Below are 288,358 nucleotides of genomic sequence, written 5' to 3'. Positions count from 1 at the left end.
AGCCTGCGGGGAGGGAGCGAGGTACCCCGCGCAGGGCAGCCCCGGGCGCAGCAAGGGAAAAGCCGAGGGAAAACGTAAGGGGAAAGGAATATCCGGGCGGAGAGGGCAGCTCTGCACGAAAAGGAGAGGTCGCTGCTGGCGCTTCAGCCCCAGCAGGGCAGGGAGAAGCCGGGAGGGACGGGAGATGGGAGGGGTCCCCGACGGGATGAGCTCTCTCCAGGCAGGTTGGCTGTCGAGCTGGGAAGCGGCGCTTCTGCCTGAAAACTTGGCTGGATCTCGTGAATAAATAGGGTTCGAGTCTGGTTTCATAGAATCATAGAATCATAGAATAACCAGGTTGGAAGAGACCCACCGGATCATTGAGTCCAACCATTCCTATCAAACACTAAACCATGCCCCTTAGCACCTCGTCCACCCGTGCCTTAAACACCTCTAGGGAAGGGGAATCAACCACCTCCCTGGGCAGCCTGTTCCAGTGCCCAATGACCCTTTCTGTGAAGAATTTTTTCGTAATGTCCAGCCTAAACCTCCCCTGGCAGAGCTTGAGGCCATTCCCTCTTGTCCTGTCCCCTGTCACTTGGGAGAAGAGGCCAGCTCCCTCCTCTCCACAACCTCCTTTCAGGTAGTTGTAGAGAGCAATAAGGTCTCCCCTCAGCCTCCTTTTCTCCAGGCTAAACAACCCCAGCTCTCTCAGCCATTCCTCGTAAGACCTGCTCTCCAGCCCCTTCACCAGCTTTGTTGCTCTCCTCTGGACTCATTCCAGAGCCTCAACATCCTTCTCGTGGTGAGGGGACCAGAACTGAACACAGGATTCGAGGAGCTGTCTCACCAGTGCTGAGTACAGAGGGAGAATAACCTCCCTGGACCTGCTGGTCACGCCGTTTCTGATACAAGCCAAGATGCCATTGGCCTTCTTGGCCACCTGGGCACACTGCTGGCTCATGTTCAGTCAGCTGTCAACCAACACCCCCAGGTCCCTCTCCTCCAGGTTTGAGTGGCAACGCCTCCCGCTGCTCCTTCCTTTTTGCACGATGCTGCCCAGCGTTAGGAATTTGCCTGTAAAAGATCACTTTGACAGCATCTCGTATGACAAATCTGGCTAAGAAATGTTCGGAATGCTGGAGGGAGGGAAGGAGGTGATAGTCGATAATTTTAATGATATGGAAGTTATTTAAAAATACAGCCACAGATGCAACTCATCTTGAGGTTTAAGAATCGGGGTCAGCAAAATTCTGGGTTCCCTTGGCCCTTCCTAAAAGAGGGGGGAAACTTGGACTGTTGAGTCCTTTGCCTATGGTAGCTGCGGTTCCTAATCTCAAATAGACGTATACTGAGGATCGTAGTGCATCTAAATGATGAAAAGTTTTGTTCCTATGATGTCATCGATTATTTGGGGCCACACAAAAAGAACGACTGCACCCTATTCTTACACAAAATCGGGAATCACTGAGTATTTCTCCTTACTCCAACCACGGGAAGTTCATCAGGGCGATAGGATGGCTGGTAAAACAGCGCCCTATACTTTTCTTACATTAGCTTTTCGTCAAACTTTAATATCAGCCTTGGGGTGGAGGGAAGTGGTAGTTTGCTCTTTCAGAGAGAGGTATACAAGGTTTTTGGACTATGTGTTATAGGTGTCCATATTGATATTCTCTTGTACACCTCCACTATTTATTCAGGAAAAAAATCCCATTCCACAACAACACTCACTAGATGAAATGGGAAAAGAAGCGATGTGCTGTACTGGATATTACCCTACAAACAGCTTTTAGAAACAATGTTTCTGGATGCATCCAGTAACATCATAACTGATTTTATCACACTGTATCTGTAAGATGCAATATTTATCACATTGTACCTGATCATTCACACCTATGAGACAGCTTATGTTAATTTGGCCATAGGCAGTTATTTAAACTACTTGAGAAGGGAAAAGGATGGGAACGACCTATTCTTGCTTTGATTTGGAGTTAGTTCAAAGTCAGGCTGAGTCAGAGATCACATTCTCTTTACAGCTTAACTATGATATATAATAACGAGCATATAGTGCTAGTTAAATTATTCTTGCAAAATACATAGATGCCTTTCATTTTCTTGTGATTGCATCAAAACCATATATAAATTTCTCAGGCTCCACAAACAGGTAAGGACAGAGGTAGAGAGCTGGTCAGTTAGCTATTAGAGAAAACTCTGCTGAGGTCGTTAGAAAACATCATCCATACGCAGAATAAGTGTATCTTTTGTTGAAAATACTGATTTCTTTTTTAATCATTGTGGTATGAAAAACACTGACAAGAAGGAAAACTATTGGATTCACCTTTTTTTGCAAATGAAGAGTGTGGCTTCACAAGAAGGAGATTCTCCTGACACAACAGAGAGAGTAGAAGCTGATACATATATTATTCTTTTCACATGATAGGTTACAATATATGCATACAGGTACTACTTTTTTTTATCTCTTAGTCTGAAATTTTGTCATTATAACCAGAAGCAATACAGCTTATGATTTTTTCCCTCTTTCTGATGTTCATTACTTTGTATGCAAAATAATAAAACCAGAACTTTGATTCTACCTAAGAAAGCCTGTATTTCTGCATTTGTATTGGTACACATTTGAATAGACCTGTTCCACAAAGATAAACTAATGACAATGGATAGAAATAGAGCTGTGCAGCGTGTTGAAGATATCTAGCAGTACGATATAGCTCACTTCTTAGTGACAATGACATTTTTATTTGCACGGTCATTTATTTCCAAAAATTTTTGAACACTGCTTTCAATTAAGAAGTTTTAATCCTCCTCGACACCTTCATTATGAAGCAAACCACATTTGGTTTTTAGCTTACCCTTAGTAAATACAAAACATTTAATAAGAACCCACTGAGGTGTAAGGCAGGTGCAGGAATTGTAGGTGTGTCTCCCTTTGAAACAGAAACACAGAGGCAGCCTTGACACACAGGACCCATGATCCATCTTGTCCGGTATTCTGTCTCAGAGTGGAGACTAATGTTTTCTTCAGATAGGGACATGAAGAACTTCAGAACAGATAGGTACCAAATCAGCTGTTAATAAAGAGCAGCCCTTCTGAGTCACTCATAAGAGGAGGCTCACTTGTGGCCTTTTAAAAACAAGTAAAGCTAAGACAAAGTGGCAGTGAGGTGCTTGTTACTATCAAATTGTTCTCAGCAAACCACATCCATTTTTTCAGGCATGTACACTAGAATGTGAAGGAAAACTACCTACTGCCAAAGCCTGGGAGGCTTGCAAGGAGCTTCTGCAACTGGCAAAGCTGGATCTTTCTGAGGATGCCAACATTGCTCCGGGAGACAAGAAAGAGCTGGATGAGAACCATTTGCTTGCAAAGAAGTACGGAGGCTTCATGAAAAGATATGGAGGGTTCATGAAGAAAATGGATGAGCTGTATCGGGTAGAACCAGAGGATGAAGTTAATGGAGGAGAAACCCTAGCTAAGAGGTACGGAGGGTTTATGAAGAAGGACTCAGATGATGATGCCCTTGCTAATTCCTCTGATCTGCTGAAAGAGCTTCTAGGAACAGGGGATAACCCTGAAGCAGGGCATTACCGAGACATAAATGAAAACGATGGGGATATCAGCAAAAGATATGGAGGCTTCATGAGAAGCATAAAGCGCAGCCCAGAACTGGAAGATGAAGCCAAAGAGCTGCAAAAAAGATACGGTGGTTTCATGAGAAGAGTGGGTAGGCCAGAATGGTGGCTGGATTACCAGAAACGATATGGTGGGTTTCTTAAGCGCTTCGCCGACTCCATTCTCCCTTCAGAAGAAGATGGGGAAACTTATTCCAAAGAGGTCCCAGAGATGGAAAAGAGATATGGTGGATTTATGCGATTTTAATACCTTTCCTTTTACCCCGTTTGTCCTAAATGAGAAAGACTGCCTTATCGGTCATAACTTATTGTAACGTGTTGCTTGTACTGTACAGTTTTTTACTGTCCTTGGTTAATGATGCAACCTGTGATTTGTTGTTTCAGGTTCTGTGTTCTTTCAAGTCAAATAACTAATTTCTGGTTTGGTAAAGTTTCCGTCTGTATTGTAGTTTCCATGCTAGAACTATTTTGATTATTGTATTCACTTTCTTTAAAGAGGAAGTACATCTACAGTAGAGTTGCTTAACTGTGTATATATAATAAATTCTTCATCCTAACTGCATACATTCTGAAATGCTCTTTGTTTTCTTTTAGTCATTTAATTAAACATCATATCAATTTTTCTTTAAGCGATCAGAGCAATGCCAAGTTCTTTTTTTAAGTACAGAATTTGTACTGCACACACAACAGCTGAAACACATTTTTGCCTCTAGTTTTCTCAGTTTCTTAGAATACTATAATAATAAATATGCTCTAAAGTGAATATAGCTGTATTTGCTTTAACTGCTTTCATTTTAAACAGTTCATAGAATAAATGTTTAAAGCCTAAATATATAATTCATAATGTTCAGCCAATTTCCATGAAAAAAAAATTCTGTGTTTTTCACTTAAAGCACTAAAACCATTTCTCCAATGCACAACACAGTGCCACATTTCATTTACACCTTTTGTATCCATCCAATATAGGATTGTACAGTTGGCCCTAAATTTATAAACACTAAATCAAAAAATAAGTCAGTTTGTGCAAAACGAGCATGACCCAAAATTGCATAGAAATATTTCAAAATCATAATTGTATATAGCACCTGACAGACGGTTTTCTATGTGCTTCATTCTTCAGCTGGTATAAATAACTTTGGCAGTACTGAAATATTGGAAACTACTGGTCAGTCTTTTCTGTTTCAGAAACAAAACAAATCAAAATAAAAGCACTATAAGTACATCTGAGAACACACAGAAAACCCAACACCAACATTATAGATCCTTTGGCATTTGCATGGGTCACAAAGGCCAGTGTCTGTATTCAGTGTCTGTATTTCAGTTTTGCACAGCACTACTTATTAACACAAAAGACTTTTCTTTAACTTCAAGTCAGTGAGATCTTCTAGGCCCTGGGGACTTTTAAAAATTAAACTGTATTTAAATATGTGCTTAAAGCCTCATTACATACAATTAGTTGTGATGATTTTTGGCTTGGCCCTTAGAGGATGATAAAGGTGGTCTGAAGTGGCCTACATTCTGCTGAAGATTTCATAAACTGTAACATATTCCTTTTGTTTCATTAAAAGCAGGAAACCTATTTTACCTTTCATGTTGTACAGAATTGATGACATCAAATTTTAAAAGGGAGAAAATACAGATGTCTGTGGAAGATCCTTCCACAGATGGTCTCTTCAGGATTCAGTTGTGTTCCTTATTACCTTTCTAGGGAGTTCTTCAAGATGCCACCAGGCATAGGAAAAGTCTTATTCCACCCATAGTACCTGTCTACTGGACATCATTTGGACTCCTGGAACGCACTACCAGAGTGCTTCATTCACAAGGACTTTGGGCTGTGCACACTGGGCCAGCTCTGCATCACAAACCCATGCATGGGATGCAGGTATCAGCAACAGATTTACTTCAAACATACACTCCAGAAAGAAATAAAATGGCAATGTGTTGCAAGCAAAACTGGGCCATTAGTCTCTGACACAATGCAGTTGCATCCTTAGTCTTTCATGTCAACATTTATTCACTTATTTTCCCTAAAACTTTCTTACTCTAATTCAGTCAAAGAGAGGCCCTTTCCAGCTTTCTAACTAAAACAAGCATTGTTGTACTTGATTATACAAAAGGTTTACCAGTTGTCACCCATCCTTCACAACAAAAAATCTGTGATTTATTGAGGAATAAAACTCACAAAGTTCTAGAGACCTAGTATGTATCTTGAAGAATGAAGTGTTTTGATGTACTAAACCTTCCCATCCGTGTCAATTTATGTAGTAAAAAAAATATTTGATATGAACACCTAACTGGGATATGCAACCCAAAACAGGAATGAGGGCAAGCAAAGTGGAGGACAAAGTCTCTTCCAAGGCTGGATAGGGAGGTAGCAATGTACATGAAAGGGAGATGTGACTTTGTTTCTCTGAATGAAACAGCAAAGCTGGATAGTCCTTATTCTTTCCAGTCCAACACTTTATTGCTTTGAACATCATAATTTAAAAGACGTGGAGTTAGAATAAGATCTAATTCCTTCTTTTTCACATGGAATTTCTTATCTTATGACTATGAGTTATGCCGTCACTCGGGGTGTCTCTTAACATTAAAGTGTTCTAACATTTCTGATTAAATCAGCTCAAAATATGCCAGTGAATCAAGTATGGTTACATGAAGTCCACTTTACTAAATCACAAATTAAAACTAAATTTGAAGATGGGGTCCACTGGGCTGGGGGAAAAAAGGGGCATCTCACTCCTGGTCCAGGTCCTGAAAGTGTGCCCTATTTTCCTCTTACAGTAAATTCCTAGGACTGCCTCTTCTTCATCGGAAGATTATTGAAACAGCTGTATTGCTTTATACAAATAAAAAGCAGAAAGGAGACAAAATTAATTGCAAGAGTATTCTGAAAGAAGTGTCATCCTGAGACCAAAAGCCAGATTCTGCATTTCCTTTCCCTGGCTTTTATCACTGACTTGGCATTTTTACACAGCAGTCCATATTCCACAGTATAATCATGTGTAGTATCACCAATTTGAATACTAAGTATAATAAAAACCAAATACAAAAAGTGATTGCTAGAAGGGTCTAGACCAGTCAAAGACGTTAATGTGTCTGCAATAGGAAGAAAGAGAAGAAAAAGGTGGCCTAGTTAAGGTTAGGGAAGGATGAGTTGGGCTTTTTAATTAGAACTAAATAAAGGAAGAAATACAAAACCAAAAAAGAATGTCCTGAACCAAATGGAGTTCACATACAGTAGCAGATCATGAGGGAGAGAGAAGCTGATGAATACGATGACTTCTGAATACTGAACTGCGTGCAGAGGAGCTCTGCCTGAAAACCTAAGCTTAAATCTTCAGACAATGAGGAAAGGTCATAGAGCTATTCCCACATCTCAGATGACCTTGGTATATTCTCTGAGCTGAAATATGCAGGCATAACCTTGAATTTTCGGGGGGCGAGGGAGGGGAGGTTTCTGGTAAATGGGTATGTAGTATGATATACAATAAATACAAATATAAGTAACTACAAAATTCTTATTACAATCATTATTTTGTAATTATTTCTAAATAATTGTAACAATTTACTTTATAATTGTTCATAACCATATCATAAATACAAATAATTATAACATCAATGTTAGCTGTTTCAGATAATGTTTCCCAAGATAGAATCTTTATAAGACCAAAAACATGTTCTAATTTAATGTACTGAAATAAGTATTATTAAACTGTTCAACATAGACTCTAAATATGAACTGGCTCATTTTACTTCTGAAGGGAACTTAATTAACAAGAGCCAAAGTTTTGAATGGATGGTGTGTCAGGGCCTCTATGTCATTAAGGACGGGTTTGGAGGCCTGCACATAAGGCAAAATGACAAAATCATAGTATAACCTACAATTTATGTATACATCTCAGTGCCAGAGAAAGCATTCTTTATAGCGTTCTTCCTCAAGCACTACAAAGCTCAGCTGGACACAAACAGCAACGTTCCTTTTTATGCCAACAGAATCATCCCAAAATTTACACATTCAAAGGCAAATAAATGGTTAAATTCCCTGTCTCTAGTTTGTTTTGAGAATGAAGAAATTCCTGGTATAGGTTAGCTAGTCCCAGAACCCATTTTATTTACAATGGGGTTCTGGGACCACCCCAAGGAGCATACCGTATTTCTGACCTTTCAAAAGCACTGAAGTGGGATGTAAATAGCCACACAGAGAACAGTGTAACTACTTCCCTATCAGAATCTTAAAACTTTCATGCTTCTCTTCGTATCCCACCAAGATGGGTCATTCCAACATCATTAAAGAGATCCCTCTCCCTGACTAAATTTTGCAGTCTTGTCTCTCTACAAGAGCAGTTGCTTTGGCAGTGCACAGACTTTGTCTCTTCCACTCTCTTTGCTGTCCTACCATCTCTTGTAGAAATCCTTTTGTCATCTTCCACTCACAGTCTTGGCTGTAGTTTCACCACCCACAACACTGAGGTTTGCTTTCTGGCCAAAGCGGAGAAAGCCTATTGTGTACATCTAATTGGAGAATGACTGAAACCTCCAGTCCCAACTATAACCCTGTGCTACCCACAGTATTAAAAAATAGTTGTACAAATCAGCAGGAATGCATTGATTAACACATCATAGCAGTATATCTCAATATCGTAACTGTATTGCGGTTACAGACCACCACTGCGCCCACCTGATAAGGGCAGGAAGCTGTCATGAACATAGCTGTAAGCAACCAAAAGAGTTGCAAAGCCAGCTGTAAATCATTAATCCAAGCATTCAATTACTAATCCCATCAGCCTCATTTAAAGCATTTAAAATGACAGTTGTGTATCCAATTAACTGTTGCTATAGAAAATGAAAATGCTTAGAGGTATTTGACAGACAAATCTTTACTAGCCCAGCAGGGATTTAGACTGAATTTGGTTAATTAGATTGTGACTTTACCTAAATTGAGCATTTACTGTAATCCTTGCTGAAACCATGGAATGAAATCTCTCAAGGTTAAACAGTCATCACAAAAGCACATCACGTTGCCAAATAATTTGTTAAAACCACGGCACTACACTGCTTCCTCAAGAAGGCTGACGTATTATTGATCACAGATTATGGCTGCCGAACCTTTCCATAGCTCTCCATATGTAGGTTTGCAGGGGCATACATGACCTTCGCTTCTTGCTTTTCTGTCATTACTCCCTTTCTCAATTCATCTCCAGCCCAACAGTGACTGTTTGCAAAAGATCCTACCAACCCTTTATTTTCCTACTACATTTAAATGTATGCCTTGATCTGTGTGAAGACATCAGACCAGAGCACATCTTGATTCCAATCCATATGAAGCTAGAAGACACTGAGTAACGAAAGCTGTTCATACACTCCTATGAGAATCTGTGTCTTTACTCTTAGACAATACCTCTGAAAAAAATATTCTAAAACACTTCTTCAGGTACGTCTCTTTCTCTCTCCCTTGAGCAGAAAATAACAGCAGCAGCAATATAAATAATAGTTGAATTTCTCTCATAAAAGCAGTTGAGGCAGATAAGCCACATAAGTCTTTCTTAGAACACGTACACCAACGTTTTTGAGTCATGACCTGCAATATAAATGAGTTTTACAATGGGACTTTCACATTTCTCTGCATGTCCACCTTCATCTCTGTAAATAACTAGCTGGCAAGGGTGGGAAGTGGGGCTGAAGCTTCAACTGCACCATGTTTCTCCACCTACAAAAAGATTCCACAGAATATCTTTTTTTAAAATTTTTTTTTTTGTTAATATGGCATAGCTGTCATGCTATGACAACTAACGACACAGTTAATGTGACAAAGCCATTCTCAGAAAATTATTTACTCATTCATTTCCTATCAGTCAGAAAATAATAAATAGTAAGAAAAAAAAAGCTGCCAGCTTCCATTTGAACAGAAGCAGTGGAAACTAGTGAAAGCAAAACACTCCCACAGGAGCCCTTGCATGCTTCAATTTTGCTTACTGAGCTGTGGATCAACAAACTCAAGATGTGGGAGATGTTTCACACCCAGGTTTCTCTGTAGTAACTGAGACGAAAATTACTTAAATGAGGTTCTCAGGCTAGATTAAGAGGTTCAGAAGTAAAAGCTTTTCCCTTTAAATTGTTCATTGATCAAGCAGTTGCACCAACACTGTATAAAATCAATCTGTTCACAGCATCACGACCATTCACAACACGTAGCACCTGCCAATGTCTTTTAAATATACCAGTCTTCACTTTCCCAACACCAATCCTTGTGGGCCCTCAAAAGGCCAAAGTCACTGGTGAGGTTTAGCCAAAAAAAAATGGCAGTATGCCATCATATCTACTTTACCTTTTTTGTGTAAATGTGAATACTATCACCATTCAGTTTTCTCAGTATCTTAAGGAAAAGAGCAATTAAATCACTAACTAAGCTTAGCCTGAGGCAAAATAATTAGACATGGCAGTAGATAAAGAAAAATGCTTAGAGGAAATAACTTTCTGAGTAATATCTTTTAATACTGAGGACACTCAACCCTCAAATTCCTGTGCAGCTTTGAGATCTTTAATGGTTCTGTCACTGTTAGTGCGCTCCAGCTATTCTGATGTCCTGGTTGTACTGCTTCTTGGTAACATTATTGTCCCTTTGCTGATTTTCATATTATTTGATTGTTAAAGTTTTTTCGATGCATGGATTCACTCCTTGAGAAAGCTCCAGCTGGTATAAAGCAGTTTGTCTGCCTAAGTGCCAGCCCATCAGCACACCCCCTTTGCCTTCTGCTCTGTACTGTCTCACTACTGTTGGAGTCCAGAGTCCCTGGTCTCAGTCTTTCCTGAGCAGAAATATTAGATTTCTTTCCCACATCTACAAGTGTTAGGCTCTAAAGCGGCACAGTGATACGGGCTACTGTTCAGTCAGGCTCAATGAGATCAAAAAGTCCACCTCTGTATTCCTCAGCACTACGATCACCGCTACTGTGTTCAGTTCTGGGCCCCTCACCACAAGAAGGATGTTGAGGCTCTGGAGCGAGTCCAGAGAAGAGCGACAAAGCTGGTGAGGGGGCTGGAGAACAAGTCTTATGAGGAACGGCTGAGAGAGCTGGGGTTGTTTAGCCTGGAGAAGAGGAGGCTGAGGGGAGACCTCATTGCTCTCTACAACTACCTGAAAGGAGGTTGTAGAGAGGAGGGTGCTGGCCTCTTCTCCCAAGTGACAGGGGACAGGACAAGAGGGAATGGCCTCAAGCTCCGCCAGGGGAGGTTTAGGCTGGACATTAGGAAAAAATTCTTCACAGAAAGGGTCATTGGGCACTGGAACAGGCTGCCCAGGGAGGTGGTTGATTCCCCTTCCCTGGAGGTGTTTAAGGCACGGGTGGGCGAGGTGCTAAGGGGCATGGTTTAGTGTTTGATAGGAATGGTTGTACTCGATGATCCGGTGGGTGTCTTCCAACCTGGTGATTCTATGATTCTATGATTTCTTCATGATACAAAAAGAAAGGCAAATTATTTGAGTATGTTCAGGTACCCACTATACCCATATGAGGTAGAAGATTACAGTCAACAGTGGTTTTTTTTCGAAATGACACACGCTTCTAGGGGATCTGCACCTTAAATCCTTAATTGTTTTTAGGCGCAATAACACCAGGCTCTGTGTTTTGTGCCCTCTTCCTCAGGGATGGGACTGTCAGCTGTCTGTTTTCCCTGGAGTGAAGCAGTGGAAAACCACCGGTGCCCTGGCTGACTTACACTCACTATGATTGTACTATCACAGATACCACATCTGGACACCACTAGATCACAAGAGGTACAAACCTGGTGCTGGCTAGGTGTATAATTCAAACGCCTTCTCAGTTCTGGAGTGGTGGTGTCCTTTGACCAACATTGTGATTTCCAGCGGGCAGAAATCTAAGCACCTGCAGGGTGCTTTGAGGTTGCCTGTGGCATGCACAGGCCTGCTGAGCTGTCCCTACACAGCTTTAGAGGTCTTGACGAAGCTCATTGCAGGATGGCTTAAATTCAGTGGCTGAGGATTTTCCTTACAGCATTAAAAGTCTTAAATGCCTATGAGAAATACAAATCCTCCCATATCTGCAGTGGCCATAGTTATCATATCTTCTGGATCGTGCCTCGGTAGTATTGCAGCAGCCATCTGATACAGCAACTCATAGTTTTCACTTCAGTACTTTGACTGGAGATGAAATCAATTTAGCTGTGCGATGAAGTATATTGAACCAATTAGAAGTAAGGAAAAAAGCACAGGAAAGAAGGTCCTCTCTGCTCCCTACTATTCCCTGGATAGAAAGGATCTCATGCTTTGATCCAGGATACAATATCCAAGTTTTGTGAGCTGGGACTCCTTTTCCTCTTCATCTATAGAGTGCACAGCCTCTTCCCTCGTATCCTTTATCAACTTCATCTTGAGGTAGAAATGTCCAGGTTCACTGCAGAATGTGTTCCCTCCTGGGTGCTCTGTTGTAGTCCTGAGGTTTGGCCAAAGCTGTTAGAGATAATATACACAGAGCCATGAGGTACATTAAATTTGTGCTAAGAATATGATTATCTTTTGATGAATTAATAAAATCACTACTTTGATTTTGTTTAGGTTAAAACTTAGTTATCTAGTAAGATTTCAAACTGACACTTTTGACTCCTATGGATAAAAAGTATGTTTTGACATAGAAATTTAGGAGATAATTTGAGTTTTCCCTGCTCTTCTGAAAGCTAGAATTTTTAAAGAAGGGCTGAAGAGATAGAATAGTTGCACATCCTTTGTAATGAGGGATTCCAGTATTTCATTTATCTCTTGTCCCATAGTGGATTACTCATAAAAGTCAGTCACATGTATAAACTGAGTATCACAGGTAGAATCTATAAACTACTTTCCAGGTCCTTATAGATCTGGCCTTTTTTCTTTTAATAATTTCAGTTCACTAATATCACTGAATACTAGTGACCTGCAGACAATTCCTTTCCCTCACCAGTCTTACCTGTGCTGAATAGTTCTTTTTGTAGGCATTAGGTATCTTTGGATTTTTTTGTGTTTCTCCAAATATGTGAATAGAAATTACCATATGATCTACGCAACTACATTAACTATTAGCACTGTGCCATGGATTAATGTCAGCTGGCAACTAAACACCACACAGCCACTCACTCAGCTCCAGTGAGATGAGGGAAAGAATTGGAAGAGTAAAAGTGAGAAAGCTCATGGGCTGAAATAAGAACAGCTTGACAATAGAAATAAAATAGTTAATAATAGTAATCATAATAATGAAAAATAACAAAAAGGGATAGAGAAATAAAACCCAAGAAAGACAAGTGATGCAAATGAAAAACAATTGCTCACCACCAACTGACTGATGCCCAGCCTGTCTCTGAGCAGCTCCCCAGTCAGCATTTCCCCCAGCTTCATATGGTGGGCATCATATCACGTGGTGAGGAATATCCCTTTGGTCTGTTGTGGCTAAATATCCCAGCCATGTTCCCTTTCAATCTCTTGCGCACCCCAAGCTCACTCACTGGTGGGGTGGGGTGAGAAGCAGAAAAGGCCTTGACTCTGTGCAAGCACTGCTCAGCAGTAATGAAAGCATCCCTATATTATTTACACTGGTTCCAGCACAAATTCAAGCTGCTATGAATAAAATTGACTATCCCAGCCAAAACCAGGACAGACTGATACAATGTCAAACTATTTTTGAGTGTATGAAATAAAATTCTCTCACAAATTCAGCAGAGATCTAAAGCACTACTAGAGTCTGTATAAATTAGTTTTGTCAGAAAATATTAAAATACCACTTCCCTTGTCTGTAATTATCAATGCATTTGTTCGGCACATCTCTCTGCAGCATGAAAATGGCTTATATTACATTTTAAAAAGACAGACACAATTCATTCAGCTGCCTGGTAATACAGTTTTTCATCCAGCACTTAAATAAAGTAATCTAGTTCTACTATATCTATTCTTTTTTTCGCAGTAGAGCTTTAAGCTTTACATATTGATAATACATGAATGCCTTATTAGTATACTGATACACACTTCATAAGCACTGATAAAAAGCTGTGGAAAATAATAATTACTAGCAATTAATAGCATGTATTTGAAGTATATATTGCCGCTCAGAGGTCAAGATGCATTTCAATATCATTTGCCTCACCACTTCACAAGGAAGCTTCTTCACATTCTCAGTAATAGGAGATGTTGGCCTGTGTGTAACCACCAAAAATGTTCAAAAGGTCCAGTTGGCTTGAGAATGGGAGGCAATTCTCTAACTCTAATCTTTACTGCCAATCAAGAGGCTGATAAAGTGTGTTACACTTGCATTTACTGTACATAGCCTATAGCAGTTTTGTTAACTCAGTGTATCACAACAAACATATAATTACTGAACTATTATGTCATCTTTTTCACCTTGGCAAGTGCAAGTGTGCCAGAAGATTCACATCATGAAAAAACCTCAGCTGAATCCCTCACTACATGAGTAGATTCTAGTATGTGAGTTTGACCAATTCTTATGCAGTCAAAAAAGTAGGATAGTGACTTCTTGTAACAGACTCACTTTATTAACTTGATAGGCTTAATTTAATACGGCTGCTATAACTTCTAGTAATATGGAGTATATACAAAGTGTGTAGAAGTACATAAAGATGCTGATGTACTGTCTTTTTTAGGTATCCTAAATTATGTTGTTCTTGATTTTGTTAGCGGCATACCTTTAACTTTTAAATTGATCTGTTTGTGCATTTGCACTGTTTCATTTACTTAATACCTTTGTTATGATCAAAATCAATGCCAACCATCTGAATGTTTATTACCGGAGGTTCAATAATAAAAACAACTCTCAGAAGTTTGTGTGGCTTCTCTGGCTGTAGCATTTTTTATTTTTTTCATCACAGTCAAAAGTTGCAGCCCATTTCATTGCTCTGTTTTTACTAGCACTTACGAATTTGAGATCTTGGTATAGGTCATTTGAAGTTCAGCGCAGAAAAAGGTAAGTTTGGGGCTAGAGATCAGTAATACATACACAGTAATCTAGTAATCATGTATGCATCTAGTAATACATACTCACATATATGCATAACGCGTACCTACATCAGCCACAAGAACAAGTTTCTCTTTGACAACAAAATTCAACATTTTGAAACATTGGGACAAAATTGCCACAAAATAATGGCACAAAATTGGCACAAAAAGTCACACATATGCATGATTTCCAAATGCTAAACAAGTCTCTAAAGGAACCACCAAATCTAGGTGGTGCACAGAACGTGACCTGTCCTAAATACATTGTGCAACCCCCAATCCTCATCTCATTTACTTTGTCCACTCTCTGTGTAAAGCTAGCAATGAGCTGTAACCCTCCCCTACTGAAGGCTCTGAAGCCTCCCCTACTGAAGCTACTGAAGCCTCTAATTTAGGTATCTAAATAATTAATCATCATTGTGATCTTGCCAACTTATGGAATGATAGCTAGCTGCTCTTTAGGTCAGTTCAGTGCAAGAGCCGGGAAGTTATATGTTTACATACTTGCATAAGCAAGCGCTTTTGAAACAGGCTCCTCTTATTACCTTATAGCTTGCAAAGCTCTGGTTGCAACACTATTCCTTACCTACATGGTTTACCTTGAAATGTTATTCTAATAAAAAGCACTTCCTCTGGTTTGTTACTCAATCAGGAATTCATCACTCCATTATTTCCCCTTCCCGTAATCTGCTGTATTTGCCATGTAATTACTGATCATGGTGTAAGACACCTGGAGTTACCTTACCCACCTGTTTTTGCATTGGTTGTAACTAGAACATGTAACAGTTAATTTTGCATGGAAGTGCATCACTTCCATACAATAGCTGGCATTGACACCATAGAATTTTCCAACTTATATCTTGATGTAAATTATATCAAATTGTGTGAATCACCATTTTATTTCAGCTGAAATGAAAATTCCCCCATAATTCCCCATAAATATTGATATGAATTGTGTTTCCAACATAGATGTGTTGGCCCAAGTGCACTGTGATTTTATTCAAATTCTTTCACAGAATCATAGAATAGTTAGGGTTGGAAAGGACCTTAAAGATCATCTAGTTCCACCCCCCCTGCCATGGGCAGGGACATGTCCCACTACATCAGGCTGCCCAAGGTCCCATTCAGCCGGGCCTTGGACACCTCCAGGGATGGGGCAGCCACAGCTTCCCTGGGCAACCTGTGCCAGTGGCTCATCACCCCTCTCCTGTTTATACCCATTGCCCCTCTTCCTATCACTACAAACCTCTGTAAAAAGTCCCTTACCAGCTTTCTTGTAGCCCCTTTCAGGTACTGGAAGGTCGCTATAACATCTCCTCGGAGCCTTCTCGTCTCCACGCTGAACAACCCCAACTCTCTCAGCCTGTCCTCGTATGGGAGGTGCTCCAGCCCCCTGATCATCTTTGTAGCCCTCCTCTGGACCGATTCCAACAGCTCCATATCCTTCTTATGTTGAGGATTCTGGAACTGGACACAGTTCTCCAGATGAAGTCTCACAAGAGAGGAATAAAGGGCCAGAATCCCCTCCCTCGCCCTGCTGGCCACGCTTCTTTTGATGCAGCCCAAGGTACGGTTGGTCGTCTGGGCTGCAAGCGCACGTTGCCAGCTCATGTCAAGCTTCTCATCGACCAGCACCTCCAAAGTTCTTCTCCACAGAGCTGCTCTCAGTCACCCATTTCATCACTCTCAGGAGTAACGAATCACTCTCAATCACTCTCAATTTCCTCTATGACTTGCTGATAAACAAGCAAAGACCTTAAGAATCGCTTATTTAAAATGCAAAGTACAACAAATAAACAATGTTCTCTTCATTTGCCTTTTCACATTAACAGTGTATGGAAAATGTCACACTTATGGAGACTGAGAACCTAACAGGAAAAGCACAGTCTCACAGGCCTAAGTAGGAACATGGTTTTCAGTCTTGGAAAAATAAATACTGACACTACACTGGTGCAGGACTGCAGTTTTAAAGCTGGATAGCATATATATGGAAAACTAAGGAATTCCAACTACCATTTTAAAGATGCAAAATGATGATTATCAGATGGTTTTACTGTTTTATAGGGAGACATTTATGATCAGAATCTCCCTTTTTATTCCCATTCCAAGAAGTGGGCAATCTGGAGAAGAGTAATTTATGATCTGCAGTAAGAAGTGTTTAACTTGATCAGAAGGCTGGAGCATATCCCCTATGAGGACAGGCTGAGAGAGTTGGGGTTGTTCAGTCAAGAGAAAAGAAGGCTCTGGGAAGACCTTAGAGCAACCCTCCAGTACCTAAACAGGGCCTACAGGAAAGCTGAAGAGGGGCTCTTTGTCAAGGAGTGCAGTGACAGGGCAAGGGGCAATGGTTTTAAGCTGAAAGAGGGGAGATTTAGATTAGATATCAGGAGGAAATGTTTCACTGCAAGGGTGGTGAGACACTGGAACAGGTTGCTCAGAGAAGTCACGGATGACCCATTCCTTGGGCAAGGCTAGACAGAGCTTTGAGCAATCTGGTCTAGTGAAAAGTGTCCCTGCCCATGGCAGGGGGGTTGGAGCTAAATGATCTTTAAGGTCCTTTTCAACCCAAGTCATTCTATAATGCTATGATTTTATGATTTGCTGACAAATGAAAATATGTTGTGTGGGTTCGACCATACGGCACTAGAAAATACACATGATGTGGGTACACTTTTATTGCCTGCTTTCTAAAACAGCAGATCACATTTTCTGCTAAGGAAGACACCTTCCTTTCTAAGGCTGATGCCACCCCATTGTCTTCTTTACTTTTCTCTTCAACTAGTATCATTCTGCTGATGAAAACAAACTACTCTTACAGACATTAGCGCAACACACATGTATAAAATGTTTGTTACTAAACCTCTATAAAAGGTTCACTCTGGAGTGAAACATCAGATATTTAGGACCTAGCAGAAGATATCTACTTTAATCACACTAGTAAGAAGCTATGGCAGCTTTCACAAAGCAAGTCTTTAGTAATGTATTTTGTACCTGCTCAAAAGAACAACGTGAAAGAAATAACTGGAAGTCAATTCCTTTTTTTTCCATTAGCATGTCAGTGTTTTGAAGGGCACGTAACATCGTATTTCTCAGTTTGAGTAACAGAAGACCAGTGTTTGTGCCTGAAAGAATCATATTCGAGGTCAGAAGCATCCTGAAGTTACTATAGTTCCTGAAATTATTGTTTTTTTCTTAATTTTTGAGAATTTAATCTTATTTGTATTTCCTCCATGGAAACCAATAAATGCTTGGAAACAGTGCTTATTACTTGCTCCACAAATGGGATTGGAAGGCAGATTGCCTTAAATTCTGCTCCTCTGGGAGCAACTGTGGTTCTTTGGGACATTTATGTTGAAAGTAACAAAGAAACAAGCAAATTAGCAAAAAAAAAACCAATGGAGCTAAACAAACATTTGCCTAACACTGTGACTGCAGCAATAGGCAGGAGGTCTATGAACAGATAGACAAGGTAAGATACTCCTTCTTGCTTCTGACTTGTTTTCTTGTTTCTCTCCCTCTGTTTTTTTTTTTAGAAACTGTACTGTTCACTAAATGGAAGTAATCATCTAGGTCAATAACTTTCTTTTTTGACAAGTAGCTTCTAGATGGAGCCTAAACTATTTTCACAATAAATTAGCTGTGTTTAATGTGTACTGTTGGGATTTATCCATTTCCAGTCTTCACTGGGAGACGGTAACTTCTTCTAGATTGAGAGCAGAGGTTATCTCCATGTATTAGCTTGTTTGGGCTTTAAAATTTCTTTAAGATATCAGGAATTATTTTCTTGTTAAAAACAGTGGAAATTGTAAGGGCGAGTCCTTTTCTTTGCCCATTTGTTTAGAAAACTGTACTTCTTAAGGGTCATGTGGCACATTATGGTTTCAGAAATATCATCAAGCCGTGGTTGGTCTTCAGTCAAATTCATGATTCTGCTTTTGTTTATTTTTCAATCAATACAATGGAAAGTAAGGAATAGATGGACTCCATTTTAAATAAGATTCTTCTGCTGTGCTAATCTAGACTTTGTAAACTACTTTTGGGTGGTTGTTTTTTTTTTCTATGAGGGTCTAGAAATTGGACATTAAATTAACATCACTGATTTTCTAGTCTTTTAAGTACATACTGCCTGAAAATATTTCTCACTATAACCTCTCTTCTAATTCAGCTATCCATTCTAATGTTTTGCTGAAAGATAAATCCTTTCCTTGTTAAATTCTCAGTATATGTACCTATATATATGACTCAAATCACATCTTTGACATATTCTGTCTGAAGGCATACATCAGAGAAATGAGCTAAAATATTTCATGACACGTGAATGTTGATAGATTGTTTTGGAATAGCCTTGTAACATTAATCTTATATAAGTTGTCAGGAGGGCTCTTTTTTTTTGTGGTTGTTGCTTTTAATTTCAACCAAAACAGATTAATTATTTCTGAACACATTTATGAAAGTCTGTATAGTATTGCTTGGACAGTATGGACGAGGATATATCATATTATAATACTGTGTCAGCAGAGATGAGCAAGTTATTGAGTTTTCTGTACTGACTTAACACACGGTGTTCAAGATGGATCTTTTCCAATTACTTGGGCAGTACAGATGATGTGATCCTCACTGTGTAAGACATTGATTATGACTCCTGCAGTTTTGGAGTAAGAATCGCAGTAATTTCAACTATCTTAATATCTGTTATCACTTCCCAGTGAAATGAAAAATCAATCTGAGCAACTTGTGGTCAGTACTTCAAAAGTAGCACTTGATATTTATTTGCAATGATACTACAAATCAAAAAGCAATTCTCCTAGAATTCTCTTATTGCAAGAAAAAAAACCTCACTTTAGAATTTACCAGGATCAAATGTCTTTAAGAACATTTTAAACTGGAATTAAACCTCTATTCCTATAAATGCTATCTGCTTCTTGCAAAGACATTCTCCAAAATTATTTGTTTAAGCTTTTGTTAAGTAATTGCTCTGTTGGACTTTCCTGTTGATACTGAACATTTCTGAAATTATTTGTTGGTTCTTAGTTGGGCAGAATCTCAAATGTTTGTTTTGAGCACACAAGTAATTCTCAGTCTTCAAATACATTAACTGAATCACCCATAAGGTTCCAGATTGCCAAATTTGCTGTGCCCATATCAGCAAAGAGTATTCAGAAATGCACAGGATGACCTACAACCAGAAACTCAAATACTGTTTCAGAATCAAGAATTGCTGTTGAGATCTTGAATTATTGTTAACAGTACAGTACCTTAATAGGTATTTGTATGGACCGAACAGTGGAGCCTGGAATTTTTGTACAGAAAGATTTTTTCAGTCAGGGTTCTCCTCTGCTCTTGTAAATGCTTGCAGTTTTTTTGATAACAGGAAAAATCTTGAGCTTGGATGCAGAAGAACAAGAAAGAGCAGAAAAGTTTAATTAACTTAAAAAAAAAAAAGTTTAATCAGGGGAGATTTAAACTAGATATAAGGAAAAATTTCTTCACCAAAAGGGTTGTCAAGCACTGGAACAAGTTGCCCAGGGAAGTGCTGGAGTCATCATTCCTGAATTTGTTTAAAAGATGTGTAGAGGTGGTGCTTAGAGACATGGTTTAGTGGTGAACTTGGTTGTCTTAGGCTTATGATTGAACTTGATAATCTTAAAGATCTTTTCCAACCTAAATGATCCTGTGATTCTTTTATCATATGGATTGACACAGGGATTAAAAGCTGTGAGAGGGGAGAAAGTGCAGATGCATCCAACAAAGGAAGAGTGGGGTTGTTGAGGAATTTTTAGATCAAAATGGGCACAGATATTTAGACGTGCACAACCCAGCTTTTGCACCTGAATAAAGATAGCCTTGCAAAAGAATTAGTTACTGTAGAGGACACATTGCCTTTAAGGTTTCTCTCTGTATTATTAGAAAGTTGCTCTGTCTTGTACTCCTCTCACTTCTCACGGGAAGCTTTCCTCAGTAGTCCTTGACTTGTTATTTTGTAGACCAGAGTGCTCACATAGCCGTTTCTCATGGGAAAGCATAATACTGTAGGTAAACAATGATTGTTTACTGCTAAAGGAGAACTGACAAATCAGCTTGTAACACCATGGCTTGCCCCTGCTGAAGAGGGGTATAAATGTATTGTGAAATCTGAATAAAATGGCTTCACTAGATCATATTGGTCGTGTGGTGTCCATAGACTCTGCATGGGGAAATCCTGTGATACTCAGCACTGTCTAGGTTTGCGTTCATTTGTGCAGGTGGAAAGGTGTCAGTGCCCGAGTCCTGCTTGTCTGTGACAAAGAGAAAACCTGACACAGCTGAAGGGGCATCAAATGAGACTCCACTGAACACTAAGGTTCCCTGAGAAAGCCAAAGGAAGGTCGCATGCCGTGGCATTAGATCCAAGCACCCATTTCCAAATTGCCAGACAACATCAAATAACAATTTGCCTTTAGCTTAGAAATCGCTGTATGAATCTTCATATAATAAGTAAACCTTGGCCATCTGCTTTGATACAAATGCAGATCATGGAATAAAATCTTTTTATAACAAACCTAAATTGAGTTAATAGTGATTTTGACCTTCCCTCCAAGTGATGTTATCTGTTTCAGGGTGCATGCTTCTGTACTCAAAGGACTGTGCTGTTCCTGATCTGCAGAAATTATATGGAAAAGGGGTTGAACAGGCTTGGCTGAGGAACACAGATTCTCACAATACCAGAAAGAGAGGGCATTCAGGTTGTAATTAAAGCCTGCTCACAGTGCACACTAAAGCCTTGTAACTCATTACCTTAGGTTTCTCTGGAAACCAAAATTATTCTGTAGTTCATGAAACAATCGGATAAACTGGGCGGCAGGAGAGAAGCCAGAATCATGGGGATATATTAAATACAAAGATATAGACACTTCATCTCTTTCAGGAGGATCTTAAACTGCTAAGTGTGAAAAGTTGAGGAGAAAACTGGAGGAGACCTGAGAGTCCTGGTCTTTTTCTTACTGCTTTCCACCATGAGACAAGGACTATGGGGCTAGATGGACCTTTGATATGATGCAGTACAACAGTTCTTACGTACTTGTTTCCAGTAGAGATATAAATAATTGCAATTATCACTAAATATTTTCAGAAATGAAGCACAAGAGGCAAGGATACCTTCTAAATCTTTCTGTTTATCCTTTTTTTATTCAGGTTAGGAAAGAAGTTGAATGAATGGCCTCAAGCTCCGCCAGGGGAGGTTTAGGCTAGACGTTAGGAAAAAATTCTTTACAGAAAGGGTCATTGGGCACTGGAACAGGCTGCCCAGGGAGGTCGTTGAGTCACCTTCCCTGGAGGTGTTTAAGGCACGGGTGGACGAGGTGCTGAGGGATATTGTTTAGTGTTTGGTAGGAACGGTTGGACTCGGTGATCCGGTGGGTCTCTTCCAACCTGGTTATTCTGTGATTCTGTGATTCTGTGAAGTTGGGGATGTTACTGTTCTAATCTACAGTGCTGGCATAGGGCTTGGGAAAAAGTTCTGTGACATTCCAGATACAGATTTTGAAAAGACCTTAAGAGTCAACTCCCTCTCTCAAGCCTGGGTAATACATTTTTTTTCCTCTCACGGATGACAAAAATGTACAGGCAAGTATTAGAGTGTGAAAATCACCATGGTGGCACCTACCAAGGGAATTCAAGTTGGAAAAGGGATAGTAAGGGGCTTGAAAAGGAGAAGATGTATTTTTTTAATCATCTTGTAATTGGAAACACACCAAATTGACAGTTTCCCTACTATGTTTCTGGAACTTTAAGACAAATCTGCCTGGGCACTCTGGTAAATCAGAAGTCTGTGCAACCATATGATGAAACATACTCTGTCTGTAACAGCTGAGGCTAAAGTTAGTGCTGACACGATGGCAAGTGATGTTCCTGCCCCTGATGTTTGCTGGCATCAGAAGGCTTTGTTTAATAGACCTGTAGTATTCAAGGAGGCACAACCATGGTTTAGTGGTTAACTTGGCAGTGTTAGGTTTATGATTGGACTCAGTGATCTCAAAGGTCTTTACCAACCCAAATGATTGTACGATTCTATGCTGCAAGTTTCAGTGTCAGTATTCGGATTGTGCTTTCATTCCTAGTTCACCATCTGCTTAACGTTCATAGAAAACTAATCTGGATAGTACATATTATCTTTGCTTTGGTTTCATACCTCTGAAGGAATCAGCTGTTATTTGGGATCTCAGTAAACCTTTAGGAGGATTCATTGTGAGGGAGTATTACACTTGCCTCTTCTTGCAGCTGTTTTTTATATGCCTGAGTGAGCAGCCTGCATCAGGGAAAAATGTAGTATTGCAAGTCCCCTACTAAACCGCATTTCTTAACAGAAAATCATTGCAGATGTTTTTCTACTCATTTCTCAGCCCACAGTGCATCATTCTTCCAAACACTTGAGGCAGAGGGGCTGAGAGACATTTTTCTACTTCCTTTCTGAAGAGACATAGGGCAGGAGGACAGTGACTGTGGGCCCTCAGCCAAAAAAATACGTGTACTAGGCACACACATCTGACGCTGAATAGATGTTGCAGCATGAAGCCGCCAAAAAGAATTTGGTTACTGCTCTTCTCTTCTCTTCTCTTCTCTTCTCTTCTCTTCTCTTCTCTTCTCTTCTCTTCTCTTCTCTTCTCTTCTCTTCTCTTCTCTTCTCTTCTCTTCTCTTCTCTTCTCTTCTCTTCTCTTCTCTTCTCTTCTCTTTTTTTCTTTTCCTTCACTTTCCTTTTCCCTTCCCTCCCCTTCCCTCCCTTTCCCTTTCCCTTTCCCTTTCCCTTTCCCTTTCCCTTTCCCTTTCCCTTTCCCTTTCCCTTTCCCTTTCCCTTTCCCTTTCCCTTTCCCTATCCCTTTGCCTTTCCCTTTCCCTTTCCCTTTCCCTTTCCCTTTCCCTTTCCCTTTCCCTTCCCCTTCCCCTTCCCCTTCCCCTTCCCCTTGTCTTTTCCTCGTCTTTTCCTCATGTTTTCCTCGCCTTTTCCTTTCTTTCCTTGTCTTTTCCTGTCTTCCCTTTTCTTTTTCTTTCTTTTCTTATCTACCTCCTCAAAAGCCACTAGTGCCCTACTTATATAGTTAGGTTCACCTCCAGTGGTGGTCTGGGATGCCAGAGTTGTCAGGCAGTTGTTTGTAACAAAAAGGGCCCACACACAGCTGAACTCCCCTTGATGCGTTGACTTCTAGCTCCCTCTTGTGTACTAAGTCTTTGCTAATAGTCTCAAATAAGACTCGTACCATGAGGAACCAAGAGGCAGAATACATACAAACTTTACTGCTTTTAATAAAGTGATTTTAATGCTGACAGATCTTCATATTGAGGGCCATCATTCACGGAAAAGTCATCTCTCAATTATGAATTCTTACAGAGATATAGAAGGTCAGTTGGGCGTCTGGGATATTGAAGCCCTAGAAAGCAGACTTGGTTGTAAAGTCTAATTTGGAATGCAACAGTTCTGAATGTCTAGTTACAAAGGGTTTTTTTAGTATGTCTCTTAGACTTGCAAGGCCTTTCTTCCAGCCGTGATAACCTGTAACCACAGACACCTGAACAGCACACCCAGTGCAGCAGGTTGTTAGGAGCCTACAGTGTGTCAGATAAGTATTGTCAAGTGCCATTACGTATTAGATCTACACTCTCATAACTTTTCTTGGAGATCTCATTAATGCTTGGCTTAAGCAATTTATACTGACATATTGAACAATTGGGAAAGAGCCTGCAGATACGAACAGTGGTAGCATATTGAATGAGATGATGGTGGCGTGTTGCCTGAGCGGCGCAGGGAACCCACGGCAGATTTTATTGTCTGACTACAGCCTGTCTTACCACCTCAGAAAAAAGACAATGTGGCTTGCACCTGTGCAGTAGAAGGGACCCCTGCGTACAGGTTGTCTAACAATTTCTCTTGCCAGGTTTTCTGCAGATGAAGTTTCAGGTATTTCTTTTTTCACTTTTCAGATTATGCTGGAAGGACACAATTTCTACTGTACTTAACTAATCCCATACTTGTAAGCTCCCTTCTGGCTGCAAATGCCTATGAGAGTACACACTCCAATTAAAAACCTTTTTTTTTTTTAAATCCCCGTGTCAAAGTACTCAGATTCAGTAAATTCATCAGAGTTCATTCAGACAAGACTGGATATTTTTTAGCTGAGAGAAGAAGAAAGTTATCTGAAGTTTGTCTCTTTGGACAACAAGGTTCATTAGTTTATAATTTGAAAAACTCTAGATTATAAGGAATAAAAATATTCTTTTCTTCTTACTAAAGAGGGAGGAAAAAAGTCTAAATCGCTCCCTGCAAGTATTGGTCCTCACTTCTCAACCACAAAAAAGAATATATTGAGTATTGGGATTCCCCAATTGTTGCAATTTGGCTGTAGATCTACAATTTTTTGTGAGTAAGGTTACAGAAGACTACTAAAGTTGGCATGACATTATATTTGTGAATGTATTGTGGGCTTGAATACGCTTAATACATAATGTCCTTGCATGTGCCACAGAACTGATGAACAGGGCTATTGAGGTGAGAGATATACGTTTTAAAATGCCTAGTAAAATCATGCTCCCATTTGAAGCAGATACCTGTTAGTGACATTAAGATTTGATGGACTAGCCATCATTAAAATTCTCATATGTCAGGATGAAATATTTGCAGCCAAGAAGCACATTGTAAGGGCTTTTCTGTTTGTACCCTATTTTTTTTTTCAGTTCCTTTAACTAAAATATGCCCACCCTGACACCAAAATTTGTGGTTGTAAGTTTACTATCTATATACCCAGGACATAAGATTAAGAATAATATAATGAAAAAGATGCTTTATGTTCTAAGCCATATGACACCAGCTCTGCATAGCCATCCTGCAGAATCTTATTCTGTATTGCTGCAGCCTCAGCCAACAGCACTCTGGCTCTATTTCTTCTGGCTAATCTGCTTGTCTCAAGAAGGAATTTGTAAAGCTTATGGTTTCTAAGTCCCACAGTGATCTGTTAGATCTCCTTATCAGCCCTAGAAATCAGTAACTCATTGTTTCCTATGAAAATGCCAGAAAAATATTTAAATTTTGTGCCCCTTAGCACCTTGTCCACCCTTGCCTTAAACACCTCCAGAGAAGGGGAATCAACCACCTCCCTGGGCAGCCTGTTCCAGTGCCCAATGACCCTTTCTGTGAAAAACTTTTTCTTAATGTCCAGCCTAAACCTCCCCTGGCGGAGCTTGAGGCCATTCCCTCTTGTCCTGTCCCCTGTCACTTGGGAGAAGAGGCCAGCACCCTCCTCTCTACAACCTCCTTTCAGGTAGTTGTAGAGAGCAATGAGGTCTCCCCTCAGCCTCCTCTTCTCCAGGCTAAACAACCCCAGCTCTCTCAGCCGCTCCTCATAAGGCCTGTTCTCCAGCCCCTTCACCAGCTTTGTTGCTCTTCTCTGGACTCACTCCAGAGCCTCAACATCCTTCTTGTGGTGAGGGGCCCAGAACTGAACACAGGATTCAAGGAGCAGTACTGAACACAGTATTCGACATGAGCTGGATCATGTAACACAATCCTAAAACTGTAAGCCAAGACCTTCCTATTAAAGTTCCAAAGATGCAATTGGATGCTGTTTCTATTTTTTAATATAACATTAACTTTTGTGTTTTAAAATGTAATGTACCACTTAAGATGTATCTCAGAGTAACTGAGAACCCCTGAGAAATGTGTGCTTTCCTTCTCTGAGCCTTTCATCTTATTAGTAATTCCTGCACACAAGACCAATTTTGTCACTACTGAAGCTGCAAATGGGACTGTCAGGCAGTTTATCTTTATTTTTACTCCTCTGGGAGCAGTCCTGGTTCTCTGTGAAACTGATAAAGAAGAGACAAGCAGATTGGCAGGATTAGCCATGGGCTGAATCTACCCATGTTGCTGCATTGATAGAGAGATAATCAATGGTGTCAGATAAAATAGTTTCTTGCTCTTATTTTACACTTATTAATACAAATATACCCTTCAGAGTATATTTTGCTTATAGAGGAAGATATAGAATCAAGTGGTTTATAAAGATCATTCATCATATTTAAATCATAAGCATTCTGAGTAAAAACAAAATTGAATAACACTGGGTCACTTTGTAATCTAACAAAAATCTTTAAATAAATCTTAGAGTCAACCACAGGAAACTAAGTTCTCAGCAATTTCTGTAACCTCCTGAATATTTCAGTGCCATCCTGTGAGGGTACATGGTACCCCATGACTTCTTAACTCCCAGAGCATGAAGTAGAGAAAGAAGTTCACTGTAGCACCTTGTCCCATTAAGTCCACAGGCTGGGTGGTTCAGTGTAGTTTAGTTCCTGCCCCCCATCAAAGCTCCTTCTGGAGGAAGAGTGTTTTTAAAGCATCTTCACAAAGCAGAAAATATTGTACCATGTATGATACAAACGTGTAATACACTATGCAGCGGACTTCTAGGCTCAGACCAAAATGTCTGCAGTTCTTTCTGGGTATACAACGCGCGGTCATAGCCAAATCAGAATAACCACCTGAAGTGCACGGCTCTAGTGAGGACAGCCATTGCATGAAGATGGAGACGTATTACACACTTTAGTTCAGCTTTTATAAAAGAGAGAAACATTTCCACTCAATTAAATTCCTTTTATATTCTCTATAAATCATCATTGCAGTACCACATATTTGCTGAAATTCTTCATTCATATACTTAAACATTTAACATCTTAATGGATGCCAAGGTGTAACTTGCAGCATATCACAGAATCAACTGAACTTTATCAGAAATTCTCATAACTTCGTTTGTTCTTCTGTCTTTAATTTTGACCCACAAGCTTTTTCAACCTGTTTGTGGCTGCTCTTCAACAACAGCTCTTCACATTCTATCCCTTTCCTGAGAGAGAGGGCAATGCCTCCACCCCTCCTTCCCTGTCTGACACTTCTGAACATTCTGTAGGTGTCGATAGCCACGCTCCAGTCATGGGCTACATCCCAGCACATTTCCATGATGGCAACTAGATATGTTATTCACTGTGGGGAAGATCCTCATTAATTTCACTTACCATTGGAACACATGCTACAGGTGTGTTGCTTTCTAGATAGTGGGAGTTTGCGGTGTCATTTTAGTCTACTACTGTATTAAGAAGTAATTCTGAAATCGGAGAATCTATTGCAAGATTGCCTAGAGTGAGAGAAACAACAGAAATTATTTTAGTAAGACAGCATTTATAAAAAGACACTCTAAGATACTCAAAGCTAATTTGAGGCTAGTTTTACACACTAACCCATAGTGAAAAATGTATTTTTAAGTCCTGCAATACATGAATTTCTTTTCATGAGTAACTTGTATCTTATTCCAGGTTCTGCGTGGAATGATATTTAGCTCACAGTTGGCACAAGCAATGGAATGATTGTGGAGGAATAGTATTGGAGCTTGAAGTCAGGAAATTTCCTATTCCTCTGTCATTACCTTTGTCTTTGACCAACAGTTTTGATGCTGCTGTTCTTATACCCTCGTTTGTACTCTGAAAAACACAAGTTAGTGGAAGTGGAGTATAACATGTATAAATGTTCTGTCCCTGTTTTTCTCTGTTACAAGTTATAGACAAAGAGGCTTCATGATTATACAGTTTCTCAGGCTAACTAGAAAGAGAATCTTCATTTCTTTATTTTTATGCCTATAAAAACATTATTACTTTCTATATTATCTTATGATTGTCAATACTTAATATAATTTAATGGGGTCAAAAGGCCTAAATTCATCCAAAGAGCTCAGTTATTAGCATAGCAGAATTCTACCTTGATTACTACTATGGATTATTCTCATTTCTTTCTTCAGCCAGTATTGTGCCTCTGTTCAGTACTTCGGATATTTCAGGATGTCACCAGCTGCTAATAAAGAATGACTGGTTTAATTTGAAAAATAATGAATGCAGATCTAATTGCCATTTACCATTGCACAGAACTGTTGTTGAAATAAATGATCAGATGGCTATCCATTTCATTAACTCATCTCAGCTGGCAGCACTGCCTGGGGTAGCTGTGATTTAAATAGCCATGAAGCACTGCTCAATACTTTTATAAATTCCTTTCTCCCTGGATGTTCATTGATCATATGTATTGTGTAAGTGGGAGCAGCATTCTAGCTTTGTCACCTACTCCATTGCTTCTTTCTCAAAAGTATTGTTAACAAATGAATACACTGATATTTTCAATATGCATTTTGGATGACATTTAAGCCACCATTCACCTTATTCCTTATTGCTGTCCAGTGTCCACAAATGCCTTCTCTGCTGCATTGTCATTAAAGGGAATCCAGGTGGTTTGTGTCTACAGGTGTGTAGATGCAGATGTCTACACTGGGTCAACTAAATTCCCCAGATAGCAGGGCAGCTTCCTGTCCTGTATAGGAAAGATTCAGAAATCTCGGATGGTATTCTTTTCAATACACCGTTGCAATAGTTCTTCACATGAAGCATTGCTTGTCATCTCACCAAGCCACAGGCTGATGATTAGAGGTACTTGTTCATAAAATTGTCCTATACAAGTAGTAGTTCATATATGCAGGGAAAATGATTGCTATTCTAATGTCTACATTTGTAATCTGGGAAGCACAAAAAAATAGTATAAGTAACATAATAAATGTAAATGCACTGTCTATTTTTCACTCAAAAGACAAAAAGATGATGTGAAGACAGAAACTGTTGCTTAGTCAAAAGACCAGCAAATCTTAAAATCCATTACTGAACATTATCTTTTCACTGTTAGCATTTTAAAAATATTAGACTTTTTAATAACATATTTCTGACCGAACACGTAATTTTTTTGAAGTACAGGTGAATCATCAGTTCTGCATGAAGCAATTAATAAATATCTTACAGTGTTATATGTTTTACTTTTTACCAAATTCAGCGCCTTCAAGAAAAAGAATTTGTAAAGTAGCACCAATGATGAGCCCAGTACAGGCAACAGAGATTTTGACATACAAATAGACAAAGCATCCAAGAATAAAATTCAAATTCCCTTCATTATCTAAGCCATTTTACCTGGTAATTAAGAATTATACATGTATTGTGAAATAATGCACATTCTAAGACACTAAGAGCTCTGTAGCTCTTCAGGTGTTCTCAGCGTTGCCCATGGGTTTGTTCTAGGCATCTCCCTATATTGAAATATTTTTATTTATTTTACTCTACCTTTTGATCATATAGACAGCCAACCTGCATTAATATGCCTTGCTAAGGCTAAGCTTCCAGGGCAATTCATCACCAGAGGATTATATCCAAAATACGTGTTATGAATTTTGTTCTAAAAATCCTTTGGTTTTCATTTTAGCAGGAAAGACCTAATATAATTTTCAGCTCTATTATATTTTAATGTGCCTGTTGAGTTTTTGGCATTACAAAAGGTACACAAGCTTCAACTGTCCTATAAAGAATGATAAAAGGGACTTTAGTGTTGAAGGAGAACACATATATGATTAAAACAAAGTACATAAATATGAAAGGGAGGATAAGTATGAATGGTATCATTGTAGCCACTAGCCTATGGGTATCAGAAAGTAGTTTCCTCAAAAGATTTAAATGTATTGAAATTTCTCTAAGCCACTCATACAAAATTTTGAGAAGTATGCTAAAATCACCCCCTTCAAAATACTACTTACTGCATATTTTCTCACTTTTCTTGTTTCTCACAGTTAAAAGGAACACAAATTTCATACAGATGAAAGCATACAAGATCTAACACAAAAAATACAAGACATCCCGTAACTCTTTTTATTTAACAAATTGAGAAAATTGACTACAATCACTTTTCTCATCTTTTGCCAAGATAAAATGGGTTCCTTTGAGCACTGACTTGATCTTGGGGAAGAGGGAGCCAGGTTTGGTGAATAGGGTGTGTGCTCAAGCACAATGATTTTGTTATTAGCTAAAAGCTGCTTCACAAACAAAGTGGTATGGGATGGCACGTTGTCTTGCTATTAACTTGCTGTTCAGTCTTGCACACCAACATTTTCCAGCTGAAGGTAAGAAAACATTGATATTTGAACACACATCCATGCGTACTGAATGAAGCGATCAAGTTGAGACTTGCCTCACTGTGATGGGTTAGAACATGTTCTGTAACCATCTCTTTGTCTCTCCTTCCCACTCTGGGTTCCCGAGCTATAGGTTAGTCTTGTGGGGGTTTTTTTTGTCAGATTTTGTATATGTTCTTTTACAGTTACACACAAAACATACTTTCTTTTCTGCAACAGAATGGGCTAAGTACAGCCGGATTGAGAGTGAACAGGGTTGCCAGTCTGCCTGGGATAATGTGCTAGGAGTTAACAGGAAATAAGGAATAGGATACAGATTCCTCCAGAGCAGGAAAAGAATTTGAAAGAAGCCGGGGAGTGTGATAGTCCTGAAAAGGTCTTTGAAAGCTATTTAGAATCTGACAGCAAATAAAGTAGGAAATCAGGCTAGACTTGATGTCTACTTTGTTATCTAAAGTTCTTCGTTATCTATAGCTTACATTTCCCTGGAAGGTGAAGGAATAGCAATGCCTTAACTAGTAAACTGGCAAATCTGAGAGTCCCCACAGTAATTAACAGCTGTCAATTAAGAGAAGATCCATGAGTCTAACTATGCCTTCAAAAGCGGGAGGCAAGCACCCACACTGCAGGCACATACGGGAGTGCAAATTAGTAGAAAATTGTTCCCTTTCAATATTTAGGCCATGTTACATAGGACTGACTAATAAATATTCAGGTTTCTCAGGTTGTCACAAACCTGATCCTCCTCTACTGTGGGAGGGGGTTTACCCACCCTGGTCACCCAGGAGGGATGAATCAGGGGAGATTTCACAGCCTCTTTGCTTCCTCCTCAAATCCTACAGACAAAACTTGAAAAGCAAAAGGTGGGCTTGTTCTTTCTTCCCACCCTGCACACCCACCCCACCCACCCCCAACTTGCCGTTGGTTTATATTTCCCATTCAAATTGAGGCATGCATTTTTACGGCAAGAGTCTGCAGGGTCTGTCCTTCTTTGATTTCCTTCTTCTCTCTCCTGCCTTCACAAGCCCCCAGAATGAGAACGAGGAGTTCACCTTTTCAGTGTCAGGACAGAATTAGAAACATAGAATCATAGAATCATGGAGTTTGGAAAAGATTTCTAAGACCATCAAGTCCAAAAGTCAGTTGTATAGCAAGAAAGCAATTTAAAGGGAACAGATTCACCTAACATTGTTTTAAAACTGTAAGAATTTAGAACCAGCTGTTACTTCTAAGATCTTGCCTGGCTGTACCGTGCCATATAACCACTGTGCACAAGGGAGTCCTCTCTACTGAATAACACACCTGCTTATTGAAAGCAATCCTTTTCAATAATGTTTCAATGTTTAAGTGAAATTTTCATGGTTTTTTTTTTAGAAAACTGCCATGTGCATCAGAAAAATCATATACACCTTCTAAAGCATCCTGGAGACATTCACATGCATGGGGCATTCACTGTATTCCTTCTTTAAGGTTTTTAACAACAGCTTTCAGAATACCTTAATTAATTGCAAGCCCGGCAGTAAGTAAAGATTGGGCACAAGAGTGAAACCCAGAGGGCAGATTGTTATAAAAGTGCAGCAAGGCATTTAAAAGAGATGTCCAGAAAACTGCTGGGTCCAGATTAGACGTGGGACAGAATCAAATTTAGAAACCCTTGGTAACATGAAATAGCAGAAGCCAATGAGGCTGCCCAGCATTTTTAGGGGAAAGAGAAGGATGGACACAGAAAAATGCAGGAGAGTTGGGGCTGCTTGTGCATCAGCCATGCTATGATTGATGAAGATACAGTTATGAGCATGTAATAGAAATAGTGTCCTCCAGGGCATGATAAAGAGATGAATAAATTACTGGCCTAATTTATACTGAAAAGTCATAAATTTATGGTCTACTGTAGGAGAGAGTTCCTATGCTTCTCATTCTAATGCAGGTTTCCTGTGGTACAACACAGCTGAGACATCTTGCATGGAGTTTTCACCTGCTGTAAACATGAGGCCATCCAGGATGTGTAGCAGTGTCAAAAAATAGTGATGCCCCTGGGGTCCAGGTCTAGCACTTAGGAAGGCTTAGTTCTTGCTTCTCACAAAGCAGATGAAGTTCCCTACTGAGAACAGCTACTCTGCAAATATCCTCAGAAACAAAGGAAAAAAATGTCATTGTGCAGACATGCAGTGTAAAAGCCATAGGTTCTTTAGTGCACCCAGCTGAGGGGGTCAAATACTGAGACACAGATGCATTCATCCACAGGCTCTGTGACTTCCTGGCTTTGCAAAGCCCACATAGTGTGTGGCTACACTTTACTGGCATATTCAAACCAGAGTGACCATATGGATAGCCTGGAACTAATGTGTAGCCATCTGGGGCAGAGGTACCCACTGTGCCGCTACATACAGTTGTAAAAATTCTTTGTACACTCCATATATACTTTGGTCTTGAAGAATGTTTTCTCCCAAACAAGTTTAGATTCAGTTTCAACACCCCATCAAATGGCATTGTAATTCCTCATGCTTTTACTTCAATTTCCATTGGAAAGCACAAGTATTTCACAGCATGTTATAGCTCCTGATGTGTAATGCAGCACAAGAAAGAAAAAGGGCTTTCTCAAGAACTCCATCATCCTTTTCTGTTACTTAAACAGATAGTATCACAGTTAATGTTGATATGGTTCACGTGCCATCAGGCTACCCCAGCAGTTCTGTTCATCAGCCATGCACTTCAGCTTTTCACACATTTTATTTAGTGAATTTGCTAAGAACTGTCAATCATAATTGCAGGCACGTATTCCCCACGAAGCCAGTGAAAAGACGAAAGCAAAAGAGACTGCAGGCAGGTAGTCTCAAGTACCGCTGAGATTTTGAGCCCTCTTTGTGTATGTGAGTGTGCGAATTAAGTCTGCCTTCCCAGAACAGCGTCCGTATCACTGCAGGAAAATGAACACAAAGAGTCGCCTTCATCTGGCCCAGATTAGGCATGCATTTACAGAAGTAGGACGCTGGATATTTGTACATCACATGAGTTAGTAAACATTTCAACAAGTGAGTTACTGTGGGAAAAGTCCTATAAAATTCACCAGGCTATGGAAGAAGTGTTATTTATTCATTGTTAAAACCTCACAATGTCTGCAGCTGTTCTTACATATTTTATTGAGAGAGAACTCTGAAAGACTGGAGAATCAATACTGAAATAATTTGCTTTAAAATAAGGAAGCTTGAATGTGAAACTTTTCACATTTTTTGAAATCTCTGTTTCTTATTTTATCAGGTGCACATTTTCAATTTCTATTTCAGACATCAAGTACACTTGGAGGAGATTGTGCTTGAAATTCAAATGGAAAATGCTAGCAAACTCTTATTTAAGCACTGAAGAATGTGTCTTTCCTCTTCAGGATCTATTTCTTCTCTCTGACAAATATTGATTAGCAAGTATCGATTACTGCAAACCTAGTAAAAATGTGCAATAAGACAGACTGTCAAGCTCACAGTCATTTTCAATCTGAATCACAGAGAAAGACTGTTTTCAAATCTTGTTATGCTTTAGGTGAATAGAATTCCCATAGAAACACATGCTTCGTATATATTTTTCCAGTCCCATACAAGTATATATTTAGTCCAAGAATTTCCATTAGTCTCAAGCAGAATTCTTTGGCAAAATGCCCTCTGAGGGAGGAATCAGCAGTTCCGTTTCTGAAGCCTGTTACTGACTGTTCTCTCAACAACAGGGCTCAATTGAAGTGAGGGTCTTGCTTCATCTGCAGCCCAAGAAGCTCAGATAGATCATGAAGAATGGTGTCAGAAATGTAAACGTAAGATCATCAAATGTATTACTGAAGAAGTTAGTATTATATTAATATCTAAATAGCATATTGCAATAACTATATATTAATATAGATATTGTGAATTTAACAGAGGGGCTTAGATACAGTTAAGGGGATTTCAGATATCATCACTGAAGGGAACATACAACATTATCAAGGCTAACTAAAAATGTCTCCACAGCTGGCACCTTCAAAAGTGATAATAATACCTTCTATTAATCTTGCAATTGTCCATTGAGTGAAATTACTCAGTTTGTTGAAGATTCAGTCAATGATAGGGAAATGACTGAAAGCAAATGGTTCTGAAGCTCTTAAATGCTAGCAATTTAGCGATTTATATGATTACATTTACCATGTGTTCTTGTTCATATGGATCCATCTAATGCTTGTTTTGACTGAATTTAGGATTTTCAACTACCTAGATAACATCGTTCTTCAGAAATGGAAGGACTTAAACTAGATAGCTTTAAAACATGGGTACTAGTAATTTAAAGTAATTAAGTGACTTTAGTATAAATTTACACATTGTATGTAAAAGAGTAAAATAATTATTTTAATACAAGGTTATTTTTAATTAATCTCTGTGTAAACTCTGTAACTCCATACTCTATTTGTCAGTAAATAGTTGAGAATTTCTCCTGTTTGTAATACTTGCCTTCTGTATGATAATGTATGGGGCTGTGGAGGGTGTTAGATATAACTGCTTTCAAATCATAGAATCATAGAATCATGGAATTGTAGAATAAATAACAGGACATGAAAATACTTAAATGCCAACATGCATATAATTAAATGAAGAATCAAATAAGAAAGAGGGAATACACTGTTATGGACCAGATATCATTTCCTTCCTTTGTAGAAACTGGTTTTCTCAATTGATTTAAGTATAAAACAAATTTTTTAAAGAATCCTCAAAACCAAACTATTCCCTTGAAGTTTGCGCCCCTTAATCATATTTATCTTTTTTAATGAGTATTCCAAAGGTTTCTTTGTCTTTCTAATTACTTGTATTTCTTCAAATTAGAATGTGACAGAAATCACAAAGAGAATTCCTCTCGTGCATGCAGCTGCAAATTCTACATCACTGTGCACAGATATGCACACAGTTATGCACAGTGTCAAATAACACACACACTATTTCCACATTTAAATACAGAGAATGTTAGTTCCTGTCACAGAGTATTCCACGTGCATAGAAGTAACTGAAGACAATCCCAATGCTATTCAAATTTCACCCGAGAATAGAATACCAGTATCCCGGCCAACTTCTGAAATTAATTTGCATGTCTCAGTCTTTTATTGATCTCTGAAAATTGTTGCAGACAACGTCTAGTGAAAAAGCTCCTTGCAAAATGCAAGACCTTGCTTCTATGAAGAGCAGCAGGTATCTGATGAGCTGCACTTGCCTTCTGCCAATATACCTCTTGGTTTCACCATCCCAAATTAAGTCCTATACCTGAAAAACCTGGAAAAACAAGATGGCATGTAAACAAGAGGGATTGGGGCTGTATTGGGTTAGTAGTTCCTAGCACATCAGGCAGCTGCAGGTTTCATAGTGGGACCTGCTGGGAAAGGCTAAGAACCTACAAAGAATAAGAAAAGAGCCAGGAATTATTCTGTTGTGACTCTGGAATTTACTTAGACTCTAAAAGGAAATAAGCTTCAATTAACACTAAAAATTAACTTGATACCTTACTATGCAAGGTTCCAGGAGTGTAATCTCCAGCCTGGCCTTTGATGTGTAGTAAATCTCCATATGAGTTAAGCAACTGCAAATTAAGCAGTGAAGCTCTCAGATAAATCGAGTATTTTGGGGAGGAGTGATACAAAACTATATTTTTTTAGAGAAAATGTTGTCACTGTCAATTATAACTTGTGTTTGCATGGCACTGTCTGCAATGGTCAAAATTGCCCATGACCAGAAAAAAGAAGTGTTCCTGTACAGAGTTCATATTTATTTATATAATAGAAAACGAGACATAGAAATTAATTTACTTTCACAGGTCCTTCATGAAACTTTTACAGGACTTTCTGTTACGGGGTTTCCAAGACACTGGTTCCATTGCATGTATTTCTTCGAAGTGCACGCAACTCTATTTGTCACTAAACTGTATTACAATTTAACTGTTCAGTTAATTGTTAGGTTTCTGCCAAATTCTCAAGAGGCAGAATATGGAAGAAGAAGAGTTCTTATAAAAGGCAAAAGATAAAAATACAGGCACTATCTTAATTTAATTTTATTATTACTCTTCCAGAACATTTTGTCTCCTGGAGAGACAACTTTTATGACAGCATTTACCCATCCTGAATTAGAGATAGGGAGCAAAGGGAATGGTCTGCACGCACAGATGTGTACAGTTTTCAACACTAAGCTCTAGATTATTTTTGGCAGTTGCGGAAAACCTCACTATGATGAGAAGGACTAAATCTTGCTTTTGACTTCTTTGCGGGAAGAGACTGTAGACAGCTGAGGACAGGCCTGATGATACACTCAAAATAAACAGCATGGCTGAGGGCTTTTTATTCTAGGTGAATTTTTCTAAGTGCTGAAAAGCCTGCTGACCAAATACATCAGACTCTTGTAATCCAGCCAGGAAGCAAGTGAAGCATAAATAACCGAGTAACGTGTCACTGTCTGCCAGCATGGGATGGGGTCTTCTAGCCAATCAAAGCTCATAGAAAGCATTACTCATGGGTAATGCTATGTCCGAACTTAGCACAATCAAGGAATGCAAAAGGATTTCTAAATTATAGATTCAGTTGATCAATTACAGATGTGGATCAACTAATTCCAAAGTAGACTGCATTTTGCACTCCTCAGAAAGGCTTTCCTCACATCATGATTCTTGCATGGGTTCTGTTTCACACAGCTGTTTTTCATCCTTGGGCTAACTTTGTCCAAGTACAGAGCCAACAAGACAGAAAGAGCAGCATGGTTGTACGGGTAAGTAATAGAGCAGTCTATCTTCTGCCTTTTTCTAGCACTTAACTTTATGCCACTTGATCAATTTAGCTTGATGATAAAAAGATGCAAGAGAGACTGTTCTTGAACTGCACGTGTCAACAGCCTGATAGTATCTAGCATTTATTCATCACTGCAAGCCTGTAGAAAGGACTTAAAGTATAATGTAATCTCCAGCATCCTTCCCTTTCAGAGGAAACAACTTATTTTAATGGCCGAACATCTAAGGTGCTGTGGGAGAATACGGGAGGGTGTGAACCTGCTGGTTCTCTATGAGTAGTCATTTCTACTAATTTTAGTGACATTTAGCCACTAAGATAAATGGTGCTGTAGGTCAATGGCCAGGCCTGAGGTCAAGTAGTCCTATTTCTTCTGTAGAGACAGTACTTCCTTGCTGGAATCCAGACATGTCACCCGCACTTGAGCTCTGTAATGCCTGCCATTTAATTTTTTTCAGTCAATTGATCATAATGAAGACAACAGATTTAGTGTCTGGAACAGTTAAATACAATGAGCATGTAAGGATTTTTTTTTTACAATACCTTTTCAGCCATGAGAGTCCTTTACTTTCTTATGTGCAATACAGAACAAACTAGTGTTTGGCCAAAACAGATATTCTGTAGCATTGCTTTATATTTTGCACATCTTCATTGCAAAGGAATAGGAAAAAGTAATAATATCTGTTTACTAGTGGGTAGTTGCCTTTGCATAACTACTCAGGAATTTTTGATGGGAAAATACAACTTGCATCAGCAGTATTTCTTGACTGAGAAAACTGAATGGTGGCTGGGCAATGTGTGCATCATTGCAATTCTGTCATAAGACTATTAAAGCAGCGCAAACAAAGCAAACAAATTTTATATTCTAGAAACATCTTTTCTGTGTGGTTTCAGGTATACATTCCCATTCATACAATTCAATACATCTCTACCTATACTAAGCAGAGCAATACCTGTTACTTGTAAACGACTGATACAAACAATACAGAATAAAGACAATGTCATGTACTTCAGGAAAGGTACTACATTGCCTTACAGACATATTGCTCTTCTTTGAAGAAATCAAGAAGCTTACAGACAAGGGAGAAAAAGTTAACACAGCCTATACAAATTCAAAACAGACATTTGACAAGATTTAAAAAAAAGACACTGACAAGGGCTAGTAGGAAAAGCTCTTGTATCATTACAATTGTTCAAAAAAAAAGGAGACATAGAGTAACTGTGTAACTGTGACACAGGAGACTGAGCGACTAAGTAAAAAAAAGCAGAGGAAATTACATTTATGTAAACAAATTTAAAATGATACATGAAAACATAATCCTAACATGCATACAAATCTAATGATGGTCCCAAATCATCTATTACTACTACTGAGTGAGATTTTAAAGATATAATAGGTGGTTACATGAAAATATCAGCACAAACATCAGTGTTGAATAATATGTTTTTAAGTAAAATTGTTAGGAAATTAATACTAGACAAGACAAAAAATGTCATTATATTACTGGATAAAATCAACTATGTGCACTACCAATAATAAGAGAATGACTGAAAGGGCATAGCAGAAATTTATAAAGAAACGTAGCAGGGCTAATTTTGAACCACAGAGTGGCCTTCCTATAAAGAAGAGGTAGAATAGATTAGGATTACTAAACCTGGTGAGGAGACAGCAGGAAATATGGTAAGAGGTCTAGAAATCAATGGTGGCATAAAGAAGGTGAATAGAGGATCTGTTCTAAAACATCTGGGAGATATCAAACAATGCTAGCAATAAAATGCACCGTAGGTACAAATGTATATACCATTACAGGTTCTTTTTCATTAGAAGGATAGCTGCAAACTCTTAAATAATCTTGCATTCTAGATGAGCAAGTTTTTCATGGTATTTGAATCAACTAGCTACACTTCAATGTTTGCCACTGACTGAATCTTTATGTCTAGTGAGTCACCCGAGAAACCACAGTCTCTTATTTGACATCTTGGAGATACATACAACTTTGGATATTTTTGTGTTACAACAAGTATGTGAATAATAAGTAGGATGTCAAGTCACTGAGGTCCTCAAACTTAAATTCTCTCCCTTTCCAAAATGGGGTGACCTCAGGGAGCCATCTCTGGCTTGTACTATCCTAGAAACCATGACCACACACTGTCTGAGCAAGTGCTGACTGCTAAGGACAAAAAAACCCACTAATAATGCCACAGTAGAGACGACCACAGGATAGCGCTCAAGCTATTTCCTTTACTACTACAGATGCACACAGACAGATGAAAATGAGCACCAAGGCTATGATGCATCTTCATAACAGTCCCAGGGGAGCCGGGGAAGGCTATGGTGACTGATCACTTCATTCTTATGATTCATGGGCCGTTTGCTGTAGAGCCATTTAAAACACTCACAGCACAGAGGTGTTTTTCTTGTTTAAGAAGCACACAAGTGCAAGTCACCAGAAACAAGGACTGTAGGAGCTTTATAATCTTTTCAGTTTGTGCCATACAGACATCTATCAATAGCCAAAGAATAATAGCAGTGATTCTTTGTAACCATTCTACAACTCAGAGCTGTGTAAATGATGTCACTGTGTTTGGAATAATCCCTAAATCACATGAAAAATACTCATGGGCTGTAGTAAGTGCAGCTGAACTTTGCCAACTTTCATTTCAGGCAGGCAGAATTATCTTTTCTTTTTCACAGGACTTACCACAGAATCACAGGCACATTGCGTTTCCTACCTGACTTCCCACTCAACACAACATGGTCAGCCAGGGCTTTGGCTATCTAAGCCTTGAAAATTGGAAGAAGATTCCTCAGTCTCCCTGGACTCACTCCCTAGTGCATCTCTATCAGTCTAATAAAAATATTTTTCCTGATGGCCATCCTAGAAGTCCCAGGCCACAGTCTGTGGTTATTGCACCTTGTTATTAGGTGATTTGGTAAGAACGATAACTTCCTATAACCTGGCCATGCTCCTCTCAATGTAGCCCACTATGCAGTTTGCCTTATAGTCTTCCCAAACACAGTCTTTGCTCAAATGTTATTTCTATTTGTCCTCTGGAACACCTAGATCTTTTCCAGCAGGGCTGCTACTCAGCCTGTATGTAAGTATCCCTCTCCTGATAGAAGAGCATATCTTTGTGTCCATAAAAATGGACAGGTTGCTTTTTCCACCACAAACACTGAATGGGATTCAGACCTTTCATGATACAGTTATAGATAAAATTCAGATGAACAGAGTGTGGAATAACTGATGGGTTGGCAATTATCATTTCATTTAGGCGGGACATTAATCAGGAAGCCAAACCATGATGGCTTATTGTAGAGCTCATCTGTCTTTGCTCTCAACTGATGCTTGCACAGAAAAGTGCTCAGAATAAGAAGCATAGTTCTGTTTTCTTAACATGTCCAGTGCAAAAAAAAAAAATCAGTGGCTTTCTGGCAATAAGGTTCCTAATAAGGCAAATACATTCATCCAGCTCTTCCATCATCTTTTCAAATAGAGAATGAACTTACCACACAAGATGTGTGAAGTGGGGTATTCTTCAGTGCCCAAGTATTCTAGAAATCATCAGGCTCATGATAAGATATCAGATAATTGTTCACTGCCATTGCAATCTGTTCTTTTCCTGAGCCAGAATGAAAAAAAGCCTCTCATTGAGATTGTGAATGTGTTTGGCTATACTGTATGAAGCTGTGACTGTAATCACTTTGATGGGCAGTTTCAGTACATACCAAGCATCACAAACATTGAAAACTTGGTTAGCTCTTCTACAGCAAAGACAAGTATAGCATTTTCAGCAGGGGAAAAAACAGAAGAACTTAAATCTACAATCCATTCCCTAGGAAATGGAAATTTTTCTGAAGAAAAGAATTGTACACAGAAGATCAGCAGAATACTGAAGCCAAAAAAAATTTGAATACATCCCTATAATTCAGAAGCCAAGTTTACTGACTATAAATCTGCAGTGAAAAGCCTGGAAAACCACACAGCAGACTTTCAGCCTTGACAGTGCTTTTCCCCCTCTTCTGATGTTTCAGCATCAGCAAGCTTAAGGCCCTGCTCAAATGCTCTGAGTGAAACAATGGTGCCTCCGCCCCTATAATTTGCCCCTAGATAGGATGCATTTTGCTTGGACTTCTCCTCACCACTACAGTTGTGCCTATGCCATGCCTATGTTGTTCTTTTTCAATTGTGGAATAAGTTCTTGAGCTCTGTATCCTCCACTTCTGTTTGGTCATGAAACAATCAGAAGCAGAAATCATGATCACTGAGGCCAAAACTGTCCAAGTTTTTGCTGGATAACCAGGTAGGCTCTTGCCCTGTCCCACTGGATGGAAAGCTCTCCCAGTGAATTTAGTGGTTCCCCAGTGAATTTAGTGGCCTGACCTGTATATACAGGCTGAAAGAAAGATCCTCTCTCCAATGTTATCATCTGGAGCAACCACACCAATAGCCCTCAGCCATCTCCATGAGGAAAGCTGAATTTTTTACTCAGCTCAATTTTATTTCTTTTCTAAATGTCACAGTCCGCTCTGTTTTAATGCATCCAACAATAACTAAATCAGAGTTCTTCTTACAGTCCCCAACAGGACCAGCCTGGGAACTAATATTCTTCTTATCCCACTTAACATTTCTCCCAGATGGGCCAACCCCCATACAGCGTTGCCTGTTCCTAAGTCCATCTCTCATGCATTTACAGCAGAGCATCACAACATCTTTCCTATTCCATGACATCTCATGACATGCAAAGTCCTCATCCTACTAAGCAGACACACTAGGACTTGTAGAGCAAGACTAGGACTGCTCTTGCCACCAGTGGAGGACCACTAACAGGACTTTAAGTGGAGCCTGTTTCCACCTGCAGCCTACAGCAATACCCACAACACATTAGTGTGTGAATTAGCTCATTGCCACTTTCCACACTGAAATGAAGGAGAATCCTCCTCTGCCAAATCCTTGTCATTTTTTCTCCATTTCCTTTCAAACCTGGTGTTGTCATAAGACATTTATGATGATACATTGCCACAGATTGTATTGATACAGGTGGTAGAATAGAAGGTTTCTATTTAGATTATGTTTTGCTGTGAATTTTGCACTGGAAATTACAGGCCAGATTTCTACACATTGCTTAGTCATTCACGTTTATCCACACCAGCAAAGGGAAGGGCTGTGTAAAGGAAAAGGAATGGAGAAGCACCTACAAGGCAGGTATCTTCTGCTGACGGCATTCCATCTCATCAAAATACCCTACTTCTTAAACAGGTTTTTGCAAGTCAAGTAGTAGAAAAGATCAGACATCAAGAACATTCCACTCTGGCAAATCTTTCAGTGTTACAGTCTGGCTACACTCACGTGAAGTTCTCCTCAAGATCAGAGCTGGAAGTGTGTTACACTCAGCCGTACTTCCTAACATTTATAAGATCCAAATTCTTCCCTGGGCTGATAAAATTTCTCAGTAATGGTTGTATTTTAAAGCTGAAGAATATACACTAAATTTGCCAGTTTGAAAATCAAACTTAATTTTAACAAAACTAAATAAGAACAATGCCTAGCACACTGATTTCACTCCTATGTTCTTCTTAGAGCAACTTTGCCCTTAATTGCCATTAGAAAATCCAGATACTAAATTCATTTTAATGATTACATTAAAAGAACGCACTCATCTATAAAATGAACAGTCATCTTTGCTAATATCTTGACCACAATTCAAGAGATTAAGATATACTTTTCCTACCATACCATCATGGATGAACTCTACTATTTGTTTTAATGGACCATCTTAAAGCACCAGAATTAACTCTGTTACAAGTTGTCATCAAGATTCCTTTAGGACAACCTACTTTGATTTTACAAAAGAGAATGATGAAGACAGGCTTTCCAGCTAGAATAGCAGAATCCAGATCCAAGCAGTTGCATGACTCTGAGAACCAGCTCAGCCATGTCGCTTTTATTAAAGCACAAAGGACAGCGTTATCATTGAAAAAAATGACAACCCTTTGGAAGACAAAAAGCACACATTCCAAGCTCAAGTTCTTTTTCTGAGACTTCTTTTAGAAAGGGATGGGGGGGGGAGCGTTTAAAAAAAATCTTAATTTACAGAACATACATTTTATATCTATTTTCCTCGGGTTTGGGGGCGTATTTTTTCTTTTGTAGTTTGGTTTTGTTTTTTTTAAAGAGCAAGAAAGTTCTTTTTTTTCGCTTTGGATTCTTGCCGACTGACTCTCCAGTTCTGACATCATTTGCACTGCTAATCCAACAATACCCAGTAGGTGGCCTCAGAGTATAATATATTTCTTTACAGGTTTGGAGGGGGGGTCAGTAATTCTGCCTTGCTTTTTTCATAGCAACAATGTCATTTTAGTTCCTACTTCCCCTTTTTTATTTTCAGAATTTCAGCACCAGCTATACATCAAGTAATTCTTTTAAACATTACTCTTCCTTTGTTGGTGAAAAAAGGTCATTTGATTTCTAGATTGCGATTAATGATTTGGGAAAAGAACAAACAAAATCCATTCAGTTCTGCACTAGTTTAAAGATACCGCTAATATACTTTTTGATTCTCCCTTTACCTGTCATTTTACATTCCTTGGGGATCAGAGAAACATTTCTTTAGAAAATGTGGCATATTCTCCAGGCCAAGACAGAGATATTCATATGGGCTGACAAACACAGCAGATCCTTCAAATCTTCAGCTTTGGATCTTTCAAGGAGCTATTGCTAACTCTTGTGGTTCTCTGACAACTCCATCATCAGATCTCAATTAACTTTCAGGATACAGTCTGCCCCTGCTAAGAACAACGGGGTTCCTACATTCGACATCATGTGGGAATGCCCTTCCAGATAAAGAGAGGGAGGTTCTTTTGAAAAAATGTGAAATACTTAATTGATACTTAACTGTTAACATACTCAACTGATTGAAGGCTTACTTATTCTATTTCTTGTTCTTGTGGAAAATGCATCATAGTTTCCGAGTACGCAAGAGTGTCTATACCTGGGATGACTGACACAAGATATTGGCAGATTTTACATTTTCAAAGACCAAAATGGATTAAATGCAAGAATTTAAGACATATTCAAAGTCATGTATCTACCCATTACCACAAACTAGGGAATTCTGAGCCCTGTCAGCTAGTGGAGTCACTTCTATAATATTTTGTCTTGATGAGACTTCATATTATTCCATCTTGTCAAATGTCACATAATAAATTCTCTAACACAAGGTCGGTTCTCACTTTCACTGTTATCTTCTACACTGAAAGAAGCACCAATATAGTTTTGAAACATATTTGCGAGTGAAGCATATTTGTCTACCATGGGTGTCCCCAAACTTCCTAGCTCCATTTTTTTAAATAATTGATATGTAAACTCTGGTTTTGGCTACTGCCAGTGAGCTAATAAAACAACTAAGTCTTATAGTTCCCCTATCATAATGAGGCCTGAAACCAATTTGGCTGGGATCAAGGAAATATGAAGCCTCCAAATATTTCTGGAATTGCCTCACTATAAAATTTTTTAAAAAGGCAGATTGAAATGTCCTATAATAGATGTGACTGTTTGCATCAAGAAGCAGATATTTTTAGATTTGTGTTAACAAGGGCTTCCTAAGGAGAAGTCGGTGTCTGGTCCTATTGTACCCTAACATCACTTCCAGCTTAGCTTGGGATCTTCGTTGCCCAACAATGTGGCCCCAGTACTGTCTTCACTTAAGGTTTCATTTACATGGGGCCACTAAGGAAAAAGTCTAGTCAAGACAAATTAACTAATCGATGTACATAAGTGATGCTTTATTACACTTTCATGCAGAACAAAGGCAGTTTTATTTCACAGTAAGCTAAGATATGGTGACCTAAGTTACAATGAATGAAAGCGTCCACATAGAGGTTTACTGCAACCTAGCATATATGCATTATTTTATTTCATTTTAACATTCCTGAGTGTCCTAGTGCAGGCAAGTCCTAAGAAAACAACATTAGCCAAAATGAAAACTTGGGTTTGCATTTGTACCCTCCAAAGCCTGCTCTGCTACCACAGAGACAGACAGTTCTGTCAGAATCTAGTAATCTCATCTTCAAAGAAACAAAAACATTCTTGGTGAAAGAGCAGCAAGCTATGTTGGCCCTAAATGTGATCTTATGCCCTTCATTGATATCCTACTTTATCACAAAAGGAAACAGAACTATTCTTTGCCATCCTCATTTTCTTCTTATCTCTTTCTCTGAAGAGTAATCAGAGCTCCTAAATTATAAATTGCTCTGTAGGCAGCACAACTAATGGGGCCTGCACAATGCCCTACATCTCCCCAGCAGCACCATCACAGCAGCCCCGTCCTCTCTCCTGCATCCCTTTGGCTCCTCAGTGCAACTCTTCTAGACCTTCCCCATCAAGGCAGGACACTGCAATACCTTCAAGTTCACCCCTGCATATCTGTCTCGGGCTACTTAGTTCATACCCTTGTTGTGTCTCTCCATAGCTCAGCCTCCTCACCATAACTCCTGCTGGTTTGGCTGGGGACTGACAGCACCCTCTCCAGATAGCACTGGGGGGCTTGCCAAGTGTTGGCTGCTTCTCAGAGCAAGCAGTGACTCAATTCTTCCCATATTTCCCTCAGTTCAACTCTCTTTTCTCCTACAATGCTTCACAAAAAGTATGGAAATATAACTTCTATGTCTTTCTGCCAAATAATCCTGATTGGATTACTAGCAGGGCAGCCAACAGATAGCCTGTTTAGCAATGTGTCACCATGGTCATCAGGCCTGTAAGACAAGAGTCCTGAGGTCTCAAGTCCTATTAAAAAATCAGCTTTCCCTGTGCTCCCCACAAAGGGACTTCAACCTCACTCCTCCTTTTTTTGTCTATGTAACAGAAATATAAAATAACTTCTCAAAACTGATGTTCAGAAAGGTGCTGGGAGTTTAAGACACTGGTTGAATACTAGGAGACTGCTGCTCTTTAGCACTGAAGAAAGAACAAAGGAGGTCTTCTAACCCTCAAGTACATATTTAAATGAAGAAATTAAAACTACATTCAAATACTTGGGGATATTTGTATTTTGGGGGGGGATATTTTGGATACTGAACATAATTTAGAAGGAACTCCAACTATTTTTAAAGAGAAAAGAAGCAACACATGGAAGTTATTTGCATGTTAGCTGGACAGACACTGAAGGCAAGGCAGATTTAACCCTCCAGCTGGGAAGGACAAAACTACAGCACATTCTGGTTTCATAAGTCATCAGGTGGCCAAGAAGGCCAATGGCATCTTGGCTTGTATCAGAAACAGCGTGACCTGCAGGTCCAGGGAGGTTATTCTCCCTCCGTACTCAGCACCAGTGAGACCACTTCTTGAATACTGTGTTCAGTCCTGGGCCCCTCACCACAAGAAGGATGTTGAGGCTCTGGAGCACATCCAGGGAAGGGCGATGAACCTGGTGAAGGGGCTGGAGAACAAGTCTTATGAGGAGCGGCTGAGGGAGCTGGGGTTGTTTAGCCTGGAGAAGAGAGGGCTCAGGGGAGACCTTATTGCTTTCTACAACTACCTGAAAGGAGGTTGTAGAGAGGAGGGAGCTGGCCTCTTCTCCTAAGTGACAGGGGACAGGACAAGATGAAATGGCCTCAAGCTGTGCCAGGGGAGGTTCAAGCTTGACATCAGAAAAAAAATTTTCACAGAAAGAGTCATTGGGCACTGGCAGAGGCTGCCCAGGGTGGTGGTTAAGTCACCATCCCTGGAGGTATTTAAAAGACGGGCTGATGAGGTGCTGAGCGGAATGGTTTAATGGTTGATAAGAATGGTTGGACTCGATTATCCTGGGGGTCTTTTCCAACCTAGTGATTCTATGATTCTGTGATTCTTGGTTGTTAAACACTGAACCATTGTTCTTTTGCAGGACATGTGATTCATTCATGGTTTCCTGTGGCTCCATCCAGCGTATGCTGTTAAAAAAGATAGGCATGTGTGAATATCAGCAACATCTAATGATCATTACCTCTTCAAACAGCCACTATATCAAGTTATGGCCACTCAGAAAGCTTTCTATTATTATTATTATTATTGTTGTTGTTGTTGTTGTTACTACTACTATTATTGGGCCATCACAAAATAATGTTCAATATTATAAATTTGGCTAGGGAATGCATTAAATGTTTCAAAGGAAATGCTAAAAAGATGAGCTAGTTTCAAGGTGTTTACAGTTCAATTTTCCACATGGAAAGCAAGTTTGCCAAACATGAAGCAGGTTTGCAGGGAAGTATATGAAATAAAACCCAGTGGCTTTCCTTTCCTATCACATTTGAACACTGCGATGGTAGGATAAATATTTGGCAGATGAACAGAGGTCTATTTCTCTCAAAAACAACAACCATAATCAAAGCAAGCAAGCCGCTAGGTGAATTGTTCTTGAGCACTTACTTTGCCTCATACCCAAATTTCATTCACATTTCATTACATAATGTAAGTCATATGGGAGTGAGATAGAACAGAAACAGAACTGAAGAAGAAGTGGATAAGAAACATTAGCAAATTACAGAGAATGACTTAAATATCTGAATGTTCAGAAAGATGGAGGAGGAGGAGTAGAGAAGTCAGCCATTATTTTTATGGGTTTGGATAGAATTCTGCCTGTGGACAAGGTGATCCCACAATTTCTTGTTAGAGGAGTTCTGTACTTTAAAGTAACATTTTTGTAAGTTAAAGTGGCTAACTTCCTTACTGGTTGGCATCATTCAGGCCAGCACCCTCCAAGTGCCAAAGAAAAGAAGTCAAGGAGGACTGATGCTAGTGAAATGTCACTGCCACCCATCTTCTCCTCTCCACTAGCTCCTGTTCAGGCCCATGGAGCAGAAGGAGGTCATCCTGCAGTCCTGCCCTGTCAGGCTGGCAAACCATGTTCCTACGTGCCTTATTTTGCTAACACATTCCTATGTGTTTTATTATCCCAGCTTTGACTACTGTTGTTTCACTTCCTCACAGAGGATTTTCTGAGGGGATGATAGGCATGTGTATATGAGGTCCTCCTGTCCCTGTTTTCCAGATCTAACAGAAGAAATGAAGAAAAAAGCAGATCCTGTGGATCATTAACAATGCATTCTCCATTCTTATATCCTTGATGTTTAAGAGGTTTTCTCACTTTGTTGTATTGGGAACTGATCTGCCACCAGCCTCTCATCACTTCCTGCACATTTTGTTGTCCTGATATTCCAGTCTGGGAAAACTCCTCTGTGGAAACTCTTTCCTTAAATTTCTGAGGTCTGTGGGGAATGACTATGACACACATAACCATTTTAAAAATGGGACTGGCAAGTAAAGGATTGGTTTTTAAGATTTAAAGTGGTGAAATAAAAAAAAAATTTGAAGAGCATAGTAAAGGACAGGAAGAATAAAACAGTAGTCAGCTTATTGAGAAGGAAGGACATGTTCAAAAAACAGGTAGACATGGAATTTTGTGACATGGTTTAGTGGGCATGGTGTTGTTGTGCTGACAGTTGTACCGGATGATCTTAAAGGTCTTTTCCAATCTTAATGATTCTATGACTCTATGAAGAGAGGAGTGGTGAGAAGAGCTGAGAATCTGTCCTAAAAAGGTGTGCATGAGATGCAGGCAAATATTGAAGAGGTGATAACTTGGGAGACTGCTAGAATTACAATATGTAGTAAATATGGATTGGCTAAGGCTTTCCAAACTGTTTCACTGGAAGTAGATAGGATCCTCCTAAAGGAGAAGGTTCTGTGATCTGTTTCAGATACCAAAAGCACCGAGGAAACCACACCACCACCAAATGAAAGGCTGCAGGGAACACAACACAAGACAGGAACTTCAGATGATTTAAGCCTTAAACACCACAGATGTGGAGAAAGAGATACCAGCCCTGACAACATAGAGAAACAGGTCTGGTTCTAATATTGCTTGTAACATTGAACCACAGCACCATGGAACTGGGGGGTGGAAACGTGCTCACATCTAAGTGTCCAGGTTCTTTTCCCACTCATGGAAATCTCTCTATAGGGGCATACCTAAGCTCTAGTCTCAGAGAAAACACTACTGGACCCACATTACTGTATCACAGAATCATAGAATGGTGTAGGTTGGAAGGGACCTTAAAGATCATACAGTTCCAACCCCCCTGCAATGGGCAGGGACACCTCCCACCAGGTCAGGCTGCCCAAGGCCCCATCCAACCTGGCCTTAAACACCTCCGGGGATGGGGCAGCCACAGCTTCCCTGGGCAACCTGTGCCAGAGCCTGACCACCCTCATGGTGAAGAATTTCCTCCTTATGTCTAGTCCAATTCTGCCCCTCTCCAGTTTATACCCATTGTCCCTCTTCCTATCACTACAAGCCCTTGTAAAAAGTCCTTCCCCAGCCTTCTCGTAGCCCCTTCAGGTACTGGAAAGCTGCTCTAAGGTCTCCCCAGAGCCTTCTCTTCTCCAGGCTGAGTGACCCCAACTCTCTCAGCCCGTCCTAGAATCACAGAATGACTAGGTTGGTCGAGTCCAACCATTCCTCTCCGCCGCTAAACCACGTCCTTGAGACACAGCAGAGGAGCTCCAGCCAGACGCCTTCACCTGGCGCCCCTCAGCATCACCCCCGACACACGAAACTCCCCCCGCCTCGCACACCCGGGAGGTGCCATTTTGTGGCACGAGAGGCGCAGCGCTGGCCCTGGGGGAGGCTGGGAGCGGGGGGGGCGGCAGCCGCCGCGCACGTGCTTGCAGACGTTAACCCCCCCACACACACACCCCCACACCCCCAGCCCCTGCAGAGCCCCTCCCGCCACACCGCCCCGCGCCGGGACTACGTTTCCCAGCAGCCCCGGCGCGGTGGAGCGGCGCCGCGGGGGCTGATGGGAGAGCCGCGAGGGAGGAGGGGGTGGGGGAGTCCTTAACGTGGAGGGGGGGTCATAAAATCACAGAATCACTAGGTTGGAAAGGACCCACTGGATCACCGAGTCCAACCATTCTTATCAATCACTAAACCATTCCGCTCAGCACCTCATCCACCCATCTTTTAAACACCTCCAGGGGTGGTGACTCAACCACCTCCCTGGGCAGCCTGTTCCAGCGCCCAATGACCCTTTCCATTAAATTTTTTTTCCTGATACCAAGCCTGAACCTCCCCTGGCGCAGCTTGAGGCCATTCCCTCTTGTCCTGTCCCCTGTCACTTGGAAGAGAGGCCAGCACCCTCCTCTCCACAACCTCCTTTCAGGTAGTTGTAGAAAGCAATAAGGTCTCCCCTGAGCCTCCTCTTCTCCAGGCTAAACAACCCCAGCTCTCTCAGTCATTCCTCATAAGACTTGTTCTCCAGCCCCTTCACCAGGCTCATCGCCCTTCCCTGGACGTGCTCCAGAGCCTCAACATCCTTCTTGTGGTGAGAGGCCCAGAACTGAACACGGGGACGCAGGCTGGCACCTGCAGCTGCGGGTAGAACTTGTCTGCTGGCAGACAATGGCTTTAAATTGGAAGCCGGGGCTGGGTTAGGTGAGACAGGAGGAAGAAATTCTCCATTAAGAGGGTGGTGAGGCACAGGTAGCCCAGGGAAATTGTGGGTGCGCCATCCCTGGAGGTGTTCAGGTTGTATGGAAAATGTCTTCAAATAAAAACTAAGATTCGTTTTGCAGTTTTAGAAAGCATCCTTTACCAGGCCTGGGCAACATAAGGGAGTGATCTCCATCAGTTGCATGCAACAACATAAAAGCTGGTTATGGAATATATTTCCCACTTGATTGCAGGTGTATAAATTTCCCAGAAATCTTATGCATATTCTATTACTTTCCAAGGTCTAATTTTAATGTTACGAAACTTTGCAACAGTCAAAACTTGCTAATTTGGAACTGGCTCCATGTCTCTGCCTACCCTTGCCTTTCAGATTAGTAAGGATTCCAAACAGAGGTGATTACAGAAGAGGAAACCTCTGTTTAGCACAAATCGTTCCTTACACAATACATTATCATTTTCAAGAAAGGACAGTGTCTGAAAAGCTCTGTTTTAAGGAAAACATTCCATCAGACAAAGAAAACATGCTGTCAGAGGGACATTGCGTCTAACTCTGAAAACCCACAACTGCTTAAACAAAATTTAACTGTACTTTAGCTTAAATCAAAATATTCCGCTTTTAAATATTCCACATATTGTATCACAGGGACGCATTGGATGGGGCCTTGAGCAGCCTGGTCTGGTGGGAGGTGTCCCTGCCCATGGCGGGGTGCTTGGAACTGCATGGGCTTCAAGGTCCCTTCCAACCCAAACCACTCCATGATAACGTCATTGCTCTTTATGAAAGGGTTTGCACAGGGGCTGAAAGTGGTTCTGGGGGCTGAGAGGTGTCTGGGTGTGACAGAGGTGCAGCCCATGCTCCTCCACATCCTGGTTTTATGGATCAACGGCCATCGTTCACCCTAGGAAGGAAGCAGAGGGGGTTGGTAGGTGCAAACCTAAAGGGGAAAGCCCAACAGCCTAAAGAAAGCAAAAAGGAAGTCCGCTGACTCAGTCTGTTCCTACTGGGACCAGTAATGTAGCACCAGTCGGTACAGAGTGGGTTTTCAGCTGGCTCCCAGGTGGTTTTATGGGGGAAGCAGCTCCTTCCTTTCAAGGACTGCGGTACTTCAGGGATGGATTTTAAAAATAATTTGCTAAATTTATGATCTCTGTAATCACTTCACAGACATCCTGGAGAGGAGCAGCTGTTAGAGGATTGCCGTGAGGATGGGCTGCGACTGCGTTGATAGGCATTTGTTCTGAATGTAAAATTCAGGCCCTGGCAGGCAGACACTGTGGCTGTGCACTGCTCCCCAGGGACTTGCAGCAGACCCTTGCCCACTCCCTGTGTCACCTGAGATTAGCAGATAGATCATGCAGCTTTTTGTTTCTTTTGGCTTTTTGGTCTTTTCTACAGAAGATGGGGAACATGAGGTTGAAAGCTGGGCCATCTCTTTGGCGATACCTTCCTCGACACTACTTTTTCACCCAATATTATCAAATCATTGTAAACAAGCAAAACAAAACTACATACAAGTATTTGGGAGTGCAAATAAAGGAAGACAATTTGGAAATTGAATTTTTAAAGCTTAGGTTTGTGTTTGGTTGTTTCTAAATGAAAACCTTTGGGACAACACTGCACAAGTTGGCTTGTGGATTTTCTTTGCTTAGAAAAGAGCCCTGTTTTTCACTGGTTTTCTTCAAGAAGTTGGTGTGGCCTGTCAATTACAAAAATAAAATAACAAACAGCAACCCCAAAACAAAACAGAAAAAGTAAAACCAAAAAAGAACAGGGGTCTCTGTTGAACTTGATAGGAAGCTTTTTCCCACCTTCCTTGCTGATCTGCTCTCCTTTATGTATTTTTCCGTTTGAGTTTGCACATGCCCAGGAATTTTTCCAATTGAGCTTTATGTCCCCATATGGAAAATTTAAGCCCAGTGAGAAGAGGTTTACCTTTTTAGTTACTTTTGGCATTATGTTTTGCATGACCCACAGACGACACAATGCATGGATCACAGTCTAAGATGCAACAGTTATGTTGTTTTCCAGTGCAGTGGTACCTTCAATAAATAATCACTTCCCCTGATTGTACAGTATGAATATTATGTGTCTATGCTCATACCTACGAAAGCGAGTAAGTCAGATAAAACCCCAAGACTTCAGCTATATATGAATGACTAGTATGGGCAAACTGAAAGCATGCACTTTACATACAAAAAGTATTTTCTAGGGGAAACTAACACAGATTATCCAGAGTTCAAAAGGCAGAAAAGCAACATTGGCGCAGGTATTCAGAAGTTGCTGTAATTGTGTGAGCACATCAGCTGTATTTGCTCCATTTATCCATCAGGACTTAAACACAAAACTATTTTCTGTAGCTTCAGAAGTCTGTGAACTGAATGCGTCTGTACGCACCAGGGAAGTAGCTTTTGTATGCTTTCCCCTGTTCTTACACTGGTTTCCTAAGTACATGCTGCTGGTTATCTTGAGAAGTAAAATACTAGGTTAAATAGATATTTGTCTAACACAGTATGGCCGTTCTTCTGTAGAGAAATATTTTACAGCCAGTTCTCTATAGGTACATGAATCCGTTGTGTCAGATCAGCTGTGTCTTTTAGCTTTCTGAAATGAAACACTTCTTTCTTTAAACTGCTGCTCTGAACAATAAGAACATTCTCCGCAATCACTTTATAAAGAGTCCAGTACTCATATATAACTTAGCTGACGGCTGAATCTCTGAAAAGGGGCTTCTAATAGGTATTTACTAGAAACATTGGTTAGTAAGTACACTTTTACCAGTATGTATTTGTTTTAAAAACGACCTTCATAGAAGGGTTACAATTTGTAGCAGCAAAATCAGTCTGATCTCCAGGACTAAGGGTGCTGAGGGAAAAGGCAATTTCTTTTCATCCATCTGTAACTTGAAGATGACATCCACTTGTTATAAACTACTTATTTATCATGGGAAACTAAATAATTATTCACTTCATCCATGCTATGAGAGAGTTTATACTGCTCTATTACACCCATCCCCTCTCAACTCTCTTCCAAGCTGTTGAAATGTCCCTTAACCAAAAGCTATTGCATACTGTAACCAGCCATATTACTCTCCTGCATACATTTCAAGTCCTACTAGATCTTTTGAGAAATGGGGGAAAGATGCAAGGAAACTAGTCTTCACTCCGTGTTGAAGATGTGGGTGCACTATAGATTAAATGGCATGATTGTTGCTATTTTCTTACCCATTTCTTCCCTGAATGTTAATTCACATGTGAAGTCTGACATTCTTCTCAGTGCTCCCAGAGCTCTTTCCCTAATGCAGAGAAAATCCCTTTGTGTTTAAAAAGCAAGAGATTGTCAGCATGACAGATTTTGAAACAAAGTCCAGTCTAGAACCAGGTTCAGTGGTCATGTTTTGTCCAGCCTTAACTTTCAGGGAATGGGAAGGAGGCTAAGGAAAAGAGCGGTAGTGGAACTGTCCTTCAACTACAGGAAGTTAAATGGGCAACAGTGAAGCTTTTTAGAAACGGTTTTGTTTGGCTTTGAGCTATGGAATTAACACATTATATATTTCAACTCTAGTACAGAAAAATATTTCAGAAATTAAATGAGCAATTGGAAGTTCAGTTATTTCAAAAAATGTAAGGAACCTACTTCATATGCAGATAAGTGAGAAACACCACAGTGAGTGCCAAGATCACATCCTGCACTCAAACATAACCTAAGGGGTAGGGGGAAAAAATCTGCCTCTGTCATGCTGAACCGGTTTCACAGGGTTCTCTGAGGGTAATGTTTCCCACTTAGCTAGGTGATATCTGAAATTAACAAAAACATCACAAAAGTCAAAATTTCCTGTGGCTTTTCGAAGTCAGTTGTGGAAAAAAGTTTTAATTGAGCACTGTTTTTCAATTCTTTTCTACTATAAAATACGATGAAAAATAAAAGGGCTACAAAAGCAGTGGTAAGCTTTTTCCTTAGGGGTGGTTGAGAGTAAAGATCTCCTGGACAGGTTTCCTTTCTTCACTAATGCCATAGGTGAAGATGTATTTTAGAAAGTGAGATTTTTGTTATCATGGTGTTTTGTGTTGCTGTGGTATCCATACATCAGCCCTTTGTCACCTAACAACATGATGCTCAGTTTCACACATCAAAACCCAGGTGTAGGCATTAAAATCAGAGCTGAAGTGTGACAACAGTGATTTTTTTAAATATGAATCTTACATGTAATACACAAGGATACAGCAGTTTATTGTAGGAAAATGTATTAGCAAGTGCAGTGCATGCATGTCAAACAAATGGAGGCAAATTGAAGTAGCAGAATCATCAAAGTGTAAATATATTAATGAATATAACCCAAAATGTAGTACAGTTTACAGAAGGGCTGGGAAATGTGTCTGGATGGGATTTTTTCCCCCTTCTGTTATATTTGAAATGCCTTTTTCCTTATAATCTCTAATTTCTAACCCAGAGAGCACTGCAAATGCCAATAGCCTCATTAGTACTGAAAACCTCAATGTCCTGAATACAAATCATCTCCTTGGTTTAGGTCAGAATTTTACCTCATGAAACTAACAGCTTGCAAGGCATTTAGTACCATGTGTACCATGCAGCTTAAGTGTGTACAACCAAGGCACCTCCAGAACCACCTGGTAGAAATGAGGGCCTGTACACCTTTATCATCTCTTGAGGAACTGTTCAGCTTAAATGGACCATGGAAATTCAAAACTATAGATGCAGGAGAGTAACATTTAAGTTTGAACCAAACATAGCAAAGCAAAGGGGATTTAATGTCTGGTTTCTTCAGATACCAGCTGGATCCCTCAGAAAGTAGCAGGTCTGGGGATCTTCTGAAGAAACCAGGGCAATGCAGCAAAACCTTGCCCAAGCCAATATACTCCTGTAAATACTTCACAGTCAATGTTCATGAATTTACACGTTTGCTGATAAAATAGTTTCACTAAATTTTTTATGTGTGGATTTTCTGTGCACCTGAAGACCCTAATAATTTTGAAATTATAGGGAAGAAGGCAAGTGAAAATCTAAAAGCACCGATGCTGGGATTCTGTAAATAGCAGACACTCAAAGGTAAATGTGATTTCAGCTGGTAACTAAGTATGATATCATGGACATAAAAGTTAATATAAAATTTAATATAAAAGTGTCAGCAGTTTTTCCCTTCATAGCATTTTTCTTCAATTTACAGACCAACACTGCAGGGAAATGTAGCGGCCTTTATTCCTCTTACAGCCATTATCTCAACTTCTGAGAAATACACAAGCAAAAAACTGACCATCACAAGACATGCAAGTATATTTTGGCTTTCAGAAAGTTTTATTGAAGGACAGAGGGTACTTTTATTCTTGTTGAGAGTAACTTACTTCAGAACAGCCAAAAACCCAATGCTTAATATCCACAGCATCTCATACCCAAGAGACCACTGTGCACAGAGCTAGAAACTCTCATCTCCTTGAGGCCTGTAAAACACACAGTAATGAAAGGACAGGGGAGCAAAGGACCAGTTTCCTTTTTTATGGTAGGTTACAGTGATACAAGTATGGAATGAATTTGAACACTCAAAGAATTAGTGGCCATGTTACAGAGTGCATTAGAGTATGCCAAAAGTTCTGCACCTCGCTGCCTCCAGACTATATACATATGAATCAAGAAAAAAAGCAACATAATATAGAAGGAAAAGCAGAGAAATGAAGATTAGATCTGGTACGGAATCATTATTTATTTGTTTTCTTCTCCCTCTACTATTTATCTCCACATGCAGCCCCTACTTACCTGCAAGTTTGCCCTGACTTTCCTTCAGGGCACAGATCTACAAGCCCAGATGAGGTATTCATCACAGCCTCACCTGGAGTCTTCCCTCCAGTGCATGAAGGTTTAAATTTCTTTGGTTTGTTATACCCTGCTGTTACCATCCCATGTTCTCCACCAGTTCCTGCTTATCCAGTATTAAAACACACTCTCCCACCCACTGCTTTCATATACACTGAATTAAAACCATGCTAACTTTTCTTTCTGTTAGTTGGCTATCAGACTTGCTGCCTCATTTCCCAAACATCACTACAGACCTTAGATCTCTTTTGTTAATTTTGCTTTCTTGCTGTTTCTTTAATTTTTCTGTGTCAGAAACCCTGCATTACTTTTAATTAGGAAGAAATTTTTCCAAGTCCCAAATGGTAGGAAGCTGCCTCACTATTCATCGAGGAATATATTATTTTAAGTAATGTCTAAGCCCAAGCTCCCCAAGTAACCAGTGATCAATAAAGAGGTTTTTTTCATGGAGGAAGGACAAATCTCATGGGCCATTTCATCCTGTAGTACAGTTAAGTTCTCCTAAATGTGGAGATACTATGAGGAATATATGCCACACATACACAGGAGAGCATGCAAAATCAGTAAGCAAAGATTTACACAACAGCAATCTCTTTGCAGCTTACTATGACAGGTTAGTGATTATCTGTTTTGTTGTGCGTCAGATTTATAGCTTATGCATTTGCAAATAAAATTCTAGTGATAGGAAATCATAACATTGCAAAACAGGGCCTTGATTTATAACACCTCTTGGACACATACTCAATATTTAAACATCTGCTTTAGCACTGCTGAAGTGCTGTACCACACTAGAATTACTTACATCTCTTCTTTCATTTGTCTCGCTCTTCTGAATAACATGGCTCAACTCTGAAGGCAGACAACAGCTCAACCAATGCTGCTTGGCCACCTGAGTGAGCCCTCAGCTGCCACTCCCAGCTAGTTGATGTCAAAGCACGCTTGGGATTAATTGACTGAACAGCTGTCCACCCAGAGGGGAGCAGAGGGTGCAAATTCTGTCCCCATAGAAGGGAGTTCAAGAAGATTCAGCATCCTTGGCAAATATGACTTCAAAGAGATGCTGATGCAAATGCTGCCATCCATTTTAATACTGCTGGACGAGGGTAGGTATCAGCAAGGCTGGATACCTATGCTGTACCTGCTTGTCCAGCATGACTCAAAGCTCTGATAAAGAAGTTATAACCAGATATTTGACATGTCCTCCTGGGAGGTAGAAAATGTGGGTTTAAATCCTTCACACCATCATCACCATCATAACCCCACTATAACAGCGACCTTCACACATTTCCATGACTGAAGGGCATATGCCACTTTTACCATCAGTTACTCATCAGAGCTGATACACTCACCTACAGCCACAAGGAGTAATTGGACTTTGGCATTAGAGGCCTAACGTAACAGGTATTCCTGTCTGGGTAAAGACTATAATTTCAGACACACCCTTGTCTATAATGCTACCTGTTGCCAAGGTCAAAGGCTCCTGCCCATGCCACACTTTCACGCCCTATGGGAGTTCCAATTTAGTCTTGTTTTGCAGGCTTTCACTTCTGTTCCCACACCATTTTCTGCACTGTGTGGGCACATGGTAAATTTTATCACAGACATGACCCAGATGAAAAAGAAAACCCCAGATATTTTCTTGCAGGGTTTTACTCATAACTTCTGATCAGGTTCACCACACTACAGTAAAATGCTCAGGGAATGAAATAAATAGGATCAGGTCTTGACACCAGCCATCATAGTGGAAACATGGTAGCTTAACAGGCTGTGAACTCCAGGATCTGGGCATCCAGTGGCTAAGTCGCAATGATACTCAGTGCTGGCACGTTCCTCTTCCAATGAGCAGTTGTCCCTTCCTTAATTCGATTTGCAAGGGATAGAAGCGTGCTATTCAGTGCACCAAGCTGGTGGTTATATTTGCTGTGTAGGTAGTAAATACCTTGAACAGAAGATATTAGTGCAGCACATCTCACCTCCTCACCCTCACTAAACAGGACTTTGCACTCTTCCTAGATGTAGTGAATGGGGCACCAGTGGGTAATAATTTGTCACTTCTACAATTCCTCAGTTTTCAGTGTGCTGACAGAGGGAACTAAAATTCAGTAAACTCCTGCTAGAGGGCAAATATGACTCCACGGAAACACATCTGGTAAACAAAAATTCAGAGTGCAACTCAGTTTTCTGGATGATCTTTCCTTTTGACTGGCATCTCCTTTGCTCCAGCTGTTTTTCTTCTGCCGGAAGAAAAAGTAAATTTTGAAGAATTCTGGCTAAGTGGTGTTTACCCTACTTCCTTCATAGATAACACGGGAGATGCTTGACATCTAATAGCAAGGCACTGGTTTTCAAACTAAGACACACTCTTCCCTGGGTAGCTGTGATATGTGACTAAACCCAAGTCTGTGTATGCTGCAATGGCAATGATGGTAACTACAATTGCTAAAGTAGCTGACACTGCCACTGGAAATTTATTAGGATTCTACACGTTTCACCGTGGGCATATAAAATATATGACTGTATATCAATACCAGCGGTATTGCCTGTACTTCCTTTCCTAGTTCTTGCCAGTCAAAAGCAGAAAGGTCAGACTGTTTACCAGCATATTACACTATTCTACTTCAGCAGCTGAGGTACGTGGGAGGGTAATTAATGCTTTAATATCAAAATATTTATCATATTTTGAGCACTCTGATAGAAATTAAAGACAAAATATGCAAAAGCTTTTAAGAGAGTATTGCTCTACCAGCAAGCCAGGCTGTTGTTGTTCTTTATTATTCTGAAGTATAGTCACCATAGAGTTGCATTGATCCAGCTTAGACAAGTCTTACTCTTTATTTACTTTACCCTCATGTTGTAACACATCCATAATCAAGATTAAATGGTGGTTAATTCAGGTGATGTAATAAAGAGTCTCCCCCAGATTTACATGAAGGATAAATAGCAATTTAGTGTGCTACTGGTAACACTGTTCCATTAGAGATGCCAATATCTACCCAACCAATGAAGAATGCCAAGAGCTTTCTGGGAATTAAGGTAGTCCAATATACAGTGCAGTCCTTGGTAAAAGTCAACTACAGACTAGCAGTACACTTACACAGCACAAGCACCAAAGACAAGGAAAAGTGAGAGCACTTACAAAGTTCCTCTAACTTGCTCATGACTTGGGTTCCTTTGAAAACATCCAGCATCAAGTCACACAAAACATACAAACACCACCAGCCCCAGTTCAGCACTCCTGGGATTTTGTCAGCACTCACAAACTGGTCCAAAAATAACATGGCAAGAGGGAGACATCCTCATCTAATACAAATTAGGGTAGTTCTATTTCTGGACTTGAATCAAGAGTCCACTTGGGTCTTCTCTGACCCCAGACTGTGGAAGACACTAATCTGACAGTCTTTAAAAGGGTATCTTTAAGGTTATTTTTAGTCTCATCATACAGACAAGTAAACTCGAGCCATTTAGTGAGGTTTATTTCATTAAGGTTTATTCAGTGAGTTTATTACTAGTAGGAAATCTTTGTACAAGGTAGGGAAAGGAGCCAGTTCTCCCACTTTCTAGCCTCCAATTCCAATCATAAGGTCAGTCTCAATGGTAAAAGTTATTAATTTCCAAGTATTACTACAAAGCATGTATTTTATTTAAGCCTTTTTGAAAATTAAACTAATGGGATGTTTTTACATTTCCTTGTTTTAATGTGCCACTGTAAATAATTCAGTCCACAAAAAGAAAGCAGCAGCCACACTCAAATTTCACCAGTGTCACTGTCTGGCTATCAACAGTCTCTTGGATTTACAGTATTAATAGAATTACACATTGCATCTCACAAAAATATTCTAATCCAGTGATTAATTTCTCTTCTGTGAAGGTTCTTGAGGGCAAAACAGAGTCTATAGTCAAAAGCCTAGACTCTGACACAAAACTTCGTACCTGAAAGAAAAGATCTATTGACCTCTTTCAACAATACTTTCAATAGAATGCGTATTTCTTTAAAAGGCAAAGCACTTTTCAAACCCTGCTTTTTTTTTTTTTTTTACTATGGGGAGCCATTTGTTCCAAGGCAATCAAGCCAGTAAAGTAACCTGTTCTCTCCATTCTTTCTCCTTAGAAGTGCTTGTACACAGGGAGTTCTCAAATTTCTTTGGAGATTAATGAGTCAAATGAGAGATTTTTAAGCTGCATAAAGAAGCTTACATGACGAACTGCTATTTTGTATTCTTTATTATGCAGTATATTAAGTCTAATATTTCATAAGCAAGTGTTTGCTTAATTCATCAGATGAAAGTAACATTCCGAAAGTTGTGTTCTCATACTTCTACAGAAGCATAACAGCAACACAGACATGCTAGTCTGGAAAGGAGGCATACCAACGATCTCAGAGCCAAGAAAATACCTTCAGTCATACTTTTTCTGGTGGTACTAATCATCTCACATGGATTTTCCTTTAAGTTGTGAACATTCAGCGCCTGACAGTATCAGAGTTCTGCTGCCTAAGGATGAGCATAAGGCTAAAAAGGGACAAAAGGATCTTTTTGCAGTAAATGCAAAGCACTTCACTAAATTAGTCAAGTCAAGGTTATTCTGACCACAGCTGGAACATTCACCCCAGTGAAACCCTTTCCGTGCAGCACGGCTTTCAGCAGGCTTGGCCCTGCAGTTGTAGGTTGCTTAGCTCGGAGCCACAACCACCTCAAGCATAGCAACACGGGCATTCCCTAAATCCTATACATCCCAAAGCCCACGACCGCCCGACAGGTTTCTCCAAACTTCCTCCATGGCCAAAATCAATGACAGCCTTTCCCTCAGTACCCCCTCCAGCACTCACATCCATTTACCTTTTCCCTCCTGTAGCCCTTCTCCCTCCCGTTTCTCTTCTCCCTCCCATCTCCCTTCTCTCACTTGTTTTTCTTCTCCCTGCTGTATCTTTTCTCCCTCCCGTTTCCTTCTCCCTCCCATATCCCTTCTTCCTCGTTTCCTTCTCCCTCCCATATCCCTTCTCCCTCGTTTCCTTCTCCCTCCCATATCCCTTCTCCCTCCCGTTTCCTTCTCCCTCTCATATCCCTTCTCCCTGCCGTTTCCCTTCTCCCTCCCATTTCCTTGTTTCTCCCATTTCCTTCTTCCTCCCATTTCCTTCTTCCTCCCATTTCCTTCTCTCTCCCGTTTCCTTCTTCCTCCCGTTTCCCTCTCCCTCCCGTTTCCTTCTCCCTCTCGTTTCCTTCTCCCTCCCATTTCCTTCTCCCTCCTCTTTCCTTCTCCCTCCCGTTCCCTTCTCCCTCCCGTTTCCTCCCCCCTCCCGTTTCCCGTTTTCCCTTCTCCCTCCCGCCGGTCCCCCCGAAGCCCTAGGCCGGTCTCGCCCCGCCCCCGGGCGGGATGCCGGGGTAAAGGCCGCTCCGCCCGCAGCGCCGCGCCGGACGCTCCCCGCTCTCCTCCTCGGCCGCTGCCCCCTCCGTCCGTCCGTCCCGGCAGGTACCGGCGACCGCGGGGTCCCGTCTCCAGCCCCGCTCCGGGACGGGGGGTGTCGCCGGGGGTCCCGGGACGGCGGGGACACACCTGAGCTGGGGGGCGCGTTATCCCGGTCACCGCAACCGAAATCTGCCCGTGGGGAGGTTTTATGGCGCTAGTCCCATACGAGGACGGGCTGAGAGCGCTGGGCTTGCTCAGTCTGGAGAAGAGAAGGGTCCGGAGAGATCTTAGAGCGACCTTCCCGTACCTGAAGGGGCAACAGGAAGGCTGGGGAAGGACTTTTTACAAGGGCTTGTAGTGATAGACCGAGGGACAATGGGTATAAACTGGAGAGGGGCAGAATTAGACTAGACATAAGGAGGAAATTCTTCACCATGAGGGCGGTGAGGCTCTGGCACACGGAAGCTGTGGCTGCCCCATCCCCGGAGGTGTTCAAGGCCAGGTTGGATGGGGCCTTGGGCAGCCTGGGCTGGTGGGAGGTGTCCCTGCCCGTGGCAGGGGTTTGGAACTAGGTGATCTTTAATGTCCCTTCCAACCCAAACTATTCTATGATTCTAATTCCAATAGCAGGTGAGGTGTGCCAAGGGGGAGCGAGGTATTCCAGCATCTCCCAGGTGAGCACAAAGGTGGTGTTGTGACCTGGTCCTTGGACTGTCTTGGCTGCTACAGTTCTGGGGTGTCACAGCCCTCCACACGCAGTGAGCGAATTCATGCTTGCCGAACTCTGCTCAGCTGATTGCGTGATGAACCTTTAATCTCTTTGGCTAGCAGAGGTGTTTGGCCACGTAGATGCTGGCTTTGATTCTGTCCCAGTGTTTTATGGGCACTGACAGCCTGCACAAGCCACTTGGCTGCGAGCATTGGCACATGGAATCATAGAATTGTTTGGGTTGGAAGAGACCTTCAAGATCTTCTAATTCTAACCCCTGTGCCATGGGCAGGGACAGGTTCCACCACCTCAGGCTGCCTAAGGCCCCAGCCTACCTGGCCTTGAACACCTCCAGGGATGAGTTGTATGTACCAACAAAGCTGGCAAAGTAGCCTGCACTTGAAATCTGTCTGATAAGCCGTTGTAAAATCGTTGTGAATTAAGTTAGTGTAATCAAGTTAAATTCTGTAACAGCATTTAGTTTAAAGACTTGTTGATTCTGGTTCAGACCAAGCAAAGAATTTGTTTCCAAAAACAAATGCTGGGTTTTTGACATATATGGAATTTACTGACACTTTCAGATATAACTCAGTTTGCTTATATCCGTAGTAGCTCTATAGCTATGTGAGTCTGCCTCAGGAGATGTCAATATAGGCCCTAGAAAAATGTTCCTGTGCAGTATTGATGTTTTTTTCTACTTCTTACTGGTGTTACTGCCTTTCTTCTATGCCAGAACCTCTGCACACTTTTTACTCCATTTTAAAGGGAATGAACAACAGCAAACATTCACCCTAAGACTCCTTTTCTTTAGAAAAAAGGAACTTGTTTCCTTACCCACTGTGTTTGACTAATGTTTTTTTCTGTTATTGTAGTTTTAAGATGTCCTAATGTTTCTGCCAGAAAACTTTCTGAAATAAGTTGCTGTGTTCTGGCAGTGGCCTACCCTTATTCAGGACTGGCTCTATTTCTGACGTACGAAACCTGAAACTCATGATAACATGTGTATGTTCACATGCTAAATTTCATGATCTTTGCTCAGAGTAGCAGAGATCTAAGTAACTTATCTCTTGGCACTTGTCAAACATGATTACGCGTATGCATAGATAGCAGTGTAACGAGATGTGACCATGGTGGGCATGTAGTGCTAAAGGTTGATGTGTAAGCACCAGTACAATCTGCCCTTAGCTGAGAAGGAAGATACTAATCCTTTCAACCATAGTTAGTCAAAGATTAAAACCTGCTTTGACCAAGGATGCATTTCTCGCATAGCATTTGTATTCTGGGAAATAAATAGCATTCTTGCAGGGACTTAAATGCCTGCTTGGTGTCAGCATTACTGAGACAAGTACAGACTGCGAAGTTAAAAGGATACCTGAAAGAGTAAGATTCAGGCCAATGACACTTGCTTAATGCAGGAAGGCGAAGAGAAGAAAGTCAACAGCTTTGCAGTGTATTCCTAAACAATACACTCTGCAAAAGCAGAGGAAGCCAGTGATTTACCTGCTCCACTCTAAAGATTTGTAAGCATTTTGTATTCTGAAGCTCCCAATGCTGGCAGGTTTTCAGCAGGGTTCAAACTGTGACGTGGTCTGCCTGTTGTTCCTTGATGACAAGATGTGCCTACAAAGCAAAAAAAGTCGTGGTCCTAAAAGGAATTTTATTTTCTGACCTAAAGTACCAGTTTGTGAGCAACAAAATTATTTTGGTCAAGCCATAAGTTTTTAATTGTGGTTGCCATGCATTTCTCCTTAAGGTGCTCTAAGGGTAACTATCATATTTTTTTTTACTCTAGTTCTTGAGTCCATATTCTGTCAGAGCAGAGATGGAAACCCAAGTCATCAGGGGTGGGAAACTTCTAGAGCAGATGAGGGCGGGTGTTTCCTGCCTCTGCCAATTCGTAAATCAGTTCTGTGCTGTGCTCTGGAAGAAAGTATGAACAACCTGGTGATGATACAGAAACAGTAGAAATAGGTGAAATATGCAGATTTAAGCCTATATTTTATTTTTGAAACAACACTCAGAAGCAGGCTAGAGGAAATACTTAGAATGGATCTGAAAATGTTTTTCAATTTTGAAATATTTATGTTTGCGTTTTCACTTTATGGTTTATTCTATCTGCTTAACGTTTTCTTTTATCAGGTATCTGAAGAAATAGCTTAAAGATGAACTTCTACCTGGAAACGCTCCAATGTATTGTACTTTTTGTTTATTACTTTCTGGAGTGGCTGGTATTCTTGGTTGTGCCTCGACGGAAGAAGAATGTTAGTGGTGAAATAGTATTAATAACAGGAGCTGGAAGTGGTCTTGGAAGAGAGTTATCTTTAAAGTTTGCCAGGCTTGGAGCAACAGTGGTTCTCTGGGACATTAATGAAGAGGGACTTAAGGAGGTAAAGCAACTGATCATAGAAGAAAGAGCAGCAAGAGTACACTGCTATATCTGTGACTGTAGCAAAAGGCAGGATGTCTACAGAGTAGCTGATCAGGTAAAGTAGCTTATTTGTGATTTTGATGCTGTTCTAAGATGATTGCATGCATAAGTCTTAGTGACTTCGAAGTAAGATATTTAAGTTAATTCGTTCAGAATGTATTGCACATGCTACATATGTTAAGAATATTGGGGTTTAGAGTGGACTTGTGTACCTCTGTTCCCTTAAAAATAAAGAGCTGATTCTTGTTTTCAGTAGCTAATTTCAACTCACTGGTGAAGTTCAGAAAATGTATTTATTGAAACTAAAGCAGTGTTTTAAGCAAACCGTAAAGATCATATATTTTAAAAAAGATTAAGTGCTTAAGCAATTCTCAAATAATTCCATGGCTCTGAATAGATTTTTGCTGGCTTTTTATCAGAATTAATAAATATATCTTGGAGTCATAAATATTTCTTACTTTCCTTTCTGAAGAGCTTTGTAAATATAGCAAGTGGTTAGATATTTTGGGCAGACTAGTAGAATTGCCGAAAGCTAAAATTGTTTAGCAGTTTCCATTAAAACAACTTGTTCTTATTTGCTTAAAATGTCGCTAAACTTAACTGTTGGACTAGAAAGTTTCCACAGTGAGTGTTTGCCTGAGGATGAATTATTTAAAAAACAAACAAACAAAAAAAAAAACTTCAGGGGTCTTCAGGAACAATCTGTTGGCTGCAATAATGTTTTCTAGGCTTCTATATTTTTCTATCTGTGCAAAAATGACGAGAACACCTTTCTGATTTGTGAAGGTTGTGCATGACTTGCAGCTTGTAAAAGGCTGGTACTATTGGGTTTGTAATCTGGTAATGCTGATCACTTTTAGTCCCCTTGTCATCTTTGTTACGCCAGCTGAGTTGCACATCTGCCATCTCCACGCAGCAGTTGCATGTGTCTCACCACAGGCCTGTAACTGTGCTTCCCATTGAACTGGGAGGAGTGGAGGAGGAGCAAGTATTGTAATGTGAAAGACACTGCAGTGAAGGTGGAAACTAACCTTCAGTTTTGAGGATTTGAGGGTTAACACTTCAGTCCTATGGAGAAAAGCAGCAGCAGATCTCTTCTGGCCAAACAGTAAAAGAAGAGGGTGTAGAGATGCGTGTGACACAGTTTAGGGATGATAAAAACAGAGGCAGACAGTAGTTAAGAGGTGGTAAGAGGGTCTCTGTGCGTGATTCCTTGCTTATAATCTTCTGTCAGCCGTTTACTAACATCTGATCCACTAATAATCCTCCTGTTGATCCACATAAAAGAAAATACCCTGCCACTGTTATTTCACAAATGTCATGTCCTCCTGACAACTGACATTGCACCATACTGGCAACTTTCCCATGTTATTAGTGACAAAAGGACTTTAGTATTCAGTGTTTAGTCACACTGTTTATTTAATGTGGTCTAGTAGACTTTGGCTTTTAGTATGCAGTGTCAGCCTTTGCAAGATGTGGCAGCACGGTTCCAGGTTTGTTCCCTCCTCTTCTCCCTGGAGTTATTCAGCATCACACAATGGCTTGGAGTTTTGCAAGACTGTAGAAAAGCAAATTCATATAGGCAGGGCAGGATATGGTTCAAAACTGTGTGCTTGTTAAAACAATCTCAAAGCCAAAATGAAATGTATGTGAACCATAAATATCTATGATCTGCTTCTGGTACTTCATCTTCCACACAGAGACCGGGAAAAAGTCACTTTAGTAGGATGAAAACAAAAAAACCCTATACATAGGGTGTCCCTGTTGCTTTCCTGTACCAACAGAATGAAGGACAGCTTTTGGCTATTGAGCTATAGCTTAAAACTTGTTTCCAATGTTCCTGTTCCAGAAGTACCCAACCCCAAAAGGCATTTAGTCTTCTCTAACCTACACCTTTTTCCCTCAATTTCAGCTAAACTTGAAGAATATAGGGCTTTGAAAATGGGTACTAATTCAATCCAGTTTGGTACTTGCGAGGAAACTGAAGCCTTTTCCTCATTATCAGGTTGCAAAATTGCATCTGGGCTCATATTTACTTTCAAGATCTCTCTTGTGTGGTACTTTTCTGCTTGTCCACTGTTTTTTCCTTGTTAATAAAGATGACAGTTTGCAGCCAGTTTTCCACTTTTCTGAGAAGCTTCTTTCCTGTGCAAAGAAGCAACAGTAAAAGCACATTTCCTGGCAGTATTTCATGGTGCTCATAACACATCCAGTACTTTCTTCTACCTCTTGCAGGCAGTTACAGAGGGGTTTGTGGTTCTTGGAAAGTAGACGTTTTGGGATGCTGTTTGGGAATTGTGGGAATTGCAATATAATATAATTGAATATAAAAGCATAAATATAAATACAGAAAAGAACAGAAAGTAGTGTTAGTACCTGAAAAAAAAAGATGCTTAATGAGATCAGCTGTTGGCATAATGCTTGTCTTACCTAGGCCTAAACCAAACACCTGGAACATACTTTCTGGCACTGCAGAAATAAAGAGGCTTAATGCTCTGGAAAGCTGACATTATCCACCCACCACCACCACCAAGAGATAGGCATAAGGCTCAGTAAAGGTCTACTGTGCTTGGCCTCAAGTGTGGAAGCCTGAACTGAGTCTCAGCTTGGTCATGCAGGGGAGAGCTGAGAGGAGAAGGTAATTAAAACAACCAATTTGCTGAGGAAAGAGCTGCCACATCTAGTTAGTAAGGAAGCAGAATGAACAGAGGTTTTGTAAATCTGGAATTATTTGTCTGGCTTGCAAGAAGGCACTTGAATCTGCTTTGATTTCCATCTGAAAGGTGAATGAATAGATAGAAGCAAGTGATAAAGGAAGAAGTAGTTCAAGTTTTTGCCATGAGTTAGAAATGGGATGATCAAGGTTCTGTTCTTCTTCCCCTCCTCCTATCTAACCTGAATGCTCCAGTCACTATGTTATAAACTGTATATACCACATCCCCCACCTGTCTGTGTTTGCACAAAAGAAACGTGACCACTTATTCAGATATTTATTTACTCCAGAGGGTAGATTTAGGGTACTGAGCGAAACATCCAGAATTGCTAGATATGAGGCAGTACTAAAGTATTGTATACTAATGATTACATTTATATCTCTGCATACTATTTTTAATTTGTGATGAGGTATACATACTCAAGTTAATAAATAGAACAACTTGTCTCAGGCTGTCTATGGAGATCATGTAGTGCTGCTTCAGAAATATTTAAATTGCTAGATAACAAGTTTTTGAAGGAGGAATAGTCAGACAAGAATGTGTGAGCAAAATGACCAAGGTGGAGGAGGGCTCTGGCTTTATTGTAGAAGCTTTTCTGTATAATCCTGCCAAGGCTGCTTTCTGTTTTTTAAACCCTTACTTAATTAGCAAACATGCACAAGACTGGACCAAGTTTAAAGATGATGAGGAAGTTAAGCTAGAATAAAGGATAGGTGGTAAATTCTTTACTGTTATACGTGCTAGCCTACTTGGCCAGCTTGTTCTTTCTTCAGTCACTGTAGGCACCTAGCAAAGGAAATGCTGTTAAGGAATGAGATTCTGTGTTTTGGAACGGTATGGCAAGGTGGCATAAAAACAACGTAGTTTTCCAAAGCAACTGATCAGCAATGTTTAGCACTTTATCTTGAAATCATAAATTAAACAGCATATAGAGTATACATTTCCTTTTTTTGTTGATAGCTCAGATTAACGAGCTGCACTTCAAATATTGCATTAAATATTTCCATTCTCCTTTTGAGAGCTGGCAAAATATCTTGGTCAAAGCTAACCTGTAGCTCTCTCAGGTGAGTCTGTTCATGGAAGTTACTCAGTCTGGAGCTAAAAAAAGAACTATACTCCTATTACCGAAATAATGTGTAGATATTACTCTTTAGCCAACTTATTTTCTGGGAACTGTCTTATAAGGATTCTGTTAGTGTTAATTGAAGCAAATATGCTAGAAACAATCTTCTGCACCACAAGCTCCAGAAGCAAGCTTATAAGGCTTTTGCCTTCTGTGAATGCACGTGTACCAAAAATTTCCTTTATTCAGAACATTGTTTAATGTTCATGACGAACTACTATCCTTCCTACAGTTTCCTCATTTCTTCTTTTGTTTTCTCAGACCTAATATCAGTGGAGATATGGAGTTCTTTCAGGTTGTCTTAATGAGAAATAAACTTGTAAAAAACTGGTTTTTGTTTTCTTTAGTTCCTGACAAGCTGCTTGAAGTAGTCAAGATACTTGAATAAATAAAAAGGTCATAAGGACGAAACGAATTATATAAGTGGTCTTTCTCACTGCCTATGCATATGAGGAATAATTCTTATCAAAAGTGACTGCCCATTCTAATTCCAACACAACAAGGGCAGAAATCCCCATCTGCTCCTGCAGAAGGCTGTAGGGAAGTCTGGCTTAATGTGTGTGCTGCGGAATGCAAAAGTTACCACTAGTGAAAAAATGCTGTGTAATACAAGTCAGTCTTAAACAGTCAAGAGAAGTGGAACATGGGTAGAACAGCATGAAGAATCTTGAGATATCTGAAATATTAAGATGTTACTAAGTAGCTGCTGCCCTGTCCACTGGGAGAGGTGAATCCCTCAGCTGTTGTGATGGAGGCAACTAATGCTGACAATAGGGAATCCAGTTTTCCTTCTGGTCATTAAAAGACTCAAGTACCGTGCAAGCTGGCTTCAGCCTTCAAGTAGTATGGCAGCACTGCTTCTGTGCTCAAGTTGCCCTGTGGAAAACACAAGAGGATTTCAGCCTAACGTAAGGAACCTCACAAGTGAAAGCTTAGATATTACAACCCCCACAGAAATCTGTTGTACTTGGTTCTGGTGAGCTTGCCCAGGGATCTATGTACTGTGTCTCACTGCATGGCATAGAAATGGCCCTACAAACAGTATTGTTTGTTTTAAGATAGGTTTACTGTAGCAAATTATTTGTTGTGTAAGTTAAATCTTTATTGCAGAGAGCTTACCTGGAACAGTTGCAATGAGAACCAGAGATGCGAAAACAGAAACCTGTGTGGAGCTGTTGCGCTCTATACCTTTGAAGTCCAGTGGTAAGCTCAAACCTAAAACGGTGTCAGGTGAGAATATGCAAGAACCTGAGGTATTTGGATCTGTAACAAGCATAATAAATTCAACTTAGTTGAAATATTCAATATTGCTGTTTCTTAGGCTTTCATATACAAAACTTGGAAAGCATATATTGTATTTATTCCATAATATCTTAAGGATTTTGTTTTAGGTTAAAAAAGAAGTCGGTGATGTTACCATCCTAATCAACAATGCTGGTATTGCAACTAAGAAGAAGTTTCTTGATTGTCCAGATTCACTTATGGAAAAAACCATGGAAGTGAACATGATGGCACACTTCTGGGTAATAATTGTACTATGCATATACATACTAAAACATTCTTTTAACCTGCTTTCGCTGTTAATTTTGACTTCTGGAACTGAGGAAAATATACAAGGATAAATAACTCCTTGTAAGTTCACTCAGAAATGATACAAGAAATTACTTTATATGCCTAGAAGTCTGTAAAATAAAGAAAGGGTGGAAGGATAGATCCCTTGGGAACATCTAGGGTAGGTGGGTGGAAGCAAAATGCTTCATGTTTAGAAATGCTCTTAAGAACTGAATATTATTATCTGCCAAATTCTAAAGCTAGTTATATGTTATAATCCCTCAATATTACTTGAAGCAGGTCCAGCCTAAAAGTTGCTGCTCTTGTAACAGAGGAGTATTCAATTCTCAGTTCTAGTTGTTTTGTGGTAACAGTAGTTTCAGTAAGAAATATCACATATTCAGGCACTGCTCTTAATAAGTAGGATTCTTGTCTGAAATGAGTAACTTAATTTGCTTTCTTTTCTTTCCAGTGAAGGCAGGTCATTTCTATGGTGTTCTGATCATAAGGAGTTGCAAAGGGGATATCAAAACATGCTCCAGTTTCTTCATAAAAAAAATTATTCACAAAGAATAAATTAATTTACTAGAAGGGAGACATGAAATACAATTTTTTGCTATTTTAAAAAATTTGCAGTGAACACAACTCTCTTTTGAAACACTGCAGTGCTGAGCTTTAGACTAAGAAACTTAACTAGCTGAAGCTGTATCGTTAGCTTTCAGCAAGTTACCATCTGTCTTTGGTGTTGAGGAGAAAGTGATACTGGTGGGGCCTGGAAAGTCTTAGCTTAGTAGCTGCAGATTAGGGTTCAAAGAAACTCCTTTTTCTTTTTTGTTTCTCCTTCCACTCCATAATGGGAGGTGAGGGGAAGCTTATTTAAACTGTAAGGAGAATTTCTTTAAAAACACCACCTTCAAAATCTGATTTACCTTGCAGACTTACAAAGCCTTCCTCCCAGCAATGATGGCCTCTAACCATGGGCACTTGGTTTGTGTGTCAAGCGTAGCAGGACGGACTGGAATCAGTTATGTTACAGGTAGTGTATTAAATCTAATATTCATTTAGACAATTAGTTGATTTCAACTCTGCGATCAATACTCATGGGGAAAAAAAAAAATCCTAATCTTAAGTTTCTGGATCTTTGCATATAAGTCACTCTTGCAAACCAGCTGACCTTAAATAGTCCATTTCTTTTAAAAGTGTGTCCCAGATGCTCGGCAGTGCTGTGAAACAAGGTTTACTGCCAAGGCAGTTAGGGGATCTAGGAGCTATGTAGAACTTGGGAAACTGAGAACTTCATGTTAAAGTTAACCTGCAGGTATTTAGTATAGCAGAGTCCTGTAGAGGTTTCCCTAGCTTGAAGAACTACTAAAATCCACATGTGGTACAGAGGCAGAGCTGCAATATCTCATATAGCATTCTCTGCATCTCAGCCATTCTTTAAGAGGACCCATGCAGTGATGGAAAGAAAGTGTTGAGACTGGGGCAAACTCAGAAGCATTTCTGGAAAATATATGTAAAGGGGGAGGAAAATTAAATAAGGTGACATAACAGTGAAAAATCTATCTTCAAGGCAATGATAATGGAGACAAACTGAGTTTCAAGTTGAAACCACCGTAGAGAGTCTTGAAAGCTTGAATTTCATGCGTAAGAAGCCCTTGCATGGATTTAAAGATAAGGACTGGCATGAAAAGATAATTTCATTTGCTGTTGTTTAGTATAGAGTGGAAAGGTGGTAACAGGGATGTGATGAGAAACCTGTCTGCCAGTCTATAACAGAAGAGGGAAAGTAAAGGAGTGAATCACATCAAAAGCAAATTGTAATAGTAATCTAATCCTGAAAACAGTTCCTACTCTGTAAAGTACTTTATTTTCAACAGTCATTTTCTGCAGGTACTGTGTATATATAATTTCTATACTATAGTGCTGCTATTGTGTACTGTAAAAAACAAACAAACAAAAAAAACCAAACAAACTTGTGGCTACTTAGTTTACTTACTAGAGCATAGTTTTGTCCTTGTTCTCTGTCAAACACTGTTACCTCTCCGTAGTAGGTCTCAATGAACCTGTTCAGTAAAGTTTAATTAATAAATCAAACAGTTTAATGGTAATGATTTATTTTACAGATTACTGCGCAAGTAAATTTGCAGCGTTTGGTTTTGCGGAATCGGTTAGTTGGGAGGTGAGAGACCTAGGAAAGACTGGTGTTAAAACCACAATCGTGTGTCCTTCTATCATGAACACAGGAATGTTTGCTGGCTATAAATGCAAGTAAGCAAACTCTTGTGAGTTTTCTTATGCAACTTTCACTTACAGCGTACTATGTACTTCTGTTTCCTCTACGAACATCAAGAACTAGGTTTTTTTTCTGCTCATCTTCTAGGGCCTCATATGGTTGATAACAGTGCCAATCAGTGACTGGGCAGCAGAAATAGCAAAGCCTCTGTTACTTTACTAGTCATTTAAGCCAAAACATGGAATCTTTTACAATGAGGGTGGTGAGACACTGGACCAGGTTGCCTGGGGAGGTAATGTAGTCCCCATCCCTGGAAACAATCAAGGTTCTGAGCAACCTGATCTAGTTAAAGTTGTACCTGTTCCTGCAGGGGGGTTGGACTTAGGTGACCTGTAAAGGTCCCTTTACAATCCAAAGTGTTCTGTGACTCCATTCTATGATTCTGTGAAACATGATCAGTGTCCTTTCCTCTGCAGAATCCAAATGCTTCAGTTGTCCTCTCTGGTTTCTAAACCCCCGTTCACCTCCTGAAGTCAGTGATGTAGCTTTGCTTGGTAAGCTTGTATAATGACAAATCTAGGAGCAGAATGAAAGCCTAGTGCGTCTTAGCAGGAGGACTACATGGATTTGTCTTATGAGACATTGTGCAAAGGACAAATAACAATGACCACTCATAATGAAGGTTCTGTTGTTCTTGGGATTTGTGGTATTATTTCTTCTTTTAGTTGAATATCTGCAAAATGGAGACTTATGTGGTGTAAAATGTGGATTCAAAGCCATTTGTATTACAGTAAGAAATGTCTTCTCTTCCAGGTGGCCAACTCTGCTTCCCATGCTGGAGCCTGAGTATGTGGCTGAGCAGATAATCACTGCTATTCGGCAGGACAAAGCGGTTTTGATGCTACCACGCTTTAGTTGTTTTTTAATGTTTTTGAAATCGTAAGTTATTCCTTTCCTCCTTTTCCTCTCTCTTTTCTGTCCAGGGATATTTCAGCTATGTTTTTATTAGAAGTGCAAACCAGGCTTCTACTTGTTGCTGTGAATTTTCATTGAGTTCTCCACATTTCCAGAGTTTTCTTTTTTGTTGCTGTTTGTAGAGATTCAGCCCACCCTCAGACCACAGAGCAATGACAGAAATGTCTAACTGTGACTGGCTGACTCCACTGGAGTGCGGTTTTGCTGAGGGCTTTAGGGGCTAGGCCTGCTTCTCAGCAGCTGCATATCTGGTATCTTGCCCCAGCATTAATGCACTTCTGACTCTGTTGGTAGCCAGGTTGGGAAGCTGATCTGTCTAATAACTTGGGCTGCCAAGTGAATGTGATGGATGTAATTTTGAGAGGACCAGTGGTACTACATTTCAGAGTATACTGTATTTGCCAGTATTATCCAGATAAAGCTAATTCTGTGATAAAACTGCACAACTCTCTTGATGTCTGGTTTTTTTTTCCTTCTTCAACTCCCCTACTTTAGTGTCACACCAGTGAAAATACATTTTCTTCTTGCGGACTATTTTGGAAACTACAGTGGCCTGAAGGACTTGAATAGTGGAAGAAAGAAGGACTGAAAAAGCACAAAATTCAGACACCAGTAACTCTAAAAGTGGACCTTGTTAAAGATGGTGGTGGAAAAGGTCTGCCTCTCTAGCAGCTATGAACTTAAGGTGCCTCACTTCTCATTAGCAACCATTTTTAAGGAAATTACTTTTGAATTGGCCCCTAATCAACAGCTTTCACTCAAACTATTCTTTTAATCCAGTGAACTGTTTTGTTTCCACCTCAGTATGGAAGTACAGGGATTGAAATTAGTTCCTTTGGTTATGGCTGTTATAATGCCTTAAATTTAATCCTACATCATAAACTAATAAGTGGGAACTTTGGAGAGAGAAGGGGCCAAGAAACCACATGTATTTGGCTGGGAGCCAGGAAGACCTCCAGTGGACCCGACATCTTGTACACAGAATCATTTTGGTTGGAGGAGGCCTTTAAGATCATTGAGTCCAACCAAAAATCTAACAATGCCAAGCTCACCAGTAAACCATGTTCCCAAGAGCCATACCTACACACATCTTTTAAATACCTCCAGGGATCATGACTCAACCTCTTCTTTGAGCAGCCTGTTCCAATGCTTGACAACCCTTCCAGTGAACCATAACGAGGGAGTGTACTGGTGGTGCTATTACCATTCCATGGTAAAATGAGGAGTTCAAGAGCTTCCTGAAGCAACAGGTTCTGATTTATACAAATGGAAGTTTTGTAAAATGAAGATATATTCTATTCTGGTGCAAAACTAATGAAATACTTTAATTTTTGGAGGTGGTGATCTTGGGTGGGACTCAGAGATGACTAAGGATGTTGAGGTGGGGACAGGGAAGGGGGCAAATTATGTATTTGTGCTGCTAATCTACTTTGTCTAATTTATTATAAAAGCTAATACTATGCAACTTTGTAGTAGAAGTCTTTGTATCTTCCAAGTGCAGTATTTTAAGAACGATTTTAAATTTTCATCTCTAAAGCAGAATAAACTTGTAGTTATGAATCATAAAAGAGCAAGACAATTTGATAGCTCACCTAGACTGGCGAAGTCAGACAATGAGTTACTAAAAGCAAAGATAGTGCCTTGTATAATCAGGGCTTCTCTTGGGATTACTTCAGAAAGGAATGCTGATAGAACTTAGAGTGAATGGGTGTTGCAGATGGAGTGAAAGAGTGATGCACTTCACTTGCAAGAGAGAAGCAGCAATGCAATTTGTTGATTAGAAAATAGTAACTTCGCAAAGGTCAATGGTAAATGTGACAGTGGTTTAATAAGATGCAAGGGCAAGATGCACTTGGAAGCCGACAAGGCAAAGGACTCTGGATCAGAGGAATTGTGCTGGGGAATTCTTCTTAAAGAAAGAAAACCGTGGGGAAAAAAAACACCTGACGAAAGTGTAGGAAGAAAGAGGATTTTCTACCGTGCGCACACATACAAAGGGTGGGCTCCTAGCAAACGAGCAGCAGCTCTGACTTACTGTGGGTGGGAACAGGAGTGAGGGCATGGTGAACGGGATGGGCAAGGAGGTTGTGGTGCGTGAGAAGGATGTGCTGGGACAGTTTGCACAGCAGCTGAAGGTATTCAACGCAGGGAAGGTGTTCAGGAAGGATGCAGTCCCCTCCTGTCTCTAGAGGGGTTAACTCTAGGAGGTTTGCACCCTCCCAGAAGAGGACCTAGCTATGGTTTCTGCTTCCCTGAAGGCCATCACCAGAAGGGATGTGATGACCCAGACAGAACTCCCACACAAAGATTCAGCTGTCCAAGTCTCCTCCTACAAGGAGTGCCTGAGCAGCAGAGACAGCAGCTGCCTTCTGTGCAGCTAGGTGAATGATCTGCCCAGCCTGGCAGCAGAGGTAAAAGAGAAAGTGGAAAGGTTAAGGAGTATCGGGGAGCGTGAGAGGGAGAAAGGGTGGTAGAGTCACCCCCTGCCATTGTTGAGACCAAGACAGCAGCTGGAGGCTCTGCAAGAAGCGGAAGATCTACCCTCCTGCCACCAAGCAGAAGGAGGGGACTGGAGACAGTAGGGAGAAAGGAAACTGGTCCCTGCTTGGGGCAAATGCCTTCCTAGCCTCCCTCACCTTCTCAGTTGCCCTTACACAATAGATATGGTCCCCTGGAACTTGAAGGCCAGGCAAATAAGGATGTAAGTGAAGGTCCATCCAGGGGGTTGCCTAGGGCAAGTCAGTCAGCCCTACAAATTATTACTGCCTATGTTAAGAAAATGAGGGTAATTATTCTCAGTGACTCATTTCTGAGTGGAACAGAGGGCCCAATACGCCAACCAGATCCATCCCACAGGGAAGTTTGGGGCCCAGGTTAGCGACATTGTTACCCACTATTTGTTTTACATTAAAATTTGGGTTTTTACATATTTACGCTATAGGCAGCAGTGAGGTTGCAGAAAGAAGTCTAAAAGCAATCAAAAGGGCACTGGGGTGATTGTTGAAGGATCAGGAGCACAGGCAGGGTTTTCCTCAATCCTGTCAGTGACAGGAAAGAGTACTGAAAGGAATGGTAAAACTCACATGATTAACACATGGCTCAGAGGCTGATGCCGTTAGTAGAATCTGGGTGGTTTGATCAGGGGGAGGTTTACATGGCACCAGACCTGCTGGTGGCAGATGGAGTTTGGCTGTCTCAAAGCGGGAGAAGGATTCCTGGTCATTGAGAAGGCTTTAAGCTAGGTTTAAAGCGGGGAGAGAATATAAGCAACTCACTAGACATGAGCCGAAGGGTAGTGTGCCAGGGCTGGGGGTGGAATCAGTTCAAGTGCATCTCCACTGATGCACACAGCATGGACAACATAGAGGGACTGGAAGCCATTGTGCAACAGGATAGCCATGACTTAGTTGCTATCACAGAAACAAGGTGGGATGACTCTCACGACTCGGGTGCTGCAATGAATGGCCATGAGCTCTTCAGAAGGGACAGGCAAGGAAGGAGGGGTTTGATTGTATAGAGCTCAACGATTGTGATGATAAGGTCAAGTGCTTATGGGTAAGGATGAGATGGGAGGCCAACAGGGCAAATATCCTGCTGGAAGTCTGTTACTGTCTACCCGACCAGGAAGAAGAGGTAGATGAAGGATGCTAGAAGCAGCTGGCATAACTCTCACAATCATTAGACCTTGTTCTCGTAGAGGACTTCAAATTACCAGACTTCTGCTGGAAATTCCACACAGCAGAGAGGAAACAGTCTAGGAGGTTCCTGGAGTGTGTGGAAGATGAATGACTCTTTGACGTAGCTGGTAAGTGAGCCTGTCAGTGGAGATGCCTCGCTTGACCGGCTGTTTACAAACAGAGAAGGACTAGTGGGAGTAGTGGTGGTTGGATGCCATCTTGGGCTTAGTGGCCATGAAATGATAGAGTTCTTGGGTTTTGGTGAAGTAAGGAGAGAGGTCAGGAAAACCAGTGCCATGACTTCCCGGAGGGCAGACTTTGGCATGTTAAGGACACTGGTTAGAAAGTCCCTTGGAAGGCAGTCTTGAAGGACAAAGAGGTCCAGGAAAGCTGGACATTCTTCAAGAAAGAAGAATACATTTCTTGAAGGTGCAGGAGCAGGCTGTCCATATGTGCCATAAGACGAACTGGCAGGGAAGATGTTTGGCCTGGCTGAACAGGGAGATTTTTGCTGGGACTCAGGGAGGGAAAAACAGAAGGAAAGTTTACCACTTTTGGAAGAAGGGAAAGGCAACTCAAGAAGAGTACAGGGATCTCATTAGGTCATGCAGAGAGAAAATTAGAAAGGCAAAAACCCAGCTAGAACTCAATCTGGCCACTATTGTAAGAGGTAATAAAAACAATTTTTACAAAGACATTAATAACAAAACGACAGCCAAGGAGAATCTTTGTCCTTTATTCGATGTGGGCCGGAACATTGCCACCAAGGATGAGGAAAAGGCTGAGGTACTTAATACCTTCTTTGCCTCAGTCTTTAATAGTCAGACAAGTTATCCCCAGGATATTCAGCCCCCTGAGCTGGAAGGCAGGAACGGAGAGCAGAATAAACCCCTCATAATCCAGAAGAAAGCAGTTAATGACCTGCTGCACCACATGGACACTGACAAGTTTATGGGACTGGGTGGGATCCACCCAAGAGTACTGGGGGTCCTGGCAGAGGGGCTTGCCAATCCACCTTTAGTAATTTATCAGCAGTCCTGGTCAACAGGTGAAGTCCCTGGAGTCTTGCCAATGTGACACCCATCTACAAGAAGGGCTAGAAGGAGGATCTGGGAAACTACAGGCCTGTCAGCCTGACCTCAGTACTGAGGAAGATTATGGAGTGATCCATTCTGAGTGTGCTCCCCAGGCATATTCAAGAAAACCAGGGCATCAGGCCCATTCAGCACAGGTTCATGAAAGGCAAGTCCTGCTTCATAGAATCATAGAATCATAGAATCATAGAATCATAGAATAACCAGGTTGGAAGAGACCCACCGGATCATTGAGTCCAACCATTCCTATCAAACACTAACCCGTGCCCCTTAGCACCACGCCCACCCGTGCCTTAAACACCTCCAGGGAAGGGGAATCAACCACCTCCCTGGGCAGGCTGTTCCAATGCCCAATGACCCTTTCTGTGAAGAATTTTTTCCTAATGTCCAGCCTAAACCTCCCCTGGCAGAGCTTGAGGCCATTCCCTCTTGTCCTGTCCCCTGTCACTTGGGAGAAGAGGCCAGCACCCTCCTCTCTACAACCTCCTTTCAGGTAGTTGTAGAGAGCAATGAGGTCTCCCCTCAGCCTCCTATTTTCCAGGCTAAACAACCCCAGCTCTCTCAGCCACTCCTCGTAAGACTTGTTCTCCAGCCCCTTCACCAGCTTTGTTGCTCTTCTCTGGACTCGCCCCAGAGCCTCAACATCCTTCTTGTGGTGAGGGGCCCAGAACTGAACACAGGATTCGAGGAGCGGTCTCACCAGTGCTGAGTACAGAGGGAGAATAACCTCCCTGGACCTGCTGGTCACACTGTTTCTGATACAAGCCAAGATGCCATTGGCCTTCTTGGCCACCTGGGCACACTGCTGGCTCATGTTCAGTCGCTGTCAACCAACACCCCCAGGTCCCTCTCCTCCAGGCAGCTTTCTAGACAGACTTCTCCTAGTCTGTAGCACTGCATAGGGTTGTTGTGCCCCAAGTGCAGGACCCGGCATTTGGCCTTGTTAAACCTCATGCCACTGGACTCAGCCCAGTGGTCCAGCCTGTTCAGATCCCTTTGCAGAGCCTCCCTACCCTCCAGCAGTCTGGCAGTAAAGCACCTGGGTGTGCTGGTCAACAGCCAAATGAACATGAGGCAACAGTGTGCTCAGGTGGCCAAGAAGACCGGCAGCATCCTGGTTTGTATCAGAAATAGTGTCACCAGCAGGACCAGGGAATGGATCATCCCCCTGTACTTGGCACTGGTGAGGCTGCACCTTGAATATTGTGTTCAGGTTTGGGCCGCTCACTACAAGACCTACACTGAGCTACTGAAAGTGTGAAGAAAGACAACAAACCTGGTAAAGGGTCTGGAGAACAAGTCTTATGAGGGGCAGCTGAAGGAACTGGGGTTGTTTAGCTTGGAGAAAAGGAGGCTGAAGGAAGACCGAATCATTCTCTACAAGTACCTGAAAGATTGTCGTGAAGTGAGTGTTGGTATTTTCTCCCAGGTAAGAAGTGATGAGAGGAAATGGCCTCAAGTTGTGCCAGGGGAGGTTCGGACTGGGTGTTAGGAAAAGTTTCTTTACTGAAAGAGTGGCGAAGCCTTAGAACAGGCTGCCCAGGGAAGTGGTGGAGGCACCATTCTTGGACATGTTGAAAAAAATATGTAGATGTGGCACTTTGGGACATGGTTTAGTGGGCACGGTGGTATTGGGCTGGTGGTTGGTCTGAATGATCTTAGCAGTCTTTTCCAACCTTAATGATTCTATGAGTTTACTGCTTAGAGGGCAAGGTCAGAACAAACTCTCAGAAATTCTTCTTATTTTACAGTACACTTTAGGAAATGAGACTTACTAATTAGAAAACAGATATTACCTAAATGTGCTGTCCATGTGTACATTGCACTGTTTGCTGGTAATAAAGTCAATCACTAATAACTGTGTGGTACATCTGTGTCTTTCAGACTGCTCACCTTTCTATGCTAACAGTGCACATTTTTCCCCCTAACTAGCAAATACTACATGTGCAGGATTCTGGAGCAAAGGAGGATTATATATATGAACAGTATGTATGAACCTCCAGCCTTTGTAAGAGGAAGCAGCTTTTCATTCTTAGTGTCTCTGTGAACATGTTCTCTTGAGGGAAATTGAAAGCAGTGTTTGGCTATGGGATTTGTGGATTTTCAGCAGGTTCATCACACCACTGGGAGGATCTTACCTGATAATCTATGCCAGAGAAGTACATCTCCATAGGGATTTTACTGCTTCACAGAATCATTGAGCTTAGAAAGGACCTCTACTGAGAGCAACATCAATTAGAGCATGTTGCTTAATACTGTGTCCAATCATGTTTTGAATATCTCTAAAGCTGGAGACTGTACAGCCTCTCTGGAACAGGTGGAGGGACACAAAGGAGGCCATGGAAACCTGCTATGGTGGTGGAGGTCTGCAGCCTGCAGGAAGAACTCATGTTGGAGAAGGTCATGGAGGACTGTGTCCCATGAAAGGGACACCACAATGGAACAAAAGAAGAGGGTGGGGTGTCTTCCTGCTGAAAAAGAAGGATTGGCAGAGACGACGTGTGATAAACTGACTGAAGCCCTTATGGTCCTATACTGCTGTGAAGGGAGGAGGAAGAGAATATAAGGAGTGAAGTCAAGCCCAGGAAGAAGGGATGGGTGGGGGAAAGGTGTCCTTTTGGGGGTTTAGGTTTGTTTCTCAGTATCTTGCTCTAGTTTGATTAGTAAAAAATTAGATGATTGATTTTTTTTTCCCCAAGTCTGGTTTGCCTGTGATGGTAATTGGTGAATGATCCTTCCTTGTCCTTATCTTGATACATGAGTTTTACCTTTGTTTCTTTTGACTCTCCTCCCAAAGGGACTCAGGATGGGGAGGAGTGAGCAAACAGTTGCATGGTTCTTTGTTGCCTGCTGTGGAGCTTAAAACTACAACAAGGTGCTATGAAGCCTAACTGATGGTGCAGTCCCTGTAGGGAGGAATCTGCGTCACCTGTGTTAGATGTGCTACTATAGAAGCAGCTTGTTCAGAGATTAATGCAGAATGAGATGTGATAGCTGAGGAATCTGTCGTGCATGCAAATCTCAATGAATATTGCCCAGAAGCGAGACCTCTTGGCGGAGGCTAACATAGAGTCTTCTCTATGTCAGTTTTAGAAAATACACTTTTCATTACTTATCGGCCTGCCTGCATATTTCTCACATGATAATGGTTAACCCCAAAGCTCACTCATACAACATACCATGCACAGTTCATTAATTCCTAAACTGATATGAATCATGCTAGAGTTATCGCAAAATAGCATACCCCTGTTTTGGGAAGCTTCTAACAATTTAAGAGAGAGCTGTTAGTTCCAAGTAATCACATCTGTAAAGTCTGTATATACAGAAGGAACAAATCTCACCAGAATAGTCAAGTGAGGTGCTCGTTTGAAGTGTTTCCTTGAGGAAGTATGTAATTTCCACGCTCTGATATTGAGTCAGTCTGTAACAGAGGATGGGAGTAAAATGGCAAGGTATCTAGTTGAGACCCTCCGTAACAACTCCCTGAAAAAACAATTTCACTAAAATTAAATACCTGAAGCAAGCAGAGCTTACTTATAGAAATTATATCCACCAGTGACAACAGGCAGGAACCTGTTACCAGCCTTGCTTCTGAGCTGAGAACTTGGAAGACAGCTATGAAGCCAGTTTCTTCAACATTCTTTTTACATTGCCAATGAAATGGCTGTCTGCCTTCACTCGTGCTTTTAGATGCAGATAATTTTATCTGCAATAATATTTATATTACAACTTCAGAGATTACGGATTGGTCCTTAGCATTCAGATAATTAAGCAAAGTAGATTTACTTATAAATCATGTGTGATTGGAACTCTGCCCATCTAAAATGGATCAGGTTTTCGGATTCCATTCAAACACACTTAAACAATCACTTTACATTCAAGGAATAATGTCTGCTTCTTCCTAGATTTGGAGAGAGATAGCTCAGTTTGATAAGAGATCGCTGTAGTAAGTGGAAAACCACCTTCGAAAAGAAGACCAGAGGAGGGATGAAAGAATAGAGAGGAAGTTTAATTCACTGGTTCAAATGGGAATCCATTAAATATGTGGAGGAACGCAAGAAAAGAGAGAAGGGTGATATTGTTGATGAGTAATTAGTTGGTACGTTGTCTCCTTATGGGAAGTACCAGAATACATTGATTTGGTCCACAGAATTCTTGAAGGCTGGACCTTCGTTTATTGTTTAGAGAATTTCCTGAGCTAAAAAAGGAGGTTAGCCTTGTGTCTTAAAGTCTCAAACAAGGTCTTTTCTAAAGATGATAAGCAGAGGATTAGGCACTTTGGAAAAGAAGAATATAGGTCAGGAGGGAGTGGAGGTGTGTGTCTGTGCAATATATACAATTATTAGGTTGGGAAAGACCTTTGAGATCATCTCCAGACGTACCTGTCCACTACTAAATCATATCCCCAAGCACCTCATCTACCTACCTTTTAAACACCTCCAGGGATGGTGACTCAACCACCTCCCTGGGCAGCCTGTTCCAGTGCCTGGTAACCCTTTCAGTGAAGAAATCTTTTCTAATGTCCAATCTGAACGTCCCGTGACATTACTTAAGGCCATTCCCTCTTGCCCTGTCACCTATCACTTGGGAGAAGAGACCAACACCCACTTCTCTACAACCTCCTTTCAGGTAGTTGTAGACAGTGATAAGGTCTCCCCTCAGCCTCCTCTTCTCCAGGCTAAATAACCCCAGTTCCCTGAGCTGCTCCTCATAAGAATTCTTCTCCAGCCCTTTCACTAGCTTCATCACTCTTCTCTGGACACACTCCAGGACCTTAATGTCTTTCTTATAGTGAGGGTCCCAACACTGAACACAGTAATCAAGGCGCGGCTTCAATATACATATATATAATTTAATTACACATATATGAAGAAGAATATTTAAGATTTTGTTTGGACTCTGCCTGCAGAGGTAGAAAGAGGTAGATCAGAGCTGTTGCGAGTGAAGGAGCAAAATGCACACTTCCCAAGGGAGACAGGAAAGCTTCCAAATCCTTTTTAATTAGTTTTTGCAATTTGGATATGCCATAGCAGGCTCAGGCTTTACATCTGAGGCTGTGTAGTGACTTGCCTGTGTGATGCTTTCCCTCTTGGATCAAATCATCTCTTCAAAAATAGCAAGTATTTTATGGGGTAGCACCCTGACTGCTAAGAACTCAGACTAAGGAGACACTAGCATGTTCACAACTTTTTTTTTATTCACCCAGCCACAAGTCTAGCTTTTTTGCCATTTTTTTTTCAGAACATGACACAGAAATAACAGATTTTCCACATCCAAAGGAAGAGCTGTTGCATTATTTACACTGTTGAGGCCTGTCCTGTGTTCTCTTGTACACATATGCTTTTTGTCTTGTCGTATTACAGCAGACAAAGCCACAAAGATGTACCATGAATATCCATCCATGTTCTCCACCTGAGTTACAAGTTGGTTTATTGTTTTGTTTAGTTTTTTATTTTTAATAGTGTTCTCTTTGTATTCAGAAATAAGAGCACCCGAAGTACACATCAATCAAGGGAATGAGCTACAAGAGTTGTTCAGGGACCACACCATTCCTTGGTTGAGGATTCTGGAGGAAATATAATAGAACAACAAATTATGACTTTACAAACCAAATATGAATTCTCTTAGCTATTTTAAGCACCTGATCTAGCCACTATGAAATCCAGGGAATCGCCCTAGACGCGCAAGCAGGAAAATTCTCCCAGCTGCAGAAGACAATTTTCTTGCTAGTTTGCCTTGACAGCTCACTGTAGCTTGAGGAAATGGGGCCCAACTATCACTTTTAACACTTCAGCAGGTGATTCAGCAGCAGCTGAGTCATCCCTGCCCGAGGCCAGCACATCCAAAACCCACGGAGGCAAAGGAAGCACAGCAAACCTTCCTCCACTAATTCATGCCATCTGGAATTGACAGCCCATAGGCCTGCAGCTTTATTTGCAAAATACTGTTCACATTTTTTATTACAAAGTCCTCGGAGGGAAAAAAAGATTTAATTTTATTTAACAGTTCATCATCATTACACAAACTGTTGTTCTGGATTTAACTTCAGAACACAGGAAGGAATACTCATAAGACTCATTTTCTCAGGCTTTTTTTTGCAGACTTTTGTTGCTAAGTCATCAAACAAATAGATGGGAAAACTGGAATTGAACCCACTGCCATGCAATTGGAGTCTTTTGGCATTAGAGGTCTCTCTGGTGAGCCACAGAGGATATGAGCTGTTGCAGAATCTTGACTCATCACTTCAGCTGATGGTAACCCAGTCTCACTCAGGAGTTCTCTTGCCTAAATGTTCATAACTGAACAGAATGGCAATGATTACAAATGGTTATCTGTGAGCAGTTGCTGTGGGTGCCTGTGGCTCACATGTCCCAGTGCTTGAACAAACACTTTACTTAAATGAGAAATTACATAAGACCTGTCGTTAACCCCATCGAAGTTGTTCCCTTTAACCTGCCAAGTTAGCAAATTTGATCAGCTCAGTGAAGGATCCAGGAAGCATGAGAACTGGCGGAAGGCTGAAGATGACACTGTTGCTAGGTGAGGGGATGGGATAAAGGGAGCAGGGTCTCCCATTTGACAATGGTGAGCTGTTAGATAACTCAACTTACAAAGTTTTGTTTACTGATCTTGGACACTGCTTTAAAAGAAACACAGAAAATCAGTAATAATTGGTCACTTTCTGCCTGCTGCAATGAACAACTGAACACCAACATTTGCAAGATAAAGGAACACAGTGAATTATTCATTAATTTACAGTGTAGGGAAAGCAAATTCGTAGACTGTATAATGCTTTAGAACACTTGGCTGGGGTTAAAATATATCTTGAAAATTACTTTCACCTGTAGTTTCTGCAGAGAAGGAGCATCCACTATGCTTCCACTCTAACCACACAGCCTGAGTTGAAAGCAGAGGTGAATGGAGCAGACACACTCATCTTCTCAAAGAAAGCCAAACTTTGGCTTTACCTCAGGACAAGAAAACTGGACTAGAAGTAGGCCCCAAGTTCCCAAATCAGCTCAGTTTCTGTAAGGGAGCATGAGCAGAGGCAAAATATATCTCCTCTCCCATATCTTCTCCTACTTTTCACCCCCACTTCCCCAGACAAGAGCAAAAGTCAGGAATTCAGCATGTGATGCAGGTTCTTGAAGAACTTAAGTGAAGATGTAAAACATCAGAAGCACGATAGAAACAGTTAAAAGTCAGGATTTGGGATGTATCAAGTGGCTGGGTATTTCCATACTATGAATATAGCCCGAGACATATGCAAACGGCCAACATTCCCAGGGAAGAAACATTGTCTAAACCCACAGCTTTCCATTCTGAAAACCTCATCAGAAACTCATAAAATTCAGGCCTGGGTCTATGAATACAAGAGTCATGTGGGGATGCCACAGGTCAACAACAAACAGGACACAGACTGCAATGTTCTCCATCCATGTGCTGTAAAGGAACATATCATCAGTGATTAAGGCTCCAGACTTTGCCATTTGCTGACTTACAAATTTCAATACTACAGGTGCATATGAACTTCTAAAAGTTATTTGAAGGAGTAAGTATAGCCTGGGTCTGCATTTTAGGTTTGGGGTTTTTTTTGTTAGTTTTTAAAAAAAAGAAAACAAAACCAGATTTGATATTTGCAATAGAGGACCATAGTTCTGCTATTAAATGCTAAAACAAATCTGCAAATACTCTTAGATTTTTTTTCACTGTTTCCTCTTGCTTCAATTATCCTCACAAAAGATATTTAGCTTAATAATGTCCAAATAGTTTAAACAGGTCTCAAAGAAAGAAGCGGGGGAAATACACTTGGACTTTTGAGAGCTAAAATGCTATTGCTTCACCAGAGGGAATCACGTGTATGAACACACAGAGTGAACATTGACATGTAAATGCCTATGTTGAGGGGTGCTGGTTTCCTCTCAGGCTTTGTTTGTTTGTTTTAGAGGAATGAGGCCTAGAAGTTTCAACAATTAAACCATTGGTACAGCTTTACCTGGAAAACTATCTGTTTTCATAGTATGGTTGGCTATTCCTTGCCTAATTTTTTTTTTTTTCAGAACAGCTGGTTGAATGTGCTCTGTGTGAGGAGCTTCAAAGTTGTTTATCTGCTTTTGATTAATAATATCTCATCTGTCCTTGATAGCAGGGCAAAATTCATGGCAGATATAAGGAGCACAGAGCTACTGCCAGATGTCATTTTTTCTGTCTAAATAATTAGATTGTTGTAATATCTCAGGAAGAAAAGCATCTGTTATATAGCTTGGCTTCTTGAGAATGAAAAAAATTACTTTGGTTTCCTACTGTTGTCTATACTGAATCAAAATACGCTTTAACTCTGCTGGGCAGTCAGAGGTTCATAGAATCATAGAATAACCAGGTTGGAAGAGACCCACCGGACCATCGAGTCCAACCATTCCTATCAAACACTAAACCATGCCCCTTAGCGCCTCATCCACCCATCCCTTAAACACCTCCAGGGAAGGGGAATCAACCACCTCCCTGGGCAGCCTGTTCCAGTGCCCAATGACCCTTTCTGTGAAACATTTTTTCTTAATGCCAGACTAAATCTCCCCTGGTGGAGCTTGAGGCCATTCCCTCTTATCCTGTCCCCTGTCACTTGGGAGAAGAGGCCAGCACCCTCCTCTTTACAACCTCCTTTCAGGTAGTTATAGAGAGCAATGAGGTCTCCCCTCAGCCTCCTCTTCTCCAGGCTAAACAACCCCAGCTCTCTCAGCCACTCCTCATAAGACCTTGCGCACACTTTCTTTCAACGTCTGTAGGTGAAACTAATCTTCAGCAATGCCGTTTGCTGCAGTCTCAGATAAGCTGTTAGAAGCAGATGACACCTGCTAATAAGCAGGATGTCACACTTGTGCCTCTCTCAAGCTGCTTTGATTCCATTTACCAGAGAGAACATTTCAAAAGGCTACCCTCATTTACAGCAACTTGTGACATTCTGAAGTTCATTTTGAAGAAGAATCACACCTAAACTCCTTGACACAAATAATGTGTTTTCTTACATGGAACTACTACTTGATAGCTTCAATGTTTCTTATCCATCTCACAGAAGTGAACGTACTCCTAATAGTCACCCTGGAGGTTTCAACACTGCATCTCAGTCCTTACAGACTGCTAATAGCACATCTCAAGTCCATCAGTGAAAGAAATGAACATTCACGTGCATCTAAGTTGCTGGCTCAGATATTTCACACAATCTGTCCCAGTGTGGATTTTTCCTCAATAAATCACGACTAGTATATAGACACAATGACTGAGTTGCCTTTATTGAGTTATATTAGTGTGTAATACTGTCAAAAGAAATGGAAGAGAAATTAAAATGTAATGAGGTTAATGAAGGACAACTAGTTGCAGCATTTCATTGGTGTTGTCCAGATTTTTGAAAAACTGCTTTTAGAAGTTTTTTTCTGTTATCAAATTTATAATTTTAAAAATAATAAAATTTAATCAAAATACATTTCTAATGTTAAGGGTATCAGATCAAAACTCCTTTTTAACAAAACATACATGACTAGGAAAAAAACCAATATAGTTTCATCTTCAGAAATCAGGAAATGATGGCACAGTCTAAAGAATATTTATATTGAGAAATACAAAATGAACTTGGAAAGCAGATACCCTCACAAGTAAATCCTAATATTTAAAGATAAAATTAAAATTCAGCCTCATTTTGCTAATAAAACTCTTGTTCTAGTGGCTGAAGTAATGACACCTAATATTGGTATGCCTGATTATTTCCCATAAACATTGAGAAAGTCTTACTAAACCCTACCTAACAAAACAGAGTAGCCAGCATATGCTGGGTAATGCAGGTGGAAGTGACAAGTTAAAGTGGGATCCTGGGCAGTGAAACAAAGGGCTTGTAGATGCCTTAGTCTAGGAGAAGTTATGCCAAGGACCATCTTCACAATACAGTGTGAATTTATCATTCTGGCAGTCTAGTAAGCTGCGTTTCACACTCAGAGACTGCTACCTACCCAGAAAGAGCAGGACATTTACATTACAACAGTTGTTTAATGAGTGGAATATAAACAAAGCTTTTGTCCTGTATGCCTTAGAGAAATCCGATCTTGATACCATTCTTCAGAGGGTTGAGGTGGGGAGGGCTGTATTTTTTTTTTTTTTCTATGACTAAGTCATTTTAAGGTGATTTGGACAAATACTGTGGGAGTCAATGTTATCTGTGAGTTGCTTGACAGACACTGTGTCAGCCAAAATCCAAAGCACATGATCTATAATGTCTCTCCCAAGACCCACCCTGAATTTCTCACACACCTTTTAGTGGAGAAATTGATATAAGGGAGGCAATTTCTGGGAAAGGATGGGGGGGGAAATAAATCCTTTCTCATGGTGCAATCATGACTCTATGAAGAAGTCACACTCAATTATAAAAAGAGCCCAATTTGTGGTTCTCAGTCTTTAGGGATACAGAGAGATGACTTGTTGTTCCAAAGTGTTGAAATCTCTATTGAATACGGGCTTTTGAAAGAAGAACTCCATGTATGCCAAAGCATTCACTACCCACAAAAGGGTTTATGCATGTGAATTTAACACAGTGAATGGTTCCTCTTGTTAGAAACTCCAGAAATTACTGTGAGATTGGGAGCAGGGTCCTAGGACGCTTTCTGGTGGTGTGACAATTTCCTACTCCAGTCCCTCTTGTGTTTTTACCGCTAATGAAATGAAAAGCAGTGGACCAAACATATGAAAGAGCTCATCTTTCTTTGGTTTTCATTTCAAAGTATGATTTCTTTCGAGATGTGCAGCACAGAACTGATCCCTTATTTAAAAACCCAGAGGAGGAGCAGCTCTGCAGCAAGCGCCGCTGCTGCGCTCCTGGCAGAGCCTCTTTCAGTAGGAAACCTCCCAGCGCCACCAGCTCCGCTCCTTTCCGTCCAAAATAACTGTGTCAATCAGATAGCTTCGTAAGCACCAAGTTATACGGCACTAATAGAAATAAATTTTCTTGGCAAAGTACTTGATTTGGCTCCATCTGCTTCGATGAAAGCAGTTCATTAAATTGAGTCAATTTGCTTACCTAAAATTTGCTGAATGTTTTTGTAATGCCACATGTCGGATGTCCTTTTAAAGCCTTGTGCAAGAACATCTGCAAACCTCCTGCGTCAGAAACATTAAAAGTAGCAATCCCTTACTGAACAGAAAATGTTGTTTTCTTGGGTTGGTGCAGAATGCAGTGATCTGAAAGCTGAACTAGAAATAAATCATGAGGAAAATCTTTGCCTAAAATCATTCTCTACAAGTGAATAGCAGTTCTAGACCTGACAGAGGACACAAACAAAACCATCAATGAATCTATTAACATTTTAAATCAGCCAGTTTCTCCAGTTTTAGAAGCACTGTCAGCTTCTCACTGCCTTGGAGGCCAATTTGTAGTGATAATCAGCAACAAATGACTTCACTAGTGTATTCAAAAATGACCATCTTGCACTTCCAGACAAGTACCAAATCTGTAACCGCTTGCGTCAAACTGCAAATGAGACTTCCCTGACACAAGCAGTAGGCTGGCTTTTCTCAAACATCCAGCTTTACAGCAGCTTCTCCAGCGAGCTGATTATCCTGCAGCTGCCAGCTGGAGGAGACAGACAGAGATACCGATGTCCTCTGCCAATTCCTGCCTGGCAATTTTTCTACACAGCAGAAAACTAAAGCATTTTATGAACTCTTCTTGTCCCACAGCAACCCTTAAACAGCTGGGGTGTCAAAGTATTTATTAACATAATTGATTCTCAGGGTTTTGGATGCTGAAATTTAATGGGCAGAAAACCCCAAAACTGCTTTTAACACATAGGTAGGTAAAACCTACCAGCAAGTCTTTTCAGTGCTTTTTTAGTCCTCGTACACACGCGCTTGCTGCACTTAGTCCTAGACGGGATCACAATGATTAAGACAACTGGCAAACTGTCAGCTACTTAAACTGCCCAGCTGGAGATGCTAGGAAATTGTGATTCCTTCTAGGTTTTATCTGCTTTGAGCTGCCTGCCACCTTGAGAATCACAGCCCTTGTGTACTCACAGCTTTGAAGACCTAAGAAGACCCTTTTTCAAGCACAGAAAGCCTTGCTTGACCTGTGATCACAGCTGCAGCTTCAGCATTTGCCACTTGCTCAAGACACCATGCGCTGTCCCTTCCAGCCCATGGGCATAAAGTGTGGCTGCAGCTGCACAATAAGCTCTCTGAGGATCCAGCTGGACTGAAAAGCAACTGTCCTGCCTTTCTTCCCTTTGCTATATTTCAGCTGGATACATACCCCAGGCTAGAGCCCAGCACCAGCACTGACAGGAGGAATCACAAAGACGCACCAGCTGGAGGGCAGGAACAAGGAACTTGGAATGACAATTGCTGAAGGTAATCACTGAAAAATATGACCAAATAACACCCTGCAGAAAAATAAATTTCCTGCTCTTCACCAATACACTAGCAGACTTCACAATCCCTCCCCAGGGCTGATGGAGTGAAATGTTTATTCCACAAGCCCCAGCAGTGCTGAGGTGGGGCCAAACACCCGGCCAAGCAGCACTACCAACCCCAAAGTGCAAATCTGAACATGAAGCACCAGGGAATTGTTATCCAAGTATTCGGCATCCACAGGTTCTAGATGTCTGAACACTGCAACAGCCAACAGGTATCTATGTTTTAAATTAGAGAAGAAAAGTGGTTATTCCATCTGGTACATGACAAGTCCAGGATCTTAATTTATCATCATTAACTTACTTTAATAACTGCTTTTGTATACCTGTCGAGTATATATATATATATACACACACACACACCCAATTTCTTGTACTATCAGTAATATCTCTTTGAATCCATTCACTAGGAAACAGAGCCAAAGTACTGAAGACTGATATTGCAGGATATGCAAATTCACAGTGCACACCCTACACAAACCCTGTGTGTTTATCCACCCTTTTGGTATTTATGCATTGAAGCAAGTGCTGTATTGCTAACACACTACAGTGCAGCAGCTTCATTCAATTCTACTATTTAACAAAAATCAGGAGGAATTACTACAAAACTCCTGTCACTACTTTTTGCATGGAACCATATTCACTAATCGCTTCAACAGTTGCATGCAACTCTAGAGCCAAGGACTGCTCAGGGGTCCACAGGTGGCAGGGCAATACAAACATGTTCATATGTGGCACAAAAAAATAAAATATATATATATATATAACCAGCAAGCTATTTCTGCAAAAACATTGTAGTTATTTTGTCAAAAAAATTGCAATCTTTCATTAATGAAAAATGGTTAGACTTCACAGGATTATGAGTGTTTGCAAGCTTGAACGTGATACCTCCTGTTTCTACTGTTACTCTACCTGTGTCCTACAGCTATAAAGTGCTTTTAGTAAATTCAAAGAGTACCTCTTTTTTAACTTGAGCATAATCTTTCTTATTATCATTAAATATTCTTATTCATCTTACAATTGTTTTCCATTTTGAAACAACTCTGAAGTATAAGGGCAGTTTTTAAGCCATTGCTACAACAGTACAGCATTATCTATTCACAGAACGCTGATTTTTTGACAGACCCAAATCTGATTTTGCTGTATGCAACAAAAATCTGACCTGATCCATAGTTCCCAAATTGTATAATTTTCACCTATTAACATCATCCAGCATTCCTATTAAACTTCTTCTACTGAAAAGCAGTCAGAAAAATGTTTCATTTTCATCACTTCCAGTAAAAGTAAATTTAAAGAAAGTTGCTTTTCTGGAAATTGTTTTGTTGATGTTATTTTAAATCTACTGATCATTAGCACACAAGAAATGGTGTTTTGCAATGACAGAGGGTATTATTCTGATTTTACAGGGCAATGGATGACATTGATATTCCCTGGCACAAAGAACAGGTTTGGTGCCAGGAAAGTCACATGAAATGTTCAAAAAAAAAAAAAAAAAAAAAAAGAACCAAACAAACATGGCATAGTCATGCATAGAGTTTAACAGCATCTTTCCAAAAGCAAAGGCTGAATTTTAATTTAAGAAAGAAGTATTTTGGAAATGGTGTAAACTTAAAATACTGAGTGGTGAGAAGCAAACACTGGCAGTCAAAGATGCATGCATTTCTGTTCCACTGAGGATGTTAGATAGAAGACAATCTCTTCGTTAGGAGGCAATGAAATATGTAGTACAGAGAAAAAGCTAAAACAGAAAGTAAAATTTCTGGCAATGTTTCCTATAACAGGGTAAAAACATATTCCAGGTAAAATAAAGAATTTGGCATTAATAGAAAATGTTTGTTCCACAACAACGTCAAAAGGTGGCTCATAGTTCATATCCACTGATGTGACCCAGAAGAAATATGAAATAGAAAGACAAGGCAACATGGTTTTGAAACTGAGAACAAAAACAATGTTAAACAAAATAGCAGGGACTAAATTTTCGTCTTTGTTTCAAGTCCATGTTCTGCCACATTTGGCAGTTCTGTCACTTATGTGTCAGTAATATTTGCAGTGCCTAGCTATTTATCAAAGTGAAATAGGTAAAGAGGTAGTCCAAGGGTAGTAGGACTTTAAGAGAGAATAATTTTTGGAAGAATAGTGCAATGCAGTGCAATGCAAAAACCTAATTCCCCAGCAAATAATGTTTTGGTTTTAAACCCCACACAAGAGCAGCAGGTTTGGGGTAGCTCCCTATAGATTTACCTAGATTAGGGTTGGGGCTCCAGACAGAATCTGCTCATACTGGACATTGTAAAAAACAAAACAAAACAAAACAAAACAAATCCAAAAAAAAACCCCAAAACCTGGAAAAAAACAACCAAACACGCACCCCCCTGAAATAGGGAGGATGCAAATATGAATAATCGTTGGGGCATAAAGGACCTAGAAGTCAACGCAAATATCGCAATTTACTTGGCAAAAGAAGAAAAAGCTAGGTATAGAAAATAATTCTATTTTAAAAGGAATGTTCCTAGAAAAAAATTAGATGCATGCCTAGCTTCACTGACAATGAAGATTTTATTAGCTTTAAAAAACAGCACCAAAAGAAACTTCCATCCTACTGATGGAAGAGCCAGGGCATCCAGCTTTTCCAACTGTTATATATTACATAAGAAAACAAAGGAATTGCACACACAGACAGTATTGGGAGAAAGTATTTCATATTAAATGGCCCTCGTGTCTCTCCCCATAGTTTCTGCCAGACGAAGGAAACCTGCTCCCCTCAACCAGATCCCCCTGGTGAACAAATATGAAGTGCTGCAGGTGGAATCCAATCCTGAGGATGATGGCTCCCACAGCCTAGAATCCTTCCCTAGGCTGCACCATCCTCAGAAAAAGATAAAAACATCCTGCATCAAGAAGAAGAGGAGGGTGATTGTTGTAGGGGACTCCTTCCTAAAAGGAACAGAGGGACCCATTTGCAGACCAGACCCGCTCCACAGAGAGGTCTGCTGCTTACCGGGGGCATCAGTGAAGGAGGTAGCTAGAAAACTTCCTTCCCTGGTCCACGAGACAGACTACTATCCTCTGATAGTAGTCCAAACTGGCAACAATGATCTAGTAAACAGAAAGACCAAAACCATCAAGAATGACTTCAGAGCCATTGGGAAAATGATGGAGGACTCTGGGGCACAAATAGTATTCTGCTCCATCCCAAGGCTAAATAGAGAGGAGCAGGAAGTCAGGAAGAAGAATTCAATTAATGCCTGGCTCCGAGCCTGGTGTGAGGAGAGGGGCTTTGGCTTCTTTGATCATGGGGTGGCCCATGCACCCCCTGGCTTTCTTGCTAAGGATGGGACACGTGTGTCTCCTAGGGGGACTAAAGCCCTTGCTAAAAACCTAGCTAAGCTCATAAATCGAGCTTTAAACTAGATGTGAAGGGGGAGGGGGTTGAGCCCAGGCTAGACAGGAGCGAGCCTGGACGTGGGGCACTGGTGATTCGGAGAGGGTGTGCTGGTGAGGACCACCAGTACCTCACCACACCAAAAGTGGGGGAGAACACACCTCGGGGTGCTAAGGGAGATACGGGCACTCTGGAGATAGCTACTCCAGTTACCAGGCAATTGGGAATGAACTCTGTTCCCTCTAAGAGGGCTGAAGGCTCGGCAGCTCAGCTGAAGTGCATTTACACCAATGCACACAGCATGGGGAATAAGAAGGAAGAGCTGGAAGCTGTAGTAGGGCAAGGAGCCTACGATGTTGTTGCCATCATGGAAAAGTGGTGGGACGACTCATATAACTGGAGTACAGCTATGGTGGGGTACAAACTCTTCAGGCGGGATAGGAAGGGTAGGAGAGGAGGTGGGGTAGCCCTCTTTGTAAGGGAGGACTTGGACTCCATTGAGATGGATTGTGGTGATGAGGAGATTGAGTGCTTGTGGGTTAAAATTAGAGGAGCTCACCAGAAGGTAGATTTTGTGATGGGAGTCTGTTACAGACCACCCAGCCAAGGAGAAGCAGCTGATGATCTCTTCTATAAACAGCTGGGGTTAATCTCCAGATCAATGCCTCTTGTTCTTGTGGGAGACTTCAATCTTCCTGATATCTGCTGGAAGTACAATAGAGCAGAAAGGAAGCAGTCTAGGAGGTTCCTGGAGTGTGTGGAAGACAACTTCCTTGCACAACTGGTGAATGAACCAACAAGGGAGGGTGCCCTCCTGGACCTGCTGTTTGTAGGGGATGTGGCAGTAGGTGGACGCCTAGGAAAAAGTGATCATGAAATGATAGGGTTTTCTGTTCTAGGTGAATTGAAGAGGGTGGGTAGTAGGACAGTAGCATTAAATTTCCAGAGGGCAGACTTTGAACTCTTCAGAAGGCTGGTTGGCAAAGTCTCATGGGAGACAGTACTTAAGGGCAAGCGAGCCCATGAGGGCTGGGAGCTCTTCAAAAAGGAAATCCTAGCAGCTCAGGAGAAAGCCATCCCCATGTTCCGGAAAAAAAGCCAGCAGGGGAAAACACCAGCTTGGTTGAACAGAGAGATCTTGAGTGATATCAAGAAGAAGAGAAATGTTTATGGGCTCTGGAAGAGGGGTCAGGCCTCTTGGGTGGACTACAGGAGGGAAGTGAGATTGCGTAGAGAAAAAATCAGAAGGGCTAAGGCTCAACTAGAAATCAGACTGTCAAAGTCTGTGAAAGATAACAAAAAAATCTTTCTATAAATATATAAATAATAAAAGGAGGACTAGGGAGACCATACAGTCCCTATTGGACACAGAAGGAACAACAGTGACAGGGGATGAGGAAAAGGCTGAGGTACTTAATGCCTTCTTTGCCTCAGTCTTTAGTCGTAAGGAGGGTCGTTCCGTCTGTGTACAAACCCAGGAGCTAGAGGAGCATAATGAGGCTCCCATGATTCAAGAGGAGGTGGTCAGAGCCTTGCTAGCCCGACTGGACAGCCACAAGTCTATGGGGCCGGACGGGATTCACCCTAGGGTATTGAAGGAGCTGATGTGCTGGCTAAAGCCCTTTCCATCATCTTCCAACAGTCCTGGAGGACTGGGGAAGTCCCACTGGACTGGAGGCTGGCTGATGTTGTGCCCATCTACAAGAAGGGTTGCAGGGAGGACCCAGGAAACTACAGGCCTGTCAGTCTGACCTCAGTGCCAGGGAAAGTCATGGAGCAGGTGATCTTGAGTGCTATCATGAAGCACATGCAAGAGAACCGGGTGATCAGGCTCAGTCAACATGGGTTCACAAAAGGCAGGTCTTGCCAAACAAACCTGATCACCATCTATGACAAAGTCACTCAGCTGCTGGATGAGGGGAAGGCTGTGGATGTGGTCCTCCTGGACTTCAGTAAAGCCTTTGACACAGTTTCTCACAGCATTCTGCTTGAGAAACTGTCAGCCTCTGGCCTGGACGGGCGCACACTCTCCTGGGTGGAAAACTGGTTGGATGGCCGGGCCCAGAGAGTGGTGGTAAATGGTGTGAAATCCAGCTGGAGGCCAGTGACAAGTGGGGTTCCCCAGGGCTCAGTGCTGGGTCCAGCCCTGTTCAGTGTCTTTATCAATGACCTGGATGAAGGCATTGAGTGCACCCTTAGAAGTTTGCAGATGACACTACGCTGGGTGGAAGTGTTGATCTGCTGGAGGGTTGGGAGGCTCTGCAAAGGGATCTGAACAGGCTGGACCGCTGGGCAGAGTCCAGTGGCATGAGGTTTAACAAGGCCAAATGCCGGGTCCTGCACTTGGGGCACAACAACCCTGTGCAGTGCTACAGACTAGAAGTCTGTCTAGAAAGCTGCCTGGAGGAGAGGGACCTGGGGGTTGGTTGACAGCGAGTGAACATGAGCCAGCAGTGTGCCCAGGTGGCCAAGAAGGCCAATGGCATCTTGGCTTGTATCAGAAACAGTGTGACCAGCAAGTCCAGGGAGGTTATTCTCCCTCTGTACTCGGCACTGGTGAAACCGCTCCTCGAATACTGTGTTCAGTTCTGGGCCCCTCACCACAAGAAGGATGTTGAGGCTCTGGAGCGAGTCCAGAGAAGAGCAACAAAGCTGGTGAAGGGGCTGGAGAACAAGTCTTATGAGGAGCAGCTGAGAGAGCTGGGGTTGTTTAGCCTGGAGAAGAGGAGGCTGAGGGGAGACCTTATTGCTCTCTACAACTACCTGAAAGGAGGTTGTAGAGAGGAGGGTGCTGGCCTCTTCTCCCAAGTGACAGGACAAGAGGGAATGGCCTCAAGCTCCGCCAGGGGAGATTTAGGCTCGACATTAGGAAAAAATTCTTCACAGAAAGGGTCATTGGGCACTGGAACAGGCTGCCCAGGGAGGTGGTTGATTCCCCTTCCCTGGAGGTGTTTAAGGCACAGGTGGATGAGGTGCTAAGGGGCATGGTTTAGTGTTTGATAGGAATGGTTGGACTCAATGATCCGGCGGGTCTCTTCCAACCTGGTTATTCTATGATTCTCTCAAACTTGCTAACTTCAGTATTATTGTTCTGTTTCTCCAGTGCCACAGCCAAGTACAGCATTCTACAGACTACCAAACAGCAGGTTCCTGCTCAAGGAACAACATGCACAGTGCATCACCATTTAACAAAGGACACTTGAAGGCCTTTTTGAGAAAGATGTACCAGTACTTTAAAAAAATAAGGAATATGCTTTTATTAGCTACCTCCGTAGCATTTCATATAGACAGGCATGTAGTCTTCAACTTTGCTGCTAGAGTAGCCTCTTTTTCAATCATTGGGAATTAACTACAGAAGTGCATTTTGGGGCTGAAGGGGAACACAGTGTTGTAAAAACCTCACAAGGGGGAAAAAAAAATTGTATAATGCATATACAAGCAGGGATGATATTCCAGCAGAGCTAATGGAAATTAGTTTGTGAAAGAGATGAGGAGGCAAGAGGCAATTAGGGCAGATAAAGCTGTAGAATTAAACCTCCAAGATGAACTTTTAACCTAAGGCACAGTCAGTGATCACAAAATTAAAAGACAAGATGGAAAGCAGTGCAATCAAAAACAAGAAGATAACACAGAAACCTGGAGATGAAAGTGTTGTACTTGATGGGAGAAAAAAATAATCAAAAGAATAACGTAATAGAATGGCATCCACAGGGCAGAATATAGCATCAGTGTGAGGAAGACAAGAAGTCGAGCTTACTGAAATGGATGCTGAAGAGAGGCAAGTTGCAAAGGAATTTCAAGTTAGCTGCATTCAGTTTACCAGCTCAATTGTTCAAAGGGAAGTAATAGTGTGATTTGAAGATTGTTACATTGAAGACATCAAAACTGAAAATCCTTAGAGGCATCAAGACTGAAACCTAAATGATGGAGAGAAATTACTTATTAATAATCTGATGTGTCTTAGTTACTACATGTGATATGTATAAAAAACATTCCAAGGTTGTAATGACCCACTCCATTTAGTCAGTATAAGCAGAGTATTTAACTCTTACATTTTTTCTGTCATATAGGCTGCAAGAAAAGTTAAAAATTCAGTAGCATGCTTGCTTTTCTTTTTGCTATAATATTTAATGAAGTTGTTTCCTCCAGTTGCCTCTAATTCTTGCAAGAGAATAAAAGCCTGCAAGAGTGTACTATCTTCCTAAACTACAATTAATTTTTTCATAGCTATTTTTGAAAACTGACTTTAAAGATGCAGATACTTCTAGCATGAATTAAGGGCTGCTCCAAAGTAGAGTAATACTGCATACTCTAAATTCATCCTATCTGTTCCACAGAAGTTTTAGGGAAACCTCCCCTGTATGCATGCCCTTGGTCACACAGGAGCACAGAAGTTTCATTAGGAGAAAAACATGAAAATGACTGAGCTGCAGCACGTGTAACTCCATGCTCTTCAAAGCTTCAGCCATTAAACCTAGTCATCTAGCTTTAGGGTCCTGAAAACTTTCTTGTAACACCTTGAAGAGCACAGACTCATTGTAACAGCAGCAGCAGCAAACTTTCAGAATCAAAGGCCCTGTAATGAGAAAAGTAAAATGGTAAAATGTACAAGCAGAAGTCTGAACATCCACCTGGGTCTGGAAAGGCGCCTGTGGCTGCTGTTCAGTGCTCAGGTGTGATCAATGACCACAGTGAAAACACTTTCAAGGATCATATGCTAAAGCTTCTCAGGCTGCACAGAAACCTATTTTCCAGCAGTGATTTAGAGTCTTGTATTCCTCTTCTGCTTATAGTGTAGAGCCAGCACTAATCTTTCCTTTCTCCCACGTGAGTTCTGCTGTGTGGGAAGAGGCTAAAAAAAGCACCAGTAGTAGGTGGAGTGATTTTGTTTTCATAGTCTGTTGTGCAACAGCACCATCCAGCTGTCAAACAAAAAAATGAAACATTAATGCCACTATCCAGATTTGGTCCTCCTACCAAAAGGAAAAATGAAGAACTACACCCATTAAGCACAAAAAAACCAACACACCCAACCCGACAAGTCTTGTCTTTGTTTCCAAATTAGCTATATCAGTGCATTGTTTTATGTTCTCTGGGTTAGTACACAACAGTGTGCTTCAGCAAAACTAATCAACTCTGTTCATCTCTGCCTGGTAAAACTTGTAGGCTATAGTTTACCTCAGTGTTTCAGCAGAGTGTGGAATATAAGCTCTCACATATGTGGAAAAGCCCATTAGCTTTTGGCTCACAACCAAATAGTTAATTGCACTGCAAAAATTAATGAAGAAAGTTCAACTACTTCATACACAAGAGTCTATGCTTTAGCTATGATAACTTACCACTCTCGAGCTTCAGTAGCAAAAGCAAGAACAGCAACCTCCAGTGAAGGGGAAAAACAATGAAAACTCAGATTTAACTAATGGATTACTTGAGAGGCATTATGACTTGAGGAAGAAAGATTCTTGCTTTCCAAGAGTTTTCATTGTGTTCTTTAACAGTAACTGTAAGGCATATGCAATGGAAGTAAGTGGCATTCTCTACAATGTATGAGTGATTACCTGAATTAAATCCACTTCTTGCATCGAGGTCACTGCTTAAATTGCCCTCGATTCTTCACTAAATTCAGTTTTGGCATAACACCTCCAGGCAGCTTACCATGTATGTCCGGTGATGATCAGGAAGACTTACATTAGAACACTGTTCTTGCATTATTTGTGCCTTAGCCTGTTCTGTGATCCCATATTCTTGTGTTGTTTGATACTTGAAAGCAGAGCTAGCACCTCCTTTTTCTCACTTTCTGAAGTCCTGTACTAGTTCTTTACAAACACTTTACAAAGTACAAGCTGGCTATTAAAGTGAAGTCACAAGAAAAAGCCAGAGGCAAGTTTCCAAGTAAACATTGTAAAGAAAAAATTGTAAATGCAACAATTAACCTTGGAGAAAGGATATTTGTTACTCTTAAAGCAAACTGGAAAGGAAAACCTAGGTTAAATGAAATAACTTTAAGGAACCTGAGCTCACGCAAGGAAGACTCAGCACAGTCGCACTGAGATTTTTTTTTTTCTGCACAGAACTAAAATGTACATTAAATTTTAATGTAAGGCCAGACATAAGAGCACAGCAACAGGAAAACAGCAAGCACTAGAATAGTAGCTAAAGCCACAGGAGGAAAGAACATCCCCAAAGATACAGCAGAGGTGCCAAATGACAAGCCTGTGCCAAGTGGGAGAGAAGGTGCCTTTAGACAGGCAAGCCAGCAAAAATGAAAGAGCCCATAGAGACATGCCCTAAGGAAATTGGGACAATCAGATCCCTAAAACCTGCAGATTAACAACACTATAAAATAGAGGCATAGCCAATGAGGAAGTGTTACAGCTAAGTTTGACTAATGAAAGCAAGGGGTTCTCCCCTCACTAAGACAGGGAGAACAGAGAATACAAGACATTCAAGAGGAGCTGTATTAGAAAGTCACAGCAGGACTACATCACTGGATTAAAGATGGAACAAAGCTACCAGGAAAAAATACGTAGGAATGAGAACAGACAAAACACTTAAATTGGTAAAAAAGAACTTGTGCCAAGTGTGCAATAAAAAGGAAATATGGGTATGTATGTAAGAGGGTACTGGAGGATGGAGGTGGTGTGCAAGAAAAAGCCTTTGAATCTGTAACGAAAGTTTCTCCTTCTGCTCCACAAAAGGATGAAAAATGATAGCAAAGTTTGAATGCAAAGTGCAGAGAAAGTAATCTAAAATTAAGAACCTAATCTTGATTGAAGGAAGTGTATTTCCCTTCCTAGGAACTGACTAGAGAACTTGTGACATAGCTTGGAGACAGCACAGCCGTGCTCAAAGAACTGCATACTCAAAAGGCAGTTACACACTCATCCCAGTAACAGAAATAGTACGATCAATCCATTTCAAAACCAAAGGGGAACACAGAAAGACGAGGAAGAGGAAAAGTAGATCACCATTATTACTAGTCAGGTCAAATAACAAGGGGGGATGCGGATACCACATAAAAAACCCACTAAGCATAGAAATAGGATTGCAGTGGAAAGAAATAAGACAAGCCAGACAAAAGAAGAAACAGGAAGCCATGAAGTCTTTCCAAAACAGTCTAAATAGAGACAACATTTTTACACCATCCTCCATGAGGTCAGCCAAAGTCCTGCCAACTTGATTACCATAAGTCCTAAAGGATTTCACATGGAACCTGAGCCCATGACTGCGTTTCTTCTGTTTTACCACAGAGCAGAAGACTTCAAGGCACAACACCAGAAGGTACTAGAGACAAGGAAAAAAAAAAGCGTTTCCAGTAGAGAGCAACCTGCTTATGCTTAGTTGTTCTGTTTAGTTAAGGAAGCAATCTTACTTCGTATTAGAGTATCTGTTCAGAATAAGCTTTCTAGTCTTGTATGAGTAAGCATTTCCAAACCCAGTGCTTCAGCTGTCCAGACAGTCTTACAGAGAAGTACTATAGTTAAACCTGCCATGTCACTCAGAGTATATGTTTACATGTCTACAAGTCCCTGCCACCTCCCTGCCAGCAAAGTATCTATTTACTATCCACAGAAGGTACTATTCAGTTCAGACCTAAGAAGTTCAATTCTATCTTCATCAACCTCTCTAACCTTGTAACAAGCAAAGCCCGGGGACTTGATTTACTGCAAGCTTCTGCTGTCACTGAGCACAGTGGCAGACCTAATGACAAGTTCATTGGATTTGGCATTTCGGTTCATGTACAGTCTTAAATCAGGGACACAGATTACAACTGATGTGAAAATAGTTATGGATCACACATGATAAACCCAGGATATTAGGCAGAATAGCTGGATACAAAAAATACACTGCACATACTAGTCTCTCACCCTGCTCCATCCTTAGAACTACGCTGCAACACTCACTAGACCCCTCTTTTCAAACAGGCTTTCTGTGAGTCCCATTAATTTTATATTTAGCATTTCATGGTAAGCTAGTTTCTACTTCCAAAGTGTCTAGACCTAAGTCATGTTGATACCCATGACTTCCAGAGACAGGTCAAGCTCCCATGACAGGGAGTATGAATAAAATCAAGCAGTTCAACCCTAGAAAGCTCACACATTTCAAAATTTGGGAGCTTATTTTAATCCAAGATACGGCAACTGTAAAGTCCAGTTCATAACAGGGCAACTTGCTGCTAATAAGTTAATATGTACAGTGAAAACAGTCAGTCAATGCAAGTCTCTAGTCAGTAGGACTTCTCCATCGATTCCAGTATTTTCTTTCTCTCTTCTGCTGAGGGCATCTCTGGTTTCACACCATTTCTTCTCCTTTGCATCATAATTTCATGCTGAAAATAGAAGAAAGCAACCATGAGAACACAGATTTCTCAGAAGCCTCTGCCTCTAAGAACGAACAAGATTCTTTAAAAGAAGTATTGTGTATATATATATATAAAGAGCCAGATAATCCACGTCTCACTAGCTGGTAACTGAACGTACTAGTATTTTATAGAAGATATCAGATAATTTAACTTGTTGCTTCAGAAGACAGTGAAATTACAGCATTCCTATTACAGCACATCAGACTCATGCAATTGTCTGAAAATAGGTTTTTAAGGCTAAGCTAAAAGACTACTACTATGGCATAAGGCAAGAAAAGAGAGAACAGAATCACAGAATAACCAGGTTGGAAGAGACCCACCAGATCATCGAGTCCAACCGTTCCCATCAAACACTAAACCATATCCCTTAGCACCTCATCCACCCGTGCCTTAAACACCTCCAGGGAAGGGGAATCAACCACCTCCCTGGGCAGCCTGTTCCAGTGCCCAATGACCCTTTCTGTAAAGAATTTTTTCCTAACGTCTAGCCTAAACCTCCCCTGTCGGAGCTTGAGGCCATTCCCTCTTGTCCTGTCCCCTGTCACTTGGGAGAAGAGGCCAGCACCCTCCTCTCTACAATGTCCTTTCAGGTAGTTGTAGAGAGCAATGAGGTCACCCCTCAGCCTCCTCTTCTCCAGGCTAAACAGAATAACTGCACGTAGTTCCTTGTGATACTTTTCTGCCACAACAGAGAAGGAAATGAGGACTACATTGCCAAGTAAGAATGAACTCTTCCTAAGCTTGATCTTAGGTTAAAGTAAGCATGTACCAAAGTAACAGAAAAATATATGAACTTATCTTACCTCAAATTTTTTTCATTATATCGGTTTAAAACAGAAACTATTACTAGAAATATCTGACTCAAATTAGGAGGAAAACATAGCGGGTAGCGCAAGAACTCTGACTCGCAACCTAAGAGGGTTAACTTAGGAGAAACAAGGGAGTAATTTAAGGTGCATCTGCTTAACTCTTCCAACAACACATACAAAGACTATCTAGGTCTGTAATTCACTGTAAAATCAGTAGCAGCCAGCATTAGCTAAGCCTGAAGAGATCAGAAAACAGTGTGTCAGAAGTCATACACTTAAAGCAAATAATGGAGTACAACTTAGAAAAGCTATTGTGCTTACCCAGAATTTTCTGCAGCTTTTGTATTTCAAGAAATAAGCCGTACACATATTCTTATTATAGTTGTTGTCATCCATACATTTTCTAGAGGCATCCGTTTCCTTTAAAAGGAAAAACATACTTCAGAGCTGAGGGAAGTTACTGTACTCAGTGTCTAAATATTCTAACAAGTCCCAGAATATCTATGAAGACAGTAGGCAGCTTCTCAGATGACAGAATACTATCAAAGAGAGCAGAGGAACACCCATCACAAAGGGTAATCAGTAATACCAGGCAATGAATTAATTTAAAGATAACAGACATTAGTACTCTAAATTTAAATAGTACGGACAAAGTCCGCAAAATACCTGTTTACAAAGATGCCTGGTATAGCCCACAAAAGACTTCTTATAATCAACCAAGCTTGTCTAACCAGGATGTCAGGCTTTGGTTTTAAGGACAGAAAACTGAAGAAATTGCTATCAGCTGTATTCTTCCTATTTATAAGGAACTACTGTTTGTTACTTTACACTTACTATAAAGGTTGATTTTCAGCTTTTCCCATCTTCAGATTCTTTAGGAAACTTTTTATGCAAAATGTCAATGCAAGAGTGCCATAAAAAAACCCAACCTCTAGAAATCACATAATTTAACATTGAAACATACAAATAGACATCTTACCACTACACATGGATTTCTATCATGGTCTCTAAGCTTCTGTGCATGCCTGGACATTCTAGACAGGCACTTGTACTTTGGCTAGGAACAGAAGAGAAACAGGGTAAGTATCTATTTTTAATATCAACTCAGGATTAAGTCTGAACTTCAGCATGTAATAAAAACCTTCCGATAACACAGTTTGGTTGTCTTTAAAAAACACAAATATCACCACCAAACTTCCTTTGCAAAATGCTATTTCAAAAGACCTAATAGCAAGACAACCCAGGCAAGTTTAACCTGTCACTAAGACTGCTTACTCCCTGATAAATTCCTGCAGAGAACGAGGCCATTGAGGTGGCTCTCATACCAGCCTGTCGTATCACTGAGGGAGTGACTGTGCCTACAAGAAACAGCTCTGTAGAAGCTGTCCACAGCCAACGCACTGTATCCACTTCAACTAACAGCATGGGGGAGCAACATGCAAGTAAACTTTTCCAGATTTGTGCCTGCTTCTTAGCAGGACCACATCTGTATCTTCACTGAGCTTTCCCAGGTGAAACAAGTGTCCGATCATCTCCAGTGTTGCTGTATCAGATATTTAATAGAAAACGAAATTGTTTCACCACAAGGAGGGACCAGACACATTCTCACTGTGTGTGACAGCTTGAATTGCATTTTTCACCAGTTTAGTAGTTTGACACTGACTCTAGGAACTTTAAGTTTGAGAGACAGAGTTCAGTGCCAAGAACCTACTCTGATCCAAGACGATGACATCACTACAAACAGCAGATCCTCATTCCTTTTACTATTTCCCATACATTGCCTCTGGCACACACATGGCCATGTAGGTATTTTTTCCTAACAAATACTAAATCTAAACAAAAACAAAATAATACCGACCAGATGACTGTTTGAGCCAATGCAAGCAGAAACAGTGGACTGAGGAAGAGCATTCTTTGCAGCAAATTAAAGTACAGCTGATGAAAATTGTGAAAGAATATCTTCGCATGATTTTTTTTAATCTTTCCTAGAGATACTGCTAACTCTAAACTTAAACCTGTTTCTGTTCACATTAGAGATTGATAATTGCAGTGAAAGTGTCACTTTTGCTTGATATCAGCAAACAACAACAACAAAAAAATCAAGTATAACTCTTAGCAGCTCACAGACAGAAAACAATGGATTAGATGAAGGTGGTTCTTTAGGCAAGAGTAAGCTATTCTAGGTGAATAAGCTGGAGAGTCTATATCCTGTGAAAGTATATTCTCCTGGAGGTTGAAGTGGTTTTTTTGCATTCTGCTTGATTTTTTCCTGCAAATGAGACATTTACAGAATAGCACCAGGAAACCCCTCCACTTTCCTTTGAGAACAATCCAGTATTTCAGTTAACTTTACAAGCTAGGCCAATGTTTGCTTTTTTGTGGGTGAAAGAGGGTTTTTGATCAGGCACTTCCAACTCAAGCACACAGAACAGCAGAGGCAACCAGAATTCCAGTGAAGGGGGGGAACGAAGAGAAGAAAACAAAAGCAGCATATCACAACGTCTCATCTAAGTTAATACCACAGACACACTGTTTTCAGAGGTTTTGTTGCATCTGTGTTACAACTACGCTTCATTGGCATCAGAGGTGGAAGAACATGTCTTAAGATATACAGCACCAAATTGACTTCAGCTTTAGTCCTTGAAAGTATTTTTGAGTCATAGGATGTATCATCAGTGTTCTCTATTCAAACTGCAATTATAACTTTTGGTGTGATTACACTACCAGAGTCTGCAACCGTGCCCATTTTAAGGAAAGATGCATACAACAAACACTTAACTTCTCCCAAGTGACAGGTGATAGGTCAAGGGGAAATGGCCGTAAGTCGCACCAGGGAAGGTTCAGATTGTACATTAGGAAAAGTTTTGATTGTACATTAGGAAAAGTTTTTTCACAGAATGGGTCATCAGGCACTGGCACAGGCTGCCCAGGGAGGTGGTGGAGTCACCTTCCCTGGAGATGTTTAAGGGACAGGTGGACGAGGTACTTAAGGATACGGTTTAGTGGCAGAGAGATAAGGCTAGACTAGACGATTTCAGAGGTCTTTTCCAACCTGGCGATTCTATGATTAATAAACAAGCAGTTCAGGTTCTCGTGAAGCTGCTTAGCTCAGAGTAGGCAAACGGTCAAGCCACATCGAGTACTACCGAAAAGGTCCGACAGCTCCTGCGCATGTTCCTCTCTCCCCCCCCCCCCCCCCTCCAAAACACTTCAGGATGTGAAACATTATCAGCTGGAAGGGCAGGCAGGTCATAGGGAAACTGCCGCGATTGAATGAGCAGCCGAGCAGGAAGCGAACTTCCCCCGAGTTTTTGCGCACGCGGAGGTTTCCCTGCCTGCCTTCGGATCCCAGGTCGGAGCCCAACCACAACCAAAGGCTTGTCTATTCCGCAGTTCTTAATTACGCCTTAACACATTAACAGCTGCAAACCGCACCGCAGAGAAACACGTTCGTTGCTCGCGCTCCTTAACCCCAGGGTTTTTTTGGTTTTTTGTTGTTTTGTTTTTTTTTTTTTTTTTTCCAGTTCGTAAACCAACCGGATATTTTCCCGGGGGCTCCGTCCCGCCGGAGACGGGGAGCCACACCACACCGCAACTCGCCCAACCCTAAACCCCGGTGGAGGGAAAACCCTGAAGGGAGTGGGAAGTGGGAGGAAAGGGGGTTATCGCAGTTACAGCGAGACGGCGCGGGGGGCGGGAGGGTCCGGGCACCGGGGAGCTGTTTTGCCCAGCTCAGCTTCCAGGAAAAAAAAAAACAACAAACCTACAAACAACAAAAACAAGGAAGGGCAGGGATAGGGGTGCGGACGAGGCGCCGAATGGGGTGGAGGGGGGGAACGCCACAGCCCTGAGGGGAGGTGGGGGGGGAAACACGCGGGGGTAACGGCCGTGGCCCCAACGGCCGCGGGGGCGCGCGCGCGTTCCCCTACCACCCCCCCCCCTCGTTCCAAGCGCGGCTCCCCCGGCCAAACAGCCAGCAGCGCTCACCGCCTTCGTCGTCCCTCTTCTCCTTCTTCCCCCTCCTCCTCCGACCGCAGCGGGTGAGGGAAGGGGTGGGCTGGCGGAAAGCAGCGCGCCCGCGATCCCAAAGACGTCAGCGCCCAGGGCCGCGCGCCTTAAATAGGGGCGCAGCCTTCCCCCCCTGCTCCCGGCCTCGCGCCTCCCCTCCTTCTCCCTCCCCTTCCCCACCCGCGAGCGCGCGCGCGCACCCGCTCCCAGCGCCGCCGCCGATTGGCAGAGCCCGGCGGCCAATGGCGGCGGCGCCGGGACCGCCCCCCCCCACCTCCCTTTCATCATCGGCAGCGGAGGCGGGCGGCGGGTCGCCCCGCGCGAGGGGCGCGGCCGCGCGCGCTGAGTGACGGGGGGAGGCGTCCAACCCGCGGTGCGTGTGGGCGGCGGGCGGTGTGGGCGCGGCGTGTGCGGCAGGCTGGGCTGCACCGCAGCGCATACACTACAATGGCTGCTGGAAAGACGGGAAAGCAAACAATTTCCAGGCCCGCCGCGTCCGGCCCGAAATATGGGGAAAAAATTACAGAAAAATCGGAGAACACTGTAAAGGGTGGAAACGGGGCGCAGAGGGGATGCTGAGGCTCCCGCGGTGAGTCTGCTGCGGGTTTGGGGGGCAGGCGCCGGGGTTTAGCAGGGAAATATCAGGGTTATTTAAATTATGAAGGGGGAGGAGGAGCAGGAGGGGGGGGAGAGGGGAGAGGAGCGGCGAGCACCGAGGAAAAGTTTGTGTTAACCATCCCTGCCTCCCATCCCTTTCCCCCCCGCAGCCCCGCGCCGGATCTCCCCCGGGGGTGGGGGGGGAGGTTGAAAGCAGGGGAAGGGGGGAAAAAGTAAGGGAGGGGGGGAAGGAAAAGCAGGGGATGGGGGGGGGCGAGGCGAGCGGTGCTCCCCCTTTCCCTCGAAGGGGGAGAGGGATGGTTTTGAGAGAGAAAAAAACCCCAAAACCCTAGCCCGTGCGAGGAGTTTGTTCCCCCCCGAGCCCGCGGGGCTGGCCGGGGGTCCCGGGGCCGGCGCTGGGGCGGGGGGGGCAGCAGCCGCCCCTTCCCCTCGCCGCCCCTGCGGAGCCTGTGCCGCGAATGCAGTGACAGCGGGCGAGAGGGAGCGGAAGACATTAAGGGAGAGAGAGAGAGCGCGGTTGCCGAAAAATGAGGGAAAAAAATTAATATAAATTCGCCCCCCGCCTCAAACCGGACGGATTTTGCACAGAAATTTCCCCCGTGGACCCGGCTACCTGTGGGGTGTCCCCCGGCCCTCGCCGCCGCGTCTTTGGGGGGATCCGGAGTGACTTTGGGGCGCTCGACCCCCCTTCCCCGTCGTTTTTTGGACAAAAGTTTTTTTTTTTTCGTAATAAAGAAACGAATTTGCCTGCTCTCCCCCTCCGAGTGGCCCGGGAGCTTTTCCCTTCTCCATCGGTGTGTGTTTAGAGAAAAGTGTGAACCCGAGCGAGCGCCGAGCCGCGCTGCCGTGGGGAGGGGGGTTTGCTAACTGAAAGCAGGAGAGATCCGGAGAGAGAGAGAGAGAGAGCAGGGACAGCTTGTTGTCAGTATCATAAACAACCAAAATGGAGGGAGAACTGAGGCATATAACAAAATAAAAATCAGAAAAAAATGCCAAAAATCACCTAAAAATCGGGGCTGCTCCCCCTTTTCTTCCTCAAGGTAACAGAATAAAACCCGTGTCTTCCCGAGACCGTTTTAAGGTTTCAGGGAGCAAGGAGTTAATATTTATTATTTTTTTTTTTGTTGATGAATTCTTTGGAAAGGCAAAAGCCTCTTATAACTCGCCACCGACAATGAGAAAACGTGAAAATCCCTTTCAGGAGAGAGAGGTAGGGGGAGATGATAGTGCAGAAAGTGCATAACTTGGGGGTAGTGTGGAGTGATCCTAGATAAGATAAATGCTGAATGTGTTGCTTTATAACTTCTTTTTTAAATGCTTTTTGGATGTTTTGGGGGGGTTGGAGATGGGGGCTCCTTTCTTTTCCTCTTTTTCTGTCTTTTTTTTTTTTTTTTTTTTTTTTCTCGGACCGGAATGTAATGCTTTTGTAGTGTCACTTTCCTGATCTAATTAGGATGTGTGAGGCAGAGAGTAAACCTTTCCGGTTTATAAAGTGCGTTTTCGTTGCCTTTGAATCTCAAGTTTTCCTGGTGGCTCCCTCCTCTATTTAAACTGGATTCTTCACGGGAGTGTGGGGTTGAGGTAATGCTCCACAGGGAAAGCAGAGAGGGCTCAGGGCAGGGCACCTCTTCTGCGGGTGGTTGCTGATCTCTCAGGCACGTTCGGTTCACCTGTTTGTCTCCTAAAAGAATGCATTCTGCAGGCTCCTCGTTTTATTTATATAAAATAATGATGCCTCATCTCCCCTCATGCTGAAGTTAATACGAAAGTGCTGCTGATGTTGGTTCCACGTGGGATCAGGGACATAGCAGGGCATTTTAAAGAGACAGCTTCTCTTTTCCTAGGGTTATCATCACCTCTGCAGCACCTCTGCCTCTAGCAGAGGGATGGTTCGTTGTTCTTAATGGACAGGTACCAAATCGGCCCTGGGGTGGTGAACTAAGACAGGATAGTAGGTGGAATTGTGCAGATTCGTTTGGATCAAAGCAATTCTTTTGTGTGTATCAGGTCTTCAGGGGAGTTTTTTTGGTGTGTTAATTAAAATGCTGTGTTTTGGAGAGTGTTTTTTGGAATGCATGTTGCAGAAATGAAGCAGTCTTAGGTTGTTTAACATTAAAAGCTAGTGCTGTTCTGCTAGCAATGAATTCCCTGGGAGGAGACCTGTGTGCAGAGGGCAATTTCAAAGACATTTTTTAGTTTTGAAGTGCAGTATTTTAATTTGAATAAATTTGGTTTTGTTGAGGACACCTGAGTTTGATGAAAAGTATTGTAGAGCTTCTTTTATACTTAAATCTTCTGAATAGTCCCCAGATTTTTTGAGAAGTAGTAAAAATAACTGTAGGTTTTAATTGGCCAAACTAGGGGCTTTTCACAAGCACACCTTAGCTGTGTAATTATAACATCACTTGGAAGAATTGCCTTTGGCTCTGTTTAAAAAAAGAAAAATCATCTTAACTGCAGTATGGTTTCATGTGTATGTGTGCATGCGTGTTTTTAGCGTGGGTTCTGGCTGATACAGGTTTTTGCTGAATTTTTAATTTTTAAATGTTTAACTGTAATGATGTAAAATGCTATTCTTGTCCCCATTATCCCCTGTGTATTTTCATTTTCAGTGAAATATGCTATTAAAAAATTAACATCGCCTCTTAACATGGCAATTTGATATCTTTGTGAGAAGTTATGATGTTTCCTTTACACATGCCTTGTTTTTGCGGTCTTTGTGTTTAATTCTACATTAAAAATTGAATACAGGTATCTGTGTGGCTCTTGAGAGGGAAGATGGAGAACTGAATTTGTAGGGATGCTCTTTCAACAAATGTTTTCTTTGAACTTGTGGAAGTTGAGTATCAGTTATGATAGCCCTCTGTGTAGAATGGCATGTATTCACAAATGATCTATACCTTTTCTGCAAGCGTGACCAGAGAAGCTGCTGTAAAGTAGTTGTTGACTAGGAGAGTCTTGTGGTTAGAGATTTTGGAATAAATCTCAAAAGTTTTCCAGTGACTCACAGTTGTGAAAATTAAATCATATTAACTACTCTTAGGCTAGAAAAAAAGACTCAATAAGGAAGAAAGATTAATCAGTTTGTGTAAAGGACTGAAGTTGAACATTTTTCCAGAACTGTCTTTTATAGTTTAGAGATCTCTCTATAGTTAGCAAGAAATCATGCTTCAAAGTTCCTTTCCAAGTATTTCTTACACCGAAACTCTTCTTTTTATCAACTGAAGTGACTTTAGTCTGAAATGCATAGAAATTTGGTGAATTAATAGCAGTACACCATGTGTTGGTGTTTTTAATGTACCAGGGTAGATAGATACTAGATGTACATAACTAATTTTAATAAACTAGGTAATGGTACTCTGAACAGTATTTAAGAGGTCTTCAAATACTGTGCTTGTGCCCATCAGTATGAAGTGTCTAGAGTATTACTGGATTTTTACCTAATTAAGAGCTTCTAAATCACTAATACTGTAATGCTGAAAATAGGTATAGGTACTGGTAATCACAGCATGAAAGCAGTACATGTTGTGGAATATCTTGACCTCCAGTTATGTATTGCAAAGTGAGTTCAGTGTATCCAATCCTAGTACAAAATTCAGGGCTTAGGGAGGAGAAAGAGGAAAGGGTGTTCTCACAGAATTTGATACTTTTCTGAACTGGGTTTAATTTTAAGGTATAATCCAGATGGTGATAATACTAGCAGAAGATAAATGTTGTTTAGGATTGGGTTTTTTATAACATTAATTGCTCTCCTTACATAGAAAACTGAATTCTTCTTACAGGGATGATGTGGTGTTTAATAAAAATAAAAGTAACTTTCAAAGCTTCCTTACTTCTAAGAGATTAAGATAATCTTCTCTATTATATGTTGTTTTAGTTCCATGCATGATTCAGTATGTTTTTTCGAGATTTTATAAAATTAAAACACCCAAGGAAACAAATACTATGGGCTGGTTTAGGTAAAGTTACCCTGCTTTTTGTAAGCAAACTGGGGAGCTGTACATATATTAAAATCCTTTTTAGGTACTTATCAATCCTGTTCAATAATGTTTAAAATGTAATAATGACAGTATTGTACAATAGTACAGCAAATTCAGGTATCTACAATAAATCTAAATCAACCTTTCTTAAGTGCTTAGTTCAAGTGTGTTTCTTGGAGTGTACTTTTTATTTGGTAGTGATACTGAAAAACTAGTTTCCCAAGGTAGAACTTTGAGATTTAAATTAAGAAACTTTTTAAAACTTTGGGTAATTCCAAAAGGCACTGCATACAAAGTGCAGCCACATCTAATGGTCGGCCATCTCCGCAGCTAGTCAGTCAAAATGGTGCCCTTAAGTCTCCTCCTTTCAGGGTAGTGCATGTGTTTTAAAAATAATGGGTTAAAGAAGGCACTGCTCCTGTTCCAAATAAACCACTGCTTGTAGCTGTTCAAGGCTGTTTTGTTAAAAGAGATGTTTCAGAGTCTAAACTATAAGTTTTTTTTAAATTTATGTCTATAAACTCTTATATGTTTAAAACCAGTTTTAGTCACCAAATACCTTTTTTAGGGATTCTTGAACAAGTTTACCTGTTTACCAAGGGAAACTATTCTGGAAAATGTGAAATATGTTAGATCAATTAGACCATTCTCAATAATCAGTGTAGAATTAAAAGGAACTAGCAGCCACCATCAAAGTGATAGAGCAGTTGCTTTCAAGGAGATTTTCTCCAAATATCTGGTACTAGTGAGGATTTAGCTTGCATTGCTTTTGAAAGAAATGTGCAGTATCTGTCCACTGAACTGTTAAGCATCTTTAACCAATTACCAAATGTTTAGGTAGCTTTAAAAAAACTATTTAAAAATAATTCAAATATTAGAGCAAAGTAACATTTTGTATTGATCAAATGTAAAATGTTTAAATTTCTGAAGTATAGGGGATTTTTTTTTTTGCATTTATCTGAGCATTTTGATAGTAGTTGTGTATTCTTACTGCTAATCAAAAAAAATCGCATCTAGAATTTAATTAAATTTTTACTGATTTTTAAATTGTGCAAAATTGTAACTTGGATGTAAAACATTGATAAACTCTCAATATAATCACTTACACAGCTGCCTATATTTTATTTTTATTTTTTTTTCAAGGAATATAGTGACCCTTTGTCTGCAATTTAATAGATTGCAGTTACTGATGCATTTTAAATGAATGGTTGTCCACCAAACATCAAATGTGAAAAATTCTGATTGTACACAAGTTATGAAAACCTAGTATTAAACAGAGCTGGTCACTGTTACTACAAGTTTGGTTTTACTTTTTTTTAGAGTGGCTTGTTAAAGTATTTTTTGTCTGCTTCAGTAGCATTGTTCACCTGTGGTTGTCTTATCGTAGAAGAATGAATTAGGAGAAATGCGTAGAATTAGAGGGGTTTTAAAATTTTTTTACAAGCTATAGCATTCTTTTAAAAGTAGTTATGTGATAACAGTTATAGGGGATGGGGCCTTCTCATAGGATATATTAAAATTGTTAATATTTAAATGAATCCTGCATGTCTTGTAAACAGTTACTGTAGGATCATGACATTAAAATTAACCACCGTACGTAGTGGGGTTTTCAGATGACTGCAAGTACATACTCAAGAGTGAATAGCGGGGGAGCTTATGTAGTTATTCTCATGTTAAAGAAATAAATAAGTTTGTTGTAGCCTTCTTTGTAGTAGCTTCTGTTCCTTTTTTAATTCACTGTCTGTCCAGAGTGTAGAAATAACTTGTCAAATTCATTAAAATACATAGCCAGATCTATTTTATGCATGCCCAACCATGGCAGTATTGATAGGCTTAAAAGGGGGCACTAAGAGAGTAGAGTGTGGCCCAATGTGCATAATTTTTAATCTTATTGTTTAAAGGAAAGGGAAAAAAATTGGGGCTGATGTAGTATAAAACAAAAAAGTGAGATAGATAGAACAGATGAATGTAGAAAAGTGTGACTATAATACACAGAACAATAACTTAAAACACTGAAGTGAAATAGCTTAAATCAGCTTTGAGAAGTCAAGTGGTAATCAGGAAGGTAAAAGCTAGACTTGCCATCAAATGCAATTAAGAAATTACTATGTAAAGGAACTTGGAAAAATTCAAAAAGTGTCTGTTACAGTAAACTGAATTGCTATAATCTTCTTTTGCACTTAATGTGCTAAATTCCTCTCTCAAAGGAGAATATCCCTAGAAATCAGATTAGAAAGTGTTTAAAGGGAATTAATTGTCAAAGTTGTTTTTTAACTAAAGTTAGGATAACTAATATCTTCCATATTACTGTAAATAAAACATTATTTGATAGCATTTAATCGTGCAGATTGTATATAGACTTATGTATTGTACAAGTTATTTACCTGGTAGCCTGACAGTGTGTGTCACTAACTTTCACCCTGAAAGCATTTCTTTATGGGTTTGGGTGTCATTTCACTTTGGAGACTGCCAAACATGAAGTATTTCTCATGAAATAATGTGTAGATAGTTGATTTTGTCGTATGCACGTTTACTGTGAATTGCGAAGTAATCAAAAAGTGAAGAGAATGTCAGAAAGCTAATCTGCCTTTATTTATTGATCATGTATTTGTATACTATGAGGTATCAGATTTATTAGTGTCTGAGTTCTCTAAAAAGTCCTGCAAATCATCTCATCCTGACTTAATGAGATCTCATTACACTAAATGTTTGAACAACAGAAAAACTATGTATGCAGATCAGATTTTCCTGTCCCAAGTGCTTGTCACTTCAAATGAAACTGTGTGATGTATGTATTTACCATGAATGTTACGTTTCTATGCAATATAGATACACACACAAGTTTATGGAAACGTGACTGTTTAGGGAGGATGTCATGTCTTTTGAATCAGTTGTGATATAGGATTTTTTATTTTTTTTTAAAGAGAACGTCTTGAGGAAAAGGCAGAAGGAGAGATTCTGGCAGCTCACTATTAAATTTCAATCAAGCCTGTATAGCTAGTAATAAAATATTTACAAGTTTGTAAATGTTAAGTTTCTTCACTCTTACTGTCACCTGTAGAAATTTCATTTATACTAATTGTGCATTTGCTGTCTCTGGCTACATGCAAGTCTTAATAATACTGTATTAAATAATATTTACTGTATTATATATAAGTTACAATATCAATATGTAAAAGCAGAAAGTGCATGCCACATGTTTTTGTAACATGGTACACTACAAATGTGTAAATTTATGGTGTTAGCTACCTGTTATCAGATAGTGGTGCTCTTCCCTTCACAAGTACTATAAGAAGAGTGAGTATTAAACTAAAATAAAACGTGTAAAATCCTATCAGGATTTTGTACTCTGTTTAAAAGCTAAACATAGGCATTGTTCAGGCTTATTTTGTTCACTGGAAGTTATTGTGGGCAATATACACGTAATTTCTTTCATCTAGGACACTAGGAAGTGGTGAGCAGTGTAGCTTAGAGAAGAGCTTAGACATAGCTGATCACAATAAATACCAGTTGATTTGAATCTGTAGATTTTTTTTTTCCTCTGTGACTTGACGGTTTTGTTTAATTCTTTTGAATACTGGGATTGTGTTGAGACTAAACCACTTCTAATTATACCCCAGCACAAACATATAGCTTATGGCTATATTTTAATCAGTTTCAGAAAAAGTAATAAAAATATTATTGCATCTGTCAAAAGATGGTGTTGCTACATGCTATTTTAAATGGTGTTTAAATACAGTTATAAGCATACTAGTACAGTGAAATCAGTTCTATTCCTAAACAACAAAGTTACATTATTTGTTATTTAAAAAGTTACAGAGAATCATAATATGTTAATTATTCTAATTATTTGGGCTGTTTTTAATATGTGTTGAAGTTGCTTTAAAACACATATATGAAATATTTATATCACACTCATTTAATTTTTCACTACTTGTAAAATGTAATGTTTTCCCAGTTGTAGTTTAAAAGGATTTTTGTCTGAGCTGCAGGAGTATATACTTTTCTTTTGGATACGCTCTTCTGAACTCAGCAGTTCTTATTTAAAACTCTTGTTCTCTCAAAATGAATTTGTGTCCCATTAAGAGTTGATATTGATCCTTTTTGTTCTACAAAAATTGTGCTGAGTAGTACTGTGGAATTAACTCACGCTGGTGATGCTACAAGTATAAACTGGGTATAGAAGGACAGAGGGAACTTAACCATAATAGTATTTGGATGATGGAAATAGTCTCAGACTGGGTGAATGTTAAACTAACCTATGAGGAAAAGATTGTCAGGTTTTGCAGCCTTGTAACGTTAATCAAATATGTGATATCGCTATTTCTCATGAGATATGCTCAAACATACTCCTAGCTTCAGTTGTTGTAGAAGGCAAACAGTAATCCAGATTACACTTTAAGAAATGGTAAACTGTTATATAATTTCTTGGAAAAAGCTCAGGTTTTAGAGGTCTCCCCTGTATTATAACATTATTTTACCTTTGAAAACTTGATCATTTCAGAATATCTGAGAACAAGTAAACTAAGTCCACCTTGAGTAATACATTTAGCTTTCTAGTATAGTTGCATCATGTAAAACAAACTTCTTACTCTTTGTTATATTTAAATATTTGTACTGAAAGGAAAGTGCATTTAAGCAGTTTTTAACTGCATTGATTACTTGTTCATTTGATTGGAGTAGAAAAGTCCTTTAGTTTGGTGAGGTTGAATATGTATTTTCTATTTTTCTGTAATTTGGCTAATAAAAATACTAAACATAAAAGGAGACTTAATCTTTATTGAAGCCTTGAGTTAAAAGAGAGGTGTGGTTAGGAAGGGGCTCTAAAGACTTAAGTCACTGCCCTTCAGTGTTTCAAAACACTCAGATCCTATGAATGTGTGATTTCAGTCACACAGTAATGTTGCAGTCTCAAAACTGATAATACAGTCAGTTATCATAAGGTGAACTCCACAGTTCTTCCTTAGGCAGATTGAATTCCCTGAAAGTTTTGTCTGAATAAGTACTTTAGTATTGTGCTGTTCATTCCAGTATTCATCAGGAATCAAGCCACAGAAAGTCTCTCAACTCTGAGCAAACCCTCAAAGATTTCATTAATGCCCTAAACTGCCCTTATTACTCTTGTAGTTTTAGCTGTTGAACTGTGGTTGAAGTTCAGGTAATCCTTTCTGCTAAGCATCTGACTTTTATCATAATGGAGGTAGTTTGATATTTGGTGGCAATTTTAGCATAAAGGTTTTCTGTAGGTAACTGAACAAAATGGCTTAGAGGCAGGCAGAAATTAGCTGTCAGGTTGCAAGTGCTCAGCTGTTATGTGAAGTAGTACTTTAATCACATTGTTTGATTGAGGTTGTAGGACTCATAGTTTGAAGAAGACAGAGCTTACCTGATTTGTTAGTTCTTCCTTCCCAATACACTTAAACATTTGCGACCGCTTTTGCTCCCAGCATTGCTCTGAAGATTATCCATCCATCTCTCTCTTCCTGCCCCCGACTCCCCCTCCCAACCTTCTTATATCTTAGGCCTTTGTAGGAACCTTAAGGATGGAGATCATAATGTATTTGTATCCCTCTAAGGAATGAGCTGTTACTTAGCAACTTCGTAAATTCATGATGTGACTTTGTGTTCAGAGGTACATCTGAGAGAGTATGTAGTCAAAACTCTGTGTATTCCTGTACTCCTCCCGTGTGCACGAAAGAGCTCAGGCCTGAAGAGCAAGTATTCCATCTTCTTGATTCTGGGTATTTTTGGAGTGGTTGTGTAGAGATTATTTTTTTTGTCCCATCTCTCACTCCTTGCACTCATCAGCTGTTTAGAAAGTTTGTTTCTTTGTAATTTTTAAATATATTGCAGTGGCTGGCAAAGTTATTAAAGGACCTGAGCTACAAAATTTGTAGATGAGAGAGGGAGATATTTTTGTTTCCTTACTGATCTTGACCAGATTATATGAAAATTTCCGTGGCCTCTTCAACAGTGCTTTGCTATAAATCAGAAAAAATTAAATTGAACAGTCAATAAAAATGCATGTCCCAAGTTCCTCTGGCAAAGCTTATTAAAATCCAGCTGGATGCTGACAATTCTTCTTCACTGTGGCCTATTCAGCCTCTACTTCATGCTTTTCAAATACCATAATTTCCATTTATGAAATTCTAGGTAGGTTATTAGAAAATGTACAGTAGTAGCTATATAGTCTGTAATAATAATATTTTAAGCCTGTCTCAGAATAAGAGATCCGTGTTAACGTTGAAAGGCTTCTGGGGGAGTGTGTGATATTTCCCCACCTGTTGTTTTCATTGTAACATGTATTTGAGATTGTTTCAGGTGGCAATCATGAAAAGGAGTGATCTTTCAGGTTGTCCAGAATCAAGCTGTTCAGGGTTTTTACAGGTTAAACCCAGTATTTTTTAGCATCATTTGGAAACTGGTGGTCGTTGAGAGTACATCATGGAACAGTAGAGTCATGTGCTACTCAGCAGGGGATGCTGCTTAATGATAGAACTGCAATGCCCTGAATGTGGAAGGAGCAGAACTGCAGTGAAGAATTGATCTCTTTCTACAGTATGAAGAGGGAACTGCTCTGCTCTGGCCTTTGCAAATAAATTAGTTATTTGGAATAAGATCCTCAGTGACACTTTCATTTTTTCCTGCAGTATCAGAAGTGGATACTTCAGTGAGATTTTACAAGTCTGTTGACTTTAAAAGGCAGTTAATAAAAAAGGACAAAAATCCATTTATTAAAGAGCTTGGAAAAATATTTTAACTGTCTTGACAGCAAACAAAAATAATGACTGTTATATGTACATATATATATGTATGTATATATATGGGATGTACTATGTGTATATGGAATGGTATTTTTCAATGAAGTAAATAATATGTAGATGCCATAGGAGATTCATTTAGCAATAGTGTGGATCCCGCAGTAAGGTAATATGTGTTATAGTAATATATTTATGAAAATAATACATAATGTACATTTAGAAACTGTAATTTTCGGTAACAAAGCCATAAGAACTTGACCAAAGCAAATAAAAAAAAGTTCTGTTGTGTCCATGTACATCACTAATTTTTTTTTGTTTGAGATAAAAAGATTAGGTACCTGACATGCGTAGGTATTTAGAACCCTGCCATCGTTGTTTCTTGGAGCTCTACAAACACAAAGCTGTTCCGCTATGTTCAGATAGTGCGTGATAAAGTGCTTTCTAATGTTAGTGAGTTTTTTGGTTCTGTGTATTTGAATTATAACTGATAAATTAAAAAAGCAATATGGTACTGACTTATTAGCACATAGTATTTTAGTCCAGTGTTGGAAGCGTATGTTATAAACCTAAATGTAGATGTTACGTGGCTTTGGAGTTGACTTTCTAGTAATGTAGATTATACCTAGGAACACAATTGTTTTGTTTTGTAGAATTACTGTTTCCCTCTGGTGCATTTGCCTTTAATTGAATTCTGCTCCATGATTTATTTTTTAATTGCTATTTGCCCGGAATTATGCATGTGCCTTTTCCTCCAAACAAATACAAATAGCATTGTATTTCTGCTGTGATTATTATGCAGAACACTTCTAACTCAGCAGATCAAAAGTCATGTTTGTTGTAAAACAGAATTAACATTTTATACTTCTTTTATAAACACTTAAAAATAGCCTTTTCAAAAGAGGTTATGCTTTTAGCATGCTTATCCACTAGGCCATCATACATCATTCAGTAGGCTATGTTTTTATTCCAGGCAGCTACCTCTTGTTAGAGTCCATCTGAAAGGTTTCAGGTTATCACAGAAATATACCTATACATGTGAATTCTTAAGGAGAGAGGCTTCTTTAGTAGAATGCATAATATGCACATTATCAACTTGCAGCCTTTTTTTCCAAGAATTGTGTTATATGTTAATATGATTTGGCCTGCTTTAAGGCATTCTGGTTATTAGAGACAAATTGATTAAAAATGGCCTGTGCAAAACCCATTTCTTAGTGGGAGAGATGGGACTAGCAATTCCTAATTTTAATGCAGACTGTTATGTTGTGATAGCCAAATACCTGAGTGGAATGCTTTACTGATTATGGGAAAGATAGAGTAAAGGAGGATGAGAATTTATCTCAGCTGGACTGGAGACTGAGATTCTTCTGGATCAGTAGTTTCAGATGCTAATCTTGCCCAATGTTCCTCTGCCACTTATTTTTTTTTGAAGTTGTATTTTCCTTATTCAATTTTTGTAATTGTATACTGTCACTGTGTGAAGAGTCACACGAATGTGGGGAACAGCAATACTGACTTGGCAGAAAAATCTGTAAAGTGCAGAAAATGGAACAGAAAAATACACTTCTGCCTTATATTTTGACTTCAGAAGCCCTAGATGGTGCTCCCAAGAACAGTAGAGGTGTGTGCGTTAGTCTGCAGTTAGACTATAGGTTTTTTAGGAATTAAATACCAATGCAAGGAATTTGCTTGTACTTAGTTGAATTACAGTGCAAAGTTTGATGTAATAGCTTAGCAATTTCAGTTTCATTTATTTTTACAAATGTTAATTCAGAGTGGTACAACATGAGTGAAAAGTTGAGTTGTTACTACTTGATACTCTATTCTGGGTAGTTATGGAGTTCTATTTAATGTTATCTGACAGAGTATTTAACTTGAAAATGTGCTGCTGCTGCTGCTCAACTGGGTGAGCTGGGACGTTGCCTATTTTGATTTCCTACTGGCACGAAGTTTGTAAAGATCACTTTAAGGCAAGTTTGGCTGTATTTGAAACTAATAGAGTTAGGTAAGGTTTGACGTGCTGCTTTCTTTAGTCACGCTAAAATGTGTTTTGCTGTTTAGGCCAATATATGTTTGAACTGGAAAATTATGTTTCATGTAATTTACAAGCCTCCTTGTCTTTGCTGTCAATAGCCCTGTACCTCAAAGTATGATTCTCTGGGGGTTTTGTTACAGAGGTAGTCTATGAACATGTATAACCAATGCATAACAAGTGGTATTGTTGATCACTTCACAACCATCTGTAAAGAACAGTGCCGTAATGAGACAGAGGGAGAACATGAGAAAGAAGATAGTATGTGATAGAAAGTAAAATGAAATGTCGTAGGGCCTAAACTGAGGATGCAGTAACAGTCCAAAGATCACATCCTCACAGTGTTTTACTGTAAGACTGTTCTCTTTGTATGAGAGAGTACTTCTTAAGTAGTTTCAATAGGTTATGTTAGTAAATAAAGTATTTTCAACAAGGGCTTTTATGTATCAGTAGACCAAAGTGCTGCATGGAAGTAACCACACCAATCTTCACATAAATTGTTTTTAAATAGACTGTTGAATAAGGTTGTGTTCCAGACAGTCACAGTTTAAAATCCTGATAAGAAAGGAATTGTTGTAAAGTGTTTTGTTCTGAAGCTGTATGCTGAATCGTCCTGGCAAATAGAGTTCTTCATTCTTCTCGGGCTGGATTTTCACTGAACAATTAGATGAAGTTACTTACATTTGAGCTGATTCCTGAAGTTAGCCTTGCTGGAGTGAAAACAATAATGCCGCAAACCAATACGTAATCCCTTTGTGGAGCTCGGTTGTTAACTGCATTAGTGAAAAATATGTTCTATGTCTCAGTGGTTTAAATTAAAAGGAAAAAAAATAGAACACCTATTGAGTTTTATGTGTGATTAGGATAGGGTAGTACTCAATTTATATGTATGGCCAATGCAGAAACAGAGACTGTCTCTAAATTCAGCAAGTGGTGTGTGTTGCTCTAAAGGCAGCGAGTGACTCATGTGACTGTCTTAGCAGCTGGGCAGCAAGATTAGAGAGCTACTATGTACACATTCCCTTACTGAGGGGTCCAAGCTATTGCTAAATGAAGTTGCATTACTGCCAACAACTGAATAACGGGCACAAGAAGATACAGTAAATAAGTGTGTCATCAGGTTAGTGCAGCAGTTCTTTCAGACAGTGGTTAAAGTGAAGGAAAAAAAACCTTTTCGAGGTTCACATTTAAAAGATTTTTGACCTTTTTAAACACTTCAGCTTCATATGAGATTGCGTGTTAATTGTCCCTTTCAGTTTGCAGATTTGTAAAAGTTATCTTGAAATGGCTGTTTCTGACACTGCAGGAAAAAACAAGAGTGGTTTTGAGTGAAGAATCTTATTCCAAAGAACTAATTTGTTTGTAAAAGTACTAAAAATATGCTTGTATCATGAAGTATTTTGATTTGAACTGAAATTGGCAAAGTGTATACTTCTTGGTCACTTGCTAATTTGAAGACTTATTCATGATGTTATTCCTCATGTATTTCCTAATTGTAAGAATTTGCAAAGTTTGTTCCAAATTGTCTTTAAGTTTTCCTGGCATGCCAGTATGGATTAGTGGAATATTATTCTGATTTTTTTTTTTTTTAAGTTTTCCTAATATCTTTTTTTTTACTCAGATACTTGCTCTTTCTTAAGAAAGTTCCTGAACATTTATGAGTGTTTTGTCCTTTGTATATTTAGAGTTACACATTGATATTTCAACTATTATTTATGGATGTAAACTCAAAACTGTCGCCCTGTCAAACACCTCTTTAGGATTAACCCTTATAAGAACTACTTTGAGTATGGATGACCAGAAAACATATGCTCGACTATTGCAGTTAAGTGAATTGATACAGAAGTCAAGGAGACATGAATATGAAGTTCCTTAGTGCTATTTATAGTGTGAACTTCCAGACAATAATTACATTTTAAAGATGAGAATATATTTCCTGAAGAAGAGGCTCTTGTGTTTAAAACAGACGAGAGGTCAAGCCTGTGATAAATTACTTACAGTAAAAAAGGACCAGAATAGTGTGTGTTGCTAGCCATCAGCACGGTGACCCACTGCCCTCAAAAAGATTAAAGTGTTTGATTGTCATTCTGCTTCAGGTTTTCTGGATTTCTGCTTTCTTGCTTTTCCTGTCCAGTAATGACTTTCCCCCATCTTCTTACTCTTCCGTGTTTATTCCAAGTTTGTGCAGTTTTCCTCAACAGCATTTTTCATTTACATGCCTGAGAAAAATTGGAGAGCATAAAATAAGATTGTCCAGAGTTGTCAGTGTGTCTGAAAACTGCCTTCTCAAGGTGGACCATCATTTTAATAATACCGCAAAGCACTGTATTGGTCTGGTCCTTTTATTTTTGCATGTGTTTAGATTTCTTCATAATCAAGTCTCTTATTGTTTAGTAATTTTAAATCTTTCATTTGTAGCAAATGTTCAGTTTGGTTTTTGTTTTGATTCATCGTCTCCTGAATGTTTCATTCCTAGTTTTTTTGATGTACTGTTTTCATGTACCAGATTGCTTTTCTGCTCTGCCTTCATCATTTTTCAGTCACATATTACTCATCAGTTGCAAAAGAAAAATGTTTGTGTTGTTATTTCTGCACCACTCAGTCTAATGGTGCTCTGTGATATAGGAGCACTAGGAAGCAGAGGAATAGTGGCAAGCAATTTACAGATAAAGCACTAGTGCATTGTGGCCACAGCATGTGGTGATAGGATAAGGGGGAACAGATATAAACTGAAGAAAGGCAGATTTAGACTAGACATTAGGAAGAATTTCTTCACCATGGGAGTGGTGAGGCACTGGAACAGGTTGCCTAGAGAAGTTGTGGCTGCCCCATCCCTGGAGGTGTTTAAGGTCAGGTTGGATGGGGCCTTGGGTAACCTGATGTAGTGGGATGTCCCTGCCCATGGCAGGGGCGTTGGAACTAGATGGTCTTTAAGTTCCCTAACTGTTCTATGATTCTATATACCTGCAAAATATGTTGATCCTCTGACTACTTGAATGCTTCAGTGGATTCTTTTGTGCTGTTCTTAAGACATTTCTTGAGACGAAAGGTCAGAAATGTCCATCTGCCAACAGAGTTTCTGGTCCTGGGTCTTGCTGCCCTGTATTGTGTGCCGTAGCAGCTTCTTGGGCTCAGACGTCTTGCCTACTAGGGAAGAACTCTGCCACAGTGCAGGTTGTGTTGAGCTGCTTCTCTTTCTTTTGAAACATGCTGTTTGTTTAGAGCATCTTTTGCACACCTGGAAGAATTATATAAAATAAAAAACTGTCCTGAGAGGATATTTGCATGAACTTGGACTTTCTTGGGGTTTTTTTGTTGTTGTTGTTGTTGTTCCTTTCAGAATTAAGCCAAACATTTCTAAGTCACAAATTTGTACTGCTCCACTGAACTGAAGAGGTCAGTATCTTCTCATGGATTCTAAGGAGGAAAGCTCTTAAGCTGTTTTCTTTAATAAATTTGATTTCCAAATGGCCAAGGAGAAAAAGCCCAGTGAGATCATCCAAAAAAATTTCTTATTTGTGTAAGATTGCCTCTTGTAAGCAGGGATTGTTTAAGAAAGGAATGAGAAAGATTCTTCTTGCTTGTAGTCCTTCTTCCCCTGCTCCTCAGTGCCATTCCATCCTTCAGATAGGGAATTACTGTGGTGTTGGCTTCTTAGGTCTGTTAGAAAATCATGGAAATTTTGAAGGATTTTGAGGTGCTGTTTCTGATGCTATTTCTATCCTTCTGGTCTGAGTTTTGCAATGTCACTGTGATGGTGTTTGCCACCTGCCCAATATGCTTTCCTTTGACAGGAAGACCTACAAATAAGAGGAAAAGGTGTTTTGGGGGAAGTTGGCAGCTCTTTTTTTAAAAAAAAACAAAACAAAAAAAAACCCCAAACACCTGTACTCTCTGACAGCGTTTCTTAGGGCTACAGCTGCAGTCTCACTGCTCTCCTTGTACCAGGGGAGGCCTGGCAAGTTGGCTGGAAGTTGTAAGTTGATCAGAAGGAACTCTTTAGCTCTTCAGTTTCAGATGTGGTCTTGATTTTTGGCTCTTTTAATGAGTGACAAGCTTCCTAGTGATGAGAGAGAATTTCAGTAGCTGCTGTTGGAAAGAGAGAAATCTTGGTTCTGGCATCCTCTGAGAACACAAGACTTCTGGGGCAAGCTGGGAAGTAAAGTATGGGAAGGATTGGAGCCTAGACAACTGAAGCACTCTTCTCCAGTAACTATAGATACTGTGGTCTTTCACAGGAGAGCAGTAGACAGGAAGAATGTTTGTTTCTAAGCACTGATGACTGGGTAAGAATAAATAGAACTAAAGGAGGCTTTTGGAGTTGTGGTGCTTTGTTCATGTATTTATAAAAAAAAACATAGCATCCATTTTTAGGATTCAGTGTAGTAGAGGCTGAAGAGGAAGATGCAGCAGACATCTGTCCTTCCTCTGACAAGTGTACAGTGTTACTCATAGGAGGAGAACCTGAGACATGTGGAAAGGAAGGGGGGGAAAAGCAGTTAAAGTGCTTGTGGTTACCTATATGCACCCTGCTTAATTTTGTGTGTTAATTTAACAACAGTAGCTGACACGACTGTTTTAAAATAAAATGGTAAGTTCAGCTCTCCCTGATTTACACAAAGCCGAATTACAGTCCTGTTGGTCATTGCCATGGGCACTCACATGCTATCCTACTTTTCAGGCCCTGAATCGCTGAAGGCAAATACCCAGTGGGATGCTAATTCTCAGAGCTCTATATATCCCACAGATGAGAGTTCACAAGCCAGTCTGCTGGCTGGAAACTTACACATGGATCTTGACAATGGAACATATTTATACAGAGTTCTGGTATGCTCTCTAGCACATTTGATGTTTTGCCTCAGGCTTTGGATACTTTGAGAAATCCTGCCCTACAGTCACAGTTCCCTACCTTCGTGAAATACCTAACTGCATCTACATTGTTTCTGACTGTTGTGGTGGAGAGATACTACTTGATCAACCTGCATCATGAGAGTTGTACTGTAAGCACTTTGATACCTAAGCAGGAGAGCCTGCAGTGTGTGCACAGGATAAAATGCAGAATGAGAATAAAGTAAATGGCTCGTGGTTTTTTTCTGATGGTGGTTTGGTTGTTTTTCTAAGAATCAGGCTTCTGTGGCATTTTTTGAGAGAACCTGTTTTGAGATTACTAGACCGAGTTATTCAAAATCATTGTCTTCATAATCTGTTTAGAGCACAGTTTCTCTGCCTTCCACTGCAGCTGCAGGCACTACGTATTTCTGAAAATCACTCCAAGGACCTGGAAAATTAGTGACCTCTTCTGCAGTGTTCAATTTAAATGACACTGACGCCTCTAGTAGAATCTGAGTCCACTAGGACAACATTCAATTATCTGACTCAAAAGATTGGTTTTTGAATGACTAAAGGGCTTGTGGAATAAGTAATCAAGAAATTGGCCAGCTCTGGGTAGAGTTCACAGGGATGACAGCTCTGCCACTATTCCTGTTTCCATCCCAAAGGGGAGGGGTTCCAAAAATCTAATAAAAGGAAAAGTAGGGAAATTCTTCCAGAATCTTTCGATACAGAGGAAACATTTTTTTACATTAACTTTCTTTTTTTTTTAAATAGCCATACTGTTTTGAATGAATAAGAAGTGAAGAAACAAAACATTGAAGCAGATGCTAACTTGTAAAATTCCAGTCCAAACAATGGCAATTTGGCAAAGTTGTAAGCTGTCTTATGTAGAGGAATTTGTCTTTTAATGGCAAGTGTTTGGCAGCATGGTGAAATGTGATCCTACTTATTCTGCCAATAGTAAAATATGCTGGACTTGAGTTAGCATTTGTACCTACTGACAGCAGCGTTGGCTCTTGTGTAGATTAACAGAGGAATTGTCCTGCTTTCAGATCAAGAGTTGTTGGAAAACTGCTGTCACAGGTATTTCCAGCCTAATCAAGGTCTGAGATAACAAATAGTACTTTTAATCATCTTAATTCTGAGGCCATCCATTCTAAGACCAATGGCATGAGGTTTGACAAGGCCAAATGCAGAGTCCTGCACTTGGGGCACAACAACCCTGTACAGTGCTACAGATTAGAAGACTGGCTAGAAAGTTGCCTGGAGGAGAAGGACCTGGGGGTGTTGGTTGACAGCAACTGAACATGAGCCAGCGGTGTGTCCAGGTGGCCAAGAAGGCCAATGGCATCTTGGCTTGTATCAGAAACAGTGTGACCAGCAGGTCCAGGGAGGTTATTCTCCCTCTGTACTCGGCACTGGTGAGACCGCTCCTCGAATACTGTGTTCAGTTCTGCACCCCTCACCACAAGAAGGATGTTGAGGCTCTGGAGCGAGTCCAGAGAAGAGCAACAAAGCTGGTGAAGGGGCTGGAGAACAAGTCTTATGAGGGGTGGCTGAGGGAACTGGGTTTGTTCATCCTGGAGAAGGGGAGGCTGAGGGGAGACCTTATTGTTCTCTACAACTACCTGAAAGGAGGTTGTAGAGAGGAGGGTGCTGGCCTCTTCCTCCAAGTGCCAGGGGACAGGACAAAGGGGAATGGCCTAAAGCTGCGCCAAGGGAGGTTCAGACTGGATGTCAGGCAAAAAAAACAATTCACAGAAAGGGTCATTGGGCACTGGAACAGGCTGCCCAGAGAGGTGGCTGAGTCACCATCCCTGGAGGTATTTAAAAGATGGGTATATGAGATGCTCAGGAACATGATTTAGTGGCAGATAGGAATGGTTGGACTCGATGAACCCAGAAGTATTTTCTAACTTGGTTCATATTCATCATCTTGTCCTGTATTTTCATCATTCTGGATGTAGCTTTTGTTCTATATTCAGGAGACAGACACACCATGGACCGCTGCCTGTTCTGTTTCCTTCCTAACAATTAATTCCCAATGTCCACCAAAGCACTACCATAAGCTTGACACCTACATCAGGTGAATCAGCATAAACTTGAATAACAACACGGGGCAGGGTGGATGGTAGGAGGACACATAAATAAATACAACATATTGGAAAACAAGCTCTATGAAGGAAGGAATCAATAAACATGCACCTGAACAGCATGTAGAACCTGCACTGAAGCAGCTGGAGACTGACAGATGGAAATGAACAGACTGGTAGTTACTTACTTCTCTGATGAAAGAGCTAGAGATGTGAAATGCAATGATGAGGGGACAGGCTCAAGAAGGTAAAGTGCCTGTTCTTCACAGGTTTCTGCTGTGGAACTCCTTGCAACAGGGTGCTTAGACAGGTCAGGAAGTCACAGGAAAAAGTTATGGAAAAAGTCCAGTAATGGTTATTAAATACAAATCCACAATGTTTGGCTCAGGAATCTTTTAACAAGTAAATAATTAAAGATTGTGAGAATACTCTGGAAAAGACATCCCCACACTCTTGCCCTGCTCCTGCGTCTTTTGCCGCACTTTTGTTTTTGCCAGTGTTGAAAAAAGAACACCAAGCTTTGGTATGACACAAGTGTAATTATTCTTAATAAATAAAATGCAAAGACAGAATTTGATCAACATTTATCACAGAACCACTATGTAGGAAAAGACCCACAGGATCATTGAGTCCAACCATTCCTATCAAACACTAAACCATGTTCCTGAGCATCTCATCTACCCATCTTTTAAATGGTCTTAGCCCAGTGGTCCAGCCTGTTCAGATCCCTTTGCAGAGCCTCCCAACCCTCCAGCAGATCGACACTTCCTCCCAGCTTAATGTCGTCTGCAAACTTCTAAGGGTGCACTCGATGCCTTCATCCAGGTCACTGATAAAGACATTGAACAGGGCTGGACCCAGCACTGAGCCCTGGGGAACCCCACTTGTCACTGGCCTCCAGCTGGATTTCACACCATTTACCACCACTCTCTGGGCCCGGCCAGCCAACCAGTTTTCCACCCAGGAGAGTGTGCGCCTGTCCAGGCCAGAGGCTGACAGTTTCCGAAGCAGAATGCTGTGAGAAACCATGTCAAAGGCTTTATTGAAGTCCAAGAAGACTACATTCACAGCCTTTCCCTCATCCAGTAACTAGGTCACCTTGTCATAGAAGGCAATCAGGTTAGTTTGGCAAGACCTGCCTTTCATGAACCTGTGTTGACTGGGTCTGATCACCCAAAAAAAGTAGTGGGAGAGCTTCTATGCAAAGAAGGCCTAATAGAGTTTTCACGTCACAGACAGGAAATCATAAAGAAATCATAAAAAGCATAGGTGGGTGGAGGGGGAGCAAAATCATCTGAGAGGAAAGAAAAATAGTGGTAGGTGGGTTCAGAACAAGCTAAAAGAAAGCAGTTGTTAATAAAACATGAAATTAAGCTGCAGAACTCCTTGCTGTTGGATGTCGTGAGTAAAATAAGCTTGCATGGGCACTAGAGGAGGCTGCCACATTAGTGGAAAAGACAGCTATTCTGTCTAGTTTAGGAAGTCCCTAAATCACAAAGGGTGATGCACTTGCCTTCCTCATGATCTGTTGTTGGCTGCTAACTGGAGTAAAGATTCTGTGCTGGATGGGCTTCTGCTCTGATCTGACCCTTCTAGGACCATCATTGTGTTCTGATAAGGGGCATAGAGCTGGAACACATCACCCTGGCTGAACCAAATGCTTTTCTGTCGCATAAACCGTGTCTGTCTTTGTGAACCTATGTAGATCCACTTGTGAACTAGTTAGCATTTTTTTTCCTCTATTCAAATCCCTGTCTTCTGACATGTAAACTTGAAGCCAGTGTTCTACTGTCTAGGAACCCTTTCAGTTTTCAGCCTAAACTTACTCTTTCTAAGTTTACACTCATTCTTTATGCCAGCCCTGCAGATTGTCTCATCGGTGAACATAAGATTTTTTTTTCTGATATTTTATTGTGCTATCACAAATAAATTTTAGTTAATATGTATTACCAGATTTATACATGGTGTTCCCAGTTAAATCTTAGTAGTCCACTGTAGTGGCATCCACATGTCCCTTTCTGCACTGGATATACAGCTGCTTTTTGAACATTGTGTTTTCTTTCTTCTGAACCAACTCTTTTCAGTGACTTTTACTAGCTGCTTATAGGGTGGTTATACACAAACTTTTCCTTCTCTGTTACGTCCAACCAATGAGTCGTCACTTTTCAGTGAAACTATAATCTCCTTGTGCTTTACTCTGTCCTTTGTTGTTACTTTTCATCCCATTTATGTTTTGGCTGTCCTTAAGATTTGTTGTAGTTTTTCTTGTGTGTTGTGTCAGTCAGCACTGTACAAAATGAGGAGGTACCAGAAGTATTTTCTACACATTTGGTAGCGCTCACTTAAAGGCAGAAAAAAACCATTCTAAATGAAAATGTTGAATCAAAAAAGACTGAAGACCAGTCTTGGCAGAGGTCCATAAATAACATCCTTCCACCTTTCAGAAAGAAATCTGTTGTCATCTCCTCTTGATCTGCTGTTTTTCAGATTTGGTATTATTTATTTTATGTTTTCCTTTTTTACTATTCTTGAACTAGCCCCTCTCTTCTCTGCTCAACAAACTAGTGCTCAGGTGGTGGTATATCAGATTTTTTTACTGAGTGAAGCTGGAACTGTTGTGCTTCCTTTATATGAAAACTATTTCGTCATGTTGAAGGGAAGTTGGATGTTTGACATGGTTCGACTTTTAAAAATCACGTTACGTCTTATTTTTTTTGTCTTTATCTTCATGGTTTCATTCTTTCTTTGAAAGCATGCTCCAAACAAGAGGCTGTGCTATCATCATGAGTTGTATGTCCAGATAACTTTTTTCCACCTTTCATCATATTGAAATGAGGCGTGTTTATTTGGATTTGATGCTGTTCTGAGACTCTTCCATCTCATCACATTGCAGCCTCGCTTCCTGTTAAATCAGAAGATAGTATTTCAGTATGAAAGGGAATGTTATATAAATATAGCAGATAAGGGTTTTAATTCACCTTTCAGAAGCCTCTGTGTTGGTCTGTGTGGTTGGTAGCCATCTCTGGTGCAGAGGACTGCAAACTTCTACCTTGTTTTCACTGTAGTGGTAATAGTAACTTGGAACAGTTGCCCAGTGCATCTTTCTGTTGTGTTTACAGCTGTTTAGCTGACTTAGTTCTGATGAAGTTTATTCAAGGAAATATCTGTACTGCCAGTAATATGAACTTAGTAATTTGGTACCTCTCGTCACTCCCGCTAAGGTGTGAGCATCCCACAGTGCTGTGGTCCTCCTTTAGTCTGTTGTGCTTTCTCTCTTCTGTGAAGTTGATTCCCCTCTTGGACATTGGGTCTGCGAGACAGATGTGGTGCCAAATGCGCTTGTTTAGTAGGGTTCTGAAATTTCTGTTGTTCCTGACTCTGAATAGGTATTTAATTTGGCTGGTGCCTCGAGACCATAGGAAATCTGTGGATGCAATTTCTCAGTGATTTGCAGTTTAGGCTAGAGCTGCAGGAATCCCAACCTACTTGTCCCTGTATGTGAGATGGCTCTTCTCTGCCTTCTTTTGTGCTGGCACTAAGCCACTCCAAAGACTTAGACTGCACAGAAATGTTTGGCATTTTTTCTGCAGAGGTTAATTTGACCATTTCAGCTCTCTAGCCTGGTAGACAGTGTGGCCAGACAAGCATCAATGTGAGAAGGAAAGGTAGGGAAGAAGAAGCACTGTATGCTGAAGTGTTTCAGTGTGGAGGCACCCTCAACATAACTAAACTCTGAACAGGCTGACAGAGTGCTGTCCTGTGCTCAGTTCAACATAACAGCTGGGCAGGTGTGTCCATCGCCACTCCCAAAGTTTCAGCCAAGGTGCTGTACTAACGGTGCTACCCCTCTGCCTATGAGCTGCTCATGGATACTTGACCCTAGTACTGCTTTCACCACACAGCCTGGCCTTCAGCAAGGAGGTGGCTTCTGGCTGGCCAGCTTGCAGTGTTGGTTAGGCCCAGTTGTCTCTGCTTATGGTGGACACAGTAAGCAAGGTGCTTGCTTAGCTTAGGTGGAGTTACTTAATTCCGGAGATAGATAGCTGATTTGCTTTTGAGATTGGGTCCAGAGATGAGAAAGTAGCTGCTGAAGCTCCCTGCCAAAGCAGCTATCAAATCTGATGGGGGATCAGGCCTTGAGGTTAACCATCAGCAATTATCTCTACCATAGCTGTGTCCATGCTGAGTGCTTCTTCAGTGTTTTGTTTGGTGTTGGTTTTGGTTTTGTTGGGTTGGGTGGGTGTTTTGGGTTTTTTTTTATTATTTGTTTTGTTTTGTCTTTTAAAAAAGGTGGTAGCTCACAGTACTGGTTTCTGTGACCCTATTATTCAAGGGAAGTATCAGCCCTCGTCTTTGTAAGTACAGCCTTTTGGGTATGGTCCCTAAAGTTTTGGTGACAGCTGTGGTAACAATGAGACTGAAATACAGATGCCTGACACATTCTCATGTTCCCATTTGGGAAACAGGCTCCTCTGAAAGCACCCTCCTGCTTTGCTAAGGAAACAAATGATTTTGGAAAAGGGTGTGTTGAAACCATCAGCCCATTGTACCTGTTTTGGTAGCATTGTGTCATTTTTCTTAGCCATTCCTTTGCATAACCCTCTTTTTGACCATTTTGTACCCATCCCTTCAGCAGATGTTCCCCCCCAGCGCTGAGTGATGATAGCAGCTTGTGCTAGCTGGTGGGGCTGGGGGAGAGCTGCGTGTTTGGGGATAGGGTAGAAGATAGTCACTGCTACAGGTCAGAAATAAGTATCTTGTGCGTGGTCGATAGATAATATGTAACAAGTGTGGTTTATTTAGTAAGATGAGCTTCCAGCTCTCTCTGCAGGAGAAGAGGATGCATACCTTTCTTTACCCTGTCATATTTCTGCAGTATGATAGGAGGCACAAAAGAAACATAATTTCTTCAGCCAAGTTTCTGTGTGTTACTTTCTCATGTGTTCTTAATGATGTGTTCTTGGGTGGGTACTGTGTTGTCAGACTGTGTTATCCAGCGTTAGCTGGTCATCAATCTGAGCTTTGTGTTTACAAGCATTTTGGTTTTGTTAAAGACTATTCGTTTAAGCAGTTACAAGCAGTGATGGCACAGCCACGAGTCTCCACATCTCCCTTACCTGCCCTCTGGTACTCAGGTTTGGGTAAGGAGGACAGTTGCCATTTTAAATTTGTAGTTGTAACATTATCTGTTAGCAGGGATTGTTTTTTTTCACTTCTAAAACAAGTAGCGTGGACCACGCTAGATTTGCTTCAGATAAGTCTGTCAGTTATTGGGTGCAATTAGACGAAGTGTTTTAAAAGATCAGCAGATACTATATTTTAAGAGATCAGTTAGTGGTAGGAAGTAAGGCTGCCAGTGAAGTTTTCCTTCTAGAGTCCAAATGCAACGATCTCATTAAAATGTATCCAGTTGTTGCTTAGTTTGTCTTAACAAATGGTTCACAGGTCACAGAAACAAGTGCAGTATGAAATTTAAAACCCGATAGTCACCTGCTTTTAATGAAAAAATAGTAATATTGTCTCATGATAGAACGCAACACAGTTATTTAACTGCTGCTTTGTGCTGTCAAAATATGCCCCCTTTTGTTTACATTTGTGTGTATTCTTTTTTATTTTTCTTCTGTTAATTTTGGTTTTAGCTGTAGAAGCCTGTACAGGCTCCTGAGGATTTCATTGGCTTTCTTCTAGACACTTTTTTCCTAAGAAAAGGTAACCACATCAAGGCTGTGAATAATCCTTTCTGTATTCAAATCTGTTGAACAGTGAGTGTTGCCTTGCAGTTTGTTAGTGCTGCAGCTCTGCCTCTTCTTTGCTTCACTTCACTTATAATGCCCCCTTCTCCTTTTCGTGGGATTTTCCATTTTGAGGGCTTTTTTACCAACTTGCCACCTGCAGGTAAAGGGGGTAGGCGGAACAGTTTGTTTCCTTGGAACTGTTTTATTAAGAGAGCCTTGTTCCTAGCTCACCTATAATTTGTCTCTCTTTCTTCTCCCTTACTATCCTTTTGTCCCTATCATCAAACCTCCTTACCTTCATCCCCATCACTCCTTCCTCGCTGATCTTTGTTTGGTTTTGGAAGAAGTGGGAAGGTGTGGTTAGATGCCAGAAAAGCTCAAGTTATTACTTACACAGGGAAACTTCATCCTGTCCAACAAGTATGCTATTTGTAGCCTTGAGGGATATATCTAAAGGGCACAGAGTTTCTACTCAAAATTTAAGTAGATTAGATTATGTATACATATTTGTTGTGACTTGGCAGATATCCCAGTGCCCAAGGTCTTAAAGCATATGCTTCACTATTCTCAAGATGAGCTCAATTGCGTGTTTCAAAAGATGCTCTGGAGAGGTGGGAGGCTGCTGTTTGGAGTTCACAAAAGTGTTATTCTCTCTAGATCAGATAATGGTAATTCTGACTACTCTTTTGTATAGTCCTGTATTTTGTCTTAATGTTACCTGCTATCAGATGCTTCAAGAGGTGATATAACCTTAAGATATAGAGGAGAAGATCCTTTCTTGATTAATTCTTTGCTGGTTTGGATTTTGTCCTGAAGAGGTTTTATTTTTTCTGAAGAGGTTGTCCTGAAGAGGTTTTATTTTTTCTGAAGGCCTCTTGAAATCTTATTACAATTCTGGTTGATCCAGTTATCTGTGTGTGTTTTGTCTGGGTAACTCTATGCTACCTTCTGGTAGTAAATCTCGCAGGCTAGTACATTGCTGTTAACAAGTTATTGGTGTTTATTAGTTTAAAATTTGCTGTGCTGTGCTATACTGGATGTCCACTGAATGTCTCTGACTGTCACAAGAATAGATGAAATCATCTGAGCAAGTTACTGTTATGCTGATTATTTTAATAGTTTTATCTTGTCAACTTGTTTAAAAAAAAAATACAGACACATAAAAATGCAGGCTTGAAACTCAGGTGCTTTAGATGTGCTGGAGGGAACCATGAAGTTAAACCCGCTGTATTTTATGAAATTCTGTTTGGTGTGGCACTTTTCCTTAAAAGGTCCAATGACCAATTGTTTTGATTATTTAGAAGGAAAAAATTCCATGAGAACTGTTACTGAAAATGACTAACTTGGCATTAGTGATCTGTCGCTCTCTTACAGCTTTTGATGCAATACTGAAGTTAATTAAGACAGCTGAAATATCCAGTTAGCCTCTCAGTGCTTCAGCTGTTATATGTGATCTGTTTATTACGTTTTCTTATAAAATGCTGATGATATCTGTAAATAAATACTCCTGTTTATAGTGATGTCTTTGTAACATCTAGGCCTTTGTAAATAAAACATAGCCTGTGTATCTAATGGAAGGAAAGCTTGAACACTTGATTTCACAGTGCACACTGAACTGCAGGATTTTGCAGCAAGGAGCTGAAGTGATTGCTCAGGTTTTTCCATTAGAGCAGTGAAAACTGTGGAGGACTAGCATGGCACTCAGATTGCTAATAGACAGTGAAGGGTCTGCAAGAGTGGGGTGGCTAGAGCTGCTCATTAGAAACTAGGGGTGCAAGAGAAGGACATAATTGGCAAAGATGTAGGCTGGATTTCGTTAAGTGGGTTTTCTTCTTTATTTGAGGTAGGATTGGGGGTTTATAAAAATGTACTAGCTAATATGCAGTAGATATGAACTACTTTTGCTCAGAATTGCAGGGTGGTTGTGAGAGAGATAGGATTGGGACTTAGCAGATCTGAAATGTATGTCCACCTGAGCTATTCTTTTGGCATCTCAATGACTTGGGGAAGACGTGCTTGAAAATACTTACTGCAGTTGCTCCAACCCATTTGTGTTATCTACTAGAGTAGTCTCTTAAAGGCAGAGGATGAAGAGTAAGCTGTTGTGGGATTTATTTTTTTTTTTTACCTTCTGCATGGAATTCTTCTGGTATGTTGATAAAAAAGGTTTGCCCTAACAAACAGAAGCCTCGTGCAAAATTTACTGCGTTTTCTTTCTTCACTTCTATTTTGCTTTTCTAAGTATGGAAACATAGGATTCACTCAAGCAGATAATAGGTAGAATTGTCCCTTTGTGAACCTTAAAATGGAAGGAGTGAGAAAGAATGTCTAGGCTGTAGATCACTGGGAAATAATTAACAAAAACAATTTACTGTGGCTTAGTCCACGGTAGGATGTTACCTTGAACACACTTCAGTTCCTCTTACAGCATTGTGTGTCCATGCTGAACTTAATTCTCAAAGTTAGATCAAAAAGGTCTGCTTATTGTAGTAAGTGCAGTAAATGCTTGTTCAGTGAGTTAGTTTTCACTCTAAGGTTTCTTTGGGTTAATTGCTTATAATATGCTTGAGTTTGTATTTTTTCCCACTTGGCTCACTACCAATGTCCTTCTGTACTCCAGGATCATCCTAACTGGAGGTAAATGCTCCATACATGTTGGCAGGTAGCCAAGAGTGCTGCCCTTTGTGGTGAGGGTTGTAGGCAAGTTGGTTGTAATGATTGATAAGATTTGAAGAGTCTGCCAAGGCTCTCATGGCCTCTGGTTCATGTATGACTGACCTACTTGGATATGAATAATTTCGGGATGGACAGGCAGAGGTCGCTGCCCACATGAATGGAAGTGAGACAGCACACCTGGACCTGGCCTCAGGGATGAATCAACGCAAAGGACCACAAAGGATGTAGAAGACAAAGAAATACAATGAGATGCTTAATCAGTGCTCTCATATGTGCTCTGGTCTGTGATTTTGCAAGTGAAATTGCCACTGAATCCAGGAGTGATTCCCCACCCGTCCAGTGGTGCACAGTGCCACAGCAGAGGTCAGAGACAATGGGTAAAAGCCCAGCAAATAAAGGTCAGTAGCCTCACCTATACCATAGCGTCCAGCTGGGCCCAGGCCTGCTGCAAGCACTGTGACTCATCAGATGTGAACAATACCCAAGAAACTGCTACAGGATCCTGCAGAGGCTGGAGGAAAACTGATCCAGTAAGTACTGCATGCCCAATTGCACAATAACTTTGCAGGAAGGTTGAAACTACTTTTTATGGAGCGGAGTTCTCTGGCTCAGGTAGCAGCCTTCCCCTCACTATTTAACTTAATTGTTCTCGAACTTAGATCAGACTCTTGTCTTATTTCTTTGCTGTGGGCTGCTCATCCACACAGATGCACTCTCACTAGCCACCTCCAAACTTCTGCATTCTAGCTGCTGTCCCTACATCCCTTCATTTCTCTTGCCCTCTCACCCAGAGTGATGATCTTTACTGTTGATATTCCCCATCCTAAATTTTTGCATGTCAAATGTAGTAAACTGTGTTCAGTGTTCTCTCAGCTACCCTAGTTATTGGTCCTGCTGTACTGAAGGACTTCTCAGAAACTACTTTGTCAGCTTCCTTGTACCTCCATGTCTTTTCCTTCCCCTTGTACTCTGCACTCTGCCTTCTGTGTAAGAGATCCATCCCATGAGGAGTACTATCAAGTTATCTTCACTGCATGAGTCTTTGCAACTCTATTCCATAGCTACCTTGCCCTGTTTGGGAGGCCTGGAGATCTCTAGAAGGAGAGAGATGGCCCTGCTCTTGGTGCTGATGCCACCACGAAGCACACTGCCTGTCTGTCTTAGGGAGCCCTGGGGCTGTGGGGAAGGCACAAAGCAGCCCAGCCTAGCTAGACACAGCAAGGAGCACACCTGCCCTAACTGATCCAGAGCCACCGCACAGCTCACCACCACAGTCCCCAGAGCTTGGCTCCTTTCGTGGGTACAAGGAGAGTGAGTTTGGAGGCTGGAGGGAGCTGTGCATTCGGGGGGATGCACAGATGTAGAGGATGGATGGTATCACATGGGATTGTTTCTCCTCTTGCTGCAGCCCGCACTCCTGTCCATGCAACGTCCTTCTGTTTAACAAGTGTTTGTCCATCACATCTGTGCTGCCAACTCAAGGCTTTGTCATTTCTCCAGTACCTGACTCCACAAATACAAGAACTCCTGATCATACTTTTTGATTCTCTTGTATTTCTTATGTTGTTTTCTTTTTTTTTTTTTTTTTTTGGTGCTTGACTCTTGCTCCCCTCTCCGAAATGGCATCCTATGATCAGTTTCATTTTAAAGCTTTAATGGTGTATATCTTTGCTGTGCCAAGTCCCAAAGATGAGTTGCACTTTTCTGCATCCTTTCTCAGCTGATTTGATCATCTTTCATTTCCTTCTCACTAATCACAGCCTTCCCCAGCTTTGGTTATGCTGCCCCCCTGCTCCAGGCTTTAGTCATGCTCAGAGTGTTTATAAATCTTAATGCAGTCTCAAATGTAAAGCTGTGCTGTCATGGAGTTTCACTAGCATGATCAGTCTTTGCTGAGGGTGAAGCACACAAGGAATTTTGAACTGCTTTGCTGTTCTAAAACTTTTATTTAGTACAGTGAGCTTGTGTATACGTAGCAACTGCTCCAGAATTTTCTTAACCTTGCAGTGTATTTTACAGTAATTTGTAGGAGCCATAAAAAGAGTGAAAAGAATGTGTGGGAGGGAGGTTTGACACAAACATTGCAGGTAAAGGAGGTGGTTGGGGTTTTTTCTTTTTTTTTTTCCTTTTTTTTTTTAAAGGAAACACTCCTCTTATGCTCCTGGATGAACCTTGTTGATAGGTAGCCTTGCAGTGTATCATTGTATTTTGTGTCTTGTCTTTATAAATGAGGCCTTTAAGTCTCTCAGGAATTTACTAGGGAAGAATATTCTTCAGCATGAGGATGGCTAGTTGCACATGTGTGCTGCTGCAAATGCAATGTTTTTTTTTCTTTTAAAAAGAGCAAAGGCAGAACCCTTTATACCCAAATGCCTATCCAGCAGTGTCTGACCATTTCAAGTTTTGAAACAATAGCAAACAACTTACCCCATTGCGTATGTCCCAGAAAAACCTACAACAGCATATGGTGTATGTGGAAGTAATTTGCGAGGCATCTTGGAGTTTTGAAGGGAACACGGTGAAAATAAAGTTGGGGGAAAAGAATTTCAATGCAGTCAAGAGGGAAGAAACTCATTAGCAGTATTGAAATTGAGTTTGTAATGAGTGAGGTGACTAGTAACATCTTTCTTTTTCTGATTTCTCTTAGCACATAAAAAAGCTGCAGCCCATATGAAGAGGGGAATTATTAGCTAAAAGATAGCCATCAGATTTCAGAAGATAAACGAAAGGTGGATCTGAACCTTGAAATTGTCAGCTCAGCTCAGCAGGAGGTTGGAAAGGCAAAGTGATGAAAGGAGGGTTTCCTGGAGAACTCCCAGAAGATTGAAATGGATTATCCGATTCTGGAAGGGGACAAGAAACAGGCAATACAAAGGTGCTAAACATAAACAGTTGTAACAAAACACTAGTCAAACACTTTACCTCCAGCACTCTGTAAAACATAGCAGATGTTCCATATTGAGACCACTGTGACAGTTGAGCTAATTAGAAATGTTTCCTGACAGTATTCAGGGTCTTGTGTACATCATCCAAAGGAGCATTCCTTGCACGACCTACTTTGTTTTTAAGGTCACTATTTTTTCATTGAAGAAGTACCATCAGCTAAATCAGTAAATAAATCCATTTTCTAAACACCTGTCTGAAAAAGAAATGAACAAACAACTATTGTAAAACTCATATCGTCACTTTTTTAAAAAATAAAATTAAACTAAACCATACCTTTTTGATTCTAAATTTTTTGCTAGCCTGCAGCTACTTTCCTGCTGCGTGAAAGGAGCTCAAGCATCTTGTTGGAGAGCATTTAGAGGAATATATTCTCTGGGACTCACAGAAACATCTCCATTTCATGTTTCCATCTGTGCTCCAGAATTTTTTCCCATAGTGTGCATGAAACATTGATGCATACCATAAAGTTATAAGACTATTTTTATTCCGTCTTTTTTGTCACCATCTTCCTTCCACCTTTCTGGAAGCCTCCCCCACTGGCAGTCTGCAACTGTTCAAGGCAAAGCCTTCCATGTGTTTTCCTCCCATCACTTACTGTAGGCTTGGAAGTCAGGGAAGCGGAGTCCATTAAGATGCTTTAAAAAAAAAAAAAGAGGAGGGCTCTTATATACCCTGGTATCTTGGACTGTGGAGAATGACAATTACCTTGTAGGACTTAGGTCTTTCATTGCAGACCACCTGTTATTAGTACTAGTGGATGCTTACTGTGATAAACAGTACCCAGCAGGACTTTAAAGGAATATGCCATCGTGTTGATAAAGCTGTAAGCCTGTGTGTTTGGGAAGTGGAGCTGGGGTAGAGTAGGGCAACAGATATGCGTCATACCACCTGCTTCTGTGGCAGTAGACAACCCTATCCCACAAAGCTATCTGTGACCTCCTGTACATTGACAGACACGGAGAAACCTCTTCATGCCTTCCTGACTTGGTTGTTTGGCCAACAACAAGCTGATTACCTTGTGATTTAATGGTAAAGTTGTTTGATGACTACATGGTTATGACATTTCATCAGGCTGATAGGAGCTCCCAGATCAGTTTTCTGTTGTTGCAGCTCCAGGGCAGAGTCTGTGTGGACTTCTGGCAGGTTGTGCCTTTGCTGCCTGAATGTAGCAGTTGTTGCTAGTCACCTGAATCCAGAAACTGTACTCCAGGGGACTTCTGGATACTAACTGCCTGGCTTCATCTCCCTCTGCTGTTTTCAATCGTGTAGCTCTAAATTATGCATGACTGCTTTTAATTGTTCATTAATCTGGCATCGAATCTTGGGAGTTCTTAAAGATGTGCATCCCAAAACACTTTGCATGACCAACTGAAGCAGAGCACTGTAGATGAACTACTCAGCATGCTGAATGTGAGATGGGAGCAAATGCAGAGCTATGTGCTTACTTCGTTAACAAGGATGTTCCCATACCAAAATGGCATGCAAACACTCTGTAAAGTCAGAGTAAGCTGATTAGGTGTGTGCTAATGTCATTGTACAGGCAAAGCTGGTACGCATGAACTGAGTCAGAAATACATTCAGTGTCTGTGCTGTGCAAGTTCTGAAATGCTCACTGATAATAGCTTCGAAGAGGGATTTGCTTTTGTATTACCTTAGGTATTCTGCGTCTTTAGTTATCCTTTCTTAAGGCTTTTTGTGTTTTAGCTCATAAAGTCATTGATACTATCGTCCCACATCACAGCTGTAGCAGGAGTAGCAAAGGCTGTCATGGCTAAATGTGACATTTTTTATTTAATATAAAGTTACAATAATCTGTGAAGTATTTTCTTTTCAGATAGAACAGCAGTTCCTCGACTGCAGAGTGTATTGGAAGAGTAGCAGCTGCTTGGAAATTGGGCACTCTTTCTTATTTCCTTTGGCGGGGGGGGGCGCTGAGATAAGAGGCAGAGGAGAAGGGGCAACCAGGATCAGCATTTTAATTGGAATAGCTTCAATAAATCATGTGAAAACCCAAGGTTACAAAGAAAGCAATGCTAAACCCTGCCACAGTTTTGCCCCTAGGCGATGTGGTTCAGGCAGCGTGATTCAGGGCAGGACCTGGTTTCTGCTCTGTTCTTCGTAGTCACCACCTGCACCCGGCATGCAGCATATGTACTGGGGAGACTACCCTTTCTCTTAGTTGCTTTTTTCCTGTTCCCCACAAATTGTCATTTTGATCAAATGGGAGCTTCCCAACCATCTGACCTAATCTCATGAGGCAAATCTAACTCCTGTGTGAAGAGTCTTGCCCTATTACAGTCACTTCAGCATCTATGTGTTATTGCAATTTGTCAAAGACTTCTTTCCACCACCTCACCTTGCCCCTCTTGCTTGAGCTTGTATTAGCAAGACAGGTAAGTATTACCCTTTTTTTTTTTTTTAACATAGCAGACAGAAATTGAGGTAGGGGAGAGGAATTATTTCTCCAAGCCAAAATGGTGAATCACTGATTGGGTTATTGTAGTCACATGTTTTCTGACTTCTAGCCCATGCTTATTTTACAGACTTTGCTATTTAAAACCTGTCCCTGCCTTCTGGCAGTTACTTTGTGCTGTCTGTCTAGCCAAGCTTCGAGTGAAATTACTGAGGTTTTTGGTAAGTTTTACTTTTTCAGCTTAAATGAGGAGCACAGTCCTAGAGCACCTAGCTGTGCTCTGCAACCTAATCATGTTACTTAAATTATAAAAATCTTCTGAAATTCAGGTATATAAAATCATGGTTTCAGGGCTGGGCTTGGCTAAGCAGGCCTGCACCAGGCAGATCTGAGGTCTGTACCAGGCAATATTGGTACATGCTATAATAAAGCATAGAATCGGTGGCCACCTGGATAGGTACAACTGCTTGGTAAGAGTCAAAGCAGCATTTGTAAGAGTCCTGTCTTCAGGAGCTGGAGTTCTTTGGAGGCAAGAATTAAAGATGTTCTGGTTCAAAAATCAAAGTGAATAATAAATTAGCTTTAATAATAAAGGCTTTTTAAGGAATCTGAGGAGCCATAACATAAGAGGGAAGGTCTTCACACAAGTAAATGACAGATTAAAAGGTAGGATCAAAGGGTAGAAGTAGAAGGTCAATTTTGAATTAAAGGAAGGTCCCAGTTACATTCCGGAGATTTGTGCCATCCAACACATTTGTACATGGTTTTAGTAAAGGAAAGAGCAATTGAGTGAGCAAATTTACTATGAAGATGAGAGCCAGCTATGGAGAACAGTAGAAGGACATTAATGTGCAGAGGATTGTGCAACAAAGCGGTCACTGAATATCGGTGTAGATAAATGAGGATAACAGAGGAGCAGTGGGCAAAACAATCCTGATATATACAAGATTCTGAGTTTGAGCTGAAAATGTAATTACAAGAGTGTATGGTCCAGTTGCCTGCTGAGTACTCTCTGCATTTCTGAAGCCTTCATCTCAGAAAGGATTTATTAGAACTGGAAGAGACTTGGAGAAGGTCAGCAAGGATGGTGACCTATATGGGTTGGCTTCTGTATAGAGAACACTCTGTAAACTGGGTCTGGGGGAGGAATGAATTGAAGGCCATGTCATGGAGATCTGCAGAGGAAGGAAGGAGCAGACTAACTGCTGCCTTTCAAAACAGGAACATACATGGTTAGAAGGGAAGGCAGATTCAGAGCCTTCAAAAGGAGGAGGTTCTCTACAAAATCAGTAGTGGAGAGACTTTTGAAAAGTCTGCTGTAGATGTTAGAAACTGGTACGGTTTCCATGGGAAGCGTGGACTATTCCTTGGAAGGTGAAATGCTTGAAAGTTGCTGAACTAACAGAAACCCCGAAAGGTTCAAGAAGTCCCTGACTTCAAAGTAGTTGGAGGTCAGAAGAGTATCAGTGAGAAATATCATATGGTTTGTAGCTTGTTCTGTGCTTTTGCCTATTACTAGAGACAGAATATGGGCTTAGATGTGCTGTTAATGTAGCCCACACACCTAGTCTCGTTTTAAGATGTCTTGGAACAAAGGAAAATGGTGTTCCTTATGAACATCAGTGAATTCATGGTCTTGTTATTGTATTCTTTCGTAGACATATTTAGGATGTGTGTTTATCTTTACTTGTACTTATACAGGATTTGCTTTGGCTTTTATTATAAAAATGGTATGGTCCTAGATGCTGATTAAGTAGTAACCAAAGTTTGTTTTCACAAAAGCATCATCACTTCAAAAATGGATGCAGATTATTCTTAAGGGGTAGTGATGGTGGTGGTGTGATTCCAAAATACAGTACATGAAAGCACTTTTGCAGGTCTTAAACATCCTAACTGTAATTAAAACATCAACATTATTTGTATCATAGCCTCTCCAAAGTTTTTAGAAAAGCATCTATGCAGTACCATAGAGATTCTTAGAAGGCCAATAGAACCACAATCGTCTGATGGGTTAGGTTTAGGCAGCTTGTTTTCTTTAATTTAGTACATAATCAGGAATCTTTTGGAATATTTAGTAACCTAAACTGAGCTTTCAAGATTTAAAGTGGCCTTAAGTAATTTGAAACATGGAAAGCTCACAAAGACATGCTGGATAGTGTTGTGATTTTATTTTTTTTTCAATTGAAATTACAGACTGTTAGGTCATGATAAAATAAATGCTGCTAAGTTTATGTTCTACTTTTTTAGAAACTTCAGATAAAAAAATGCAGGCATTGTAAAACTTCTGTATTCTGAAAAAGGTTATATAATACTCTTTCTAGTGTAGCATCTTATAAGAATGAGTTATTTTTTGAAATCAAAAACCTAGTTGTCCATATTTCATGACTGTAGTACAGCTTTCAAGAACAGCAAATAGTCTTACAATCATGACAAAACCCATGTATTTAATAGTCAAATCTATATAAATACCTGTTTTTGTGTGATGGTTACTGTCCCACAGCAGCCTAGTGGTTTTTTTCCCTCCAAATGCTTCCTTTATTAATTAATAAAAGGTATGTATATCTAAAAGGTGTTTACTAATGGAATCTGTATATTTACCTCTCAGGAAAAAAAAGAAAGAAATAGGTTTAATCATTTTAGTGTATTTGTTCCCCTTGCTACTCATATTTCAATAGCGTGAAAGGACCGGTTTTCTTTAACTCAACTTTATGCCATTTCAGTAAGTTTCTCTGTTTTATGGATGTCTTAAAAATAAAAAACCTAACAAAGACCTTTAAAAAAGACTTTTAACCTTTAAAAATTTAAAGATATTAAATGTCCTAATTCTTGTATTTTTCTACCTTCTATACAATATTCTGTGCATCATAATCATAGTTCTGCACAGAGCAGATACTAGTAATGGACTGTCACTACCAGCAGACTGAAGTGGTTGCCTGGTTTTAGTTTCAGTGCTTTTGTTAATTCATTATGTTCTAGATGTTAGGCTGTTTCCCCTGGGGGCAAAATCTTATGTGTTATTATCTCTTAAGTCATTCTTACATTTATACCTAAGATTGCTGGATAGATATTTTCACTGTTTCACCCACATAATTTTGTTTTCCTGCAGCAGCTTTCAAGGGCTGCTTTCCTGCTTCCTGCTTGGTTTTGGGTTGTGTCTTCCTGCAGCCTGTGTGTGCTCTTGCTCCTGTCCTACCATGCTCCCGTGGCCACTCTTCTGTACTATAGGATGAAGCTTAAACGCATGGAGAAGGATTTCTCTGAACTCAGCTGCCTGATGTAAGGAGAAGTCTTGAAGTTCAAGATAAACTAAATAGATCCTTGTATATAAAAAATCCCTCAAACCCCTATCTGCTCTTTTGTGATAAGTTTGTGTATGTGCAGGTGCTCCCCTTACGTGAAACACTGCTCTACGGTAGGGTCAGTGCTTACATCTTTGAATGGTTATTTACAGTAACCGGTGTCCAAAAATGCAAAAGGACAAGTGGCTTCACCCACCTCTCAATGCCATCTCGTCCCTCTGGGGCCTCAGTGTGGACCCCTTTGTTTCACATCTCTCTGTCAGCTTTTGAGCGAACAGGAGGTGTAAACCCCCAGCCAATTCCTGGCTGCTGTCAGGTAGTGTACCTGTTGGCTCCCTTCCTCTTGCCGCCTGCTGTACGAAAGGTCACAATGGCTGGAGGCAGGGCTTCAGGGGTTGAGGTTTGTCCCTCCTGATCTTTGGCAGTGCCATGTTGTAGACAGTCATGCCAGCTGTCTTCATTACGTAGAGCAGAAACATGCACGTACATGTTGCTTGCTGTACAAATCTCTTCAAAATTACACAGTAAAACAAGCAGAAAATGAAATGCATTATCACTTTGTGGAAGTGGAGGTGCAAGCTGCTCCGGGCCTAGGCAGGGTCTCTGGTTGAACTCGCCTTCTGGGTGACAGTCTCACCCCAGTAGTGCCTGTTCTTCCTCCTTCTTGTCCTCGAGCCTCAAAGCCTCAACTTGAGCTTCCACACGTAGGAAAAATAAGGCTATAGAGAGACGTTTCCCTTTGTTCTGACCCCATTCAGCCAAGAACAAATCGGGGAGAATCAGCACCTTCCCACCAAAGACATGATTCTCCTTCTGAATGTGGGCAGAGATGAACAGGCTTCACTGGCTGTCTGCTTTAGAGTGACGTGCTGTTCAAATAAATGCAGACCAGGCAGCTTGCCAAGAACAACCAGTGATGTAGACTCCAGCATCAGTCAGAAGAATAGTTTTATTTCAACACGGAGAAAGGCAACCCTGCAGTCATGAGTGCTTCGGTATCTTTGCCAGTTAAGCATGGATTATTCTTACCTGCTTGACTGTTTCCATTGGTGGGATCAACTTCTCCAGTGAGATCCTCCCCCACTGAAAGTTAATTCTTTCTAAGAGGGACCTTGGGAAGCTCCTGTTTGGCAGCAAGACCTTGTGCTACCTGCAGCAGCTCTGAGATTAGTCTTCTGCTGCAAAAAGCCTAGCATTTTTCTACAATATCAGTCAGACCTACTTGGTGCAGGTGTGCAGTAGGCATGTTCGTCCTCAATCATCCAGGAGGGATGGCTGAGCCTTGCAGGAATGTAGGTCCCAGTGTCCTGTCCTGGAGCGATGCAGGCACTTACGCCACTCAGCCCCTTCCAACAACTGTCCCACGGGAGATGTCTGAAGGGAAGTGGCTTAAATCTGTGCCTCCACAAACTGAACCGCCTAGTGAGAGGTTTGTGTGTAAGCCCACAGCACAAGGAAAGCTCCTTCTTAAGTTACCTTAACCCAGGGGTCTTCAGGAGCTCTGGCTACATTTGCATGATTTTAACAGCCTCACCTAAGAAGGGCAGGTGTGGTGAGATTTGTAGTTTAGTTCTGCTCCTCAGGAGTAGTGGAGGTGCTGCGTGACTGTCACTTTGGCTTTTCTACACCACAGTTAAGTGTCTCTGTTCATTGTCTCTTGCTCATGCTTCCTCCAGCTCGGCTCCCCTTGCTATCCCTGACTGTTTGGACAGAGCAGGATTCCTATGTCAGTACATTTTTTACTGACAGTCACCTGATACAGAAAAGAAGAAAAACGGTTACTAATGCTACAGTAATTGTGGCTCCTCCATGCAGGAAGACTTTGAAGGAGTCTTTACTGGTGACAGACCTGAGGGAGGTTAGGCTGGAGCATCCTGAGCTTAATTTGTTCCATTACTACCCTGAGCAGCAGCAGCTCCTGGCATCCTTGGGCTGCATATATTCATCCTTTCCCAAACCAGGATGCCAGCCTGTGTATCAGCTTTCACATCCTCAGACTGCAATTCCAGCTAGGGCATCAACTCTTCCCATGTGTTTCTCTCCATGGCCCTGCTGCCATTCATCAGCCACAGCAAACCTTGCCACCTCCTCCTCATCCAGTATCCAAAACCTGAGACAGAAACACAGGTTTGGGAGCATCAGAGCTACAGCAGCCGCTGAAGAGAAAGGTTACCACTTCCCAAGGCAGCACGTTGATGGCAGTGGCACATGTAATGGCTCTTGCCCCATGGCACGAGTGAAGAGTAGCGCTGGGAGCTGCCATTGCTGCAGATGGCATTAGGTTGTGCAATGATGTGTGTGATGTAGTTTGGCTTTTGGCTTACGCCACTGCTGGCAGCAGTTAGGAGTGTTCACAGGCACAGCCTGGATGGACATTATTGACTTCAGAGACTCTGATCCTGTTCATGTGAGTACATGCTCACCTGGGATCTGTGTGGACAGCACTTCTTAAAGAATCACAGTTTTCATAGGGTAAGTAAATGCTTTTCATTTTGTATCTTTAAAAAAATATTTAAAACCCAGGATGACTCTGTAATCCTATTAAATCACTCATCAATTCTATCGCTATTATGACTCTGGTATTTCTAGGACCCTTCTCCTTGTTTAAAACTGATTAATTTCAGGAACTGAAGCTAAATGCACTGTGCTGTGTGCAAGGTACAATGACAGATAAGGTGTTCTCAATATTTTGTTCTCATCGCTCTCTTTGAAAGAAGTTATCATTAAACCGATGTTTTCCTTCACTGTGCTTGGACATTTAAGAAAAATAAGAAATGCAAGCTAGGAGGATGCCTTCATTATCCTTTTAATTTGGATATCAGATAATGGTTTGAAGTATTTTCAAGAGCATTTGTTTAGATTTTTGAAGATGACCTGTGAATTTTGAAAAAAGAACATCCTCTTCCTTAACGTTAAAAACAGGAATAAGTTATTTAGCTTAGTGTTTGGGTTTGGGGTTTTTTTTGTTGTTTTGTTTTCTTTGAGATGGTAGAAATTGAAATATTGTCTTACCTGGAATTATCAGGGTGTTTAGGGAGTTAGCAAAATTAGTGCCCCATGGATACTGGGAGATTTGATAAATTCTAAGAATTGTAATCTGACAAATTATAGACGTCATATTTTGTTACAAGTTCCCAAGTAGGTTTTGGGCATGTACATGGGCAGAGCTTTTTGCAGCTTGATGCTTCTCTATGGAAAATAATTTGAGTTTTGTTACTCAGTAAAAATGGTTCCTAACTCATCTGGTTGAGAAGAAAACTTCATAATGAAGTTATGGAATAATGTTACATCTGTGTCCAGTATTCTGTCTCAGAGACTGTCTAGCACCAAAAGCTTCTGAGGAAGACGGCCTAAAAATCAGCGTTCTCATGGACAACTTTTGAATGCTGTGCATAGCAAAAAGTCTGAATTATTGCTGCAGTGGCTGATTTATTGCCACAAAGCATAATTTTTTTTTTGTTTTCTGTTTTCACTTAATCCTGTCAAATGTGGCAGATGTTTTCATTATTCATACGGACCTCTCCCTTTTTGTATGTATGTTGTTAAGCTCTTTGCTTAATAATGGTCTTGTAGAAGTCTGTATCTTGGCTATTTGTATGTATAGGATTGCCCTCATTTCTATCCACTGCATTGTGATTTCGCTATAATGATAAAGTAATGAATAAAAGTAACTGACTTGCTTCCTTCATTCTCTTCAGAATTTTAAATCCACCTGGTGTTTACCTTGCTCGTGTATTTACTTGTTCAGTTTGCTTCAGTTGCCCTTGATAAGATAGTCTTTCCATGCTTCTGATGGCCTGTTGCTGAGGGCATCTGCTTTTTACTAGAGTGACTTTAGATCTGTGGTGAGAATTCAGCACCACAAGCATTTAAGAGAAAACATTGGCTACTGCTTAGAGGGCGTTATACTATTTTAGACAGAATTTGTGGTTGGTTTTGGGTTTTTTTTAACAGGTAACAGTCTGTAAATATCAATATTGGAGGGACTTAAGTCCACAAGAACTTAGTTCATTGCATTTATGTGGCTATTTTAACTATTGTCTGCTGTGAGCTACCTTAGTAGAAACATCTGGTTAATGAAGCTCTCCCTTTCTGATGTGACAGTGGAATATGTTGAGATGGACATCACAGGGTAACTAATTTATAAAGGTCTTGCTGGGAGAGGGAGTGAGGAGTCATTTTCTCACTGAAACCAGGTGATTTTGGGACCTCCAAAAGAGAAGGTGAGGGTCATGCCCCTCTCTGTTGCTCATTAGTTGAAAACAAAGCTCTTACTTTTTCCTTTGGGTATTGAAGGTATTTCTACCTCCTACCTGTACATACAAAATACTCCTCAGCTCCAGGAGAGCTTCAGTTGGTTGCTGTGAAGCACTTTTGCTGTTTATAGGTGTTCTAGCACTCCAGTTTGCTCATGGTCATACTTACCAGCAGAGGATGCTGGGGCTGTGAGAAGATGAACTCAGTCCAAAAGGAAGAATACTTTAGTGGAGAGAATGGGAAGGGAGAAGGGAAGATGGTTTGTGCCGGAGGAAATAATACCTTACTCCAGCACTCCCACCAAATACCTTCAGCCTGCTATGTCACGAGGGGCATATAGGGCTTCGCCTCTACCTATCTGGATGAATTGGAGAGGATAAACCTCCCAGCTACAATGAAGTGCTGACCACGTTTTTGTGTGTACCTGTGTCATCCAGCAGGCCTTCCAGCAAGAAAAGGAAGACGTGCTGCAAATTTACAAAAGGATGGTGGCAGGGAAAAGGGAGATACAAGGGAAATTCCAGGAATGCCCTCTGGATTTGCTCAGGCACACCTAGACTTGCCCTCTACTGGGATTTACCTGTAATATGTACATCATTAAGAGGCTTTATTATTTTTTTTAAATTAATTTTATTTTCCTTTGCAGGTCACCTTTTAAGCTGCTATTTCCTGTATAATTAAGCAAAATGAAGGCATTAGTTTCTAGTAAAGTTGGGCCTAATCTAGGAATCTCTTATTCAGTCCTTTCTGATTAAGAAACTCAAACCTAAGCCCACCATTGAATGTATTTCACAGTTCTTTCTAAACTATTTTGTGGTCTATGGATTTTTTTTGTTTTGTTTTTAATTTTATTGAAAATTCCTCTGCTTTTGTCTAATTTTAGCTCTTTATCTGTTACTGTCCAGCATAGCATTAGTTGAACTGATGTAAGTATACTGAAATTGAAGTGCAAATTTCTAGTGATAATGTAAGTAAGATTGATTCCTACAGTTTGTAATTAACAGTATGCAAGGTTCTGTGCATGGGTTGGACCTATCATTTTAACTTTTCCTTTCTGATTCTTTCCAACCCCTGGTCTTGCTGCATCCCAGCCTTTCTGAATATCCCGGTTTCGCTGGAGTCTAGTCCGTTCTTCCTTTTGTTTTTCAGACCAATAAAAATGGGAAGTACTGGATTCTGGTTTCCTCCAAGAAGAGTCAGCGGAACTGGTTAAGACCAAAATCTGAGGACTTTAGTGGGCAAACATCAGGTGTGCATTGAACAGAGGCTGCTTTAATCCTGCTTTAAGTATATGCTTCTTTAAAAATAGTATTATATGAGCTTTTGTGTAATGTGTTTGTTATATTTGATACTGCATATAATCATTCATCCTGCAGTTGTGAAAGCACCAATAGAATGAGGATTTTAAGTGATAATATGTTGAGACACAAACAGGCAGTATTACTCATTAAATTCTTTCAGCTGGTCTTTGGAAAGTGTAATATTTGAGGATCAGTGGTTTTTGAGTTTTATCGCCATTGCTCAGTCTATATATCCACAAGAAAAAAAAGAAAGTGGTTATTTGCTATTCAGAGATCAATACTGAAGTTATTAGTTGCTTCATTTGTTGAGAAATGGTACTGAGATAATAGCGCATACATGTTTATTTAATAAAACAGTGTCATTGTAAAAGATTGGATCCACACTATATTTGTTCTGATGATGCATTTTTAAGGACACTTTTAAATGCTGTTCACAGTCAGCTTAATTAGTTTTGATCACAGAGGAACAAAACCTGAAATTTTCATCTGTGTGAATGTTCTGAGTTACATTTGGTACAGCAACTAGATTACCTGAAGTTTTGTAGAAGATAACAGTAATGTAATATTGGCCTGAATATAGGATGGCCTCCAGCCTGAGGTGTGATTTTTGCATTGAGAAAAGGAGAATTTAAATTAAGGAGTTAAGTGAGAGTTGTTAATTTAACAGTTAAGCCTCATATGCTGTTCCACAACGAACATTGCTTTTGGCCTAGCATCAGAGCCTGCATATCACCCTTCTGCATGGCCTAATATCCTGCATCTCCCCAGCCTGAAGCACATTCTGTTCCTCCCCACCTCACCCAGCAATATCAGCGCGCCCTTATCCTGATGTCTTTAGATATTCCCAAACCCCATGCAGTGTTCCCCACAGCCCCATCTTAGTTTTGTTCCTTGTCCCTCCTCGTGGCAACTCACTCTCCTTCCCCGCATCCTGTTAGCCATCCCTGTTTCCCTCGTCACCAGCTAGGCATGGAAGCCACTTGCTGTTGAGCTCTGACCCAGCATGATCAACTTAACCACATTACCCTGCAGCAGACTTGGGGGGCAGTTCCCTTGCCCTTTGCTGCTGATGCTGCCTGCCTCTCTCAGTGGATTTGGCAAGGAGGCGAAAGGGGCTGTAACCATGCAGTGTTGGCTCTATGCGGTGGGTCTGGTATAGATGCCTGTGTGGTGTAGATACTCCCTAGGTAAGCATGGAGCGAGTTGGATTTTTTTCTTTCTCCCCTAGAATTTCATTTGTGAGGAGAGAGTAGGCTAAACCAAGATTTCGTTCCATATTCAGGCCAATATGTATAGAAGACCAGTGTGTTCATTTACTGGAAAGCACAATTAATTTTATTACCAGATTCTAATTAAAGCGTATATTGAAAAATCTCTCGGTCCACAAATTTGTAACGATTTTGATGTGAATCAGACCCTTCTTTTGATTACATTGGCAGCTCTATTGAAGTCTTTGGAACTGGTCTTCATTTACTCTTATTGCAGAAACACTGTGGTCTCAAGTCTCCAAACAACTGTTCCATTTTTTCACTTAAGAGCTAGAAAGCTACTCATGAGACAGAAAATAAAATTAGGCTGATTCTTTGAAGATCTGTGCGTCTTCCCACTCATGAAATTCATGTTTTCGGGCTTCATTCCATGAGTGGGAATGAGTTGGAGACAAATCTGAAACAATAACAGTCCTCAAAGAAACACTTTTCCTGTCACTGTGTATCTTTAAAGAGGTTAGTGCTTCCATATAAAGTTTGGGGGAGTAAAGGTGGTCTCAGAAAACATTTTGCTTAAGAAGGTAACATAGTTTAACCTCCATTCAAGGACTATAGGGTTGAAAGGCAGCAGATTTCCATCTCGGTGTGCCACTGTTTCTCTTCTCTCATAAAGACAAGGGATAAGTTATTGTGAGGTAGAAGGGTGAAGTATAGACAAAAACATACTCTGTGTATGCATTTCAAATGGAAATCTCAGTCTGAAGCTTTCATAAAATGCAGACATTAAAGAGGCACATCCACTACTCCCCTTCCCTGCCCACCCAGCCCTCCTGTCCTGCCATGCCTTGAGGAAAACACAGGCTGTTCTTTCTCCCTGCCTTCTTCAAGGACTGTTTAGTTATTTCCCCATCACACCCAGGTACTGCTCTCCACTTCCCCTCTGGAGCAGTGGGTTCCCTCGGTTTCTGCTGAGCCTCAGCAGGGCAGAGAGGACAGCTGAAACCAGGACCAGGCAGCCTCTGAGCTTTCCAGCCTCCCCTCGCTGCCAGTTGGGATGAGCCTGGGGAAGAGACCATTTTCATTATCAGAGATTTGGTAGGATAGAGCAGCTGTGCCTTGGTGCTCCCTGCCCAGCTCCCAGCCGCCCAGCTCCACCTGTCCCAGCAGCTGCTGGCTTCCCTGCCCTGTGCCAGGGGCTGGGGAGGTGGCCGGCTGCTGAGCCCCCGGCCTGGCCGCTGCCCCCGGCCTCAGTGCTGCCAAGCCCAGACACCTCTCACACAGCTGCCCCAGCGGAGGCTGGAGCGGGGGCAGCAGCTGCAGCACCAGGGCTGAGGGGGAGGTTGTTGCTTCAGAGAGCGAAGAGTCAAATTTGGGAGCTTTCTGGCTCTGCCTAATGCTTTCTTTAAGTGTCATCCTCCCACCATCCTCCTCCTCGCCCCTGCTGCTGAAGATGTCACACACGACCCTTGCCTGCAGTGGGTAGCACTGGATTTTGGGATCTGAAATATCGGTTGTGCTCCAATGATGAAAAAAGCTGTCAGCTACCTCTGACAAAGGAAGGCTGTTGAGTGCCCTGTAGTGGCGGGTGCCCAGTTGCCACTATACATTACTAGATGATGAATTTAAAGCTCATCACTCACAAGACAGATAGGAGGGTCATGCATCTCCTTTAGCTGAAAGCCTCTGTTTTAATTCATGGTTTGTGATGCCCCAGTGGAAGAAATAAAGAGCCTGTATCCTGAGAGCTAGCCTAAATCTCAGCACTCACAGCCCCTATGTCTTGCAGGATAGCACGAGGGCGGCTGGGGTCTCCAATGCTGGGCTGATAAAACTAGTCTATCAAATCTATCCATAATCCGTGGGATTTCTGTTGTTAATATGTCAAGTCTCTGTTAGCAGAGGGTAAGTTGACAGGATAATTTCACCTGCCATTAGCAATCATTGGCAATGCATAAATTTTACTAGAGTAAATGCATAGATGTGCAGTAATCACAAAGAAATGCACTCAAGAACATCAGCTTTGCCCCTCAGGTACTGCTGCTTTTTGTGCAGGTTTTCAGCATTTCGAGGCTTGCAGGTTTTCACTTTGGTAACTCTGTGTGTGCATGTGTGTGTGCATGTGTCTGTGCAAACGCCACAGGCAGGGCTTTCATTCCTTTGAAATCCAAAGCTGCCAAAAGCTGTCTGGATAGGCAGGGTAGGCTCTTTGCCTGATGCCTCCCGTAATCTGACAGAACCTTTGCTGTTCTCCATTAGTGCTTAAGGGGAAGGCTGTAAGGTGTGTTTTCAGGGCATATGTGGATCTGTTCATCCTGAGCAATGCATTTTAAGAGTTGCAGCAAATAGTGTAAAGAAACCTGGAAGTATTACATTAGACCAGCTGAACCTAATTTTATTTTTAAGTTTTATTCAGAAGCATCACATAGCAAGTAAACTTCAAAATCTAAGTTTAGTTACAAACTAGTTGTTTCTTATTTTTTTTTTCCAGTCCCCTTTTGCTTTCTTTTACGACCACATGAAACTTGAGAAGCCATCTAAAGCTAAATCATTTAGTGGAGTTGGGCAATTCCCAAGTGTCCAACAAGAAGGCCTGGTTTAGGCTGCGATGGCCACTGTCATTCCTGGTGATTTGTCAGAAGTAAGAGATACCCAGAAAGTCCCTTCAGGGAAACGTAAGCGTGGTGAAACCAAACCAAGAAAAAACTTTCCTTGCCAACTGTGTGACAAGGCCTTTAACAGTGTTGAGAAATTAAAGGTTCATTCATACTCTCACACAGGAGAGAGGCCCTACAAGTGCACACAACAAGACTGCACCAAGGCCTTTGTTTCTAAGTACAAATTACTAAGGTATTAAACTCTATTTATCTTTCAGATTATATTATCTATTTTATGTTGGCCGTGTAAAAGTATATATTTGTGTACGCCTTCAGCTGATTGCAGAGAGGATGTGTTAATTAAAGTAGTGATTGGATTGTTTCTAGAATACTAAATTACCTAAGTTTGCAAGCTAATGTCTTTGATTTTGTTTCTTAATTTGTTTTCTGCTTTTGTTTTCTGTTTGTTTGTTTGTTGTTTTTTTAATGAGCGTAGAATTTTCATTTGTATAAGGTTGTCATGAGAGAAAAAAAAAGAGTACGGACTGAAAATTTTTTGGCTATGGACTTTTACACGAATGCTTTCATACTTGCCCTTATACCCCTGTTACAGTAGCTAAAACCCACCCAAACTAAAGTGTCAGTTTAAGAGAAATGACTCGCATTTTGCTATATTTAAATTTGTCAAACTGTCTTTGTAGTGTCATGCTTTCAGTTAAAAGGTTCCGTTGCAAAGCAGCCCTTAGCGTAGTATTTAGCTGCCATTAAAAATGAGCACGTGTGTTTTTTGATCAAAATAATTACTTACAGAATATATCTGTGTTTAAAGGCATATGGCTACTCATTCTCCTGAGAAAACCCACAAGTGTAATTATTGTGAGAAAATGTTTCACCGAAAAGATCACCTAAAGAATCACCTACATACACACAATCCCAACAAAGAGGCCTTTAAGTGTGAAGAATGTGGAAAGAACTACAATACCAAGCTTGGGTTCAAACGTCACCTGGCTTTGCATGCTGCAACAAGCGGTGACCTCACCTGTAAGGTATGTTTGCAGACTTTTGAAAGCACAGGAGTGCTGCTGGAGCACCTAAAAACTCACGCAGGCAAGTCATCGGGTGGAGTGAAGGAGAAAAAACACCAGTGTGAACACTGTGATCGTCGGTTCTACACCCGAAAGGATGTCCGTAGACACATGGTAGTGCACACTGGAAGAAAGGACTTCCTCTGTCAGTACTGTGCACAGAGATTTGGGCGGAAGGATCACCTCACGCGCCACATGAAGAAAAGTCACAACCAAGAACTTTTGAAGGTCAAAACAGAGCCAATGGACCTTCTAGATCCCTTTACCTGCAATGTTTCTGTGCCTATTAAGGATGAGCTGCTTCCAGTGATGTCGTTACCTTCCAGTGAACTGACATCAAAGCCATTTACAAACACTTTGCAATTAAATCTCTACAACACTCAGATTCAGTCCATGCAGAGTTCTGCATCTGCACACCAAATGGTTGCCACATCGTTACCATTGGGAATGCCTTGTCCAATAGATATGGAGTCTGTCCACCCTTCTCACCAGCTATCATTGAAATATCCACTCGGTACTACCTCATATGCAATTTCTATGCCTGAAAAAGAACAGCCATTGAAAGGGGAAATTGAAAGTTACTTAATGGAGTTGCAAAGTGGTATGCCTTCTTCATCCCAGGATTCTCAAGCGTCTTCATCAAAGCTAGGGCTGGATCCACAAGTAGGGCCACTAGATGATGGGTCTGGGGAGGTTTCCCTTTCCAAGGGCTCCGTTCCTATTAGCGAACCTCTAAACACCCCATCATTGGACTTTTCTCAGCTGTTCAACTTCATACCTGTAAATGGCCCTCCCTATAATCCTTCTGTTTCAGTGGGAAATCTCGGAATGAGTTATACACAAGAGGAGGCACATTCTTCTATGACTCAACTTCCACCACAAACCCAGGATCCACAAGATCCTAGCAATAGTATAGGTCTTGGGTCTCTGCACTCGTTGTCAGCAGCTTTCACAAGCAGTCTAAGCACAACCACCACCCTACCACGATTTCATCAAGCTTTCCAATAGGATGTACAAAGCTGGCTTGTTACTGTCTATTTGTAGAAATGCCTTAGGTGACCATTTTTAACTTAGTGCCTACTATAAGACATTATAAATTCTCTGCTTTTGTACAATACCAATCTCATGAAGCCAGTAAGAAATTTAAATTAACTTTTTAAAAATGTTTTGAAAGTGTTTATTCTCAGCTGTGTTTACTTTGTCAGGTTTTTTTCTTAAAGAAACAGTCTCATTGTATTGTTTGCATTTTTACTGCCAATTGACACATTTAAAATGTTCAGTAGAAAGTCATCCCAAGCAAACTCTCAACAGTCATCCCTTTTTAAAAACTTTCAGCCATACCAGCTATTCCATTTTACTCATGTCAGTGGTAGAACACCACTTTTTTTACCTTTAAATATATTTCAGTATTTACAAAGAATCCAGCTAAAATATGTATCACAAAGGTTCCTGAAGATTTGGGAAAAAATTCTCCAGTCCCTTTCCAAACAAATCCTTTCCTCAAATGGAGACACGTCTGATCTGTTCTATAATGACAAATCTAAATTTTTAAAATAAATATAGAGTTCAGATTTTTCTGAAAACGTGTGTGTGTGTATATATAGAAGTCCATATATACACATGTACATATATATATATAGCATTTTGACTTGTATTGAAGTCATTATAAAAGATGTTAAGAATTTTGCCATTTTCTGGCTTAATTTTTTGTGGCCTGTTACAGATAACGGAAGAAAAAAATAGTTTAATTCTCTAAAGTCATGGCTGAACAGAATTTTGACAGAGAATCTCTGTTTGCCTGTGTGACAAATGTTTCAAGTTGAATTTGGAACTGTGATCTTGTGCTTTCATGACTCTGGTAGAGGGAAACAGGCAAAATTAATGGCTGATCTTGAAATATAAGAGTGTTGTAATTTAGTAATACAGAATATTTTGTCGCAGTTTTTGTTTTAATTCTTAACTTGCTGTTTTTTCTCTTTAGTAGCATAGAAAGAGTACTGCATAGGAATCTTCCAGTAGCGTATTCACATTTGTAGGCATCAGCCTTCTCCCAACAGCCACCGCCAAAGGGTGGATCAAGTCCAGCCAGAAAGTGTGTATCTAATTTCAGTTCAAAATAGTGTGCAGTCAGAGAGTGAATGTAAATTTGCAGATACCAGTTTGTTGTGTTTATTTTTATTGGAATGATCTTTTCAGTTGTGTTACATGGTGTGTTATGTCCTCCTAAGCAACAAGTTAGATGTTAATCACACTTTCTACACCTGGGTACTTGGTTAGGGTCTTTTTGCCCGTTGCCAAGATTTAAAGACAGGACTCTTAGGAGTGAAGTAAAAGCATATTGCTTACACCACTTTTACCTAATGCAATATACTCTATTCCCTAGCCCTTAATAACCAAAAGAGGAAAAAAAAAACCCAACCCTGTGATGCATGAAGGCAAACTAGATTTGCTTTAATTCAACAATAACATTCTTTTCCTTGTCATTTTTGTACAAGGAATTAAAAAATAGAAGTCACATACGTTAGTATCTCTCAAACAATAATGATGATTCATACAAGGTTTTAAAGTGGTTAAACTAATTATACTTCACGGAAACAAAAGTTGCTCCCATTTAAGGAGCTGATGCTCCAGATGTTTTATCAGTAGCTCCTACTTTTTTTTATTCTAGGAGCAATATGCAGGTGTAGTTCTACTATTTTATACATATGTGTATTTAAATTTTATTACTGAAAGATAACATTTTTATAAATGTGTTTGTGTTCCAAAGGCATTAAAATAAGGATGTATTAATAAGGAAAGTACCTTTTGAAATTCTGCAAACTACTCCTATGTTTTGGGTTTAGGAGCATGTTATTTCAAAGTGAGCTTTTAGCTCTGCTTCATGACTGCTTCCTCTGGTTTCTGTGAAACAGATTGCTTGCTTACTTACATCTTTAGTTGAATGATTTGTTCAATATTGCTTTTTTTCCTCATCACCTTTCTAAAGGAAGGAAAAACATAGATGAACAAAGCACAAGGTGAATGCAACCAAATGTAAGTCTAGTTTAAATCAACAACCATAATACATCCAGGAAGATCTCATGTTTATTCTCAGTCTCTTGAATCTGAGATGAAGATCATGCCTGCAGTGGGCCATGTCCCACACTGAGCTGAGCATCTGCAACTCCCCGATCAGCAGAGGAAGGTTGTTAGCGTTCAGCATACTGTAGCCAGGCCACCAGCGTGGCTGGGCAACCTCTGGCACGCAAATTTCCGATCTCTAGCAACTGTTTAGCAGTCTCAGTTGCCAATTAGACATGATTAAAAAACCAAAATCCAACAGACACTTTGCCAATGGCTGTTTCTTAGTGCATAGCCAGAATCCTTAACTACTTTGTTCGTGCCTTAGCTCCCTGAAAAGGGATTGACATTTCACTTTGGAGTTAGGTGTACATTTCACTTGAGAAATAGGGACCTCAGACAAGATATTGAACCTCATTCAGTCAGGGTTTCAGTGGGTGGCGGCACCAAGTCTGTTTGCCACTGAACTAGGATGTAGGGTAACATGGAAGCAGGCTGACACTGTAAGCAATACAACCACCACCATAGTGCTTTTGAATATCACTTAGGCAGAGTCAATATTGGCCACTACTAAACCATGAGTTTTTAAACCCCATTTTCTCAATTTCAGACGGATTCTCGGTGGGAGGGGGGAGGGCTGGCTGATCATGCACCACTCTTTGTGCAACTTCTAAACTTCTAGTAACGTTTGTTTTTTAAAAATATATATATATTTTTGTGTACTTGTTGCTTGTGCTTTATTTAGTAGTAAATTGTGGAATAGAGTGATTTATTGTTAATTTGGCAGTAGCGGTTTTTAAAAACCATATACTGACTGAAACATGAGCCAGAGCTGATTGCTTTATTAAGCTAATAATGAATGTTAAGAGTACATATTTTCAGGATCATTTGCCTAGTGAGCTAAACATGTATTATAGGCCAATATTTTTTAAAATAAAGCTTGGTCAACCTCTATGTTACACATATTACAAGATATAGCACTTTCAAAAAGAAAACCTAAACCTTTTAAGAAAAATTCTTACAGGTTATGCTTTTTATTATAAAACCTTTTATTATAATTTGTTTCAAGTGCCATTAGATTACATATATGTAGGCCTTTGGTATAATGCTTTGTGTACAAAATGGTAGACATTGTAATTTTAAACAGGTACATTTTTACAGTGTTTTCTTATCAATTTGCTATATTGCACAGAACCAGTGTGTCTTTCTTAAGGGTTTTACAATGGTTTTTACTAGGTTTACATGTTTCAAACTACACTGTCTTCTACTGCCATTTGAATACCAGTCAAAAAAACTAGGAGTTTGTCCTCACCAATTGCAAACTGTGTCCTCTGGAGTTCTGGATGGTAAACTATGGCAAAAATGTTTAACATGCAGTATTTGATACAGATATTTTTTGACATATCCTATCATTGCTATGCTGCTGTCTGAAGTTAACTTAGGGCCTGATCCTGCGTCCATAAATGTCAGAGGGAGCAGGATTGCATCCTTCATTATGTCTGTCTCATACACTGGTTTAGCAGCTCATCCTGTATTCTTCTCAGTCCATACATAAGCCTCTGAAGTAAATGTACTTATCTGGTATGTAGTGAACCATATAGGCTTAGCTTCCCATCCTGCATCCTCCCAGTGTACAGTTAAAGCCACAGCCTACTTAGCATCGCGCTCAACCTACAAAAAATGCCACAGTAGTTCAAAATGTGTTTGGATAGTCCCAAAGCTTTTATGCAATAAGGGTGTCTTACTTTTGTTGGAAGGCAGTGTCTTTTGATAACAGTTATCTAGCCCTGGAAGTGACACAGAACTATTGCTAATCATATGTAAACACTTTTCAGTATAAGCTTCAGTGGTACAGTTGAACCAGAGTGAATGTTTATCTCCTCAGAAACACTCCTGCAATATTGTTATATTGGATCATGCTGCTAATGTAACTTGGGATACAACTCCTTTCATGGTGCTACAAACCTCCCTGTCTCATTCAGATGTATTTTTACCCATAGAAAAAAGGACTATACTAGACCTATAGTTGTATGATATATTTTTATACTGTGACTTAATTTGTCATTAATGAACTTTGTGCAACACCACAACGTATTCATATGCACTTGCAGAAGTAAAATTTTGGACATGCAAATTTAAACGCTGACAAGCCCAGCTCTTGTTCACAAAAATAGGTGACTGCTAGTTAAAATTAAATGTGGGCTTTTTATATGGTGTGGAGTGAAGAACATGCTATGTATTACTAAAAGCCTTTGAATTCAGACAAAACCTGGTATATTGGGGAATGGTGATACACCCAAACCTGACTTGGATTGCTGAAATTATATTTTTAGCTAGTGGAAAAATTGTTTGGACTTGTATGCTAAAATGTTTTAATGATAAAAGTTTTGAGTCAAAAATAGAGAAAAAAAAACACAGAAACCCCTGCATTCCAGACTCAATTTGTATATGTTTCTTGCATTTAAAATTCGCTATCCTGTGATATGGGAAATCGAGTTGCTTATCATGTATATGTACTTTAAAATGTATTCACAAACTACTGTTGTATTTGTATAAAATATAGACAGAAAGATTGCATATATATTTTTGTGTATAAGCTCTGTAAAATAGCAATCACATTATGAAGCTGCAGCAGAACTTCATTTTAAACATTCACATCCAAAGAAACAGACTATTTATTGTCCACATACCCTGATTATTAAATATACCTTGCTGCTATTAAACAATAGTGCTGCAGCTTCTTGTGGCCTACAGTGTTATGTTTGCTGTACAAAAATATGTGAACTCCACAAAATATATCAATAAAATTACAGAATGGTTTTAGTTAATGAATAACTTATGCCTGGCATTTCAATAGAAAATCTTGATCTGCATGTTTGGGATTACAGTAAGTAATTACAACCAGTTTTGCTGGGTGTAGTTACTCTGCGTTTGAAAAGGTATAACTGTCTTTCTAATTTATGACTCGTAAAATGTCAGTTTTTCAGAAAATCTTAAAGCAAAAGTGTCTGCGTTTCATTATTTGACCAAGGAAAAAAATTGGATTATGCTACTGTGTCTGTGACAAGACAGATCTGAACTGAAGGAAGCAATTGAATTTGCTATCAGATTGCACTTTGAAAAGCTGCGAGAGACTGGAAGGTAAGTTTGGGGTTTCTGAAGTGGGATCACTTGTTTGGGAGATGTAGGTGAATGATTCTCCGTGACTTCAGATGCATACAAGTAATTTACATCAATTGTTACAGTCTGTAGAATAAATTCTAAGGGTGTGGCATGTGCTGGGCACAGTATGTGGGTTATCTCTCTGAAGTATTTCCAGGAGAAACTCTGTTGCGTTGATCCCATAGATCTCCTGTCTGCCCGTGACACTGACGAAGAAGTCTGACTCTAGTGCATGGAGGGAAGAGGTGCTACGCAGCCAGACAAGCAGCCTGCTCACAACTGCAGAAAGTTGCCTCTCTGCTCATTCCTCACAGTTGTTCCCTAGCATAGACTGTTTGCCAGGAAAGTAAAAGACTAGCATTTCACGTTTCATTGCTTTTTGGAACGTATTTTGTTAACATCCGCAGCATTGTCTGTGTTTTCCTGCTTTTGGGTTCCTCTCTTTTCCAAGTCTTGACTTTTTAGATTTCTTGCTGTAACACTATCCAAAAGAAATGATTGTTACAGAGAGTTGTTGGCTTTTGCTTTCTCTGTATGCAGACGTTTTTCCTTTCTTGTGATCCCTACCCCTTTCCTCTGAGCTGGCTTACCACTTCTGTGTCACAAGTTTCTAACTTGCTTGAGACAGTTGGTCTTGCTATGTTGAGAGCTAAAAGCTCTACAGATGCTCTATGGTACGAAACACTGCACAGCCATTTGTCCCCACCCCTAAGAGAGAAGCACCCCAATGTGTCACTATCATAGCTGGTCTCACCCACCGTTAGTGATTTACATGTCCTCCTTCCAAACAGACAGACTCCAGAAACTCTCGGCCTCCGTCACAACTGGAATGTGATTGCGTGGATATCTACCTTACATCTAGAGATCGCTTGGTGCGGTCCCTCCAGAGCTTTCTTTGTTAGAGCCACAGACATGTTCCCTTCTTTCTCTTTCCTCTAACCACCCCTTTCCAAAACTTGCGTAAGAAAGTACATAAAAATGGTCCTTCAGTGTGCTCTATACCTGATCTTGCTGTCCTCCAGGAGCGGAAGAGAAAGACAATTGTGTTTTCCCCCTTCGCTCTCCTCCTTTTCCTTCCCACATATAAGCATGTCCTAGGACAAGGAGTCATCTTTGGACAGAGAAGCCCAAAACTGATGCAGATCTGCTGTTGGACTAGCAGGAACTGAGGAACTATGCGCTGTTGGCTTCCCTGCTTTGCAAATCAAAACATTTTATTAAATCTGATAAAAATTAAATTTTCCAAAGTGGCAGTTACTGTATAGGCACAGCAAAGGTTGGCGATCACAAAGAGGCAGCAAGTGGCGCAAAGATAAGCTGCATTACAAAATGCAGTCTGTGCTTAAAAGTTTGAGAAGAGCACTGGAGGATTAACTGCTGCTTATCATTGTGAGCTGGGGCCCTTAGCAAATAAACAGCAATGCTGTTATTTCTGTGTTTTGAGCAACATGGGAGATAGCGCTGTTGACAATGACAGACCCCAGTTTGAAGTTCCTGCTTATGTGATATATCCCAGGTAATTCAGTATACACATTCTTGATTCCTAATAAAGGTCTAACATCTTGCCCAGTATTTTTATTTTGATATGTTTATTTCTTGTAGTGATCTGTGTGTCCTTAAGAACTGAACATTTTCCAAGAAATAAGTATTTTTTAAAAAATACAATTAGTTGTATTCTTCATTGTCATCATAATCCCACAGCCTTTTCTCCTTTGGGGACATCTGTGTCGTAAAATCACCAGCTACAAAGCTAGTTGGCCTCAGCGGGGAATGGAGAGACATCAGCTATCACTGCGCACTGAAAACAGGACTATAGTAATACACACTGTAGCTGGGCTGGAAATTATTTGCATTGATCCTCAATAATTTGCTCATGGCATTGATTTTCCCTGTTGTCTTGAACTACAATGTATAAAGAAGAAGAAGAAGAATGGTTTAGTGTCATTTTCATATAAATCAGATCTCTGCTTGATGCATGTAAGATAATGCTGAGAACCTAATTAGTCATGGTTTATGAAAATCAGTACATTGCTTAAACTTTTGTGTGTGTATGTATGTGTGTATGTGTAGGTATGTATGTGTACGTGTATGTGTGAATGGGAGGATAGCAAACCTGGAAAAGTCAAGAAATTAGCTTTATTTTGGTTTGGTTTACTTCAGGAAATTTAAGTCTGAAGTGTTTGTGCTTTACAAGTCCAAAATGAGTTACGCAGCTTGTAAAGGTATCGCCTAGTTAACACAGTATGTGGTTTCCCAGGCAAGTTGGAAGAGTTTCTTCTAAATACTTAATTAATCTATGAGAGACAGCAAATTATCTGTGGGGTGCACAGCCTCCTGCAAGGAAGGTGTTTGTCAGCTGTCCTTGTGTAGTGTTAGATACAGCAGAAGAATTGTGTAAGCTGTGCCTCTGAAATGAAGCTCAACTCTGGCTTATTGCCTTTGTCTTAAATTCTTATGCACGTGGTCATGGGTAGATCTTTAAGTTCCTTCCCAAGTGCTTACATTGAAGAAGAAAATAAAATACAGACTATATGGTTATGGGGTCATGGCGTGAATGAGCAACATCTGAGCTCTAACATAGGAACATCAAATATAAAACATTATTGACAAATAAACAGAGACTAAACCTGCAAATTCACTGAAGTCTGTCCTCACCTAACAATGGTCTCCTCTTTGTCAGTGCCTGACTCCTTGTACCAGTAAAGCACAGGACTGCTCCATTGTTAATGTGCTCCATTCAGCTTAGGCATATTTTTCTTCTGCAGTATTTTAACAAGCATCTTATTCACTGATGCAAAGGGTGTAGCAACATGCTTGATCTGCATGACCCATTTTAATCAGGCAGGTGTAATCCTCCATAACTTAGGACAACTTCTGATAATTTGCAGTGGCCCACCAGAGTGCCCAGGCCATCATTTCGGCGCCACTGAATTTAGCTGGTCCTCTTGCCTCTTCCCCTCTTTATGAAGAAGTGGTGCTTACAGGGACCCCCCATGCTTGTTCTGTCCGTGTGTGTGTTACAGAGCCATGGGGCTGAGCATTATCTGTGTTAATGGGATTGTGCGAACTGCTGGGAGACCCTCACCTGACCCTTTTATACTTCAGTCCTAGGCATCGGCATTAAACCTACTGTACCTGGAAAGACACTGTGACCAAGCCGTAGAGTAGCACTAACGTTATCCCCTGGGACCTTTGCTGTAGGTGATTCTTTTTTCTCATTAAAGCATTGGGGCTGTTTTCTAAGTTCTTAAGCTACTAGTCTCAAATTCCACCATTACTTGTAGTCATCTCCCTATGGCCCAGCAAAGTTAGCTTTGCTCTAGGGACGAGACTGCAAAACCAGTTTTGAACAATTTGGCGGAATATACTGCACGGAGGTGCCTGCCATACGACAGCAGTAAAACTGCCAGCATAGGTACCCGTCTTTGCGTGGCCAGAAAGTATTGCTAGAGGTTGGAGCCCGTATTTCACATTTTTATTATCTTTATCCCTAAATTTAGACTCTCTCAGCACATCTCAAGGTGCTCTTTTAATATTGTGATGTTACTCTATAGGTCCAGCAGGTCCCAGGCTGTTGTCCTTGATTCACTGGTAGTCACCGAGGCCTCAGTAAATTAGTTGTGAAACCTCACCTGGCAAGCTAGTGCCTTCAGTTAAAACCTCAGTGCTTTCAGATAAGGAGAGTCTTTGCTCCATGCACTTGAACACACTGAGTAGCCTCACTGGAAAGGCATAAGCATCAAAAAGCATCAAGCAGCTGTTTGGCAAAGTGTGTTTGAAACTTGATCTTATTTATAAACTAGGGTTTAACCTTTTACAATGTTTATTATTATTACATCTCTGTTCCAAAGATCAGCTGTAAAATAGCATCACAGTTCTTGCAGATGTATTTGTTCTTTGCATTTGGGTTTACCTCTGCCTGCTTTAATGAAAACTTGCCTGTATTTGCTATCCCAAGGTGTCATTTGTCTCACCAAAACAACCAAACAACAATGTTAACTGGATTCATTTTTGGCTTGTGCTTGTAGCTAAAATGGTTCATCAGTGACTTGTTTTCAGAGCAAGCCTGGCTATGGAATGGCTTCTAATAATATTGCTTACACCTGCTCTCAGGCAACTCTGAGAATCATCTGAAACTGAAATACTATGTGTAAAGAATATATGTTTATCACCAAGTCCTAAACTGAGAACACAAGGACTGCCAGTAAATGGATAAAAAAGAAAACTTTGATTTGAAGCTGGGAAGAAAACATCTCGGAAATCACTAAAGCACAGGCAAAGGAATCATCTTTTGAAAGTAGGACTGTAATTTAAGTACTTAAGAGATAAATTTGACTCCTTTAGCAAGATGATAAAGTAATTTAGTAGAAACATAATGCTACCCCTATACAGCAAAGCAGTTCTTAGAAGCCACTGGACAGCCAGGCCTTCAAGGGTTTGTTACATGGTACATCAACCAAATACACGAAGAATAAATCACTGATAGTGGAAAAGAACATAAGTACACACTCATAAACTCCCTCGAATCAGTTCCAATCCCCAGTTCTGTCCTTTTCCTGTCTTAGACAAAGCTTAGATTTTGGTCAAGGTGCCTCGGTGGTGTGGTTCTTACCAGCCAAACTGTGGAGTTTGGAATGTGCTCTCTATTGTGCCAAGTCACATCTGTATCAGTCCATTAAGGCCCTTCCTATTAGGGCTGATTTCTTCTGTCCAGCAACTCAACAAACAGCAGGAATAACTAACAGCAACAGCAAACAAAACATTTCTGTATTCCTGACATACAAGCGAAAGATAAAGGAGTGAGACTGATTCTGTTTTCCTTCTCAGCTGAAAGCACAGGTGAAGCTGGGCAGCTGTTGCAGCATCGGATGTTCAGGAATGTTTTACTTGTAGAAATACAACACACAGGCTTGGAACAAAACCATTGCTGCCACAAGTTATGGTAGCTGTGATGGTAGCAGCCCTTGGGGCGCAGACTGTTTTTCCTTCTCGTCACTTATTCCTGCTGCATTTTCTGCTGATGACTTCTGATTCATACAGCTCCTGTCTTGCTTGAGGAAACAGCAGTGGAATGGGAACAGTGAGGTTGGAGGCTGCTGTGGGTTCCTCTGAGGAAGGCTAGACGGGGGCAATGGGGCAGCTTGTGGCCGGCTGCCCTCCAAAACTGGCTACCCAGGCCATGCTGTGGCTCCCTCCTCTGGCAATGGTGGAGCTAAAGGGGGCTGTGATGTGCGACAGAGACATCCTACAGCAATTGTGTCTCCTGGGAAGTTGCTAGGCTGAGTCATCAATGAATTACAGGAAAATAACATGAAGAATAAAAGCCTGCTTCCTTTTAAATCTGTTTTAATCGTGTTCATGTTGAAAGACACTGGATGTCCCCCTTGCTCCAGTCCTCAGCAGGACAGTAAATTATGTAAGTCTGTCTAGGTCGCAGAATATACCCCTTTTCCTCTTCAAAAGTTTACTATATTCCCCAAGAATGATACAATATGCGTGTCATTACAGGGGCGAAGCAGAAAGGTTTTTAGCAGGAAAGGATAATAGGAAAGTTACCTAAACAGGGAACAACTGGAAGAGGGATTGGGCAGGGGCCAGGGGGCAAGGGGGTGGCATGGAGTTTGAAAAACATAGTATGGAAGGTCTGGTATATCATTCCAGGTGAGATTTCAACCAAAGAAATTTGGGAATAGTCCTAAACCTAACCCCTTGTTTTATGAACCTGATTTTACTGCTGTGTTCTACAGCATTCAAAATCTCCAGATATTCTCCCATAACTGTCAGCTTAACAGGTCTTCTCTCAGACCCATTATCCACACATCCTTACACCTATTCCTCTGTCAACCATCTTTCTCTTTGAACCTTCTCTGCCGCCTTAACCTGATGAAAACAGTTTGTAGTAAGTGCACTTCTTCCATAAGAAGGCTGAAGTTCCTGGAGAATTCATAGCAGAGACTGTTTCTTTGCAGCTTTTATATACTAGAGGGCACAGAAGCCCATGCAAGAATTTAGACCCCTTAACAGCACTCAGAAAATTGGCACAAAACATCCTTATTCTCTCCAGTATAGTATCGCTTGCTGCAACTTTTCATTTCCATCACAACTCACCTGCCTAGAAAGTATGTTCCACAAAGACTGAGGACTTTTGCATACAAGCACAAAAGCACAGTGCTGCTCAGAAAAGGAGTGCAAAATACCTGTTGTCTCCACAGCTTACTTCACTGACTATTTAAAACTACACTGAAGCTCAGTCATGTTTAAGTGGCAGGTTTCTACAAACACACTTTTACATTCAGTTATGCCTGATATATCCTCATCAAACGCCAACACTCACCATTTCGGCTGCTTCCTCTAACAATGACTTTGAGCTGTTTGATGCGTCTGATGCAGATCAGTCCTGCCTGGAGCCACAGTGAAATGTATTCAGCAATCACTGTTTTATTTATCCCAAAGCATTTTGGTAGAAGCATTCAACAGGCAGAACATCTTTCTTTTCTCTTGATATTAGAAATGATGTGAAATACATATGAGTTAATATCTTTTTGGCTTTAAATCCATTTGCCTTGACTTTCTAGAGATTTACTTCAGAGTTGGAGGAGAATGTTTCCAGGTGAGCCTGATTGGATTCAGCTAGTAGAGACAGATGCAGTTCATTTAGGGGTGGGAGGGAGAATGGTGAAGAGAGGATAAAAGGCATTGGAAGCCACTCCAGAGTCCTTTCTGTCAGAGAAACTTCCCAGTCTTCTGTCTTAGAGGCTGCCCATTGGTTTTGCTACCTTATTATGCCCTCACCCATTCCTCTTAATTGTTTTCTTCCTTTGGAGTTTTCCCCATCTGTGGATTTGCGACCTTGCAGCAGCCCCTTAGTTATCCCTGGTAAAGATAGCAAAAACTTCCTCGGAGAAACTCCTTCAGTCAGGACTCGCCGTTTGCCTCCGCGCCTGGCCTGGTGCTCCATTGACTGGGATCAGCTCTGCCTCCTGCAGCCCCTGGGCTCTGGTGGCTTCGGTTCTGTCTACAAAGCTACCTACCACGGGGCAACTGTGGCTGTGAAGCAGGTGAAGAACAGCAGCAAAAACCGACTGGCATCCCGACAGAGCTTCTGGGCTGAGCTGAATGTCGCCTGGTTGCAGCACGATAATGTGGTACGTGTGGTGGCTGCCAGCACTTGTGCCCCGGCCAGCCAGAACAGCCTGGGCACCATCATTATGGAGTATGTGGGGAACATCACCCTGCACCATGTAATTTATGGTACTAGCAATGCCTGGAGACAGGGGGAGGATGATGGAGGATGTGGAAGGAAGACCCTGAGCATGGAAGAGACTGTGTGCTATTCCTGTGACATTATGACTGGCTTAGACTTTCTTCACTCCCAGGGCATTGTGCACTTGGACCTGAAGCCTGCAAATGTCTTTATTACTGAGCAGGGGGCATGCAAGATTGGAGACTTTGGGTGCTCCCAGAAACTGGAGGAGGGCTTGTCCCAGAGCCCCCATGTTTGTCAGCAAGGGGGCACATACACACACCGCGCCCCTGAGCTCCTCAAGGGAGAGAGGGTCACTGCCAAAGCAGATATCTACTCATTCGCTATCACCCTCTGGCAAATCATCATGCGTGAGCAGCCCTACCAGGGTGAGCGGCAGCACGTGCTCTACGCTGTGGTTGCCTATAACTTACGCCCTTCGCTGGCTGCCGCTGTTTTCCATGAGTCACCAATGGGCCAGAGACTCCAGAGCATCATTAGCTGCTGCTGGAAGGCTAATGTGGAGGAGCGTCTGAGCGCAGCCCAGCTGCTTCCCAGCCTCAGGGCCCTCAAGGAGACCCTCTAGGAAAACTCGGAACTCTTATTGTTTCTTTTATTATTGACTTCTCTTTCCCTCTGCCTTTCTCTAAAAAAATGAATTTAGTCCCTATGTGTTCTAAAGGCTTTGTTGCTGGTTTTAATATTTGGAAAAAAGAAAAAAAGAAAGAAACTGCTTTGTTATTAGAAGACTGTAAATAAAGATATTTAACAAAACTGGATTTTTACCATGGGAGGGGATGGAGGCAAAGATCAAGGCATTGGCAAATATGACTTTTTCTGGTCAATCTGTTATGTGCTGCTGTGCTTGGGAAAAACTGAGGAATGTGATGTGCAGGAAAATACTTGTTTTCAAGTAAGTGAAGTACAAAAAAGGGCTGGTTTTGAAAGGCTCTTTGTATGTAATGCCTTTTGGTATTTCCAAAATGTCAGATATGAGTAGGTCTTTACACTAGCTAGGTTCGTGCATTTGAGCTTTTCCTCTTCATTTACTAAGGAATGAGTATGCATCACTAATCAATGAATGCAAAAAAATAGAGTGTCACTGGAGTTTATTCTTATTTTCAGATGTTCTTAATTTCAGGAAGAATGCTGTTTCTGAAATGGAAAACGTGAGCTACCTGATCTCCCCATTGAAATAAGGAACCTTTTTGTCAGTCTAAGAGTAAGAAAATACATTAACAACCTGTGCTTTTATAAGATCTCTGTGCTACTGGCTGTGTTAGCTGTGTCTTGCTAGTTGGTATATTGTAAACTTTAGTATCTGAAGTATTATGAAAGCATCTCATGTGGAATAGAGTGCTCTTCGGTTTTGGAGGTAAAAAAAAAAAAGGAAAACATGAAGGCAGATGTATAGATACAAAAGCCTCAGAGATCGGGGTAAGGGGGGTTACACACCCTTTGTAATGCATGGGTCAGTATTAGACAAAATGCTGAAAGTACTGAGAAGTAAGATAGCTTAATGTAGTAACAGTGATACTTTGGCAGTGCTCTAAGCACACACTATTGAACTGTCCTCTGTGCTGCTTATGTCTTATCCACTGTCTTTCCTAGTCTGGTTGTATCGTATCGGGGAGAGGAAGTGCTATAGGCAATGCTGAAGATGGAGCTCTGATCCCTGATTTATCAGAACAGATAGTTATAGATCTGTCAGTCTCAACCCTTATCTGGAACTACAAAGATCCAACTGCTGTAGCTGATTCTTCCATTCTGCTCAAAGACTCTGCTGCTTCTTAAGATGGGAAAGAGAGTGATGTTTTGGTGAAATTTCTTCTTTCCCCTTTCCATTCTGGAAAAAAATCCTCCAGGATCAGCCAGTTTCCTGATTTCTGACATGCATCTGTTCTTAACCCTGTGAAATCCTGGAAATGAGCAACTTTGTGAATTTAAGATGGTTATGTAGGTCTTTGCTATTTGGGTTGGTCATTGAAGTCAATGGTTTATAAAGCAGATCTAAGCTTAATTATTTCTTGCTCTTCTGTCCCCTTTAAGTGGAACTGTAAAATGCCAGCCGAAATCAAAAAAAACTTAAGATAAATGCTGGAATAGATTTCCTGTGTTTTCTCTGTCAAAATAATTATGCTATAGAACTGTAACTTATCTTTTTTTCATGTTGCGTAGCTTCTTTTAATAATCAAATATCCTATAAAAGTTATCATAATAAACCAGTTACCTTTTAAAATGGTTAGCTGAGGTGTGTAAGATAAAATGTTGGATAAAGCCATTGGCATACCTCACCTTAAAATTAAGCCTTACATAAAAATCTTTCTTCAGTCCTCAAAAGAATATAATAAAAAATGGAATTAAAGTTTTTCAGTTGTTCCTTGATACTTATGCGTTGTATTTATTTTGCTAATCCAGGTAGCTTGTTTCTTAAATTGCTAAAAAGTTGGTATTTTGTGTTTAATGATACTTTAGCATCAATAAGTGCAACTTGAGTCTATGAAAAATCAAGCACCCCTTGAATTCTGTTATAATTAACAGGAGAATACTGGATGGCAAAGAGCTACTTTTGAAGTGTAATCAGCTCTGCAGATGTCTGTCAATTTTACTCTATTTCCTTTTGAGAGGGAGTGAGAACTCTGCAGAGCTCTCAATATTGAAGTTCTTCATAATCTGCTGTCATAATGATCTCTAGTTTTGAGATTTGATCAAATCTCCAAGATTTGATTTGCTTCTTTTTCAATTGCTAATGAGCTTTGAGTTAATACTAATCAAGAAACATCTCAGACCTGAAAGCTCAGAATTCATGGTTCCATGTGATGGAGGTTATTTTGCCTGTTTGCCTCATTTTACATCAATCTACTTTGAATTTCCTTCAAGGGTAGTTGGCCCTTGCACTCAATGTCCTAAATAACTCCACCATCAGCAAACAGAACTTACAGGTCCTCCTCTTGCACATCATTTATGAATGTACTGAGCAGCACAGGACCCTGTGAAACACTGCACTTTGTCTAGTTGAGGCAGCATAAACTTTTACCCTCTGCTTCTATCTTTTGGCTTATCCAGCCTAGGATTTTCTCTCCTAAGTGTAGCTACTTAGTACCTTCAAAAAGTGTGCAGTGAAGGATTTTTTTGAACACTTCTGGAGACCCAGAGGAAGCATAATTCTTATCTGCGTGCTGTTGGTGCTCCTAAAGAATTATAACACAATTCTATGCAATTGTGAAGCACAGCTACTTTCAACCAAAGCAATATTGACTCCTTCTAAACAAATCCTATCTATGTCTGTTAATTCCTTTAATATGGTATCTGTTAATGTATCTTGAACAGATGTCAACCAGGTAATTAGGAAAGTTATTTCTTAAAGACTTCTGTGGGATATGGTCTTGGAGAGAAGAGAGGTCCAGGACAGCAGAGGGGCCCTGGCTGATTTTTGAGGATTGCTCAAGATTGGTCCAACCCAATGAGCAGGTAATCAAGCGAAGGTCTCCAAGGCATCCCTGTTAAACTCAAACATGAGAAATAATCAATGAAGAGTTGAGAGACCATTAGGTCTGGAACAAGGAAGGCTTACTGTGGGTAGAGAAAGCATCAGGTTAGGGAACATTCAAGCAAACAAGATGTATATGAGTTCATGTGAACTGCTCAAACGCGCTTGCAAATGCTGATGAAACCTGCTGATGTCATTGTGCAGCCACTCAATTATCTTTGGAAGGTCATGGTGGTCAGGAGAGATTCCTGAGGACTGGAAGAAAGCAAATCTAGCTCCTATCTGCAGGATGGCTAAAAGGGAGGATCTGGAAAACTATAAGCCAGTCAACTTCAACTAAATCCCTGGGAAAGCGGTGGAACAAATAATTCTGGAAACCATTGCCAAACATACAAAGGACAAAAAGGTGATTGGGAGTAGTCATTGTGGATTTATGAAGAGAAAATCATGCCTGACCAACCTGATAGCCTTCTGTGATGAGATTATTGGGTGCTGGATGCAGGGAGGGCAGTGGCTGTTGCTTATCTTGACTTTAGTGAGGTGTTTGGCACTGTTTCCCACTACATCCTTATAGAGGCACTGATGCACTATAGGCTCAATAGTGAAAACTGAAAACTAGCTAAGTTGCTGGGCTGAAAGTATGAAAGTGTTGTGATCAGTAGCGAAGTCCAGTGGGATATTAGTCACTAGAGGTATAGCCCAGAGGTCGATAATGGGCCCAGTACAGGTCTCTCCATTAATAGGCTGGACGATGGGACAGGGTGGATCCTTGGTAAGTTTGCAGATGATACAAAACTGGATGGAGTGGTTAATATCTCAGATTGTTGTGCTGGTATTCAGCTTGAGAAATCTGCTGATGTGAATTAATGCAGGGAACTACATAATGAAGTCCAGCATCTGGTGGAGGATAACCATATGCACCAGTACAGGCTGGGGGCTGACCAGCTGGAAAGCAGCTTTGCAGGAAAGGACTGGAGCTCCTGGCACACACCAAGCTGAGCATGAGCCAGTAATGCCCCTTGGCCTCCAAGGCAGCCAAAAGCATCAGAGGTTGCTCTTCCAAAGCATTGTCAGAAGACATTATTCTTCTCTATTCTCTCAGTCCTGGTGAGACACATCTGGAGCGTTGTAGCCAGCCTGGAAATCTGCCAGAACAAAGCAGTAACGAGTGTACTGGACCAACAGCGCAACAAAGGGCCATTTTGCTGATTAGGGCATTGGAACCTCTGCATGTGAGGAGACTCTGAGAGACAGGGCTCTGGAAAGAGAGGCCTCGGGGGGATTTTATCAGTTTGTATAAATACTGATGGAAGGCAGTAAAGATGGAGCTAGTCTCTTCTCAGTGGTGCCCAGTGGCAGGAAAAGATGCAATGGACACAAACTGAAGTACAGGAAACTCAGTTTAAATGCAAGACAAAACATTTTTACTATGAGGATAACCAAATGCTGGAATAGGTTGCTCAGAGAGGTTGGGGAGTCTTCATATTTGGAGATATTCAGAGCCCAACCGGACATGGTACTGAGCAAGCTGCTCTAGTTGACTCTGCTCTGAGCAGGTGGTTAGACTAGACATTCTCCAGAGGTTCCTTCCAACCACAAAAGTTCTGCAATTACAATAACATTTATAGATGCTTGAATTTCAGACAGCTCTTGAGTTCTCCTACAAATATGTTTCTAGTGTGAGCCTATTCTGTGCTTCCTCCAGGGACAACGCACATGCAAGGAACACATTTTGATACTTTGCAATGGCTTTGTTGTCTTGGCAGGGGGAGTCAGATTTCAATTTTTTTTTGTTGTTGTTTGATTTGATTTTTCTCTTAAAAACCTCACGTCAGTAGATCTGCCAGAGAGGTTTGACTGATTTCTTGTTCTTGATAAATTATAAATTATAAATTATAAATTATGGATTTTTATGTTAGTTCTTTTTTTCCCATCTGTTTTTATATTTAATCCACCAGAGTTTTATCCTTTACGTTTTCTTCATCTGGACACAGCTTCAGGTTTTTAAAAGATGCTTTCTTGCTTGTAAAGCTGGCATAAAAGCTAATGAAAGTACCTGCACATTGCTCTTTAACTTTGTCACACTTGCATACCTCTGTGTAAAATGTTAGCAGAAGGCACATGACGCTAGCAGAGCAGATGTAGACAATGATATTACAACCCTGATGGGATTCTGTTCATCCAGATTTTTCACTGTCATTCTAGAAACTGGTTTTGTTCTTTATCTCTCCTTCCCCATACCTACATATGCAGCACAGTTCCAGATGGTTAGCAAGACATGGTTTTAAGTGAGGCTAAACCCTTAGGGCTACTCGCACCTAGTTTATTTATTCTTTTCATTCCTGGAACTGATCACAAGCAGCTTGATCAGCCTAAACTGATGATTTATTGAAGACCTGGGGAAAGTGCTATAACTGGGTAATTGGAGTTTATCAGCATCTTGCTCTGCTTTCTGAGCATGAAACACTTGTGAAGCCAGTGCTGAGATTCCTTTCTATGGTTGCTCCAATCATCCAGCCAAACAAATATAAAAAGGGACATCAATTTTTCTTCCTGTGGACTAAATGCTTTGGCAGGGTATGTATAAAAGCATAATGAGCTTGAAAGGCTGAACTAGCATTCTGGTTGGCTTTCTAGGGTCAGCAAATTTAGCAGTATGAGATCCAGTATTGCACAAATTCAGATCCCTCATCATCAGCGTAAGTCTGGGTACAGTGATATTGTAACACTCCTTTGGGTTGTGCCCTCCAGCCCTCTGCCAGCCAGGTATGCTCTGTTCAGGGCATGAGTTATCTGATGCTAAGAGCAGGCTGGACATCCTCAAGGAGGAGCAACCATGCATCTCGACCATGCTCTTAGGAAGGAGCAAAGCCCATTTGTCCCAACTGGTAAATGTCAGACATCTCATGTCTTCCCATCAAAAAAGTTCCACAGCTTGATTTTCCTTGGAAACTAAACTGTTCTTTTCTTTACGTTTCGTTTTTGGTTGTGGTTTTTCTTTTGGGTTTTTGGGGGTTTTTTTTGTTTGGGGTTTTTGGGTTTGTTTGTTGTTTTTTGGGTTTTTTTTTAATAGCAGCAACCTAAATGCCATTCCTGGAACCCTGGGAAGGTGCATCATAGTGGCCATTTTCTCAAAGTGAGTTGTTTTGGTTTTCTTTTGTTTTGGTTTTCTTTTGTTTCGGTTTATGTTCTCTGTTTATAAGAAGCACAAGTTGCCTTTCAGGCTTCCAGTTCTGCAGCACTGAGAGCTAACTATTCAAAATGGGGTGGGTTAGCTCCTACCTCATAGCAGTCTTGGGTAACCACAGCCTGCCTGGGAACTTCAGCTAGTTCTCATCAATCTCCCAGTACCCAACTATGGTATCCAGCTGTATTCACGTCTTTAATAATGTACAGATAAAGAAGATACTGTAAAGTGTTTGCACTCTCATGTATAGTCATCAACAGCAGTATCCCTGAACTTATTAACTGTATGAGAGTGTGATACTTTGTGCTTTCTTGGTTATATAGATAGCACCATCTGCTAAAGGAAAGCATGAATTCAAAGTTCTAATCCTCACCTTTTTTTTTCTTTTCCTTTTTATAACTAATGGCATCCACTACCCCCAGCCTCCCTCACGTGTCTCCTCTGTTTGCTCAAATGTGCACATGTAAGAAAGACATTTTACGTGATTTTATCTAATTCAAAATGAATCTCTGAATGACAGCAAATAGCAGTTAGTGCTGAAATGCTTTAAGTAAAAATTAAATGTTTTCATGCTCTACTTCACAATGAAAAGCAACTTCCGTGTGTTCTCTTGAGTCCTCTGAATGCAACAATTACTTTAGCAGTTGAGTGATTATAAGACAGACAAGAAAAGATGGCTAGAAGCACATGCAATTGTAATAAGCAGTTTCTAGGAGGAATGGAAAGGAGAAGAAAAAGCATGGAAGTTTAATTTTATCATTCTGTATTAATCTTTAGTTACTGTAGCTCTTACTGAAGATTTAGTGTCTTTGGTTCCCAAACAGAAAAATCAGCAGGCATTTCACAATTAGTTTTAAAGAAAGTAAGCATAAAATAACAATTCTGATCCTACTATTTATTTGGGGGTGGGTGGCAGTATTACAGTTAAATGTATTTGATGATTAAGCAAGCAACAGTTCAACAGTCCTCTCTTTCTCTTTGACACAGCTTCTGGCTTCCCATCAACCAGGAATCTCTGTAACCCTGCCCCTGGCTTGTTCTGTTGTTTGTATGTCTTTCTTTATTCTTCTGTGCTCACTTACTTAATGTTCTTTTTTTTTCCCCTCATTTTTTTTAGGGGTGTCATGCTGTATCTCAGCCCAGAAAGAAAGAGGTAATAACACTATCTGCAATGATAGAAAAACTATATTACTTGGAGGTGTATCCTCCAAGTAAGATGGGAAGCAGGAAGTACATGTGAAGATGTGTGCGTTGCTTCTGTATTCTGTGGTAAGATACATCTGCAGCAAAGCAAAAAAAGTGTTTTACAGAGTATACCACAAATATTTGTGAATTCAAAGAGACTTAAGTGGATGCTTAGTATCTGACTTGCATATCAATTTTTGCAGCACTAGCATATGTGCTTATAAACTCATCCACTAGAACAAAGATGAAAATACGGGTAGAAAGTGAATGGTTATTTTTAAAATTAACTGTACTTTGAACATTTTACTTATACTTTATTTTAGCTGTTTATCTGCTGCAAATACCTTAATGCGGTGCTCAAAGAGCCTCTTTCTATGCTTCAGTTAACCCAGCTGCCAAATATTTGTCCGCCTGTCAAATGAAAAGCCTTAAAAGCAGTTAAAGAAGGAAAATGGAACAAAAAAGGTTTACTGGCTTCTCTCCCAGCCTGCCACCAGCTTAGGATGCCATGGGACAATCTGATAGTAGAGGCACCATCCGCCTCTGGACTTCTACGAGCATGAGGCTGAGTTTTGCTCTCTACCCAGCCTGGAGTTCAATAGCCTGAGTGTTCAGCAGAGCAGGGAGGTGATTGCATTTGCCTTTGCAGGGCACCTGGGATAATAGGGTAATTCATAACTTAATAAATATTCTACTGCACATGTGCCAGGCTACAAAGAGCAAAGTAGGCTGCAAATTGGAAATGTAAATGTCTAGCTCTTCTTAAGTTACTCCCCCCCCAAAAAAGGCGGAAGGAAAGCCAGTTTTATTTTAAAGCCATGTATTTTTCTCAACCACTTATTTAAAAAATGGTGAAAGGGTTTTGATTCAGATATGGCACAAGTGAACCTGGCCCCAGAGACAAGTATGGGAAGTTGCACCTGAACAGAGACAGTAAAAAAGCTGACTGTAAATATGGGAACTGATAGGTTGGGGAAGCTGGATTTTTTAAAATAGTAATTAATAACATATATTTTATAGTACAGTAAGTTTAGAGAGCTATCTTATACTTCGGCCACATCCTTGTTTCTCTCTTATCTAGCAGTTCCATTAAAATGGTTTGCAGATAGCACAAAAGCCACACACAATGCTTCTGAAGGAATGCATCATTGCACTGACATGCCAGCAGATGAATGTCACCCGAATTCCTCTTTGTATACGAAGTTACAGAACTTCTGCAGACCTCTCTTAATGCTGTCAATCCTTGTAGAGCTTTTGGGAATGAAATGACTGCTATTAGATATTTTCTAATTTAAAGAGGAGAAAAAGGATATTCTTAAAATATAATTAATCATTCCTGTCAACAGCTGACTTTCAGAGGAAATAAATTTCTTTAAATTTTTTAACAACAGTTTCACACTTGCATAGCTCATTTTAAAAGTTGTGTATTAAATTCCAAACAGCATCTAAAAGTGTCCTAACCATAAAAATAAGCCCTACCTGACCAACCATAGCAAGGATAGTATGAAAGAGCTATTTGCGTGGAGAGACAAGGGATGTGGCTGAAGGTATCTATGAGGTAAACCAGAAACAGGGAGAGGGGAGACACCCTCAAAAATGAACCTATTTGCTACAAGCCTTTCAATCAGTGACAGCTCTCATTGAGAATAAATTTATGTTGGCACATGAATTTCTGTGTTACACGCTCAGGCTACCTGCTCACTGGACTGTCAGGGCCCCATATGACTGAAACCAAGGGTCTTGAACTAGTGCTTAAAATTAGCCAAGGCTACTGATTCAGTTCAGCGCGGTTACCCATTACCACCAGCTTGCAGCACTCTCTTGTTTAGTCAGAAGAGGCAGAGCCTTCCCCTCACTTCCAACCCCCACCAAAACCCAACTGTCCCCGCCCATAAAAATGAAAAACTACCAAATTTAAAATGCTCTGCAAGCCATTACCAGCCCCCAAACAGCCTGTGAGGATTTTTCTTACTTTTTTTTGACGATTCCACTATGCGCTAATTATGGCAATGATGATTAGTGAGTGCTGTACTTTAATAATACAAATGATTTAGCAATGTATGTGCACAAGCAATGGTGGATTCTTCATTGGAAAAAAATTCTTTTATTTACGGATATTTTAAGAGTGAAAAGGTCAGTTTTTCTATGTCAAAGGTGCATTAGAAAGAGGAGACTCAATCCCTAGGTATTAGCATGAGTACTTGTGCCTGCCAGAATGACATGACTGGCTCTACCTCGCACCAGGAACATTTCACAAGAGTGTAAGAGGAGCAGTTCATCCTCCAAAGACATAAGGGGTTTTCAAGAAGGAAATACATATGCTGAAGGGTGCGGGAAGAGGGCTACTGACAGCACAAAGTACCTGCTGGCTGGTCTCAGAAACATCTTCCAACAGTCATAATTATGATAATTTTTTTAGACTGGTATGAAAGGACATGTACAATCTCTGTTTTAATTATAAGCAAAGCAGTAACGTGTGCCATATATTTAGGTGAAAGAAAAGTTTAATTGACTTGCTGTATTCTCTTTTAAGTTGTTCTCTTACACAGAACTGCTGGGTCTTCTGTGAAATGACATTACAAATGCTACGGTTGTTGTTCCTGCCCCCCACTGCAACCTCATAATTTCTAGATAGTAGGCTGCAGCTGCTGCTTTGCCACGTTAGCTTTATAGAGAAGTCAGCAAGCCCTTTGAAACCAAAACTGCTTAATATTTGATGCCTCCTGGATCACTTTCATGTTACATTGTGGATCCAACCAGCTGTTCTGAACAATCACAGTGTAATGATTTCCTCAGTAGCTATTAATTCCTGTTTCTAAAGCACATCTTAACACCACAGTATCTCCTTTAGTTCCAGGTCCTAAGGTTTATGATATTATTCCTGTTTCTGTCAGGTTTTGAGTAATTTAACTTAGCTAGTTCACACAGGGTCAGGTCACAACAGAAGCTTTACAGAATTGCCTTGAGTCTTTCTTTACAGATGCCAGGGTTGGGAAGGGCATCTCTTCACAAGTCCCACAGAAGTCAGTCTGACACCTGGATGTAATCTAGATAAAATTGTGAGACGCAACTAATATCCTGCTCTAATAGCTCTTTACCATCAAGATGGTGATCCCCTCTTGCTTTAAATCTCATCATCATTTATGGCAAGCATTTGCTGTATTTTCTGCTTGCAAATGTTCATCATCTGAAAAACAGTTGGATCAAGAATACCGCAAGGAGGACTAAACTAATCTTAGGGGAATGAGGGAAAACTTCTCAGGAAAACAAAACCTAAACATTGTGCAGCAATGCATTCTATACCAAGAGAAGTTTTCCCTCTAATCATAAGGCAGTGTGAGGTCAGGATCATTCCTTAAATTATCACTGCTCGATGACAGAGAGGCAGCACAAGCACCGTGAAACAATTCCCTCCTACTCTGTCTCGCCAAAGAATTAGGTTAGATTTAAACTAGACTTTGAAAGAAAAAAATATGTGATCAGTAACTGCATAACTGGGCTCTAAAACAGTAGACAGAGGTTCATGGACAAAAATATATGTGGATTACATATATTGGTAAATGCAACTGCTGTAAAATTACTCAGCTTTTTCTTTCCCAAGGACAGACATTCAATCATGCAAACACTCTGCTGCTGGTAGCTTCCTATAAAGTCTTTTCAGGAGACAGGCATAAGGAGCAAAGAAAACTCTAAACTCTTTATTAGCCCAAAATGTATCATGAGAGTTCACATGCACCAGCATGTCATGCTAATTCCTGAATGATCTGAGTACAAAGCATCTACAGAGAAGCCAGTGAGCCAAGTGTAGCAAAGCAACCCATATTCAGGAAGCCATTTCCAACGCAGTTGGTAAAACAGGCTGCTGTGTTCAAAGACTCACATGGACAATATTTGAATAGATGCAACGTTTCAGCATGTGCTATAAACTACTGCAGTCTTCTCGAACTGCCTGTTTTTTCGAAATAAAACAGATTGCGACAAACCACACCAAGTAGCCAAGTGGTCAAATCTGCATTGGAGAGATTTGTGTAATTTGGAACACATTTTTTTTTTATACTTCATTAACATTTCCATATGTGAAGTCTTCCAAGGTGATTTCCAAAATGAAAACTGGTTGCAAAAATACCAGTTTTCTTTGTGCATCCACTGGTTCTGCTTTCACTGGACTGACGCTGGGGATTTTTTGTACAGGAATTGCATGTCCCCCTCTCGGTATCATAACATGGTCTGGATAGCAACAGAAGACATGGTAGGAATGTGAGTGTAAATAGTGTGTGTGAACAGAATATCCAAATCGGCCTGTTCTGAGAGGATGTTTGCCCCAAACCTGATAACACTAAGAGGAAATTACAATAACAAAGCTTGTTTAAGACAACGATCACACAGATTAAACAGTAACTAGGGGATTAGATTACCAAGAGCCTTCTGAGAAAAGAAGTTAGCTTGAAAAGCAGCATGAGAATTTGTGATTGTTAGAAGAAACTTTTGGGTGGGAAAGCAGTAGCAGAGCAGCAGGTGCTATTACTTCTGAGGCCTGATAGTTTCCTCCCCATCAGGCATGGCGAGTAGCTGCCACGCCACTTCCAGTGCAGGCTGGACAGGATGAGGCATATCAGTAGGAACCCTCTTCCCGGAAATTCATATGGAAACTTAGGGAATATGTATTCACTGGCATGTGGATTAGCTGCACAGGTACGCCTGCCCACACCTCCAAAGAGAAGGATGTAGACAAAGGGAATTTGTGCTCCCGAAAGTGGGAGTGTGCTTTTGTAACTCACACTTCTTGCAAAAGAGGGGATGTGTGAACAGGTAAGTGGGAATAGAATTTGGGGGACTAGTTGTAGAAGGGTACGTAAGAAATTTGTAGGTGTTTATCAACACTTTGAAAGCATCCAGTATTACAATTTCTGTTGTACTGGGATACTGACCCATAATACACAGTTCACTGATTACTGGTAAATTACATGTTCCTAATAAATAAACCTCCTTGGTGCTGCCAAGACTATGTGAGTTGCACAGTTATTCTCTACAAAAAGTAGCTGTTTCATTACTACAAACTTGACAGAAGCATCACATCTGCAGAGCAAGGAGTGGAGAGTTCACAACCGTTCTCCTAGACAAATAGAAAAGACATAATTCTTCAATTTAAAATAAATCTTAAGACCAAATGATGGCAGGAGAAATTCAAATATCCTCCTGAAAGCAGCCCAGATGTACAAGCCTGTTTTAATCCTCAGCATTCAAAGACACATTGCAGTGATGTACCACAGATTGGGCATCACTAGAAGTGCTGTAGCATATTAGCAGTTAAGTATTTTTTCATCACTGTGATTTGTGTCAAAGAACAAGGCAACACAGGCTGACAAAGGAGAACTTTTGGGGAAGTCATGCTCTAGCCAGGTCAATGATATTAGAAGCCAAGTGTATTATCTGTCAGGCATGGAGTACATATTTAGAACAAAAGAGATTTCAATAATAATTATGAAGCTTATGCTGCCCACTTGAAAAAGTCCCTTAATGATGAACAATTCTGGTAACATTTGTCAACAGTAAAGAAGTCCATCAAAGCACAATCGCTCTTTCTCTGAGTCATGGATCTAGTTCATGTTTTCCTTTGTTACAAAAGAAATTTCTAAGGTAAAGAGAGCCTAGTATTTTGAGGGGCTGTTTTATATGGTGATCTTTATGCCAGAATTGGCATGAAAATTTAGAAAACTTAAAATGGACAGGCAAGGTGCAATATGAGAACTCCACCTGCAGACTCGTGCTCGCGCACTGTGCGCTCTGTCTGCCTGCTACCTGCAGAGAACATTAGTTGCCAGTTAGCAATTACAAAACTATAAATACCAGTCTTTAAAAAGGGGGTGTCTTCAGTTCTAGTGGGTTTTTTTGAAATTTCAATAGCTGAGGCAGCTGTAGATGTACAAAATCCAGACAGGACAACGTGGTACTACTGAACTGCTGAGTGAAGAACTTGGAGGAGATCTATGGACATGATACAACTGAATAGCTTCAAGTTAACATAAGAGGATCAACAAATACTTACAATTAAAACCAAGCAGATGCTGAAGGCTTTCTTAAAAGGCTTGAAAATAGCTTTCATTGGATCGCTGCTGACTAGTTTAGATACTCCACCACCTAGTGATGATTTTCTGAGAAGCCTTGAGTATGATCCTGCTTTGCAGGTATTTTATGATCAGAAGATCAAACAAACTCTTTAAAATTGTGTTCATATTTCAAAGACCCTGGAGAAGGAAGTAATTTTCAAAATAAATAGCATATTTTGGCAATACGTTAATCAGCACTGAAAGCAAAGACTACAGGCAATAGGCTGGCATAACCCAGGGAGCTTCCAGAGAGCTGTCCACATCAAATAATCACTATGAAAAATGACAAAACAGATTAAGAAAGCTGCTGTGATCCCTGCCAATTCCATCCACAGGCACCTATATGAAAAAGTAGAATAATTCTACTGTGCTTTGAACTACCCAAAGGTGTGGAGTTCAGCTCAGCATTCACCAGAAGACAGCACAGGCTTTGTTTTGAGAAGTTATTACTATACTTTAGGAGATGCTGGGTGACGGCAGGCAAATGCTTGTTCACTTAACCCTTCAGTCACATGGGTCAACTCATACTAGGATCTACTGTTCAATTACACCTGCCCTAGCATTACAATAACTGGGAGATCTCCCCGAAGATGCTTTTTGAAACACAAAGGAAGACAGAGGTTAATTAACATCTAGGCTAAATGGACATAGACTTGTAGAATATTGGGGTCTCTTTTCTGGATAAAAAGCCCTGTATAATTTAGCCAGTAATGGAGGAAAAAAAATTCCCAGGCAAAACTTGGCAAGATCAAATGTAATAGCTCTAAGTAGCTAAAGAATCAGGTGACCATTCATTTAGCAGAAAGTAAAGATGTTCAGGCTAAAATTAAGCAAAGGATCAAAAACCTGTCAACTATCTAACTCCCTACACATACATATTTAATTAATAGGAACTGAATTGCGAATTTGGAAGAATAAATTGAATCTAACCAGATTTACCATAAACTAGTAGAAAATATGTGGATAACAAAATTCTCAGATAACATTCAAGACTGTTTCTGAAAGACAAATGGGTCAGAGGAAGAGAGAACACTCCCTTCCCCAGTAATCCATAAAAAACAAAGTCAGAAAGTGTTATGAATGCACACAGAACACTATTCTGAAGGATGAATAATGAAATCAGGTATTAAATTGTTCCTGCTACAGACTACCAAGTCATGTTAAAAGCATATCTTGCTTCTTAATCATTTACCTGCCTAATTACGTGACATGAGGAAAGGACTCCTGGAAGATTCACCTACAAAGCATATGCTAACAGTGTATTTATAAGTCCAAGCACACAACCCCATAACTAAACTGAAGTTAGCTTAGCTGGGGAGAAAAAACACTATATTAAACCCAATACGTAACCAAAGGAAAAGGAGGCATAATACAAAATACAATTCAGAACATAAGAATGACAGAATATTCAGGAGGTAAGCAAAAAGTTTAATTGTCAATAGATATTAATCCATGTGAATAGCATGAAGGAGTTTGGGGTTGTTTTGGTTTTGGGTTTTTTTTTAATATAAAGCAGGAAGTTCAGATAAATTTCTATTCTACATTTGTGGAGAACAACCAACATATTTATATCACTAAATTCTAACAATAGCTAAGGAAAGCCTTAAACATAGGAACAGAAGTAAGGCGGTTTTTAAATCAGCAGCTCCAGATAGCTTGCATCCAAGAATTTTAAGAGCTGGCAGAGGCAACTTGTGTGCTGTTAATGTGGATTTTCCATAAGCTTTGAGAAATCTGGGGAAGCTCAGAAAAAAAAATCTCAAAGAAAGCTGAGGTGGTGCCAATACTAGGAAAAAAAAGAAGTAAGAAAGGAACAAATTCAGGAACTTACTGTCAACCTTGCATTAATCCCACAGAAAGAAAAAATCCTGACTTCTGGATACAAGAATAAGAAATAAATGAGGAAATTTTACTTAAATTACACAGCTTAAACGTATGGAAAATGTATCTTTTCAAACTGACTTTTTTTCTCATGCAATTAGAGCATATGTTGGGTAGACAATGGGAACAGTGTCAATGTAACACCTTCAGTAGGACACAGAAACTAGCATGGTTGTGCACATATAGTTCATAATATCTAAATTAATACTAACGTTACAGGTCTGTGTCATCAGTCGGGAATCAGCCACACATATTTCTAATTGAATCCCACAGGAATTAGTTCTTAGCACCAAGCCATTCAAAATTTTATGTGGAAATAAAGTTTACTAAGAACATTCATAAAAGCTCTAAGCAAATAATGCAGTGAGGAACCATCAGATTACTGAAAAATTAAGTGTTTCAGCATGATAGTGTGAGGTCATATATTTCAGAGGGATGAATATAAAATACTTGTAGACGGAAAAACTCCTCATGAAGTAGTTGGAATAGCTGATAACCGAGTAATCATGGGTTCCTTACACATCAGTGAGTTCAAAATTGTTAATATAATTGTTAAATGGCTCAGAAAACGAATCACCAGAAACAAGCGCTGCTTTCATTGCAGGGAGGAAGAGGGCAGAGAGGCAGGACTACCACCAAACCAGATTTTTCAAGTACTGATCTCCACTGGCAAAAGACATTTCTGCATTTCAGGGAGCAGCGATAGGATGACTACTTCTGCATCTGTGTTTACTGGAACTGCTTTATCAGAATGTAGCATCTAGTCCAAAGAGGTTCTTAGTAAATAAGAGATTTCAAAGAGCAAGTGCAAATGATCCCAGTGCAAAACAAGTCTAAAACCGAGCACCGCAGTGGAATAATTGGCATACAAATGTTAGCTCCATCACATGAGGTTTAAAGACCATATGAAAACCTATTCAAGTACTGGGGGGGGGCGAATTTATATTAAGTGCAGTGAGATAGGTGAAAGTGAGTTCAGATTAAAACACCAGAGATATTTTTTTTTAACAACTGTAGTAATTACTAAGTTTCCAAAGGCATCAGCATCTTTGCTAACAGTACCCACGTCTGTGATGGCCAGACAACATCCCCCATAACAGAATTGAAATACTATTTTTAAAAGATAACTACCTTACTACAGGCCACCGTTTCATAACATATAAAATGTTTCTCCAGCTGGATAAATCTCTCAAGTTGTGGCAGGGAAGCAATCATCCCCCTGTACTCAACACCAGTGAGGCCACACCTTGAACATTGTGTTCAGTTTTGGGCCATTCACTACAAGAAAGACATTAAGCTGCTGGAGTGTGTCCAGAAAAGGGCAATAAAGCTGGTGAAGGATCTGGAGAACAAGTCCTGTGATGAACTGCTGAGGAAACTGGGATTGTCTAGCCTGGAGGAGGCTGAAGGGAGATCTCATCACACTCTACAATTGCCTGAAATGAGGTTGTAGCAAGGTGGGCGCTGGTCTCTTCTCCTAAGTAAGAAGTGATAGGACAAGAGAAAATGGCCTCAAGTTGTGCCAGGGGAGGTTTAGATTGGGTATTAAAAAATATTTCTTTACTGAAAGAGTGGTGAAGCCTTGGAACAGGCTGTCCACATAAGTGGCAGAGGCACCATCCATAGAGGTGTTCAAAAAACACGTAGATTTGGGACATGGTTTAGTAGGCACGGTGGTGTTTGGCTAGCGGTTGGACTGGATTATCTTAGAGATCTGTTCCAACATAATGACTCTCTGATTCTATGATAGGAACAGGGATGCTCTTAGCAAAATGCTCATTTTTGGGATTGACAGCTATCGGTGTCCAGGCCACATCAATGACTGTTCTCATTAAAAAACATCCCTCCTATAGCCAGCTTTAATAAGTAAAGGGGACTTCAATAGATAAAATTAAGTTATTACATTCAGGAATGAATGAAACCAGCATTTTTCCTTAAAGATCCCTAAAACTTCTGTTCTCACACCTCCACTTTCAGTAGTAACTAAAGGGGAGGGGGGCGGGGGAGGGAAAGGGCTTGGATGCAAATGGCTTACAGCCAGTGGAAGCAAGGACAGCCTGCTTGCGTATCAAACCCTCAAAGGGAAAGCCAAAGCCTACTGGAGAGCAGGGTGCTCAGTGCAGGGGCTGCAGCAACCCCATGACACCACCCTCACTGCCTACCAGTACTCATCCCTGCTTCTCATCACCACCACGACTGAGACTGGCTCCCGCCATGGCTAAGGCTCCCGCCACGGCTAAGGCTCCGGCCACGGCTATAGAATCGCACAGAATCACAAGGTTGGAAGAGACCCATTCGATCATCAAGTCAAACCATTCCTATCAATCACTAAACCATGCCCCTCAGCCCCTCATCCACCTGTCTTTTAAACATCTCCAGGGAAGGTGACTCAACCACCTTCCTGGGCAGCCTGTGCCAGTGCCCAATGACCCCTTCCATGAAAATTTTTTTTCCTGTTGTAGTTGTAGAGAGCAATAAAGTCTCCCCTCAGCCTCCTCAATGCTTGTAGATGGAAACCCAGCCACTCTTCATAAGGCCTGTTCTCCAGCCCCTTCGTTGCTCTTCTCTGGACTCGCTCCAGAGCCTCAACATCCTTCTTGTGGTGAGGGGCCCAGAACTGAACGCAGGGTTCAAGGAGCGGTCTCACCAGTGCTGAGTACAGGGGGAGAATAACCTCCCTGGACCTGCTGGTCACACCATTTCTGATCCAAGCCAAGATGCCATTGGCCTTCTTGGCCACCTGGACACACTGCTAGCTCATGTTCAGTTGCTGTCAACCAACACCCCCAGGTCCTTCTCCTATAGCTAAGGCTAAAGCTCTGGCTCTTGCTATTGCTCTGGCTCCGGCTAAAGCTCTGGCTCCAACTCTCCCTCTCACTATGGGTAAGGCTCTGTCTCTGGCTATAGCTCTGGTTAAGGCTCGGACTCCTGCTACGCCTAAACCTCCAGTCCTGCCCTGACTAAAGCTCCGGCTGCACCCCCCGCTGTCTCTGAGGCTCCCGGGCTCAGACCCCGCCCCCAGGCCCCGCCCCGAGTCGCAGGTCTCGCGGTGCCCGGATGGGGGCGGTGCCGCTCACTATAAAAGCGCCGCGCGGGCCCGGCGCGCTCCTCTCGGCGTCGCTTCCTGGCTCACCGCTGTTCGCTGGGCCCCGCGCCGCCCTGGGAATAAGTCGGTCAGGAAGGCTGCGCCGCCGCCATGGTGAGGGGGGACGGGGGGCGGCGGGCGGGTCCGCGGCGCCTTTCCCGAGGCCTTGGGGAGCCGGCGGAGCGGGCGCGGCCTCGGCCGCCTGAGCCCGAACCGGATCGACTGGGAGCGCGCTGGGTGACGCGTCCCGCCGGCCGGGAGGGGCCCTGTCCCAGGCACGTTTCCTAGCGCGCTTTTTCCTCCATATTCTCGCTTCTTTGCATCCGTTCGCCTGGTCCCCGTTGATGCCCCACCATTCACAGAATAGTCTGGGTTGGAAGGGACCTTAAATATCATCTAGTTCCAACCTCCTGCCGTGAGCAGGGACATCCCACTAGATCAGGCTGCCCAAGGCTCCATCCAGCCTGGCCTTGAACACCTCTGGGGATGGGACATCCACAGCTTCCCTGGGCAACCTGTGCCAAAGCCTCACACCCCTCATCGTGAAGAAATTCCTCCTTTTGTCTAGTCCAAATCTGCCCCTCTCCAGTTTATACCCATTCTCTCTCGTCCCGTCACTACAAGCCTTTGTGAACAGTCCCTCCCCAGCTTTCTTGTAGTCCCTTTCAGGCACTGGACGGTGACTGTAAGATCTCCTCAGAGCCTTCTCTTCTCCAGGCTGAATAAGCCTAACTCACTTAGCCTGTCCTCATATGGGAGGTGCTCCAGCCCTCTGATCATCCTTGTGGCCTCCCTCTGGACCTGTTCTAACAGTTCTATATCCTTCTTATGTTGAAGATTCCAGAACTGGACACAATACTCCAGATGAGGTCTCGCTAGAGATGAATACAGGGGCAGAATCGGCTCCCTTGCCCTGCTGGCCACGCTTCTTTTCAACAAATATTTAATCCCACAAGCCCTTCCAGTCTGTTTCCTGTAGCCATATCAGTCTTTCTGGCCAGATTCCCCGTTTTGTTCTGAACGTGCATTAAGTTTTTGCTCCTCTGTTAATATAAGGACTAGCAACCATACACCCTGTCACGTGTAGGCAAAGCAGGGAGGGACACTATTAGAATCATAGAAAAGATTCAAGGAACTGTTAAGGTTGAAAAAGACCTCCAAGATCATCAAATCCAGCTGTTGGCCCAACACCACCGTGCCTACTAAGCCATGTCCTGAAGTGCTGTGTCTACATGTTTTTTGAACACCTTTTGCAGCTTCCCACTGTGAGATACAGCGAGACACTTAAAAAATTGCTCTTCCTCACAGTAATTAGGACATTGCCCTTCCCTTCTGTTCCTACCATTCCTTCTGTGCTACTGTACCCTTTGGTTATGTTTTCTTGTCAGTAGAATCCCATTGCTAACTTGTTTTTTTTATGCTCTAGAAGTCTGTTTTCAAGAGGCTGTGCCTAGGTTTAGTTGGTGTTGACTGTACTATCTGAGATTTGTAACTTCAACATTTCAGGCATTTAAAGACACTGGCAAAGCACCTGTGGAACAAGAGGTAGCAATTCATCGCATTAGAATTACTTTGACAAGTCGCAATGTAAAATCACTTGAGAAGGGTGAGTGATACTTTTTTTTTTTTCCAACTGAGGTAGCTTTTTAAGTAATGAATGGTAATAATTTATTGTGAAATAGAATGTATTGAAGCCCGTTGTAATTAAAGATGTTAGTGTTTGCCTGGTTTTGTGACTTGGCTAACAAAGTAGACTGATTTAATTTTTAATGGAAGCTGGTGTCTGGGGGGGTTTGTCATGCTGAGGACTTTATGTCATGATGACTGACTTAAGGGAGTGCAGCTTCCATTTTGTTCTTCTGGGGATTTTAGGTTTTGCTGTTTGAATGTATAAGAAGGGAAAAGCACCAGTTTCTTGACTGATATTTTGTCACTTTTCTCAAGAAGAGTTTAGTTTAGAAGTTTAACATTCCTTAAATTATTTAATCTCGTTTAGGGACTGACTTTGCCTGCATTTTAATCTTATAATGTAAATGTACAATCACTGTTAGCTGGGTCTTAGGACTGGTAACAGTTTAAATACAACTTAAACACAGCTTAAACTTGTACTTTTGCCTACTGTTATAGCATGACTTTGCTAACCAGGGCATAACGCTTCCTCTTGTATGTAGTTGGCTATGAGGATAACACTTAAAATGAATGGCAATGATCATTTCATACGCTATTCTGAGCCAACAACTTGTTTGAAATATTCACTTAAGAAAACAAGCAAAAAAGTATTCACAAATGTGAGCCGTTTTGTATTTTTCTTTCAGTCTGTGCTGACTTGATCAGAGGTGCTAAGGAAAAAAACCTAAAAGTGAAAGGACCTGTTCGCATGCCCACCAAGGTACTTGTCAGTATTTTCCTATTTTTAGAGTTTGGATTCTCCTTCAAATGTGCACTTGAACCACTTTTTCTAAAAAAAAACAACAAAAAAACCCAAAAAAACCAAAAACCCAGCAAGCTAAAATGAAAAGCAGAACTGCTAAATTGAGTGACCCAAGGTGAACAGATAATGACTTCTGAAGTTGCTTTGACACTTGGGGCTACTGTTAAGTGCAAAGCATGTTGAATGTGGAAGGGGTTTTTTTTGTCCTTCAATTTATTTTAATTGTGACTTTTTCAAATTAAAACGAATATACAGAATTAAGAAGTAACTTTCCAGTGACATGGGTACATACAGTATTTTAGGTGGACTGATTGGATTGTAGATTAGTCCTTCATAGAATCATAGAATAACCAGGTTGGAAGAGACCCACCGGATCATCAAGTCCAACCATTCCTATCAAAAATTATCAATACTATGTTTCTCCTGGTCAGTACCTCCTATGTCTGATTCTGAAGAGATCATTATGCTTCCCTGCATAAATACCTCTTTGTAGCCTCGCAAGAGACATACTAAATACCATCGAAACTTAGAGAAAGCTGCCTCAAAGGGCAGCCACTGCTGGTTCCTCCTTCCTGCCATCAGCCCTGCACACTTAAGTTTCTGTCTTCTGATGTGATTCGTTAGCTTGAGCTTCAAAACACACAGGGTTTCAGGTTATTGGTCATCTATACAGAAGCCACACAACATGAGCTTTCAAAGCAGGAGTAAACACTGTCAGATTACAAATACAGATGCTCAAGATGAGCCATTGTGAGGCTGCAAATCATGTGCTTGTACCGAGTCACGGGATTATGAATGGCAGCATCTCTACAGAACGCCGGTCCAGCCTCATGTGACTGTGACGACCTCACAGGTCACCCCTTCCAGAGGCCAGGTTGCCCAGGCAGTAGCTGTTAAGAGATCTGTTGCCTGGTGCCACGATTTGCTATTTCCAAATTACAGCAGCAGCTACTTTTATATCTATCAACTAAACACCCTATGTTTATGACTTTTCAGACTCTGCGAATCACCACCAGGAAGACACCTTGTGGTGAAGGTTCCAAGACCTGGGATCGTTTCCAAATGCGTATCCATAAGCGGCTCATTGACTTACACAGCCCATCTGAGATTGTGAAGCAGATCACTTCAATCAGCATTGAACCAGGTGTAGAAGTTGAAGTTACTATTGCCGATGCCTAAAAGATGGTCATCGTTGAATAAAGTTGATTTACAAATTTGCATCAATGTTTGTTTTTATGTGTGACATTGGTAGCCCTATGATGAATCTCAAGAAGGGCAACAGAGATGATAATTAAAATGCTGTGTGAGGGGATTGTGTGGTGCTGATATTAAAGGAAGAATATGGCAGTCGTAAACATAAAGGGGATGTAACTTGGGCAATGTGGTGGCTGTGTGGATGTGCAGCACTTTATTGGGCCCAGACGAACAGGCATTAAAATTGATGTTTAGGTAAATTACCAAGTTATGAATTCTTGTGTTTTTGCTATGCAAAGCTGAACTGACACTTAGTTTCTTTGACTTTTTTTTTTTTCCTCCATGCTTTTCAGTCAGTGAATCATGTTAGTTACAAAACTTCATAATTTTTTATAAATAGATTGAATTTAGAAAGTTTGTCATCCTTGAAAGAACCAGGATTAATTTTTAAACCTAAAAGACCCAGAGATAAATGAAAGAACACTTTCATTAAAGGGACTAGGATTAACTCTTAAACCTACAAGACAAAGTCCAGAGTTAACGGAAACAATACTGTTTTATTTCATCCATTTAAGATCAAGTTGCAGCTTCTGTTTCAAGCATAAAAGAGAACTTAGTATTCTAATTAAACAAGCAGAAGTAAGGAAATGTGCATTTTTGAGGTCCCATTTACATTTGCCAGGACCTAAAAGAATGGCCAAAACTTGAGCTTTCTTACTCAAGGGATTCAAGAATCGCTTATCTGCCCACTTGTCTTAACTTCATTAAAGCATTAGGAGGATTCTGTCCCCATAGTTGGCAAGCTCAAGAACTTTGGTGGAAGAGAGAGGTGAGAAACTTAGTTGTGCTTGCACATACAGATGGCACAAACCTGCGCCCTTGGGAATACCTCAAAAAATGAAGCAGAAGATAAAAACCCTGTGTCTTCCTAAAGGGCAGTTTCTGGTAATATGTTATAAACGTGAGCTGCCTGACAAATACTTTGAGCCTTTGTTTTAAAATTATTGGTATTTTTATGGGCTTTTCTGAGAAATATGGTAAGGACTTTGGGATACCAGTCAGGTTAAAACAGTATAAATGGTGTGGACAGTAACAGAGTGGAAGTGTTACTAGCTGAGTTTGACTGGCCTTTGTGCATCATTAGGTGTTATCTTTCACCGAAGTAGTCCTCCCTCTGCTTAACACACCAGCCTTCTGACTGACAGCACTGGGAGGGATTGGGGAAGGTGGCTAGATCTGATATAATTTCCACCTTTAGCCTTTAATGGAAGCAGGATTATTTGGTTGGACAAGACTTTTGAGATTATAAAGAGTCCAAATATACCTGTCCACTACTAAACCATTTCTGAGCACCTTGTCTACCTGTCTTTTAAATACTTCTGGGTAAGGTGACTCTACCACTTCCTTGGGTATCAGTGTCTGATAATCCTTTCGGTGAAGAAAATTTTCCTACTATTGTATCTGAACCTCCTCTGGCACAACTTGAAGCCATTTCCTCTTGTCCTAATAGAAAAACTGTTGGTCAAAACAGGATGGATTTTTATAATGTCAGCTGTACTTCTGACTTTCACAGTGCTCCTTAAGCATACTTTAATGATCTAACGGCCCATCTATGTTCTTTGAGCAGCTGTGGCTCTGTGAAAACAAGCCTTCTGTGGTCTTTTGAGTGTATTTCTTTTTGTCACCTGCATCCAGCTTCTGAGAACAAGGACAAAAACAACTTTGTTTTTGCGTCTGGTTCCGCACCGAAGTAAGACTGTCTTCCCTCCTCTCTGAATAGACAGGCTCACGCATGAAGGTTTTCCACTCTTTCCCTGACAAGCACATCTGGACTTCTGCAAAGCCTTTGATGCAGTCCTCCATAACATCCTTCTCTCTAAATTGGAGAGCTGTGGATTTGATGGGTGCACTGTTCAGTGGATAAGAAGTTGGTTGGATGGTCATATTCAGAGAGTAGTGGTCAATGGCTCAATGTCCAGATGGAGATCCATGACAAATGGTGTCCCTCAGGGGTCCATACTGGGATCAGCGCTGTTTAGTATCTTCATCAGTGATACAGACAGCGAGATTGAGCGCAACCTTTGCAAGTCTGCAGATGCCATGGAGCTGAGTGGTGCAGTTGCACACTGGAAAGATGGGATGTCATCCAGACGGACCTGGACAAGCTGGAGAAGTGGGCCTGTGTGAGCCTCATGGGGTTCAACAAGGCCAAGTGCAAGGTCCTACACCTGGGTAGGGGCAATCTGTGGCTTCAGTACAGGATGGGGGATGATGTAATTGAGAGCAGCTCTGCAGAGAAGGACTTGGGAGTGCTGGTCGATGAAAAGCCTGACATGAACTGGCAACGTGCGCTGACAGTCCAGAAAGCCAACTGTATCCTGGGCTGCATCAAAAGAAGCACGGCCAGCAGGGTGAGGGAGGTGATTCTGCCCTTCTGTCCCTGTCTTGTGAGACCTCATCTGGAGTGTTGTGTCCAGTTCTGGAATCCTCAATGTAGGAAGGATATGGAGCTGTTGGAATTGGTCCAGAGGAGGGCTACAAAGATGATCAGAGGGCTGAAGCACCTCCCATATGAGGACAGGCTGAGTAAGTTAGGCTTATTCAGCCTGGAGAAGAGAAGGCTCTGAGGAGATCTTACAGTCACCTTCCAGTGCCTGAAAGGGGCTACAAGAAAGCTGGGGAGGGACTGTTCACAAAGGCTTGTAGTGACCAGATGAGGGGGGAATGGGTACAAACTGGAGAGGGGCAGATTTAGACCACACATAACGAGGAATTTCTTCACCATGAGAGCGATGAGGCACTGGCACATATTGCCCAGGGAAGCTGTGGCTGCCGCATCCCTGGAGGAGTTCAAGGCCAGGTTGGATGGGGACTTGGGCAGCCTGGTCTGGTGGGAGGTGTCCCTGCCCATGGCAGGGGGGTTGGAACTGCATGATCTTTAAGGTCCTTTCCAACCCAACTCATTCTATGATTTGTTGAAGATGATGGAATTTCAAGGTGGGCTCCTTTGGACAAGGTGCCCCCCCCTCCACCTGTCCCAGTGCAGGCTTTGTGGAACCCGGAACCCTTTGTGATTTGTTTCTTACTTCGTTTACGACACCACGCGGTTGCATAACAGGCCCGATAACTTTACGTAACTGCTTTTTGGATGGAAACACTGAGGTATCCGCGTCTAACCCCTTCTTACTTCCCCCCCCCAACACACACACTCCAAACACGCCCTCAGCCAGGCGACCCCCCCCCTCTGCCCACCAAGCTGCCTCTGTCGGTGCTTCCAACCCCGCCGCCCCAGCGCCCTCACACAAACAATAAATAAATAAACCTGCGTCAGGACCACGCGCTGCCCGACGCGCCGCCCCCTTCCCCCCCCCCCAACCCCGACCCTTCCCCCCCGCGGCCGCTGCCCCGGCGCCGTGCGGCAGCGCCCCCTGCCGCCCGCGCGGGGACCCGCACGTAACCGCCGCCCCGCTCCCCTCCCTTCCCCGCGGCGGCCAATCGCCGCCCGCCTTTCTCCTTCCCCCCCGCCAATAAATCCTCCCGCCGGGCGGGGCCTCGCGCCTTCCCGCGCGCGCCAAGGTAGCGGCCGTTGGTGCCGCGCGGAGCCTGCCTGGTCCTGCTCACCCGCTTTCTCGTCCCTTTTCCCGCCGCCCCTTTCCTTTCCTTTTCCCTCTCAGTAAAGGGGACCCTGCCCTGGCCGTGTGAGGCTGTTGGTTCATCGAGACGGGGCACGGTGGCCTCGGGGCTGAGTCTGGTCCGGAAAAACAGGGCGGGAGGCACCTGGAGAGCGTTGTTGAGGGTTTTGGTGTGAGGCTTTGGGGCTGTGGCCCCAGCCCGCGGGTGGATGAGGCCGGTGCCCGGCAGAGGCGGTCATTGTGCTTCCACTGGTGTAATTCAACTGCCAGGTGTTTTTGTAAGGTTGGCCCGTGCTCCCACACTTCTTCAGGATACCCTGTCCTCTTCACAAGTGCTCCGGTGTCTGTGTTGCTCTCTGTGCTTTTTTTGCCTGTTCTGTGAGAAAATGATGGAAGCCCTTTTTGTTTCTCGTTACAAGTTCTTTCACAGAGAGCGATGGATTGTGAGGGGAAAAGCTATATTTCTGCAGAAATATCTGATATGTTGGAATCGGCTTCTTTTTTGAATGTAGCAGATAAACCCTCGCCTATGGAGTCAACAGTGTTGCCTAATACAGAGGACCAGGAGGTGTGGACTGGTTTTGTAATACATCTGATTACGCTTTTTTTTAAAGTTTTAATTCTTACAAATACTTTGGTAAGAGCTGCTCCATTCCCCTGCCCCCAAGATGTGTTTGAGTCTTTAGCTGACTTCTCATTGGTTACAAGCAGATTGCAGCCAGTAGCAAATGCAGGTGGTTAAAGCTACCTGATGTGTTGTGTTAAGCTTTTGAGGATAAAGGGCTTTACTAATTGCACTTTGAATGTAATGTGACTGTACTGTTCTTTTTAGTAAGCTGGAAAAGGATATAGGTCCTTGTTGATAGCTTGTTAGGTGCTTGGAAATAAAATTCTGTAATGCTGTGTTGCAGTACACTTAAAAATAGCCTAGCCGCTTCTGCTTTTTTAGAATGGTAGGTTTCCTGATTGACTTCCCTCAGGTGACTTATTTTTGTAGGATTAGTGGAGTATTGGTCATGGAAGGGCTGTGGAGACTTCTGGTAAATCTATCTACTGAAGGAACAAGTTGCCAAAGTAGGGAGCTGTGTGAGAAAGGAAGGAATGCTGGGGTCCCTTTCAAAATCTTGCTTCTGTTATCGCTTCACTTGGATGGAGAGGTGTTTGCATAATTATATGGGATGGAAAAGCCCACCTTGGCAACTGAGAACTGTCAAGTCCCTCGATGCTAAGGATGTGTCAGTCTATCAACTAAATGTGCTCAGTACAAAATGGAAGTGTGGAGCAGCTGTTAGAAAACACAGCTTGAATTCAATACAGAGGGAGACCAGAAGGTGGAAGCAGTGCAGTTTGTGCCTTGAGTAGCGTCTCCTTTTTAAATAAAAATCTTGTCGTTCTCGTGAAAGAACATTGGGAGACTGATGGTGAGGGAACAAAAAAGGAGCTACTTAAGGACATTAGGAGGTAAAGAAGCAAATTCAAGCTTAGGATTTGAACTTCACAAAGAAAGAGAAAGTGAGGTAGTAAGATGACAGGAAACTTTGCATGAGAGATGTGTGCTGATATAATTTGCAGGTGTTGTGTTTAAAAAATGGCTGTTCTAACTGTATTTTTTTCTTAATTAATAGGTGTATCAGCCTTTGAAAGTATTTTTGAGAGTGAGGCCTTTTTCTATAGCAGAGCTTGAAAACCATGAATCTCAGGTTAGTTGTGGAATGAAGAAATTTGTTTTTGTCCTTCAAAGAACGCCTACCTAGTATTGTAAGCTGTAATTTTCTTTTATAATATATACTGGTTCCAAATAGAATTAGTGGACACCTGGATAAATACGATTTTTTAATAACAACTTTTACTAGTTTGTGTGGTACAATCATGCATACCTATAACTGCAAAATTCAACTGTGTGTATAATTCAAAAGTTGGCATCACTCTTGAGTTTGTATGGTGTTCAAGAAATGGAAAAGATTGTGCAATTTTTTTGTGGAAAAGATTGTGCAATTCTAGGAGTAATTCATGTATCTGACCCTCCAGTTCCTTGAGTTGGTATGTCTGAGTAGTCTCCTACCTTATCCTGACGGGTTTTTTTCTGTAACCTCTACAGTTTTTATTGTCAGATTCAGATGCTTCAGTGTTTTACATACATGTACACGTTCACTTGTAAACACACAGTAATACCCCTTCACCACCAACCTCGGCCATCCATTGTGAATGCTGATGCAAAGAATTCATTTATTTGTCTTTGGAGGATGAGGTCGCTGCGGCATATCTTGCAACCCATGTGTTTCCAGGGTCTCACAGGCTTTCTGACAGATCTCTCGTTCCTGGTCTCTTTGGAGGAGAATTTAATATTAGTTCAGATTTGCTTCTTACTTGCTTTTTTAAAATGTATTCTTGCATTTAATCTGCCAGGGTTGGAACCCTTGAATTTTTTCACTTGGATTATTTCCTACCCCCCTGCCATCCCCAACTTCTGTTCACCTTGTTCACTGTTCACTTCACTACTCACCTTGTTGAGTAGAGTGTACTGCAACACTACTTCCAATCAGGTATTATGCAGCAATCTGAGCTGGTTGTATGTATGACAAAATAAGCTGTAAAACAATTTTATCTCATTTCTCTTTGGAGCGGGAAATTTCCGACTACCTGACCATTAGTGAAGCTATTTGTTCTTATAAGCATAGAAGGAGGAAAAAAAGGTATTGAGGTTTATACTAGACTTTTTTTTTAAAGCTCTTGTCTTCGTGTAGTTCATGGCCCAAAGAGTTGTGGTAAATGGAGTTAAATCCAGCTGGAGTCTGGTCAGAAGTGGTGTTCCCCAGGGATCAGTACTGGATCCAGTTCTGTTCCATATCTTTATCATTGATCTGGATGAAGGGATCAAATGTACGCTTAGTAAGGTCACGGATGACAATAATCTGGGAGGAAGTGTCAATCTGCCCGAGGGTAGGGATGCTCTACAAAGGGATCTGGACAGGCTGAAGCCAGGGATGAAGTCCTGCACTTGGGACGCAACAAACACTCACAGTGCTACAGGCTTGGGGAAAAGTGGCTGGGAAGCTGCCTGCAGGGAAGGACCTGGAGGTATTGATTGACAATTGTCTGAACATGGGCCAGCAGTGTGCCCAGGTGGCCAAGAAGGCCAATGGCATCTTGGCTTGCATCAGAAATGGCGTGGTCAGCAGGTCCAGGGAAGTGCTTCTCCCTCTGTACTCGGCACTAGTGAGGTCACACCTTGAACACTGTGTTCAGTTTTGGGCCCCTCACTACAAGAAAGACATTGAGGTCCTGAAGCATGACCAGAGAAGAGCAATGAAGTTGGTGAAGGGGCTGGAGAATAAGTCTTATGAGGAGCAGCTGAGGAAATGGAGGTTGCTTAGCCTGGAGGAGGCTGAGGGGAGCCCTTATCACTGTAGACAACTACCTAAAAGGAGGTTGTGGAGAGGTGGATGTTGGTCCCTTCACCTAAGTGATAGGTGGTGGGACAAGAGGGAATGGTGTCAAGCTGTGTCAGTGGAAGTTTAGATTGGACATTAGGAAAAATTTCTTCGCAGAAAGGGTTATCAAGCACTGGAACAGGCTGCCCGGGGAGGTGGTTGAGTCACCATCCCTGGAGGTGTTTAAAAGGCAGGTAGGTGAGATGCTTGGGGATGTGATTTAGTAGCACACAAGTATGGTTGGAGTTGATGATTTCTGAGGTCTTACCCAACCTGATGATTCTATTCTATGATTCTATACCAGTTGACAAACAGACTTGTTAATTGAGACTCCTGTGTACATGCTACACATGGATTATTGGTTTTACCAAACCTGTCTAGCTTCTGAACGTAAATTTGAGATTTAGTTACAATCAATACTCCCAGCTGATGTTCAAGGCACTGTCCAACTCTACTGGTAGTTCAGTTTGTATTTTTGGTTGCCTGTCTGGTGTAAAATACATTTTCCTGTGATACCGCAGTCTACATTTATCCAGTTAGTGAATGCTAGGTAGCTGTATTTTGCCTTTACTTAAGTGAGAAGTAGCAATCAAATTTGTTGTGAAAGTAATTGTTTCCTTCATTGCTGCTAACACCATCTATCAGTCAAAGGAAAATGCTTCCAACTTTTTTTTAACTTTATTTATGCTGGCTAGAGCTTGTTTTGCACAGAAAATGATTGAAATGCAAGCCCAGCAAATTTCTGTATAGCTTTGTTTTCATCGTTGTGTAGGGTACTGTGAGCCACCACAATCAAAAAATACCAGGCTTTACAAAGCTTAAAAAAACCCCAAAAACCAAAACTGCTGGAAGTGATCCTAGAAAACTTTTAAACCTCTTGGGAAAACTGCAGATGATTGCCTTGACTTTATCTACACTCTGGTTTTCATCTGAAGAGGCTGTCACTGTGGATGTGATGTGCCTCAAGAGATTATATGTAAATTTTGCAGCTGTTTGTAGTTCTGGTAAATGGATGAAAACACTGCTTTATTTTTTTTTTTCAGATGGCTTTTTTCCTAAATAAGTGTTGTATGCCGGTTTAACTTGTTTTGTTTTTTAAGAGTTGTGTAACTATTGAAGATCCCCAGACAGTAATTCTTAATGCACCAAGAGACTCTTCTGCACTGAAAAACAGTGAGAGAGGGATTGGCCATTCTGTACACAGGTTCACCTTTTCTCAGGTAGGCATACTTTTTCCTAATTTTTAGTTATAGTTTTTTTTATCCACTATAATGATAAAAATTGAATTTGCTTCTATATCATACAATGTGATTTTTCTTCTTTGAATTATGTATGGTGGTAGTTGGTTTGAAAAACCCAGACTGCTTATTATTTACTGTTAGGCTGTCAAGAAAGCCGTGTTATGATGGCAATGCCTGTTAGATGAAATAAGGAAGCTACTTTGGCAGCTGTTTTCTTTGATGCCACAGAAGCTTCTTGTTGGTGCAAGCTTATTGTGGTTCTGCTATACTTGCAGATGCCCTCATCTGGGAAGTGTTATGGGAAATGGCATGTTTAAAGGGACTTACTTTTGAAAGAATAGTAGACTAACTACCTGAACATTCTAAATTGGGAGTTAGTTTCTTAACTCTATTACCTACTGCAAGGATTGATTCTATCAGTATCAAAAGATAAAAGCTCCAGGCATTGAGTCATTTAGAACAATGTAATGCTGATCTCATCAGCTGTGTAGTGCTGGTGCAGAGTGAGGAGGGAGTTGTGTATCACCAGCATAGCTCTTGCAAGTATCCACTAAACAATATGTGCTCAGTAGCGTTCTGAGCAGTCTCTTTTAGGAGTAGGAAAATATTCAAAAATAAATGCAAGCCTGAGTGCCTCTCAGAGTTAAGCAGGCATCCTGTGAGAACCCAACAGAAAACATTGAATCAGAAGGCGCTCAGGCAAGACAGAGAACAAGAGCTGGTACCTCTTTACTCTCTTGCTTTGAAAAACTAGTCACTATTAATCAGAGCTTAATATTTTGACATATTGAACTTATTTGTGCCATTTATCACTCCTTTTTTTTTTTCCCCCACCCCTCTACTCCAAGGTTTTTGGACCAGAAACAACTCAGAGTGAGTTTTTTGAAGGTTCAATGAAAGAGATAGTAAGAGCGCATGTTAATGGAGTGAATGGACTGGTATTTACTTATGGGGTTACAAATGCAGGCAAGACATTCACTATCCAAGGTATGAAATGTTTGCCAAAAAGCATGTATAACAACTAAGTTGAAATACAATGAGATGTTTATATGAGTGTCTGCTTTTTCTTTTGTTATTTTTAAGGGACTTCAAAAGATTTGGGTATTGTACCTCGCTCCCTTGATGTGATTTTTAACCACATAAGGGGAAGACATTACCTGAAGATGAACTTCAAACCATATATGAACAATGGTGTTAAGAAACTGGAAGATGCACAAGTTAAACAAGAAGAAGCCTTAAAAACTGCTATTCTTGCATCACTGAAAGAGGTCAGTGACCAAATACTTCCTTGTTACTGAATGGAACTTCTTAAAGGCTTGCTAACAGATCAACTTTAATAAAACCTCTGATTTACTATTGATTCTTTAGATTTGTGTAAGGCTCCAGTTTTGGATACTTGGTAAACCTTGGAGTAATAAAGCAACTGGCTGGTTTTGGAGCTCAAGGTAAACTGGAAGGACTTGCTGCAGCAGGCAGCACACAATTCAAAGAAAAACACTGCAAAGACAAAGCCTGGAAGTCTGTAGAGGGCCAGTTCTGGCATTGTGGTGACACTAGCCCTTAAAGTCTGAGAGCGAACATACTTAAAACCTGATTTTTAAGTACATCTTCTTTTGGGTCAGGTTTCCAGGCTAGATCTCAGCAGTTGCTCAAATTCTACTATGCATTTGGGAGACATGATGGCAATGTCTTAGAGCAAGAGAACTGAAGAAGGCAGAAAAATGTCTTCTAGTGGCAGATTAAGAAGTTTATAAACCTGTGATTTATGTAACTTTATAAAGAAGTGAAGGGAGATGCCACAAAATGAATTTTTTAAAAGGATTATTGTCTGCTTTAGAGGATTATATGCATCTTTAACTGTGTTCTTTGGAGATGGTAGGTAGAATAGTAATCTACTGCGGCAGCCTCCTGTTCTCATTACCTTAGTCATTTGTTTCTTGTGTGAGAAATGTTCTATACCTCTAAGCCCAGTTGCAAATAGTCACAAGATGCCTGTCTTTTTTTCCCTTTTGTTCAGAACATTTTACCCTGAACTGTGGTTCTGTACATTTAATCTCTAAAATGCAGTAGGCTCAGCTGATTATCATTCAGAGTTACTCTGAATTCTGGGAAGCACAGAAGTAACAGTCTGGAGTTTTCTTTTTTCTGTTGTCTTTAATACCAGTGTTGTTTAAGTACAGCAGTTAGCTCTGAAAAAAATATCCTTCTATGAATCAAATTCACATGTAAAGTTCCACTCTAAGTTCTGTTGCTTAATTTAAACTCTGTAAACTGAACTTTGTGTAGTCTGAGTCTAGTTAACTTTTGAGGAAAGATCTGAGATGAAAAATCTAAAAGGTGCTATTTTGAGTGTCTTACACAGTGCAAGTGAGTTTTTATGTGCATGGGCAGAAGGTGGGGGTCTTAAAGAAAAATTGAGATGGTCAGAAGGATAATAGGTAAATATCTTTAAAAACTGTGGGACTGACCAGCATGCAAGAAGGAGCACCCAGGAGCTCAAGGTCTAAAACAGGAGGTCAGATATCCCATCTTGAAGTTATCTGTTAATTTTTCTGTTAAATCATGATCTGACTTATTAATGTGGTTTAGTTACTGAAAGCTGCAGTAGATGATGTAGATGCGGATGCACTACAGTGAAAAGCAAGCAAGACTCCACCATCAGGAAGGAAAGGTAAAAATGCATCTAGGAAATAATACATGACAAGACCTTGTGTGTTACAATGCTTCCATAGTGACAGCTTAGCTATCCTTAGAACTGAAGCTGTGTTTCTTGATAGCTTGTGAATAGCATCACTGTTTGGATGCTCATTCAAGCTTGTAATCTGAGACCAGATATGGTTTGGTGGGCTTGGTTTTGGTTTACATGGATATCTGTCAGCCGTTTTCCCAGGCTCAGTTTACATGTCGTGCAGAAAGAGCTTGCTGTTTCTTTCATTCTCTGTTTAAACTTCTCTGAGTTACTGCAATATTCTTGTATTTCATGTCCTGCTGTTTGTTTTCTATACAGTACTGCTGCAAAAAACCTCTTGCTTGGCATGGTTCACCTCCTCTTTTTCCTGCCCTTTACATGTTCTATTCATGGGGTTAAATAGTGTTTGTTTGGGTTTTTTTATTTTCTGGATTGAGATCTGATTTACCTATACTCTATTCCCACCTGCTCTCCTATTTGCTATTAAATGTCAGTTTCTGTCACTGGCAAACAATGTCAGTTTTGTGTTCCTGCTTGTTTTCAGGCAGTCATCTTCATGCTCTTTTCTGTATTCGCTCTTATGAAGAACAGCACAGCAACATGGCTCATTCACACAGTTTTCTTGAAATTCCTTTGCAAAAACTTACACATGCACAAGTACTGTGGTACTGGGTTTCTGCCATTCTGTTACTTTGTTGACATGCCTAGATGTGCCATGCTTATCAGTCCCATACTCCGCTTCAGAATTCTGCTCTGTAATTCACAAACAGAATGAACAGAATCCGTGCTGGGTGGTCATACTTGCCACTCAAGAGACATAAATGTACTGACAGTGCAAAATGATCATTTATAAATGACAACTAAATGATATGCTTTTTATCTTTAAAATGGAAGATCTGAAAATGTACTTTTCTGTTTGCAAAAATTCAGTTTTGGATATATCAAGTGAGCTACACAAGCATCAGTAGACAATCCATAAAGAACTTTGCACTGCATTCTAATAGCTAGAATGCTAAGGTTTACTTCTTTGAATCTATTCCCCTCTTCTACTGGAGGGTGACCCTCCATTAGGATTGGCTTTTGGGAAAGAGGGGTGAATGCCCTAATGAAATTCTTTTTGGTGTATAAAATAGAGATGTAGTATGTGGAGATGTTGGAATCTTTAAATAGTGGGAGTTACTATCTTACTAGACTAGTTGTCCTAGGGGTAATTTGAAGCCTGTGCTTTGACAAGCCTTGGCAGGCTTTTAAATAATTTTGTTGATGTAGAGAAATACAACAAATGTGTGTACTTAAACTGTGCTGTTACTCTACAGGGTTTCTAATGGCCTTTTAATTCAGTCTGAATTAAACCAACATCGACAGTTGGTTTATGAGATCTTTAAGTCCTTGACTGAACCTATTATTTCACTCTGAGGTTTTAAAGTAAGTTTGACTCATACTCTCACAGCCCTGGCACAAGCCTGTGATTAGCAGAAGTGATTTGCTACAAGCAATCAAACTAGGAGTCTCTGCTGCTTTAGTCTCTCCACTGCCTACCACCCTGCTCTCTGCCTCTGAAAAAAACATACTCCTCCAGTTCATTTGGCTGACCGAAAGAACTTTTGGATTTGTCCAGTAGTTCATAAAGGCATTCGAGGCTGTCACTGTCTAAGAGATCTTGTTTCTCCCAGAACTGTGAAGTAAGTTTCCTACGTTAGCAACTGGCCTCCAAAACCAAGTTGCTGGGAGTAGCAGCGAGCAATAATCTTTGTAAGAGAAGGAGCATTTATTGATTTTAGCTCAGTATTGTTAAAAACATTTCATTTGCAGCTAAAGTAAGGGTGGCTTAACAGTACTTCAATATTTAAATCTTAAATATTGGAATTACTGTCATTGTTAATTTCTGCTATTCTTATTGTCCATTCATGTGGATGTAATGGTCTTTTATTTTCTCAAGGAGACAGAAAGCACCTCAAGTGCTACTACCAATATGTGTGATGTGAAGTCAGATGCTTCCAACTGTACTTCAGAGAGTCTTACTTCTGATTCACTAGGTAAAATGAAGTGGGAAAAAATTTGTGGGGAAAGGAAAATGAATAGAAATTTAGGAATATAAGTGAGTAACTTAGTGGCCTGAAGTCTCTACTACAGATTAGAAGATTTTAACCAAATTTTAATGGATCAACTCTGGAGAAAGAGTAATAATATGAAAATATTACAAAAGCTTTGCTCCTTTGTGGGGGATGTGAGGGAGGATGTGGGGGGAAGAGGGAGGCTTAGTACTGCAAAGGTAATGTATAAACTGCTGGAATCTTTGGGGGGGTGGGGGAGCGATAGCTTATAGAACCTGGGCATGTTCTGGTTATAGGTGACTGCTGAGAAGTTTGAATGTTCTTGGGTAAACTCAAATTTACACAGTACAGTATCTAATTGTACAACAGTTCTAATAGGAGAAGGCTTGTATGTAAGGTTTTTATATACTGCAATTAAAATTTATTGATAAGCTGTTGTCTGCTTATTTAACCATTTCTCTGTTTTGGGTTACCAGAGAAGAACTTTGTTCCCCTTGAGTTATTTAGGACTAATATACACCAACGAACCCAAGCATCTGTGTGGATTTCCTTTTGTGAAATTTATAATGAATATGTGTATGACCTATTAAATGTGTTGTCTACATCAAAAACTCCAAAGCGCAGAATCTTAAGAATTTGTGAGGATCAAGGAGGAAGTTCTTATATTAAAGGTAATTAATACTGTCTTATGACCTAGGCTGTTTCACTGAATTTCTTTAATGACCAGAAGTGTATATAAAATATCTCTCTTCACAGACTTAAAGTGGATTAACGTTCAGAGCACTGAAGAAGCCTGCAAAATACTGAAAATAGGAAACAAGAACCGAAGCTTTGCTTGTACTAGAATGAATGAGCAATCAAGTAGGAGGTTTGTTCCTCTAATTATACCTATACTCTGTCCCTTTTCTTTTAAGGGGAGGGTGGAAGAGAAGACTTTAGAATGTTTGAAATGAACGAGTCTTCAATACTACTTTAAGGCTTCCCTTGATTATTCTGGTTTTGTTATGAAATTCTTTCTGGAAGAAAGGTAGGAGAGGCTCTATGACTTTAATAGTAGCTGGACTTGGGTTGCTATTTGTGGTTTTGGACAACTGAAAAGATCAATTCACAATCATTTTTGAGTGCAAACAGTGCTATACATCTTGGCAAATGCTAATGGTGCTGAGTGGGAATGGCTGTCCAAGAATGTTGAAGGAAAAGCTGGATAGTTCTTCATTGCTGGCAGTATAATTCTTGGAAAGCTGGAGCCTCTCAGTAGTGAATGTAGGAAAGGGTGAGTTGTGCAGTACCTTGCAGTGCTGCTGGATTATCTAAATGCTTTTTAGATTGTGTTCTCACTGAGCTTACTTGGTATCTTAAGGCTCCTACCTCTTACTCAGCTCTGGAGAGGGATCAGGGAGAATCTGACTTGAAGGGGGAAGAAAGAGGGAAAGTGGTGTTCTTTATGTTGAAAATTACTTCTTACTTGATTTTAATGTCCTCTGAGTGTGGAAGGACCATGTTGTGCATTTAGCTAATATAGTTGTAATGTAAGCCAGCCTGCTTTTTCTCTTAAAAGCATGAGTTGTGCTGTTCTGTGTTAGCTGAAGACAGCTGCCATTAAGCTCCATGCTATGATTCCACCTGAATTTCACTCAAGCCTAAAGTAGTGCAGAAAAGAATTGTGTGCTTTTCTGGCAGAGTTTTGTCTAGAATGTTCTCCTCTTTTGCTCCAGGGAATATGCAGACAGGGCACTTCTAGTTCTGGGTTTTTCTCTTTGGTTTCAGATAGTATGTCCACTGCCTTCGTAGCCTGATGTCTAAACCAGAATAACTGGATTTTTCAGGTGTTACAAATTAAACCTTCCTAGAAAACAGGATAATGTCAAAACTGAATAAATAACTGTGAAGTAGGCAGAAATTACAGGATTGTCAAACCTTAACTTATTCCCTTCCCCATTGCCTTTCTTTTTCTAAGAAGTTCTTCAGATTTACTGAATTCAGATACTGTTTAAAATACGTATACAAGGTGGGTACCCAGGTAATTAGCTTTTGATCAGTAGACAGGTGATCTGGCTTGTTGTTCTTTCAAGACACCTTGTAGGCTTCATGTGATATTTTTCCCTCTCCTATACTGAAAGAAATGAAAAGTCACAAGATACAACTTTTATTGTTGCTTTTTGCTGAATGAATGGATTGTCAAGGTAGCTAATGTAAATTAGTGATTTCTTGTTTGTTATTCAGCACTGAACTTTCTGTAGAATACAAATCTTACTTTGCTTCATTGACTGCTTAATTTTCATCATTGTGGTTATTAAAAAGGACTTCTTTCCATTACAGTCACAGTATATTTTCAATCAGGCTACTAAGGCTAACTGATGAACATCAGCCACATGTTCTTGGAGTTTCTGAGTAAGTGAATTCTTCAGCTGATTACAAAAAATAAATATAGTTGATAAGGTGCAAGTATGCTAAGCTGCTAAACTTTCTTGTAATAAACACATCCTCTGAGACCTGAGAAGGAAATCAGAACTATACTGGAAACTTGATAGGGAGAGTCATAGGAGTGTTTCCCTGTCTCTTATTCTGTTGAGATTTGGCTGCAGGATCCTGTTAAAAATCTCAGTAGTACATAAATTGAGGGAAATCTATGTGTGTTGCCTTACATAACAGGGGACTGGGGACAGACTACTGCTATGTAAAACCATGCTAAATACTCAGGTAAGCAGAATTAAATGACTGGGTGATAGCAGCCAATCTTTAAAGCTGAAGTGCAGCAGCTAATGCTGATGATTGAAGTTGTGACCTGTGATAGTGTATCTTTCTGCTTTGGGGGCAGGCTAGCATTATGGGTTGAATGCTTGTGTCAGCACATTTGACGTGTCTACTGGACTTCAAATTCAACTCTAGCATCCAAAAAGAATGCAGGTGACGTGCTCTGGGACTGCTCCATGATACCATCTGCAGTAAGGGGGGATAATCAGGTGATTTACTTAAACTATTGTTTTTCTACTTTCCAGTTATGGGCAGTGACATTGTAAGGATCAGACAGGCCCAGTCTATTAATACATGGCTCCATGGCTGGTGTCACCATAATAACTTTGGGTTTTTTGACAATGGGTTGGCCTACGTGGCACTAGGTTTACAGATCTCAGGTGGGAACCTTTCTCAAAGCTGGAGGAGGGTGTTTGCTCAGGAGCTTGCAGGGCTCATTGATAGGGCTTTAAACTAGATGTGAAGGCAGGGGAGGGAGATATCAGGCTTGCCTATGTCAAGCTGTGAGAGGACACAATGGTTAGAGGGATAGGGTGCTGGTATGGGCTCTCCACCTGCTGCCCCAGGCTCATGCTGGGGTTGCTGCAGCATGGCTGAAGTCCTGTGGAGATGAGCTGAGGTAGTAAGTGTCAGAAAGGAAGCTTCTGCTTAATACCTTTAGGGAAATGAAGGGCATTCCACTAAGAAGGTGATGTGGCCAACAGCCCAGCTGAAATGCCTCTATAGAAATGCACAAAGCCTGGGCAACAAACAAGAGGAGCTGGAAGCTACTCTGGTACTAGAAAGCTACCATCTAGTTGCCATCACTGAAACTTGGTGACATGAATCCCATGACTGGAGTGTGGCTATTGATGGCTACAGGCTGTGCAGAAGGGACAGACAAAGCAGGAGGGGTGGAGGTGTTGCCCTCTATATCAGGAAATGGATAGGGTGTGAAGAGCTGTTTTTTGAAGAGTAGCCATGAACAGGTTGAAAACTTGTGGGTCAGAATAAAAGATGACAGGAACTTCATGGAGGGTGTATACTACAAGCCACCTGACCAAGGAGAGCCTACTGATGAAGCCTTCTTTCTCCAGCTACAGGAGGCTTCACACTCACAGGATCAGATGAGCTCCTACTGATTTCTCTATGCTGAGCAGAGATGCTAATAAATATACCTCACTGTGAGATAACACCTCTTAATGTCACATGTTATGATGATAAATACCCTAAGAAAAGATATCTTGTGAAATTACTGCATCTGTATTTCTTGCTGTCCCCCATGTTGGTGTATTTCCCTGGCAAAGCTTGCAGCAGGTGTTGGATGAATGACAGAATTTATGTTGCTTAAAGAAGAAAAAAGCTCTTCAACTTGTACTGAAAAGGAAAAAGGTCATAAGATCATAGCCTTTCATGCAGTTGAAATGTCCCTTATTAATATGTACTTATTTCAAATTCTTTCATGCAGGTTGTCTTTTTGTGACTTGGCTGGATCAGAGAGGTGTAATAAAACACAAGCCTTTGGAGACAGACTGAAAGAAGCAGGAAATATTAATAATTCTCTTCATATCCTTGGAAAATGCATTGCAGCATTGAAGCAAAATCAAAATCCAAAGTAAGTGACAAGTTGTAAACAACATGCTGAACTTTAGGTTGAAACTCTAAGCATCCATTTATGTTTATTCATATGGTCAAAGGAAAATGCAAATCTACAAAATGTTGTAAGCTGCCTTTTTTCCAGGTGTCACTGGGAAACCAGAAACAAACAATTCTTATTTTTTGTGGAGGAAAAAATACATTTAGCTACAAACTACCAAGCTTTTTTCCAGTGTGTGCATATGAGCAGCCCACTCTGTGTACAGCTGTCCTGTTTTGTCCTCTTCCCTTCCAACTCCAAATTACACAGGTGTACTCATCTGATAGTTGACAGATAATCCTGTAGTTAGCCCTTAGCTTGTTCCAGGATCTGTTTTATTTCAACCCTATAAAGCTGTGATGCAGACGCTTTACTTCTCTTAAATACTTTAATTAGTTGTAAAGCTCATAAGGACTAGGAAAAACCTTTCTCTTTGATGTGAAATAGCTTAGGCTTAAATATGCGCATCCTACTGGATCTGTTTCCTAAAAGAAACAGAATTAACCTAAGTTACAGTATTGTACAGACCTCTTACAGTTCTTGCTCCACCGTTTTATTATTCTTTTCTCCATGAGGATGAAGCCAAGCTATATTCCATTCAGAGAGAGCAAGCTGACTCGTCTGTTTCAGCCATTCTTTTGTGGTAAAGGCAAAGCTTGTATGATTGTAAACATTAATCAGCATGCTTCCACATATGAGGAAACACTACATGTAATGAAATTTTCAGCTGTAGCCAAGGAGGTAAGAGTGCAGCTACTTCCTCTGCTATTCTGCATTTTGTTACTATTGCCTTGTGAAATGATCAGGCTGTGTGGACTTCAGTGTGGTTAGAAATCTTGATGCACCATATTCTTTTGCATGTGGCCTACTTCTAGAAGGCTTCTAATAGACTTGCCTGTCCTCAGACCCATTTGTGGTAAGAAGTTAAGACAACTTCAGCTGTCTGTGGCTTGTTCAGTTCCACACCACAGATGTTCTGTGCAAAAAGTAGTCAAGGCACCTTCACATGACTGGGTTATGCCCCATATCTGAGTAAATGCAAGATTTTGATTCAAGCTTTTGATGAATCATTTAGCCTGGGTGCAGCTAAGATTCTGTTGCATAAGATGACAGTTGTTCAAAACTACCTGGACAGCAAGCGATGGTAGTAGCCTCTTATTTTGTAGTGTGAATGAGCTCTCTAGTGCCTGCATTGCTCCTATTTGAGTGCAGGTAAATTACAAACAAAACCAGAATACTTTTTTTTTTAAGTTAACACTCAAAGGTAGTGTTACCTCCTCTCCTTTGAAGGCAAAACCCTGTTAAATCTACATGCTTTCTTGCTTTTTCTTGCCAGCTCTGCTTCTCAGCCTCCTGTTAAATTCAGGACTTGTGGCTGATGTTTACAGTCTGGGGAAGGTGAATGAATTTAAGAAGCTGCTTCTTGCAGGGAGTGGGATGGTGAGCTATGTGGTGTTCCATGGCATAAAGTCAGTTTCTAGTGTGGAATCATGGGTTAGTTCTGACAGGTTTGAAGTCTGTAATGGCATGTCTAATATGATCTGGGAGAAAGATTTTTCCCAATTCTGTTTGGCTACAATTATTATTATAAGATAATAGCATGTACTGAGGATCAGCTCCTCTGATATGTTTTCCTATGACATACATACTTTACATCTTTGTGTGAACAGCATGAGTTGCTGAATCTTCGTCACAGTATTTCAAGAAGTAGCAAATGATTTGCCACTTCTTATTAACTTCCCAGGAACCTACACCAAAACCTAATATTTTAAAGGGGAGAGAAAGCACGTTTCTAGACAAGCATGCTAAGTTTGTTAGGAGGTAATCTTTCTCATTTTCTCTTTGTTAGAGTACTGAAGTTTTATATTCATATTGATGGATCTTTTTGTCCATTAAAAGACATGTAAGATTTTGCTAATGTTCTTGCAGACATTAAATGTAGTGTAAATACAGCAATGCATTTGTGCTCTTCTTCCTAATATTCTGATACTTGCAATAGTGACAGCATTGATAAGCCTGTATGTTCAACTCTGAATTTTTCAGGTAATCCAGACGATCCTACCCAAAAGTTTTGGTTATTTTCCACCCAACTTAGTTGGAGGTGATGGCAAACCTATCATGCATTTTGATGCTAACACATCTACAGATGACTTTCCTGACAGTAATAAAACCTCCATAGAAGAAGAAGTGGACATCACCATTCTGAGTCATGAGGTAAATACACATCTACTCACAACTGTACCCAAGAAAGCCATTGCTATTAGTTCTAATATTGGAATTCTCTACCATGAGGTATGCAAGAAGCTGTATCAAATGAGAATTGTAAGCTTCTGCTCAGTGTCAGGCAGACCTAGACTTGAAGTGGCTTAGTTCTGAAGGAGCAAGTATAGTTGTGGAAGGCTGCCAATGGCTTTCTTGTTAGGTCAAGGGTTAAGATTAGAATTCAACTGATTGCTCAACAAAAGCAGCAAGGAAGCATTATGTGTGTTTAGAAGAACAGTGTTTAGTAGTTTGTGTTCTTGGGAACAACAGCAACAAGTTAAGATGCTTGAAAACATTTTAAAAACAAAGCTATACAATCTAATAGTGATGAACTGTAAAAATCAAGTAGGCTTTATGTTAAATAGTTGTGCAAATTAATAATTAAATGCCAAGCCAGTAGTAAACTTCTTGATAGCAGAAACCATCAAGATAACCTTTATCTTTAGAGGAGAAATTCATGTTTAAAAATATTTAACCTTTGGCACAGGCCACCTGAAAATATAGGCTTGTAGAAATTCCCTCTGTCATATTGATATGCATGTCAAATGAAATATTCATGTGTGTTTCTAGCTTTTCTGAACTGAAATATGTTAAATTTAGGATCTCTTGAAAACTACAGAGAACCTAAAGGAGAAGCTAGTTGCAGAAAGGCAAAGTAAACTCCTTCTGGAGGTGAAGATACGTAAAGAGATGGCAGAAGAAATGTTCCGACAGCTGTTGGAAACAGAGGAAGCGTGGAGGCAAGTTGTATTGCAGTCCCTTTCAAGACTGAAAGGATTACACATCTATAAATGCATTTATATATACACATACATATGTATTTACTTATGTATGTATCTGCAAGACATGCATACTTATGTTATTTAGAGAAGTTAGGGCTGGATAGTTTCAAAGCTTGAAAAGGGAAGAAGGAACGTTAAGATAAATTTATACAGATCAACCTTTTTTCATGTACAATGAAAGAGTAATGCTTCTTTCTGTGGAACTTTTCTCTGTTTAATTTGTAATGAATCACTGGAGATTGTCTTGACTCATTGTTAGTTTTCAGCTGCTGTGGAAGACTGTTACAGGTACCCCACTGAGGCATCTGATTGTTCAAAAACTTACACTTGGTCATGTTAATATGCATGCACGTGCTTAAGGTAGTTTGAATTGTATCTCTCTGAACTCTACTGGATTCCTGCTTATGGATGATTTAAGAACTTACTACCTTATAAATTACTTTGGCTGCCTGCACTGGTGTTACTAATTTGAGGACTTTCTTTTCAAGTGTGTCCAGATTGCTCAAACTGAATTCACTTCCTCTTAGCTGTTCTCTTCTTGAAATCTGTTTCCTGCTGTTTAAATTACTAATAGAGACTAAGCCCAAGTTAAGTTGCTGGCTGAACACGCTATGGTTTTAACACCTGCACTGATTTTAAAATTGTTTGGGTGCCTTTGGCCAAATGCATAAAACAGGAGCAGTGCTTTTTTATTGTTGAGGTGATGTTCTGTGTCACTGCTCCAGCACTTCATGTTCTGAGAGAAGTAATGTGTAATGTATTGAAATAATAAGGCAAAATGAAGTTGGCATTTATCTTTTAATGGAGAGGAAAAAACCAAACAGCATGAAAGGCAACCCCCAGAAATATGCTTCAAATATTGGGTGTGGTCGTATTTATCTCTACATGTTGGTGGATTTCTTCTTTTTAATTAAACTTTTGTCTAACAGGTCTTAAATATGTATTCCTTTATAGCATACTTATTGGTAAACACCAAGTAGTTATACCTTGGTAGGATCATTGAGAATAAAAGGGAGAAAAGTATTTCTTGGTCTCTTAACTTCACTATTTATAACTACATTAATAACTTGAATATTGTCAGCGGAACACCTGTAGTCAAATTATAATAGCTGGAATGCTATTAAATTAAATGTTAAACTAACATGTTCTCCTCAGCAACCGCTTGGAAGATATGAAAGACAGTTATGAAGAAAAACTGGAGAGCAAATTTGAAATGTATAAAGAGGCCATCAAGAAACATGCATATTTGTGTGCAATGGAACAAATTGAAGATCATTATGTTCCTGTAGAAGAATTTCTGGCTGAACAGGAAAAAGTTGAGGTATGACTTGACTGCTAAAAAAATGTGTGCTAGCCTCTTAAAAGTAAGTGGTTTTGTTTTTCCTTGATGGAATCATTTGAGAATCCTAAACGTAACGCTGAACAGTCAAAATAATAGGCAATTCAGCCTAGCTGTTCTGGTGTCCAGTGTGAACCGTAAGGACAGAGATGTTTTCAGTCTAACACTACTCTGTAGTGTGTAACTAAACCTCCTGATTTTTGGAGCAGCAGTTCAATTAAAACCAGATCATCTTTAGTTCTGTAGTGAAATGATTGGAACACCTAGAGGGATGGTGTATACAGCAGTCTGGCTTTGTGGAGATCCTTGGGATTGTAGGATGTAGAGTAAAAAGCTAGTCTGAAAGGTGGGGAATTCAGTACAGGGCAGCTACTTTAATTATAATAGATCCCTGCTCTGAAGGTCCAGAGGGAAGATTGTGGGATAAGAAACTGAGAATCAAACTCTATGCAGGAGAATTTAATCTCTTGAATGTACTTATACCTAGAACTGCTCAGAGTTGGCATCATAAGTTGTTATTCCTCTTGCAACTGAGCCACATTAGCAGTGTGCAACTCTCAGTATTTACTTCTAGCCTCTGCATAGATAGCTAAGTGCATCCAGGCAACAGATGAGACCTGTGGGTCTGTCTTTTCAGAAGGTCTGTAGTGGAAGAGTAGAACCATTGTGGTGTACACCAGAGGTGCTTTCTCACAGCACTTCTCTGTCTGTGAACAGATAAGACATCTTACTCCACGGGTGGTTGGGTTCCTTTCAAGACATGAGGGAAGAAGATTTCTGTTGTAGACCGTTATATAAAAAAAAATCTGCTTTTACAGCTCTCTGTTCAGTTGCTGACAAACAACACTGTATTGTGTAATGGCCTCTGTTTTTTCCAGCTCCTTCATGCTTGTCTTTTTTCCCTACTTAGACTCTTTTTATGTTCACTTAAGCCTTACATATACACTACATTGGGGTGGAGGAAGAGAGTTTTAAGTGCTCTCTGTATTTACCTCTTACGCTGGCCACAAGGCTGCATAAGGGAAGATTCTTGGTAGCAAGTCAGATAAACTGATGAAATCCCCAAGATATAAAATTCTGATTGACAAAGGACAGCACAACATGAAATCTGAGCAGGCAGCTTCGGAGAACCAGAAATAGCTTAATAACTATTCTTAATGGTGCCTCTTCTTTCATTTCTTACTCTGAACTTTCTCACCACCTTAGCAATTTGACAGGTGCTTTAAGAGATTGAGATTAAAACTTAATTCTATGAAATATTTTCTTCCTTATTTAGCAAGTTAACGGGCAACAACGTTTTCTGCAGATGTGCTGAAGTTTTCTTTCTGCTGTATGGTTACGTTAAATACAGTGTAGAAATCTTTGGACTGGAAGAGTTAACTCCAGTGTAAACTAACTTCCTAGCTGTTACTACTTACTGTGTTTTCTCAATCATATATCAAAACTCCCAACTGCAATTACTCTAAAACTCCATATTTGTGTATAGTATAATTGAAGGATGCGCAACAGTGCATCAGGTTAAGCAGAAATTGAGGCAAATTCTACCATGTGCCCTTCTTTTTTCAGGATAGAGAGAGGAAAATACTGCAGTTGGAAAAGCAGCTTGATGAACAGTCAGGGAGGCTGTTGGCTCTGGGAAGTCTGAATTTGGATGCACAGACTACTGGAAATAACATGAAACTAGGTAGGAATCTGGATATTCAGGATTTCAATTCACTTTTGTTATTATGTATAAGCAAGTAAACTTTTATTTTTCCTCTAGATCTTATAAACAAGGTGATGGAGAGAGACAATGAAGGATTGCAGAGACAATGCAGAGAGAAAGAAGAGGTAATTCTTGCTCAGTATTTATTAAATCTGTGGATAACAGTCCTAAATTCTAGCATGGTTAAAGATTTGCACTGTAGGGGAAGCCATGATGATCACTGCATGTGGGCATCAAGTTTAGAGGGAGTCCTTTCCCAGTTGTGGATGACTGACAGGTGACTGGCTGTGCTCTGGCTTTACTCTGGTTTGTTAAGGCATCTAATACAGTAACAAGTCACATGGTGTACATTATGCTTCCCTGCTTGCAACTTGTCTCTAGCCTTATACTGAAATTTGTTGTTAACATCCCTGCTGTGGCCTCAGTGCTTTCCTTCCTGAAATGCTGCCTGATCACCATGTATAGGGTAACAATTACTGAACCTAGTAGGATCCTAAGTCAAAAATAGTGCCTTAAACCAGTCCTTTCTGTAAGTATTGAACTCCACTATCCCCTTAAACTTAAATAAAGTGTAGTATGTCTGTTCTTCACAAAACCAAGATCTGTATGTTCTAAACAGCATAGAGAGGTGGAAATCGGGAGTGTCAGGCTGTGTTATGGAGAAACAAATATTAATTGTTTTTAAGTATGTAGTTTTATTCTGTGCCTTGGATTGACTTCTTGTAAGGCTACAGATGATTTTTCACAGTTGAGGAGGAGGAGGGGGAAAGGAAGAGAAACTTTGTTGCTTTCACTAATAGCAAATAGGAATAGGAGTTGGAGAAACAGTTCCAGCTGGTTCTAATAAACCATGTAAATGGAAAGTGAACTTAAATCCTTTCTGTTGAGGAAAGTGTACTCCAGAAATAACTTTTTCCTGACAAAGTTTAATGTCTCGTGTCATAGTCCCTGGCATTTTTTTTCCACTCCTGTTCCTGAGAGCTCTGCATTATTTCCCATTTCCTATGTCAATTTCAAATGTTGATGCTAGAAAGAAATTTTGGCTTTTATGCTTGATATTGTGGATACAGTATTTTGTTTTGTGTGACTAGGAAGTGTTAGAATGATGCCGTTGCTCCCTGTCAGTAACTGAAGTGAGAGCAGTTTAAAGCAGTTGGTTCCATCAGAGCCTTTCTGCTGCTTTGCCTCACATCTGTGCATGTGTGATGAGGAACTTACTACTTTTCTTTTCTTCCTTCCCATTCAGACATTAAACATGGGCAAAGGTGTGTTTTTAGCAATTTAGGTATTTTCCCTTCAACCTTGTAGAAGTAAATTAATGATATAACGTTATTGTTGCTGGTTCAGAGTTTCCTTTTTCCTCAGGAGTTAATCACCAATATTCCCATCAGAAAGGTGAGGTGTTCTCTTGTAGCTATGCTCCAATTTGCATGAACAGTGTTGAGATGAGAGCATTCTCTTTAAACAGACTTTCAGAAGTACCCTAGTCTGTGCCTGTTCTTTGATTGACAGGCCTATGTAAATCTAGTAGCTTCAGCACAATAGCCCTTGATGCTCCAGCAATATTTTATCACCACGCATGATGGGTTGGGACATAGGAGTTTGAGAAGCAGTCTTTGTCTTCATTGCTTTGATCTTGCAGTGTGCAGTGTTCAGTATTAAACAGAAATGCTTACAGTGTCTGAGTTGTAGTGATAAACTGAATTAATGTAAAACATGCTGTCTCGAACGTCAGTGTGTATGGGTTTTATTTTCAGCTTATAAAATCTCTGAAGTTTAAAATACAGAGATTAAACGAAGCTCTACTAGAAGCTAATGAAGGCTACAGGAAAGTGGCAGAAGAAAACAGTCAACTGAAGCATATGATCATACTCAAGGTTTGTCAACAATTTGAAAGCAACTTTATATGCAACTTTTATGGCTTATATCCATAATTGTACTGGATGCTTCTGCATATTTGTACATGTAAACCCACCAGTCTGTTGTAAGGGACGGGATGCCATCTAAGGGGACTTGGATAAGCTTAAGAAGTGGGCCTGTGTGAACCTAATGAGGTTTAATGAGGAAAAGTGTTAGGTCTTGCATCTGGACCAGGGCAACCCCTGGTATCAATATAGGCCAAGGGATGAAGAGATTGAGAGCAGCACAGAAAAGAAGGAATTGTTGGTACCAGTGGATGGAAAGGTGGACATGAGCTGGCAATGTGTGCGTGCAGTCCAGTATGACAGGTGTGTCCTGGGTCACATTAATGAAGTGTGAGAGGAGGTGATTCTGCCCCTCCATTCTGCTCTGGCAAGATCCCCCCTGGATACTGCATCCAGCTCTGGAGTCCTCAGCGCAAGAAAGATACAGCCCTGTTAGAGCGGGTCCAGAGGAGGACCACAAAAACCAGATCTGCAACACCTCTCCTCTGAAGGAAGGTTAAGAGAGTTGAGGTTGTTCAGCCTGAAGAAAAGAAGGGTCTGGGGAGCCCTTATTGTGGCTTTTCAGTACTTAAAGGGGAGTTAGAAGAAAGATGGGAACAAACTTTTTAGCAGGACCAGTTGCTATTTGACAAGGGGTAATGGTTGTAAATTAAAAGAGGGTAGATTCAGACTAGGTAGAGTGAAAAAAAATGTTTACAGTGATGATGGTGGGACACTGGAACAGATTGCCCAGAGAGGTGGTAGATGTCCCATCCCTGGGAATATTCATGGTCAGGTTGGAGGGGGCTCTGAGCAGCCTCACCTCGATGTCCCTACTTATTGCAGGAGGCTGGACTAGAAGACCTGTAAAGGTCACTTTGAACCCAAACTGTTCTATTATTCTATCTTAGTATAATATTTTTACTTAAGTTGGGTTATTTGCTTTGCTCTTTTCCACCCCTTACTTCCTGAATTATGAGCTCAGAGACCTTGTGCTTCACTTATTGAATGTGTAACTTGTAAGACAAAACTCATTCTTCTGTTTAAGTGATAGACTTGGTCAATACAATAACTCTGTGCTGCCAAATCTTGCAAATGTAAAGATCACAGAATCACAGAATAACCAGGTTGGAAGAGACCCACCGGATCACCGAGTCCAACCGTTCCTACCAAACACTAAACCATATCCCTCAGCACCTCGTCCACCCGTGCCTTAAACACCTCCAGGGAAGGTGACTCAACCACCTCCCTGGGCAGCCTGTTCCAGTGCCCAATGACCCTTTCTGTAAAGAATTTTTTCCTAACGTCTAGCCTAAACCTCCCCTGGCGGAGCTTGAGGCCATTCCCTCTTGTCCTGTCCCCTGTCACTTGGGAGAAGAGGCCAGCACCCTCCTCTCTACAACCTCCTTTCAGGTAGTTGTAGAGAGCAATGAGGTCACCCCTCAGCCTCCTCTTCTCCAGGCTAAACAACCCCAGCTCTCTCAGTCGCTCCTCATAAGGCCTGTTCTCCAGCCCTTTCACCAGCTTTGTTGCTCTTCTCTGGACTCGCTCCAGAGCCTCAACATCCTTCTTGTGGTGAGGGGCCCAGAACTGAACACAGGATTCGAGGAGCGGTCTCACCAGTGCCGAGTACAGAGGGAGGATAACCTCCCTGGACCTGCTGGTCACGCTGTTTCTGATACAAGCCAAGATGCCATTGGCCTTCTTGGCCACCTGGGCACACTGCTGGCTCATATTCAGTCGGCTGTCAACCAACACCCCCAGGTCCCTCTCCTCCAGGCAGCTTTCTAGACAGACTTCTCCCAGTCTGTAGCACTGCACAGGGTTGTTGTGCCCCAAGTGCAGGACCCGGCATTTGGCCTTGTTAAACCTCATGCCACTGGACTCTGCCCAGCGGTCCAGCCTGTTCAGATCCCTTTGCAGAGCCTCCCGACCCTCCAGCAGATCGACACTTCCACCCAGCTTAGTGTCGTCCGCAAACTTGCTCAGGGTGCACTCGATACCTTCATCCAGATCATTGATGAAGACATTGAACAGGGCTGGACCCAGCACTGAGCCCTGGGGAACCCCACTTGTCACTGGCCTCCAGCTGGATTTCACACCATTTCCCACCACTCTCTGGGCCCGGCCATCCAACCAGTTTTCCACCCAGGAGAGTGTGCGCCTGTCCAGCCCAGAGGCTGACAGTTTCTCAAGCAGAATGCTGTGAGAAACTGTGTCAAAGGCTTTGCTGAAGTCCAGGAAGACCACATCCACAGCCTTTCCCTCATCCAGTAGCCGGGTCACTTTGTCATAGAAGGCGATCAGGTTAGTTTGGCAAGACCTGCCTTTTGTGAACCCATGTTGACTGGGCCTGATCACCCGATTCTCTTGCATGTGCTTCATGATAGCACTCAAGATCACCTGTTCCATGACTTTCCCTGGCACTGAGGTCAGACTGACACAAACTATTGTCAGATGCCACAAACTATTGTCAAACAAAGAATATACTGCTTGGAACTCTAGTTGTGAAGTGTTTTGCAGAGGGCAAGCAAGCTGTCAGTGCACAAATGTGCAACAAGACTTAAGAATCTCTTGCTTTTAAGGTATACTGACACTTCTGCAGAGCTGTCCAAGTCAGATAAGAGATATGAGCAGGTAAACTGGTTAATGCTAAAATAGAAGAAATCTTTCCTTTTAAAGCAGGGACTTCATGAAGTGGACAGCGTCTGACCTCAGACATCAACTAGATCCCTAAGTAAAAAGACTAAGTCTGAACTCTTGACGCTTTTTATCTATGCCTCGTTTGTAATCTCCAAATAAAGCAAGGCAGGTATAAGACTTGGTGAAGTTTTTCTTTGAACATTAAATTACCTTCTGCATGAGTTTTAGTCTAAGTCTGAGACTGAAAATTAATCAGCTTGAAACTTATTTCATAATTACTTATAAAACATAGGAAGGTGAATTCTCTGTTAACCACAAGGATTAGAGAGCATCTTTAAGGCTCTGTGTACTGCTCACTGAAAGCATTTATTCAGTCCTCGTTAGCAAACTTATGACTATGATGAGAGTTTTGATTTGACCAATTTTGCTCTCAGTAATTGCTGCTTAAGACAAAACCTTCTTTAGTTGTTTCCTAGAACAACAGCAATTCGTTGCATGTGTGGCTAAGTATTGAAGTAATGCAGAAGAAATGGATACTGGGTAACCATTTGGCAAAGTAATAGCAGGAGTGTTTACTGTTATAGTGAAATAGTTTGAAACAGAACATTAAGTACATGATAAAGACTTTGGAGTGTTCCTGTATCTAACACAGCTTTATCTTCATAGGAACAAGAAATGAACAGTCTTCAGAACTGGGCTAAACGTGTTCTTGAGCTTGAAGAAACAGTGTCTTCCCTGCAAAAAGAACTTGAAGAACGGAATAAGCATTTCTCTGTAGAGGAGCCAAAACAACAAAAACCTAGGAGAGGTTTGTTGGCTAACCTGAAGTCCACAGTAGCAGCCAGTGCCGGTACGCCTCTTGGTAAAGGCTGGGGGAAGTATGAAGATGCTTCATCCTTTTCAAGAAAACTGTGGGCTCATAAAGCGAAAGAATAATTTGATTACTCAATGCATGATTACTGGGATTCTTTCAGTCTTACCCTGTTGGTAGCTTTCTCTCACTCTCATATGCTGTCTTGACTGTCATGTTAACTGGCAGAAAAATATTTACTACAGTTCTGTTTTAATTGAATTGGTGTTGAATTTAAAGCCATGTTAAGTAAAGACCTAAATTTGTGCTTTTACTGTTGACATAGGATGTGATTTGAGAAAGACATATAATTTTAATTAACTGCTGTTATGGTAGTCTATGCTAATAAGTATGGTTCATGCACAGTGGGATGTTCCTCATCTGCTCTTGTTATCTTTTTTTAAATAAAGTGTTTTATTTTCATTGGTGTTTCCTAGAAGTCAGATGGCTTGTAAGCTTTATCTTCAAGTAGTTAAAATAGCTTGTTTTTTCAGATGAGTATTCTGGTTTTGACCTGGAAACTGCCATTTTGGGACCAAACTGAACAAATTTGCTAAATGTAAGGCCTCATAAGATGTCATTTTATTGCCTCTCTTATCTGGCCTCTTGCTATTTTTCAGCTAACTTGGCTTTTTAAAGGAACTTGTTTCAATATAATTTGAATTTCAATTAAGACTATCCATTACCCTTTGAAAAATCGATAATAAAATTTTCCATTGCTAAATTAAGCTCATTTGTAAAGGTGAAAAATACTCAGCTGTTGAGGCTGAGAGTTTTTTTTAACTACTGTGAAAGTACCATACCTCTAAGTGCTGGAGAACTGTTTTAGAACAAAGCAGAATCCCTAAGTTACTTGGATTGAACCTTGCCCTCCCTTTGGAGGCACTAGGTGGTGCCGCCTTCCTGTGTGACACTGAGAACAGCCCTTCTCTGCTGTTTCTGGCAGGGCCTGTGAGTTTTTGGAATGGTCTGTGTGAATGCGATGATCAGGAATCACTGAGATGTTTTTAGCCAGGCTGAAGTTGTAGCACTTTAGCTGCTGCTGTTCTTATGTTTTGAACTGTTGCTGTTTAAACATAGATTATCCAGCTGCAGCAGTTCTAAAGGCCTATAATCCCTCCAGGCTAGAATTTCTAAAATATTATTCTACTCCCACACAAACTATTCCAGCTATTAAAAATATTTTGGTGTGGTGATACAATACATTGATTGTTGATTCTTGGAATAAGAAAACTGTTATGTACATAAATTACTCTAAGAACAGCAGTATTCAAACATGAGTTCTAAAAAAAATAAATCATCAGGACAGGCTAACACTGGAAACTTTGTCATACTGTTTCAAAGGATCTAGTGCTACACCTTGACAGTCTGTGTCCTGTCTCAGAGTGTGTGTTAGCAAGTTTATATAACACTAGCTATAACCTCTTATTCCCTGAGTAAATAGGTTTCCATGTTACCTCCTACTTCCCAGGGCTCTTTTGTTTGCTACAGGAAAGCCTTTGAACAAAGTTACATTTCTTAAGGCATTTTTTTTTCCCCTTCAAATGAAGCCTGTAGTGAAGTAGTGACCTGTGCTTAACTGCAATGTTTTCCAAAAAAAGCTTGCACTGGACTGTGTTGCCATTACATTAAAGACTTCTAAAAGCTGCATTAAAGGACAGCTGAGGCCTGACTTCCTCACTTCCTGCCTTCCAGACCAAGAATAAACTCTTAACAAGGATGCAGAAATGGCTGGTTCAGTCTTTTTCAGCTTCTCGGAGCTCAATGGATGTAAGGAAAGCAGAATCCGTAAATATTTACCATTGCAGAATAATCCTGTAGGTCAGGACGAGCAGATGTTCCCCTGTTCCAAATGAAACTACTGCTCTGGATATAACATCAGCTATTTGTTTTATCTAAAATTACTACCATACAGCTTGCTTCAGATTAAATGTTTATTAAAATTAAAAATTACCATACAATAGAAACTATTTACATATTTAACTTGTATTCTGCTTAAACTGCACAGTTTGACTGAAGGAAGCCAATGGAAAAGCAATGAATATTTATGCTGCTGAACTTCAACTGCAGGCACACTGATCCTTTATCAAAAGGGTTTTAAGCTTCTGCAAAGTACCATTTGCCTAAATAATTGGGCTGAGGGTGGCAAAGACGTCTTTGGTTTCAGTTGTATGAACCAGTATCACTTTGAAGAAAAAAAGTAATCTATGCTGTAGTTACATTGCAATGGCACTAGCTCAATAGTTTAAATAATTTGATAGAACAATTCAGTATGTCGATCTTGGCAAACTGCATTCACTTTTATGACTTAGGTTTATATCCTGAGCAGTAAACTTGCAGCGTCACTGCAGTGTAACTTGATTTCCTATTGCGTACTCCCACAAACTGTTTCTGATAGTGCTAGAGTTAGTTTTAGCTTTAAAACAGATTTGAGGTTAGTTGATTTAAGCAGCAAAAATATAAGGAATGTTCTTGAATAATCAAAGGATTAAAAATTGAGATTAAAATATTTTAACTTGTAACAGTCTTCATGACTGACATGAAAGTATTAATATGAACTTCCTTCAAAATCCTGTGCTTTTCCACGGATGTCAGATGATGATTTTGGCCTTGGGGGAAAATGAAGGATGAACAGAGAGCCAGGTATGCTGCTACTTCTGCTATCTTTTGTGTTCATATTGCACTTCTGCATCTGTGATGACTGCGTGATGCTTTCAAAATGACTTGAAATTTAACAGGAGTAATACAGCAGTGAAAAAGAATCTTCATTATAAAGAATTACATACATAACCATTCCTTAAAGGAAACCGTGGCATCATTTAGGAAGTCTTACAAGAGGTGACAGTACTCCAACTACTAACGTAAAATAGCAAGGATATAAAAATAATTTTCACATCATACTGTATTTCAAAAAAGATGATTTAAGAACACCACCCTGTCTTAAGTCTTTATGTAGGTTCTCCTTCATGACTTTTTCTCTTAGAAACACCTGTTAATGCATTTTCTTGCCCCTTTTATAAAGGTCTTCTCATAATGTATTCCATTACTTGGATCCTAAGGAGGCTTTGTAAAACTGTACCAGTGCATGATTGCTTTCACTCCCTACCCCAAAAAGCCTGCTTGGTTTAGGATGTTCCTGCGGCTGCAAAACAAAGTACTTAGGAGAACATCAGTCTTCAGAGGAACTATTTTAACCAGAGTAAAATATGATTTATTTCTCTGCAGAAGTACTCATCCCTTCAGCATTTCAGCTTCCATGCTCGGTTAAGACATCCAAACTTATAAGCAGTCTTGTCCAAATAATAATCTATGATCCATGTCACTAGAATATATTGTTCTTTGTTCTATGGCTGTTGTTGATACTGCCCTTCTGTGGCTGTGTAGAAGTCATCAAGCACACTCTGTAGATAATCAAACGTTGGTCTCTCTTCTGCTCTGTCTTTCCAGCATGTTTTCATGATATCGTAAAGCTCAGCTGGACAGGTTTCCATGCGTGGCATTCGGTACCCACGCTGAAGAGCAACCATCACGTCTGAATTGCTCATACCTTCAACAGAATAAGAAAGTTTTGATCAAATTATCTCAATTCCTAAACAAATGGGTTTTTTTTTTCTTTTTTATTTACTTCACTCTAAAGACCTTCACTCAATAATCCAAGGCTATTACTACTTATTAAAGGTAGCTACTAATGTGAATTCAATAAACAAGGCCAAGGTGTGCATCAGCACCCAGGTACTTGCTTTGAAAATCCTGGCGGAAGATTTCTGTTTCCCCAGTTGAATTTAGCAACCTCTTTAGTGCCAACTCTAATAGAACAGACCTCAACTCCTCTGACCAGTCCTGCCACCATTTGTTCTGTTTCCAGAGGTGGTGAGATTGACAGTGAGAGCCCACCCTGGCATCAGCCTTTGACTTCAGCTGCAGAGTGTGTAACCTGCTCACTGCAGACCCCTCTTCCTGCTGAGATGGAGAGCAGCGTACCTGGTAGACCACGCTGCCAGACACCCTGCCCAATGCAGCAACATACCTTCAAATTTTTTTCTATGTCAGCTTTTGTGTGAGTGCAGCTACTTGCAAGAAACTGAATGTAGTCACTCGTGATAACGTTACTTGTAACAGGCAATTTCCCCTTCCTTCTTCCTCATCCTATTCCTATTGTGCAAAACCATCTTGCCAGCTGTGCTGAACTTGGCTTTGTTTCCCTGTTAAGGTTTTCTTTCAGAGGATAAGAACTCTAACTACCAGAAATGCTTCACATGCCAATTACTGTCACGTGAAAGAGGCCTGCTCTGGACTCCATCCTCTTTGCCTCCTCCTCCTTTAAATCTGTGAGAGATCGGTTCACAGAACCATTTTGACACCTGCTCTGGTGCTCAATGGCATGAGGTTCAACAAGGCCAAAGGCCGGGTCCTGCACTTGGGGCACAACAACCCTGTGCAGCGATACAGACTAGGAGAAGTCTGTCTAGAAAGCTGCCTGGAGGAGAGGGACCTGGAGGTGTTGGTTGACAGCGACTGAACATGAGCCAGCAGTGTGCCCAGGTGGCCAAGAAGGCCAATGGCATCTTGGCTTGTATCAGAAACGGCGTGACCAGCAGGTCCAGGGAGGTTATTCTCCCTCTGTACTCGGCACTGGTGAGACCGCTCCTCAAACACTGTGTTCAGTTCTGGGCCCCTCGCTACAAGAAGGATGCTGAGGCTCTGGAGAGAGTCCAGAGAAGAGCAACAAAGCTGGTGAAGGGGCTGAAGAACAGGCCTTATGAGGCGCAGCTGAGGGAGCTGGGGTTGTTTAGCCTGGAAAAGAGGAGGCTGAGGGGAGACCTTATTGCTTTCTACAACTACCCGAAAGGAGGGAGCTGGCCTCTCCTCCCAAGTGCCAGGGGACAGGACAAGGGAGAATGACCTCAAGCTACGCCAGGGGAGGTTCAGACTATATGTCAGAATGAAATTTTTCACAGAAAGAGTCATTGGGCACTGGCAGAGGCTGCCCAGGGAGGTGGTTGAGTCACCATCCCTGAAGGTGTTTAAAAGACAGGTAGACGAGGTGCTCAGGGACATGGTTTAAGCGGCAGATAGGAATGGTTGGACTCGATGATCCAAGAGGTCTTTTCCAACCTAGTGATTCTGTGATTCTCAGGTTAACTATGCCAGGACCGACAAAAAGGCTTAGCACTTCCTACTCAGAAACCTGCCTTTCAGCTTGTCCCTTCCTCTGCAAATCTTACACAGCCCAGTGGAGTAATTGTGCCAGGATTGCCTCCTCTAGGACACAGACTAAGCTTTCTGTACTCCAGTGAATGCTGCTTCTTCTGACAACTGCGCTTGCAGGAAGCTCCAGTGTTTCATCCTACACATTTGCTATCACCAGTGAAGACTTTCCCTTTTGAGAAGGGTGTTCCAGACCTCACAGCCACTGGCTGCTCATCAGACTAAATGCTCTGTGGTGCAGTACTGCCTAAGACTCATGCTTTTTCATGGGCAGCTTAGCCTCTGGTCAGGTGTGTGCCTGACGTTCACTGCTCCTGCTTGTGCCAGTTCCCCAGAGGTGCAGGGAGAGCAGCTACACTCTGCTGAGAGAAGGCAGGACGGGTCATGCCCCAAGCAAGGTCAGCAGGAGAGATGCAGGTGTGGTTCTCCCAAGTATTTGGTGACTGTACAGCTCCATTGCTGCAGACTGTATTGATCTTTCTAAATGCTAACCGAGTACGAAAGCTCTGGTCTAAACCACTTGACAGATAAAGACACATTTGAATTACACCTAAATGAGAACTTTATCTGGTATAATGAATTCAATTACTCAAGATTACTGTAGCTCATACAGTTGACTTTAGTTTAAGCCTTCTGGCTTTAACCTGTTCTAGAAGAACTGTCAGTCATGAAATCTGGGGGGGGATCAGAGTGCTTACTTTGAGCACATCTTTTGTATTTTCAGTTCTGCTTTGGAAGGAGGAGTGAAGTTTTCCTGAGCTAACGCTGCACATGTGTAGAAAAACAGTATTGTGAAGGTAGCAGTGGAATGGCATGTTGTCAGAGAATAAGGGATTACTGTTATATACAGACAGAATAAACACAGGAAGGAAGCCAGGGAGGCACTTTATAGAGAACAGCAATCTGACTGCTTGAGCTTAAGTAGATTGTATGTAATATGTGCAGTAAAATAGTGATTCATATTGTGTGACGTCCTAGTTAACTGTGCTGATACAGGGGGATGGCTGCTGCTGGGTTTTGCACTGAATTGTTTCTCTGTGTTTAAGTAAAGTACTTCATAGGGTTCTGCTTAGATCTAGGGTCTGCAGAACTGAATGAATTCTGAATGCCAAGAATCACTGCATTCCGAATGCCAAGGATAAAGCCTGTGTTTCAGCTAACTTGCAGGAAAACTATCTGTTAAATAACAACTTAAGTTCCCAAGACAAAACTTAAAAGACTTTTATCAGTAATCCGTAGTAAATACATCATGAGCATACGTGCATATATTTGGGGTTTTATTTATAACAAAAAGGGTTACCTGTCTACCCCACAGTGCATGCAATATTCTCAAAATAGGTGGTTGTTTAACTTCTCTCTTTTTTATTTTTTTTTTCAGTCTAGCGAATTATCTGTCTCATCTAAACTATGTCCTAATCAGTAAAAAAAATATGCCCCACATGAATATTTGTTACACTTACACCTTCTTGCTCTGTGAGTTCTAAAGGTTTGCTACATGTCTGTTAATTTACACTGTGGTTCCTGCTAAGCATCACAAATGAAGACATATTTCCGTATGTTTGAGCCTGGGAAATGATGTCAACACAGTGGTATAGAGGAAGAATCCCACTGTATAGAAAATGGCATGTCTTGTGAAGAGCAACTGACATAATTGGAATGCAAGTATGGATGTTGCTGGTATTTGACATAATATATAATCATCTGGAAATTAGTTTTAACAACTGATTCAACTTATTTGCCCAGAGATTCAGATACTTGTTTCATATTTCAGAGGCAGTTCCTGAAACTATAGTCCCTCTAATTGCTTTGAGTTTCTCAGGAAGAGAAACAGCTGTTGGAATTTAAGAACAAAGATCACAAATGCTCTGAGTTTCTTGGCTGGATATGCTTCCTACTAAGTTGTCTGCCTGGATTTTCTTCACAGGTATTAAGCACTTGTTGGCTTCAACTCAAACTGTTTCATATGTAGCTTTATGCTGAATACTCTTTAGTTGCTGAAGCTGGTAAATAATTGAAAATAATATTTTGAAGCATTCCAGTTAGAACAAAAAATCAATTTACTGTTTCTTTCCAGTAGCTGCTGTTTACAGCCTATCATCAGATTACTCTTGCCATGCTGAGGTACATTGCCCAAACCTGTCACATCTCTTCATGTAAATTGGTCTCTCATTTATGTTGATGTCCTGATTCTTCCACATCAATTTTCAGGCTAATTCAGGTGTTTTCATTTAATTCTTTCATTTAAAATAGGCATATATCCCTTTTTCCAGTTTAATGCAAGCAATGCCTGCAAACTATAAAAATCTTCCAATATGCAGTCAACAGGCTTCTGCTTCTAATTGCTGGTTGACAAATGTATCCACGGTGTATGGCCTTTTTATGGTGCTCAGAAAAATGCTCCTGTATTTAAAAAAAGCAACTCCTTTTCCCAGCCTTCCCCTAGAAGAGATATTTTCCCACAGTAGCACAACAGTACTGTTTTCTGTGCAGAGTGGGTTTTTTTTCTTAAAAGTATTATATGTTTTATGGAGGTAAATAATGAGCAGACAGGTGCAAAATTACCTATTGGTTTGGGTTTTTCATTTTTGTAATGCTGATTTCTAGGTGAGCTTGTATGTTTGCTTAGGGAAGGACAATACTCAAGGCATCCAGAAATAACCTTGTGAAGCCACCTCAGCATAGGCAACTGTCTGGATTCAGAGTCATGTGCTAGCAGGAAATAAAAGTACCCCGACTGTGAGAAGAACCAGGCATTACTTGGCTGCATACAACTCCTATCTGATATTTCTTGGGGACACGAGCAGTGTTTATATTAGCTTTGGGAGTACCAGCTACTCAGTCACATATTTTATAGCCCTTACCTAAAAAACAGCCTGGAGCGTATGTATAAACACTTAGCTGTGCAAGCAGCCCTATCACCTCTTGAGGTTTGAGGGGGCTACTCTTGAGCTGAAGTGCTTCCCTAGACTGGAGCCTTACCAAGCAATAAGAATGTCTGGTTTCGCTCTACCTCTTATATGGCGAGTTGATACGTTCTTCCATAACATGATGTAAAGCCAGCCACCATCACCCCTTCCCTGCTGACTGAGTTTGGCAGGAAAACCGGTCTCCCTGTGCCCAGAGGTGTTGAGTCTACTGTCATTTTAGGGACTGAGGTCTGCCCCTTTGCTGTCTCTGGCAGTTCAGGATATAGAATTCCAGCTGCTCCTGAAGTGGTGGTGAAAATGTTTTTGCTGTTTAAACAGAAAAGGCTGCTGCACTGGAAGTGCCGGGAAAGCTTTGCTTGATGAAATATCTGCTCTCCCTTTACTGCCCTGTAAGCTGCAGGATCCTAAGGGTTATTCTCAAAAGTCACTCTGAGATGTGCAGCACAGCTGACCATGACTGTACTTTCTCCATTTGCTCACAAGATAAGAGAATTTAGGTCAGTTTTCTATAACCTCAGTAAGCTTAAATGAATGCAATCCACTGCCCGGAGTTAATCAGCTATGCTTGAGATGTGACAGTTTTGTGTGCACAAAAATACCCTTCATACATGCTGTCTCTGTGTGCTGGAAACATGAGCATGTATTTTGTTTAACAGAAAGAAAAGCGAAACGTGAAGCACATAACTGTTTCACAGCTACCTAATGCAGCCACAACTGATGTACTCCTCTCTGCTCTCATACCTGAACTGTGTGGAACAACAAAGAGTAAATACTCCTACTAATACATCAACAATGATTTAGAGTCTGCTTTCATAATTGGTTAGTTTAGCTAACACTGACAAATTATTACAGCCGATTTGCTTGTCTAATAGGCTTGCTTTGCTTTCTTAGTACTTTCACATATTACAATACTAAAAACCCGAGCAGTTTACATAGCCCTATCAGAATTTGTAGCACTGCATCCTTGCTATGGGGTGGTGCTGCTGACCCTAAAGGTAGGACCTGTGACAATGCAGCATTTGCGGCAGTTGTAATGTGTTTTCAATATATCAAAATGTCTATGTTTCCATGGTACCATTACTCATCTAAAATTTACCCCAGAGAGTCACATGTTTTACACATATGATTACTATAAGTTTTCAAAGCAATACTATTATCTGCAAGATATTTTCCAAATCACTGCTTTCGCTACTGTCAAATGCCAGCTGTTTCCATGTGTATATTCTTTGCTCTTTACCAACAAAGTATAAATACAGAGTAACGGTACAAACACATCCATACCTGGATAAGGAATCTTTCCATATGTAACGATTTCATACAAGAGAATCCCAAATGACCACACATCAGATTTAATAGTGAATGATCCATAGTTAATTGCCTCTGGTGCTGTCCATTTAATAGGGAATTTTGCACCTAAAAAAGAGTGTAGTCTCAATCAGTCAAAGGCAAATTTAAACAATATCAAGTCACTAAACATCTTAAATTACTTGCCTATGATACCCCTAAATTAGCAAAGTTACAAGCAATTCCTTCAGTCCAAGAGTTACCAGCAGGGGGTATGATACTGCACTGTGTGCTCATGCCAGACGTGTAAAAAAGATGCCAAGAGTTACATTCAATCCCTTCAACCCAGTGGGCAGCCAACAGTCTCACACTTCTCATCACCTGGAACTTCTCAAGACTTTAACTAACTTTTCCTATTTTAAAGTCAGTCAGTCTAGCTTCAATGTAACACTTCAACACACTTGGCATTCAGCCACAGATGCAAAAGCGGCACCAAGTCAGATCTTAAAAAATCACATCTTAAAATACTGTCTTTCATGTCTAGTTAACTGAGTCCAGGAAATCCATATAAAAGCAAACTCCTTCCAGTTAAATAATAAAAGTTGAAGCAGCCTTGTTGGGGAATATTACATTAACTCCTCAGACAATGAAGACTAATAGAAGTAGATCCTCTCTATGCCCTTTTTAGCCTGCTCTATCATTCAGGCACAAAATACCAGGTAAGCTAGGAACCTTTTCTGCATGGCAAAAAACACATCAAAGAAACTCAGCATAAAGAATTTATAGTGGGAAAGGTTCATTTAATCAATATACAATGTCCAGAGCTAGCTAAAACCCACAGATATGGGTTCTGTACTTTTGAAAACTGCTTAATCAGACCCTTCCCTCTGATCTTTTGAATTACTTGTTACCCAGGGACTGCCAAATAGCTCATCTTCCTTTAATCTCAACTGTAGTGCATTGTTCTCTTTCTTCCTCATACCTTCGTTCTTCCCCTCCCATCCTACATTACCACAGTTTCCATCCAGACTGTGTAAAAACATGAGGTAGTGTCTTTAAAACGAGAAGGGGAAAGCCAGCCAAACAAACCTGCTCCAAAAAGTTACCCTAATGCAATCTGTGCGTGGAAGCATAAATGAAAACTTTTCACTGCAACAAACTGAGTACAAATTTCTTGAAAGGACCCTTGACAACGTTTAGCAGAACACACATGGCAAAACTCAGACAAATATCTTTAAGGTATGATTTCCCCTTTTGTCAGTCCTGACCCTGCTGCAATGTTACCTTCCATCCATGTGTTGAATAGAACAGCAAAGTTGCTGAACATGCAGATCCATGCTGCAGCTCCTAAAAAGCAGCTTCAAAAGACAACCCGTTCTACTACAGGTTTTCTTGCTACCAGCAATGAGAGCTGTTAAGGCCCCTTTCTTTCCCTAAGCGAAAGGAGGTGCATACGACACAAAGGGATGTGAAAAGAAAATAAGATCATATTTTCTCAGCATTTAATTCAGTGGGATGAAACCTGTGGGTGTGCAACTAATTTGTTCAATTCAGTAAAATTTGTGTGCAGTGAAGCGTTCTCAGTTTTCTTTGTTCTTCAAGTTTATTTTAAATAAACTTTCCAAAAAGCTTGGAGAGCACAGAAAGGTTATTACTTCCCTTACTCTTTTAAAAAAAATTTGGCATTAGAACGCTGCCTCTAGGATGCTGTTACATTTTCTGTCCTCGATGACCATATTGTTGTTGGACGCAGCCCCACTGCCTCTCAGAGACTGAAGTGTTAAAGACAAAAGTCAAAACACATACCTTCCCTTGCTGTATATTCGTTGTCTTCAATGACTCTTGCTAGTCCAAAATCAGCAATTTTGCACATGAGTAAGTCTGAAACCAGAACATTTGCTGCTCTCAAGTCTCGATGGATGTAATTTTTTCTTTCTATGTACGCCATCCCTTCTGCAATCTGTAACAAAAGAAAAAAACATTTTGATATTTTAACATAACACAACACCATCAGCAGGACTAGGCTCTCAGTTCTTTTAATGTATCAGAAAGGCCACATCTATTTATCTGTTACTGGTACCTTCGGAGCAATTTTTAGGTATAAGCAAGGTAAGGGTGAATGTCATGGAAAACTTATGTGTAAGTCCAATCTTCCTAAACAATATTTACAGTAGCAGCTTCAAAAGAATTGCTTGGGTGACTAACAGCTGGCAGGATTAGAGATATGGGCTAGAGACCTTTCCTGAAAAAAAATCTTAATTAAAATGTTCCTAAGATTTCTAGTAAAACATTTTCTTCCTTGAATTATTAACCAGTTTGTTTTCCAAATACTAAGAAAATGGAAGAAATTAATAAGTTAGACAAGGTACAGATTTAAGGGCTGATGAAGCAACAGTGTAAATAGAGTTAAAAAATCCCAACAACTTTTTATTTACTCAGTATAGGCCTAGACAATCAGGAAAAAATTACTAAGCTAGGGCAAACAACTTTATTTTCTTTTACAGCAACATGTACCTGTTCATACACGAGGAGTGTTTGTCAACAGCCAGCTCTCAGATATTATCATAAGTAAATTTAATTTGTATTTCAGCAGCCCAAATTAATTTCCAAATCAAATTAAGGATGATTAATGTCCTCTAAATATGCACTGGGGATGATTTTTCTCAGTATTTGCCCAGGCTAACTTTTTTTTTTCTCCCTCCCTGAAGAAAAACATTTTCCTTTTCAGGAAAAGAAACTGAAATAATAGTTTCTAAAGTCAGAGTAATGAAATGAATGTGTAGGTCATCTTCTCTCCAAAAGTTTGAGAGGAGCTAGGAAAAAAAGAAGAAACCCAGTGCTTGTGAGCTGCCAGTTTTTTCTCTCCCTTGTAAGATGCTGGTGATGGGTCATTCCCAGGCAAGGACCACAGTCCAACCTGTGCCACAGACACCTCTCCACGATGTCTGTGGGTGGGTGACAGGCAACTTGTTCTCAGCCACATGGTGTGAGGAATGCACAAGCTCTCAGATTTGCTAATGAAGCAGCAGTAAAGCAGTAATGGCTCTTCTCCAGTGCCAGCTCTCAGTACAGTTACACACAGGCTTTTTCCTCTCCACGTCAGGAGAAAACCAGTGCACAGAACCCGCCACAGATCACTTCAGTGGTGCAGTAAAGGAAGCAGGAGCACCTAACCATATTTTAAGAAAACATTAACATCACTTCTGCTTATCCATTTTTAAAAAGTCCCCAAGGGGTACCGTGAAGGCACACACTGCCATCAGTTACAACACAAAACCACATGTTCTTTGTTCCCTTTTTTCAGTTCAGGCAACAGAAAAGTAGAGACACTTGCCCTCCCACCTCCTTCCACTGTAAACTTCTTACAAACTTTATTCTTCAGAGCAAAATGCTAGATTGCCCTTGTACAACACAACAGGGTTCTGACGCTACACCAGACAGAAACTCTGATGATGAAGAGTATGAAGAACACCTGCATTTCACATTTTCTAGAAATAAGTAAGACATTTTATAATGAAGGAAGCAGCTACCAGTGAATGATTGCAACAGAGTCTTACTGGAGGCTTACAGACAAAATAGAAGAGTAGTATTTGATTAGAGCCCACTCTGCCCCTCTCTCCTTCTCATTTGATTACTTCGGTTTGGGGAGGAAGGTGAGATGAAAGGGAAGGTTTTGCTGTAAGGTCAATACTGAGATTGGACTGGCCGTCTTGGCAGATATGACCAAAATGCAGTCCACCAGTGTCACCAGTAATACATCAGCCATCACGAAGGAATCAATTTCCTTCCTATTTCCTGCACGGATTTAACATTTGGGCAGACTGTTGGCTGGAGAATGAAGGACCACTTAAAGAGAGAGACATTTGTGATGGTGATATTTAGTTTCCAAGCCCCATCATGTAAAGCCACTGGAAGGACAATTTTATTTCCACTTATTTGTGCCAGACTCACTAAAAATCACCATCTGATTAGTCAAAAATAAAGAATGCAACATCAAATGATTCATTTTGTTTTCTGCAAATAAAAGCTACATTTCTGTGAAATTCTAAGACAATGGTTTTGACTGCATTGAATCACAGAAATTCAAAGAAATCATGTATGCGTGAGAATCTGGGCAGGCAAAAAAATTCCAAATAGGAAAGGAATAATGGGCAAGGAATTTTGAATGGGAAAGTGGAGGGAAACAAAGCAACTGGACAACTGAATTCTCACATCTGGTGATGTTAAATCTTTGCTTATGTGAAATTAAAATAGGTGGTTTTTTTCCTGGAATGGGTGCCAGAACCCACATAACCCCTTATGATAATTATTGGGTTTTCATTGCCAAATGATATGTTAAATGTAGGGAAATTGACGGGAACAAAAGAAAATTAAAGCCCTTTTCCCCTTCTTTTTACGATCATTGGTACCTGTCAAGACCGTTCAGCTACATGTAACTACTACTCACGAGCAGGACAGAAAAGGTAATTTGAGCTCTTGGAATATTTTTTGTGGTCTTTAAGAGAGGATTCTGCCTACACAACTGATACCACCAGAAGGGAGCAGTTTCCCCCTCATGTTTAGTAAACTACTGACATGCTTCTAGAAATACCCAAATTAAATCCTTTTAAAACCAAGCAACCAACAAATCTCTAAATACTAGGAACTCTGCACCCAGGGTGAGAGTGGAAGAAAAGTCATCTTCTGGAAGAAAGGAATCACTCCACAAGACAGCTTCTGTACTGTAAAGCATCAGCTAATCATCACACAATAATTGAATGACTCAGACGCAGTTCTGCAGACAGCTCTGTCACTCATTTTGGGTGTGATTTAATCTGGCAGTGCTCTTTCCTCCTCTTTTCTGCTCTTTCTACGTGCAAACCAGGGAAATAACTTCCTGGAATGCTTGTGGGTCATTTCACAAATAGGTATAAAACTCTTTCAAAATCCTGAAAAAAATTGGTAACAAAAGCATGGAGCAAACAGTACTGCTTTGAAAACACACATTTCCTACTTTCTGTTCTCCTTCTAGTGTCTGAAGGTGTTTGAGGAAAGCACCTAAAGCAGTAGAGAACTTTGAAGTAGGGAGAGGAGAACCTAATAAACCAGCGTTCCTGGAGAGGACACTATACTGTCATAGAAAAGCTACATCTCTGCAAAGCAAAAGCACTTGGTGATAACTCAGACTTCCTTGGCGGAACATCACAGCTGACACTGCTTAATGTCTGTCAAGGACAGTCCTGTGCTTTTCTTTTATTTTCAGATGGTAAAATAGCTTGTTTATTTGTTTGGTTTCTGCTACCAGATCAGAGAACTTCTGGATTCCTTCATAGCTCCATTTTTAAACTCAAAGATATGCTTGATTTCAACTTCCATTCTCAGGTCTACAATCCTCTTTGGCAAGATTATTTTAAACAAGCCATGTTTTACATAGTTTTCAGTGCTGTTTCTTCACGCTGAGAGGAAGTTACAGCAACACATGTAATGGATTCTGCTTGTGTATTTCTAGACTGCATGTAAAAACGTGGAATAGCAACGAGGCCAGATGGGTTTGTTTGGGGTCAGCCTGATAGGATGTTTTTACATCATGCTGAGAATGCATTGTATCATGTTGAGAAGAAAAACTAAGTGACAAGGACCAAGAAACAGATTGGAATAAAAATGAAAGGGAATGAAAGAATGTTGAGATATGAAGATTGCTATTTTTACTTCAGGAAAGCAAATTTTAAGCAACTTAGAGGGCTGACACATACAACCTCATGAGAAAAAAAGTCTCAGGAATGACCACATCATAAAAAAAAGAAAAAAAAAGCAATTACAAATGCAAGAGCAGACCACATATATTTTAGGGACAGAGCCTGATGAGAAAAAATTGGCCAAATCTCACATGGTCAGAAACACCGAAAAATGATGAAGTCAAGTTACAACGTAACATAAAAATACTCCAATATGACAAAAATCAGAAAAGCCCAACCATGGAAAGTGCTACAAATACTAAGTGTAAGCAGGGAAACTAAAGGCCCATTTGTAACAGGATAGGACCAAGGAAAACATTTACATTAAAAGAATGATCAAATTAAATGATGGAGCAGGCTACAAGCAAATAATACAGAGAACTTTTTGAATGCCTGCCTTTGCTTCAGGCTCTACTGAAAGGGTCAAGTACTCACATGTGGTTAATGTGAATGGCAAAGAGGCAAGAACACAGGATGGAAAAGGGAGAAAACTGCGTTAGGACAATTTTTGTGGATGTGGGTGGCTTATGAGACACCTGAAAACCATCAGTATTGAAGTCAACTCTGGAAAAAAATCCCAAAGGGTGTTACTTATATTACAACATGTTACAATAGTTCCAAATTATTGAGAAAAAAATAGGCTAAAACCTCCCCAGTCTTCTCCAACCTCATTTTTTCTACGATTGTAACCCAAAAGCATGTAGAAATGATTAATTAGAGATGCTTTAGTTATATTTTTAAGAGATTTCCCTTTGTGTTGACAGATGTGGGTTTTTACTCTTCTCAACGTCCATACTATAGAACTACATGTGAAATTGCAGACACTATGGAAGGGATTCATGCACAAGGGCAGCTTTGACATTCCCTCTGCATCACTGCTGCCTGCAATACAAGTGGGGCTAGGCAAACATGTTCACTCCCCAGGGCTGGGATGCTGCCCCTGAGGGTCTGGCTATGAACAAGACATCCTGGCCTCATCCTGGCCACATCCCTTCTCCTTCGCTCAGCATGTGGGATGGGGATAGTGGCCTCAGAGCTGCCCTTGGCTGTCCACCAGCTCAGGCCCAGGGCTTGGTGGGATGCTCCTGCCAAAGCAGGTAAAGCAGCCAGAAAAGCAGAATGGAAACAAGTACAAAACACTTGGGGTGGAAAGGAGCATCCTGCTGGTGAAGTTTAAGCAGAGGAAATCATGGAGCGATCCTGAGGTTCTCACTGCTTTATATTTGGTAATTTTCAGTTCCTAGGGAAGAGCCTTAGTGAAAAACAGTTTGCAGTTTTGAAAGGTTTGAAGTAGATGTGTGTTATTGATCTGGACTGGGCTGTCTTTGGTCTGATATTAACCAAAACCAGGTTCTTTTCAATAAGGTCCAGATGCATAATAAAATAAAATACACTTCTTGATCACAGAGTTTTCAAAAAGTGATTTCATCTTCACATGACTATTTGTCTATGAAGAGAGTGTAGACCCTTTATATCAGACAACAGAAAACTGTTGGAAAAAAAGGTCACATTTTAATCTTCAAGTGATATACTAGCGTAATATCAATTTTCGTTTTGCAGCAGTGCTTATCCTAGAGGTGAAGTCACGAAAGGCTACAAAAAACCTATCCTGCTTGCTCTTGTAGTTAAAAGCAGAGCCACGTGGAAAAACCTAGTTTATTTCAGTAACATCTGTAATTTTGCACTAGAACGTTAGAGGGTATAATTCTAAATGAAAGAAACTGAAAAGGAATAAGCTGAGACTTCAAATCTCCGAATGCCAAATAAGAGTTTAAATCAATTCTGATTTCGGGCTTACTCCTCTCCACTTAAAACAAAGAGGGGAGAGATGGATTAAAACAGTGTATAAAAAATCTCTATTTTTTTTTCTAAGTTTATTACTGTTTTAAGGCATTGTAGACTTAGAAGGCTGAAAGAAGAGTTGCCAATGAAGTCGCAGATCATAGAAAGATCATAGAAGAATTAATGAAAATATTAGCACTGCATGGGAAAGAAGAAATAGTTTTTGTGACAAGAATTTGACCAGTTTGAAAGGTACGACGTGAGTAAGTTCAGTAACAACAGATACAATTTTCCTAACCACGGACAACATGTATCTGTGTGCTACATGGTAGATAATGAATTTGCGTAAGAAGCAGGAAGAGTTTACATATGCAAAAGGTCTGTTGCAGTTGTGTTGTACTTTTTCAGCAGATCTCATCAAACAGAAGTAAGTATGATTTCAAGAACTGTGAAATAAAGAATTGAGAGCTCCTTCTTTCGGTAAATTACCTCTGGGGCAAGATTAAAATCAAATAGTCAAAATCCAGAGCATTCCAGTAGCTTTAGTGCTGAAGGAGCTAGGCTGTTGCCTGTAGATGACCAAGGGGAATATAAGCAATGTCCACGTGGACTGTCTTGGTCTGCTGGATTAGCAAGATTTCAGTAGTGTAGCTTGTGGACAAAGTGATGTAATTTGTTCATCTTCAGGCTCATAACTGGAAATCAACAGCACCTTTGGGTTCCCTGAGTTCACTGGCTGAGCTGATGGGCAGAAGCCTCAAGAAGGGGAACCACTAGCCAACCATTTCAGATGATGCTTACCAAGTCTATGTCCATTGCAAGACCAGCCATGCTGCTGATCCGTGCACCAGCAGTTTCTGGCATGTCTGACTGACAATTCTGCTGACTTCTATGGGAGATGCCACAGTTCTGATCTGTACTAAACCAGGTAGTATGTGCTTGAAGAAACATTTGCAAAACTCAGCTTCCATTAAAATACACTCCTTTCAGAGGCTTCTAGCATCCACCTCTAGTGGCCAAAATAATCTTTGCCAGGGTATAGATAAGACTAGATTTCCCCAGCTTCTGCTCATATGCACTAATTAAAACAAAAAGGAGAAACTTGAGCTCTTTCAGAGGGCAGAAACTGAGCTGGATCACCTTCCTAGAAAGCATTTGCTTGACATGTTTTCCACAAGCCTAATTTCATGAATTGTGATTGTTAGTACAAAAAACCCCCGTCCACAAAAATCCTGAATGCACAGCAGTATGCTACGGTAGTCATTAGATATAAGTGTAAGTTGAATCACAGAATCATAGAATGGTTTGGATTGGAAGGGACCTTAAAAGCTCATCTAGTCCAACACCTCGGCAAAGAGCAGGGGCATCTTCAGTTGCTCAGAGCCCCATCCAACCTGACCTTGAATGTTTCCAGAGACAGGGCATCCACAACTTCTCTGGGCAACCTGTTCCAGTGTTTCACTACCCTCACTGTAAAACATTCTTTCTTTATATCTAGTGTGAATCTACCCACTTATAATTTAAAACTATCATCCCCTGTCCTATCACTACAGGCCCTACTAAGAAGCACTGTCCCCAGTACTCAGCTATTGCTATCAAAAATAGCACTCAGCGAATGTGGATGTTGAGCTAACAGAACAGTAAAATCTCATATAGCAGAGTAGGAGTACATTTGGTTGCTTGCCTGAAAAATGCTGTCTTTTAAAAAGGTGTTTATTTCACCCAGGTGAGCAGTCCTTACTTTTCTTTTTGCAAAATCAGAACAGATCACTCCTTGTAAATGCAGATTTCTTTTGAGACTGTTCAAGGCAAAGGTGTTACAAAGTCAGAGAGTGGAGCACTACAGCAGTCTGACAATGAAAACACCAATCCACAGCGCTCTTTAACACCACTTAGAAAATCACCTTCTGCTGGGGGTTCATGTTCAAATACCTGCACTACATTATTCAGCCACTTGATAGTCACAAAGGCTACGTCCTCCCCTTCCTTTCTCCCATACCCAGCGCCTCCTTGTCTGTATGAAAGGTGGCAAAGGCCATTCCTCTGTATAAGAAGGCAACAAAAGAAGTGGAACATCTTCTTGCCCATTTTCTTCCTGCTCTACTGCAAGTCCATTGGTAATGTACATTTCTGTAATGGGTGGGGTTCTTCCAGCAATTTTTGTTTCAACAGATGTCTTGTGCGCACTCATGTGGATGTGAGCCAGCCAGATGTGTAGCATGGTTGGGAACGGGCTAGCCTCATGCACCGTCACAGATACACAAGCGGAAAAATAAGCCAATCCTCAGCTACCATTTGTTGCATTCTCAGTCTTTTTGAGAACCTGGTATAGTCTGGTAAAATGCCTTGCCAGAATGGCGTGATTAGACAGTCATGAAACACTCAAGTATTTGTTCATGAAGGCAAAAAAAATACGCCTGACTTTATTTAAGTAGCTCACCATGAGCTTCCTTACATACTTCTTTTTTTTAAAATTTCTTGTGAAACATAACTTTCCCAAACTCTTTCACCTTAGGCTGTGCAGAAACCTTAACATCATTGCTGTAAGAATAAATTAGTGTTCCATTTGTAAAACCAGCATCATACCAAAAATACTAGGCACATTTTTTTTGTCTTCCTTTATAATATGCAGCCTACATTCTGGAAAAGTGTGATCTACAGGTCTGCAGTAAAATCATCATTACCTTAGCAACAGACCAACAAAGTTTGAAGAATTTTTTTTCCTCTTTTCACCAAAAGACCCATTCTTTTAACATTCAGACAGTGAGAGCTAGAGAAGACCAATGAAACACCTGCACTGGTCAGAGAGAAGTCTCTGGTCCGAGAATCACATGCAGTCTGCAAGTCTGTTCCACACAGCCCTGTTATTACCTATTGGCATTAAAGGCTCTTTTCAAACATGCTCAAACCCCCTACAAATTCTTTCCATAAGAACAATCCTGGTATCTCTGTTTGGAAAGGTATTCTTTGGGCTGCCTCTAAAAATCCTCAGAGAGGCCTTCCGAAACATCTTGTTAAGATCACTCTGCAACCACGGCTTGCTCTCAGGAATTTCTGTTGATAGTCTACATCTTACATGAAGATTGGAACTTCTCATATCACTTGTGCTGCACAAGGTCCTGGCCTCTGAGGTTAAGCACAGGAAACGGCTCTGAGTGGCTGCTGTCAGACTGGGGTGACAAGTAATGTCCATTTCAAGTCACCCAACCTCCAAAGCTTTGTAAATGACAATCACTGACTTCTGTAATCTTGGTAGTGATTTAATTTTTTATATAAATACCAATGCTTTATCACACCTTTTTAAAGCTTTCTTGTCTTTCCTTGTGAATCATAACAAGCTCGTTTAATATGAGTACACTGGTCTGCAAACTTTAACACATATTGAAAACCCTGAGAGGTTGGTGAAACAATAATCAGAAATGCCTTCATTACCTGTTAGCAGTATGAATTATAACTTGCAAAAGCATAATTATTACTCTATTTTCTATATTCCTCCGTGGACATCTAATGCTGGTGAAATCCAAGGTGAAACCATGGGCTCCAGGCACCTTCGATACAGGTTTTGACACGCAAATCACCCTGGGGTGTCTTTCTACAGATTTCATTTATGACATGGGATAACATGTATATTGAAACAATCATCTCAGTTCATAAATCAGATACTTGTGCCTGAAATATCATTTGATTAGATTTTAGTTATTTCACAGTAATTTACATAAGAATTTGAAACCAACATTAGCCCCTTGAGGTGAAGAGAAGTTTGACCAACTGACCTAACTTAAAAAGTGACATGTTTATTAACACTGAAGGAATCTCATAAGCACAAACCGACAGACTTGTACTTGCATGTTCAACTCACAGCTGCTTGAATTGAAAGCAGCCTTTCCACAAAGGAAATTGGTTGTATGCCACTGCCACCTAAGCAGGTCACCAGCAGTACCAAAGAGTTAAGTCTAACTTCATATATTCCTTTTGAAACCGTTTTTATCTGCTCCCCTCCCCTCTTTCAAGTAAGCTTATTTACTCAGACCAAACCTTATTTGAAAATTAAATTGCAAAAAATCTTAGGATAAAGTTGCCCAGCATGAGTTTCAGAATCAGAGAGAAATAAAACCCCTTAATTTCAAGCATATTTCTTAAAAGTTACCTGAGCAGAGAAGTCGATTAGCTTTGGAAGCAACAATTTACTTCCTTCATCACTCTTCAGAAAATCCAGCAAACTTCCTGTTACAATGAAGAAAGATTAATTCAGTGTAGCTTATTGCTGAATTAAAGTCATGTCAGGCTGCCAATTTTCTGGATCATGAAATTTTAGCAGTGATGTGTTTTGATGTATTTTCAAGTTGACTACAGTAAGGCAGTCTCTGTATATGATTTAACAACAGTAGCATCCAAGTCAGCATGTCAGATATCCAAGGCTTGGCACTTTCCTGAGTGTAGAAAACTCCCATCAGACCATACCTTGGCTCAGTGGTGTTGAGTTTGATAAGTACCCTTGTCTATGGACTGTCAAGAAAGCTGACCGGGAGAATCATGTATTACCAATCCTTTCTAAGTTATAAAGAATAAGTGGCTTAACACTTGTTTATAAAGTTATCTGTAGAATAGTCTGAAAACTACCACCCAAGACAATCTGAGAAGGAAACCTCGCCTATTTTTTGTATTTTTGCACATAAAGCAATTTCTGACACTTGTTTTTAATTGCCTCTCTGTGACACCAGACACATAAGTTAGGTAGGGAGCCCAAAGTAACCAGAGCTATTCTGAGAGTCATGTTCTGCATCTGAAACAGTTAAAAATGCTGCATTTAAGAAAACTGTAAAAATAATTTATTTCAGAAATGCAGCAATGAATCATAAAATTGAAGTCTCAGTCCTTTAGGATAGGTGCTCCATTACTTTATATCAGGCCATGGAAAAGAATAACCCTCAAATCCCACATTTTCCTTTTTTATTCCTTTTTTTAAAAAAGGAGGACTGATTTGGGAGAAGCAGAAGAGTTCACTAAAACATTGCTTGCAGATACAAAGTTGTTCTCACCTTTAGCCATAAATTCTGTTATAATATAAATAGGTTCTTCTTTTGTCACTACAGCATAAAGCCTGACGAGCTTATCATGCTGAAGTGTTTTCATGAGGTTGGCTTCCTCCAGGAAGGCTTGCACAGACATTGTTCCAGGCTTCAGAGTCTTCACAGCCACTTTTGTACTATTATGATAGTAACCTACAAGGGGGGAATACAATCAGTGCACTTGAAGTCACTCTGCACCTCACAGCACCCCAACTACTAGGAATTTATAAAGCAGGCGAGGTTGAATTCCAGTAATAGCTAAGAGCAAATGCCAGATGTAGCACAAATATTTACACTAGAATTCCTTGTTATTTTGCAACTGATACGACATTGCTGTGATCCTTTCCCTATTTTTTTAGAAATTAGTTATCTGAAAAACAATCAAGCAAATTATCTTTCTTCATATCAAGTTTTCATTTACAAGTAGCCCATAAAATATTCAAGCAGTCAAGAGATGTTTTAATGAGAGTCCACATAAATTGTTTCAGAATCTAATAGAGTTCATGGATTGCTTGCAAGATTCTGGAATATCTTCAAATACCATCATTATAAAAATTTTATGCATGTCAGTCTCATGCTTGTAATTCTTAAAAAAATAGAGTAGCTAGCACTGATCCTAATGAGGATCTTGTGAAGGCATTTAATTTGAGAGATAAAATAAATTGAAGAAAGAAAAACAAAAAAAGAGAAAGAAAGAAAGAAGAATATAAATGCAACTCTTGTCTGCCACCATACCTATTTCAACATTGCAAAAATATTTCTCCGAAGAGGTAAAACTTTCACGCCTCCATAAAATAGTCCCATTTACTTGTTCACCCACAATACAGACAGTATTATCACAATGGATACACCTCTAAATTGGAGGCCGTAATTTCCTTATATTATCTATCATCTAAACAAAATAAATCAGTGGTAAGGAACTAATTTCCAGATCATAAAGGACTGCTCTAACCATTGCATCTTCTCCCACCATTTTCTATATAAGGAACAGGACCTGAGAAAAGCTACGTCTGTTACAAAATATTCATCTGCATGATTATTAAACATATTTTTCCAAACATTGTCAGCTCAAAACATAACAAAGATATGCTTATGAATGATCTAATAATAAGAAATTACAATTACAGGTCAAATCTACTGTTAAAGCTCAGGTATACAATTTATATTTATCAGAAAACAGATGTGAAAAGTATTTCTTTCTGCTTAAGAAATGGAAAGTTATTTGTATTGTTTCTACCATTCCATTCCCTGCCCTGAAGCAGAGTACTAGTTCAACTCCTAATTTGTTGAATACTCCACTGAATATACCAAATAATATCGTTACGTCCGTGAAGTAATTGTGATCAACACACCTAACATTAATGATGTAACAGTATTTTACATTCACTAATGAGATCCATCAAACTAGGATTCTAATGTTACGTTACTACAACTCCTCACCCATACTGATGTTTTTGGCAGGAAAATGGTCTGACCCTCTGGAATTAATATTCAGGTCATGTATGTACTGTAAAAATCCATTTCTGATACTGATGAGCTGTACCAGCAGGTTGTTTTTGCTCAATTTAGATGCCTTTTGTTTTCATAAGAGTATTTCTGCAGTATGATTTACTCTGGTTTTTCTAACAGCTGCATAAAAAAATACACTTCCAAAATGTGCATTACTTATATTCTGATTTGGAGGCTACTGTATGAGAGAATCTTCTACACCTGAGATGCAAACAAAATGTGTGTCATTAATAAAATACACAATGATGGCTCCATTTGGCTTGTTAACTTTCCTCTTAGCCCTGCTTGAGAATTCTCTTCATAGATTATTAATACCACAGAGCACTATGGTTCACATCATACCAGTGCATGCTAGGAACAAAAATGCATAAAACATAGACTCTGCTCTTGCAGTGCTACTCTGGTTCATCACATCACTAAAGAAGCTGCCAAGGTGCACTGAACTCCATGGTCAAAACCCCTTTCTTACCATGGCAGGACAAAAATCTCTCTGCTGTTTAGACTTCTGCCAAAAATTAAATGTGATGTGAGCAAGAGCACACAAGTCTGAGGAATGTGATAGTGTCTTACACAGAGACATGTTCTTCTCTACATGTTAGAACAGAGTTCTCCAAAACTTTTAATGTTTCAGGTATTTATTTTTGAATTGATTATGATTATTTTGATGGAGTAGTATCTGGAACAGTCAGGTTGCCCTCAGATTCTTTTATGGGCTTAATCAGGCCAAGCAGTGACATGAACTTATAACAGACAGTAATGTAGTTGAATCTACCATTTCTGACCAGATCTCCAAGACTAAAGAAGAACAACTTTGTGAACAAGCTTATAAGATGCAACTTTCTCCTTCCTCTGCTTTCATAGTAATTCCCTGCAAGGTTATAGTGGGAACAACTTGTTTGAGCTGTGGAGCTATAGAAGGCAGATAACGTCTCAGGCCATTCAAACTGCAGAAGGTACTGGGGAAGAGACTAAGGAACATCATCTTCTCTGCATCCTATGGCATATCAGCGCATCACTACTCCTTCACCATCTACAGGCATCACTCAGCTGAAGAACAGAGGAATGCAACAGTAGCTCTGTCTAACTTATCTCCATACAGCCCATTAAATGTGAAGGCAGAAACCACAGGCTGCAGCTTTCTTACTGCTTCCATGGTGCAGTGTATAAGATGTGAACACAACTCTGACTTCACCATGTCATGTCAGCAGAGCTAATGCCCAGAACACATGCATAAACACTAGCCTGGTAGCCTGAAAACAGAAAGTCTATAGAAAATATATAAAATTATGAATAGCTGTAATGAAGAAAGAAATTAAATGTGCTTGCAGTGACAGACAAAACTGGAAAATTGATGGTCCTTTTTAGCAAGTTTTCTCTGTGTGAAAGAAACAGAGCTGGAAGAGATTTGCCTGCCCACTTTGTATGTGACAAAGATCCTCCGCACAAGTCACACAGGAGCACAGCCCAGTGCTTGGGGGTTAAGGAAGTCTGCTTTTTGTTCCTAGGGTTTTCTTAGTCCTCCCCTAACACAAGCTAACTCTTCCAAAATGTACTTACAAATAAACTAAAAAGATATAAACTATAAAAGATAAGCTGGCATATCTTCCCATTGCAGTAGCAGTACTATCTCTGTTTGTTCATATATCACAGAATCAAAGAAGGGTTGAAGTTGGAAGGGACTTCTGGAAGGCATCTGATTGGCTGATGAATATCTCCAAGGATGGAAACTCCACAACCTCTCTGGGCACCCTGTGCCAGGGCTTGGTCACCCTCACAGTGAAAAAGGGTTTCCTGATGTTCAGAGGAACTGCCTCTGGTCCTGCCACTGGGCACTGAAAAGAGCCTGTCTTCATCCTCTTTGCAACCCTCCTGCAAGTATTTATATAAATTGGTAAGATACCCCAGAGCCTTCTCCTCTCCAGGCTGAACAGTCCCAGCTCCCTCAGCCTTTCCTCACAGGAAAGATGTTCCAGACCCTTAATCATCTTTGTGGCCCCTTGCTGGAGTCTCTCCAGCAGGGCTGTCTTACTCCAAGTTCCTCTGAATGAGACACTGAATCCAAAATTCTAAGTACCTTTTATCAAGAAGAAAATTATTTAATAATTAAACCACAGAACGATATTCCTAATTCATACTATGCCTGAAAAAATATTTTGTTCTATATAAGGAGAGAGCATATCAACTAGGTTATGTCTCAGTACCTCTACATAACTCCTGATGCTCCTGGTTAATCATTAAAATACACAGAGTTTGTTGATACCCTGCACTGCACAGATGACCTAATAAGTCTTTCCTAGCTTGAACTTCCTTGCTTCTAAGATTAACCATGCTCCTGATTTGAGAAGACCTGCACCATGCAAATCAGCTTCTCTCATCTCAGAAAGGAAGCAGAGAAAGGGAAACAGAGCAACTGCTTTCACAGTACATTAATTTTTCTCACAGTGCAGCAATTCAGATGCAGGGGTTAGAGCCAGTTTAGACGTTAAAGTAAAGACACAAGCAAGAGGAAACATCTTGAACCAGAAACACCCTTTTTAAAGTTTTATGCCTTTGTGTGTGTGTGTGCAGAAGTAGTCACTTCCCAAAGTGATCTACAAGGCTAATTTTGACTACATTATATTATAGAAATATGTGCTTGCATTTTTTGCATGATTTATATTAAAAAAACCCTGCACCTATGACTGAATTAAAACTTTCTGACTGACAGTGTAATTGTGTGTGGAATTTGCCACTCAAACAGCACCAGCCTGTGCTTTATTTTTCTAGATAAAAGCATCTCTTCAAAGCAATGACACTCCCATCAGAATGATGCACTCCTGTGGGTCATCAGAGCCCCCTTCATAGTTCATAGATTTCTGTCTTCTAGTAAGCTTTGGGATACACTTTTAAGTTGTTCAGAAATGCCCTGCCTATAAAATCTAGAGACTCAGGGATGGGTTAAGGGAATTATATGACCTGAAAAAACATCCTAATGAAGACTTTGGAAGGAAGATACAGTTTACCTCAAATAATATGGTAACTGGTAACAAGTATGTAAGTATGAATAATACACAGAAACTGCAATATAGAACCCAAAGGAACACTCAAATGCTGGAATAGACAGCATTTCAAAAGCAAGAAGATTAAATAATTTTTACAGAATATGATTGGATAGTGGTCATAGTCCCTTATCTCTTCCTGTGATGATAAAATATAATGCTTATAAGCAAACAAAGGTAAGCGTAGTCATAAAATAAATACTATCATTTTTTGCCAGGTATATATTAACATTTACAACTTGTAAGGCTTATGACGCTTTCATTATTGGGGACTTGCATAATAACTCAAGGTAAAGGGTGACGTACTACATAAGTCACCTGCTTTCTGAACAGCAAGCTGGCAGACAACAGTCTTGGACTGTGTCCCCTTTTTTAACCCAGTACAGCAGTCTCATGCATTAGATTGCAGTGTCCTCTTTATCAAATGAGAATGAAAACTCTATATATAATTCACTAAAAGACATGATTTGTTTTTATTTCATGTTCTTTACCACTTTCTGATTTGAAACAAATTTCTGAGAGGCCAATCAATTTTGAGAACTGGAGTCACATCTTAGCATAACCTTCTACTTCCCTTCCAAAACACAACCAAAAAAGTCCTTCTTGTTTTTGACCTTCTAAATTACAGTGCTTACTCACTATTTTTTTTCCTTATAAGGCACCAAAGGATTTGTTCTGTCTCTGTCAGGTATCTTCCTTCTCACAAACCTTCTCTTCTCATGAGAAGGTATATTCTGGGCCTGATTGTTCTGTTTTACAAATATATCCAACCAGGTTCATGCCCACTATATTTCTGAATGATTCTGAAATGACACTTCTTTCAGCAGAAGTAAGGACTCGTTTCAAAGGAATAAACTTACCCATCCAGACTTCTCCAAACTGACCAGCTCCAAGTTTCTTCACTAATTTAATTGATTCCCGTGGAATTTCCCATGCATCTTTATCCCATGGTTTTTGAGGCTTGGGACTAATACAAGCTTTTTCCAACTTTCTGCATAAGCCATCTGATTGTTCTGGTTTTCAAAGGAAAAACAAGGGACAAAATCCATTACACTTCTGTGTCTCTCGAGTTGAGACAAATGTTACTTAATTCCAGATGTCCACTAACCAGCTTAAAATAACGTTCAAAATAATCAGATGCTTTGATGAAAATGTAACATTTCTGGTGCTTTCACATAACTTTAAGCACCTCTGAACTGAAATTTGGCATTTGGAGATAATTTTAATAAAGAAATACCACATGCATCTGGTTACTGTCAGATTATTAAGAGCTTTTAGTACAATTTCTACCAAATAAATGCAAGATTTGATTACTGACAGTATGTTGATGAAGATGAACACTGGAGTCAGGCTTGGGACCTGTATTATGAATTTGTCATTAGATTTTCTTGCAGCATGATTCCAGACACATGTGCATGCAAGCATAAGTAGGTCACCATTATTTTTTCTCCAGACACTGACCAGCTCTTATTTTAATTAAAATGTCAACATTCTCAGATTTTCCAGATGTACCAAGTAATTACCATAGAAGCCTAACAACTCAGAGAAATCTCATGGCGAAGTCAACAGCATGGCTTGGAAAAATCACTATGTGATTTTCTGTCTTACATTTTTCATCTTCTGTGTCTTCCCTGTTACAAGACTGAAAAAAAACTAAGCGTCCTTTGGAGCTATCAATCAAGAGGTTAAGAAGAACGAAAAGTCACTTTTGTGGCTAGAACATAGGTAGAAACTTCTCCATTCTCCATCAATGTGTATTTCTGCTAACTGTGAATACAAAATTAGTCTCAAATTCAGAATTAATTTATTTATAATGCAGGCAATTCTTATTGTAGCTTCACATCATCGTAACTTTGAGGAAGTGTGTTATAAGCCTATTCTTTACTTCACAATGATATGCCAAAGACAAAGCAGCACTAGGTCTGATTATCATAATGATACTTGGATTCCAACCAGTTTTACTTTATCTTTGATAAGATACACACCTGGGTTATTTAGAGAAAAAAAATGAAAAGGTTTGAAACAAAACAAAAAAGCATTTATTTTCCTTCACTGGAAACAATGCTTTTTCTATTAAGTAATTCACTATCTGATTTAACTTACTTTGATAATGTTTGATCATATCATTGATGCTGGGAAAAGTTATTCTTGGAGAGATGTAAAATCCTCCATTATCTAGACTCCTAATTTTGTAGTGCTTAATAACATCACCATGCTGTGGATCATAGTCTCTTATGGAGAGAGAATAGCTGCCTGTGGATAAAGAAAGAATTATCATTAGCAACAAAAGTCTACAGCATCCACACACATACAGTTGAGCCTAACAAAATCACCTTTTTTTGTCTGTTTTTCTTTTTACCCCCCTATTTCCTCAAAAAACATTTTGTAATAAGCAAGAGGAAGTTAGCCAACAGTTGAACTGGTCACCAAAATGCTTACAATCACACTTTCTTTTTCAATTTTCTTCAACAAAGTTAGGAACTCCATGAGTCAGACAGCTCTGTGTCCAACACCCACTTCTGCACGAAGTCTCCCTGGTTGGTGTGGAACAGGCTGGGAAAGCAAGGCCAGGGCTGTCACAGGCTGCCAGCTTTTGTCTTAGGCAGAAGCTGAAATTCAGAGATCAGCACTTTGGAAAAGGAACACACTGGACATCATGGGCCAACTAGCACAAGTACAGCTTGCAGATGGATTGAGGCACACAGGAGGGACGGAAGATCTTTTAGTCCCAGGGAGCCTAACATCAGCTGGAATTTAAGATGGGGCATCAGAGCATCTACCCTAAACTACAGAGCAAACTCTAAGTTTCTTCCACTCATGCAACACTTGTTGCATGCTTGTCTTGTCCATTTTCAAGGCTAAGAAACCACCTCAACCCGTTCTTTATCCCCACACAGATGCAGTAACAGAAAGATGTTGGGCGTACTTCGCCTGTCTTCATTTGAGAGCACAGAAATAGAAATATGGGCCCATTATGGAGAGCTACCTAATGAGCAATCCACAGTGTTAGGGCCAGAAAAAACATCCCTGTGGAGAGGATAGCCATAAAATTAGCTATAGGGATTCATACACCTTCCTCTTGAGAACACAGTGTTAGAGTATCCAGCTGGAGAATCCAGTCAGGCTGCTGTCAGAGTCCAGATGCTGAGGCAGAACCTCTTACGCTCTTTGCAAAGTCCCAGCCAATACATCTGGAGACTTCACTAAGCTTTTCAGTACAAAGAGCTCTGTCTGCAGCAGAAACCTTTACCAAAAAGATTTTGTAAAATGGTCACACTTACAGTGCAGAAGTGTAAAACCTCATTATGCATTAACTGCTTTTTAGCAGTTGTAGCAATGGATACAGACCCTATAACAGAGGACTACAAAATGCAACATCTACTATTTGAAATGAAACAATAAAGGAATACTCCTTCAATAAAGGAATCACAAATGTTAGGAAGTGAAAAGATCTCTCCATTCATTTCTCCTTCTTGTCAGTGTATTCTCACACACACACGTTTTCTTTTTGCTGTCTCAGCTTTGGGTGTTAACCTGTAACTCTCTTCTCTCTTTCCTCATACTTCTCACTCCTATGGAAATGTAGAAAATTCACACAATAGGATACACTAGGACTACTCCACACCATGTGCCACTTGATGCCAACTTTTGTGAAGATTGACAGTACAGTTTTAACGCAACTATAAATTCCAAAGTAACCCTCCCCAAAGCCTACCTTTTAATGTTTCGCTTTCCCTGATAAGAAAAGCTCCAGGACTATTTCCAGGAGCCAGAAGTTGTCTTTCAGCATCTTTTCGGGTTATGTCTTTGAAGAACCATCTGAAAAGCATTTCAAAGAGTTAGAACCCCTTCTTTCCCCAACCCACAAACGCTACACCACCAGCATGAAGAACTTTGCCAGAACCTGGGAGAACTTACTCTTCTGTTTCCAAGGTGTTTACTTTTGCTACGTAGTTGCTGGGAATGAAGCCTTCCTTCCTTGTTGTGAGAGATTTTGCTTTCCACCATTCTCCCAGCCTGAAAAACAGAAAAAGACAGTAGTATTTACAGGAAAGGAAAATTCTGAAGTGTTATTTGGGTTTGACTGTGCTGAGAGCTTTGCCTGTGCTGGAGAGAGAAGCATCTTTTCCCTGAACTCAAGACCCCTGAGAAGCCATTGGCTCCATCAGATCAATGTTTGGTTGCTGTTAAGGGCAGCTGCCAAGTTCTACCAACAGCTCCACATGCATTTGTATTTTCACATATAAGAGAGCTCTCTTGCCATTAATACACTCATGGTATGAGTAGGATATCAAAAAAAATTATAAAGAGAATTAGATGAGTCCAAAGAAAAACTACAATCAGTACCATTATACTTACTCCTCAATAACTTTCAATTTTTCTCCTTTTTTGAAGGACAAGTCATCTTCATGAATGCCATCATAGGGATACAAAGCTACCACAATGAGTCCATGCTCCTCTGCTTCTACAAAGGCAGAAAGCCAAAGGCACACGTGTTATTTTGCAGGCTGACACGGGCACAGCACACAGCAGTAAGATTCCTATGAAAACGTACCTTCACTGACAAACCTCTGTCCTGGTAAGAGCTGTGCTTCTGCATTTGCCTACGATAAAATGTATCTTTAATTAAGCAGTTTCAGATCTTTGTGACAATCTTACATTACAACTACATATTATTAGGTTGTTTTAGTATCATCTTATATGTCTTAAAAGGAAATGCCCCAATCTGTTCCTACCATTCTTCAAAAGTAAATTACAACATAAAAATATAATAAGCCTCCACCCGACTTTGAATTGAGCAGCTCAGACGTCGGGAAGGTGTGACACAAGCTGTGGGGAAGAAGTTGACAGCTTTCTGACTACTGCTGAAGAAACTTTAAGCAAAACATTTTAACAGTATGGTTATTAACATGTAGCTGTTACGCTAAAGAATTACAAGCACAATTAAGTTCCTAAGGAAAAAAAGAGCAATTAAAAAAGAAATAATGTTAGTTTGTGATGGGTATATGTTGACTGAGAGCACGCTGAATCCACTGTGTCAACTGATGAGAAGGAAGAGAAGGGTGTCTTTCCCACCTGCAGAGAGCACAGCCCTTGAATAAGGGCAGTCAGGGAACACTGCCTCCCCAGCACGACAGAGAGGGTGGCAAAAAAAGGTACCAACCAATCTATAAAATGGTAACCCAAATGCTACCCGATGGGATTGCCCTTCCTTTCTATTGCCAGGCAGCACACATGGAACTCCCTTTAGCTTGTTCCTCCTGCAGCATAGCGTGGCTGCTTCAGCACCTCACCCCTCCTGTCCTTACTTACGCACCTTGTGCAAGGTCGAGTAGTGGCTGTCTGTGAGTGAAAGAAAAGTTGACCAGAGCTGGTAAAGAATTGCCCCCCTCTTTAAATATAATAATCAATACCTGGATCCCGTAGCTATTACAAGCCCAGAGCCGATGCTTTTAAAAATTGTTCTAAAACTACTTCAGGTTTTCTGAGGTCATCTAGCATCCTTTTAGAGAAGTAACTATAACTAGATCAAACATTGCCAAGGATTACTGTTTTCATGCAGAAAACTATGACAAACAGAGCAATTAAATAACAAACCACCGATTTTTATTTTTTATGTCTTTAAGTAGTTATTTGTTGAGGGTGAACTGTACAACACTAAAAGCCCAATTGTGGGCTAATGATCATTTAAATTTCTTCATGCATGTGCTTTGGATTGAAATGTAAGTTATGCCAGCCATGCTTTGATCTTGCTACTGGAATTCTTCCCTGAGACTATCTACTTACTGGCCTTTGGTGTTTATTGGACGTTGGATCCCTCACATAAATAGTTCGTTCAGTTTTACGTACTGGTTGATTCTTCAAATCTAGCCCATCTCCATGCAGATTCTCTTTCCTTTTTGATTTTATACATCCCATATTTCCTGTTGGAATAAAAGAGGTATTAAACAAAAATCTTATGCCATAAGCCAAGCAGTTTCCCATGCAACCATCTGGGCTATACAGCAAAAGCATGCTTCTTTTTCATACACAATTTCTCACAGAGAGAACAGCTGAAGGTTAGGAACACATAGTGAAAGAGCTCTTTTTCTGCTGCAAAGGAAAGAAATTACTTCTTGTCTTGACGCACAGATGAAGTAAATATTTCAAAATAGTTATTTACCATTTCAGCATTTTCAGATTTATCATCTTTTTCCCCGATTTGCCCCCATCCCTCAGCCCCTTACGTATTTCTGCTACTTCTATGAGCTTTAGAATGGACGTAAGAATAATATGAAAACTTATTTCTGTATGTTCTAGAGAAAAGGGTGCTTTGGAAGTTGTAGGAAAAATTTCCAGTCTAAAAGGCAAGAACTGCAGCTGGAGTTAGCATTGCCTGTATCTCCCCACTTCACTTTACATATGCCAGTCTAACAGGGAGTCCAGTTCGACTCAAATCCCATTTCGCGTGAGGCTAATGACTTGTGCAGTCCTAACCACATGGCAGATAGGCTACTATTGTGACTTTCACTAACGAATCTCCTTGTTCAAACAAGTCTGCTACTACAGCAGTCTAAAATAGCCGAAGTGTGTATCAGTGACAGCAAATCACCACACAAGTATTTCTTTTTCAATACAGTTTTGAAGGATAATCATTCTCTCAGGATGTTAAATCAGATGAGATACAGATGTTAGCACCTACATGACTGGAATCTGACTGCTAATCCTATGATGTAATTACTTACTACTTCAGCAAGCACACACACAACATTACCTCTATATTCCTCCCTCAGAGGAGAGTAATTATACTTACTCTTCACAGAATCCACCATGAATGTTTTTCAAACATCTTCTTCCTTCCTCTCTCCCTCCTTTCAGGTCAGTGCTCTAATGCTGGGTTCACAGTCAGATTTCCCCTTGCAGGCACACACTCTCACCCCGCCCGCCCTAATTAATCTTTAAAGCCAGTTCTTTGAAGAACAATGTAAAACCTAAAATAAGAACTCGGTGCCTATACAAGCTCAAGTAATGAGCACTGACTGAAACAGCTGGAGAAGCTGCAGTAGATTGTAACACTCTATATCACATCTCCAGGACAGAAAAGGTCATCATAGTAAACAGTTAAAGTAGTAGAGGTGTTCCACTTGCAGACACAACCATCTCAGTGAGATGGTACCTTAAACACCCTAGGTCTGTAGGTAGGAGAATTAGCCAGATTATTTTGGCTCCATATTAAGACTGTACTTTTGTAAAATTCACAATAAAGATCATAATCTTAACTGACTATAACAATGAACCAAGGCCGCAAGCACTCCCAGTTGGTAGGTCTTAACTTCCCACATTGCCTTAATTCAATATCCTATCCTGCTGTTGAAGAAGTACCACATCATGACAGACTGTCTTCTCCATGGACTGAACATTTCCTCCTAAACATGAGAGAAGGGTATCTCCCCTCCTTCCCTTTCTGCAAGTTATCTGTCACCTACTGCAAACAAACCTTGTGTGTCTGTAAAATTTCAGCAACGATGCAGTAAACTGTGACATTGGCTTAAAAGCAGCATGAGAACTCATTGTTCTCCTCCTCATCTTCTCTTGAGTTAAAAATAAATGGAATCATACAGAAAATCAATAGGCACTGACCAGGTATCACTCTCCTACAGGGTCAGAGAATACAGTTACCTTTTTTGTGTATCAATATTTCAGCATTCCTCTACTAGTTTGGAGGTACTGGGAGACACCTTCAGCTGGGATCTCCCCTTAGAAGCAAGAATCTTTAATGCTTGATTTTAGCTTTTGAGAAAGCCCATTAGAAATTTATCCAAATTCTCAGGTCTACATTAGTTACACACTAGCGGTTTCAAAATATGGAGAAGATTTTTATTTATTCATTCATAACTATGGATATATTAATGAGTCCATAGCAAAACGGTTCATAGAAAATTTCTACACACCCACAAGCAAGCTGGTGTTTGCATGCCCACTCTAGATTATCAGGAAGCCCTGTGTTTAATTACCTGCTGTATCTGCAAGATCAGGTATTTAGCCACCTAAGTGCTAACCTTTCACTCTTGAATAATTCTGCTTTTACAGAACAGACAGCTAAAGTTGAGGACATAAGGTAATTTGATCTAAGTTGTCAGCCAAAAGGCCTTTTCCCTATCACTGTAAGAAAGGTGAAGATATTTTCAGAGACTGGAGCTTGCCCAGTGCCGATGTAAGCTGAGAGAAAAGCAGTCTTACTCAGATATTTTTCTGCAGCTTAAAGCACAAGAACAGCTGTAACTTGAGCCTGTGGTGAGGTTGTGTTGGTAAGCTGAAGGTTAGCATTTGTTCATGACAGTAACAACAGTGGATCAGTAATGACAACTTACAGGTGCTCTGTGATCCCACAGAAGTCCACTCAATGTCATGTGAAATCACACAAGTATGATATGTGAGATAATATGTGTGATAGCATCAAAACAAAGAGAGGATCCTGAACCTCATCTCCCTCACGGAAATGAAAGCCCGTAGTCCTCACATTACTTAGCTAGGCCTACATTAGCAAAAAGCCCCAAGAGCAGGTATGCTGAAGCCCGTACCTGCTTCAATGGGAGTTATTGCCTCGTTCATTCAAGTATAGCCCCAAGGACTGAACATTCAGTAGAAGCAAGACCATAGCAAGGGTTTATTTAAACATAAGCCCTGCACTGCGTGTTCCTAAAGCAATCCTGTTCTTGCATCCAGAGTCTACTACACACCACGAACTACAGCCTAGCAAGTGGGCGCAACCGCTTCAGGAGTGGGATCCCAATCTAACTAAACTGCTAACATAGACACATCTAGAGACTTTTAGCTTCTTTATAAACCAAGCCTCTTAAATTATTTAAAAAACCCATTTGAAAAATATGCAATAACATAAAATGAATGTTTAGCACTTAATATACACCAATATAGTTAAGTATATGATATATAATATAATATTTAATTTCCTGACCTTATATTATTCCTAAACAATTATAGGCAGGCAATGGAGACAAAGCATAAAAAAAAGTTGAAAAATAATTTTTAACCTTTAGAAACTGGCTCAGTGAGCACATGTTCTTTTGATACTGTGAAATGAAATACTTTTGAACTCTTCAAAGATCATAAGTTCCTGTATTTCTGTACAGGCTAGCCCTCTGTGAAGCTACTGGTTCCAGACTGCACATTTAAAATTCCATAAGATCAGTCCTATATCCAAACCAAACGTAACTGTCTTGGTTTCAAAAGCTTCTGCTCAGTGACTGCTCAGCTCACATGCAATGCCACATGTATCTGTTTCCAGCACAGTATTATACATTTTTACTGAAATGCGATCCAGGTTTTTCCTACGGTTTTGAGAGTGATGTTGAAGTAAAGACTCATAAGGCCAATATAGACAGCAGGCACCGACAGGAGAGTTTCAATCAATGCACATTGCAATGGATTTCAAAATACAAAATGTAGTATACCAAAGTTAACTTCACAAATGTTTGACCCTAGCAAACTACCTATACAAAAAAGAAGCTTTGAAAGTCAAAGTTTTTATGCAGTGTACATTTTTATCAGTTTTTATAGTAGTCATAAGGAAAATCTGAAGGGGAGGACATTCATTCATGCATAAATAAAATATTTCACACAGTGGAAAACGTTTATTTGCCTAGGTTTCTGTTGCTGTATCACAATGAGTATCAAGGAAGCCTTTTGAGCAGATATAAAGAGAAAGTAGTGAGCAAATAGCAATCCACAGGGAGCAGCATCATTACAAATGGAACTATGTTATCGTTCGTCAGATAAAAATAATTTAGATAATTTAGAGATCAGAGGAAATGCTGTCAGTCCCTACTCAGATCCTTCCCATTCTAACAGCTTTGTGCTATAGGTTGTACTACTTTTCATCCATGCTTTTCACTTATTGTCTTGTCCACGCTTCTAGACATGAAAGATAAACATTTAATTAATGAAAGGAAACTGTGCAACATAGCTGCTAACTTGTATCCATAGATATCTAAAAAAATAACAGCTTCTCCCCCTAACAAAAATAACAGCTTCTCCCTTTAACAAAAAGCACATTATATTACATGGCTAAAAGGTGAAGACAAGTACTTGAGTAAACATCTGGAATGTGGTGACAAGAACCTAAGTTCAGATGCAAAAGCCCACAGGATTATCCATAAGAACCATCACACAGAGTATCTGCAGCAGGTTTTTCCACTGGCACTGATTTTGATGTCTACTGAGACATTTGCCTTGAAATGTCCCTCTGAATTTCATCTTGCTACACTTCACTTGGCTCTTAATTTCAAAACAGATTACGAGGTTCTAGTGCAATGTTTTTCCAAGGTTAAAAGCTGCTGTCTATCCCCAGAACACTGTTTGTCTGCCTTTGTTCTACTACCAGCAGAGTATGTGTTCAGAGTCACAATGCTTCCTACTGCACGCAGTCAAGATTCGTGTGACCATCACCTGTCCATCCATCACCACCAGCATCTGAGGTTTCATTTCCTCTCAGCACTTACCCTTTGCATCATCTACAAAGCCAATCTCATTTTTCATTCTGTTCATAGTCACAACTATTCTCCTCCTTTGATTCTGTTACACACAATATTTACGGTGTGCATCAGAAACCATTTCCTAAAAACCCACTTGACATGTCCGGATTTTTCTTGAGCAAACTACTCTTCATGAAAATGACTCTCACATCCTCACCAATCTTTCAATAGCTTGGAGCAGCTTGACTTTAATCTTTGCAGGAAGTGCTGATTTTTTCAAAAGCAACTAAAATGTATGGTATTTTGGCTTTTCCAATAATAAAGTAACTTTTAAAAATAATTAAACAACTTTATTTTATCAATTAACTATCTGTTGTCCAACAGGATAGTAATCATATTTATAAATAACAATTCTGTGGGTCAGTTAGGCTTTTAACAGACATATACATACGTATTTTAACAGGTACATAAATAAAACAAATTCGTTTCCAGTTACAAGTTTTATATGCAGTAAATTCTTCATTTAAGTCAGAAAAATTCTTATGCATATATATAAGATGCTCCTTAGCAGTACCAATAAGACAGAGACAATAAGATGTCTAAAGAAGCAAAAAAAATTAAAAAATGAAGACCTCCAAATTATTCTGAGTCTTGAACGTTGCTCTATATTTAAACTTATCCTTTATCAAAGAATAGGAAACAATTGCTTACACCTACATATAAAAACACCATCTGGTTTTAAACCTGGAGCTTTAAAGCAGCTTAGAGAGCAGAGGGGTAAATAATTTTATTTTTCAACATTTCTTTCAAAAATTGAGGAGAGTATTTTTCCCATCCTCTGTTTTAGCTGTTTCTGAGTTTCATCCTATTTTATCTGAGTGTGGCCTTTAATGTCAGCTGGCTTGCTGCTACTTCACCAGTTATAAAGCCAAAGGCAATACTGCCTTCATTGGATCTCCTGAATAATCGTTAATGTGAGACTTCTCTGCATTACCCCCGAGGTCAAGGCCAAAGTGTCTTGAAAAACAAACAAACTCAGACTGATCAGCTTGGATCTAAAACTGTTGAGGAGAAAGAACTGTAAGCCCATTCTATCCAATGGCACAAACAACTACATTTTCAGCACCTTCACACAACTTTCTGCATCACTTCAATCAACTGCTCAAGCTTCCCATTCCATTAAAAAAAAAAAAAAAAAAGAGAGAGAGAAAGAGAAAGTAATTAATCTCAACTTTTATTGCTGACTTCTCTACACTGATCTGTGGTACCTAAGCGTTGCAACAATTTTCTATAGCTCTGTTATTGTGACTATGAGGAGGAGCCTGTGAAACCTGGGTTCATTTCTAACCTATTATCACATGGTGCAGAATAGCAAAGCAATCTCTAGGGAACACAGAGGAGGATTTTTATTCGAGGTGGTAGGGGTCGGCAAAGCCTCATCTGTACTGCCCTACACATATTTCCATACTGCCAGTGAAGATGAGCTACTAGACCAAAGTGAGAATAAGAGTGACAAAAATAAATTATCTGTGGTTGGGAATAATGTGTAAGAGTTAAACTGGAAGGCAACTGAACAGAAGTAGATTCTTTTTCTTCACTCGTCTCAAAAATGTCTTTTCTGGTTTTGTTCAGCCTTGTTCTTATACCTGCAACTAATCACATGTATATAAATATACTATATACATCATATCCCTACAGAATTATACAAATATTTAATTTTTACTGAAAGTCCTGACTGCTTGGTAATTTTCATCAAACTAAACTCTTGCAAACACGGAAATCTTGGGTAAGCTTTCATCTAGGGCTTGTTTCACTTCCTAATCTTGTTTTTGCACTGGAGACCCAACTAGGGGAACTTAAGCAGTTTGCTCGTCCCTCGACCTTCAGCTGAAATAGTTTTGTATAGCTCAGTCACTCCTCACTTCATGTATTTTAATCTCTTTTTTCAATTTAGCTTATTTCTATAGGTCCAGATTACATAATATCCATGACTCTCAAACTGATTCTTTCCCTTATATGATACACACATAAATGGGCATGTATATATGCACATGCAGGCACAAATCACGATGTGCTCCCTGCAGTGCATGTAAAAGGGAGCATGGGTAGCCTAAATCAACTCAGTGTTTAACTATGTCAGACTTGCTGAGTGTGATTCTCTTGCGATGTGAGAAGCAGTAGTCCAGCTGACAGCATTTTTGAAAAGGAGAATTTAGGGAATTCTTGAATCTTTTTGGGGGAAAAGGTGAGACAAAGCTAAAATAATATTTTGACATACATATCTATATAAAGAAGCAAGGAAGATAAACAAGTTAATCCCCAGTGTAATCATTAAATATGAGGAAAAATATGCAATAAGCACATTAGTGTGAGACTTCCTCATACTTATTCTCATTTAAATCAAACTAACATTTTTCAAGTGTGCACTTCTAACAGAGCTATTTAATTTATCACTCATGATTATAGGAGCTGACTAAAAACTACTTTCTGGGAAAGGCAGACCTGTTCCAAGTAGCACAATCACATTGTATAAGCTCAGAAGCAAGTTTGCCATGCTCCATTTTCAGAGAGGTTAATGGGTGGTGGTGGAGAATAAAATATTATTGCTGAAAGGTTTCAGAACATCATTCCACTTGGCTTAGAAGCTGTCTGATAATTTCCAGCCTTATGCATGTTTTGGGGAAAACATAGGCATTTAGTACTTCATCCTCTTGGGTGATTAGGAAGAAGTCCCACCTCTTTCAGCCTCATTTCTAGGCTTTAAAAATGAAGTCCCCTCAATCCTTTCCATTTCCACTGCTCATCCTAGGAGCCCTTATCCACATCTCTTTCAGTCTGAACCCATCCCTCTTAAGGACAGGAAACGGGAGTTGGTCAGGTGTCCCAAGATGACTTGCAGCAATGCCTTGCAGCAAATGGTATTAATATTTCTTCCATCTACAGAAAGATGTCACCCAATACATTCCAGACATTAAATTATTTTTACACTTCCATCACACTACCCTTCTACAATCAGCTTGCGATCCATAATGACATCCAAGTTTGCTTCATTTTCATAGTGAGAAACTACTGTCCCAGCAGACTTTCCTCTCTTCAGACTTTCCTCTCTTCAGTGGCATAACCTTAGATCCCAATACTAAATTTCTAAATTCTAAATTTCCAATACTAACTTTCCAAGTGACAGGGGACAGGACAAGAGGGAATGGCCTCAAGCTCCACCAGGGGAGGTTTAGGCTGGATGTTAGGAAAAAATTCTTTACAGAAAGGGTCATTGGGCACTGGAACAGGCTGCCCAGGGAGGTGGTTGAATCCCCTTCCCTGGAGGTGTTTAAGGCACGGGTAGACGAGGTGCTGAGGGATACGGTTTAGTGTTTGATAGGAACAGTTGGACTCGATGATCCGGTGGGTCTCTTCCAACCTGGTTATTCTGTGATTCTGTGATTCTGTAAATTTCTCCCCATTATTTTGTCGGACTATTCTTTCTACATTATATTCTCAGCTACCTGTGTGTTTCTAATGTCTCCTGACATCACAAGGGGACCCCTATTTTTTCATTGCAAATGAAATTATTAAAAGAAAAAGAAGTCTTAATGTAATGTTAGTGCAACAATTTGGCAACAGAGAATGGTCTTCTTGCCAAGAGTTTGGGGAAGTTCAACAGACAGGCACCACAACCCTGTTCAGCTTCTTTCACAACTACTTCCTTCGCAATTGTGATCAAGACAAACTCTACTTTGTCCATGCTATCTCAGATTATTTTTTAAAGTTTTCACATATCATTTGCAGAAAGCATCACCCTAACACCTTCATGCCCTCCAACAATTATATACCTACTAGGGTTATAAATCCATCATGTTTCTACTTCCTTAGTAATGTTCAGTTTTAACCATACCTCCTCAGAGCCCAGATTCCAGACGTTAACATACAAATATCTCAAACCAACTAAACCAATCTGCACTGGCAGAAACATTTCTTGAATTCATTACCAAGCTGACTACTTTTCTCATTGACGTTCTTGACACCCATTCTTCTATCCTTTGGCGTATTGTTTTTTTAACCCCCACATTGGCCTGCATCAGGTTCATTAACTCCAGTCCATTTCCTGATTTAATCATTTTTTAAAACAAAACTGAAGTTAGAGCAGGGAAAAATGGTGTGCTTCCATCCCAGACTTCCCTGTATGAAGTGATACAAGTGATCCAATAAAGTTTTATAGAAATCAGATGTGGCCAGGTGAAGTTTGAGAATTATGTACTTCCCTCTGCAGCCTTTGAAATAGGAGTGCTTTGCTAAAACTGTATCAGTTCAAGTAAACAGTTTTATATATCCAAATCATACTAATCCACAGTCCAATCTTTGCCTGTCTTGCCTGTGAGTGTCTGAAAGATAAGTTTATTCAGTGCTCAACTAAATGATACATGATCTTTGTTGGAACTCAGAAATGACAGCATAATACATATAATAAATATCATCATAGTTGATGACCTGCAAGGTAGCTCTAACAGGGGTGGGCCACCCTGACCAAGAAAGAAGCATCTTCTGTTTTCCTACAAACCCACCAGGTTTTGCCTATGTTTGTTAAGTGCTTGATTCCATGCAGGAATTTTGGCAGTGGTGAAAAAAAGAAAATAAAAAATTGAAACAATCAATAAGAAACACTGAAAATACCTGGTGTCATATAATATTATAATGCTTGCAAAAGTATAAGATTCTGAAACAGAACATTACATTGAAATGAAGCGAATACAATTTACACAAACTACTGATATTTGCTTATTCAGTTGAAGAAAAATGCCAAAATACAAGAAAATTAATCCACACACAAATGTAATTTTGTTAATGTTGCATCATAGGCTTTATATATCGTGAAAATGTTCCAGATTCATGTAGTCAGTATTTTTGGCACTAATTTTAAACCAAGTCTGCATTAACCTAACATCTGTTTTCTGACCTTATAACACTTGCTTCATTTTATTACAATCATTTGCCTCAACTGCATCCTCCAGAATTTTGAATCAATATCAACAATGAATTAATTCACTTTGCCAGCCCTCAGGCAACCACATCTTCCATTTCCTCAACTTTTTTCCACTGTACTATATCTTTTGAAGATAAGGGGAAAGGTCAAATAACATCTTAATTTGACATAATGGAATAAATGCTTCTATCAAATTCTTCAAAAGGATCATATGAAATTGCACAGAGAAAAATTGTACCAACGTGTTAACCAAATTAAAAGGAAGGTTTCCAAAATACTTCACATACTTAAAAGTGTCATGCAAACTGTAAGTAAAAATGTAATTTTCTTTGCTGGTAAAACCTCTCCGTAATGACAAACCACAGCTCCATATAACCAAATTTCCACTGCCAAATGAAAATCTGGCCAAACCACTACACTGAAGAGGAACAAGGTTTGTCCTACGTATTAGGAAGTGCATCACTCCAGCTAGCAAACTTCAAGGACTACGTCTACATTCCAAGCTGAGTGTATATATGACTCTCATACAATTTTTTCACCTTTAAATTGATGACTTTGATCAATAATAGCAATGTGCTAGACTTTCAGCAATCTAATATTTGCCTTAAGCTTTACAGATGTCCATGTCCACTAGTAGTATAAGGATCCATCTCTCCCTTTTCAATGACTAGAGCAATCACTGCATTATAGGAAAATGAGAAACTACCCATAAAAAATGACAAGGTGTTGGAGTAAGGTCCAGGGGTAGCCCAAATGACATCAACCTCATAACAAGTGATGCAACAGAAGAGCAGAAGGACAAGCATTGCACACTCTCTTTGGAGAACATATATCTGGAACCTACCTTTCATCACTCCTAACAATACTCACTTAGCTCCTTGCTCTCTCCTGCTTCACACACAAACACTGTGCCTCCCAAACCAAGGTGCAGTTAAGAGGTGCACAACAAGGGCTCCTACGTCAGTCCAAAGGGCCTAGTTCATACACACAGTGGTTTTATTCGGGTGTCAATTTCAACATATCCATCAATGCACTTCAAACCAAAGGCATAGCCACACAAACAAATTACACTGAGTAACAAGTGGCCTGGCATGAGCAGTAGTGCGTCTGCATTTATTGCATGATACGTGAAAGATAAATGAAAGTCACCTTCTCCTTCTTTTATTGAGCCCCAGAAGGCAAAATGGGAAGAAGTGAGTAGCTGCTAACATTTAGTGAATTTGGGGAAAATTAAGGTGTCTCTTTAATATCATCACCAGGCTGTACCCCAGCTAGCTCTTCAACTGAAATTTATCACTCTGTCTGCCCCCTCCAGAGGGCACATCAGAAGGTATATTTGCAGGCAGCAGCTGACACTTGAAACCTTCTTCTCATTCAAGTAAGGCAGCCTAATGCTCTATCCCCACACGCTCGGACAAATGTATTGATAGGACATTTGTTAGGGAGAATCATTAAGAGCTACTAAGACTAAAGGGAGAAGATGATTATTTATAAACACAGCCTTCAACTTGTTAAAGATGTTGTTAGCAATAAAATGTTTTGCAGCTGTGATCTTTGGTTTGAGATGTGCCTGTAATTCAAAATTATTGTTACAATGTAAACAGAACTCAAAGATCATGAAATTATCACTGAACATCAATGAAAACATGATGGAAGACAGCAAATTCACAGCCGAAGCCAACAAGCCCCGATGAAAGATTTGGGGGTAGCCTCATACAAAGTATACCACTTCTCCTTTGTGTTTATCTTCTGCTTTCAATGTGTTTAATAAAAGGGGGGAAAGTGGAGCAGCCCGTTAGTACATATCGGCTTTGTTTTCTCAGATTCAGGTAACCATATTTCCATAGAATAAATCAATTATTATAAACTTTACCTGGTTTTATACATTCTACAATCTGCTTTCAACATGAATTTAGGTAGTTATAACTAAATTAGTACAGAATGACTTCTGCGTCAATGGATCCTAGCTCTGTACCAGCCAGGTCATTTTGCAACTCACACTACTTTGCATAATGCTGCATTTACCATCCTGGCCAATGGTCAGAGAGCTTTTTCAGCTGCTGTCACCTCCATGTTTAAATGCCAACACGTACTCATGACCAAACCTGCACCTTAAACACAGCATTCTTGTTGTAATAGCATCCTATTGTGCCTTGGCCACCTGTCTAAAGCAATGAATTTCACAAAAGAAAAACAGATTTTATTTTTTTTTCAAACTCTTCAAACATGAGCATATAGTTCAGTTGAAAAAAAAGATATGCTTCTCCAGCAGATTCTTTTGTGTTTCACTAGCTGTACAGCATCAGATATACACAGAGGAATCATTGTACTGAGGTATGTAATACTGATTTAAGAATGAACAATAAACTCAGATGAAAATTTGGGATTAAATCATGCTTACTGATGTGGGCTAACACTCTTACTCAGAGTCCACTTCCTCCTGGAAGTGTGCAAACCTTGGACAACCCTTCTTAAGTTGAAAGAGGAAGTTGAGAGAGTTCTTAAAAAAAAAAATAAATCAGACAGTGCTAAATCAGGTGCCAGTAAACTACAGCAGCAGAAATGAAGTTTTGTGGTATTTCTTCTTTACAGGAATACTAGAAGAATTAACTAGAAGCGCAAGAAGTACTAACTGTGTAATTATTCTGATGAGGAAACCACCTTATTTTGTTCTTACTGATGTAAGTAGCAGAAACTCACTTAACGTCAAGGGCGTAAGATTATACTCCAGGCTCAGGCATTTCACAGAGGTCTATTTATAACTGATTTTACTTAATTTTGAACTGTGTATCAGTTATATCCTTTGCAGGCATGACTCTAAACCAGGTATGTTTCAGTTGACTTCTCATCCACCTTAGCAAACTGTTCCAAGCAACTGTTGCAATTTGGGATACATATGGGAACACCAAGGTATATTGTCTGAAACACTAGTTTGCTGCACACGGTATAAATAGAACTAGAAGAGCTATATCATGAGCAATTTTTTTGAGGATTTTAGATGAGAAAAACCCTTGAGATCAGGGGTTTTTTTAATAGATATGAGTACACTCTGCATAAGCCTACCAAATACATTCTGAAGGATTGCAAACTGCTACTAGTTTAGGTCTGAAAGGCTGGCACATAGACAAAAAAGCACATTTTAACTAAAGTCTTATGAAACTACATGCTCAAGCTGGCATGACAAAGGAAATACATCACTGAATGAACATGGAGGAAGAAGTCATGCCCAAGTTTCCAAGTATGCTTTTCATACACGTTGCATGCAAGAGCATGAATAAGAAGTTACTTTAATGTTAACCAAAATTAAAAATGTTTTACATTCTCTCCATCTTCAGACAGCAGTGAGAGTGGAAGTCTGGAAACTCTCCTTTGAGGGAGGTTTGTGAATTGGTGGTGCGACAGTTCACTTTGTTGTTCCTGCTTCAAATGTTCTAAGGAAGAACTGGAGACCTTGTAGTTTAAACACATGTATGTCTTTGCTAATTATGTTTCTCAAGGGCAAGAATGAACACAGAGTTCTCCAAATCACCAGGACAGCAGCTATGCAAGAACATTAACTTGATTAAAATTCTTTTATATTTGAGAGAAGTTATTCTACACTAAATAGAAGTTCTGAATGGAGGACTGACTTGAAGAAGCATGTTGCGTTTGCTCAGTATGTTGATTTATTTCATTTTCAGAAATCAATCAACATTTTGACTGCTGCTACTATTTTGACTTTGCCTTGATACTTCTTATTTTCTTTCTCTAAAAACAACATTACTGTGATGGCAACATATTGTTACTGGATTGCATAGCATTCAGAATTTTCTGTTGCTTCTAGTCCTGCTTAATCGTCAAAAGCCTTGCAATGGATAGCAGAGGAAGACCTAGCAGTTACAACCATAGCCAGTTCCACTGAACTCAGCTCAGATCCTGCAAGTGACAGCCCACAACTTGCAGGAGCTCTACAGGCTTTGAGAAACTCAGGCCAGGACTTTCTAAACAAAGTGCAGGACACAGATCTTAATGAGTAGGCCAGCATATATGATAATTTTGGCAGATTTAGACTAACAGTAAACTGAGGACCATGACAAGAATTACTTTCACATTTATACCGCAGACTATACAAATTTCACAGCACTATTACTACGACTGTACTGGCTGGTCATTAAAGTTTATAAGCCTTGTAACTTCAAATATCAAATATACAGTTCATAGGCAGGTCACATGATTACACAGTACCTAACAAAAACTTCTTACACTGTGTACGAGCCCCATTGTTTTTATGTGACTTTAGTACTCACAGTCCACGCAGATAACTTTCCAAGCAAGAACTAAGAATAAACCAGTGTTCACAATGGTCACCCAAGCTTGTTTCAGAACTGTAATTAGTCCATGATAAAATGATATTTGAATCCTATAGAATTAAGTATTATATAAAGAAGAGACTTTAAAAACCAATAGGACTGCTTCATTGTTGGGCACACACAGGAAGATCTCAGGACAATGCAAACCATGGGAGAAGAGGTGTAGGAGAGGAGACTGAAATCCTTGAGAAGTCAGAATAGAGGTCGATGCTGAGAAATAAATGAAGAGGGACGACTATAGAAGCAGTCCTCAATGAACATGAAGTAAGAAGGAGAAAAGCCAACCAAATAAGAATGCAAAGGATGACAACAAATGAGGTAGAGACAATTACAGTTTCTATGAAAGCACATTTTCTCAGTCAGGATGACAAGATACTGAACGTGTAATAAACGTAGACACATCACTGAAACTGTGGTCTGTGCTGTAAGGAAAAATTACTTTCCTGTGTCGTACCACACCAAGCATCCCGCTAGTTTTGCTTTTATTGCAGGAGCATGGAAAAGGACTTTTCACCCAACTAAACCTAGCAGGAAGACTGCCATTGTACATAGTCACATTACAGAAAAGAATACTGTTGGGATCTCTGATTCAAATCAACTATTCAAATGTCGAATTTTGAATTTTCTGACACTTCTATCCAATGTCCTCGGACTTGCTTAAATGTTCAGTTAAGAGCAGAAACATCTCACCAGAAGGACCTTTCTCTCACTTGTTCATCCTACCAGCCAAATCTCTTTTCTGCTGGTGCTGACTCTGCTGAAGTTGGTTCTTCAAAATTTGCACTGCTGTCCCTAAACTAAATTTCTTAAGTTTCACTTTCTGCAGGGACTGAGCGTATGGGGCATGTCGACACCAAGAAGCACAGCAAGGAAATGCTGGAACAAGATCTGTCACCTTAGCACCACACCCCCACAATACCAAGTCTTGGTTTCTTCTTCACAGACCAGCACGCATGCCAGTGAGCACACTCTGCTTCACTGAACCAGGTGGATTTACAAGAAAGGTCAACGCTGGCTTAAAAATCTTTTACAGGTGCTGCTACATAGCACAGAAAAACCTCCAGCATGCAACAGAAATAAAGCTTGACCAGAAAAGGCCAGAGCAATATCACAGAATGTCAGACAAAAGGTTAGCAGACAATGCACGCTGACCATCTTCAAGATAGAAACTAACATGTTTTAGGTTATGCTGAGGTCACCATTTTAAGTCAGATATGGTCAACAGAGGTATGTAACTCCAAAGATAGATTACACCTACAGGTAATACATGTTCTAGATAGAAGAGTCTTGCGGTACCTTTACAGAAGTACAAAGCTGCCCTTTCTGGAGGCAGAGGCTTCTTAAAACACTATGAAGACCATGTCAGTACTCCATTGGACTGGTTGGTACCCATTAGATTTCACACCTCTTCAAGAGGCTGGGGACACATATTTCTGGGTACATATTCCCTGACAAGGCAGTACAAGGAGATTACAAATGATAATTAGACTATGAAAGGTGCTGAATCTTATTTTTCTGGAAGGGGAAAAAGAGAAGTTGCTGCACAGACATCTAAATGAACAGTTGAAATAAACAGCTGATGCTACTGACAGACCTGAAGACAAAGCTGCAGAAAAAGAAACAACAACATGGTGCTGGAGAAATAAAAAAACTATGGAAGAAGGAAAAGGAAACAGTGTTAGGAAAGGGGTACTGCTACAGCCAGATAAAGACTGAAAAATGCCTTTTCCCAGGAAAGTGGGGAGGAAAAAACCCAGCACATTACTATTAATGAAGACATTCAAAGCAGTGTGCCTCCAGACTTTTTCAGACACTGGTAAGCATCATGACAGAGGGATGGGAACTGCTACCAAAGAAATTTAGTGGGAGATTTTCAGAAGAGACAAGCTCTCCCGGTCAGGCCTGGTGGCAGTACTGCTGTCTGTCACCTGCCTAGCAGAAACCATCTACAACCTAAGAGAAAAAGGCTTAGCACTCACCTCAGTATGAACTAGCTCTTCTCCACTAGTGCAAGGACAGCTGCTCAGCCAGTGCAAATACAGCTGGAAACCACTAACAGAGCAAAGACCTCACAAGATAGAAAAAGGAAGAAAAAGTGCCACACCAGCAATACAGCAGAAGAGTTGCTTAAAAGGCAAGTTTTCCTACACCCCTTACAGGCCGCAATGCTTCTCTCTAGCCTTTGCATGCTTTAGAGAATCTTTAGCAATGGTAGGTTTGTAGTCTTAAAAATGTACTTCGAATCTCATTTGCTTGCTCTGCTACGCCATAATGACACATTCAAATGACTCTTGCAATCTATTTTGAACAAGTTGAACACAGAAAATCCAGCGTAGGATTTCCTCTTTCTCCTGCCCATCCCTTTCCTGCTTGTTTACCAAAAACTTTCACTTCCTCAATAGTGCTGACACTAGCTCTGGTGATCACACAACCCTCTTCTGCAGCTCTTGTCCACTCACACCTGAATCGCAGCTACCACAAGGCATCCAGCACATCCTGAAGTATTTTAGAAGTCCTATCTAGCCTGGTAAGGCTGGGGTTGACCTGGAGAAAACCATTTTCCGTCCACTGGATCTAAGGAATGTAAGTCTCATGACACTAGCAGTGGATACTCAAGCAGGCAATTTCAATAAATGCAATAGATATACTACTATCTTTTCCTACTCAGTTGATATCACCGACAAATATTTGCTTTGCCTGAAAAAGGTAAATCTTAATCATGCGTCAGACATACTGATTTAAATATATGTTACCATAGGAATTAATTCAAACATAAATATTAATTTGTTTAATATCAATATTGTTCTAAGCCCCTAGTACAATCATACATGGAAAGAACAAACCTTCTTAACACCCACATATATTGCTGCACTAGCTCCTAAAACAGCCTATCATTTCAATTTATGCCCAAGAAAAAGCTTGAACAAGTTTTCATCAAAAAATAGATCAAACAGGGTTGTATGCACCTATCTGTACAAACTAATGAAGGAAACATGGAAAGCAAACCAATATTTTATAGACACCACATCAGAAAACCCACGTAACAGGCTATGTTTTTGTCGACAAAGTTCTTGAAATGCCTTTTTGTTAAACCAACAAAGAGGTAGTTAAGAACACATCCCAGAGGGAGTCCATGCCCTCCAAACTTCTATCACATCCAGACTTTCAGTAGCCCTCTATAACAGAAAAAATTGCAGAAAAGGCCATTCCAGAAGAGCAGTTGCATGCCATAATTCAACTCCTATACTGAGATATCACATTTTTCAGTTTAAGGTTGCACAATTTGTTCTCAGGTGCTCTCAAGAAATGGCCTGGTCAGAAGAACGTGCACAGTAAAAATGAGGCCTTTGCAAATTAAAGTAGCAAATTCTACAACATATCAACCGCAACACAGACAGGAAGAAGTAGCCTCATGCTGTACGCAGCAGAGACCATAGAGGAAGAAGGACGCATTGTTCAGACTGTTTATCGTTTGAGTGCTTTGAACTGAAGAAGTAAGATAGTGAGCTGCGCAAACACAGGAACCAATTGTAGATACTTACGATGCCAGCAGTTTGGAAAAGACAGACAATGTTGACCTAAGGGATGGCAATTGCTGGCCTGAATAGTGCTAATCTACTCTTATTTCCCCAGAGAAATGAAATCTACCCATTCCCCCTTCACCTCTCCTTGGTCTTCTCCTTCTTTTCTCCCTCAGCAAAGCCCTACAATCAAAATACCGTCTCTCTTCTGACATTTGGCTGACAAAAATAACCAAACTATTTACATCTGTGAATAGTTCTTTAGGGCACACAACAAACACAAGTATCTCATAAATATTTGGAGGAAATGCTTCCAGCACAAGTTGAATTCTACCTCTGTATGTTGTTCCATGAACTCACATTTTCAGGAAAGATGCTGAACACAACTGTGAATGATTCAGACTCGGAAATTACAGCATTTAATGAAAACGTCAACAGGAAATGTATTTGAATCAGGCAAAAATAAATATGAAAGGACAGACCTTTCCATCCTTCCCTAAAGGACAATTAAGTTTAAACTAGGGACAGTCACACTAAGGACAGTTACACTGTATTTGCCTTTATTAGTAGAAGCTGATTTCTCTGAAAAGGTACTATAACTGTTTACAGTACGGTAGCCTCCTTCTCCTTGCATGCCTCACTAAACACCATTTTCATATGAATGTAATTTTACATATTTTATCTACATAGATTCCTGTGGCTTGGCTCAGCAAGGCTGGAAGCCTTTCTGTCTATACTGTCTATAGCACACTTACACTCTCATGGAAGAAAGGACACAAATAAGTGGGAGGAACAGGAAGTAGGAACATGATCAGCTGGAGAAAAACCCTAATTCTCAGTTGGGCAACTGGGTCTTCTACAGAAGGAAGCTGTTCTTCTTAGAGATAGAAATACTATAGGGGTAAAACCACAATACATAATAATTAAGAGAATAATGTGGTTTGCTGTAATTCTTTATGCACTCAGCTCCATAGCTTCAGAAGGAAGTATCACCTCCTGTACACATAGCTCACACAACCCGCAGGATCCCCAGCCAACAGATTCTCCTTCCACCGCTTGCATTACCACTTCACAGCTCACATCCTCCAGGGATTCCTGATATTACAGAAATACACCTCTCTGTACTGCCATGCTACTAGAGCAGAGTGGGAAGAATCCCAGTCTACACCTGTTGCTCACCTTGCATTTATTAGATCTATGTATTTATTTATTATTTTTCTGCTTGGGTTTTGTGTTCATTCAGTTTTGCAAAGTGCTCCCCAAACCCATGAGTAAAATTACCTCTACAGTTCCCTGGGCACAAGAAATTAAGTCAGTCAGAATATGCACATATGGAAAGGAGGAACGACTTCACTTGCTCCCCAGACCACCTTTGAGAAAAATAAAAATTGGTTCATGGTCAACATACTTCCATCCAAAAAACTAAAAGATGCCCATGAAGATTCCAAAGAACATGCAAAGTACGGATAGGAACACATACCCTTTTTGTCATAGAAATGGAATCACACCTAAGACTAGACACTGCAGTTCTTAAACTTTTCTGAACACCAACAGAGAGGTCAAATGCCACTCTCTGATGTGCAGCACAAGAAGGGCCAGTTATAGCATCTCTGGTCTTGTGAGACACTCCGTTGAAGATCAGCTACTAAGCTGAGCCTGCAGGACTTTGGATCTTTTTCACTGCCCGTTTTAGGAACTGCTTCCCATAACACTTGATGTTCTGTGATGCCATTTATCTCACAAGAACCAACAAGGCTATGGGAAGACAGCTCAGTTCAAACTGCATGGATAAAATGGGTCAGGGGGGAAAGTACTATGAAAGAGTTATTTATACATTCATAAATACTTATATATTCATAAATATATGCAAGAAAGGATTTCACATTTATGGAAACTCATTGAAAGGGTAGCATTAGAATCTGGAATTTAAACACCTTGAAGGCAATGGGGTTTCACTTCATATGCCAAAGTTTAATAGTTCATTGCATTGTCAGAAAAAGCCATTGCGCAACTCAACTGGTCAAGGAACTTACAAGGAAAGGCCTAAGCATTACCTCATCCTCTGTATATACAGGGGAAAAAAATCCTCTTATTTACTCCAAAAACCATACGGGAGAAATGCGTAATAGCTTCAAGTCAGCCAGTTACTGTACAAAGATGATAAGTTTACATTTTTACAGTTAAAAAAAACGTATATATCAACAGCACAAAATTAAAATAGGTCTTTATGTTAGTAAATCAAGAATTCTTTTTTAGCTGCTCTGTAGCTTACAAAGCTGAATTGAAGACTATACTATACACTATAAATCTCAGAACAGATCCACAGAATGAGACATCTGTTGATCTCAGAGTGCATTAACTTTAATCCTTGCCCAAGATTTCATAACAATCTATTAAAAGTACCTAACTGATTTCTAGCCTGTTGCTACTTTTTCAGAGAAAACTAATTTTTTTCTCATCCATATATTGAATGCTTTTGATAGTAACTGTTATAAAGTTACAAAATTTCAGCACGTAAGAGGAAGTAGCAGCTATTCTGTATTCAGTACTGGGTTAGAAACAATTCACACCAACACAAACACAATTTGACTATCCTTTTGGTAAAACTGAGTGACATTTTCTCAACATAGCTTTGCAATCTTCCTCATTTTTTTTTTCTTATTAATGATGCTACGATGAGTACAAACTTACCTACCTGGCAGACATATTTACAGGCATTTTCAAGTGAGATTAAGATTTCTAAATAACAAAAGTATTCCAAGTACTTCATGGGATCAAGCTGAAAAAATGTGATTTCCAATTTGTATTGGGATGTGCTAAAATATGTTAAGATTGGGAAAAAAAGCAGTCTGACCAAAGGAGGGAACAAAAAGCAAGAGATGGGATAGTGATTCGAGCTTTCAAATGGAACTACAGAATAAGAACTCAACCTTTGTGCTCCCTGTGTGTACCCACAGTAGCATGATCCGGCTAAACAAGTTTTAAGTGTTAATCTCATTGGTCTTCAGAGCCAACAGAGGTCAGTGAGGCAGCAACATCAGTTGTAGCAAACACATAAAAGATGCAACTTCAACAGAAAGTCTAACGGCTTTATCGAAGGCGCAGCACCAGCTAGGGACCTAGATCTAGCTTGACTTTCAGCTCCTAAACTAAAATTGGAAGCAAAAAACCCCTCAAGGCCATTCCATAGGCACACAGAACCTTTACATCAGCAGTCAGCAAGAAACACCACGCACTAAAAGTCACGGTACAGTTTTCTGATCTTTCTCTAAGTTCGAATGCACAGTTAAGAGGGAGCAGCTTTAAATAGGAAGATGCTCCAGAAAAGCCCCCCTAGAATAAAAGCAGTGGAAGAAGGAACACCCGGAGGCCACGGCTTGAAACATCCTCCGCAGACTTTGATCGGCTCATTTCACACGCTTTCCGGCACCAAACAGCCAGAAGGCACCCGAGCCCCAGGATCCAGCAGCAGCCGGGCAAAGCGGCCAAGCATAAATCATGCTTTGAGAATGACTTCACGCCCCCCCCCACCCCCCCAAAAAAAAGCCGTATTTCCTTTAAGACCCCCATCCAGTCCTACCGGGAAGGTCAGGAGCAGCGGCGGCTCCTCCGGGAGAGGGAAGGGAGGGCGCAAGCCGCCCCGGGAAGCGGCTCGCACGGCGGGGCTGGAGCCTGCCCGCCCCCGGCCGCTCGGCCGGCCGAGGCACTTACTTTCCCGGGGCGCAGGTTGAGCGGCAGCAGCGAGCTCCGGGAGCGCTGAGAGGGATGTCCGACCCGGGCGCGGCGGGGCCGGGCTCAGCGGGGCGGGCGGGGCCGGACGGAGACGGGGCAGCCCTCAGCCCCGCCGCCCTCAGCCCTCAGAGCCCCTCAGCCCCGCCGCCCTCAGCCCTCAGAGCCCCGCAGCCCCTCAGCCCTCAGAGCCCCGCCGCACTCAGCCCTCAGAGCCCCGCAGCCCCTGAGCCCTCAGAGCCCCTCAGCCCCGCAGCCCCTCAGCCCCGCCGCCCTCAGCCCTCAGAGCCCCTCAGAGCCCCGCCGCCCCTCAGCCCCGCCGCCCCCCAGCCCCGCCGCCCCTCAGCCGCGCCGCCCCTCAGCCCTCAGAGCCCCTCAGCCCCTCAGCCCTCAGAGCCCCTCAGCCCCGCCGCCCTCAGCCCCGCCGCCCTCAGCCCTCAGAGCCCCTCAGCCCTCAGAGCCCCTCAGCCCTCAGAGCCCCTCAGCCCCGCCGCCCTCAGCCCCGCCGCCCTCAGCCCTCAGAGCCCCGCAGCCCCTGAGCCCCGCAGCCCCTGAGCCCCGCAGCCCCTCAGCCCTCAGAGCCCCTCAGCCCCGCCGCCCTCAGCCCTCAATGCCCCGCAGCCCCTCAGCCCCGCAGCCCCTCAACCCTCAGAGCCCCGCAGCCCCTCAGCCCCGTCGCCTCCGGTGTTGTTCGCCGGGGCCGGGGGCAGCGCGGGGAGAAGCGGGGGCAGCCGCCCCGGAGCCCCGCGGCCGAGGAGTGGCCTCCTGTTAAAGCTTGTGGCCGAATAAACCGGTGTTAGTGCGAGAGGCAAAGCTGAAAGGGCCGTCGCGTTCACCAGCAGCCTAAAAAATAAATAACGGACTTCTCCAGAGCTCAACTATGACAGTCTCCAAGGTCCATTGGAGGCTGGGTTGGAAGAAAACAAAGAGCCAGTAATGCTATCTTTTAATTTCTCCTTTTTTTGTTGTTGTTTGTTTTGGTTTGGTTTTTTGGTTTGGTTTTTTGTTTTGATTTGGGTTTTTGTTTTGTTTTCTTTGGGTTTGTTTATGTTTTCCTCTTTCACCCTCCTTCCACCAGCGACGAAGCTGGTGAAGAAGCTGGAGAACAAGTCTTAGAAGGAGCAGCTGAGGGCGCTGGGGTTGTTTAGCCTGGAGAAGAGGAGGCTGAGGGGAGACCTCCTTGCTCTCTATAACTACCTGAAAGGACGTTGTAGAGAGGAGGGTGCTGGCCTCTTCTCCCAAGTGACAGGGGACAGGACAAGAGGGAATGGCCTCAAGCTCCGCCAGGGGAGATTTAGGCTGAACATTAGGAAAAAAATTTTCACAGAAAGGGTCATTGGGCACTGGAACAGGCTGCCCAGGGAGGTGGTTGAGTCACCTTCCCTGGAGGTGTTTAAAAGACAGGTGGATAAGGTGCTGAGAGGCATGGTTTAGTGTTTGATAGGAATGGTTGGACTCAATGATCCAGTGGGTCTTTTCGAACCTAGTGATTCTGTGGTTCTCCCTCCCTCTCCCTCCTTCTCTGTCCTTTCTCCTCCATTCTCTTTTGTCCTGTTTTGTTGGGTTTTTTTTGTTTTTGTTTTGTTTTCTTTTTTATTTTTAAGTGTGATTTACTAGCCCATTGAAAAGTGAAGTAAAATCTTATAGGTCAGCAAAACAGGAAACACGAATGCACGGACCTAACACCCAGCTGAAAAGCTCTGCAAGAACTGGGAGTCGAGGGGTCATACATGTACTGCCAGACCACCTGGGTGAGTTTGGGTCATGGAGATTTCACAGGCAGGATTTTAAAAGACCAGCATATAAGCTTTCCATGTAAAGTGTTAAAGACAGTGGAACAGATTTGGGGTACAATCAAAGTGGTACTATGTACAAAATGCAAGATGCTTGAAGGCATCTCCATACCCTTTCTAGGAGTCCACCAGTAAGGTCTATCTGTGAGTTGGAGCAGACTGGGGAGCTGGCAAGGATGGCCAGCAGGGCATGCGAAAAGTTGAAAATGTCTCGGTGCAGCTCACCCGCAATGGTTTTAAGAGAAGAGCTTTACTTATGTCCAGGAAAGCAGTCTCTAATAGCAAGACTTTCAGATCTTTGGCTGATGTAAAGACCTGCCACTCATGATGGCACAATCACGTCACTGTAGCACGTGCAGCAGTCCTATCTTGAGGCTGTGACTCCAGTACACAGGCCAGTGCCTTGATCCTGTGGAAGACTCAGTTCATAGAAGCAGCCAGACCATAATCTGCCACATTTCTGAATCAATCCCAGATGTCCCTGTAGAGCTCTAAAAAGTGGAGGACAATAGTTGCTTGTCTTCTTTGAATTATATCATCAGTGATTAAAATAATGTCATGTAGATACTCATAATAAGACCATCCTCTAAAAATATTGTATGTTTAGACAGTAAGGAATTCCTTGAAGTTTGATTAATAAAAAGTTGGTAAATGTTTTTTTCCCTTTGCTCAACTTGTTTAAAACTACAATAACAACAAAACCCAAAAACCACAAACCAAACTTTTTCCCTATGAAATATTTATACAAAAAGGAAACATCTGATTTAATTTACTTTGTCTTTGGGATTTCATTTTGGTTGGCACTTTGAATCCCAAAAGTTTATGCAAAATAAGATATTTCTGTTCAGAAGTGCCATCACAGTGTCAAGAGAATGGTCTGGTAATGCCTCATGTTTCCATTTTCCTCTATAGGATAAGTACCTCCATCTTATATCTTGCATCTGGGAGAGGAGAAACAGTGCACAGTTTCCACACCTGTCTTGGCCTCCCTCCTTTCCTCCTTATTTCTTTGTTCCATTGTCAAGTATTCTGCCGGGTTTAAAATTCGCCTTTTCCTATCAAAACCTTAGTGTAAATGAAACAAAACTTAGTTTTGTTAATGCATAATGAAGTCTAGCAGTCTAGGAAAATACGGTCATACTTATGATGTGAATAATTTGGAAAAAAAAATGCTGAATCCCTCTCAATAGCCTGCTGTTCTATGTTAGATTGAGCAGGCATAGCACAAACTCATCAGTTCTGCCCTGGAAGATCTAATATGAAGAAAGGTTGGAGTAGGATAAATACACTGTGCTTCATAACAAGAAAAAGCAAAGACAGGTTGCAGGTATCTTTTAAAATCAGTCATAGTTTTATGAATCCTTGTTCACACTGAGAAGAGGAATAGTTACAAAATCTGCCTTAGAAGGCATATGCAGGAAAGGAACTCTCCCGCTTACTATATGTTCACCAGGAGGAAAAAATAAAGCTGGTTCCAGCCTCCCTATGTCTGTAGATCTGCTGTTAGTCACATGTTTTAAAATGTTTTTGTGTATAGATAAAGAAAACTAAGGGAGGGGGGCGAGGTGTAGAATGGGGCAATAAAGAAACTTCAGGCCTGTCACTGAAGTGGAAATCCTTGTATGAAGGACTATGAGTCACTTTAGCCAGCTAACATTCATGCTCAGGAATTGATTTTCCGCTTTGGGACAGCTTGGCTCCCAAACTATGTCTCTACTACTGACTTAAACTTGGGTCCAAGACTGCTCCAATACTGAGGGCAGCAGATGCTGTAAGAGTCCATGTCCACGCTCATGGTGTCCAGAACATGGGTACTATACAAAACTGGTAGTTGAATAGCCCCTGGCCCAGGTTAACTTCCAGATAACTCTGGAAATTAAGAGCAGCAAGTGGACCAGGCCAGGGATTGATCTGGCTGTTTGTCAGTAGTCTCAGAGGAATGTCCAGGAAAGATTCCTTGGGTGCTGTTAATTACTGACCTATGCATAGCCCTATAGACTCCAGGCCAAACCATGTATGTATCTGCATAGGTAGCTGCTGATGATTGTTTGGATTTTGTCTGGGAGCACAAAGTGGCACAAAATGTAGGGGACAGTGGCTCTGGGCAATAAATTAAACTCTGTCAGGGATAATGAAAACAGACAGAAGACTTCACTCTGTATTTTTACTTATTTCTTAATCTCATCGTTGCTGAGCATTTTCAACAGTGTACTTGATCTCAACAGCAGAGCAATAATAGAAGAGTGTTAGTTGTGAAAGCGTAAGTGGCACAGCAAGAGCAGTAGTTTGAGAGAGATCCCAAGGAACACCTATGTTTAATTCAGTAAAGTAAATAAAAAAATAAACAGGGAAAAGATCACTTTGTTCAAAAAAATGTTTACAGGGATTTTAGTTCTTCATAAAAGAACAGGGAATGAGAGAGCAAAGATACATGCAACACAAAAACGTTGAGACATCTGGCCTTTTTGAATTAGCCAGAGTTTTGGAAACTTGTTCTCAATTTGTTAACAAAATAAAATGTCCCTTCTCTAGAAATTCCAGCATTTACATGGTTACTGTTTGCATTGTTTTTCTGTGTTTTATTTCTTCCTCCAGGGATCATCTTAAGTAGTTAAAGTCTAAATTGTTAGCCTACTTTGTAATAATGTAGCAATTTTCAAACAAGCAGTGAAAATGGATCTTAAAAAAATGGCATCCAAGTCACACAGTGGTTCTTCACACAGTGCTAGAGAAAAATATCCCACAAATCCCCAGAAAATAAAAGCAGTATGTTTTGGCATTCATTTTGCATCATTTCCTTTCTTCTTGAAACCCATGCTTTTAAAGAAAGCCATACTGACCTATTTAAGAAGAATATTTACAATTTTTATCCTAAGAAACTTGCTACTTGTATGATAAGACAGTTTGATTTTGTTTGTTTGTTCGTTCAAAGAAAAAGAATATAGGAAATAAATGTTATTTTCAAGTATGAAGCAACAAATTAATGCATTCTTATGTGTGGGTATTCAGCAGTTCTTGTTCATTTTCAGTTTGGAGCCTGGGAAAATAAGTTTTGCAACACTAAAGAGGAATGAAAAGAAGGCATCTTAATTTTTAATTATAGGTCCATTGTGATCACTTATTGATTTGTGATATTGACTAATTTTATGGCTAAAATGTTTGAAATTATTTAAAAAGCCTTTGGGGAATAATGCGCAGTTCCCCGCATTGACTCAATCTGCCTTTGACCTGTCGTTTAGACTAACACTGCACATAATTGGTAGGTTAAATTAGGGAAAGCTGGCATCTTTCCTGTATCAGTGACCTGCAAAATGCATAGCCACTTAGATTTTATTACACTGACATTTTCTGGCCATAAATCCATAAATTTTTATATACAGGAATCCTTACTATTTTGTTTCCACTTGTTTCATGGCTGCAAGCAGAAAAATTGGTAGTTAGGAAATCAAAATGTGTCCAACAGAGGAAGCCAGTTTGAGAACTGGTTGCAATGATCTAGGTTGTGTTGATGACATGCTGCTGGTGAGTATCCTGACAGAGACAGAAAATGGCCTGTGCATGCTCTACAGAATATTCTGATTGCCTTTCTATAGAAATGACAGATCAAATAAAGAGTTGTCTTGGTTCTCAGGAATATCATCTTACTCAGAGCCAAGAAAAGCAACTGGACCAATACGTTCTACCCAGCTCATTCAGTTAGGTAATAATATGGCAAACAAATGGCTCCAGGAGCCTCTGGCTTTTCATTTCCAAGACCGGCCAGTTGCTACAGAAAATTTCCTCACAGAGAGTCACTGGACCATCATTAGCATTTCGGCTGTGCAAGAGCAATTCAGTGTTCAAGATGCTTTTGAACAGCTGCCATAGCAGGAGGAAGGCTGTCCCATCCCTGGTCATGGCCATACAGCAATATGAGGCACCCTTGTACTGAGCACAGCTTTCATTTTCCTCAGGGAGAGCACAGAGCATCAAGAAACATATATGGGCATTAAGTTAATGAAGTCAGAGCTGGTAGCATTGATGAAAACATTGGGTACCAATTAAAGTTATCAACCCCTTCCCTTGTTGCACAAGGTTTGTGAGAAGGTGCTCTTACGGGGACAGAAAATAGTCATCACTAGTATCAAGAGTATCAAGAAGAAGGTTGCCTTGGTTATATGAAACCTGGGAATCCCTGTTTCTGGTGCATTACCCATCAGCCTGGGCTTGGGAAGGTGACAGCCACCTGTGTGAGTTAGGAGGTGGCACAAGCTGCCCATAAGGTTGTTAGCCTGCACTTTCTGTGGGCATAGATGATGGCTGCGCTACCCACAATGGCAACATGGTAGGGTGATCTCTTTATTCCCTGTCTCCTAGCCCAGCATAATTTTCCATCTGCAGGAATGCTGAAAGGAGTTGTTGTGGATCCTTACAGATACTTTAGTGCTGTCAGCTCAGTCTGGCTGGCCTGTTAAGGTGTGTGGCACTCACCTCTTTCATATCTCCTGCCTGTCTGATGCCATGCAGTCATGTCAAGAACAAACCTGATGCTGAGCCCACTTGGAGAAACAGAGTTGCTGAATCACCCTAATACTGATTGAGCCTACTTGCCTCTTCTTGTGTTCAGCAGCAACCTAGCTATTGCTAGAATCTCTAGCATTAGCACCTCAGATAGGGCTTCAGAACAGCTGTACTATGTGTCTATAAGGATGCTGGAGGGCTATGAAACTTCCCTTTGAATAAGGTTCCTGTTTGCATGTTGTGTCCTTCACAAAAACTCAGAAAGCCAAAAGGGCAGATGGTGGCAGGGTAGGAGTGTAACAAGTAGAAATACAGCAGGTCCCTTCACCAGCTGCAGCTTTTTAGTTTCCTGTGAAAATTGGGAGGGTCACATTGTCAGGGACAACCTGACTAATTGGTTTTTGCTGAGTAGTTGACAGCTGTTTGCTGTAACTTCAAATCACACATATGTCAAACATGAGCGGTAAATCATCTTTTCTCTGACTTTCCTGTTCCCAGTTGCTGTTTCTCCCTGAAGCCCTTTGTGTCCCGTTCTTGGAGCCAGGCTGTACTGACTTTGAAATCCCAGCTGTGCCATCCGATCCATTGCAGCTCTGCAGCTCTTTGCCCCAGGCTTTGAAATGTTTGAAATTTCAACCCTTAAAATCTCTGATGTCATCCAGCCCTGCTGTGAAAGCCACAAAATAAGGCCTTCAGCTGGAAACAAATGAAAAGTAGGAAGTGATTGAAAAACAAAGTCAAGAAGAAAATAAAATACCAAACAAAACTGGACATGGCAGCTATTTCCAGACTTGAAGTGAAGGTGTGGGAGATTAGCATCGTCTGAGGTTCTTGTCCAGGATCAGGTTATAACAAGAGTCTTATTCAGTGTCTCCTGCAGGTAGCGCCTGCTCTATTAGGAGTTGTTCTTTAGCAGCCACTGAGCCTTGGGTAAGTTATCTGGTATGGAGGTGTTTAGGATAGGATAGGAAGGAGTCAGGAAGGCTGTCTGAGGTAGCAGGAGCCTCTGAGGGAGTAGGAATTACTGATGTTCATTACGGCCACTACTAATGTCTTCTGAGTCTATGCTAGTCACTTGCAACTCCAACAGTAACTTCATTTCTCACCTGGCTCAACTCTTCAGATGTTCTTAGATACTTTATTTAGACCAAGACAGAGTCTGATCTTTCTTATCATTACAAGCACCTATTTTCCTCACCCACACATTTTCTGCCACAGAACTGCCCAGCCTCTTGGGTATCATACACATCCTGTGCCATTCTGTTTTCTGCCACAATCAGCAGAATTGATTTAGGAAGAGAGTAAAAGTAATCCTTGTTCTTCCCTTAGCTAGACAGATTGTTATCCTTTCCAAAGGTCATTTGAATGTCTACACCAATAGCTTCTGCCCTGCCTGGATCAGCTCAGTTTTTGGCAGCTTCCATGTGCATAGTCTTTGGGTACATTACTCCTAAACCACGAAGGGCTGTGAATTGGAATCAATGAGGGATGGTAAACCCATGCTAATGTTAGACCTGGGGGAAAGGAGACCTCCTAGGATGAGTAGAAGCATATACATTTCTGAAGGATGCATGGAATGGTCTGCCTTTGAGACGGAAACTAAGTGGACTTGCAACAAGATAGAGGGCAGAGAATGCAGATTGCTCTACTGGTGAAACCTCTTCTACTTTAGACAAGCCTAACCCTCGATAAGGTGGCAAGTGGCTCTTTCCAAGGGAGAGGACTGCTGAGGATAAGAAAGCAATACTGGAATGTACAGGGATCACAGACCTAGCACAAAGTATGACAAAGTATGGTGAAACAGGGGTCAAATGGACTCTCTGTGTAGTAGTGGGGAACTACTGTATGGCACAAGTCTGGGACAAACCAAGGCATGAGCCTCTAGCACAGGAGTAGAGGCATGCAAGAATAGGGAAAAACATTCCCCATGTAATACATAGTTTGTTAGTAAAGCACTTGGGACCTAATGCCTCAAAAATGTTCAGATAACCTAGCAAAATAAAGTATTCTTGGAACATTTGGGAATAGGCAATGTTTTTTGCTACCGAGAGCCATCTCTCCTTGGTTGTTTTTTCCACATGGGCACGTTTTTATGCTCAAACTCATCCTCTGCCTTACAAGGAATGACCTCAACTATAACAAAGGATTCTTTGTTATGGAGTCCCCTTTGTTCTCTCAAAGTATATGTATGTTCCCACTCAGGATGTCTGACATAATAATGACAGTAAACTTGTCAGCACCATCTCACTGTCCTTTTCTTTACAGTATTGCCCCTAACCACCCAACCACCTCGTAGAACTCTTCAGAGACATGTCTTTTCCCCTTAACTATCCCAAGTCCTTTGATGACCCCCACTGGAGCATCTGTAGGAAATGGTGAGCTATATCTTGATATGTACTGCTCATAAAGACCTGCAGCATGGTGCAGCATAAAGGGTGGTTTCTGAGGAACATTAGCTATATGGCTTGCATGGATTTATTGGTTGGCTTTAGTCAGCTTTGCTGTGAGTCAGTGGCTGTTGCATTGACAGACTGGTTGTGTGGATACTGAAACAAAGGCAAGGCTTAAGACTGATAAAGGAACTGATGCAAGGGAGGAACAGGATAGATCTGAGACAAAGAAGTCTGACTATGGTGGGTGTCCACAGACGCGTTTTAGAGGTGGGCAACTCATGTAAGATTGTAAGCTTGCAGGCAACATTCAAAGATTGCGTCTTTGAATGGAATGAACAGAGCAAAGGCAAGAGACTCCTGAGATGGGTCTGGCTGTAAGAGAGCCACTGTACTTATACTACAGCAAAGGCAGCATAAAATCTGTTGATAGGAATTTAACTCATCAAAACTTTCTACTATAGGTATCAGGACCATGCTTTCTATTAGAAAGCCTCTGCAATTTGGGTATTTAAAATCATATCTACTGTTGTGTTAGACTACAGTCTCAGAGGCAAATACAGCAGTATAAATACGATTCAAATGTCAAGAGCAATTTGAGACTGAGCTGTGGGGGGATTAGTCTAGTCTTATAGATAGCATGCATATTAAGGGATGTCTTATTAACTAAGTTATTTTTCATCTACATGAAGTAAAATGGCAAGCACATGGACATTTTTTTTTCCTGTGGTCCATATTGTAACATAAAACTTATTAAACAGCTTCCATAAATGAGTCAAACAGTTCACACTACCAACATGAGGTTATTAGTGCTATCTGCTTGTATTGCTGTCACTAAGGGAGCCCTCTTGCTTATAAAGGGTCATAAAGGGCTGAATTTGAGTGAGCTGGTACTCAGAATTAACTCAAGTTTGCTCACAAAAAGAAATACTGATGTGCACTGTGTAGTCCCCCAGCACACAGAAATGCATACATTATGTTAGGCATGCAAATTGTCTAATGATAAGTGTGGCTAATTTGCTGTTTGTGTGCATATATATATCAAAATTTCTTCATGTGCAGCTGTGAGGCTGCTTCTGAAGTGTGATTAACTGAAGAGAGATAAGTTCAGAGATAAACTGAATTAACCCAGTCTTTAACATTCTTAACTAAAATATGTGATATGTGGTAGATTCTAATCTAATTCTAATCTACTAATTAAATTACTGTAGCGACAGTTTTTCTGACACTACAATTTGAGCTAAATAAAGCAGGTGAAAACAGGTAGAAAAGAAATGTTATTTTGGACCTGACTATCTCTTAAATGCTGAGAAATCAAAAGGATTTTATGTCTTTTTCTAAGTCTTTTACCTCCTAGGAAGGCCACCAAAGAGGGAGCTACAAAAAGAGTGGAGGATATCTGAGCCATCCAGAAGGAGGTAATGGACTCCCAGTACCTTGTATATCATTGCCAAAAGAGCTCAACTGGATTCCATCTCTTTCAGGTTCTTAAATGAGCTCAAACAGGACACAGTTGACCATATCTGGTTCTTCATGTCCTCCTCCTTCTCTTTTTGACTTCTGATTTCCTCTTCAATTTGACATTTAGACTTAATAAGAGTACCTATGAAGATTTTAGCTCTTTCTGTAAATTTTCTAATGCTTTTTAATAAAAACATAATTATTTCAGTATAAATCACAGTTTTTTATAACTATTTAGATGATTATGCAGATTGATTAGTCATAAAAAAATTAAAAATTGAAAAAACCTCGCTTACAACAGACATAGGCATATGCTTTGTAATTTGCAGGTATAGCTGAAACTGTCAAATACCTACTTGATCAAGTAACATGCTAAAATGAAAAAAAAATATCAGACAATCCCTAAAACATATACCAGATTAGGTTTGTCGATAATTGCACAAATATTTTCTCTAAAAAGGCAAATGTGTAATTTTAGGAGCGATAATATGCACTCATTTTTAAAAAATGGTTGCTCTTATCCCATTGCTCAGTGACATTACCCAAAATGCAGCTTTGCTTTGCCATCACCTCTGCACAAATGTAATGCACTGTCAGGGACCGACATTACCCGGCCTCCAAAGTAGCTGCCTGCCCTGATGTGTCAAATCAATGTCTGCCAAGTATGGTGATGGGGTCATTAACCAGCAGCCAGTTGGTCTGTCAAGCTCATCATCAGAGGAATGGTTCACAGCAGTCCCAAGGCAGTAGAAGAAATTTCTATTAGTGACAGCTACAGCACTGATGATCATTTCAAAAACTGCCAAGTGACACTTACGCCACTAAGCTAGAGAGCGGCTTTCAGAAGATGAGGATGCTTCAAAGCAAATGGAAATGTGGCTGCACAGCAAACTCATGGCCACGCCTGCTGCAATAAAGAAAATCAAGTAATCAGAGCCCGGTCATTGCTGTCTGCCACCCCCACATCTCTGTCTCAGAGATGTCTTACTTAGATATGCACGTTCATATGCAAAACCCAGTATCACTCACTTTTCTTGGTTAACTGTCTCGTGTGAATAACCTCTCGTTTCATGCTCTCTATAATTCATGTACACTATTGCAAAATTAATTAGATTTTTTTAGTGAGACATTTTTGAAAGAAATTCACGTCAACACTAACCTCAAAAATGAATCAATGGAATGATGACTCTCCCAGATAAAAGCTTTTTGGACTGAATTCTTGAGATTGTCTAGTAACAGCTACAACAGGGCACAGCTGGAATTGTGTGGCCACTTTCTTTATGCTATTTTTTTACCTTCCCAACTTCCATTTTCTTTTGCATGGTGTCCTAATTGTTTTGAGCTTTGCTTTTTGAAGAATTTTTCTCCCCATTTTCTTCTGTCTCCTACCTTTCTTCCTATCCTATTATCTTTTACCTCTTCCTCACCAGGGATCAGTTTGCAAATTGGAGTAGGTTCAGCAGAGAGCCACAAAGATGATTAAAGAACTAGATTTCGTGATGTATGAGGAGAAGCTGAGAGCTGTATTCATCATGGAGAAGAGAGGGCTTGGTGGAGGTCTAATTATAGTCTTCAGATATGTGGAGATAGGCTATAGAGATGAAGGTGCCATATTCTTGGAGATGCAGAGTGAAATTACAAGAGGCAATGGCCAAAGTTACAGTCATAAAAATTCCAGCTAGATCTAAGGAAAAATATTCTCATCATGAGAGTAGTTGAGTCTGTAAGAGGTGCATAGAGAGCCTGTAGGATTTCTGACCTCGAGGATACTCAAAACTACCTGACAGAACCCCTGGCAACCTGATCTAACTTTGAAGCTATCAGGATCTGAGTGGGAAGTTGGACTCCAATCTTTATTATTCTGTGGCTGTGGCTTCAAATGCCTTTGGTCTGCTAATCTTAGTCTTTAACCTACCCCACTGAAGCCTCCTGCCCTACCTCATCAGCAGTCAGCAATGCTGGCCTCAAAATGGGACCATGCTTCTGATTCATGACATTAGGAAAACATTTTTCACAGAAAGGGTCATTGGGCACTGGCACAGGCTGCCCAGGGAGGTGGTTGATTCCCCTTCCCTGGAGGTGTTTAAGGCATGGGTGGATGAGGTGCTAAGGGGCATGGTTTAGTGTTTGATAGGAATGGTTGGACTCGATGATCCGGTGGGTCTCTTCCAACCTGGTTATTCTGTGATTCTATGATTCTGCAGTTTTTCATCATACTCTCTCATCCTTAGTTGTCTTTGATCTGGAAGAAGTTACTTTGTCTCTCAAGTGCTTTGCAGGTAGTGGCTGGAGGAAATTCATTGAATAACAAGAAAACTGCCGAGACAGTCACACCCAGCTTGTTGTGTATGAGGCTGAGCCCAGCTGTCTATATTGCATCCAGAGGCTGTATCCAGTCCTTGCATAGGACGGCACAGTCTTACACTATGTGCAGCCATTTCATGGCTTGATATCTGAAAGCCAGATTTAGAAATACAACTTTTAACATCCAATTTAGTATAATGACAACAGCAAAATCATAATGAAAAAAAAAATGTAACAAAGATATTAAGACACATTTCTTCTCATCCAAGTATATCACTAAAGCAAAGGGTATGAAAAAGAAGACTCTTAATTAAATGCATTGATTTAAACTGCCTGCTAGAGTGAAATTTCTACGCCCCATTTAAAGATTGAAGGCATTTAAAAATCAAAAATCAAGGTAGCAAATATCTGAGAACTACATGGTGGCTACACTCAGCAGTACATTGTTTCTTGAAAGGCGGCATATGAATAACAGTTTTAGCAAGAGTTTGGTTTTGACTAACAGCAATGACATCAACTTGCTATTATGGCATGCAGGGGAAAGTTAAGGCTATTTTCTTGTTATAAGTACAAGGAGAAACCTAACAAGCTGATGTTTTCTGAAATAATTAATCCATAATAGGAAGTGCTTGCAATGATAAAAATAGTAAATTATAACATAACTAAACTATAACTCTGCACCAGGAGACGTCCTTATGTACCAACTGCTTTTACAAGTTGTTGATTTGTACAAAAGCCAGCAGCAGTTACATTCCATAATGTTTTAGGGGATGTAGACCCCTCCTGAGGCTCAGACCTCCTTGAGAGCAGCCAGTGTCTTCCCTAACCTTTTCACTGTCCTAAGCGTGCTTCGCAATCAACTGCTTTAGCATACATTTCAACACAGAACTATGCTCAGCATCCATAAGTATTTTTCATTTCACAAAACCACTCAATTTCCAGAGAAGCCAAATCCTCAGAATCTCATATAAAGAGCCCCATTTGCAAAGTACCTTTTAGGCATATGGAGCACCTTACAAGCTAAAAGAATTACTGCATTTTAAGGCCACTATTTCTGATTTCTTTAAGGTTACTTGCAACCTTCCAGATGCTACTAATGTGGAGCACAGAGGGCTCCCCTGTTGCCCCAGGGGAGCACTTGCAGCTGATTTAACCGTTATACACTCCGGTAGGTAGTAATGAGAAGCTGAGCTCAGTGCTGTAGATAGTTGCACAAGCTGTATTTTAATAGAAATGCAAATCCTTCAAGCAACTTGCTGGCACTTAGTTTGTTCCTATCAAGACAGCAAAAGATTAAGTCTCTGCTTTTTGGGAAAAAAAAATAATAATACAGAGACACTGAGACAGGTTTGCTTCATTTGCAGCTTGATGCATATCATGCTGCTAGAAAGGTATGAATTATGTGCACACGTGTGCACTAACAGGATCAGAACCCCAGTGGAGGTGGCACAGGCAGATTAAAGAAGCACAAGGAAATAATCAGTGTCAGTGAAAGAACATTGGCCAGGATGTCATTGACCAGACAGATCCCTGAGGCGTGGCAGATAAAGTCTTCAAGGACTAAGTAGCACACTTACTTTTGACCTTGTAGCTCCCCCCTCATCTGTGGAGTGGAGAATGTGAATGAAGGTGAACAAGAACCAGTGTGGGCTACGCTAAGAAGAGAAACACCAAAAATCTCTATGAAGGAGTCTCATGGGACTTCCACTGTTCAAATAAACTGTCAGGTTGAGTGAGACATCCAGTGGAAACAGGGACTCAGTGGTGTAGAGGACTTCTCCCCAGAGTAAAATCATAGAATCATAGAATCATAGAATCATAGAATAGTTAGGGTTGGAAGAGACCTTAAAGATCATCTAGTTCCAACCCCCTTGCCATGGGCAGGGATGCTTTGATGACATATGCTAGGAGAGAAATAACAAGCATCTCCCAAGACTTTGTGTA

The 288,358-nt window shown here is 40.7% G+C and overlaps 8 protein-coding genes, 1 long non-coding RNA gene, 1 other non-coding gene and 1 pseudogene across 16 annotated transcripts in view; 8 read left to right on the top strand and 3 right to left on the bottom strand.

Annotated features, from left to right (window-relative positions):
- Positions 1–4,189, top strand: part of PENK (proenkephalin) — a 5,084-nt gene extending 895 nt beyond the window's left edge. The window contains exon 2 of the mRNA XM_069853110.1: positions 3,209–4,189. Coding sequence (XP_069709211.1) covers positions 3,209–3,874 — 666 coding nt within the window. The 3' untranslated portion in view covers positions 3,875–4,189. The remainder of the gene's footprint in view (positions 1–3,208) is intronic.
- An 11,144-nt stretch (positions 4,190–15,333) lies between these two features.
- Positions 15,334–24,190, top strand: LOC138718477 (short-chain dehydrogenase/reductase family 16C member 6-like; annotated as a pseudogene).
- A 39,097-nt stretch (positions 24,191–63,287) lies between these two features.
- Positions 63,288–67,849, bottom strand: LOC138719137 (uncharacterized). The gene is made up of 3 exons (XR_011337182.1): positions 66,284–67,849; positions 64,999–65,068; positions 63,288–64,444 (listed from the first exon to the last, which is right to left on the bottom strand). It is a non-coding gene; the product is annotated as an uncharacterized lncRNA (long non-coding RNA).
- Positions 64,455–74,838, top strand: SDR16C5 (short chain dehydrogenase/reductase family 16C member 5). Its single transcript, XM_069854129.1, has 6 exons — positions 64,455–65,307; positions 70,481–70,612; positions 71,577–71,676; positions 72,767–72,911; positions 73,690–73,815; positions 74,347–74,838. The coding sequence occupies exons 1-6, from the start codon at positions 64,987–64,989 to the stop codon at positions 74,438–74,440; spliced, it is 918 nt and encodes a 305-aa protein (XP_069710230.1). The 5' UTR covers positions 64,455–64,986; the 3' UTR covers positions 74,441–74,838.
- A 23,722-nt stretch (positions 74,839–98,560) lies between these two features.
- On the bottom strand, positions 98,561–107,772 carry CHCHD7 (coiled-coil-helix-coiled-coil-helix domain containing 7). Its single transcript, XM_069854124.1, has 4 exons — positions 107,612–107,772; positions 104,604–104,681; positions 103,946–104,044; positions 98,561–102,782 (listed from the first exon to the last, which is right to left on the bottom strand). Exons 2-4 carry the CDS (start codon positions 104,655–104,657, stop codon positions 102,681–102,683), a joined length of 255 nt encoding a protein of 84 aa, XP_069710225.1. The 5' UTR covers positions 104,658–104,681; positions 107,612–107,772; the 3' UTR covers positions 98,561–102,680.
- A 188-nt stretch (positions 107,773–107,960) lies between these two features.
- On the top strand, positions 107,961–161,355 carry PLAG1 (PLAG1 zinc finger). Of its 4 annotated transcripts, XM_069854121.1 has the most exons (6): positions 107,961–108,221; positions 136,302–136,887; positions 139,005–139,232; positions 150,422–150,521; positions 154,270–154,628; positions 155,205–161,355. In XM_069854121.1, the coding sequence occupies exons 5-6, from the start codon at positions 154,387–154,389 to the stop codon at positions 156,466–156,468; spliced, it is 1,506 nt and encodes a 501-aa protein (XP_069710222.1). In that variant the 5' UTR covers positions 107,961–108,221; positions 136,302–136,887; positions 139,005–139,232; positions 150,422–150,521; positions 154,270–154,386; the 3' UTR covers positions 156,469–161,355. The 4 variants fall into 4 exon arrangements, with proteins under 4 accessions (XP_069710222.1, XP_069710221.1, XP_069710220.1 ...); XM_069854120.1 differs by lacking the exon at positions 136,302–136,887; XM_069854119.1 differs by lacking the exons at positions 136,302–136,887; positions 139,005–139,232.
- Positions 161,356–168,054: 6,699 nt separating this feature from the next.
- On the top strand, positions 168,055–169,621 carry MOS (MOS proto-oncogene, serine/threonine kinase). The gene has a single exon (XM_069853109.1). The coding sequence runs from the start codon at positions 168,465–168,467 to the stop codon at positions 169,509–169,511; it is 1,047 nt and encodes a 348-aa protein (XP_069709210.1). The 5' UTR covers positions 168,055–168,464; the 3' UTR covers positions 169,512–169,621.
- Positions 169,622–187,844: 18,223 nt separating this feature from the next.
- Positions 187,845–191,509, top strand: RPS20 (ribosomal protein S20). Its single transcript, XM_069854117.1, has 4 exons — positions 187,845–187,974; positions 189,367–189,466; positions 190,176–190,249; positions 191,288–191,509. Exons 1-4 carry the CDS (start codon positions 187,972–187,974, stop codon positions 191,468–191,470), a joined length of 360 nt encoding a protein of 119 aa, XP_069710218.1. The 5' UTR covers positions 187,845–187,971; the 3' UTR covers positions 191,471–191,509.
- On the top strand, positions 190,033–190,097 carry LOC138719477 (small nucleolar RNA U54). Its single transcript, XR_011337222.1, has one exon. It is a non-coding gene; the product is annotated as a small nucleolar RNA U54 (small nucleolar RNA).
- A 3,088-nt stretch (positions 191,510–194,597) lies between the features above and the next one.
- On the top strand, positions 194,598–220,534 carry LOC138719132 (kinesin-like protein KIF20A). The gene is made up of 19 exons (XM_069854118.1): positions 194,598–194,647; positions 195,537–195,685; positions 196,743–196,817; positions 199,649–199,768; positions 200,638–200,776; positions 200,873–201,057; positions 204,418–204,514; positions 205,009–205,203; positions 205,289–205,400; positions 206,852–206,923; positions 208,734–208,880; positions 209,477–209,642; positions 210,945–211,115; positions 211,764–211,903; positions 213,101–213,266; positions 214,851–214,968; positions 215,047–215,114; positions 216,747–216,866; positions 220,203–220,534. The coding sequence occupies exons 2-19, from the start codon at positions 195,554–195,556 to the stop codon at positions 220,470–220,472; spliced, it is 2,493 nt and encodes an 830-aa protein (XP_069710219.1). The 5' UTR covers positions 194,598–194,647; positions 195,537–195,553; the 3' UTR covers positions 220,473–220,534.
- Positions 220,535–222,306: 1,772 nt separating this feature from the next.
- LYN (LYN proto-oncogene, Src family tyrosine kinase) lies at positions 222,307–273,913 on the bottom strand. 4 transcript variants are annotated; one of them, XM_069854128.1, is made up of 13 exons: positions 273,818–273,913; positions 252,705–252,841; positions 251,473–251,521; positions 251,277–251,382; positions 250,836–250,934; positions 250,633–250,736; positions 249,021–249,170; positions 247,778–247,930; positions 242,341–242,523; positions 241,449–241,525; positions 231,612–231,765; positions 229,803–229,934; positions 222,307–223,933 (listed from the first exon to the last, which is right to left on the bottom strand). In XM_069854128.1, exons 2-13 carry the CDS (start codon positions 252,834–252,836, stop codon positions 223,731–223,733), a joined length of 1,542 nt encoding a protein of 513 aa, XP_069710229.1. In that variant the 5' UTR covers positions 252,837–252,841; positions 273,818–273,913; the 3' UTR covers positions 222,307–223,730. The 4 variants fall into 4 exon arrangements, with proteins under 4 accessions (XP_069710229.1, XP_069710228.1, XP_069710226.1 ...); XM_069854127.1 differs by having other exon boundaries at positions 252,768–252,841; positions 273,818–273,883; XM_069854125.1 differs by lacking the exon at positions 273,818–273,913 and adding an exon at positions 253,711–253,744.
- Between the last annotated feature and the right edge of the window lie 14,445 nt (positions 273,914–288,358).

This window comes from Phaenicophaeus curvirostris, chromosome 3 (genome assembly GCF_032191515.1).
Source record: "Phaenicophaeus curvirostris isolate KB17595 chromosome 3, BPBGC_Pcur_1.0, whole genome shotgun sequence".
NCBI lineage: Eukaryota > Metazoa > Chordata > Aves > Cuculiformes > Cuculidae > Phaenicophaeus > Phaenicophaeus curvirostris.
This window is presented reverse-complemented; position numbering and strand designations above follow the sequence as displayed.

Coding starts and splice junctions, on each gene's coding strand:
- CHCHD7 (XM_069854124.1), bottom strand. CDS start 104,657: ATGTCCAGGCATGCACAGAAGCTTAGAGACCATGATAGAAATCCATGT. Junction 104,045..104,603: donor ATAGAAATCCATGTGTAGTG/GTAAGATGTCTA, acceptor TTCCTTTTAAAG/GAAACGGATGCCTCTAGAAA. Junction 102,783..103,945: donor AAAGCTGCAGAAAATTCTGG/GTAAGCACAATA, acceptor TTCTATTTTCAG/CATGAAATTATGATGCAAAG.
- RPS20 (XM_069854117.1), top strand. Junction 189,467..190,175: donor TGTAAAATCACTTGAGAAGG/GTGAGTGATACT, acceptor TTTTTCTTTCAG/TCTGTGCTGACTTGATCAGA. Junction 190,250..191,287: donor CTGTTCGCATGCCCACCAAG/GTACTTGTCAGT, acceptor ATGACTTTTCAG/ACTCTGCGAATCACCACCAG.
- LOC138719132 (XM_069854118.1), top strand. CDS start 195,554: ATGGATTGTGAGGGGAAAAGCTATATTTCTGCAGAAATATCTGATATG. Junction 206,924..208,733: donor CATGTTCTTGGAGTTTCTGA/GTAAGTGAATTC, acceptor TCTTTCATGCAG/GTTGTCTTTTTGTGACTTGG. Junction 214,969..215,046: donor TGGAAATAACATGAAACTAG/GTAGGAATCTGG, acceptor TTTTTCCTCTAG/ATCTTATAAACAAGGTGATG.
- MOS (XM_069853109.1), top strand. CDS start 168,465: ATGCCCTCACCCATTCCTCTTAATTGTTTTCTTCCTTTGGAGTTTTCC.
- LYN (XM_069854125.1), bottom strand. Junction 251,383..251,472: donor ACAGAGGTTTGTCAGTGAAG/GTACGTTTTCAT, acceptor CTGCCTTTGTAG/AAGCAGAGGAGCATGGACTC. Junction 242,524..247,777: donor GTTTGGAGAAGTCTGGATGG/GTAAGTTTATTC, acceptor CCCCCCTTGTAG/GTTACTATCATAATAGTACA.
- PLAG1 (XM_069854119.1), top strand. CDS start 154,387: ATGGCCACTGTCATTCCTGGTGATTTGTCAGAAGTAAGAGATACCCAG. Junction 154,629..155,204: donor TCTAAGTACAAATTACTAAG/GTATTAAACTCT, acceptor CTGTGTTTAAAG/GCATATGGCTACTCATTCTC.
- SDR16C5 (XM_069854129.1), top strand. CDS start 64,987: ATGAACTTCTACCTGGAAACGCTCCAATGTATTGTACTTTTTGTTTAT. Junction 72,912..73,689: donor TTTGCTGGCTATAAATGCAA/GTAAGCAAACTC, acceptor CTTCTCTTCCAG/GTGGCCAACTCTGCTTCCCA. Junction 73,816..74,346: donor TTTTTAATGTTTTTGAAATC/GTAAGTTATTCC, acceptor CCCCTACTTTAG/TGTCACACCAGTGAAAATAC.